At 45.1% G+C, this 288,358-nt stretch overlaps 5 protein-coding genes, 4 long non-coding RNA genes and 1 pseudogene across 35 annotated transcripts; 7 read left to right on the top strand and 3 right to left on the bottom strand.

The window, feature by feature from the left end:
* Positions 1-8,226: 8,226 nt before the first annotated feature.
* LOC139077193 (TM2 domain-containing protein 1 pseudogene) lies at positions 8,227-10,775 on the top strand (annotated as a pseudogene).
* Positions 10,776-12,438: 1,663 nt separating this feature from the next.
* RNF8 (ring finger protein 8) lies at positions 12,439-48,841 on the bottom strand. 16 transcript variants are annotated; one of them, XM_070584517.1, is made up of 9 exons: positions 48,655-48,752; positions 40,547-40,675; positions 30,714-31,457; positions 28,395-28,457; positions 25,529-25,618; positions 23,589-23,696; positions 21,415-21,619; positions 18,205-19,202; positions 12,439-12,929 (listed from the first exon to the last, which is right to left on the bottom strand). In XM_070584517.1, exons 2-8 carry the CDS (start codon positions 40,613-40,615, stop codon positions 19,192-19,194), a joined length of 1,290 nt encoding a protein of 429 aa, XP_070440618.1. In that variant the 5' UTR covers positions 40,616-40,675; positions 48,655-48,752; the 3' UTR covers positions 12,439-12,929; positions 18,205-19,191. The 16 variants fall into 16 exon arrangements, with proteins under 16 accessions (XP_070440618.1, XP_070440622.1, XP_070440610.1 ...); XM_070584521.1 differs by lacking the exon at positions 18,205-19,202 and adding an exon at positions 24,095-24,451 and having other exon boundaries at positions 48,456-48,741; XM_070584509.1 differs by having other exon boundaries at positions 48,456-48,741.
* Positions 48,842-61,250: 12,409 nt separating this feature from the next.
* Positions 61,251-127,997, bottom strand: TBC1D22B (TBC1 domain family member 22B). Of its 5 annotated transcripts, XM_070584496.1 has the most exons (14): positions 127,363-127,584; positions 115,007-115,063; positions 106,671-106,978; positions 104,177-104,356; positions 103,584-103,654; positions 102,060-102,188; positions 100,714-100,779; positions 96,832-96,946; positions 82,510-82,616; positions 81,976-82,051; positions 79,498-79,625; positions 79,119-79,214; positions 63,397-63,451; positions 61,251-63,244 (listed from the first exon to the last, which is right to left on the bottom strand). In XM_070584496.1, the coding sequence occupies exons 1-14, from the start codon at positions 127,416-127,418 to the stop codon at positions 63,141-63,143; spliced, it is 1,548 nt and encodes a 515-aa protein (XP_070440597.1). In that variant the 5' UTR covers positions 127,419-127,584; the 3' UTR covers positions 61,251-63,140. The 5 variants fall into 5 exon arrangements, with proteins under 5 accessions (XP_070440597.1, XP_070440598.1, XP_070440599.1 ...); XM_070584497.1 differs by lacking the exon at positions 63,397-63,451 and having other exon boundaries at positions 127,363-127,997; XM_070584498.1 differs by lacking the exon at positions 115,007-115,063 and having other exon boundaries at positions 127,363-127,565.
* TMEM217 (transmembrane protein 217) lies at positions 127,657-156,029 on the top strand. 3 transcript variants are annotated; one of them, XM_008528773.2, is made up of 3 exons: positions 127,657-127,771; positions 153,673-153,769; positions 155,156-156,023. In XM_008528773.2, the coding sequence occupies exon 3, from the start codon at positions 155,167-155,169 to the stop codon at positions 155,743-155,745; it is 579 nt and encodes a 192-aa protein (XP_008526995.1). In that variant the 5' UTR covers positions 127,657-127,771; positions 153,673-153,769; positions 155,156-155,166; the 3' UTR covers positions 155,746-156,023. The 3 variants fall into 3 exon arrangements, with proteins under 3 accessions (XP_008526995.1, XP_008526998.1, XP_008526997.1); XM_008528775.2 differs by lacking the exon at positions 127,657-127,771 and adding an exon at positions 129,027-129,150; XM_008528776.2 differs by lacking the exon at positions 153,673-153,769 and having other exon boundaries at positions 127,669-127,771; positions 155,156-156,029.
* On the top strand, positions 127,663-167,403 carry TMEM217B (transmembrane protein 217B). Of its 6 annotated transcripts, XM_070584506.1 has the most exons (4): positions 127,992-128,079; positions 129,030-129,150; positions 163,903-164,113; positions 165,251-167,368. In XM_070584506.1, the coding sequence occupies exon 4, from the start codon at positions 165,302-165,304 to the stop codon at positions 165,854-165,856; it is 555 nt and encodes a 184-aa protein (XP_070440607.1). In that variant the 5' UTR covers positions 127,992-128,079; positions 129,030-129,150; positions 163,903-164,113; positions 165,251-165,301; the 3' UTR covers positions 165,857-167,368. The 6 variants fall into 6 exon arrangements, with proteins under 6 accessions (XP_070440604.1, XP_070440606.1, XP_070440607.1 ...); XM_070584503.1 differs by lacking the exons at positions 127,992-128,079; positions 129,030-129,150 and adding an exon at positions 127,663-127,771 and having other exon boundaries at positions 164,048-164,113; positions 165,275-167,403; XM_070584505.1 differs by lacking the exons at positions 127,992-128,079; positions 129,030-129,150 and adding an exon at positions 127,663-127,771 and having other exon boundaries at positions 164,048-164,113; positions 165,278-167,368.
* A 10,763-nt stretch (positions 167,404-178,166) lies between these two features.
* On the top strand, positions 178,167-179,141 carry LOC139077173 (uncharacterized). The gene is made up of 2 exons (XR_011529501.1): positions 178,167-178,493; positions 178,890-179,141. It is a non-coding gene; the product is annotated as an uncharacterized lncRNA (long non-coding RNA).
* Positions 179,142-186,567: 7,426 nt separating this feature from the next.
* On the bottom strand, positions 186,568-192,060 carry PIM1 (Pim-1 proto-oncogene, serine/threonine kinase). Its single transcript, XM_070584495.1, has 6 exons — positions 191,400-192,060; positions 191,185-191,291; positions 191,029-191,079; positions 190,571-190,937; positions 188,828-189,004; positions 186,568-188,068 (listed from the first exon to the last, which is right to left on the bottom strand). Exons 1-6 carry the CDS (start codon positions 191,479-191,481, stop codon positions 187,911-187,913), a joined length of 942 nt encoding a protein of 313 aa, XP_070440596.1. The 5' UTR covers positions 191,482-192,060; the 3' UTR covers positions 186,568-187,910.
* Positions 192,061-192,712: 652 nt separating this feature from the next.
* Positions 192,713-193,249, top strand: LOC139077315 (uncharacterized). The gene is made up of 2 exons (XR_011529715.1): positions 192,713-192,815; positions 193,026-193,249. It is a non-coding gene; the product is annotated as an uncharacterized lncRNA (long non-coding RNA).
* Positions 193,250-237,211: 43,962 nt separating this feature from the next.
* On the top strand, positions 237,212-251,762 carry LOC139077314 (uncharacterized). Its single transcript, XR_011529714.1, has 3 exons — positions 237,212-237,536; positions 251,053-251,202; positions 251,624-251,762. It is a non-coding gene; the product is annotated as an uncharacterized lncRNA (long non-coding RNA).
* A 6,232-nt stretch (positions 251,763-257,994) lies between these two features.
* Positions 257,995-264,334, top strand: LOC103556602 (uncharacterized). Its single transcript, XR_546250.2, has 3 exons — positions 257,995-258,171; positions 259,356-259,443; positions 263,867-264,334. It is a non-coding gene; the product is annotated as an uncharacterized lncRNA (long non-coding RNA).
* The last annotated feature ends 24,024 nt before the right edge of the window (positions 264,335-288,358 follow it).

Genomic DNA, 288,358 nt, shown 5'->3' with positions numbered 1-288,358 from the left:
ATCTTTATTGTCAGCGCACGTCTGTTTAAAAAGACAATGAGTGGGGCCGGCCCGGTGGCGCAGCAGTTAAGTTAGCACAGTCCGCTTCTCGGGGGCCCAGGGTTCACTGGTTTGGATCCGGGTGCGGACATGGTACCGCATGGCACGCCATGCTGTGGTAGGCATCCCACGTATAAAGTAGAGGAAGATGGGCACGGATGTTACCTCAGAGCCAGTCTTCCTCAGCAAAAAGAGGAGGATTGCCAGTAGTTAGCTCAGGGCTAATCTTCCTGAAAAAAAAAAGACAATGAGTGATGTCAATGTGAAGTTTCCTTTTTCACGAAAGAAGCAAAACTAGGTGCATTACCAAGTATCTGCGAGGTTCCATCTGTGCAGAATAGGAAGGTTTTCTTTCCAAAGTTTGATTTGGCAAAAAATATTTTTACAATTTCCAAAATGTTCAGTCTTTGTAATTTCCAAAAAGACTCACAAAATAAGAATCTTCCATAATGGCATCAGCATGTGTACAGGAAACAAAAAGAGGAGTGGGGTACATTGAGGGATATCTGTGGAGAGACTTCTTATTTAGACGCCCTTTCAGGCTGGACAGATGTAAGATACTCTTTCAATTTTGCTGACATTATTACACTTCAATTCAGATTAATTTTTACACACACACACCTACCCTACTCTGCCTTTTGTGTTCCAGCACATTCATTAACGCAAGCGAAAACAATATAATACATGGTTTTCACCATTTTTCCTTTTCTTTGACATTTCATTTTAAATGGTTTGTAAAAAATATATAGTTAAAATATATACAAAATAAAGCTAAAACAAAACATCTGATTCCATTTATTTAATTTTTTTATTTTGAAATAATTTCAGAATTATAGTAAAGTTTTAAGAATATAAAGAATTCCTATATACCCTGGACTAGATTCCCCAATTGTTAACATATTTCTGCATTTACTTTCTCATTTTCTCTCTATATAGACACATATACATCTCTTTATGTATACATAGTTTTCTGTTATTTTATACATACACATATAAATTCATCTCTCTATATCAATAAATATTGTTTGTATGAACCATTTGAAGTAAACTGCAGGCATGATACCTCTTTATCCCTAAATACTCAAGTGTTTGTTTCATAAGAACAAGGATAGTCTCTTACTTAACCACAGTATAATTATCAAAATCAAGAAGTTAACATTGATTTGATACTTTAATCTACAGAGCTTATTTATATTTCACCAATTGCCCTATAATGTCCTTTGTAGTAAATAATAACATTTTTGGATGAATGAATAAAGAAAATATGGTGTATATATATACAACGGAACAAGAAAATCCTGTCATTTGCAACAACATGGATGAAACTGGAGGGCATTATGCTAAGTGAAATAAGCTAGACAGAGAAAAACAAATATTGCATGGCATCACTTCTATGTTGAATCTGGAAAAAAAAAGTTGAACTCAGAAACAGAGTAGAAAAGTAAGAGGTTAGTAAAAGGGTACAAACTGTCAGCTCTAAGATCAATAAGGTCTGAGGATCTAACGTATAACATGGTGACTATAGTTGATAACACTGTATTGTATAAGTGAAATTTGCTGAGAGTAAACCCTAAATGTTCTCATCAAAAAACAAACAAAGAAACAGGTAAATATATGAGGTGACGGATGTGTTAATTAACTTAATGTGGGGGGAATCCATTCACAATGTATCCATATATCAAATCATCATGTTGCACACTTAATCTTACAGTTTTATTTGTCAATTGTACCTCAATGAACCTGGAAAAAAATTTTTCTGGTCAATGGACCAATCCAGGATCACACATGAAACTATGTAACGTCTCTTAGTCCTCATTCATCTGGAACAGTTCCCAAGTCTGTTGTTCATAATGTTGACATTTAAAAAAAGTTATTTTGTGAAATGTCCTTCAGCTGGAATTTGTCTACCGTTTCCTCTTGATTAAACTGGAATTATGCACTTTTGGCAAAGATACCATAGAAATGAGAGGGGGTTGATGTCAATTTTTATCATTACTAGTGATGGTAACTTTGAGCACCTGTTTAAGGGGGTGTCGGTTAAGTTTCTCCACTGTAAAGTTACTATTTTTCCCTTTGAAATTAAGTATTTTGAAACCATGTAAATGTTCTGTTACTCATCAAATTTCTACCAACTAGTTTAAGCTCCGATGATGACTCTTGCTTGAATCCATTTTTACTGTGATATGTACTAAATGGTGGCTTTCTAATTTCATCATTCCTTCTACCTTTAATGGTTGGCATTCTATTCTAAGAAAGAACATTTCCTTTTCCCTAATATATGTATGTATGTATACATGTATGTTATTATAATAGAATTAGGTGATTTACATTACTATTGTTATTTATTTTAATGCTCCAAGTGACACTTTTGAAACTCAATTTTTGTATGGTTTTTAAGTAAATAGTTTTTATGAACCCACAGAGAAATAAGTAATTTGTATGTCGAGTAAAAAGATATTCAAGAAATATGTATAGTAAGTCATAAAACAAGGCAAGTTTATACTTTATCTGGCTTTATCACCTTTAATGACTTTTAATCCTCAGATAGACATACGGATGACAGCAGCAGTAGCTCAAGAATTGTATCCTTCCAAGAACCTGGCTATTGTTGCACATGATATTGAATGATTTTCTGTGCCTTCCTAGAAATAATGACTCTTGTTTTTTGTATCATTCACAGTTTTCCACAAAGTTTTTATCACATATATTATTTCACATAGTAATACAGTGGTATAATAATTGCCTTATATAATCGTATGATTTTTAAGATAGTTAAGAAATAAGAAAAATGTATACAGAGTCTTTCATATTAGCCTACATATTTACTATTTCTGGTGCTCATTTCTTCCTGTAGATTGAGTCATTTTCTAGTGTCATTTCCTTTCAGTCTAAATTACTTCTTTTAGTATATCTTTTAAGGCAGCTGTGTTAGCAACAAATTTTCTGTCTCTACCTAGGAATGTCTTTTACTTTCATTTTTGAAGGGTAGTTTTGCTAGATATAGAATTTTTCATTCAGCACATTGAATATGCCAATTCCATTGTCTTTTGGCCCCCATTGTTTTGAATAAAAGTCAGCCAACAGTTGTGTTAATGCTCCCTGTATGTGATGAGTCATTTTTCTCTGTCTTTCAACAGACCGTGATGTGTCTAGGTGAAGATTTCTTTGTATTACTCTTACTTGAGGTTTGTTGCATTCTTGTTTATGTAGATTCACATTTTCATCAGATTTGAGAACTTTTTGACCATTGTTTCTTAAAAAAAAGAAAAAAGTGCTCTTTTCTCCTTCCTCTCCTTTGAATATAGCCATTAAACATATGTTGGTATGCTTGATGTTGTCCCACAGGTCTCCAAGCACTGCTTATTTTTTTTCAATCTTTTTTCTTCAATCTTCAGATTGGGTAATTTCTATATATTTATATTCAAGTTCACTGATTCTTTCTTCTGCCATCTAGAATCTGCTGCTATGCTCCTCTAATGAATTTTTCATTTAATTTTTGTACTTTTTAGTGGTAACACATACATAACATATAATATTTTAACAATTTCTAAATGTACAGTTCAGTGGTAGTAAGTACATTCACATTATTGTGCAACTATCACCACTATTCATCTCCAGAACTTTTTCATTTTCCCAAACTGAAACTCTGTTACCAATAGGTATTAAACAAGAACTCCCCAATCTCCCTTCAGTCCCTGGAAACCATCATTCTATTTTCTATCTGATATGAATTTGCCTATTCCAGGTAACTCACTTTATAAGTGGAATCATACAATATTTGTCCTTTTGTGACTGGTTCTCTTTGCTTAGCATAACATCTTCAAAGTTCATCCACGTTGTAGCATGTGTGAGAATTTCCTTCCTTTTTAAGATTGAATAATATTCCACTGTATGTATATCCCATGTTTTGTTATCCATTAGTCCATCAATGGACACTCAAGTAGCTTCCACCTTTTGGTTATCAGGAACAGGCTTCTTTGAAAATGTGTGTACAAGTATCTGTTCATGTCCCTGCTTTCAGTTCTTTTAGGTATACACCCAGAAGTGGAATTAGTGGATCAGATGGTAATTCTGTGTTTAATATTTTTAGGAACTGCCATACTGTTTTCCACAGCGACTGCACATTTTACATCCTTACCAGCACTGCACAGGGTTCCAATTTCTCCACATCCTAACACTTGTTATTTTAATTCATGGGGGATTTTTTGTGTTTATTTCCCCCCCATAATAGCCATTTTAATGGGTGTGAAGTGATATTGCAATTCCATTGTGGATTTTCTTTGCATTTCCCTAATGATTAGTGATGCTGGGCATCTTTTAATGTGCTTATTAGCCATTTGTATACCTTCTTTGGAGAAATGTCTATTCAAGTCTTTTGCCCATTTTTTGTTTTTTTTGTTGTTGTTGTTGAGTTCTAAGAGTTCTTTATATATTCTGGATAGTAATGCTTTATCAGATATATGATCTGCAAATATTTTCTCCCCTTTCATACGTTGCCTTTTCACTCTGTTGATAGTGTTCTTTGATGCACTAGTTTTTAATTTTGATGAAGTCCAATTTATCTATTTTCCCTTTTGTTGCCTGTGTGTTTGGTGTCATGTCCAAGAAATCACTGCCAAATCCAATGTCATGAAGATTCTCCCCTATGTTTTCTTCTAAGAGTTTTAGCTCTTATTTTAGGTCTTGAATCCATTTTGAGTCAATTTTTGTAGATGATGTAAAATAAGGGTCCAACTTCATTCGTTTGCACGTGGGTATCCAGTGTTTCCAACATCACTTGTTGAAAAGACTGTTCTTTCCCCATTCGTCTTTGCATCCTTGTCAAAAGTCATTTGACCATATCTGCAAGGGTTTATTTCTAGGCTCTTTTTTCTGTTCCATTGGTCTCTATGTCTGTCTTTATGCTAGTATCACAGTTTTGATTACTGTAGTTTTGTAGTAAGTTCTGAAACCAGGAAGTGTGAGACCTTCAATTTGTTTCTCTTTTTCAAGATTGTTTTGATATGGGGTCCTTTGAGATGCTATATGAATTTTCAGATGGATTTTTCTATTTTTCCACAAAAAAAGATCTTGGTGGGATTTAGATAGGGATTGCATTGAATGTATACATTTCTTTGAGTAGTTACTGCATTCTTCAACTCAAGAATGTCTTTGGTTCTTTTTTTTGTTCTTTTTCTATTTCTGTCTTTATTGAGAATCTCTTTGTTGATTCATTGTCATACTTTCTTTGAATTCTATAACATAATTTCCTTTCGCTCTTTGAACATAATTATAATAGCTTCTTTAAAGTCTTTGTAAAATTCAATATCTGTGGCCACTGAGAGAAAATTTATGCTGACTGCTTTTTTCCTCTTAAACATGGGTCACACATTCCCGTTTGTATGTCTTGTCATTTTTTGTTGTTGAAAATTGGGCATTTTAGATATCTTGTAGCAATTCTGAATTCTAATTTTCCCCCTTCAGGTTACTGCTGTTATTTTTTTGTTTGTTTATTGTTTCTTTGCTTAGTAACTTGTCTGGGCTAAACCCACGAAATGTCTCTCCTGCAGTATGTGGCTGCTGTCTTTGTTCTGTTATTTTTTATTGTTATTCTTATTTATGGCTTCTTAAGGGTTGCCTCATGTCTGTGTGACTTAGTGGTCAGCCACTGATCAGATAGAGGTTGTGCTCAACCACTTCAAATCAATAAGACTTTGTCCTCTACTGGTAGATCTATGTATGGATAGGGGAGTGCACTCAAAGTTTAGGCCACTTTCAAATCTTATCCAGCTTTTACTTTCGTTGGGCCCTTTTATATCTCCTCTGAACATACACATAACCTCACGGTTGATAAGGAGTGTGTGGCTGACTTCAGATCTCTCTAGTGTCCTCTGTGCATTCATGCAGCCTCAGCCTGGAATATGCTTGCCCCAACCAAGACTACAACCACAAGCTAGTAGAGCCATTGCCCACCCTCACTTGCCTGCCTCTGAGATTGTCACTTTACCAGCAACACTACTGGGTCTATCCTTTGTCCACTGCTGCAAACTGAGTGAGTCCCCATTGAACATAGGAGAGAAGTTACTGATCCTGACTGCCCCAAAATTTAAAACCTCTGTGTCAAATAAGCAGAGGAGGAGTGTGACAAAACAGCCCCAGGCAAGAACACCACGGATTCCCACTATTCTCACCTGAAGTTCAGCAGTTTTTCAAGTATAAATGCTTCTCAGATTGTTTTATGACTTTGGTTGGTTTCCAGAGCACTGAAATGGTTGTTTTTGTCAATTTTTCTTTTTTGTCAACTATTGCTTTTGTCATTAGTTTCTTTTGGGGGAAGGATATGTTGATCTCTTTGCTCAGCCATACTTGGAAGTCTTGCCTCCAGTTTTCTTATTTTAAAAGCTCAGTATTTTTCAAGGAAAAATAATACACAAATACCACCTGTACAACACACTGTGTGTCTCTGCCTTTACTTCAAAACACAGACAATGTCTTCAAAGGGGAAAGTAAAAGAAAGAACCTCTGCTACTCACAGAATTTGTAACTCCATACTGATCTGTATTCCATGTTAGCAACAATAAATTGTCTTAAATAATATCCTGTAACATTTACCTCAACTATTAGACACGTTTGAAACTGCCTGGTTCACAATTCCAGACTGCACACTTGTTCACGTTATAAAAGCTCAAGCTGCCTTATGGAGAGTTCATTCTAATTTGAACTCTCCAGTTTGCAAAACTTGGACCAACAATGGAAATAACTCACCTCCTTTGTTTGATCAAGAATTTTTTTTTAAAGACTGACACCTGAGCTAACATCTGTTGCCAATCTTTTTTTTTCTTCTTCTTATTCTCCCTAATACCACCCAGTAAATAGTTGTATATTCTAGTCATAAATCCTTCTGGCTGCGCTATATGGGACGCTGACTCAGCATGGTTTGATGAGCGGTGCCATGTCCGCACCCAGGATCCGAACCAGTAAAACCCTAAGCCGCTGAAGTTGAGCGCATGAACTTAACCACTCGGCTACGGGGCTGGCCCCTGATCAACATTTTTAATTTTTTTTGAGGAAGATCAGCCCTGAGCTAACATCTGCTACCAATCCTCTGCTTTTTGCTGAGGAAGACTGGCCCTAAGCTAACATCCATGCCCATCTTCCTCTCCTTTATATGTGGGACGCCTGCCACAGCATGGCTTGACAAGTGGTGCATAGGTCCACACCCGGGATCTGAACTGGCGAACCCCGAGCCACCAAGGCAGGACGTGTGAACTTAACTGCTCTGCCACTGGGCTGACCCCTGATAATTTTTGATAGAAATTCCTGGAAAGCAACAAAGATATCTGAGTTATCAATGTGAAAAACAATAGATCACTAGGTGCAGAGTTGCCCAATGGCTGGCCAGCTACATCACACAAAGGTAAGTAAATGGAAGACTATAATCATGTATTATCTAGTTGTAGATCTATACTATATACTACTATACTGCTACTATAATCCTGAAGTAATGAGTATAGATAATATTTTGAAATATCTATAGCAACTTTAATGTGATATGAAAATAGCTACAGATTCTATTGGTGACTAACTCACAGATACTACTAATTTTACTGAGGTTTGTTGCTTACTGCATTGCTGCATAATAAATTGCCCCCAAATTTAGTAGCTTAAAATAACATTTATTATCTCCCAGTGTTTCTGAGGGTCAGGAATCTGGGAGCAGATGACCTCAGTGGTATTGGTTCAGGGTCTCATGAGGTTGAAGTCAAGCTGTTGGCCAGGACTATAGCCATCTAAAGGCTTGACTGGGCTGGAAGACCGACTTCCAAGCTTACTCATGTGGCTATTGGCTGAAGCCTCATTTCCTTGATCAGTCCTATTTCATTCTGCGTGGCAACTTGTCCAGCTGAAAAACTATAATGCCTCCATTGCAGCTAGGTGTCACTATATACTATGTCTGGCCAATGGTGTGAAAGTAGAAGCTGTCGGGTGAACCCAGGTTTAGAAGAGCGTTTGAATGTCTGACTCCTCAGCCAGTGCTCATGACCACTAGACCACGTGGCTATTTCACAGCAAGGACAATCTAAGTTCTCTGGCAATAGCAGTAATGGTGATAACAGCAACAGCTAACACTTGCACTCTTGCCACGTACCAGGCACTATGCTACAGGCCACATACTTTTAACTGCACTTGATCTTCACAACAACCTCCATGAGGTAGGCATTATTATCCTCATTTTATAGATGAGAAAACTGAGGCCTGGAAAATTTAAGTCATTTGCCCATGACTCAAGCAGAGACATAGGTGGCCAAGACATGATTTCACATATACATCCACCTCATGTATACATTCACCTCAGGATAAGGTGTGGAAAATGGATTAGAGAATTCCTACGCTCTTCTAAACTGAAGAACCCAGTTAAACAAGACAGTTCATTGTTTTTCATCAACATAAGGCCCCATCTTCTCCCCAGGAGCCCCTACTCCTACTGCCTCAACTCCTACCTATGCAAAAAGCTAAAAGAATTGACCAGGTGGGAAATCTAACTGATGTTCAGAAGAAGCAGCCCTTGGCCTGCTGTTACCAAAGGCAGCATTCTGCTCAAATCATGCCACGCACCTGTTAACAAGACTGCATCTCTGAGCGAGGGACAGTGATTCCAGGATTCTCCTAACTTTCTTAGGTTATTCCTAGGTTAGGATCACACTAATGCAATATACACATTCCTTCTCTTAATTTCTATATCAAATAGTTAGTCACAGGATTCTTTAGAGGCCTGGGGGAATGAGTTGTTGAGACAAACATACCTAGGGCACCTCGAAGTTTCTAGTTCATCCTTTGATATGAAGTGAGGAGATTCTATCCAGAGTCAGGCTGTAAAAAGAACAGGCAGTTGGAGAGAGCTGCCCATCCCAGGCGCTCTTGCAGCTGTGGTGACTGCCTGGATGGTAGTTCAGAGGAGAAAAAAATAGAGAAAAGAGCTGGAGATAATGAGGGGATTTAGGTCTTTCTGTAAAAAACAGCAGCTTCCAATCAGAGAAACAGATGACGAGTATCCAGCTACCCAACCCAGAAAGGGCAAAGTCCCCCACCCCGGCACAGTCCCACTGCTGGGATGACGCCTGCACAGAGGTAGAGCAAGCCCTTTCTAGGTTAATGTAATCAGATGGATATGGGACGCGTGCCTTTCACTGCAAAGCACTTCACAGAGCGAGCTGGCTGCATTCATCTGCTTAATAAAGCTGGAATCTGAAACCAACCTTCTTTACCCAGTGTCTCAGAGTCGTGTTGTAGGGAACGTGCCTTTAATTAGAGCCAGACTGCACAGCAGTGGGGCTCAGCTATACTGTGGTTCGGTGCTGCAAGGCAGAAAAGTTACCATGTATTTTCCTACGCAAGCAAAATGTAGATGATGTTTAATATGAGACATCTCTCCAGGGAGAAATAATGCAAAAGGTTGGGTTAATTTTTGGTTTGTATCTTTTTTTTTTTTCTGCTTTATCTCCCCAAATCCCCCCAGTACATAGCTGTATATCTTAGTTGCAGGTCTTTCTAGTTGTGGCATGTGCGACACGACTGCAACGTGGCCTGATGAGCGGTGCCATGTCCACACCCAGGATCCAAACCGGGGAAACCCCGGGCCACCACAGTGGAGTGTGTGAACTTAACCACTTGGCCATGGGGCTGGCCCCAGTTTCGTGTCTTTTAAAAACAGAACATTCAGGTTTTTGTTCTGAGCAGTGGAATAACTGGAATAATTGTTTAGGCCTCACAACAACACATCAAGGTATTTTAGAGATGAAGAAACAGAAGCTCAGAGAGCTGGGGTAACTTGCCCAAGGTCACACAGTTACAAATGGCAGGGCTGGGATTCAAACTCAGTCAGTCTTGACTTTTCCAATGTTTTCTTTTCTTTTTTTAATCTGTCTTTAAGAGCGCACTTTCTTAACCTGTGCAGCACGCTTGAGAGGGATGTGATATTCTAAGGGAGAGGCTGCAAGTCACTCTGTGTCCAGCAGCTGAGGGAGAAACAATCAGTCTGTGAGATCAGTCTCTGCAGATGGCCTTCAGGCTCTTTAAGTCAAAAAAAGTTTCTTCTTTGAGAATCTTTCCTCTAAGGATGTATGTATAATGGTGTTCACTACAGCATTATTTTAAGAGTGAAAACTGAGATGTCTTGGTTCCCAACATGGTGGCCACCTGGGTATGCTGTGGCTCATGTCAGTCACCATGGGACCTTAGACGGTTGACACCACCACCACTGGGGGCAAGGAGACACAAGTGTGAGGACCTCAAAGTGGGACAATATATTTGTAAATACATAAAGACAAACAATGTTAGCAAGAACCAGTCACCTGTACAAACTGTACAGCTCGTGTGTTCCCTAGCACCCATCAAAACTTGTAAGGATTTCAGTGGCAGTGAAACATCTGATTGGAAATAAAGTTCATTTTCTCAAGCCTATATCTTGTCAAAATGTCAAAACAACTACTCATATAAAGCAGCAGTTGCACTGTCTTTTTCTCGGACAGTCAGCAGCAGATTGATTTTCCCTTGGATGCTCTGCCTTGGGCTGTTGACGGTTTGCACTGGAGGGTTTTGTGGATCGGGAGCTTAACTTATTTCATTCTTACTTCAATGCAGACTGTTGGACCTTCAGACGGAAGTGGTTATGTTACAGATTATTATGGAACCAGACTTACAAGACTATTACTAATGAAATATTTAGAAAAACAGTCATATCTGTAAATATTTTTTAAAAGAAACAGATCTGAGCCTCCTTGAATTTAATAGAGAACTCCAAGTATGTGGATTTCCAGATTTTCCTTTTTCCTTCTTAGCATACCACTTTATGGGTTCTATACAACTTTTTGTTGTTATTGCTTTTAGTGTTGTTGTTTTAGTTAAAAGTATATATTCTGAGATTTTTAATAGAACTTTCTTTAAGAGCTGTATGAAAAAAAGGAGGAAAAGGTTTGAAGCAACCTAGATCAAAGACTGACTGGGAAACAAAACTATGGTGCAGACACAGAATGGAGTAATAGACAGCTGTAACAAAGAAAGAGGAAGTTCCTTACATTCTGATAGGGAACTATCATCAAGATGTATCTGAAAAAAGGAAGGTACAGAATAGTGTACAGTTGGTTATCATTTGTGCAAAAGAAGGGAGAAGACTACATACGTGCATTTGCTTGTGGACACAGAGAAGATCTCTGGAAAGACACAGACACAACTAGTAACACTCGTTGCCTCTGTGCAGGGAAGTGGTCACTGGGGGACAAGGCGACAGGCTTTTCACTTTATGTTCCTTTTGTACCTTCTGAATTCACACCATGTAACCATATTATCTATCCAAAAGGTCTGTCTGTACTCTTCTAAAAGTGAATTATGATATGTAAGCTTAAAAAAACAGAATATATAAAAGTTTTCATATGCCCAAACAATCGTATAAACAAAACATATGTATGGGGGAAACAGGAGATTATTACATCAAGATGGTAATAATATTTTCCTTTTCTCTATTTCTCCAGAATTTTATTATGCAGTTATAATAGACTTTTTTTTAAGTATTTTTTTTTCTATGTTTAACTTAGTTCCTCCTTGGCTACACCAGTATTTCAACCAGTAATCATGTTGAAAAAGATGGAAATGAAGACCAGAGACTTCAGAATTCCCATATTCACAGAATACTCAACAAAAGAAAAAAACCTGCTGTCCTAAAAAGTTGGTGAATCAATAGTTTCCAAAGCTTTATGAAAACACGTGGGGTATACAGAAAGAACTGCAAATAACAGTTCTCCAGGTAAGCAGTAAAAAGGGAGAGGAAAATACTCTTCCATCAGGAAGCAAATCATTGAATGACATAAGGCACAGTTTCATAATCATACTCGAGAGCTCCTTGTTTCAAATGACTACTCTTCAACTTCCTATATTTTCCCTCATTCTCATCACTGGTAACCAAGGATACCACAGGTTTTCCTAAGCTTCTATCTCCAAAACATTAAACTAGTTTTCTGTTTAAAATGGGGAGGCAGCAAAAAAGAGGACTTTTAATTTTTAAAAAAAGCACACTAAGTTCTCATAAAATCATTGCCTGTGTTCTCTGACACTGGGTAAAACAGATTTGGAAACAACTTCTGAACTGAACAAGCTGAAAGAAGGGAATCACCCCATCCCAAAAGCAGGTAAGCAGTGACCCATTTTTGGAATGAAAAGGAAACACAACAGTCAGGGGCTTAACAAGCCCAGCCACTACGGCCATGGTCTTGGGCTCAGCTCCTTAGACTGACATTCACTTGAGTGTATCATCTGATAGTCACTTTCGTGGTTGCAATTTATGAGCTGCCAGTGTTTACTTGTGAGACTGTCTGGGAGCTGGAAGGGAAGGAAGATAAATACACCAAAGCCCAGCTGAGCAACAGATAAGTTTTACATTTTATTTCCAGGAAATGACATCTTGTTTTCATAAAGAAGAGGTATACCATCCTCTCAAACAGAGGCTGCTTTAGCTTTCAGGTATAGCCACAGGGGTACACCAAACCTGTCCAAAACAAATGTCAACAGAGGTGCTTCTGAGGTACCAAAACAAAACAACAACAAACTTAGAAAGCAGTACAGAACTATATAACCCATTCAACATGTAGTGAAGCAGAGTCCATCAAGTACCCTGAAGCGGTCGATGCGCTGAGTACCAGTGGTGCTTCAGACAACGGTGGCAGCAGGGCTGGCCAACATGGAAGGCTCGTGACGGAGGACTTCCTAACTCAGTCTTTGTTCCACGTGGCTCTATCCCACGCTCTGTCTCAGAGTAGCCCAAAACCCGTCCACAGAGAATCCTCCAGACCATCCCAAGCTCCCATTGCCTGGTAGTCTTTCAAATGCCCCGGAGCACGGTCTTCAGGACAGCCTCTTTGCTTTGGAAAGAAAGAAAGGAGAAATAAAGGAAGAGCTTGTATTTCCCTCCTCTGGCATCCCTGTTGCCACCCTCAGTCTCTTTCCCCCACAGCAGCCATGGCGAACCGAGAAAACAAAAGTCGCATCATGTCACTCTGGCTCAAAGCCAGCTCCCCACTTCTCCCAGAGTAAGAGTTAAAGTCCAAGTTCTTCCAAAGGCCTATAAGGCCCTACACAATCTGGCCCTGCCCAACCTTCTGACCTCACCTCGTCCTCTCCTACTCCTCTCCCCCATCACTCACTCCACTCCAGCTACACTGGCCTCCTTGTCGTTCCTCCAGCACTCCAAGCTCACTCTCTCTTCCTAGTCCCTCTGCCTGGGATACTCTTTCCCCAGATGACAGCATGGCGACTGCCTTCAGAGCTTTACTCTAATATTACCTTCTCGCTGAAGCCTTCCTTGACCACCCTATCAAAATTTGCCAATGCTCTCCCCATCTCTCCCTGACTGCTTTCTTGCTTTATTTTCCCCCATAGCAGTAATCACATCTAACATTAGATTTTCACTTCTCCTTCTATTCCTCACACCTACAACAGTGCCTGGCACAAAGCTGGCCCTCAATAACGAATCTGCTGAAGGAAAGAAGAAATCACATACATAGCAACAGGTAGGGAGAGGTGGGAGTTCTTCCTCTGTCCAGAGAGGGAGGGGGTAGGAGGGGCTATTTACTGGCTTCCAGTCGTTTCTGATAGCTTCTCCTTCCTCGATCCCAGGGAAGCAGGGATCCTGGCCTATACTAAGGGCATAATAAAACCACCAAGGAAACTGTCCCCTTCTCTGAGACTGAGGTCTGGAACGCTTTGGTAGGAGGATTGAAAAGATTACAAAGGTTACTTTTCTCCCACTTGCGGGCAGTCTTTGAGGTGGTGGGATCTGGGGCTGGGCATGCCTTCAGCCTTGGAGAGCTGAGAGAACCGAGCGAAGCTCCCTTCCTCTCAGTTAATGGCCTCACCTAATAGCTCCCAGAAAAATACCGAAGCCACAAAAAAGAAATTCTCTTGACTCCCTACAAGCAAATTTCCTTGCCTACCCTCCCACATTATGCTCTTTCTCTATACAAGAGGCTGTACGCATGTACCCTCCTACTTTTAAAGACTAACCCCTCCGTCTGTGCTCTGCATTCCTTCTCTCCTGCCTTCCAAAGAATCTTGCCCTATCCACTGCCTCGGCTTTCCAGCACCTCCCTCTCTACAGGCTCCTTCCAATCAGCAAGTGAACATGCTCACCTCTCTCATGCCTTTAAAAAACAGAACGAAAACTTCCTTTTACCCCACTTCCTCCTCCACCTACAGCCTTCTCTTGTGTTGCTCCCCCTCATCTTAGTCACAGCGAAATTTCCTGCAGAACTTGTCTATCCTTACTCTTCTCTACTCCCTCACCTCACATTCATTCTCCAATTCTCTGCAAACTGGACTGGATCCCACCAGTCCCCCAAACTTGTACTAGATAAAGTCAGTAATTTCCCACACATCTGCTACCTCCAAAGTGCAATTTTTCGTCCTTATCTTGTTTAACTTCTCAGCTGCATTTCACACTGCTGACTCCTCACTTCATCACCATTCATAACCACGTATTTACTCAAGACCTACCAAACACTCTTCTAAGTGTGGCCCTGAGAATGCCACATGGAGTCAGATAAAATCCCTGTCCCCGAGTTTATAAATCTAGGGGCAAGAGCACACTAACAAATACAACTTCAATCTGGTAAGTGTTTGAAAGAGATAACAGGGAGACGTCTAGAATGTGATGAGGTGGCTACCTCAGACACAGGCATCCTCGGGAAGGCTCAAGGCACACAATTCTGATGGCTTTGTTGCCTGTCCCACACTTCCCTCTTTTTCCATCTCCCTGTGGCCATTCCTCACTGTTCTGTCCTGCATACTCCTCTCCCACTACCCATCCCTTAAATGTTGGTGTTTCTCAGGGATAGGTACTTGACCTTTGGCTCTTACCACTCACAGAGAGTGTGTAAAGTGGCTTATCCACTTCCATGGCTCATAATCCCAAATCTAGTATCCTAACTCAGGCCTATCTTCTAGGCCCCAGATCCACATACTCAAACACCCACTGAACAGTTCCACTGATGCCCACAGGTGCCTTCAACTTACTTTTCAGTCTAAAACTTATCTTCCTGCCAAACTGCTTCTCATTTCAGTGAATGCCCCATCATCCACCCATCTGCGCCTGGCAGAAACCTGGGAGTGATCCTCGACTCTGAGCTCCCTCCCCTTCCTCCCAGCAAACCAGTCTCAAGAACCTGTAGATTCTACTCCCTTAACTACCACACAAGTTCATCCACTCTCTCCATCCCCACAGCTACTTCTCTAGCCCAGCCACCATCATCTTTGGCTGGGGGTACTGGTATCTATTCTTGTTCCCATCACCACTTATTCTTGTCACTGCAGCCACATTAACCTATCCAGAAAAACATAAACACAAGCAGTCACATCTCCACTTAAAATCTTCTGATAGTTTTCCCAATGTCCCTAGGCTAAATCTTTAACATAGTCTAGAAGATGCTTCACGATCCAGTCCTGCCTACTTTTCCAGCCTCACAGCTCAACATTTTCTCCAGCATGCTACAATTCAGCCACATTGGACTTCTTTCAGCCCTCAAAATCCCCTTGCTTTCTTGCTTCTGGACCCTCCACTTATAATATACACCCATAGCCCTTCACTTCCCTTCACTTTCTTGCCTGCCCTTGACCTTTACCTATCACCCTTCATTTCTCTTATTATAGCACTCTTCTATAAGCAGCCTAGGCCCTACATCTAGACTGAAAGTGCCATGAAGGCAGGGGCTGCACATGCCCTGCTGACTTTTATCCCCAGCCCCTGGCGCTTAACAGGTACTGAGAAGACAGAAAGGCCCAGAGAAAGGAAGCAAGGAAGAGATGTTTCTCTGAGGTTAGTTCTGGTTCAGTTTTCATGGGACAAGGGTAAAAGAGGTCCAAACTCTCCAGGGTAGGAAAGCAGAAAGCCATTCAAGCAGAAGCCCTAGACAGGAGCAGAAGCATGTCTAGTCTTAAGATTTCTTAAGAATGACAGCAACAGGCCGTTGGGCAGGATATGTATCCAGCTGATGCAAAGAAGCCTCAATGGTGATGTACCTAAGTCAATGGTACTAGGGGGTCTGGGGTGGGGGAGGAAGAGGAATAATCAGCGACGCCAGCCACTTCCCATGATTAGTTCATGGAAATCTAGAATACCAACTTATTTAGGCTCTAAAAATACCCTGTGTTCATCTAGAGTTAAGTGCAGGAACCAAGAAACTCTCAAGGAAAAGCTGCTTTGATTAATAACTTGACTCTACGTTTACACAGGTGGTCTTCCACAATAAGAAGTTCCTGGAGGGATGTCTGAAAAGCAAATCATAAAGTTACACATTAGTGGAGAGGGAGGATCAATGTTTTTAGAGAGCCAAATATCTCTTGCTTTATCATTAAAAAAAAAATGGCCAGGAGAAATCTCTGCTGTGGAAAACAGCAATGAATGATCTGAAGTACCTCCTGCTGGAACCCCAGAGATGGCCAGAACTGCTCATACTTGCTTCTTTTGAAGCTCTAGTGTATGCTCGTGTTCCTGCTCCGGGCCCTTCTCCTCAGCCTGGTGGGCAAGCCTTGGCCAGCAAGCGCTGGTCCTCCCCTTCACTACAACATGGTGGGGGCTGGCCAGAGTTCCTGACTTAGTGGGCAGGTAGTCAAGGCCAGCCCTGGATCTCTTCACTCTGGCCTGCATGGTTCCCTCAAACCTGACCTTATACGCATTTGCAGCGCACTGAGGGATCATTCATCACATGCAGGAAGGCCCTCTGCTAAGCTGTGAAACCTTTTCCGGGTGCCTGCAGTGAGGTGATGGCTTTTGGTGAAGGGGAGAAGACACTCCACCACAGAGCACTGAAGTCAGGAATCGGCTTTTGACCTCCAGATGGAAGGACCATTCAGAAATCCCAAGGATTACAAAGTCATCAAGATATGTGAGGTTCTAGGATTTCCTAAGTTTCTACTCCATATATTCCAATTAATCCCACAGCTGACTTAGTTACTAAGATCACAGTCCCTTCCACCACTGAGTAAACAATTCCTATGGTGCCTTTGTCATTTCCAACTGTGCATTCTGAGATGCCAATAAGGGTGACAGGGGAGACACCCATCAAAGGACAAGGCAAGGAAGGACAAAAGGAGACAAAATAAGAAAAGGGGAGGGAAAAAGGAGAGGGAAAAATAAGGGGTGGTAATATAAAGATAAGAAAAAGCTTTTAGTGACAAGTCTGGTAATTTTCTATCCCATGACGATTTTGCAAGGGATACATTTTTAGGGTCCAGCACTGTATACTATTTGAGTGCATGTATGTGGACACCCCCACCCCATGCCAATCTTCTGAGAGCCATCTTTCCTTAGACCAACAGTGTCCTATACAAGGTAGGCTTGCTGACTTCATGCACATGACCCTCTAGATTCCCTACGGGCAGGACTGGGTGGATTAGAAGTACTTGCTAACAAGTAATCTCTCTGGGTGAGGTAGACCTGCCAGACACTGTCACTCCTGCCATGCTCCAAATACGCCTCCACAAGGCTCTGTCCTTCAGCAAGAGATGATGAGCAGTATCAGGGAAAGCCTTCCAGGTGGGCAGGCAGAGACTCTCTTCAGAGACTGCTGGTTTCTCCTGTCCCATGTCTGGAACACTCTGCTCCTAGCCTACAGGAAGGGGAAAGAACCACAGGCAATGTGGTCTGCCCTGGACAGATCTTCCTAGAGACTCCCAACCACTGGAAGGGCCTCTGTCTCACAGATTCAGGAAAGCTGTGGTTCATAAACCTTTCTCCCCACCTCAGCCCACCTGAAGACCTTGGCACACTCCTATTTGTAGCCTCAGTTCAATACTATAGTGTCAAGGGAGCTGGAGAATGTAGTTTGAAAAAGCCCCTGGACTGAAAATCACTGTTCTAAAGGACCAAGATTTTATTTCTAGATAATTTGCTTCTTTTCTGAGCACAACCCAAAGAAACTGCTAGGGAAAGCTAAAAGTGAGAATGTTAACACTCTTGTCAACCAACCAACATTTAATAGGAACAAACAGGGGAGGGAGAGCAGCTGACAGAAGACTCTGCTCCAGCATCTCACCAGCTCCACAGGAGATCTTCTACAGGGATGTCAAAAAATGTCTCCCCTTCAGAAAAATCTCACATCAATACCCCAGACAGCCACAATCACTCATGCAACAAGCACTTACTGGATGTTCGTCATCTGCCCCAGCTCCAGCGCATCCTCGCTCCAACACAGGATCTGCCATCCTAACATTGTCCTCCTCCCCCTCTCCTTTGTATAAACTGGCCTCACAGAGTTTACAAGGGATCGATGGCTCATCAGTCATGAGGCATTGCTCCTCCCAGGGGGATGTGGAACTTGAAGACAGCAACCAGCCTGGAAGGCCTGGAGTGGGGCTGCTCTTGGTGGAATCACAGCCCCACGCTGCCACGGACAGGCAGATCTCCCTCCCTGAACTTGTGATAAGAGCAACCCCTGCCCAGGAGGAAAACAGCCCTGCTATAGCATCAGAACTTTGACAATTACAGGCTTGCCAATCCTAGTTTCCAGATCCTAAGTTTGGTCCTTTGTAAAATTCCAATGCACTGGGGATTAAACCAGCTTTCAATTGGCAAGGAAGGTTGGTATTTGAACTGAGAATTTTCTCTAAATCCCACATTGCAGCCCAGTGAAGCTGCTGATGGCTCTGGCACACGCTTCCCTAAATGGGGCCTCAGACCTTCTGCCTGTCTCTAGAGAAAACCTCAAAGCTGCACCTGCTGTGATAACTGCAGAAACTGAGACTGGTGCCAGAACTGCTCTCAGCCAACAAATGCAACAGAGAGACTGATTAGGTTTACTGTGTGGGCTCCTGGTGTTACCACAAAGGCAAAGAGGCACTCTCGTTAGCCTTTGGAGAGAAAAGGAGGGTTTGATATTATTTACTCTGCATAATTAATTCTGCATGAGAGGAGTCAGAGGTGAACTAAGGACATGGGGCTCCTCTTTCCCTTTCCAACGCTGCATGAAGTTCCTTTTCCAATGCTGCACCAAGTATCTACTGTGCTTGGACTTGTGAGAAGAAATCTTGTCAGTGGGCTGGATGAAGAAAGTAGATGGGTATCCCCAGCCCCACACAGACCCAGCACACTTTAGCTCAAAGGTTGATGTTGGTCAAATCTGGGCTCCCAGGTCACCGCTCCTCTGGGAAAGGGAAGAGAGAAGAAAACAAGGCATTCACAACGCCCCAGCAGACATCTCCTAAGCCTTGGCTGTCATGCTGCTCTGGCACCACAGAGACATTATGTCTTGTGTGGGACATGACAGGGTGCTGCTAGGAACAGGCCACTGCCTCTTATGCCTCTGTGCTTTGCTTGTGCTGATTCCTCTGCTTGGAAAGCTACCCCCGGGGAACCTCTAAGACTCAGTTCAAGCAGCGCTTCTTCCGTGAAGCTTTCTCCCATACCTCCACTTGCCCAGGCCAAACTGAGTGTCCTCTCCGCTGCAGTTTGCTAGCACCCTGTTGTGGAACTTGTCACACTGCCTACTTGCCTTCTATCTCTTCCATAGACTCTGAGTGTTGTGAGAGCTGAGATGATGCCTTATTTTTTTCTTTCTTTCTTTTTTTTTTTTTGAGGAAAATTAGCCCAGAGATAACATCTGCTGCCAATCCTCCTCTTTTTGCTGAGGAAGACTGGCCCTGAACTAACATCTGTGCCCATCTTCCTCTACTTTATATGTGGGACGCCTACCATAGCACGGCTTACCAAGCAGTGCCATGTCCGCACCTGGGATCCGAACCGGCGAATCCCGGGCCGCTGAAGTGGAACGTGCACACTTAACCCCTGCACCACTGCGCAGGCCCCTATTTATCTCTTTATATCCCGGTGTGTAATGTAGAGTTCCTATAAATGCTTACAGAGCAATGGGAGGTAGAAAGGAAGAACAATGGGATTCTGTCAGAATCAAGTGTCTCCTGGGAGGTAAAAAAATCTGTGGGGCCTTAAAACTGGGCACAAAATCCAACAGCACATAGCTGTTGGAAAAGTGGCAAACACTTTGGTTCTAAAGAACCACCCAATGGCCACCCCACCCTCCCACAGGTCAGAATGTCTTGTATGGGCATATTAGGCTCAAGCACAATTCCTGCTCAGCACCCACACCACCTGGCTCTGTGACAGGCTGCTGCCTCCACTCTGGCTGACCAACAGAGGGCCAGTCTGATACCACAGCTGCTTGCAAATTAGCATCAGATTCCTGACCCTACTCAGAGTGGCTGATACCTGTTGAAGAGCTATGAGAAAGGAAGCAGTGGACAGAAGACCTGTTCTTAAGAGTGTGGCTTTTAAATCGTCAGCTTCTCTGGACTTAGAGAAAGGTATATCCAAAGACACACATGAACATAGGTTACCAACGGCCAGGTGGTGGGTAGCACCTGTAAGGGCAGAGAGCTTCTGGTTCTTCTCTGAAAGGCCTTTATGTGCAGCCAACTGACATCACAGCACTTTGGCCCTGAAGCTTTCCCAGAAGGTAGTACTGTACTGAATTATTAAAGGGACTGAACATGATAATCAGATCCACCCTGCTTATATGCACTCTCATCCCTGCCCAATAACCAATCCTTCCTATTTGCTAGCTTCCTTGTGCTTTGCCCTAGGACATATTCCTCTGCCACAAGGACACTGCAGAGTGGCTCTGCAACCCTCAACACAGCAGGTCCCAAGTGTGATGAGATCACTTGGTGAAAGCAAGATATTCACTATGAGCAGATATTCACTATGCAGGCATGATCTGTTAGGGAAACTCAACAATCCCTTCCCCAATCTCTTTATCCCAACTCTGTCCAGGTGGGAGCCTTGTTAGTAAATATATTAGGATACCCAACAATAACACGGTAAAGTTAAATTTATCTCTTTGGTTTAACAATATGCCCGATTTGGTATTTAAGCTGTGACTCTTATATAGTTCATAGAAGCTGTATGTTTTCTTCAGGCATTCTCCAAACTGTGAATCTTTGACTTGTATACATCCTATTTATAACTGATTGTATACTCAACCCAAGATTTTTGCAACACCTGGACAGCAACCAAACTGTCTTGAACAACAGCATCTTCTAGTGATCAGTACAGCAAACTGTTTGACCATGTTTTCTAATCAGGTCTTTTTTTATCCCTACAACCAAGGCACACACACTTTAGTCTCCCCTTTCCCTTCTGCTTGAATACCTAAGTTAATTCTACCTCAACTCTTTCTCACACGTTATCTTTAACTCTTTACTTTTTCTCATTTCTTCCACCTCTTCTTTAGCTCAAGACTCATTTATCTGACTCTCTTCCCCAATCAAAAAAAATCTGCCCCAAGCTTGAAAATAAGTCCTTTGTTGATGGGATACACTTTCTTGTTCATACCCACTCACCTTTTCGCTCCCTAATGAGGACAATTCGTCGTTCTTTCACTTCTGAACTCAGATTATCTACCATCTTATTAATGCAATTGTCCAGGACCAGGGAGTGAGTTTTGGACTTGATGTCCTTCCGACAAATGGGGCATTCTATCTTCCGCTTCATCCATTCATTGATACAGTAGGAGCAGAAGCTATGGGCACAGTTCAAGGTGACAGCCTAAAGAGGAATGGGAACACACACATCAGAACTGTCACACTTACTTTCTCAGGGCAATTGTGATCTCAAAGCTAGGACAGGAGTTAATTTCCAAAGCCAAATGGAAATTTAACCAGAATCCCATTTAGAGGGCTTACAAAGGGTATTAGAATCATTCTCAGGGATGGGAAATTTTAAGCTTCAAGTTAGACAATTCATTTTCTTTCTGAAAGTTCACGGACTCAGGCCCCAGGTAGGCTGATTTGTCCATTTTGTTCCACTCAGACCACACTGCCAATGTGGGTTAGCTACCTTGCAAATGAATTCACTGGACAAAGCAGGACTGGTAAGCATGTGAATGTTCGATACAAATACATCACTAATTCTCTTATGAAAAACAAACGTATGTCCTCCTAATGGTGAGTTAGAACCTCGATTTTAATATATGAAGGGGAGCACCTTCTGAATACTCAGTATATAGAATGGTAGAAGATATCATCTCTATTCAAAAGCAACTAAAAAAGTAAAATAAATGTAAAAAGACAACTAAAAAGGCTGGGGAAAAAGGAACTAAAAAATATTTTTTAAATGTAGTGGGTTCACTGACAGTGCCTGAACCCCTAAGTAAATAAGCCTATGAGAAGAGAGAAAGCAGAAGGAAGCCTCTATTTGCGGGGCTCCTCTGAGTAATTCCAACAGTTAGACTTCTGCCAGGGCCCTTTTAACTCCCAAGAACATAATCCATTCTCTTCGTTACTCTTATTTATGTACATCTCCTATGACACCACTTATGCTGAGGCTCAAAAGTCTTCATTTCTGTTTTTAGGATAGCAGTGGAAAATAACACAGAAATTATGTATATTTCAAATGCCAAGTTGAGCCCAGAAAGCCAACTAGGAGACATTCCGTTTACTGTATGAGATAAATTCTCAAAAACAGGAGTAAAAACCTGTCTGATTAAAATGAAACCTCTTCCCAACACTGACTTTAAGAGGTGAACCGTAGAAAAAGGTCAGGTGGTGTTTGTAAACAAAACACAGGTCAAACTGTTTGTCTCTTATATGTCTGTGCAGATGCCTGGGCTGGCTAACTCATCACCCATTCCAACGCCCGTTTCCTTGTCTTCCTCTAATAGAGTCCATAAGCCCTGTCAAAACAACACTGAGTTTCTCCAAAGTAGAGAATCAAATGACTAGAAACTATGGGGGAAATTGTGACCTGAAGTCAAAGTGGATCCAGAGCAAAAGAAACAGGTCTACCCAGAAAAGATTTTTCAGGAAGCTAATAGACTCAATCTCCCTAAAGACCACCAGAAAAAAGCAAGCAGTGTGTGTATGCATTTTCCTTTGTAAAGGAGTCTGACAAGCACTGTCATTTAACACTTGTGGTTTAAGATGAACTGGTCACAAATGGTAGAATTGGTGAAAAATTAAAAGAGAGTCTGTGCAAAAATGTGACAGGATAACAAATGGTAACCCCAGAGAGAGATGTTTCATTTTCATAAGGAGCCTGAGACTCCCTGAAATATGTTCTACTTGGCCATGGAACTCCCAAAGTGACCACACACATCAATGACATTAACCACCCTGTTTAAAGGCTGCACTATACACCTGCTCTCAGCACTGTGACCATTCAGGGTAGAGAGTAGCTTCACTGAGCAGCTGATACTTCAAACATCTAATGCCATGTAGCCCTGTTTTCTCCCCAACAACAAAGAGATAAAGGCTTTACTGCAACTAAAAATATTGATTACACCAAATAAATACTCAAAAACAAGTGAAATAAGAAAAAGTATAGCACAGGTAAAGGAGACTACAAAAACAAATGAGAAGTGGCCATCTCTAGAGGTCACTGAAGTCAAATAGCTACATTAAGTCCCTAGAAGAAAAATCTCTTCAAAATGTTTCCCTATAGCAGAAGCAGCCCATGTAGCTGAGGCCCCATTCAGGGTTGGGAGAGTGAGAGGGCATGAGCCACTGCTCATAATTACCTCAATGAAGTATTCTGAGCAAATAATACACTGGAGCTCATTCTCTAGCACGTCATTCATGTGGCTGAGAACTTCCTCCTTCTGTGCTTGTACCTTCTCCTTCTCTTCCTGCAAAGACACACAACCCCACCTGTCATTCAGGAGAATGACTACAAGAAAGCAACATAGGACAGAGATGGAGTTAATCATCTGGAATGAGATCCAAGAGGAGTCTAACTTAAAAATTCATCCTGGAGCAGCAAGACAAGAATAAAACACTTTCCCCAGGGGTTACTGCTTCTCAGAACTGCTTTGTAATACAAGTCACTGTCTTCCTTCCTTTCTTGTCTCCACTTTCTCAGTATTTGTAGTTTCTGTCTCCTTCCCAAAATTAACCAAATGAGAAAAACTGAAGGTGGCATACTAACCCTGCCAACCACCCAAGACCAGAACAAGGCATTAAGTATCTTACAGCTAACTGCAGTTTAGAGGTAATATAAAATCACCCCAAGCAACCCAGAACTCACGGGACAAGAAAGAAGACATGAAGAAACAGCTCATAAAGGCAGGAAGGCTGAGTCAGTTTTAGGTCCCTTGTGTTCTTTGCAGCTGCCACTTCTATAAAGTAAGGATGACAGCTACATTCCCCGCAGGCAGGAGGCTGAGGAGACGGCCTCTCTGAAGTACCTTCAGGCCTCCAGCTCTGTGCTGTTCGCCACTTCCCACTCCTGCAGAGGTCTGCAGCGCAGCTTCCCTTTGCTTTCCCCAAGAGGCCAGATCACTGGTAGACACACTTTTTAGGGAAGATCCTAGGTGCGCTCTCTTAAAGCAGACGCTTATTTAAGTCAGCACCTCAACCCCAAAACAGAAAGTATTAGGAGCCCCTGAAGGGGAGAGAAAAAGTCATTTAGGGTATATTTGAGTGGTTGATTCACTCTTCATCTTTTATTTTCTCTTCTAATCAAAGCAAAGACTGTCAGATTGCTTGGGGTAGTGAAGAGGATCTGGACCCATTTCTAACTAGAGTCAAGTTCCCTAAAAACTTATGAATTGGGGAAAAGGCACTGTGATTTAAACAGAGGACAAGGATAGCAAACTAACTGAAAAGAGAGCCTCCTCTTTTCTGTACCGTGATCCAGGTCGGTATGCGAGGAGGGGCATGCTGAGAGAGGCGGGGAGACTCAGGCATTAATTTCAGCTCAGAGGTTGCAAACTGGTGGCCTGGGGACTGGATACACCCTGTAGACTCGTTTAGGTTGGTCCTCATGGTATTAAAAAACAAAACAAAAAATTGAATTTGTTGCCAGTATTTGAAAATTGGGATATTTCACATAAACATTCAGAGTTCTGTCTTCTGTGGAAAACTCAGAAGATCTGACAACACTGTGCTTGCATTTCTCAATGGCAACAACTGGCTGCAACAGAGAAGAGCCGCCTCTTGGGGTGAGGGGAGGGTGAGGGGGCTAGTGCCCCTTTCCAGTGCGCCTCTGTCCCCATAGCTCCCACTGTGTTCTTACACCTAGGCCACCTCACCTATTTCTATTACCAGTCTGATCCCAGTGGGCATTTGAGTTTATAACCCCTAATTTATGAGTTCCATTGATTTGATGTAGGAAATAATTACAAAAATCCATCAGGATGAACTATTCTTTATTTTGACTACACCACTCCTTAGCCTGAGTCAGCGAGACACTCTGAAGGGGCATCTACCACAGACAACGGACTAGACTGCAGGATGTGAGTGTTTCAGTCCCAGCATTTTGCTTCTGAATGAGGGAAGGAATACATGTTGTCTAACAGGCAGACCTTCTATAGGCCTGAATAATTTTAGAGATTATTTCCCCTGAAGCAGGGAACAGTCGTAATCTGTCTCTTTATTCACCATAGCAACCCCTGCACTGTTGAAAACGCTGAGCTGCATGTACTAACCAAATTCTAAACCTTCATCTTCTTTCCAGTACCTTGGTCTGCTCCAATTCTTTGTTCTTGGCTTGAAGGATGGCTTCAAAGTCCTTCTTGCTGCGATTTAGCTCTTCCATTAGAGCCTGATGCTGCAGAAACACAGCAGATACATACTCAAGATGAGCTACACGGCATCTTTCCTTTTAGCCACACACACGCCTGTTCCCTCCTTCTGTCAGTGGCTTTGGTTCAAGGGATCAGTGGACTGGCAATTTCAAAATAATGCTTTTGCTCCCCAGGACATCTCAATTACCTTTTTCTTTTCAGGGAAGGGGGCAGATAGGGAGGGAGGCCATGAAATCCATTAATCCCTCTGGAAATAACCCAATCTCCATGGCCATCCAAATCAACTTAAGAACTTACACTGCCTTCCAGAAGGTCTGATTCTGTACCTTTAGATTGGGGCCCAGGAATGTGCATTTTTTTAAAAAGCCACCCAAGGGATACAGGGAACCAATGATCAAGATCTAGTAAGTAGGGGCCAGCCCTGTGGCCGAGTGGTTAAGTTCGTGTGCTCTGCTTCTGTGGCCCAGGGTTTCGCTGGTTCAGGTCCTGGGCACGGACATGGCACCGCTCATCAAGCCATGCTGAGGTGGTGTCCCACATAACACAACTAGAGGGACCTGCAACTAGAATATACAACTATGTACTGGGGGTCTTTGGAGAGAAAAAAAAAAAAAGATTGGCAACAGATGTTAGCTCAGGTGCCAATCTTTAAAAAAAAAAGAAAAAGAACTAGTAAGTAACTCAGGCTACCCAGCACTGGGAGTGGCTTTTAAGAACTAAATAAAGAAGGGGCCGGCCTGGTGGTGCAGCGGTTAAGTGTGCATGTTCCACTTCAGTGGCCCAGGGTTCGCCAGTTTGGATACCGGGTGCAGACATGGCACCACTTGGCAAGTCACGCTGTGGTAGGAGTCCCACATATAAAGTAGAGGAAGATGGGCACAGATGTTAGCTCAGGGCCAGTCTTCCTCAGCAAAAAGAGGAGGTTTGGCAGCAGTTAGCTCAGGACTAATCTTCCTTTAAAAAAAATAAATAAATAATGATCAAGGAGAAATGAGATTCAGGAAAACTAGATAATCATTTTCATTAAAATAAAAAAGAACGTTAACCTATTTATTCTACAAATTACACACTATACACTGATAAGGCAATATTGCCTGAACCCTGCCTATGTCTTCTGGAAGCTGCCACACCCAAGAACTGACAGCTCATTCATTGTGACTAACTGCCTACACCAAATGTCAAGAGGGTGCACGTCCATCAAACATAATTTTTGATCTCCCTTATGCTTAAGTAGAGCTTATACTTTAAATCTCATCTCAAATCCCTTTTTAAAGAAGGTCAAGTAGAGGTAAGTATTTCTGAAAAGATATTCTCAAGAAACAAATTTTAAAATGTGTGGTCTCCTAGAAAAAAGCAGTTATGTCAGAAGGCCTGGGTATTCATCTGGACTGCTGATTAGATGTGTGTGCCGTTAACTTGCTCATCTATAAAATGGGAAAACAGGTCCCCCTCCTATATCAGTGTTAATAATAAAATAACAGATATGAAAGCACTAGAAAAGTTTTTTAAGTTCTACATAAATGCAAGTCGTTATAATGGCCTGGCAAATGAAAAAGAACAGCTTCAGAGGGACCAAAAGGGTGGACCAAAATACAACCACGTTTCAGCTGAGAGAGTGGTACATCCCCCAGGCAGGTTAAAGTATATCATTTTAGGCTAATGAATGGAGACTGGCCAAGCACCTCACACTAAATGATAGTGTTTTCCTCTCTGTCTCAGACAAGGGTGAGCAGCTGTGGGTGCAGGGTACTCAATGATCCCTTGGAGATTTCCAAGTAGCAGAACCTTACTCTTTTCCAGTCAACTTTAAAATAGTATCTGAATATTAATTTAATAATGCTCTAAATGGTAAACATGCCTACCCTCCCACCCTAGAAAATAAACAAGCTTAGAAAATAAAATTCCAAAAAGATTGAATTCATTTTCACCTAATTCTTTCCAAGGCTGTTTGTGCACCCCCAAGGAAATCAAGGCAGGCTTCGTCCCAAGCTTATAGTAATATGTGACTGTTAACACTATAAGAAGGTTGGGAGGTAGATATACAATAAAAGAACATAAGGAGAAATTCTCCTGAACAAATTCTAATGCAATTGCTCACTTTTTTCAAGGAGATATGAACCATCCCACTAACCTCCTAACCAAACTTGCATCAAACTACTAATCATAACATAAAAAGGAGAGAAGACAAAGTAGGTTTTAAAGATGCAAAAGAGCTTATAAGAAATAATCAGATGAAAGAGGTAGTCAAGTTAAATGAAATAAACTACAGGCAATCTTTTAGGGAAATTTTATTCCTGTGAGCCTTGCCTTTCCAGTAAATAGATATGTTTTGCTGACTGTTAAACTGCACATTCTCGAACTGACCTAAAATGCTTAACTGGAACATTCTTGAATGGTTTCTGGATGGCTTCAGCTCAGGAATGGTGAGGTAAGAGAGGTCCCTGCAGGCCCTGGTGGCCAAGTCATAGCCTGCAATTCCCCTCAGCTGCCCTCACCTTTCTGGAAGTGCGGCCACTTCCCCAGAGAGCCTCCTAATTGCTACAGGCTCTCTTCCATCTTCACTAGAGCAACTCCTGCTCAGATGAAGACGTAAGTTTTCATGCTGAGGTCTGGCTGTCTGTGAGGCTCCAAATCTCCAACCTGATGGTTTGAGCAGCTGCCACCTGCTCTGTCTACAGACTGGAAATGTACAGAGGTGTGTGCTAAGCAGCAGAGGCAGCCAGCAGCCATGCAAAGTCTGCCTGCCCCCTCCCTCCACAGCCCACTATAATCTCAGTACAACGGCAAGAGATAAGTTACCTCCTGCAGAGCCTGGGCCAGCTGCTGCTTCAGGTCCTCTTCTCCTTGCTCTTTCTCCAAACCCTGAAAAGCCAGAAACAAAACGGAAAGTTTCTCGCTGGGAGGGCAAAAAAGGAACAAAATCCAGCAACAAGCAGAGCAAACCAGCTAGTGTGAGCATCTGGGAACAACAGGGGGCAGGGAGCAGGTGGAAAATCTCCGTTTTACTTCAAGCTGTTGGCAGTAAAGGATTTAAGCAGAGTTAACTGCTCAAATACCGCACATCTCAGGGCTGTCACCTTCAAGCCACCATTCAGGTTGTTCTGCAGAAACTCTGGGCTAATACTCCAAGTCTCTACTGGTCAATGCTGTACTCCCAAAAGGATGTAAACTGAGAGCTTCTGAGCTGTCAAATATGTAAACTCATACATAATCCCCCAGACTGGCACTCATGAACTCCACCATGTTTCTTCCCTCAACTCTGGCCACGCTGTCTCTCACTGTGAGTCTCTTCATCACTTCTGGCCCACAAATTGGTTCTCCTCTCACCTTGCCTGAGCTTATGCTATATTTCTTCCATCAGCCCCCTCTGATGTGAATGCCTTCCGCATCATCATTACCCCACATCCAGCACCTTCCACAAGTACCTCTGGGCCATTCCCTCCTCACTTTAACATTTACCTAGTTATTTAATATGCCAACTTGAAATTGTTCTCTAATTTAAATATACTGAGTTAAAACTGTTCTGATTACTTTATATGTATAATACTCTTGTCTCCTCAACAAGATATATTCCTTAATGGCAAAAACCATTTATTAAGCATCTTTATAACTGCCCAAGCCCAAGTATAGTACCAAGCAGCAAGGGTTAAATAAGCTTGTGAACAAGTAGTAGGGGTAGGATAAATCCCTAGGGCTTGGTGGCAGAGGGAAATGCAGCTAATAAACAAAGGACTAGATACACTTCACTAAGAGTAATTTACACATGACCCTCTCAAACTCAGAGAAATTCTTTAAACCAGTGCTTTTGCCTTTCTTCGCCGTTTTGGTATGGAAAGAGATTTTACAGCTATATCTTGAAGCAAGCCCAGAGCAGCCACAAATATTAATTAATACTAACTCTTTTTCCTGAACACAGCCTTTAAAGAGAGTTCTGCTCTGGTGAAGGGGTCAGATGCTAAATATATAGAGATAAACCTCCCTCTATTAATTTCAAGAACTAGTCCAGGTTGGATAAGGAAAGCAAAAAAGTACACACAGGCAAACAGTGTATACCCTTAGAAAGACGTATTTAATCCATGGCCTTTGCCAATACTACCAGTTTGAGGGGATTCCAGAGATTAGAACGGAAATTTATAAATTGTTCAGAAATAAGTCAACACCGCTGGTTGTTCCTTGCCCTGAGCAAAATAAACAAAAGATAAAAAAGTTTATTCACTTTGATCCTGATTGGCCCTTCTTAGTACGAAGTTCACAATGGGGAATTCTTGACATTCAGATTACCTGAGCAAGTAGGTTGGAGTAAAATGTGCAGTTCTTGCCAGATGGGAACTGACATTTTGAGCAGGGACCAGATCAGCTCTAGCCTGGAAGCTTTCTGCAAGAGCTTGTCAGCTAAGCAAACGACTCAGGGACGGGACACATTTGGTCTTACCTTGACAGAGTTAAGACAGTCATTATTTTACCTTCCGGCGAAAGGCAGTGTAGGAAGTGGCTTATCACTCAACTCAACAGTTGAGTTATGGTGTACCTGTTCTCTCCTATGCTGGCTGCTCAGGACAGAAACAAAAACAGTCTGCCTTTCCAGCCTTCCACTTCCTAGGTTAGCTACAGAGTTAATTAACCATCACAGCTAACAAGTTGCCAGGTACAAGGGCCGAGCAACCAGCTGACCCCGACCTGCCTTGGATCTAACTGATTTGCCTTTGACCACAAAGCAAAGAAAGATAACTCACAAGGACAATTCTTGGTTTAATTAGAGTATGCTGTGGTTTTGTGGCACCCTGACCTTCATCCAACCTCTCTGAATTTACCTCGGTTCTGAGATGCCTCAGCTTTACATCCCGAGATCAGCTACATCCCAGCTGGCTCTGCCACCTTATACCCCATCTTCGCACCCCAACTCTATTCTAGCTCTTGATCTGATCATCATGCTGAAGCCTTAATCCTTGACTTGACCCCGTTCTCTCATCTCACAGTTTTCTGTTCCCATTCCATCTCCTGTCCCTGGTGCTCAGTATTGGGTCACTGATCCGGAAACAGAGAGCTCTGGCCAGAGGCTCACAAAGGGCCTGCCCACCCCTCTGAGGGGCAGTCTTGTCTTTCCCTCCTGTGTGGTACCTGGAGATGCTGTTCCTCCTCCTGGAAAGTCTTCTCTAGCTGCTCCACTCGGGCCTGCTGCTGGGCCTGCTCCGCACATAGCTGGGACTGTAAATCCTGGAGTTCCTGCTCCATTTTCACAATCATCTTTGAGTTCCCTTCTTGGGTCTGCTTTTTCACATTCAGAACAGATACCTGTTTTTCCTGCATTTGTGTTTTCAGCTTCAGAATCCTGGACATGGTCACCCTAAACAGGTCTAAGCTGCTCTGAGACGCTGAAGGGTTTGAGGTTTTTTTCTGCTTCTTTTGCTGAAGCTCTACGACTTCTACGGGGCCAGGGGAAACATGAGCCCCTGTGGTCTTCTCACTCGGCTCAAAAGAAGTCAACTTAGGATCCAAATATTCAGGGGGGTGACTGGCTACTTCACTTTTCCCAGATGACTTCACTGGTTGACCAGGTTCACAAGACACTTTACTTATTTTGCATTTCAAATTTGAGGGCCCTTCAGCTCCAAGACCCTCTAATTCATCCAAACTAAATTTCCTTTTAGTTCTCAGGCCCTTATTTTTTCCTATGATGTGGTCATTCTTTGGGGCAAGACAAGGATATATCCTTTCCCAATCTTCTTCAATAACTTCATATTCATACTCTGCATTCTCCTTATTTTCCAGAGGCACTCCAAGCTGGATGTGGTCTCCCTTATGGATAGAATAGACTTCTAAAGGTTCTAGACGTTCTCTATTCAGCCAAACACCATTCAGACTCTGGGGAAAGGGAAAGAAAGACAAAACAAGCTTCATGATTTTCCTCCTCTTAATGGAATTTCTCTCCTGCTGCTGCAAAACCTTCTGCCTTTTCAGAAGGAAAACTCTTGAGAACAAATAGAAAAGAAAGGTTCAGAAACAGCAGTCTTCAAACAGTGCTTTGGGTTTTTACCTATATTTCACATTCATGCCTCCACAGAGAACTATCTGTATAACAGGCAGAATCACCTTTTCACTGGTGGATGAATTACTCAAATAAATACAGTAGCACTAAAAGAAACTGAAATTGAATTGCTCCTATTGACCTAAACTGAAGCAATGGCCCAAGATTGAAAAACTGCTGGTAGTGAAGGAAGCAGCACCTAATGAAGAGGTTCAAAAGGTAGGCTTAGCCAGGAAAGTCACACAAGCACTGTCTCTGGATGTGGCCCCTGAACACACTGATGAATGAGCAAAGCACTTCCCAGTACACAAACCAAAAAAGAGAGGAGCAATATCCCGCACTGGGGTCAAACAGCAGGTAGGATCTGACCCCATTAATAGCACCAGAGGTCCATGGGCAATACAGCATAGTGGTTAAGAGCAGGAGTTCTGGACTCAGACAGATTTGGGTGCACAGCCCAAATGCTCCATGTTGGGCTTAGTAACTGCATGGCCTTTGACAATTTACATCACCTCTTTATGCCTCAGTTTTGTCTATAAAATAGGGATAGTACAGTACCTACCTCATAGTTCCCATGAGGAATGAATAATACATGTAAACACTTAGCACAGGGACTCACATATAATAAATGCTTGATAAATATTTACTTTTACCATTTTAATTAAATCTTAGCATAGGGGTGAAGAGTATGGACCCTGGAGTCAGACTGCCTATGTTTGTAATCTGGCTCCAACACTTAATAGCTGTGTGACTTTGGGTAAGTTTCTTAACCTCTCTATGCCCCAGTTACCATATCTATAAAATAGAGGATAATAATAGTCTCTCTCTCATGGTGTCTGTATGGGTTTAATGAGATAACATACGTAAAGCACTGAGAAAAGCACCTGGCACAGGGTAAGCATTATATAAGTGTTCACTACTATTATTATGTTCTGGCTCAGTTGATCTATCAACAATCACTTCAATTCTATGCTCAGCATCTTGCAAGGTAAATATACCGAGCGTAAAAGTAGAAGATATGAAAACAACTTTTAGCAACTGACCGTGGAAAGGAAAGCATAAAGGCACATATAAGGATATGTGGGATTACACGGCACAGCCTATAAATGCAAAGGGATATCACGTATAGCTGCATTAGCTAAGAGATGCTAATTGGGGATGAAGGCTTCTAAAATAGACTCGAAACAAATCGAGATTTAGAGTTGAAAGACACAAGTGGGCATTTTAATCCATATCAAGGACTTAACTTTGGGAGACAGGCCAGAGATGAAACTCACATATGAACTGGGACTAAGACTTATGTTTATGTTCGCAACTACAGCTACCTTTCAGCCAGAAAAAATACCTGGTCAACCCAAACGTGAGGGACAGGAGGCTTGACCACAGGGCACAGAGGATGAAGGGGAGTAGGATCTCAGCTGTGGTTTGGTATTAGGCCTGTGTCTGGTTTTATACTATTTGGCGTGGGCAGGGAGAGAGAAAAAGACAAGCACAGATACATACAGAGACAGGCTTTAACCTACTGCCTTGGGCCAACCTGGCTTATCTGGCCAACTTTCTCCCAAACTTTCTATTCATATTCAGCCTGGGAAACTAAGGGGAGTGATCAGTTCTGCTAACTTCTGAAAGAAAAGTGGGGAAATAACAAAAAAGGGGGATGGAGGCAAGAAGAATCTATTTGAGAACAATTTTTTAGCAGAATAGTCAATTTTGGATTATATGTAGGTAAAGGTGTCAAAAGTACTATGACACAGGAGGCCACCTAATGCCAAGGTATAGACATTTAAGAAAAATCTCAAAGGCAAACATAAGGTTAAATAAATACAGGTTATGGAAGTAGCCCAAGGCTAGAGAGAAAAAGGAATCCCTAAAAAGATGGAGGAAACTTTCAAGACATATTGCAGCCCTCCACTAGGTGGTCTGCATTAACCTGCCTCCTTCAGAGCGCTTTTATTTTTTATTTATTTTTTAAATTTTATTTATTTATTTTTTTGAGGAAGATCAGCCCTGAGCTAACTGCGGCCAATCCTCCTCTTTTTGCTGAGGAAGACTGGCCCTGAGCTAACACCCATGCCCATCTTCCTCTACTTTATATGTGGGATGCCTACCACAGCATGGCTTGCCAAGTGGTGCCATGTCCACACCCAGGATCCGAAGCAGGGAACCCCGGCTACCAAAGTGGAATGTGCGCACTTAACCGCTGTGCCACCAGGCCGGCCCCAAGAACCCTTTCAGGTCTGGAAAATAAGCTCTCAAAATTTTCCCATCACAGGGACTTCATCAGACTAAAGAGCTTCTTCAAGGCAAATGAAAACAGGATTGAAACAAAAAAACAACCCACTAACTGGGAAAAAATATTTGCAAGTCATATATCTGACAAAGGCTTAATATCCATAATATATAAAGAACTCACACAACTCAACAACAAAATATCAAACAACCCGATCAAAAAATGGGCTGGAGACACGAACAGACATTTCTCCAAAGAAGATATACAGATGGCCAATAGGCACATGAAAAGATGCTCATCATCGCTGATCATCAGGGAAATGCAAATCAAAACTACACTAAGATATCACCTTACACCCATTAGAATGACAAAAATATCTAAAACTAATAGTAACAAATGCTGGAGAGGTTGTGGAAAAAAAGGAACCCTCATACACTGCTGGTGGGAATGCAAACTGGTGCAGCCACTATGGAAAACAGTACGGAGATTCCTCAAAAAATTAAAAATAGAACTACCATATGACCCAGCTATCCCACTACTGGGTATCTATCCAAAGAGCCTGAAGTCAGCGATTCCAAAAGTCCTATGCACCCCAATGTTTACTGCAGCATTATTTACAATAGCCAAGACTTGGAAGCAACCTAAGTGCCCATCAACAGATGGATGGATAAAGAAGATGTGGTATATATATACAATGGAACACTACTCAGCCGTAAAACAGAACAAAACCATTCCATTTGCAATAACATGGATGGACCTTGAGGGAATTATGTTAAGTGAAATAAGCCAGTTAGAGAAGGACAATCTCTGTATGACTCCACTCATATGAGGAATTTAAACATGTGGACAAAGAGAACAGATTAGTGGATACCAGGGGAAAATGGGGTGGGGGGTGGGCACAAAGGGTGAAGGGGTGCACCTACAACATGACTGACAAACAATAATGTACAAGTGAAATTTCACAAGATTGTAACCTATCAACTCAATAAAAATTTAAAAAAAAAATTTTCCCATCACATTTTATCCTTGGATCCCTCTATGTTTACCCATTCATCACCCTTGGTGACACCTAGTGGTATAATTTGGACCACAGCCCTGAGTCAGGTCTGTTCACAAGGTGATTGTAGAATAGGATGAAAACACCATGGCTATATAAGAACAATTGAGCACTGCCCAGGATATGATCTCAAATACAGTGGTTTAAATAAATCAAACTCTGTTCAAGCCTTTCCTGATGTTGGTTTTCATAATCACCAGTTTGAAACATGTCAACAGCAAAGTGATAACCAAAGAGAAGCCTGCCCGATGTCTCTCAGCCATCACTGGGAAAAAGGTGGGATAACCCACACCCTCTTAAACACTAATTACTTCCCCTGATGCTCAATCTGTCCAGCATTTTTAATCAGTTGTTGAGGACAGTGGAAACTCAAAGCCAAGAGGCAATGTTTTCTTGGAGTTTTCCAGGTGATTTATGTAAATGTTTAAAACAGCTGTGGCTAAGTCTCACCCTCAGACTGAGTTAATTGGTTTGAGATAGGGACTAGGCATCAGGATTTTTAAAGTCAGGTTTATATACAAAGACATACAGTAAGTAACTGTGTCAACACACAGTGCCCCTTTACAGTCAACCCTTCCCCCATTCCCAGGCGACTATTCATCTGTTCTCTGCCCTACATAGGTTTGCCTTTTCCAGAATGTTGTATAAATGGAATCATACAGTATATACCTTTTTGAGTCTGGCTTCTTTAACTTAGGATAATGACTCTGAGATTCATCCATGGTGCTGCATTAACAGCAGTCTGATGTTTTTATTGCCAAGTAGTATTCCAGGGTAAGGGTGTACCAGTTTGTTTATCCATTCTCTAGTTGTTTTTTCCAGTTTTGGGTGACTATGAATAAATATACTATATTTATAGTATAAACCATTCACAGACAAGTTTCTGTGACAACATGTGTTTTCATTAATTTATGGTAAATACCTAGAAATAGGATCATTGGGTTTAACTGCTTAACAGTAAGAAACTCCCAAACTATTCTTCAAAGTGGCAATACCATTTTGTATTCTCACTTGCCATGTTTAAGAGTTCCAGTTACCCTACATGCTCACTGCACTTTGTATTGTTTTATTTTAGAAATTCTAATAGATGTGTACAAGCTAATATTTTTTAAATTCTTTACTAAAACATTACAAAAATAAAAGTGCACAAATCAAAATGCACAATCAGATGAATAATCACAAAGTGAACATCTCAATGCAACTACCACAAGGTTAAAAAAAAAAACAACAAAACCCACATTATCAGCAACCCAGACGTCCCCTTGTGCCTCCTTTTAGCCACTAAGCCCCTTCCTGCTCCATACAGTGACTACTAGCCTGGCTCAACATCACGCATTAGTTTTGCCTGGTTTTGAACACTATATAAATGGCACATATAATGTGTATTCTTTTGTGTCTGTCTTCTTTCACTCAATATTATGTTTCTGAGATTTATCCATGTTGTTGGATATACAGTCGTGTGCTGCATAACAATGTTTTGGTCAATGACGGACGGTGGTCCCGTCAGATTAGTACCATATAGCCTGGGTGTATAATAGACTGTACCATCTAGGTTTGTGTAAGACCACTCTTGTTCGCACAACAATGAAATTGCCTAACAAGGCATTTCTCAGAACATATGCCTTGCATTAAGCAAAATATGATTGTAATAGTTCACTCAAATTCATTACAGTATAGTGTTTCACCATAAGAATATTCCAGTTTATTTATCCATTCCACTATTGATGGACATTTGGGTTGTCTCCCCGGGAGTAAAAATATTGTCATGAGGTATATATACGTGCAACTTTAATAAATATTGCCAAATAATTTTCCAAAATAGTTGTACCAAATTTACAATTTACTTCTACCAAAAGACTAACTCGCTCCATATCCTTGCTAACACCTGGCATCATCATTATTTAATTTTAGCCACTCTGGTGGGTGTGTAGTGGTATTCCACTGTGGTTTTAATTTGCAGTTCTCTGATCATTAGTGAAACTGAACAACTTTTCACGGATATTGAACATTTGGATACAGTCTTTCGTGAAGTATCTGGCTCTCACCTATTTTTAAAACTAGGTTATCTTTCTTATTGATTTGGTGTTCTGTATATATCCAAGTATAAGTCCTTCAACAGTTGTGTGTAGCAAATATCTTCTACCCTGAGCTTGCCTTTCACTCTTTTAATATCATGATGTCTCTTGACGAACGAAAGTTCTTAATTTTAATGTGACACCATCAGTATTTTCTTAAGATACCCTGCATCAGGGCAAAAACTGGAAACAGAGTTGAGAACCACTGCTTCAGCTGCTGAAAAACCAGAAGCTAAACTGTCCCAAGCAGCAAGGTCTGTTCACACAGAGTATAACTTGCCAGAGACTTTAAATGCCAGAGCCTATGGAAGGATAAAGGTAGGAATCAGCAGGTATCAGGTGAACAGCAACACAGTAAGAGGAGAAGAATGAGAAAGGTTCAAACGATACACCTGAGCCTTTAGGACTGGAGACAAGCAAACTGGAGACAGGCATTTCAGATTGTGACTTTGAAATAACCAATTTTCTGAAAGAGCTGGATACCAACACATAGGATGAGTCATCTGAAGAGCTTCTTAGTGAACTGAAATCTACACAGCTACAACCATCCTCATATTTTGTGTGCAGAGTTAGCAGTCCTCCAAGGTTATTTTTTTAAGCCAATTTTAAGCCAAAACTGCATTTGTTGCAATTTTTGTATCTGGACTTAAGCTTTCACGTTCTGGCTATTCCAGCATATAAGAGAGACCATTTCATGAAGAGAGAATGTACTTCTGAGTTTCAAATTATTAGAAATATCTACCTCTTGAAAGAGACTTGGCAAATGGCTTCAAATATGACCATAACAATAATATCCTGCACCTGAAATTCAAATCCTTCATCAGTAGAAAGCGGCTGCCAAGGCATCATGCCAGAAAGAAACCAGAAAGAAAAAGAGCATCTGTTAATGAAAAAAACGGGGGCGGGGGGGGGGGGTGGTTTAACTGCAAAAATACTCGCTACATCAAAACACCCCAGTCACAGCTTCTCTCAAAAATCAGAGTTGCCTCACAAACTGAATCAAAGCTAAGTGGCTTACATAGAGTGTACAGAAAAGACTTCGAAGAATCAGGAGCCTAATTTTCCTCTATATTATCGGTCTGAGACCTCAAAGAGGAGTGTCATGGTAACAACAGCCCTAGAACAAAGGGTACAAAGCAAACAGTGGAGAGTGGCCTGAGAGCACAGCCATGATCTGTTGCTGGCACAGGCTGCCTCCCTCTGTGTCCTTGAGGCTGATGTTCAAGGAACACTAAAATCAGTCAGCTGGTGGGTTCCCAACCTCTCAAAATCTGCTGCCCCATAAATGAAGCACATCCATACTGCACATAATCAAGGAAAGAAGAAGCAGAGAACTCCCCTCTATAATATCGTAACCCCATTTCTCAGATAGCCAGCTCTGATGAGGAAAACATCTTTCCCTAAGGTGTTCTGATATAAGTTATTGCAGGGGCTTTAAAACCTTGAAGGAATGTCTTAAATACATATAACTAATTTTTTTAAAAATCATGCAGCCAGTATGGCAAATTGCTTGTGTCCTTTACTGGTATTTGACAACAGGGCATAGTAGACAGACCCATTTATGTTTGAGCCCTGGCTCATTCACCCACTCAACCAGTCAGTTATGTAAACTGGCCTTGGGCAAGTCAGTTTCTCTCTCTGGACCTCAGATTCATCTGACCCCAGAAGGTTAAACTAGATCATCTCTAAGGCCTCCTTCTCAGTGCCAATTTCATTTCTACTCATAAGGCCTTGCCAGGAGTGCTGAATCAATTTACTTAGCATTTACAGCCTCTCCTTTAACACAGTACCACCCCAACTTAATCCTCGTGCAGGAAGGAACTTTCTCCAACAGCTTAAATCTAGCAGTTATATGCCTGCAGAATGAGGCTGCTGGGTAGGCCTGTAGGATACCTGCAACATTATGAATGATAAATATATAATTGGTCTTCATCCCCACTTCTAGGACAGAGCTTCTAAAACCCTTGGATTTTCCTAAGTGGTGAGAGAGGAAAAGTCTTTTGTTACATTAATGAGGTGACTTTTGGAATGCCCCTAGATCACCTATAGATGGGGCAGGTTTCCAAGGGACCCACCCTGTGATTAGAGAACTGGAACTTTCAGTCCCACTCGTCAACCTCCTGGGAGGGGAGAGGAGCTGGAGGTTGAACTGATTATCAATGATCAATGACCAATGACTTATTGAATCACAGCTATGCCATGAAGCCTCCACAAAAACCGGCAAGGACAGGCTCAGAGAGTTTCTGGGTTGATGAATACATGGAGGTGCTGGGAGAGTGGTGCACACAGACAGGGCATGAAAGTTTCGTGTCCCTTCCCACATACCTTGCCCTACGCATCTCCTCCATTTGGATGTTCATCTGTATCCCTTTATCATATCTTTTTATAATAAACTGCTAAACATAAGTAAATGTTTCCCAGAGTTTTGTGAGTTGCTCTAGCTAATTAACTGAAGCCAAGGGGGAAGAGGTCATGGGAACCTCTGCTTTATAGCCAGTTTGTGAGAAGAACAGGTAACAACCCGGACTTGTGGCTGGCATATGAAGTCCAAGGAAGGTGTCTTTGGAACCTCTAATCTACAGCCAGTTGCTCAAAAGCACAGGTGTTAATCTGGCCTTGCAACTGGCAATTGGCATCTGAAGCGGAGGGCGGTCTTGTGGCATTGAGCCTGCAGAACCTGCTGCTATCTCCAGTAGATAGTGTCAGTATTGAGCTGAACTGCAGGACACTAGCATTGCTTGGTGGTGTGGGGGAAAACCACTCACATACACGCTGGAATTGGTCTCAGAACCATTTTAATATTCTTCCTTCTAACAGACCTCTTTAAAATCCTTCCAACCAGAGCAGTGTAAAACGGTGTCTGAAGACATTTTATACTTTCTAATCCTTAACTGTCTACATTAGAATTTCTCTCACCTCATAGCCTATATGTTCACTGTATTCCTGGGTGCTTACACATCCCTACTTTACGTACTTCCTAATTGCTGGGCCTTATACACCATTTTACCTCCCTTAGTATTCACACTAGACCAGTGTTTTCAAATTTTTTAAAGCAGAAAAACCCTTTATTCAAAGAAGATCTTCCTAAGAACACCAATAGTAAAATAGGTACAAAAGGGGGGAGGTGGTTTGCTCTGATTGAAAGGAGTGGGGAAGGGAAGGCGCTAAGTACAGTCAGCTGAGCTCCTCCCTCCTCCCCATGCCCTGAACCACAGATGTACTCCAGAATCTTCTTCAGGTTCCCAAGGTTTCTGGACTTTCAACTTACAAAGGGCCAATTCCCCCAGTAACTTAGTCCAGTTTCTGGCACAGAACCTACTGCTCCAATTCAGGCGTTCCCTCAAAGTAACTAACTTCAAGTCATTAGAAATTATTTTGGCATAATCAAATCTCTGGCAACAGACAGAAGTGGTTGTCTCTGTGGAAGACAACTGGGTGGCTAGGGGAGAAGATATCTTTTGAATCTTTTAATTTTGTACCATGTATTGCCTATGCAAAAAAAAACTAATTTAAAAATAAACAAAAAGTCAATAAAAGTCATTAGGCTTCTACGGATTCCTGTACCTTGTTGTCCATAATTGTCCACTGGCCCTCGGCATTCTGCTTCAAAACACAGTGGTTTCGGGAAATCATCAGAGGGCAGATTTTTGATACCAGCTGGTATGTGACACCAAATCCTCGCCCTACAGTCACCTAGGAAGACAACAATATAAGAGACACAATCAGCTATTGTGCTGAAAAGGGAGGTCCTTTACAATGTTGTCAACTAGCAGTATACACGTCTTGACTTACGAAACTGGATTCCTGTGAAACCCAAACAGTTCATCTGCTATCTCCTCCAGCTGCCATGGGAGCCATCATGTAAAAAAGGCAAGAAGCTGTGACAAGAGACAGCTGAATGGAGTTAATCACAGAATATCAGGGTTGGTAGGACTCCGAAAAGTCATGAGATGGAGGAATTCTTTCTACACACCCCACCAACTAGTCTTAAACACTGCTAAGAACTACAGCCTCTATACAAGACAGTCCCTCCAATTTTCTAATGGCTCCGACTTGACACCTTTCTCCCTATAAATTCCATCCACTGGCCCTGGCTCCGCCCTGGGCACCATGAGAAAATCTCCAAGCCCCCTCCCACATGACAGCTATAAAGTGTCTACTGGCTATTCTGTTCTCTTGGCCCTATGTTGCCAGTTACCTCAACCTAACTCTCATGGCATAGGTTTGACTCTTTGACACTTTAATGGGTCTGTGAAGAGACTCCTGGCTTATTTTTATTCCTGGATGCCATATTAACAAAAATAAACTTAATTTCTGTTACACAGCGAAATCCAAGTATCACTTTCCCAGTTCTAGATATTATCACTGGAGCATATAAATTGCATTAGCTTTCAGAGCAGATCTGTCACACTGCCAATGTATCCTCAGGCTTAGGAATGATTAAATTTCTTGGTCTAACCCTCCCCAAAGAACTGCTATGCGAAGTCATGTCTCTTCTGTCCTATACTTGACTAGTTGGTAAATCCGGATTTGAGTGCAGGAACTTACATTGATTCCTATTAAATTTCATCTTGTTAGTTCAGCCTATCACAGGAGCTTGTCAAACCTCTCTGAATTCTTAATCTGCCATCAGACATAGTCAATATCCCTTCTAGCCTTTGAATCACCCACCAAATTGATGTGATGCCCTCTGTACCTTCATTCAAGACACAGATAAAAGACTGAAACAGGACATAGCCAAAGGCAAAGCTCTCAGGAAAGCCTAGTAAACATTCTACCACACAATCTGGGTACACCTTCAACCAGTTGTGATTCAACCCAAGTCTGTGCATTGAGTCCATATTTTCCATCAGATCCACAAGGACTGTATGAGAGCCACTGCAAAAGGTTGTAAAGAAGCCTCAATTCATATCTATCATCCTTTCCTGACGGACCAGTCTAATTCATAATAACCCTGTCAAGGCCAGAAATGAAATTCTTCTGAGGTCCAGATCTTAGAAGTCCCTGCTTATTCTCTTGGTGCATGAGCCACCTCTTTGATGACCCATACCACAACCCTTACCTGGGAACATCAGGCCAAATAATACGTGGTTTTGTAAAAGCTGCCTTCTTTGCTCCTTTTGAAAATCTTTCAGAATCATGCCTGTCCTCCTCAGTCCCTGAAAGACCACCACGACTCTCCTTCGCCTGATCGATGCCTCCCACAAATTCTCATCTCAGTAACTGACACTACCATCCAACCACCTGCTTAGCCCAAAACCCAGGAGCCCTCTTCGATTCTTCTGTCCCTCATCTCACATTCAAATCAGTAAATTCTACTGGCTGTAATTCAGCATGTCCTAAATCTGTTCAGTTCTATCTCCATGACCACTGCCTTAGTCCAAGCAACCTGGCTTCTTCCAGTTACACTGTTTTCGCTCGTGCGCTAGCCCCCCTAAATTTTATTCTTCACATAGCAGCTGGAGTGGTGATGTAAAAACTTTAAATCAGATCATTTCCCTTCTTTCTTTAAAATTCTCCAATGATCCAAACTTCCTCCCACAGCCTATAAGGCCCTGAAGGTCCTAACCCCCTTCACCTCTTAGTCTTATCTCATACCATGGTCAGAAGCACTCACCACTACGAGAAATATTCACTGTCACAGTCATTTCACCTTTTCCCTCTGCTTAGAACACTGTTCTCTCAGACATTTGCATGGGCTCCTTCTCATCCTTCAAGTTTCAGCTCCTCAGAGGCGTACTCTGATTACCTGGTACAAAGCTGCTGCCTGCTCCCTCCTGAGCCCGCTGCCATTATATTCCTTCATGTTATTAGCATGGATTTACCACAATCCAAAATTATCCTGTTGGTTTTACCTATTTATTTCTGTCTCCCCCTTATGAGAACACTTACTAGAATTTCATCAGCAGGGCCCTTATCTGTCTTGTGTAACACTGTATTTCTGTACCCAGCAGTACCTGGTGCTCAGTAAATATTTGTGAATAAATAGAAGAAAAAAGAAATTTTGCTTATGAGTCCTCCCAGATTCTAGGATGGGTATTTATTTAGGTCAGAAGTTGGAAACTCGGTTATTACCACTGAAAACTATGGAAAAGCAAGGACCTCTTACAATCTGACTATTCCCCTTTAAAATGTTGTGGTGACCATATCCACCAAAACCCTGAGTCTGAAGTTTTTCGGTTCTTTGACAGTTTGCCAGAAATTCCATTAATTATAGAAGTTCCTCTGAATTAATACATATATCCTTTAAAAATGGAATATTTAAGGATTTAAATGTCATCCATATTCAGTAAGAATTTCCATTTAGGTAGCTTTATTTCTAATAAAGGAAGTATTTCATATTCCATTGTAATACTTGAGGGGAGACAGCTAGATTGCCATTGTTGAGTAGCCTAGGGAAAGAACTACAGAAAAAGGAGATGAGTGCCATTTTCTGAAATTGCCTCCTACAGACTCTAAATCCAGGAAAGGAAGGAAGGACTCTTTTTCATCCTTTCCTTCACTGTTTGGTCCTAGAATTTACCTTCGTACACCATGGTTAAAGAGTCTACAATGAGCTTATCGGGATATCCCAGCATCATTCTTAACATAAAACTAAATTTCCCATGGGAACTGAGTGCCAATAAACTGCCAACTCATATGTTGGGCTGTTTCTATTCACAACAGTTGTGTAAGCCTTTGAGCTTACTGATATTATGGGTCTACAAGATCATCTTGTCCTTACACACCTTCACTAGTGCTATCCCCTTCCTCCTGGCCACGACTCCTACTGTTTCCCAGATGACCGGCAAATGTTCTAGAATCATCCTTTCCCTTTTCCAACCCTCTTAGGGCAGAAAGTTTCATGAAAACCAAACACAAGAGAAGAAAAAGGGAAAAATGAAGATACTATGGCTTTTCCCAAACCTAGATACTTACAGGGCCAGGAAACTAGCTCATCTGAAATAAATCTTTAACTTGTTTTTCCAGCAAACTCTTTGGTTTGCTTTAAGAAGTTTAAAGACATACATTCAAGCAGACAATTTACTACAGTACTCCCTTCAGTGAAATGAGATGAACCTTCTTTTATTACTTTATCTGTGAAATTTTATCTGAGACTGTGAGGGCAACTGGGAAGGCAAGAAACTGACCTTTCTCTGCTGTTATAATTAAATGGTATCAGCACACCTCCTAAAATTGTGTGCTTACCAGCTTGTGAACCACAGTTTGAGGACCAGTACAGTAAGACTTCATCTCCCGGCTTTGATTCAGGCCTCTCATCATACAATCCAACTACTCCTAAGACCCACCTTCACAGGCAGCCAGGCCTGGCAGGCCTCTCTTCCACACAGGGCTCCAAGGCAAGCCAGTCTTTCTACTACGTCTTCACCATTCACTCTAGCTTATATGGTCTCTCCCCTGAGACACGCCACCACACAAAATTATCCACTAGTTTAAAAGACGTCAAGGAACACTTTATTGTCCTCTTGCCCTTGCTGAAGGTGCTTTAATTCTTTCTGTCCCCCACCCCCACCAAGATTCCTTGCATTACTAACCTATTCAAAAGTAGTAAATTAATCCACAACAACTGAATCTGAAAGAGTTAACATTTGATCTCTACGTAGCTGACAGGGTTGTATGTCAACCTATACAAAATAAAGTACATGCATACCTTGTCTTAGTGTGCTTCACAGATAACCATGTTTTTTACAAACTGAAGGTCTGTGGCAACTCTGCGTTGAGCAAGCCTACTGGTGCCATTTTTCCAACAGCATTTGCTCTCTTCATGTCACTGTCTCACATTTTGGTAACTCACAATATTTCAAACTTTCTCATTATTATTATATTTGTTACGATGATCTGCAATCAGTGATTTTTGATGTTACTGTTGTAATTGTTTGGAGGGCACCACGGACTGCACCCATGTAAGACGGCAAACTTGATCAACAAATGTGTGTGTTCTGGGCCGGCCCCGTGGCTGAGCGGTTAAGTTCATGTGCTCCGCTTCGGTGGCCCAGGGTTTTGCCAATTCAGATCCTGGGCACGGACATGGTACCGCTCGCTTATCAAGCCATGCTGAGGTGGCATCCCACGTGCCACAACTAGAAGGACCCGCAACTAAAAATACACAACTATGTACCGGGGGGCTTTGGGGAGAAAAAGGAAAAATAAAATCTTAAAAAATAAATAAATAAACAAATGTGTGTCTTCTGACTGCTCCACCAAACAGCCGTTCCCTGTCTCTCTCCCTCTCCTTAGGCCTCCCTATTCCCCGAGACACAACAATATTGAAATGAGACCAATTAATAACCCCACAATGGCCTCTAAGTGCTCCAGTGAATGGAAGAATCCCATGTCTCTCATTATAAATCAAGAGCCAGAAATGATTAAGTGTAGTGAGGAAGACATATCAAAAGCCAGGACAGGCCGAAAGCTTGGCCTCTTGTGCCAAGCTGTGAATGCAAAGGAAAAGTTGTTCAAGGAAATAGAAAGTGCTACTGTAGTGACCACACAAATGTAAGAAGGCAAACAGCCTTACTGCTGATACACAGAAAGTTTTAGTAGTCTGGATAGAAAATCAAACCAGCCACAACATTCCCTTAAACTAAAGCCTAATCCAGAGTAAGGCGCTAAGTCTCTTCAATTCTCTCAAGGCTGAAGAGAGGTGAGGAAGCTGCAGAAGAAGAGTCTGAAGTTGGCAGAGGTTGGTCCGTGAGGTTTAAGGAAAGAAACCGTGTCCATAACATAAAAGTGCAAGGTAATGCAGCAAGTGCTGATGGAGAAGCTACAGCAAGTTATCCGGACAATATAGCTAAGATAATGAAGTGGGTGGCTACAGTAAGCAACAGATTTTCAGTGTAGACAAAACAGCCTTATATTGGAAGAAACTGCCATCTAGGTGCTAATCTTTAAAAAAATAAAAATAAATAAATAAAAGAAATTCTGTGAGTGAAACGGCATCATCACATGCTACACAGAAATCATTCGTGAAAGAGTCAATGAATGTGGGAAACTTCACTGTTGTCTTATTTTCTTTTTTTAAAGATTTTATTTTCTTCCTTTTCCCCCCAAAGCCCCCCAGTACATAGTTGTATATTCTTCATTGTGGGTCCCTCTAGTTGTGGCATGTGGGACGCTGCCTCAGCGTGGTTTGATGAGCAGTGCCACGTCCGCACCCAGGATTCGAACCAACGAAACACTGGGCCACCTGCAGCAGAGCAGACAAACTTAACCACTTGGCCAGGGGGCCAGCCCCCACTGTTGTCTTATTTTAAGAAACTTCTCAAATGTATGGTGATGGATAAAAGCTAGACTCTTGGTAGTGAGCACAACATAGTGTATACAGAAACTGATACACAATAACATACACCTGAAATTATACAATGTTATAAAGCATCATGACCTCAATAAAATAATTTTAAAAGTTAAAGAGACTTGTCAGCTAAATGACCCTGAACCAGAAAACTAATTTTCTTCCTCTTTCTTATAAAGGACAGTACTGATACAATTGATATCTGAATAAGGTCTCTAGGTTAGATAGTATGATTATATCAATGCTATTTTTCAGACCTAATAATTGTGCTACTGTTATATATGAGAATGTCCTTGTTTTAGGAAACACCTAATCAAATATTCAGGCATAAAAGAGCATCATATCTGCGTTTTACTCTCAAATAGTTAAGGAAAAAATAAATTTACATATATAATTTAATATATAGAGAGAAAGAGGATAAAGCAAATACGGTAAAATCTCACATCTGGGGAATCTAAAGAAAGAGCATTGGTAGGTCTTTGTATTTTTCATGCAATCATTCTGTAAGTCTGAAATCATCTCAAAATAAAAAGTTGTTAAAAGTGAAAAAGAAATCGCCACAGCCACTCCAACCTTCAGCAACCACCACCCTGATCCCTCATCAATATCGAAGCAAGACCCTCCGCCAGCAAAAAGATGACAACTCCCTGACAGCTCAGATGATGGTTAGCATTTTTTAGCAATAAAGTATTTTTTAATTAAGCTATGTACCTTTTTGTTTAGACATAATGCTATTTCACTAAAAGAATGAACACCCACTGTGGACTTTTGGGCAATGATACCTGGATAAAAGAGAGATTTGGGGGCAGAAGTGTTTTCCTAGTGTTCTTCAAATCACAGCACACAAGCAACCCTTGATAACCCCCTCACCTAGCAACATTTAATGCTGGACCTGAAACTCTCCTCTGACTTGAGGAACCACTGCTCTAGGATAGCACTAAGTAATCCACATCTTGGCACTTGATCATTCGGCCTACGTGGATGTTCTCAGATTGCTTCACTGTATAAAATCCTCTTTCCCCATTCAAGCGACAAACTCTTCGAGGGCAGAAGCCATTATTATTTGGCTCTCTTACAGTACGCCAAACAATCTCAGTACTCCATACATACCTGGGAGACTGAATTGAGACTGTACAGTTTATAGAACAAACCTAACTAAACACATAATGATCAAAAAACTTCTTTATCTTTCATACAAATTACTGCCAAAACCCAAATGGTTCTCAGTCACCACAAGCCTGTCCCTAACCCAGCTCTCCTTCTCAAGCTGACTGCACTCTTAATTCTCTGCCTCCTCTTCCATCACCCTCTCTAGAACCACCACCCCAGTCCTAGCGGCCCCCAACTGGAAATATGCCTCACCTCTCCTCTTAAAAAAATTTTTTTTTACGTATTTTGCACTTACGACCGCATTAGAAAACAATATAAGCAGCCTCCGGAGAGGAGAACTCATATTTCTGAATTCCTACCCCGGATCCATCCCAGGGGGTGCCACTCGGCGGGACCCAGTACCGAGACTCACAGAACAAATGTGGCCCACCCCAAAGCACCAATCTTCCTCGAGAGTTGCAAAAGATGAGATGTTTTTACATTAAAGTTCGAGTGTTTGGGACGTGACCCAAAACTCACAATCGTTTTCAAAATAAACTCGAGAAAGTTGACGCTCTCGGCAGTCCTTCCGGTCCCCCCGCCCCTCGGCCCCTGGGCCGGCCGTGCCTCCCGCTGGAAGTTGGGGCAGCTCCGCCGTCCGCAGAGGACACCGCAGGCTCGGAGCGGCCCAAGCAGGGCTGTCCCGCTCCCCTCCCACCCAGCCGCCTCCTGCCCCTCGAAACCCCGGCTGCTCCTCACATCCTTGACGCCCACCTCTCGCTCTGCCCCTCTACCAGGCTCCTTCCTGCAACCCGGCCCCGGGCGCGCTCGCCCCGCAGGCCCAGGCCTCTCTCAAGGGGGCCATCTTTTCTCCCGCACGGCCCTTGCTTCCCCCCAAACGCCTCCCACCTCAGACCCCCCCAACCGCTCGCACCAGGACCCTTCCTCCCTTCTCTCCCCGCAAGACCCACGCTCTCCTCTGTCCCCTCTTTCCCGCTCCCTCTCCGCTCTCCATTCACCCCTCCCGCCGACGCGCTGGCCCCTCCGGCCCCAACCCCCTTCCCTCGCCTCGGGGGGACCCCTCCCCCTCACCTCGTCTCCGTCCTCCAACAGCAGCCACTCAGCGTTCATCCCCACCCGCCGCAAACACCAGCTCCGGCCACCCGCGCGGTCTCCCCTAACCAAGGAGCCGGGCTCCCCCATAGCCCACTCGCCAAGGGTCGCGGTCAACACAGAGCGAGACCACGACCCAGGTTCCCGCCGCCTCTCCGCTTCCTCGCGGGCGCCATACCTAAACAACAGACAGAAGCAATCGCTAAGCGCTCGCGATCGATGCGAACGCTCGCTGGGGCTCTGCGCCCGGCTCGCTCCAGGCCGGAAGGCCGAGTCACTGCGCCTGCGCGAGAGGCTGGCCGCGGCGGGGGCGCAGGTGTAGGGGGATCTGGCCACAGGTGGGGCGTGGTCGCCCGAGCCTCTCTAACTCTTCGGTCACACCCTTCTCGCCTTTTCTAAAAACACCAGGCCAGTCCTAGCCGCTCCAACCTGGAACCTCTTCTCACCTTTCTCTTTTTGAAAAAACTTTACTTTATGATGATTTCCATGGTATTTAAATCAATGACCAACTTTTGAACAACTTTAAACTTGTGATACTTTTTTTTTTAAAGACTGGCACCTGAACTAAGAACTGTTGCCAATCTTTTCTTTTTTTTTTGCTTTTTCTTCCCAAATCCCCCCAGTACACAGTTGCATATTTTAGTTGTGGGTCCTTTTAGTTGTGGCATGTGGGATGCCACTGCCTCAGCATGGCTTAACCAGCGGTGCCCTGTCCGGGCTCAGGATCCCAACCGGCGAAACCCTGGGCCACCAAAGTGGAGCACGCAAACTTAACCACTGGCCACGGCCGGCCCCTAAACTTGTGATAATTTTTAAATCTGTTAGGCCTCCTAAATAGCATCTGTTTTGCATGACCTCCTTTTATTAACAAATTTTTTAAAATATACTAGGCAAAGACTGAGAAAGACAAACAGCAGATGATTTCACTCATATGTGGAATATAAACTTACACATGGACAAAGAAAACAGTTCAGTGGTTACCAGGAGAAGGAAGGTGGGGGGTGGGCACACAGGGTGAAGGGGAGCACTTATGTGGTGACAGGCAAGAAATAATGTACAACTGAAATCTCACATCGATGTAAACTATTATGAACTCAATAAAAAAAATAATATACTAGGCAAATCTATCGAGACAGAAAGCACAATTACCTAGGGCTAGGTGTGGGAGCTGGGTTTGAATGCAAATAGGTTTGAGAGAATTTAGGGAGGTGATAGAAACATTCTAAAACTGGATGTGGTGATGACTGCACAATTGTATACATTTACTAAAAAGTCATTGAAGCATACATACACTTCCGGTGGATGAATTTTATGGTATGTAAATTATCCTCAATAAAGCTGTTAATTGAAAACAAAACATGGGGCCCACCCATGGGCATAGAGATTAAGTTTACACACTCTGTTTGGTTGGCCAGGGGTTCACAGACCCTGATCCCAAGCGTGGACCTAGCACCGCTCATCAAGCCACGTTCTGGTGGCCTCCCACATAAAGCAGAGGAAGATTAGCAAGAGGTGAGCTCAGCCACAATCTTGCTCAAGCAAAAAGAGGAATATTGGCAACAGATATTAGCTCAAGGCCAAACTTCCTCACCAGAAAAACAAAAAACAAAACCCCCACAAAACCTCAAACTCTTTCCTTTGGATTTGCCAGTACAGTGTGGTAGCTGCTCCGTGTAGTGAGTACCTCTGTGATAACTCAATGCCCCCTTTGTCTTTTTGGTTTTCCAATATCTGGTTAACAATTTTCTTAAATTCTGTCAGGAGAAAATATATATACTAAATGAATCATATGAAGTGCAATAGTAAATGGCTAATGTTCATTAAGAGCTAAGTGCCAAGCAGCCTACATACTTTATCTTATTTGCTCCTCACAAACAATATGATGATAGTGGTTATGATTATAATTCCTACATTAGGGATGATGAGAAAAGAGGTGTAGAGAGGGTTAGTAATCCTTCCAAAGTAACAAATGGTGGAGTAGGATGCCAATCGAGGCTGTTTACAACCTAATTTCTTTCTTTCTTTTTTTAAAGATTGGCACCTGAGCTAACAACTATTGCCAATCTTCTTTTTTTTTTTCTGCTTTTTTTAATCCCCAAATGCCCCCAGCACATAGTTGTATATTTTTTCAGTTGTGGGTCCTTCTAGTTGTGGCATGTGGGACGCCACCTCAACGTGGCCTGACAAGCGGTGCCATGTCTGCGCCCAGGATCCGAACCAGCAAAACCCTGGGCCTCCAAAGCGGAGCACGCGAACTTAACCACTTGGCCACGGGGCCGGCCCCACAACCTAATTTCTTAACCATGGTTGCAACTCCAACCTGGAGCATTTTATCCGGGTGGCACTGTTAGATCAAGAATTTCAGCCTGTGATGTCACAGAGGGTCAGGAAAATTGGGGGGAGCCACATCTGCACACTCAAGCAGACACTTCCCTAAGCTTTGAATGCCTGTCTGTTGGTGCCTGCACCCCACCTTAGCATTCTATCCTGTCCCAGGAATAGCAAGGGCACCTGGAGGCCATCCTGACATGTAGTTGGCATGTCTCCTTAGGATATTCCTGGCTGTGACAGTTTCTCAGACTTTCCTTGTTTTTTGATGACCTTGAAAGTTTTGAGGAGTACTAGGCAGGTATTTTGTAGAATGTCCCTCAATTGGGATATGTCTGATGTTTTTCTCATGATTAGACTAGGGCTATAGATTTTGGGGGAGGAAGACCACAGAGGTAAAATGCCATTCTCATCCTGTCATATTAAGGGTACATGCTAGCAACATGAATTATCACTGTTGATGTTAATCTTGATCACCTGGCTGAGGGAGTGTACAGTTACTCTTTCTCTCCTTTTCCATACTGTACTCTTTGGAAGGAAGTCACTAGGCACGGCTCACACTTAAGGAACGGGGAGTTATGCTCCACTTGCTTAAGGGTAGGAAATCTACATAAGTTATTTCAAATTCTTCTGCACAGGATATTTGTCTCTTCTCCCCCATTTATTTATTGAATCATTTATATCAGTATGGACTCATGGGTACTTATTTTATACTTTGGGTTATAATCCAAAACCACTTTGTTACTCAAATTATTCCTACTTTGGCTACAATGTCCTTTTACATACTCCCATCCTTGTGTTTTATTGAGCACTTCCTTACCTTCTGGCACAAGATGCTCTAGGCCTAGAATCAGCCTTTTCTACAAGGAGCCCTGGTTCCTTCTATTAGAAAATGGTATTAGAAACCAACATCTGCGTACTAGGTGTGCTGATTGCGACTGGGATGTTGTTGCTTCTAGGCTCTCTCAGATGACAGAGCAAGTAAATATATGTGTGAATACTAACCCCTCTATATCCACATATTTATGAATATCTATGTATGTATGCGTATATTGTATGTATGTATATAGTAACACATGTATATGTACATATACATTCTTATCTCAATCTGTAAGCTAAACAAGTGCATACAGATGTCTTACAACTCTAATGCATTACCACCTGGCACCTGGATCATTCTAGTCACCACCCCCCTTGCTTATTTGTAACTTTCCACTCCAAAAATGAAAAACCTGGCTCCCACTATCTGCCTTCCATTTACTTAACCATCATTTCCAGTATACATGTGTAGTCGTTTCAAAATTGTTAACGCACACACCTGTGGGAAACAACTTTATCAACTGGAGTGCACTACTTACGTGCAGGTATTTTGCCTTTAGTCTTACAGTTCCACTTGTTTCCAAAGTTACTTAGGTCAGCACCTTTTCCCCTAACCCCCTTCAGAAAGGTTGTTTCATACAGTTAGATTCTTTTCATCTCAGTCTGCATTCTATCTGGGATCCCCTGACCTCCTAAGTGATTTTTAAAAGTTTATATACATTAAGTTTCACTCTTTCTAATGTAAAGTTCTATGAGTTTTGGAAAATGCATAGTGTCACACATTATAGTATCATAGAGAATAATTTCATCGCCCTAAAAAAATCCCCCATGCCTCACCTATTCAGCCCTCCCCCATTCCTGCATCTTGATTGCTTTGTTTAACAATATATCCTGGATATTATGCCATGGCAATATATATGTATATTCTTCTCTCCTCTTTACAGCTGTATATTACTCCCTTCTGCAGATGTACCATTTTTTATTCAACCAGTCCCTTATTGATAGACAATTTGGTTCTTTCCAGTCGTTTGAGATCACAAATAGCCCTACAATGAATTAGTAGGCACCACTTTTAAGTATTTATTATATGCTTTTCATTTATTATTTTATTTAATCCTCACTACCATCCTGTAAGATATCCCCATTTACCCATGAGGAACCTGAGACTACTGGGTGGCCCAAGGTCTCCTTACCATGAGCTTCTTGAGGGTGTGTCTTGTTTTCCATTGTATTCCTGACATTTTAATTGAATGAATGAATGAATGAATGAAGCTCAACTAGTAAATGGCAGTGCAAGGAACTGAAGCCAGAGCTGTTGAGCCTGGATCTCTAGCTCCAAAGGCTTCACTCATTAGTGTCTAGCAGTGGTCTGTAAGGTGGAATGGCCATACCCCTGGGAGGATACAAGATGACCCGTTTGCTTGTGGAACAAATATATCAGGATGTCTAATTAGGTTTTAATCCCATTCTTTTAAAAATGGCCACTTTTGTGAATATTTTATATGTACATAACAACATAGAGGATATGTATAGACTTTACATGAATAAATAAACATGCATATATTGGGCTGTATGCTCAGACTTTGTTTTGTTGCTAAGAGTGCATGATCAAAACAGTTTGGAGGGGCTGGCCAGTGGCATAGTGGTTAAGTTTGCGTGCTCCTCTTTGGCGGCCCGGGGTTCACTGTTTCTGACTGGTGTGGACCTACGCACAGCTTGTCAAGCCATGATGTGGCAGGCGTCCCACATATAAAATAGAGGAAGATGGGCACAGATGTTAGCTCCGGGCTAATCTCCTCAAAAAAAAGAAAGAAAGAAAGAAAGAAAGAAAACAAGATGTTTTGCCCTCTTTAAATTGGTGAAGTTATAAAGCAGAAACCCCTTCAATTTTAGACTCTTTTATCACCCATCTCCAAGCAAGATGAGTTTTTTAAAAATGTCTAAACCAAATAATTTCCTCTGTGAGCAAGGGTCGATCCACTTTGGGGGCACAGCTCTGCCAATTGATTTCAAGTGTGGTTCCCTTGTGTGGGGTTCAATTAGGGTGAGGAGGAACTTTTTCACTGTTTTCAAAAGATTGAGCAGAGAAGAAAGGGGTCTCGATGTAGCATCTCAAGTGAAGTCCTGTGTTTCTCCCTAAGTACTCTCTAACCTTGAGATCACAAGCCAACTTTTCAACAGATTGCTGCATTTGTCATCTTTGGAGTGGGGTGGGCAGTGAGTACACAGATGGGTTCCCTAGACTTGGAGGAATTCAGGGTGACTGGGTGGAGGTAAAATTCCAGGTGGAGTGATTCAGCCTGTGTGTGGTGGGGGCGGGGAGGTGGGGCTGATGGCTCTGCATTCTCATTCACTCTACCTTTTCTCTCACTCCTTGTTCTACCACCATCTCTTCTCTACACCCCCCAAATGTAAGACTGTACGCTGAAGGAATCAGGAAGAGATGTCTTTCATTTTTGAAACAGCAATGTTTTAGCAAACCAGAAACAGGTGAAGAGGGAAAACGGGACCATCTGCTTTGGACAGCTTTTGCATTAAGTGCTATTTTAGGTAAATGTAGGGTTTCAAGTGTAGACTTATAAGATATTTCTGAGAGCTTTAATCAAGTTTATTATATTTTGGAAGTACTTATAATGAGTCATCAAGTTTATTATATTTTGAAGGTTATCTGTAATCAGTAATTAAGGTGGTTGTTTTGGAGGTACTTGAAATTAGTACTGTAGGAAACCACCTCATTCCCTTTTGTTTGGGGCCCTGGCTGTTTCTTTAAGCATCCACATCCTTTAACTTACCAAGGACCAGTATCCATTCAAATATTTATTACCCATCTGATTTTATTAAGAACGGGGAGGAGAAAGGAGGAAAGAAGCAGACAGGCAAGAGGGAGGAAAAGAAGGCAGTGGGAATCAGGCATCAATAATTACCGCCTTGTTTTCCTTTCACTGCAGAGTTCGCTTCAGGCTGTTTATTTTGCAAGTAATACATGGTATCAAGCGCCTAATATAAAATTAGGCTTGGGGTGACTTACAATTGAATCATATCACTCTGAGTTGGCTATTTGGGAACCATAAAAATCACAAAGATCCCTAAACCGACTCACCTTTGTCCAGGGCTGCAGAAAGGGAGGAGAGCGGGAGTGTTTCTCACGTGGAGAACCCTGAGTTCTACCATCCAAGGTTACAATGCCATTCTCATCAACATTTTTTTGACTCACAAATTTATGGCACTATCAGCTCCGGTGTTTATTATTCACGACTTGTTGAAATGTGCTTAAGTTTATTTCAGCTAGTAGCAGGCTTCACTCTCCCATTTCAGTCATATGTTTAGAGTTGTGTTTTTCAAACTCAGGTTAACTCTCAGTAATGAATCTTTACTAGCATTTTGAAAAAACAGAATACCACAGAACAGGTCAGAGGCCATCACACATAGTGAGGGTAAGTATTCTTTGTGAAATGTTGCTCATATTTGTGTGTGTGTCTGTACTGGGCTCAACGTAAAATGTTTTTTTTTACTGTAGGCTGTGGTCAAAAACGTTTGGAGGATGTCTGGTGCTAGACAACACAGAGTAAGCCCACCGCAACCTCTCTCTGCCGCTAATTACAACTGAAAATCCTGGACAAAATATAACTACTTAAGAGCTCGGAAAAGTAAACAAGCAGGCAAATTAGGGAGAGGAGTCAAAGCTTGAAGAAGCTATCTGTATGGGGTGAGTTTCTCAAAACTTTTTCCTCTTTTCTCTCACAGCTTTCACCTGAGAGTAGGCCCCAGTGGAGAGCTTCACAGTAGCAGAGGTAGCAAAAACTCTCAGAGAGCGGCCGGCCCAGTGGTGCAGCAGTTAAGTTCGCACGTTCTGCTTCTTGGCGGCCCAGGGTTCGCCGGTTTGGATCCCAGGTGCAGACATGGCACCGCTTGGCAAAAGCCATGCCATGGTAGGCGTCCCATGTATAAAGTAGAGAAAGATGGGCATGGATGTTAGCTCAGGGCCAGTCTTCCTCAGCAAAAAGAGGAGGACTGGCAGTAGGTAGCTCAGGGCTAATCTTCCTCACACACACACACAAAAACCCTCAGAGAAACCTAGAAGAAAACAACTCTTGTTTCTTCTACTCTACTCACGACACTTCTGACACCATTACGTGTGGGGTGTTTTTCACACCAACCAATTATCCACCTCTCCAGAGACCAACTGGGTGTCCTACAATTCAATTTTGACACTAACTATCTGGAGTTAGTGCAGACCCCACAGGTTAAGGGCTCAGTCCCACAAGATTGCCCCACTTCAGATGCCAGTTGCAAGTCCCAGGTTGTCACCTGGACTTCTGACTAACTGGCTACAAATTAGGGGTTCCCATAACCCCTTCCTCAGGTTTGATAATTTGCTATAACAGCTCCAGAACTCAGGGAAACACTTACTTAGGTTTACAGATGAAGAGGTACATAGGGTGAGGTCTGGAGGGGTCCTAAGTGCAGGAGCTTCTCCCTCTGTGGAGTTGGGGCGCATTGCTCTCTTGGGACTTGGACATGTTCACCAACCTGGAAGCTCTCTGGACCTCTTCAGTAAGGGTTTTTTATGGACGCTTCATCACACAGACATAATTATTAACTCAATCCCCAGCCCCGCCCCCTCCCCAGAGGATGCGGGGCGGGGCTGAAAGTTCCAAGCTTCTAATCACAGCTTGGTCTTTCTGGTGACCAGCCCCCATCCTGAAGCTACCCAGGAGCCCACCAAGAGTCACCTCATTAGCACAAAAGATCTCCTATCGCTCAGGAAATTCCACAGGACTTAGGAGTTCTGTGTCAGAAACCAGGGTCAAAGACCAAATGTTGGAACAAAAGATACTCCTAACACCTCTATGACTCAGGAAATTCCAAAGGTTTTAGGAGCTGTGTCAGGAACTGGGGGCAGAGACCAAATATATATCTTATTATGTCACAAACCCCATCTCTCTGACAGAGGACTTGGGAAAAGGGTCCCTGCAAGCCAGAGGGTGTGGGGGGAATTACATTAAAAAATGTTTTTTCTCTTTCCCAGACCTGCCCCAAGGGCAGGCCTCAATTGTGGAGCAGTGGTGGCAGCAGCATGGGCAGCTGAAATTTCAAGAGAAACACTGTCATTCTGGCTGTGAGCCAGAGAGTGTAGGGGGAATCCCAGAGAGAAGCCAGCTAGAGAAAGGGATCCCCTAATTCTGTGCGTGAACTGGCACAAGTTTTACTTGGTCAAAACAAACCCAAAACAGCAAAGACTTTGCTTTGAAATGACACTGGAACAATGGCTCACAGAAGATGACACAGAACTTGCAGTTTGAACCTAACTAGATTGATTGCCTGCTAAAACCAAACAGAACAAAATCACTATTTTGTAGAGCAGGGGTCAACAAACTTTTTTCCTTAAGGGACAGACAGTAAATATTTTAGGCTTTGTGGGCCACATGGTCTATCACAACTACTCAACTCCGCTGTTGTAGTCCCAAAGCAGCCATGGACAATATGTAAAGAAATAAGCATGGCTGTGTCCCAATAAAACTTTATTTATAAAAACAGGAAGGGGGGTGGGTTTGGCCCATAGACTATTGTTTGCTGACCCTGCTCTACAGGATTTTAATAAGACCCAGAGTCTCATACATAATATTCAAAATGCCCAGGATACAATCCAAAATTATTTAACATACAAAGACTTAGGAAAATGTGATAAATTTCTATGAGAAAAGATGATCAAAAGATGCCAACCCCAAGATGACCCAGATGTTGGACTTGTCAGACAAAGACTTAAAACAGATATTATAACTATGCTCCATAAAGTAAAAGTAAATACACTTGAAATAAAGGGCAAGATAGAAGTTCTCAGCAGAGAAAGAGAAACTATAAAAAGAACCAAATGGAAATGTTAGAACCCAAAACCACAATATCTGAAACAAAAATTCACTTTACAGGCTCAATAGTAGAATGAAGATGACAGAAAAGGAGTCAATGAACTTGAAGATAGTTGAAGAGAAAGTATCTAATCTGAAGAACAGAAAGAAAAAAAAAGGATGAAAAAATAATGAACAGAGTCTTAGGGTGGGTCCAACATTCATATCAATGGAGTCCCAGGTGAGGAGTAAAAGATGAGTGCAGAAAAAATATATATTTGAAGAATAATGGCTGAAAGCTTCTTAAATTGGTGAAAGACATAAAATTATAGATTCAAGAAATTCAGTGGGCCCCAAACAGGATAAATGCAGAAAACAAACAAAAATACTCCAAAAAACAAAACAACCCACACTCAAACACATAATCAAACATCTGAAGCCCAAAGAAAAAGAAAACAATCTTAAAAGCAGTCTGAAAAACAATATGGGAGTTCCTCAGAATATTAAAAATAGAATTACCATAGAATCTAGCAATTCCACTTCTGCATATACCCAAAAGAACTGAAAGCAGGGTCTCAAATAGACATTTATATATACACCCCTGTTCATAGCAGCATTATTCACAGTAGCCAAAAAATGGATGTAAGCCAACTGACCATTGACAGATGAATGGAAAAACAAAATATGGTGTATATATATGATGGAATATTATTCAGCCTTAAAAAAGGAAGGAAATTCTGATATATGCCACAACATGGATGAACCTTGAGGACATTATGCTAAGTCAAATAAGCCAGCCACAAAAGACAAATACTGTATTGTTCCACTTACATGAGGTACCTAGAGCAGTCAAATTCGTAGAGACAGAGAGCAGAATGGTGGCTGTCAGGGGCTGAGATGAGGGGGAAATTGGGAGCTGTCCTTTCGTGGGTACAGAGTTTCCATTTTGCAAGATGAACACAGTTCTGGAGGTGGACAGTGGTGATGGTTACACAACAATGTGAATGTACTTAACACTACTGAACTGTACACTTAAAAATGATTACGATGGCAAATTTTATGTTATGTACATTTTGCCACAATTTTTTTTAAAAAAGCAGTCTGAGAAAAATGATGAATTAAATATAGAACAATGATTTCAACGACTGTGGGTTTCTAATCAGAAACTGAGGGAGCAAGAAGACAGTGGAAGAACATCTTTAAAGTGATGAAAGAAAATAACTATATTCAGAGAAAATATATACAGGAATGAAGGCAAAATAAAGACAACTCTCAGATGAAGGAAAACTGAGAGACTCGTTAGCACACCTGCTCTAAGAGAAATGCTCAGGGAAGTTCTTCAGGCGGAATGGAATTAATATCAGAGGGAAACTTGGAACATAAGGAATGAAGGGGGAACATAAATGGTAAGTTCTTTAAAATATGTATAATGAGAGCAAAAATTATAACAGTATCTGGTGAGGTTTTCAAAGTATGTGGACATAATGCATATAACAACTACAATGTAGAAAGGGGAGGTAAAAGGATCTGTATGGTTGTGAGGCTTTTACATTTTACTTAAAGTGATAAAATATTAACTGTAAGTAGACTATAAACTGGTATATATTGCAATCCTTAGAGCAACCTCTTAAAAAAACACAAAGATATATAGCCAAAAGTCAATAGATATATTAAAAGGGAATACTGAAAAATATTCAAATAATCCAAAAGGTGGAAGGAAATGGGGAACAAAAAACAAAGGGAACAGAAAACAAATAATATGGTAAACGTAAATCCAACCATATTAATATTCATTGTAAATGCCCTAAGGCACCAATTAAAAACAAGAGATTGTCACACTGGATTGGAGAACAAGACCCATGTCTTTAGGAAACCCACATTAAATATGAAGATATAGGTTAAAAAGATTGGAGACCAGTGGTTGGAAGAGAAGGTCTGGGTTTTCGTCTCTCAGATAGCTGGGTGGGTGGGACAGGTATGATGGGGTCACTACTGAGACAAGCTTGGTGTCCCTACAGCAAAAGTACTGAGTCCCCAGGATCTAGTCACAGACTCCCCACCACAGCTATCAGTTCAAGCAGGGACTGTCACACTCATCACCCAGAAGCCACAGCTCACAATCCACCTGCTGAACCAAACTGAATAGAGGTTTGCCCTGCTTCCAAGAATTCTAATTCAGCCTTTGCCAAAATAAGGGCATGCTTTGATTTGCTCTAGCTGTGGGTGTGCTGCAACTATCCTGGCAAATTGGCTCAGGCTCAGAAGATTCTGGTCTTGTGACAACGTGCTTTATGTTCTCTGGTTTTTGTGAATTTCATTTTTTTCATCATGAGTCTAAAATCCTCTTCTTGATGTCCAGGGCAGTTTCCAATACTGTCTCCAACCAGGAATTGAGTGTTGAAGTCCCAGGGAGAGGTATGAAGGGCTCAGTTACTGGGGCTTAGTTTCTGACTCCAATCCTTAAAGCTTTACAGAGACGTTCGACACGCAAAGTCCAATCCAAGACAAGCCAAATGCTGTCAACAAGAGGGTCTTGCCTCTAGAAGCAAATGGGGTCACTATTTGAGGAATCTGTGCTACTATCCCTTCACCGATGAATAAAAACAGAAGTAGGGCCTATTTGAGTAGAACTGTAGAGATTTAGAATGCAGAAACATTGGATAAACTGCAGGTCAGAGTATGCCAGGATTAGTTTGAAAGGTTTCATCAATTTTCTAATCATGACCAGACATTTCAGAAAAAGCTTGACTTCCTACATAAATTAAAAACAGAAATTTTGAATGAAGATTAGCTCAGATTAGTTATTTTCTCTATTAGCCTCAGGAACAACTAATGGCCTCAGTCTGAATAATATCAAGTAGAAATACTGTCCATGTTCTAGGACAAAGGTTCAATTCCAAGGTTAATTGTGAATATATGCTTATGGGAAATTCTCATCTCTACTTTTCAACTTATTTTCATAAGTTCTTATTGTAGAGATTGCTACCTGAATCCGAGAAACAGAATCCTGATTTTGAGCCAGGCACATGGTTGCCGGGAATAGACTAACCCCTCAACCTCCCCTGCAACTAGGGGTGACCCACCATGGGACTAAGTGCTGGCCTGTGAGTGGTAAGAAGAGGTACTATGGGGCAGCTTTCTGGAACCTTCCTTAAAACACTGCTGGCACATTTCGTTCATCCTTTTCTTTCTTTGTCCTTCGTTCTTTTTCCTTTGTCCTTTCTTTAATCCACTCTCTCGCTTGGATAATGGACATGGTAGCTGGAGTGCTAGTTGTCATCTTGACCATGAAGATCCAGAAAAGGAGTCCAGGTTTCTAAAGACTTTGTGAAACAGACTCATCACACCAGCCCTGGGTTGCCTACTTTTGAACTTTTATGTGAAGGAGAAGTAACTTCCCATGCTGTGCAAAGCAGTTATTTTTGGTTTCTGTTACATGTAGCAGAATTTGATCCTAATATAACTCCTAATGACTGAAACCAAGAAACACTCAAATGAGTCCTGCGAAGAAGTTCTGGGCAGAGGAACCATTCCAATCTATCCTTTGTAGAAGGAAAATGCAGTCAACTGCCTTTCTTGAGACAGGTTCACCTTCACAGAGCAGGTGCTCTCTGAGTGTTTGCTGACATCCTCTGAGACTGCCTTTTGATCTTCTGTTGATCCCCTGCTTGCCCTACAGAAGGCCTGTCCCCTATACTTACTATTATCAGCAAGAAAAACCCAAGAAAAGGACACTTCTTATGTTCCAGGTTACACAGATCCATCGGAGAAAAATCAGCAGTGGAGGAGGAAATACACTATTTATTTACAATTCTTTCACTTTATCCACAATTTCCCATACAAACATAAAAACTAAAAAAATAAAACCACCACTTGGGAACACAAGTGTCTTTCTTTAATTAGTCCAGTTGAGGGAGGTCACAAGCCCTCTCACTCTGTGAAGGAGACTATCGAGGCACACTGAAGGGGGAAAAGAAAAAGGTTAGGAAGAATGCCTGAGAAACAGCTCCAGATGAGAAATGTAACATGCCGTGGTGGGGCTTCACTGGCAGAGACACAAGGGTGTCACCCATGGGGACAATGCTCGACTTCCCAAGAGGATGACAACTGCTTGCCACCATGCCTCCCACTTAATTACCAAACACCAAAAATTGAACATGGGTCACACATCTCATGAGCTGTGTGGGGTGTGATGGTGACATCGGGGGACATCGAATGTCTCTCTCTGAGAAGAGCCCCAAACCCCAGGGACACACAGGAAACCTCTTTCCTTGGCACGGACAAGTCAGTCACAGCTTCTGTCTTGAATACAATGCTGACTTAAATACGTAAAAAACAAAAGCCCTCCCCAGATTCTGGGGGAAAGGCAGGGGCTAAAAACATGCAGAAGGGCTTCTGCCTCTGTAGTCCTCTCTCTGGGAGGTGGTGGGAATGAAGGGTGGGGAGCTCTGTCTGCTGAAGAGGGGAAGGAGCAGGGCAGACGCTCCAGAAAGGCCCGGGGAGGGGTGGGAAGAGAGGGGAGGAGAGAAAAACTCTGAGACGCTGATGTTTGGGATGGCTGCCAGTGGTTTTCAAGGCAGCTCCATCTGCTCAGCTATGCTCACCCTAGCAGACGCCCATTCACTTCCCTCACAGGAGGGCACTCAGAACCCAACCTGGAGGCGCTGAAGCCACCTGTCTGGCAACTTCATGTGTGCTAGTGACCGAGATTGCTTTCACATGTCAATGCACATTATAAATATAAAATCATATCTGCTACAAAGAGGACATATATTTGTACATCTTTACCCATATACATAATAACACAATTTACACATAATATCTTGGAGTGGGTCATCATGGAAAAAGGATGTGGAGAGGTAAAACGCCCCTTCTCACTCCCCTGCCCTGATCCTTCTCAAGGGACGCTCGTACACTTGGTCACTGGGGCCCTTGCCAGCTGGTTTTCATGGGGCTAGTCCGGACACAGAAATTCAGACATGTAACTAAATGCTGATGGGTGTGTAAACCCACCCACCCACACACACACACATTGGTGAGAAAAGGAAAAACAAAATTCCTAGCCCTTGGGTATAGGCCTCTTCCCAGAGTTCTAAGCATCTATGCCTCCTCCACCTGAAAACAATGGTCTTAAAAAGCTGCCCCTCACTGGCTCAGACTAGGGCAGAAGGGAGACGGCCAGGAGCAGGGGAGAGGGCGGAGGGGCCAGGAGTCTTTTGAAAACATAAGGCGTTTTTGACCTGTGATCAAATAAAACTATGTCACAAAAAGCAACAGTATCAGCTGGGGCTGGGAGGCAAATGACAGCCAGTCTGTGTAGGGACGATGTGAGTTGAGACCCTGAGCCTTCCCCTTCTTTTGTCCAGTTTCTTTTAAAGGGGCAGACAACCCTGTACCTCCTTTTCTGTCCTCTCCCAGAGCTGGGCCCATCCACACGGCATGGAATACTGATAGTGGTCCAAGAGACCCATCCCGAGACATGGAGTGGTGGACAGGCACGCCAAGAAGTTAAGACCTGGGCGGCGGACGTGAGCTTTTTACAGCAGGAGTGGCTCCTGGCCGGGGTCCACGGCTCGCACAGTGGCCACAGTGATCAGATTGCCATCAGAGATGGGGGCAGTCTGGATCCCCGCGGGGAGGCAGCACCTATCGGCGGTAGTGATTAGGGGCATCAGCAAACATGTACTTGAGTCTGTACGCCTCGGCAAGGAGCAACCCAATCTCTTCGTTGCCCCAGTGTATCGTAGGTAGGTTTTGTAGCAGCATGAGGAGACCCTGGAATGCAAGAAATGACTTTTATCATCCTGGGACTATAGAGCAAGGGACAAGCAGGCCCTGGAATGGGCCCCTTTCTCCTGGGTCACCCGTCCCAAAGGGTCTGGCCTCCCTCCTCCCAAGCAGCACACAGCCCTCGGCCCCTAGTTCACCTTCAGGAAGCCTTGAAAAGCCTCTGCTGATTCTCCGATCCACTAACACCTGCCTCTTTAAAAATATTACAGAGAATGACAACAATAAATAAGGATATTTAAAAGAGAAAGATAATTACTCATCATCCAAATATACCTCGTTAATTTTGAAGTGTTCCTTTTCAAGTCTTTTTTCCACATGCCATATTTCTTTAAATATTTTTAATCATAATTATGATTTTATATGCTTTTTAATCTTTTTTACTATAATTTTCATGTTTTTCCATGCAGCCTTCAAGAATGATTATACTCATTATCAGTCTTCCATCATGTGGCTAAACCCTAATTTACTCGACCATTTCTCTTTTGTTAGATACTTAATTTGCTTCCTTTCCTTTCAAACCTTTATTGATAAGACGGCTGCGTATCCTTTTGCATTTGACACCTTCCTCCTAATCCCAATGTTCACCTGTAATCACTACATGTCTCCTCTGCCCTGTTGTCCAAAGACCATCCTCAACCTACCTGTCCAGCTAATTTCCCACTGTTCCCAACGTACACGCCTCATGCAGCCAGGTCCACTTCAGCCAGGTTTAATTGTGCCTCCATGGTTTAATTTATGTTATTCCTTTCTCTGGGAATACCTTCTCTTTTCTCCTCCACCTATCTAAATCCTAGTCAGTCCCCAAAGCCCAGGTCCCTCAAACGGCTCCATGGAGACAGCCTATCAAAGAGGATATTAGAATAAAAAGTGAATGTGAGATTTTAGGTTATCTCTGTAATTTATTTACCCTTGATGCTGCTTCTCCTTCTTGTTCTTTCTCTCTCTTTCTTACCTGGATATTCTTCTCATTTTTCTGATTATAAAAACAATAGTAGCAAGACACAAAACCCAGAGCCATAAACAGACCGATATGTTTGATTATTTACAATTTTGAAACCTGAACACATCAAGAGGCACCAAAAACAAAGTTAAAATATAAGAAACTGACTATAAGAAAATATTTTAACACCTATAAAGACAAAAGGTTAATATCCATAATCAAAAAGGAGTGCCTACAAATCAATAAGAAAAAAGGGAAAACAATCAAATAGAAAAACAAATGAGTGCTGTGACCAGGTAAAGTACAGAATGCCAATGGCCCACCCACATGCTACGATTACTTTTAAAAACCCTGCCTTTGGCTGATCTGAACACTCCAGCAATGTTTTGTAGTTTTCAGTGTAAAGGTCTTGCATATCTTTTATGAGATTTCTTCCTTTACTAATAGAAACTTAGTTGGGCACAAAGCTGCCTGTGGCAAATCACTGCTAAGTATGGCCAATATGATTAAGTTCTGGCCTGTTCTGGAATGGTGTCCCTTCTGGGTTCTGCTCTAGACTTCTCCTTCTCTCCTTCCTGGAAAATGGATATAAGTGGAGGAGTGGAAGCAGTCATTTTAGATCATAGGATTAAAGTCATGTGTTGAAGATGGCAAAGCAACAAGACAGAAGAAATCTGCGTCCCTGCCACTCTGGAGCCATAGCGTTAACCCTGGATTGCTTACACTTAGACTGTTGATTGAAAAGAAGTAAACAATTACCTTGTTTTAAGCCACCGTTATTCTAGGGTCTTGGTTACAGGAGATGGGTTTCTATCATCTTAACAATAGGCCATGTCTATCAAAATCAGAAATGCACATGGTCTTTGATCCAGAAACTCTATTTCTATGTCCCTGTCCTGAGGAAATACTCATACTCCTGTACAAAGGTCTTCACTGCATCAGTGCTTCAGATAGTGGGGAAAAGACGCTAGGAAACTGTCCGTCAGTGTGGGCACGGTTAGATAAAGCACGGTTTTCCATATCGTGAAATACAAGGCAGCACCTACAATGAGTGAAGTAGGACTACACGTGCCAAGGTGGAAAGACATCTAAGACATTTTTAGAGGGAAAAAAAGGAAGTTGCAGAAAAATACTTACGGTATGACCTCACTTAGGTAAATGAGAAAACACAACAATGCATTTGTATATGTATATGTATATACAAGTTTTAGAAGGCTGGGTGGTATACCATCAACAGTGGTTACCTCTGGGGATGGGAGAGTTTCACTTTTTTCTCATTATACTTTTATATCTTTCGAGCCCCTTGTTTTCAATTTTTACAATAAAGTGTTTGTACATTACTTGTGTGACAGAACATTTTTTTCCTGGTAATACAGATTCTGTGGAAGTTTTGTCTAGTAAAAAGTAAAAAAAGGCAGAAAATAAATTACCCATAACTTCACAATCAAGTGGAAGCCACTCTTAAACATCTGGGCATATTTCCTTCCAGTCCTTTTTCTGCACATTTTACACAGTTGAAATATTTCCTCCACATAATTTTGAATCTATTTAGCATTTATCATAAGCATTTCCTCTAATATTAAAAAGTCCTGTATACGTTTTCAATGGCCAAAGAATTTTCAGATGTACCATAATTTACTCTACATCTTCCTGTTTTGAGCACTTAATTATTTCTGATTTTTCACTATAATGAACAGCCTTGAGCATAAAGCCATATTTTAGATTATCTCCTTGGGCTAAATTACAAGCAATTAAATTACGGTGTCAAAGCACATGTACGTCTTAAAGGTACTTAATGCTCACCAAGAAAATACGTTCCAGAACAATGTTCATTTCCCTAGATCTCCACCAGGACTGAATACTCTCATTAAACAAACAGACTTGGTTAATTGTGACCCCTTTCTCAGAGATCTCCAAGCCTGAGAACAGAACTCAAAGCCTTCAATCGAAATGGTGCTGAACCCACAGGAAGAATGTAATGAGAAAGCAGTCAGGCTATGTGCTTCTCCCTATGTCCACACTCTCCCAACCACGGTTGCTGGCATCCACCTTCTCTCTTTCCCATACCCTCCAGGTAAACACCCCCTCCCATCACATCCTTGTTACTGAATTCACTCAACCAGACCAGTTACTCAACCAATTGTGGAGACTCAACCCACCCGGATGCTAATGTTGCTTTTATCTTTTTTCTTTTTCTCCCCAAAGCCCCAGTACATAGTTGTATATCATAGTTATAAATCATTCTAATTCATCTATGTGGGATGCCGCCACAGCCTGGCTTGATGAGTGGTCTGTAGGTCTGCGCCCAGGATCCGAACCTGAGAACCCCAGCGTGCGATCTTAACCACTTGGCCATGGGGCGGGCCCTTAATGTTGCTTTTAAAAATCTTGCTTTCAGCTGATCTGAACCTCTCTGGAGTGCTTGTTTCTCACAATAACAATTCTCTCTGGGTTCTGTCGTGGCCTCAGTTCTGTCCTTTATGTCTGCCTCATGTCTGCTTTTTTTTTTTTTTAAAGAATCATCATTTCTATCTCAACTTATTTTTATAAATGTTGCCCTCAGAATATAATACCTTCCCCCATGAACTCCCTAACCTCTGGCCCCTTTGCCTCTTCTCTCTTGCTTCCTATTCCTTCCCCCAAGTGCCCCCACCCCCACAAACTGGAAAAGGCATCCCTCTTTCCGCCAGCATCCTCCTCTGGGAGTCGACTTTATTCTAACTCTGGCAGACTCTCTGCTACAGAGGTCTTAACCTCTTCTGTACCTCAGACTCTCCAGCTGTCTGGTGAAGCCTATGGATTACTTCTCAGAATAAAGGCTTAAATACGTAAAATAAAATACATAGTACCACAAAGGAAACCAGTTAAATTGAAATACAGTTATCAAAATATTTTAACAACTTGTGATATTGCAAAATTTGTACTTTATTAATATATTCTATAACAAGATCTAAAGGCAGATTAAAAAACTACTGTAATTTCAAAGTAGTGATACACATAAACAATGTTTTGAGATATCTTCAACAACTTAATATGATATGAAAATACTTGCCATTAGTGACAAAGACAGGTACTGCTAATATTACTGTGCTTTGTGGCCTATGTTCACTAAGATAGAAAATGCTAACTTTGAGTTAGGGGTCATTGAAAATAAAACTGTAACTACTTTTCCAGTCACATTCAGGGATCCCCTCACCTCTAAATTTGGACCCTGGCTAAAGCCGCTTGCTCTGATAGCTGGCCCTTCTCTCCATCCATACCACAGCCCATAAGAACTCTTAGACTTTCCTTTGGAGTCTAGTTTAACACCCGTGTCCACAGTAACACTAATATTACATTTTTTAACTTAATTCATTCATTGGAAAACTTTCTTTTTTTGTACAAATTGCTTTGGTTAGGATAGAATTTCATTCCCACTTTCAGTGACCTTGCTGGGTGGGGTCACATTGCTCTCCTACTTCTTGAGGAAATACCTCATTGACCCGCCTTCCAGGGAAGGGGAGCTGAAGGAAGGACACTTGCTCAGCCTCATCCAGAACACAAGCAAGAAGATTCCAGCGGCCTGGAGCCTCAATGAGACCCTTAGGGCTTCTAGTGATCGTCTCACCTGTGATCACAATCAGTGGTTCCAACTAGGCTGCGAGAGCTGAAGTGATGGCAGGAGCTCTTGAAAATACATGGGCCCAAGCCTCATTCCTGGAATTCTGGATTCTCAAGACCTGGGATGGCACCTGGCAATCCACACCTTTCACAAACTTCTCCACTGATTCCAATAGGCAACCAGGTTTGGGGTTGCCACTAGAGGGATTAAAAAGTACACTTGGGATGCAGGCCTATTAGTGAGATCCCAAGGAAGGAAACTCCCAGACGGCACACAGAGAGTGACCTTTCATTAAATAAATTAAGGTAAATCTGTAAACTGGAATACCCTGTAGCTAAGGTACTAATGTTCTCATAATTTTTGCACAAGTATATACTCACGTAATGTGTAAAAAATACGAAAATGAGGAAATGATGTAGATCTATATTTTTTGACATTATACAAGATCCACTATATTTTACAAAGTGATAAAAAGAAGTTACAAAAAAACAAAGTACACAAGGTTGTTCCATTAATGGTTACACACAGCACGTGTTTATTTGTATAGATTTGCATGGCAAAATGTCTGGAAGGAAATACATCACCTTTATGTGGTAAGATCTCAGATACCTGATATTTTTCTTTTTGCTTACTGGCATTTTCTAATTTTTCTATAATGGTTACAAACACTTGCATAATTGATAAACAAAAACAACCAACAAAGGGGTGATCTCTCTAGGCGAGAGCATTCTTTGCTAGGATAGGATCTACCTGCAATTTCCAATTCTTCTAGCCTTGCTGGAAACCTCCCAGAAGCCTTGAAAGAATTCTACCCCTAGCCGAGTTAACCTCCCCACCTCCCCCAAGGGCACTGAGGCTTGGGTATGAGGAACCACTCTGCCACCTGGTGGCTATCCCTAGGAACTTCACCCCCATCAGTGCTATAACAATGGGAACCCTGCCCAATGTACTGATACATTTGGGATAGAGATAAAGAGGTAGAAACCGAATAACCATGGCTGGGGGAGGAAGGTGTTAAGCACACATGAGCTGCTTTTATCTAGGGGTAGAGAAGAGACACTGCAGGGCAGGGAACGACTGAAGCTTTGTTACAAAGCCAGCTCATGGGAGCACTAAGCATGACATGTGTCAGATGAAACACTACAGTCGTGAGAAGACAGCTTGCAGGGTAAGCAGCAGAGAGCAGTTCCAAATTAACGGAAAGGGGGCAATGGCTTTCACAGCTGAAAAGTTGAAAATGGCTGAAATAGCAGAAAAGGGCCTGGCCCAGGTATCTGCTGAGAATCCACAGATCCCGAAGGAGGAGGAATATGGCAAAAGAGAAATTTGAGCCATGTGTGAGGGGGAAAAGACGACCATTAGATACGGGGGCCAAAGGAGAAGGGTAGTAGGTAATAAGCAGAGATCTTCGTGAGGAGAAGGTACAGGGGAAGCCATTAGAGAATGTCCAGTGGATGGAAGAGCGGAGAGGAAGAGGGAGAGCTCCGCGGATGATCCCCTCTGATGGCGGTTACCACTTACTGAGCACTGACCACACACCACGCGCTCTGAATGCTTTAGACGGACTCTGCATTAACTTGTTCAGTCGTCACATCAGCTTTATGAGATCCATATTATTACCTCCATTTACAGATGAGGAAATTACGTCACAGAGGTTAAGGAACTTGCCCAGGATCACAGAGTTGTGCTGGGCTGGGATCTGAACCCAGGCCATCTGGTTCTAGAGCTTGTGCTCACAACCACTAGGCTACATACTGCTTGCCTTGGCATGAGAAGAGAAATGGGGCATAATATGGAAGGAACAGAAAGAAAAGAAGTCATAGAAGAGGCTGTTTCAAAGGAAGTGGGAAGAGTTGATTAATTTTCTTTTTTTTTTTTGAGGAAGATTAGCTCTGAGCTAACTGCTGCCAATCCACCTCTTTTTGCTGAGGAAGGCCAGCCCTGAGCTAACATCCATGCCCATCTTCCTCCACTTTATATGCGGGACGCCTACCACAGCATGGCTTGCCAAGTGGTGCCATGTCCGCACCTGGGATCTGAACCAGCAAACCCCGGACCACCGAGAAGCGGAACGTGCGCATTTAACCGCTGCGCCACCGGGCCAGCCCCAAGTTGCTTAATTTTACTCAGTGAAAAGGGCCAAGCACAACAAAGATAGGATACGTAATAATTAACAGCAAAAGAACTTAAAAGCTACACAAAATGTAAGCTATTAGATCAGATATTGTGTAGAAACCACTTCACAATAGTGAAACACTCTTTGCAAATGTAAAGTGTATTCAGGCGTGTAAAAATGCTTTCCTAGTCAAATAAGTACTTTAAAACAAATCCTTCCTGTTTTGAGAATCAGTGAGGTAGCAAAACAATGCCCCTGGTCTCAATAGAAACTTTCAAAAGACATATCCTTGGATGCAAACGTTTTGAGAATCAAGCTTACTCTCTGGTTTCCCCGATGTCAAGGTGCCTAGTACATTTAGGAACTTTCCTCTCAGAGAAAGTCCTGTCGAGTCCCCCTCAATGGCTTGTTTTGTTTATGCATCTAGGAATCAAGTCCTTTCTCAAACCAGCTTGCTTTGGGTGGAAGATCTTCAGTTCCTGGGGTTCCCTCTGAACCCCTCCTCTGGGCAGGATTCAAAGTGGCAATTCAGGGGCTCTCTGTAAAGATGGGGCCAAGTCTAGGCACCGTTCCCCAATCCCACCCTCGAGTTTCTGCAGTGGTGGTGGGTGGCTGCCGTCTGCTTCAAGGGACGTATTTACGTTTAGTTTGTCATTTAGGCCAGGAACATCCCACAGGTTTAGCACTGTTTCATTTAATAACTCTGACCTGTGTCCTACAAAAGACACTTTCAGAGTGGGAATCTCTCCAAGGCTTTCTTCCGTAAGATGAAAGCAAAGGATTCTGAGACCAGCTGCTCCTCTGGCTTAGAGTCATAAGCTGGTCCCCTCGACTCCCTTGCCAGCTCCTTCGTACGGATTTAAAGGAACTTTGATTATTAGTCCTTAGAGTCCCCCCGAACTCAGTTCTGCACCATCTGAGGCCTTGCTGGCACCTGCCCTGACATCTTTGTTGGGTTCCACACTCTTCTGGACTCTGACAAGTGCTGCTTTCCCTGAGATGAGTTTTTAAACTGTAGGGTGACCAGGCATTTGCTCAGACGTCTGTTCTTTCTGATTTGAGCACATGCTTTTCCTAGATACATTATGCTATAGTCGAATAGTTTTCAGGCTCCCTGTGGGTTACTTTATTCTGTACAATTTTTTTTTGTTTTTTAATATAAATTAAGGATTTATTATAAAATTTAAGATGTTAACCTCTCATTGTCAGTGATTCAAGAAAACAAGCCCATGTGCCCTGGGTGGGGGTGGAGACTAAAAGTCAGGCTCAGGAGCAGGCCAACAGGCACTCGTTTACAACCTCTGGCAGAGGGGCGTTCTCAAGGGCAGCTGCCACCCACTCCTTATTCGCAAGCTGCTTGTTCACTGCATGCTCTAAGGAATGGGTCCCTGGTGTAATGTTCATCTTGAAACGCTTGGGAAGGGATCACAGAAGCTTGACCCTGATGGGCCTTGGTGACCTTGATGGACAGGCCAATAAGGGTGGCCACACTGCAGTGTGGAAGGGTGGGTGTGGAAGCTTCGGCCACTGTGCTCTCAGTGCTCACTTGAACCTGGACTTGCTCTCCTACATTCAATTCTTCTAGTGTCAGTAGACGCTCTGGGTCATCAATGGAGCACTCGTAGATGGGGGGGTCGGCATTCTCTAGGAGGCCACCTCCACTACACTGCTGTCCGCCATCGCAGAACCACTGCACCTATATAAATTTTCTGTATGTTGTTTGTCTGAGTGCCACAGTTTGGCAAGGCTCATGCTCTTCTAAACACATACTGAACTTGCGACTTTTTGCGCTGCTTCCCTTCTCCCTCCCAGCAACTCCTTTTATTTTGGCTGTAACTATGTGGCAGTGCACTGACCCACGGAGGGCCTGCCACGTGCTTTCTCACTCACAATCTCACTCAGATATCCTGCCCTGGATTTGACATTAGCCTGCTTTGGGAAGTCTCTCCCAAAGTCTGACGCCCACAACCTGCATCAATGATGTACTCTGCCATTCACGTCAGAAATAAAAACATATTTTCCAGTGACCTAATTCTGTGGCTTTCCCAGCCTCTTTCAACATTCCAGGTTTAGCCTTGGCCAGAGGGCAGAGATGAAAGCCCACTCTCATTGCTACAATTTTGTTACTTAACAATGGAGTAGTAAACCCCCGTGACTCCCTAGGTCACTCAGCTGGCCTTGTGGGATGGGACAAGGCCTCCCTCCGCCTTCCAGCCCCAAAAAGCCAGCAGTGCAAGTCAAGGCCCAGACATCACCGGGCCAGGCTTTAGGGTGGGGGCTGCTGACGTGACACAGGAAGGGGGTCAACATTGCCCTGTTTTAGAATCAAGCCCCATCTCCTTCCCACTGTCTTCTCCAAAGTCAGTCCTGGTGGCCTCTCCCTCAGCCCGGGACACTCCGGCTACCCTGCCTTCTCCCTGCCGCTTCCCTCCCCCAACACCTCAGCCTCTTACCCCTGCAGGGCCCATGCTCTGGCCGTTCCTCTGCCAGGAAAACTCAGGGGATGTTTGTGTGGAGGCCACAGCTGCAGGGTCCTCTACCTCTCCATCAAGGAGCTAGCACCTGGCAAAGTGCGGGCCAGGGGCAAGCGCTGAGAAGGATTTGCTCTTGGTGTGGCCCCACATCAGAGTGGGGATGGCACGCCTCTCAGCTCTCACACGCTCAGCCTAGTTCCTCAGAGAGTCACTTTGCTTACCTCCTCCTTTTAGGACCCGCAGTGGCCTTCACAGGCCCCCTGGGCAGATACAGCCCTCTTCAGGCTCACAGCTAGCAGAGAGAAGCCCTTCCTTGGGGGCGCACACCTGCACGTGGAGGCCCCGCTGCATTAGGGTCCTCACATCCAAGGCTGACATTGCTCTACCCAAGTGCCACTAAAGCTTCCCCTAAGCCGGGGAGGTTCCCCCCCGTCACTGCTCATGCCCCAGGCACACTCAGTGCTGCATAACGTCTTGCACAGCCACCCCCCCACATCTCCTGGTTCTATGACTTGTCAGCCCTGAATGCTAGCAGTCACTCTTTTTCCTGTAAACCTCCAAGTTGCCAAAAACAAGATCCTCACTTGGTATCAAAATTCAAGTATGCTCATTTGCTCCTCAGCCTTCCCATGTGAGAAAGGAATCCATTATCCATTTTGACGTAATTTTTACACGGTCAACTGTCTATCTGTAGGTGGATTTTAGTGTTGTTGCATTTTCTTCCGTCCATTTATCTTCCTCCCAACCTTTCAATAGTGGCCTCATGACAAAGTGAACCATGTGCCCTTCTCCTATCATGCACCCTCCCATCGTTTTTTTGTTTTTTAACTTTTTAAATGCAGCATAACATGCATATAATAACTACACAAGTTAAGTGTACAGCTGGATGACTTTTTACATACAGAACCACCACCCAGATCAAGATGGAGCACACTTCCTGTGTCCCAGAAGACTCAGGTTCCTCCCCAGCCAAGACTCCTCCGCAACCACTGACCTGACCTAAACCATCAACTGGTTTTGCCTGTTCTTGAAATTCACATAAGTGCTTTCCTACAACCTTATTTCCAAAGTTATCATGACACCTTTAAATACTTTTTAGTGGCCAAAAACACTAGCTTAACCAGGGCTCCTTGGAGAAACGGTTGATTCCAAGCTTGGGGCAAAGAATATACAAGATCAGCCCAGAACATCTTGTGGTGCCACAAAGTAAGGACGTGCTTCAAAAATGATGGGGCCAGGAAGACACAGGAGCCAACCTGAAGGTGCACCCAAGGGCCAAAGCTGGGACGATCTGAGCAGTAAAATAAATAATGACAGTGTTGGATAACCTATAAAATAAATACCCATGAATTGTACATAGATATAAATAAACACTTGAATAAATAAACGGGAGAGAAGGAACAGCTCTCCCTTAGAGGAGAATGCCAATGAATAAACATAGAAGGAATGATGAAAATAGAAAATTGCCATTAGGCAAACATCACAGTAATGAATGTGACAGGCAAGAACCATTAACGGATGTTAAAATTAGTGGGTGAATGAACAATGAGAAACGGTGCAACTGCATAGTCTCCCCAGAAAATATGTATCAATTACCAAGGAGGAAAGAGTAACTTTACAGTGGAGAAGCCTGGCAGATCCACCTAAGCCAAGTGATCAAGGGCAGCAGTAACAAGACATGCCAACACCAAGGACCTCATGACACGATGTCCTGAGGACACACCACCTCTATGGTTTCTTCACGCCTTCTCCGAGGCATGATCCTCAATTTCATCATGAGAAAACATGAGACAAGCCTAAATTAAGGGACATTCTGCCAAATAACTAATCAGTATTCTTCAAAAGTCTTGAAAATTTTCATTGTCATGGAAGACAAAGACAGACTTAAGAACTGTCGAAGATTAGGATCCTGGTCTAGAAAAAGGACATTAATGGGAAAACTGGTAAAATTCAAATAAGGTCTATAGATTAATAGTATTTTATCAATATGAATTTCCTGGTTGGTTAACTGTAGCAGTTGTGTAAGATATAAACATTAAATGGAAATGGGTGGGGTACATGGAAACTCTCTACTACTTTTGCAACATTTTGTAAGTGTAAAATTATTTCAAAATAAAGAGTTAAAGAGAGAGAGAGAGAAACACTTTTAAAACCCAGTGTCAGTGGACTCCCTCCTCCCTGGTGCGCCTGAGTCTGACCCTTGGCCCTTGGTGTGCAGTGGCCCTGATACCTGGCAGCTCTTGCAGGGCCGGGAGCCCAGGCCCCTCTCTGCTCCAGCAACCTGCATGGCTGCATCAGCCGTGGGGAACGCTAGAGCCCCTCCTTCCCACAGAGACGTGGGGGTGGCTTCGAGCCCCCTGGGAGGGAGAGCATGAAAGGGAACCAGGAGGTCACAGGTCCTTCTGGCAGCGGAAGGAGAAAAACCCGGGAGCCAGAATAGTGGCAGATCAAAAGGACGACTTTGGAGGACTCCTTTTTCAATTTGAAAACCACTGATTTTTGTTAAACCTTAACATTGTGAGAAGAAAGCCTGCTAGCAATCATCAATGAGAAGGCAGAAGTGGGGGGCCGGGGGGCGAGTCTTGGAGCGGGGTGGCGGCAGAGGCAGCAAAGCACAATCCACACACACAGCACAGATTCCAGGTTTCTACCACTTACTCCCTGGGTGACCTTGGCCTAGTTATTTAATTGCACTGTGACTCAGTTTCCCCATCCGTAAAGCGGGGGCAGTAACTACGGTCTACCTTGTGAGACTGTTGCAAGGGTTAAACGAATTAACACAGGTAAGCATTTAGAATAGTGCTCAGCACATTACAAATGCTGAGAATTAACTATTATTAGATTGAACCTTATGAAATTGCCTACATTTGACTGTTCTAACCTGTGAACAATTTCATATCATTCAACCTAACATTATCATCATTATCCTATTACACCAGCCCAGGCTGAGGGGCTCCCTCTACCACGAAAGAGTGCTGGCCCAGCTCTGCTGGAAGCTCTCATTTCCAGCAGCCCACGGGCCCCAGAGGACCAGTACCTGTGCATGGATGGGCCTCAGGTTCCCGTGCCCAGAGGTCTCAGGAAGGAAACCTCTTAATGTGATCCTCCGGCCATTAGTTTTTGGTTCATTCGTCCAGGCAGTGTGACCCCAGACAACTGCCTGGCAGGGAGAAGCAGGTGCCCTTGCTTCTGGGGGCTTTTGCCATAGCTGGGCATTGCCCTCTACCCCTGCACCCTCAGACACCTGCTCTCCAGCCCCGTTTGTTCACCTGGCTCGGCACTTTCACCCAGGATTAGCCTGGCATAATTTGCTCAGGGAAGTTAAAAACCGCTTAATCAGAGACTTGGGTTCCTAAAGCTCTGTCTACTTCACTGCTTGCCAGACTCACGAGTACACAGCGAGGAGGAGGAGTGTGAATGACAACCAGCTCACTGTTTTGAGGCCTACATGCAAAGTACAGCGTTCTAACTGCTTCACATGTGTTAAGTTGTATAATCCTCATAACAGCCCTAGGAGGTAGGTACTCTCATCACCATTTTACAGGTAAGAAAACTGAGGCACAGAGAGCCTAGCTACCTGCTGGAGGCTGCACACCTTGAAAAGTAGCAGAGCCAAGACTTGCCCTCAGGCAGCCTGGCTCCAGAGCCTGCGGCTTAACCACCGCACTGTGCGCTACTCTGCACGGTGCCCAACTTTAGAAGGAAGGTGCTGCCTGCCCCTGATCCCGCTCCACTGGCTCCCCTCACAGCTGGCTCTTCTTTCCTGCTCTTAATTTAAGGGGCACAAATGCCTGGCCTGCTGAACCCGCCACAATCTAATGTTTATTTCTGCAGCTACTTCACCTGGTTTTTCTTGGAGTCATGCAGCTTCTAGGCCTAAAACTTCCCCCCGAGGCGAGGCCTCCTTGCTCTCGGGGACGCCTGTGCGCTGACAGAGCTTCCCTGGCAGGGATTTAATCAGAGGTGGCCCGCTAGCAGTCAGGCCATGCGGTCCCCTCGCCCCGCCGCAGTCACGGCTGCTATCTCACAATCTCACACCACATGCTGGTGCCCTTGTTCCTCACACCTGGGCCACACGTCTGTCCCCTAACGGACACCGCCTGTCTTTCCTAACACAGTCAGGCACATTTTTTCTTTTATTATTCAAAGAATTATAAGACTGTGGGGGTGGGAGGAACTTTGCAGACTATCCAGTTTAGTCGCCTATTCTGTTTCATCTAAAAGAAAGAGGTGAGACTCCTCCATGAGTAGGACTAACTGAGGTGTTCACACAGCAGTGGATAAAAAGCCCCATTGCTATTCTTTGGGTAACTGCAGAAAGACCCCAAATCCATCAGATAATGGAATATGCTAGCCAGTACAGAAGAACATCTCTATGTCTAACATAGTTTTAAAGTCATATAGACTATTGTCCTATGCTGTCAATACTGTGAACTGCAAAAGCCATTCCAGGCATCACCCCCACCTCCCTGAGCTAATCTGAGAAGTACCTTTATCACATATGACAAGGCCCTCCGAGCCTGGCTCCTGATAACTAAATTAGACTTCATGCTCTTGATATCCTTCTCCACCTCAATCACATTATCAAAATTGATAGCTCACATGGCACACAGCCACTCCAGCCCCTTGTGCTCATTTATCCTGGGATGTCGCATATGCTGCTCGTTGGCAGAAGCCGTGGCTCTTCGTCAGCTGCCTGCGGGCTCGGCACCATAGCGAGCATCCACTCACTGCAGTCGACCCTTTCCTCTTCCTTCCAAAGTCCTTACGTGGGCAAGTTGGGGCCTGTCTTTCCAACTATCTAGAGAACAGGTTTCTGTTCTTTAGGCACCTAACACTATTACAGAGTCGTATCGCTTGGGGATCACATGGAAATGCTGCCACTAGTGAGAACACCTACATTCTTAGTTAGAACTTAGAGAAACACTCAGTCTTCTCTGGCTTTTCCGCCCCTGCTTTTAAAAGAAATACATGCCCATTTAACAAAAACAAAAAAACCTCTCAGTTCAGAAAGACACAGGGTAGAAAAACATAAGCCCACTGCTGCCCCAGAGATAACAACCATGAACCACCTCCAGGCCTTTCTGTCTGTGGATCAGAAAGTCTGGAAAACTGTCTTCTCAGTGCCCATTTCCCCATTCCCCCTTCCTGGAGTGGCTGCCTGGCATCCGCCACCTGACACACACCCTTCAGTCTTCTCCATGTCCCCACCCAAGGCTTCCAGGACACAGCACTCTCACTAGTCATCCCCTCTACCTCCTCTGCTCTGTTCCACATTTTCCCCCAGCCTCTGTATATGAGTGTGCCGGGGTTCAAGCCTGGTCCTCCTCTCTCCTCTGTCCACACTCGCTTCCTTAGAGATCTCACCCAGTGTCCTGGCTTTAAGTGCCATCTAGCCAAAGGCTCCTAAACATATATGTCAAGTCCCGACCTCTCTCTTTCAAACTCCAGACTCCTAAGATTTATTTTGTCTGCTCTACTTCTCCATTTGGATGTCTAATGGCATTTAAAATTCGACATGCCCCAAACTGATCTCCCGATCTTCCTCTGTAAACCTGCTCCTCCTATAGCCTTCTCATACACTATGGTCTGCCTGACTCACCTCTTTCGGTCACACTCTACACCCCATTCATTAGGAAATCCTGTTGGCTTTCCGTACAAGATATATCCGAGATCTGGCCAGTTGTCACACCTCCACTGCCACCATCCTGGTCCAAGCCACCCTCATGTCTGACCTGGGGGACTCCGATAGCCTCCTGGGCGGTCTCCCTGCCTCCACCCTTGCCCACACATACAGTCTACACAGAAACCAGTGATCCTTTGAAAACATAAGTCAGATCATGTCCCTCCTCTGCTCAAGATCCTCTTATGGCTCTCCTTCCACTCAGAGTAAAATCCACTTACGGTAGCTACAAAGTCCTCAGTGATCTGGGTCCATCGTGACTTCTCTGGCCTCATCTCTTCCTACTATTCCCCGAGACCACTCTGCTCCAGGCCACACTGGCCCCTATCATGATTTCTTACACAGCCCAGGCATGCTGCCGCTTTAAGCCCTTGCCCTGGGCTTCCCTTTGCCTGGACATTCTTCCCCAGCTGTGCACATGGCTCATGCTCTCACCTTCTCCAAGCCTTTACTCAAATGTCACCTTCTCAGTGAGCCTACCCTGACTACTTTATTTGAAATTGCCAGCTGTCCCTTCCCTAGCACCTAATAATCCTTTTTCCTGCTCTACTTTAAAAAAAAAAATTCCTTAGCATCTTCTAACATTTTTAATTTATAATGCTTTTGTTTACTGTAAGTCTGTCCCCAACTAGTACATAAGCTCTATGAGAACAGAGATCTCTGTCTGTTTTATCTTCCCATATATCCTACGCCTTCAAGAGTGCCTAGCACATGGCAGTTTTATCATCACATATATCCTACACCTTCAACAGTGCCTAGCACATGGCAGGCATTCAACAAATGCTTGTCAATAAACAGATGAAAGCTCTCTTAGGCCTGCCCAGTTGCTCTGCAGCCTTTCTGCCACTAAGACCCTTCACACTGAAGAACTCTGGGCCCCAGTGACTTCCTGTCAACCAGAAGGGGTAAACTCTTCGGATCCTCTGTTCTCCTCTTTCCTTCTCAACCGGGTACCTGCTGAGAAACCTTCTACCTGTGCAGCCCCACTAACGGGATAACTCTTGGATGCTCATCTGCAGCCCAGGCTGAGCTCCTGGCCACTCACCTGAAAGTCCTCCTCATCCAAGATCTCTTTCCTCCACTTGATCAAGAAGGCTGCACACACGTAGAGATGAAAGTGGGAGAACCCTTCTGGTTCAGACTGGGAAGGGAAAAAGCAGAGTTAGATCAAGCCCTTCTGAGGAGCAGGCTCTAGCCCTCTCAGTTCCAACCCTCTGCAAGGTGGGAGAGCAGCACAGCACCCCTTTCACGGCTGGGGAAACAGAGGCCTAAAAGATTTTGCAGAGGGCCAGCCCTGAGGCCGAGGCAAACACAGAGGTAGGAGGGAGGTGGGGGAACTTCTGGGCAGCCATACTCCGCACCAGGCAGGGGGCTGGGTGCTTAGGGCCAGCCTGGCGTGGAGCGGGCGGGGGCTCTCTGCGTACCTGGTACGTGTCCCACAAGCGGATGGTGCAGCGCAGGGGGAGCTCCCGCATAAGCAGGTTGTTCATCCAACGAAAGGCAAACTGTAGGTATTCAACCTCGTACCTCCTGAAGTGATTATGTACCTGCTCTGAAACAGGAAGTGTCATTGGCCCCGGGGGGCACAACCTAGGGGATCGGACCCCGAAAAAGTCACATGAGCCAAAAAGGCAGTTTCCATTTCTTTTCACCCCCTCCCCCTGGGAAAGACAGACAGAGAGGGGCCAAACTGGCATCTGACTGTCTAAAGGACAGTCGGTGTTTGATTCCACCATCTCACAGCGACACCACATGGTTAACTGACTCAGCCCCGCACATGGGAGGGCTCTTTTAACATCCCATAGTGATGCTCTAGGTGCCTTTCCTCCTTCACAAGGCTGCTCTAGCCATAAAGCAGGAGACCCAGGTTCGCTTGGTTGCCTGACCTTATTACTCATCAGAGAAGGAGCCAGAATGGAAAGAACCCGGGGGGTCACCTTGGCGACGCTCCTGCTGGTGAGGACCTCCTCTTCAGCATCCCTGACAGACGGCAGCCAGCAGGGACTTAAACACTGCTGGTGAAATAGGTTCACTGACTCCACTCAAGGGCGGCCTCTCCCGCTGATGGATTAAGCGATTCACCAGAAAGTGCTTCGCCGTATTCAACAGAAACTAGCTGCCTTCTAACCCCCACCCTTGGTATTTGTGTGGTATTCTGGAGCAACGCAAAACAAACCTGACCCCTGTTCTACAGAACAGCCCTTCAAAGAATGCTGAATAGGGTTTTTAAAAAAATCACTATCCTCCTCAGTTTCCTAATCTATAAAATAGGGATAATAGGGATAAACCTCAGAAGGTGTTAAGGATGATAAAATGAGAAAACAGAAGTGCTTACAACAGCACCTGGCATGTGGTAAATAATACAATTATTATAGAATAACTATTAACAATGGTTATTTCTGGGAAGTAGAATTAAAGGAAAGGGGAGGATTTTTACTTTGTGTTTTTCTGAATTGTTTAAACTTTTGTAACGAATAAGAATTACTTTGATAATTCAAAGAAAGAGTTAACATATATACATTTAAAAATCCACTATCTTAAGTACAATGCCTTTATTTATCTGGTACGTGTGAGGGGAGAGAAAACAAGGGTAGGGCAGACAGTGGCTCTGCCCTCTGGAACCTGACTGATGACCGGCCTCTGTGAAGCAGCTTAGTGCCCTGCCCCTGCCTCTGGCAGCGTGCACCCTGTTCCAGGACCCAGGTGAGGGATGCAAGAGAGCCGGAGGTGGGCCCGCCATGGCGCTAACAGCTGGGTCAGGGCGATAAGAGGAAAAAACCATCCCACATATGATGCATAGGAAACAACTATAAATAAGAAAATGAACTGGGAAGATTGAAATCCTAAGTCATAAAAGGAAGCTGGAGTGAGTGGAACAAATCAGGGAAGGTTTTCATGAAAAGAGGACCTGGGAAAGGAGAGAAAAAGATATGCAATTTCTGTATGGGGGAGGGGAAGGCAGTCCTTGGGTGAAGCAGAAAATCCATGAGTGAGAAAACCAGGGAAGGAGCCTGATTAGTTGGGTAGAAACTGGTGGAGCCCTAAAGAAGCTTTACAACTTAACTGGTGATAGAAATCCCACTTAAAAGAAGACCTCGCTATTAGGTTCTATGCTTTTCAAGAAACTGAACTCTGACTTCTCTCCCTAGGCCCCCGTTTCTTCATCAGTCGACAGGAGGGCTTTCCGAGCTGCCTTTTAGTTCTCACATTCCATGCTTCCAAGCCAGAGCCAAGGAATCACTGTAAGGCTCCTGTTCCTCAAAGACATTCTGCTTCAGCATGAGCCACATCTCATTTCCTCCCGGCCCAAAGAGGTCACAGGGAGCTATGGAAACTCCTGCTGGGGTATCAGCCAGACCTGAGGACCCTGCGTCAAGCCCAGGAGCCCTGAGTTACAGCACCACGTGAAGCACAAAGTCAGACTACAGACTTGATGCCAAAAGCAACGGCGAGCCACAGGAGGTTTCAGAGTAGAAGAGGGATGTGACCAGAGCTGTGCTTCAGAAAGATGTGGTCACGTGACAGATGGTTTGGAAGAGGAAAGAGTATGGAGGAGGCAAGTCTTTCTAGGAAGAAGTCACAGAAATCCAGGCATGGCTGGACCAGAGCTGTGGCTAGGGAAATGGAGAAGAAAGGGTGAATGTGAGGAGAGATGCTGAAGGAGAACTGATAGAACTTGGTGACAGAAAACTAAAGACAAAAAAGAACTCGAGATGACAGCAGAGTCCTCACCACACCTTCCTGTTGAGATGTGGAAGGATGCTGGTGCTGCCAACAGCAGAGAGTGAATTGGAAAGGGTCACGGCTGGGAAGGGGGCTGAGGAGAGGACCCACAAGCATTACTGGCTTGTGTCAGATTGTACTGTGCTTCTGCGATAGAATTCCTCTTCCTCTGAACCTACCATCGATCCGGCTGACAAGCTCTTCCAGTGCCTTGACCTTCTTCTGGATCCCTGGTTGTGCAAAGGTGTAGTTATCCTGCAAATGACATACAGCCAGGATGAAGAGGGACTCCAAACAGACATGCTACCACCTCTCGAGTTCAATGAAACACTTTTAAAAGCACAAGCTGTTTTTCCAAAGCCTGTGCCAGTGTTTCGAGGAACAAAGAGATCCACAGAACAGCAGTGTGGGGAGAGCCTAACAGAGCCCTGCACTGTGGAGACTAACCACATGGCTCGGGGTGCACAGCAGAAAGGAGGGGCGTGCTCTGATGACAAAGCCAGGGCAATGTGCAGAGTTCCTGAGACTCCAGGGGACACCAGACCATTGCCTATTGAAAGCTAAAGCTAATGAAAGAGGTAGAGATGGATCAACCAAAAAGAGGAGGCGCCATGCTGGGCAGGGGCCCTGTCTGATGCAGAAGAGCAATAAGGAACCCAAGGGCCTGCAGGAGCCCCTGGACCCAGGCGTCCTCCAGGGCAGAACCTGCTCACCTGGATCCCATCCAGCAGCTTGCTCATGCACCAAAAGCTGTCAGCTTCAATGCTTCGCAGCATATCCTGAGACAAATTGGTCACGTCAAAGTTCTCCACATCCTCTTCTGTAAAACAAAAGGTGAAGAAAGTCCAGAGGTCTTCTCTAAAAAATGGAGAAAGAAAGATAGAGTCTCATGTCTTCAACGGGGTCCTTACAGCCAGGGGAGATGCCAAGGAAAAGGGCTTGCCCTCCTCCTCCCCTTGTCAGGTGGGCAAGGTGTCCCAGGAAAGTTCTTGAGGATCTCATGACAACACTGAACAGGCCATTTCTCACACCAGTTCCACTGGGTCCAACATATCTTTCTCTTCCTCTGTGTCTGTGCATTCAGTTTCAGAAAAAAATACTCAGGCCTTATGTGCAATGAGCTATATCCAGCCCCCTGGACATGGTCTGGAAAAATTCAGTAAGCTGTCTAGCCACTCACACTTATATGTAGTGAGAAGAGCTGAGATCAGATAGCCCTCACAGTTCATTTTAAAGATGGAATCCCCAAATTCTGACAAGGCAGACCCACAGCCTCACCACTCAGAAGGGAAGATGAGTGACTGAAGGAAGATGGCCCAAAGCTGTGGGAGCTTCTAGGATCTAATTTCACCAAGTTCGGAGTTCCCAAAATGGGTTCTGCAAAACGTCAATCCTATATGATACTCAAGGAAAAAGGGGCTCCATAGACAAATATGGTTGAGAAATGCTGCGTTAAATATCCCCATCTTGGAGACTCACAAAGATCACAGCACACGAAAGGATTTGAGAAGTTATAAGAAATTCTGCGTTAAGTAAATCTGCTTACCCTCGTGTGTCCAGCATTCTCCAAGCTTCTTTAGCCACAAGACCTCTTTTAAAGAGGACCATCTATTAGCTTCTCATGGAAACTCCATACTAAGTAACAGGAGTGAGAAGCTATCTGTCTGGTCTGAGATGAAAGTGGGGAGAAGATAAGGAGTCCTACAGAAACCTGAAGAAGGAAAAGGCCATGAGATGCTTCCTTCCTGCCATAGAGAAGTGACAGTAGTAAGGCTCTCTTCACCGGACAAGACAGGCCGCCTCAACCCACAGGCCCCTGCAGGCCTGTCAGAGGCCACAAGGAAATGTTCAGGCCCTTGAGTTCTGTGTCAAAGGCAGCTTTTCTCCTCAGACCCACAAGCACTATTTTGAACACAGGACATTCACTGCAGTTCCCTATGCTGTAAGAGACACATGCATCCGACAAAATGTATTCAGAATCCAGCCCTTTCATCTATGAGAATTATTACTAAGACCCACAACTGAACCTTCTGAGGACAATGCGTAACAACTCTTGGTTTCTCATCCCGTACAAACACCATTTTTTAATGGACATCAAGGGCTATAAAAACCGTTTGGGGGAGGGGAGGTGCTTTGTCAGAAAAGCTATGATCCTGGGAACAACCTAAAAGTCCAACGCAAAGTACCGCCACAGTTAATACGTGTAAAGTGCTAACAACAGTGCCCGGCACACAGTAGGCACAATATCACTTATTTGAGATGAAACTTATTAGGAATTTGTAATGACATGGGAAAGCGTGTCACAGTGTTAAGGGAAAAGAGCAAGGTACAAAATTATTTATGGTCTACTCTCAACTACTCTTCATACAATATTTATGTGTGTTTATAGAAGCACAGAGGAAAGACAAAATATATCACAAGGTTTACAGTGCTTATTCCCCAGGTGGTAGGGATGAAGGATTTTTATTTTCTTTAAGCTTTACTAGACTTTTAAAAATTTCTACAATAAGCATAATTTTTATAGTCAGGAAAAAAATCTACATTATTTTAGGGAACAAGGGCTACAATTGACTATACCTGCCTTTTATCACCAAAAAAGAATAAAGAAGATTTTTTAAAATACCACCAAGCCTGCAGAAACTAAGATTTTGCATAACATATAAAGGTCCATTTGAGAAATCACATTTAAAAAAAAAAAATGCTTCCAAGAAATACCATCTTTCTTTTTTTCCTAACTTAAACATTATTACGTAGTATTTTGGGGGTGGCTATATATAGATACCATTAATTTAATTAACTGATACTGGGCTCTAAGATCCAGCTCAGAAGCCTCCTTTTTCTTTTTGCTGCATATCACATTTCTAAGATCCTTCCATGCTGCTGCACACGCCTCTAGTTCACCGCCCCATGTATGCCTCCACCACCTCATGGACCCGTTCCCCCGGGATGGCCACCCAGGGGCCTCCAACTCCCACCATCACAAACACGGCCCCAAGGAACTGGCCCCTCTGCCCCCATAAGAGAACTGCTCTGGGCCAAAGGTTTAGGCAGACCTAACCCACTGGCACCACCAGGCCACTCCCAGGACCAGACTCCCAGCAGGGCACGAGAGCGCCGTTTCCTTTGTAGTGAGTGTGGCTTCTCACAGTAAGTGTCCTAAGCAGTAACTCCCTCTTTACGAGAATAGAGTTGTACAAAAAAAGTGAAACCCACAGGAAAGCTCAAGACAAAAACCCCTCCCACTCCTCATACACATTTCCCAAACGCAGATCCAGAGCTCCGTAATAATCTGAAGGGTCTTTTCCAACTTGGGCATTCTACGACTCTAGAACATTGCAGTGGAAATGCACTAGGAAGGGAAACACAGCACAGTAAGAAGGAGATAGAGCCTGGGTTCCCGAGTGCACAGCTGCCATGTCAGCCCCAGCAGCCTGGGGCTTTTTTGTCAGACAGAATAGCATGCTGTCAAGAGCACAGACTCAGGAGCCAGACTGCGTAACTCAAATCCTGGCTCTGTCACTCACTAGTTATGTGGCTTTGGGCAAATGATTTTACCTTCTGTACCTCAATTCCTCATCGGTTAAGGTGGTATTGTCCTACCAGTGTCATAGGCTTTTGTAAGGATTAAATAAGTTAATATGTGAAAAGTACTAACAACGGTGCCTGGCATAAAATAAGCATTATGTAAATATTAGCTAGTATTATTGTTATTAAATGAGGAACAAATAAACTTCTATCTTGTTTAAGCCACTGTTATTTTGGATCTCTGTTATCTGCAGCCAAACCAAACCTAATCCCAAAACATACCTTAAAAACAAGCCAATTTTCAAAGCTTTCCATCTCCACCTTTTGGTCTTAAGGAGGAAAATCTAACAACATGAGGTCTTAAGTCGTTAAGATGACACTCATAGTAACTGTACTGATTCCACGCCTTTAGCTGTCAGGGAACAAAGGGACCAACAGACAAGACGCTGACCCTCTTTTGGGGCCTTGAGTCAGGGCTGTTGTTCCCCCAGGTTCTGCCCTTAGGCCTGGCCTGCCCATTAGCCCTCTGCCTTCACAGACAGTGGGACAGTTTGCCAGCATTTCAGAGAGTGGGAGGAGAGTTTAGTTTTAGTGTTCTGCCTGCTGGGAGGATAAAATTCACACATTCACTCAAAAACTGTGAGCTGAGTGCACCAGCAAAAAGCAGTAGAGAAAGGGAGGTCCAAATGCTCTCTGAAGGGCTTCATTCAATATAAACAGTCTGTTCAGAAGGATCATTAAACATCCCACTTGAGAAAATTCAACATATAATGGAAGCTGGAACGGGAAACCATGCCAGCAACACAGTCTCGAATGAGGGCAGCGTCTTTGGTTGTCATTACAGAGCACACAGCAGCCAGGACTCAGCCTGCAGGGGATGAGATTTTAAGTATATTTTATAGTTATTTTAAGAGGCAAAGCATCCAAAAAGAGGAAACCCAAAAGCTCTTTATAAAACTCAAATTGCCCACTCTGGGCTTGACAAGAATTTGCCCCATCTATTAGCTGATAAAAGGTACTTGAGTGGTCGCTCCAGTCCAGAGTTTATTTTTCTAAGAACTCCAAGTCCTAGGTCTAAAATCAGCCTCACATAAGATCAGCCTTAAAAACTCCCTGACAGCTTTGGGAAGAACTAGCTTTGCTTAAAGTGACAAGAGTAACTTGTCCATTCCCCGCTGTAGGCCCTTCCCAGGAACATCTGTGATCGCTGGGCAATTTCTAGACGTCATGCTCTGCAGGGTCACAATGATTCAGCCTGACTGGCAGGCACGAGAGGATTCAGAGCCTCGGGCTGCAGACAGCCTTTCTATTTTCCAAAGCCTCAGCTTCCCTCATTGCTGTCTGTTTTTTAAAACTGGACTCATAGGAATACCTTACATAGTATTTTCTGATCACAAAAGTAAACTGATTAAGAAAAGGGAAAATAAATCTTTTTGGCCATATATCTAAAGAACCTCATAAAACAGGAACTTAACATATTTCATCCAGAAAAACAGGTTTAAGAAAAGTGTCAAAGAATTCATCTGATATGCATACACGTGTATGTAATAATTTTTAAGTGGTTCGAGTGCTGTGGAAACTTGTTGCTGGGTATTATTCATCTGGCATTTTCAGGCAAGTATTTGATGGCAGCAGCCAAGACAATGACACCACGGCAAACCTTTGCATGGAGAGAGAAGGTGGAGGGCCCTCGGCTAACCCTGGGGAAGACAAACGCCCTGGCAGAGAAAGGACAGTGAGGAGAGCTGGTCTCTTCCAGGGAGGGGGTCAGAGGAAAGACTTCCGAGGTTCCTGCAGAGCAGAGACCCACAGGGAGGCAGGTCTGGTTCATGAGGACCGTGTTTCAGGCTGTGTGAGAGGAGACGTGCTGTTTCAAAGAAGCAGAGAAGCAGCTGACCGTGGACCCCTTCCTGACGCTGTGCCAGTCAATCAGGGTAGTGACTAAAAGGTAAATATTAACTCAGGATGGAACACAAACTCTGGCTGTACACTACTCAGTGTGGGGTAGCCTAGGTGTACGTGTCATGATACTCTGCTTAAAATTAATTTTAAAAACCAACATACCACCGAATTATCTCTATTTTCCTTAGGTTCCTATATTAATTTTAATTTTACTTAGCAAACATTAGTGCCTGCTGGTTAACTCAGCCTCCTGGCACCAGGAACCCAGATTATATGAGCTCAAACTGAGTATTGAGGTTATGGGGCCCAGGGAACGGCCAGGTCCAGCACACACTTAACCTTTTGGGACCTGCCCAAACACCACCCACAGAGACAGGCAGCACATCACCAGACAGGCAGTAGGCAAACAGGCTCTGGGGAGTCCAGGGCCCCCAGTGCCAATGTCCACTGCCCAGAGGCTCAAACATCTTGAATATGTTGGCTACCTCAATTTCTCCTCTGTTACAATTTCTCACTTATTCTTGGGTCAGATGAGAGGGAGAGCAAGCCAGCAAGCGAGCATGCATGTTCCACCTGGCTCACTGCCAGGGAGAGAGGAGGCCAGGTCTTATAGTCCCAGAGGAGACAAGCCACGACCTGCCCTTGGAGAACTCACCTCCTACATGATAGGAAAAGCACTGCACATCCCACCAAACGCACACACTGCTCTCAAGAGTCTGCTGAAAGCAGCTCAGCTCAGCACTCTGACTGGGCTCTCCCCACACATACATCTGTTGCTGGGAAGAGCCTCAAATATTCCTCAACTGCCTACCACACGGGAGGCTGCTTCATCTACAAAGACGGGGCCAGGAGGCATCTTGAGGAGAGGGTTAGAGTCCTAAATAGGGTGAGTGCTAAAAGATTCAGCATCAGCCCCACTCTCCAATTCCCTCCAAACCAATAGCATTAAAATGGAAAATGGAATATCTTTACTATATAATTCAATTTATATAAAGTTTAGAGATAGGCAAAACTGTTGAGGTGTTAGCAGTCAGTGAAGTAGCTGTCCTTGCAGGGGTGAGGGGGAGGGGCTGGAAGGAACAGGAGGTGATGCCTGCCATGCTGGAAACATTCCCTGTCTTGATATGGGTGCTGGTTATTTGGGGGAATTTACCGAGCTGTACATGCATGATATATGTATCTTTTAAAGTGTATGTTATACTTCAATACAAAATTCACATTTTAAAAAGCCAAACAGGAATGTCCTCTTAAGACAATAATGAAAACAACCATTACTAGGAAAGTTTGTCCAGTTTCATCTTTGGCCCTCACACCTCACCAGTCAGGGAAGAACAGGATGGGCAGGACAGCTACCATGTGCAAAGAGCCGGATATGGGATGGGGAGTGAAGCCTCCTGGAACTGAGCATGGAGCCGGGGGATAATCCATGACGGCCCAGGAGCAAGACATGGCGACAGGGTCCGCGGTACCTGGGAACGTCGGGAGTTATTAACAATAACTCCTTTTCTCTGAAAATCTGAGTGCTGACTATCAAAAACTCACTGCACGGTTTGCCCCCTTGCCTCCTTCAGGACTTTGCTCAAACGTCATCTTCTCAGTATGACCCTGGCTCACTGCCCTGTTTAAAATCTGTTCCATTCCCGCTCTTGCCGCAGGGCACACCTCTGTCCTTTCCTGCTTCGTTTTTCTCCATGGCATTTATCACAATCCAACAAATACCTATTTTTCTCTTTTTTGTCTGGTTCTGCTCATTGGAATTTAAGCTCTATGGAAGGAATTTCTTTTCACATATAATCAGCATACAGTAGACTACACATAAGTACACAGTTCTGTTTCGACACGTATATATCTGTGTAGAAACTGTCCCAGTCGAAACAGAGAATATTTCCATCACCCCAGGAAGTTTCCTCACGCCTCTTCTCAGTCCGTCTCCCACCAGAGCCAACCACTGTTCTGACTTCTATAGCTATAGATTACTTCTGAACTCCCTTTAAATGGAATCATACAGTGTGTATTTTTTTGGCATCTGGTTTCTTTTGTTCAACATACTGGCTTTTGAGATGGTTTCTTTCATGTTGGTGCAATTATCAGTAGTTCACTCTTTTTTTATTGCTGAGTATTCTTCCATTGTATGAATATCCATTTTCCTGTTCATGGATATTTGGGTTGTTTCCAGTTTTTGTCTATGTGAAGAGAGTTGCTATGAATATCGTTGTACAGCCCTTTGGGGACTACAGGCTTTCATTTTCCTTGAATAAACACCTAGAAGCAAAAGGCAGGGATTTCTGCCTACTTTGTGGTCGTAACCCCAGTGCCTAGAGCAGTGCCTGGCACAGTGTGGGTGCTGAAAAAGCACTTGCTGAGTGAGCGGTGGTACTCCAACTCCATCCCTGAGGAGACAGAACTTCCGGCTAACTCAGCAAGCGTCAGAATGCTGTAACTGACCGCCCTCCAGTGGCCAAGCCCAGCAAAGCTGCACGAATGCCTGATTATCTTGCAAAGTTATCACAAAGTTTTCAGTCTCTCATTCATCTAGACATGGATGGAATGCCTGTTCTGGACACCAAAATGAAGGCATTGGGAATATAGAGATGTTTAATATAGACTCTGGCCTCAAAGAATCATATCGTCTGGCGGCAGAAGGGAGACACAAACAATAACTGGGGGGATGCAGTGCTACGAAAGAACCGTGCAGGTTAGAGGAAGAGTACCATTGGGGTGGTGGCGCAGGGGAGAAGGCTCAGGGCAGGCTTCCAGGAGGAAGGCGAGACTTAAAGGAGTAGCCCAGGGGATAAAGGCATGGTGCAAGACAAGCCTTTAGATTAAAAATGTCAATTTTGGATTCCTGAGTTTAAAGGGTGAGGCAGGGAGCAGTTACACAGGGCCTTGTACAACCAGCTGGAGAACCTGGATACTGCAACCTGTAGGCGAGGGGAGGCCATGCAGGGCTTTAAGCAGAGGAGCTGCGTGGGCAAGTCTGCGTTTAAATAGTGTGGAAGATGGGTTTGAAGGGGATAAAACTGGAGATGGGAAAACACACTTGGCCATTTCAGCAATCCAGGCCTGACCAAGGGCAGTCATAGGAAGAACGGAGAAGGAAGCAGATTCAAGAAATACTTAGGGCATAAAACCATCAGAGCTTTGTAACTGACTGGACAGGGAAAAGCAAGAAAAAAGAAGCATGAATGATTCTTAGCATTTCTAACTTAAGTGACAGGAAAGGCTGCCACCCAAGAGAAAAGAGTGGCTGGGTGTGAGGAGGAGATGAGTCAGTCAAACACTGAGTCTGAGGAGCCTGCAGGTAGCAAAGACTGCTGCTTGTCCACAAATAAAGTTCCCTCCTCCTCCTTGGTGATAGGACCCCCTAAAGGCACTGGCTGCCTGGGATACAGACTGTTTTCCAGCCTCACTTGCCGATAGGAACGGCCGTGAGGCTAAGTTCAGACAAAAGAGATTCAAACCCAAGCAACATGAACTTCATAGTGTCCTTAAACAGTAGGAGAATGCCTTTCTTCCTTTTCTCCTCCATACTGGCTGGAATAGAGATGTGATGGCTGGAGCACAAACAGCTATCTTGGATCACAAGAAGGAAACCACGTGCTGAACATGGCAGAACAACGAGAGAGAGAAGCCTGGCTCCCCGATATCTGGGAGCAGCATACGAGCCCCAGACGACTTACCTCTTGACTTTTAATATGAGAAAAATAAGCTTTTCTATCTCGCTTAAGGTACTATTACTTGGAGTTCCTTGTCACAGGCAGCCAAGCTAATCCTAACTGATCATCTATGACATAGCCAAGCGGAAATGTCATGCAGGAAACTGGACACACGAGTATGGGAAAGACTCCTTCTGGGAGTTCCATCGCTGTCATGCTTCTAAGTGAAATCTGAAATGAAAATCCTGCTGTACTGCTTTACACAGAGGAGAAGAGGGAGAGTTACTTGATACTTAGTGTTTCATTTTGTAATGAAAGAAATCGCCAGACACCACTCTTTTGAAAACAGGACATGCCATGAGCCCCCTCTTCTACCTGATTTCCTCATACGCATCACTCAAATAGTTGCTATTAAGCAGTTTATTTTGGTGACGATCACACTGTCAATTACACTTGACATTAATATGTTCAGAGCTAGGTCAATAATATTGTCAAAGCCCGAAAGGTCTCGGAGATGAGAGTCTAGAAGTATTCCGCAGTCTCAGGGATCATTGTCCAGAGACTGCATCTCCTCAGGGGCGACCCTCTAGCACCGTCACCCCTGGACTCAGACACAGCTGGCTCATCCGCAGAGGATCCACTCCTATCCTAGCAGCTGCTGTATCTACAGAGCATCCACATCTATACCAGCGGCTGGCTTCAGCAGATAAAGAAGCTGCTTGGGGGCCAGGCTAGCTAGAGACAACTTCTCTAGCAACTCAGAGGGAAGTCACGGGGTCTCCCTGTTTTCAAGTATTTTACAGCAAACACGACACAAAGCATGAAGTCAGCTCAGGTATTGATTTATAAAAGTGACAGAGGACAGACGGGGAGGAGATATGAGAGGGGCCGAACAACGTCCCGGTGGCCTGCGGGTCCCACAGCTCTGCCAGGGCAGATCCTCCAAGCTGCAGTTCAGCGAGACGGGGCGGCGGGTAAGGCTGCCTGGGGACACCCGCCCAGGATGACGAGGGCAACTGCCTGGCTTGTTCCATGTGTGAAGGATACCTGAGGCCTCCTGCAGCAGGGAGAGGCATATCAGAGAGGTCAGCATAATGCTTCTTACAGCAGCTGCCTTATTAGGATATGGCACCATTAGAGAAGGGGAAAAGAGAAGCATTATCCCTCAGACAGGAGAATTATTCTTGAAGGCCACAAACAATGCTGTATCTATGTTCAAGAAAGGCTTTGAGGATGGAGAGAAGTGTGTACGCCTTGTTTCTCTGAAACTTAATTTATATCCATCAACTGATGAACAGATAAATCAAATGTGGTATATCCATACAGTGGAATATTTGGTCATAAAAAGGAATGAAGTACTGATTCATACTATGACACGGATGAACCTCAAAAACATGCCAAGTGAAAGAAGCCAAACACAAAAGACCACCTACTGTAAGATTCTGATTTTATGAAATGTCCAGAAAAAGCAAATCCACAGAGACAGAAGGAAGATTAGTGGTTGCCTAAGGGTAGAGAGGATGGGAGGACTGGGGCTGACGGCTAAGAGGTACACAGTTTATTTTGGGGGTGATGAAAATATTCTAAAATCGATTGTTGTGATGGTTACAAAACTCTATAAATATATTAAAAACTACTGAATTGTACATTTTAAATGGGTGAATTGTATGGTGTATGAACTACATCTCAATAAAAAACCCTCAGAAAAATAATTTATAAATTTACTACAACACCAATAAAAATTCTAAAGGGTTCCCCATCTCCTGAATTTGGCAAGTTGACTCTAAAGTTCACCTGGAAGAAGAGCCAAGACAATTTTTTAAAAAGGATGATGAAAGAGACTGGCCTTGGAATAATAATAAAACATACTATAAAGTTTGAAAATCCAAGCTGTGTGGTACCTGCATAGAAATGGAGATAAACAGAAAAGAAATAAGTTCCATGTAAATAAAGGAATTTATATTATATTATGAAGAGGGATTTCACATCAGTGAAGTGCTATTGAAACAATAAACTATCCAGTTGGGAATGGTAACTCTAAATCTCAACCCCCACCAGACAGGAAAATAATTACTAATGGAATTTAAAAAGCTACATGTAAAACCAAAACCACAAGAGCATTAGAAGAAAACATGGGAGAGTGTTTTTATGATATTGGGGTGGGGAAGGAAGGACTTCCTAAGCAAGACACCAAATCCAAAAACTAGAGAGGAGATCTCTCCTTTGTGTCCCCTCCCGCTTTGCAATGACCTCTTTGCTTGTTTGCGAGTCCCCTCCCCACTACACGGAGGCTCCACAAGGGCAGGGCCCATGTGTGTTGTCTTAGTCACCCTATGCCCTGGCACACAGTAGGAGCTCAATAAATACCTGTTGAAGGGACAGATTTGACTACATAAAAATGAGCAAGTTCTATATAAGCAGACACAATAAACAAAGTTAAAAAGACAAATAATGGCCTGGCAGAAAAAATATATTAGGTTGAACCATATAAAACTCCCCATTTGGGGGGGGGGTGTGTGTCAAAAATGATTGAATATTAGCAATTTCATGTGTTTCAACCTAATATTTTTAACACATACCAGATGAAGAATGAATACATCTAATTTACAAAAAGCTCTTACAAAACAACACCAAGAATCCAATAGAAGAAATAGGTAAAAGCTGAACAAGGAGATCACAAAAGAAACAAATGCTAAGACACATAAGAAAAGATGAAAAGTCTCACGGAGGAGCAGGTGGAAATAAAAATGGAAACAACACAGGGTTTATTTGCCAGATTGGTGAAGCACAATTACACTAAGATACCTGGTTTTGCGAAGGATGTGAAGAAAAGTGCACCCCAACATCAGAGGCTGGAGGACACACGGGCGTAAACTTTTCTGGAGTGGAGCTTAGTAGCTTAGGAGTAGCTATTCGGCATGCTCTTAGAACTAGCAATTGCACTTCTAGGCACGCTTTCAGAGAAATATGTATTTTAACACAAATGCACAAGAAAATATGTACAAGGATATTCACTGCAATATAACAGCTAAAAACTGTAGACAATTTAAACATCCTTCTATAGAAAAACGGTTAAACTACAGTAAAGCCTTATTATGGAAATAAATGTAATTGCTGAAAATGATGAGACTTCGAAAGCTGGCCACGACATTTGTGAATGGAAACAAGCAAGATACAGAAAGTACGGCTAGTTTGATCTCATTTTTCTGCACACAACAAAGAAAAATAATATACGCAGGTCTATCCACACACAGGAAAAGGTCTAGAAGAATACATACCAAAGGGTCAAGAGTGGTTATCTCGGGGGGCGGGGGTGGGAGAATTACACTTCTATATTGTTTGATGAGCATTTACTCCTACCGCAAATTTTTTTAAAAAGGCAAGGAGCAATAAAAAATGTGCTGCCTGCTTTGGAGCAGAGAATGAAGTAGAGGGAGCCATTAGAGGTCCAAGGACATGGATCTAAGTTGAGATACCACCAAGTCATATAAAGAGCACAGGTATTAAGGTCAAAGGCCTGAGTTTGAGTTTGGAAAACTCATTAAATCTCTGAGCCTTGGATTTCTACCTGTAAAATGGGCTGATACATCTACCTTCAAGAGACACTGGGGCCTACTGAATGAAATCAGGTACATCAAAGTACTCTGCAAATGGTCAAGTGCTTTAAAAATCAGAGTGATATTACTGGTTGGCATGGGAAAGCCCTAGGTTTAAAACTGGAAAAATAAGGCTAGTACTATAAAGTCCTAAGGGAAACAGGGATGGGAAACGATGAATTAAAAGAGACTTAAGAGACATATCAACCAATTAGAATGTGTGGACCCAATTTGGACCCTGACTCAAACAAACTGTTAAATATATTTATGAGAATTAGGAAAATTTTAACACTGTTGTATATTAGACTATATTAAGGAGCTATTATTACTTTTTAGATGTAATAATTGCATTATGACTGTACATTTCTGCAATCATCATCTTCTAGAGATATATATGGAAATACTTACGGATGAAATGATATGATGCTTGATATTGAGATTTGCTTCCAAATAATTCACAAAGATGAGGGGGTGGAGAATGGATAGAAGTACGGATGAAACAGGACTAGCTGTTGAAGTTGGGTGATGGGGATATGGGGATTTATGTGATTACTTTTTCTACTTTTAAATATGTTTGAAACTTAACAGAACTAAAGTTTTTGTAAAAAATGAATGGGCCCCACCTTCCCAGGTCTAGGAGAAGGTACCAAAGAACCATTTTAAGTCTGTTGCAGAGGTGACACTGAGCGCAGCCTTGCCAAAAAAGGATTCCTTGCCTAGAAGGGGCACAGAAACCCATGCTTTACTGTGTAAACACTGTGGATCAGCAATGGTTTCACCGTTCAGCATGTGGGGCTGAACCACATACCAAGATCAGAAGCAGTCACATCTATCAAAGAAAGGCACGGTACTTGGAAGTAGTAATGGGAAGGGCGTCTATAGAAAGTAAAGGAAAGTTTGGTACAAAATATAAATGGCAGCTAACAAGATAATTAAATATCCAATTAGAATTGCAGCTGCTGAGGAATATTTTTAACTGGCATAACACTGTTACCGAGATTTCATGCCAGCATTTAGACTTCAAATGTAGATTAATGAATGGACTAATACCTTCCTAGACCTTTAACACTATTTTAGAAAAAAAACTACTGCAAGAAGCAAACCAAGATGAGCTGCACTGCTCTTAACAAAGTTAAACACACAGAATTGACCTATTAATGTGAGGGGAAAATAGAAAGTCCTCCCGCACAAGCTTTATTTACATGCTTTTGGCAGCTAAATTTTAAGTTATCTTGCTTTTGCTTAAGATCCCCTGGTAAAGTGACCTTTCACCCGTACTCCCAGGTCTGTCCTGGGTGCTGACACTTAAGGGAACAAGAGATGGTGTCATTCAGTTGCCTTAACTTTTTGAGACTGCCTCATAAAAGACCAAAACACCATCCCTTTGAACCTCACCAGAAAACCCAAATGGGATGGATCGAGTGAGACACTTCCTATGCTCTCCCCCTCCAAGGAGCTCCTCCCTAGTCCACTTCTCGTTACCCTCCTACCCCCTGCAGCAATGGCTTTCTCCGAACACCACAATAATCCACCACTTCTAGTCTAAAGAAAAGGCTTCGAGTTCTACTCTGCCACAAACAAGGAGGCAGGGAATATCACAACGCATGTGTGAAATGAGAAGATTAGATGGACAGTTTTCTAAGGTCCCCCTCAATGCTCTGAGTCCCACATGAGCTTCTCTTTAACCAACTAAGACAACAAAACCAAAAGGAGAAATAGAAGCTTCTCAACTCCTTTTAAGACTCTACCTAATTTAGGCTGGCTGGAGGAGGAGTCTGGGGCTGTAAGAAAACCTAACTGCCACCCTGACATTTAATCACTCTATCCAAAGTGACAAGAGCTCAGTGGGATAAGAGGTGGAGGAGGCCGGGGAGAATATGTCCTAGATGTCTCCTTGGCCATTCTATTACCTCCAACGTGAGCCGCATCCTGGTGCCACAACCTTTCCTCCTCTACATGTCCACATCCTGCTCCTGAGATACAGCATGTGAACTGAAGTGTGAAGGCCTGATGTACAATCTAAAATTCCACCTTTCACGGATGAGGGCCTGTGTTTGAGACAAGTTCAAAAAGATCCTAACATAACCTCAAATAAACCATCAAACTATCTGTTTATAGCGGAACATAAACGTATCAATTTTGTCAGTTTTGTGACAAAGCAGGTCCTTTTAGGTGACATCTGCAACCATCTCAAGAGATAAATTCCAAACTGCCAAAATAGGTTAAGCTGTGTATTCTAAAGCCACCATCTCTCCTTTAGGAAGACGTGCCTACTGGCTGCATTCTTGGGAAAAACAAACAGACCGCAGATGAGAAAGAGCAATAGCTTGTCCAACTTGGTGCTCATGCTTCTTACCCACATATTCTGAGAGGAAGACGACAAAGAACGGAGTGACCAGGTCATTAATTCCCTGGACATACCCACTGGCAGGGTGTCGGATGGCCCAAATAAATAGAATTCTTTCGAAGATCTAGGAAAATGAGAAAGAAAGAAGACACGACTGTTAAATCATGGGGACACACTCCCTCCCTCCATTTACCAACCTCACAGCTTATCTCAGGCTTGCTGCAGAATTTTTAGGAAAAGTTTTTAAATACTGCGGAACAAAGGAAGCATATAAATATAAAAAGTTTCTAAGATGCTAACCGTTTTTAAGCAGGGGTAGATACGCCTCGCTGTTTATTTATCTTTTCAGTATGTAGTCACCATGATATAAAATTGGGAAAAGGAATGGCTAGTGACACAAATGGCTTAGAGAAACGTTTTCTATGGGTGTCATTAATTCAGGCCACCACACTCTCAGTTGTAGATACATTTCTCTATTTCAAGGGGCAAGATATCAGAACACCTAACTTCTAAATTTCTTTCGGTCAATACAGGACTTAGACAGGAAATGCCTGCTCTACCACCCTCTCCTTTCTCCCTGCTGAGAAGAAAGCAGAGCGAGATCTAGAGTAGCTCTAACCCAGCCTGAGCAGGAACTAGTGACAGGCTGGAAATGCAGGAAATCACTTCATACATTAGGATGCAACTCAGACATTTGCTGGGAACAGGAAGTCAAATAAACCAAATCCTATGGACTCCTAAAGCCGGGAATTTGAGAACAGAGAAATCAGCCAGGGCCTCCACAAGAAGGCCTCTGAGATTAAGTATATTAGCCACAAGAGGCCAGAGGCCAAGATTGGAGAGAAAGAAAAAATCTTTACGGTCCCTTTACAGAGTCCGGCCCTGTCCCATTCAGCTACATGCCCCTCTGCTTTCATTAGGCCCTCTGAGTTTTTCCCTCATCTTCTCTCAACCTGATAATACTCATTCTCTGGCTTCATCCTGGTGACCACAACTCCTTGGCCCGATGCATTCTTTAGGCTGGCTTTGACCAGGCTGCCTCCTGTCTCTGTGAAGCACACCAGAGGGAGGGCAGAGGTTATGGTGACTACATGCGGTGGGATGGGAGAGGAGAGGGCCTCCATAGCGTGTGGACTCTGCAGAGCCCCAACCAGCCGGCTCTGGAGGCAGATTGAAGAGCCCCTCTCAGAGGTCAGGTGCAAGGGTGAAAATATTTCCCAGGGAGAACAGTAAAAAGGAAATGGTTGGGGCCGGCCGCGTGGCCCAGTGGTCTAAGTTCGTGCGCTCCGGTTGGTGGCCCAGGGCTTCGCCAGTGCAGACATGGCACCACTCGTCAGGCCATGCTGAGGCGGCACCCCACATGTCACAACTAGAAGGACCCACAACTAAAAATACACAACTATGCGCCGGGGGCCTTTGGGGAGAAAAAGGAAAAATAAAATCTAAAAAAAACAAAACAAAGGAAATGGTTGTATGGTTTTGGCATTGGTTAGCTGGTATAAGAGAGAAGTGGAGAATCTAGAGACACAATAAAGGATGTTTCCCAGCCCCTGTGTTGAGTCTGCCTTCCAGCTGGCAGAAAGAGCTGAGAAATATTCCCACTGTCAACACCGCTGCCCTTACAGGCAGCGAGAACAAAGGCCCACCTGGAAGGAGCTGGCCCCTCTGCCTCCACTAGACTGGCTCACCTGCAGCCCTCTGGGGCTGAGGGAAAGGTGTGCCGTCCTCATCTGTGTTAGGTCCAACCCTCTATGGGGGCCTTCTTACATTCTAACTCTCTACTGCCAAATGACCCCCTCCCTCCCTTCAAACTGTAGCTCAAGCCAGACCCACCATGTTCAGGAAGATCTCAAGGGTTCTCTGCCCTCTGTCTCCTCACACCTCCTGTGATCTATGTCTGCCTGGACATCTTTGGTAAAAGCTCCTCTAGGTCAGTCCTTCTGAAGGACTTACCAGGGTTTCTGCTCCACACTATCAGTCCCTTGAGAATGCACAAATCCTTGGCAACTGGCTTTAACAATGGCCAAGGGCATGGAAGCCAGCTGTTCAGAATCAGGAGACCTGCGGCAATCCCTCTCTTGAAAGGATAGGATGATGCAGAGTCACGCACACTGTACAGGTGAAGACGCCAAGGGGATGGAAACTGAAGGGCACAAAGCCTGGTTACCAGGGGAGACCACGGACTCTTCACCACAGAAAAAGTCTGGGATAATCTCGCCTTGCAAAGAGAAGAGGATAAGATAACCCCTGAAGGTTTTTCTCACACCTCTTCTGCGAGTGTGGGTAATTCTGACTTACTATAGTCAATGCTCGAGTATCTTCCTAGTTTGCAAAGCAAGTCCTTCAGTAGTCAGTGTTACTTAGTTCTCTGCTCCTTGGTTGGCATTTTACTCTATTTAAGACGACTATAGCCTGCTAGATGAGAAGGTGATTCAAGAAAAAATTGGGGAGACTATAGTTTGAGTTTCCCTCTTTGTAGTCAGGTTCTACTACTAGGAGAAGCCTTTAAACAGGCTACTTTCCCTGTCTCCAAGTTTAGAGTAAGCATGCACAGGTAAAAAATAAGTATCTAAACATCTCCAAGTTAAAATGAGGAATAAGTAGGGCTGAGCCATGGGAAACTGAACTGGAGACACAAGGGATCCTGCATGGCTTTTAGCTTACTTTGAGCTGAATCTTATAGGTAAGATAAAGGTGTCACCCTCAAAGTCTTCCTTATGCTGTTGGTAAGTCATGAGGGATCCCACCAGTAGAGATATCTATACTTAAACAGATAAAAGTCAAATAGTAATTATTTTGAGCATTTCTACCACCATCCCTCTCTATTATGAGGCTAAGTGAGAACAACTCAAATAGCACTTACACCCAGAGTCCTAGCTATCATGAAGCTGCAAAGGAAACCCGTAATCTCAAGGAGTTCATAGGTACTGCTTGGGTCAAAAGATAATAGTCCTACCGAGACCTTCCATCTGCTTCACTAACTTATTAGGTCTCAAAGTATCACTACTAACTCAACTTCTGGATATACATACAAAATAATTTAAAACAGGGACTTAAACAGATATTTGCCCACCCACATTCATAGCAGTATTATTCACAAACCCTAAAGGTGGAAGCAACCCAAGTGTCCATTGATAGATGAATGGATCAACAATATCTTATATACATATAATGGAATATTATTTGGTCTTTAAGAGGAAGGAGATTCTGGCACATGCTACAACATGGATGAACCTTGAAGATACTATGCTAAGTGAAATAAGCCAGTCACAGACGGACAAATGTATGATCCTAATTATTTGCGGTACCGAGAAAAGTCAAATCCATAGAGATAGAAAGTGGAATGGTGGTTGCTGGGGAATGGAGAGTTATTGTTTAACGGGTAAGAGCTCCAGTTTGGGAAGATGAAAAAAAGTTTTAGAGATGGACCAGTGATGATGGCTGTACAACAATGTGAATGTACTTAACACTACTGAACTATACACTTAAAAATGGTTAAAATGGGAAATCTTATATTATGTATATTTACCACAATAAAAAAAAAATCACTACCCTGGCTTGATAAAGTAGAGCAAACACAGGACTAGAAATTCTAAGACGTGGGTTCTAGTCTTCCTTCTGTCATCAGGTGGCCTCACGGCTCTGGGCAAGTCCCTTAAGCTCTCAAAGCACTACCTGGCCCATAACAAATCTTTGTTATGAGGATCAAATGAGAATGCACGAGAAAAGGCTCGGAAAGGACCAAAGCTCCATATCTGAAAACAAGGTACCATCACGATTAGCTGTAAACCTGCCCATAGTTGGAGGGAGGGCTACAGCACTCTTCCACGCAGAGCAGGTGCCAGACAGGTCGGGTGGAGAAGGGCCGAGAACGTTAAGTACTTCCCTCACCTCCTGAACAAGTGGTTGCTGGAACAATGGAATGAGAGGATTCGTCCTTGGAATGTCAATGTGAATCTGAAAAAGAGAAGCCACGTCCAAAAACTCAAATGCTGGTTTGTTCTTTTGAGAAGTTATTTTCTTAAGAACCAGGAATCAAGGGAGTAAGAATAGGAGCACAATTTATCTTTAGAAAGAACTGACACACACACGGAGGCCAGTTAAACCTACCTGTCCATCTGGAATACATTTCCATAACAGCAATGGCTTACTGAACAGTGAGGAACCCTCCCCTCTAAGACACCACTTACATCAAACAGCAATAGGCTTCACAACCTGAGACAATCACCTGCTTTTCCTATTGCTCTAAAGCCTGTTTCACTCTAGGCTGGTATTTACTTAACAGCTAAGATCAAAACGTGTACCCCTTTCAGAATCTTACTCATCAACAGTTCCCCAGAACTAAAAGAGTTCTGACAGCTGCAAAAATGTGCCCATGCAGGGAACTAGAAAAGGACCTGCTCAGGAAGTCGTGACATGTAAGAAGTGGGGAAGAACCGGGGGAGCTGGCCTTAAGTAACTGACACCAAAAGTTCTGACTTCTATCACCAAAGACATCACTCTGGTTGGCTTCGGTCTCTGGATTTCCCAACACCCAGCCTAACAATTCTAAGGACTGTGTCAGCAGCAGAAGAGCTACTTCAGTTCGTGGGGCTCGTTGTTGACAGCTGCCTCCCCTGGTCTCTCCCCCTCTGCAGCCACCAGCCTCCTCTTCTCCCCCTCCACCTTCCCACAGGCTGTGGGGACCACCGTGAGCAATGATGAAACACTCCCTGCCAAGGCTGCTGATGGCTACAGCTCCTGCCGACAGACAGACGTGGGTGCTGAACAGGCCCTGCAGCTGCCAGAAGGACACACTGATGTCACAGTCCAGAGGGACTGGACGACTCTCGAGTGAACTCATCTTTCATCTGGTGCCCAGAACCCTTCCTACTCGCAGTGTGGTCTGTGGACCAGCAGCGTCGGCATTGCCCGGGAGCTCATTAGAAGTGAGGTCTCACCCCAGATGTACTGAATTAGAATCTGCATTTTATCAAAATCCTAAGTGATTTGTATGCACATTAAACTTTGAGAAGCACTGCCACTGACCAGTGCCCAAAAAACTCTATCTATTTAAAGTGGCTAAAATCAGAGCTACTGAATTAGAAAGAGAAGAAACACTTCCAGGAATAAATTTAATTCCTATCCAGGACACCATAGCCTGAAGACTTGGAAAACCTCTACCCCGACAGCACTCCCAGAAGACACACCTTAAGATTATGACTAGTAAGCAAAAAGGCAGCAGGTGATGACCATACCTGTCTGTAGGTATCCTGGTGATGTTCCTCATTTCGAGAGTCATAATACTGTTCAATGAAGCCAAAATACTCCTCCCGCTTCCGCTGCAGGGTCAACTTCCTCCTCTCGGTGTTTGCAGGGAGATAGCCCTGTAGACAGGACTGCTAGTCAGATGGGGACAGACACTGGTTGGAGGAATCCTTAATTTTTATTTCAGCCTGAGCAGTGGTGTGGAAACTATCAAAGGAATGGAAGGAAAACTGCCAAGAGGACAAGGGTAAACCCTTTCAGGCTTTGGCCACCCAGTGTTTGTCCTCTCCTCATTCAACGTGAGCCACATGTGGGCAGATGAAGCACAGCCAACTTCCCCAGGGCTATTTACTCTTGTAGCCCTGCACTGTGCTCGGAGCTCACACTGCTGGTGAGCACTCCAAGCTCCCAGAGTTGGCACAGCAGAGCAGTGAATGTAGGTCAGTGGAAGGGAACTGGACCCAAGTCAGGACCTCGGGGGGCTGCGTGTGTGCGAGACAATACTTCCAAGGATCGCAGGGAGATGGCCACCTCCACAGCACATTTCAGGGTGTGCCGTGTAGGTTTGTACCAGTTACACACTCTTTTCCAGGGCAACATTCAGAACTACCGGCTTAGGAAGCTGAATGGAATCTGTGACATAGCAGCTGTGATGCCCAGACACAGAACTTCTGGCACAGCCCCCCTCGCCCCCAGCCAAAGCTCCAGGCCAACTTTCACTCTTATCCCTGGTCTAGATCCTGCTCTTAATTCTTACATCTGTTCCTCTTCCGTTCTCAGCAAATCTACTCCTAATAGCATTCAGATTTATTAGAAATGGCAGAGGGAATGGTTACGTGGTTGCAAGACTGGGGATGGGAAGAGTTAGGAGAGAGACCCTTCCTCGTGCAGACAGCTATATAACACATTCCACAGCGAGGGCCTGGAGAGCAGGGACCGTGGTTTATTCATTTTTTTACACCCTCACAGCACCCGGCACTGTGCCTGGCAAACAGCAAGCCCTCAATAAATCCCCACTAGACGAAATGAGTGAATTTACAGACTCAGGAAGTCCAAGAGTCCTATTGCAGTGGCTGGCACGGTGCTCTGTACTTAGTGAGAGTGGGTCTCCTGCAGGCTTCCGAGGGAGGCCCATTTATCTACTCTTCACGGCTGCAAAGTGGGTTTCACCCGCTTCGGTATTCCTCCTGACAAAGGGGTAAAGCACAGGGAATGTGGGAGCTTGCGCAATCAGGTGCTGGGATCACCCGGCCTCACTGTATTCTGCCTCCTCGCTGTTGAGAAAGTCAGATTATGGCTACAGGGACAAATCTGTGCTCTTCTACGTGTGTGGGAATAAACTCTCGAGAATGTGTTTCTTCATGCACAGAGACGGAACTACAGTCCCACAGTTCCGTCATATCCAGTAGGACTAGAGAAGTCTGTGGAGTGAGACTAATGTGCCCAGACTAACCTCATCAGGTGGGAAGGGCTGTGTGAGGCTCACGTTTCTCGACGCAGGGGGTAGAACTCACCGACAGGAGTCTCCAGGTTACGGGTCGAACCTCCCTGGGAACCCCTGGCCAGCTACACTTCCTCAGTTCATCTGCAAACAGATGACAGCTTCGTTGGATTTAGCTCTTCCCACAAATGCCCTGAAACAAACCTCAGCCAGCGCTGCCTGACGCCTCCCACCGTTCAAGGAAGAGATCACCACCACCAGCTACTGACGAGCACAGGGAAAAAGCCCCAGACAGCAGCCCTGAGCAGCCAAGTGCCAAGGACACGGCTCTGCAGCGGTGATCCAGTCAGCTCAGAGACTAGAGTTAGAGTGAAGAGAAAGACCAGTGGGTGTGGTTTCAGTAAGAATCACCTTGAGGTAGGGGAGACCAAAGCCAGAAGAGTTGCACTATGGTCTACAGGCCCCAGAATCCAGTCCCACCTAATTTGGGCCCTAATTTCTAGTAACATACTTCTGACTTAATACCTGCATGTCACTGCAATGGGCACCAGATCAGGAGATGCTGGAAAAGTAAAAGAAGGAAGAATAAAGAGCAGTAGCTTCCAAGTGTCTGAGAATTCCCCTCACCAAGAGTCCCCACCTTGCCCAGGGCTCTCGGGGACTCACCTAAGTCAGTGTTGTGGCTGGAGAGAAGCTGACGGAACTTTTCCAGGCGGGTTTTCTCCCGGACAGTCATGGGGGGCGCCCCAGAAGCGTTCTGGTCTGAGATCCGGGCAACGAGGGGGATGATGGGTCGGAGAGGGAGTGACTGCTGTTTGTGGAGCGGGTTCCTCAGGCATGAATCACCTGAGATAATTCGAAAGAGAAAGAGAACAAGCTGCACGAAGAGCATGGATTCTGAGAAACCCTAAACCTGACTGTTGAGCACCGGTCTCCTCCAGCAGAGCTGCGGCTGTGTGGTTTGTGCGCTGCCTGCAGGTGCCCTGCTGAGGGGCAGCCAGAGGACGGAAACCCAGCCGTGCTCCCCTCGTCCGCCCAGAGGAAGGGCTGCATTTTTATCATGTTATGTGCTAACAGACTCCAGATGCTGTAGCAACTTTGAGAACATTTTTGGCAACTCCAGGGGAAAAGCAAATGCTGTCGTTCTACCTCAATCTAGAATTGGTGCCTAGCAGTGAGTTTGGCGGCAAGGTAGTCTAAGGCGGTGTTTGCCTTCCCTTTTCACATCACGGAGCACATAAGAAATGGTGACACTGTAGGGCACACTGCAATAAAAGGTGGCTGCTCTCCTGAGGCCCCACGCCCACCCAGCTGGCCCACGGGCTGAGAGCATCACATCCCAGCACACCTCCTACCTGTCCTTGGCCCACCAGAAGGGTGAGCAGCTCTGGCCTAAGCAATCCCTCTCTGGATGGCTGCAGTTGCCCTGTGCTCGCGCATTTCCTTCCAAAATGAACCACCTTTCAATTCTGCCGGGATACGACAGAAATAACAGGAATACAGACTCAAGCTGAACTCCTGTCTGGTTCTAGACACTTCTAAACTAAATGGTAGGTGGGAGAAATGAGCAACATAGAACTAACACTTATTGAGTGCTTACTAAGTATAAGGCACCATGCTGGTCACATTTACATGTGATCTCTCATTTGATACTTACAACATACGGCAGCAATTTATGACTATTTTATAGAAGAGGAAACTGCAGCTCAGAGGGGTTAAGTAACTTGCAAGGGAGAGTGGAGATGCCACCTCAGGCCTGTCTGACTCCACAACCCTTATTTATTTTACTACCCTAAACAAAACTCAGTTTTAAATTCCGACTGTCCTTTCATGACAGTTTCATATTCTTTACGTATCCGGGCCTTAAAAAGCAGTAGTCACAACAAGAATTAAACTGTGAATACTAACCAACCAACACAGCTAGAAGGTTTACAGAGACAACTGCCCCAGGGCACTTGGATTAAATGCCTAGTGTGACATGGGGCCTAGAAAACACAGGCCACACACCACAGAGCTGAGACTGAGGAGCAGCCCAGAGATCACTGACTGACAGATCGACGCTCACAGGAGGGAACCTCTAAAGGGAATGAATGCTCTGGGGGTCCTGGCTGCACAAGGGCAGCTCATTAGGGATTGGGTTGGGGCCTTCCTCACACGGGGACCCCCTGGAGACCCTCAATCATGGTGTGTAGATACTTTCCATAGCCTGGAGCTGCGGCCACCCAGTCAATCAACACTGCGTGTCTGTCTGCGCATGGCATTAAAGGTTCAGTCTGGGGCCTGAATCAACAATGGAAAGTGGCTGTGGAATGATTTTAAAGGGCTTACACACAATTTCATGACCACAGGCTTAGTCTGAAACTGTAGAAGAAGTTCTGCTGGAACGTGAGCCAGGACGGGCTCCAGAGCTCTGACATTCTTCAACTTCCTTTCACCCTTTACCAGTCAGCTGTTTTAACTTTCACTAGAATGATGACACTTCCCTCTCCAGCTCAGAACAACTGACTTCCGTAAAACCCTTTAGGGCCACATTAAATATAGCAATGCATACTTGAAAGAGTACGAGAGTCCCCAAACTTCTGATAAAGCCATCACCTCAGCCAGTTATTGCAGCCACTTTCCTGGAAAGAAACAGAAGGGGCATCTCCTCCCGCCCCACCCAACCTGATGGGCAGGGAGCTGTGACCCAGGGCCTTGAGGCACATGTTGCTCCTTCCCTCAGGAACAGGAAGAAGACAACCTCATGCTAGTGGCTGTTCCCCAGGCTAAAGAGGCCAAGCACCGATGCCAAACATTTGTGAAATTCAGCCACTAACAACTTCAAATACATTAGTCAATACGCTTTAAGGTGACCAGACCTAAAGCAATGTGAAACAATCAAACCACAAAAGTTTGGGACTCCACCATAGGCAAAGGAAGAAGAGAATGGCAGGCAACACTTGGGTGTCAGGAAGTGAAGTCCCAGGTCCCAGGGCCAGGCAGCCATCCAGGTGGGAGGACCAAGTACAGCTAGGCTCACTGATGTCATACTTCAGGCTTTAGCTTGCTTATTTATTATCCAGTGGGAGATCTGAGTGATACCCTCAGAAAAGATTGTTTTTATTTAAAATGAAATCCACTGAAAAGGCTGAGGCTATGGAGGGCAGGAGGATAGACTTACTGGAATTTCTGGACAGCTGGGCATCACTGCTGGACTTTGTGACCTTGTAGCTGGCAGGAACATCGGATGTCGTCGACTGGGACCGTTCTGGTTTCACCCTCAGCTTGCTGTGGTTTTCCAGGACTTGGGCTGCAGTTGCTAAAGCAACTTTTGAGTTCAGAGTTTGGAAAGAAGGGGAGGAAAAGTCCTCTTCTTCATCATCGCCAATGTCCCAAGCATCACTGGTATTCCGGGCAAATTCATGAAAACTGGAGGCCTTCTTATTCTTCAGAGAAACTGCATTGACTTTTGACCGTTCTTTAATGAAGCTTTAAGAAAGGAGACACCATTACCAAGGAATGGTCTGACACATCTAACCACCTTCACTTGCTTAATACAATATTAACAGTATTACAAACTATCTCATACTCAATCATTACTTTCTTCAAAGCAAAAACCACCCGTATCCATTCCTCATCTAGATGCAGCCAGACTAGCCCTTTGTGCAGAGACAGATGTAGCAGAGACAGCAACGTTCACCAAACATTCCACGTGCTCCTCTATACTTTCCAGCCCCCTTGCACTTAGGAGAGGCCATAAGACTAGTTCTGGCCAATGGGCTGAGGAGAGAAGTGAGGTAATCACTTCCAAGCCAAAGTATAAAAGGACAGGTCTGAGTTCTCTATAAGCTTTCTTCTATTGTGGTAACTGGTGAGGCTCCCGACGGTGGCGCCTCCCTCAGCCTGGATAACAGAGTGACTATGTGGAGCTGAGTCTGCCCTCCACTCCCACCGGACTCCACTTTGGACACATAACCTGAGCAAGAAATAAACCTTTGTTGTGTCAATCCACTGAGATCTCAGAGTTAATCTGTTATGGCAACATAACCTAACCTATTCCTTAGAGCAGGATAGAAACTACCGGTAGAACAAGAGATAATTTTAGGTGCTCCATATGTAGCATCAGACACCAAGTTTCAAAAAGAACAGCTTGTTCCTTTTTCATTCTGTTGAAGTCCCTCTGCTAGCCTAGAGGAGACAGTTGGTGCTACTCTGACTTAAACACTATTTTTTAACAAAATGAGGACAGCTTCAGGATTGACATATTTGCAAGCAATAGGATCTGGCTTAGAATTTAATTAATAAGATTGTTTTGTTTTTCACTGTGTTTATTTTTAAGGTTTTCTATTTTTGGCAAATGATACTGGTTTTCCATTTACAGAAGCGATAAGGTATATTTTAAAAAATAAATCTATTTGAGTAAATAAAATGAATTTATTTTTTAAGATGCATTTACTAGATAATAGTACAGAATATGGCAGAAACTCATGAGAATGGTACATGACTAAAGTTTGGGAAACACTAGATTAACTCACTGAGGAAAGAGGGCCTAGTCCTAAGAGTCGTCTAGACCATTCCTACTTTCCTAAACCTTTTCTCTTTATGTCTCCTGCTTATGGCCCGGGGGCCCTTATTCTGGGTCCAGGGGATTGCGTGGTTGGGACATTTCTAACTCAGTCCTAACTAGCAGACCTCATACCCCCAACAGGGAAGCAGAGGACAGAGCCTTGTGTAAGTTTACACCTAGGGGCTGGAATGTAACGGGGTAAACACGTCGTTACAACGCCTCATGTTTCCTCCAGCAAGGCAGGGCAGCTCTAGAGGGAAACCGAGGCTCTGCCAGAAGAGCTGCAGGTCCCCCGTTTCCAAGAGATGTTTCTTCCCTCTGGGTAGAGGCGGGTGGTCTGCTGACCTGCCCCACCCCCCTCGATGAGCCCCACACCTACTGTGAAAGGCAACTACCATTAACACTGAGAAATGCAGTCTGGTGACTCAGAAAGCTCACTGGAATGTCTCCACTATTAACACCAAAAAAGGAGTAAGATGTCACTGAAGCATTATTTTCAAACGCTAGTCACACACAGAGTAAAGGAAAATACATCACACAAAATATGAGAGAGAACATGAGATGATAAGATGTAACAGTTCAAATATGATGAAAACAAGATACCATTTTCCACCCACAAAGTTAGCAAAGATTTCGCCTTATTCTCTTCAGTGCTGACGGGGTAGTGAGACCCGCTCTCTAACACTGCAGGTGGGGGTGTATGTCGTACAACGCCCTGGCAACACACACACCAGGAGCCTTAAAAATCTCTGCCCGTGAGAAAATAATCAGAGAGTCACACAAAGATGATCTAAAACAGTTATAATGGTGTTATCTATTTTGGTTAAAAACTGCAAACAACATAAACATCTAGAAATTGGAAATGTTGAAATAAATTATGGTTCAGCCACCAGATGGAATGTTATACTGCCATTGAAAATCACATCTTGAAGGCTATTTAATATCACTAGAAAATGATCTCAATAAAGAGGAAATCGGAAGCAAAATTATATATTTTTATGCTCTCTGTATTTTTTTTTAAAAAGTATATGCATACAAAAGACCAGGAAGGAAATACATCAAAATGTTAACCATGCCTATCTCTGGGCTGTGGAATTACAGGTGATATTTAATTTCATTTTTATACGTCTATGAATTATTCATGTTTTCTACAATGAGCATATTATTTTTATTAATCGGGGAAAAAGTTGTTTTGTTGGCTATTATCAATCCCCAAAGTAAGAGTACTTATAAACCTACAGAATGGACAATCAGAAATGAACAAGAGCCCAAATCAAAGAAAATAAAACTGAGGAAATGCAGTGCAAATATCCACATGTCAAAAATCCACCCATGAGGGGCTGGCCCCGTGGCCGAGTGGTTAAGTTCGCGCGCTCCGCTGCAGGCGGCCCAGTGTTTCATTGGTTCGAATCCTGGGCACGGACATGGCACTGCTCATCAAACCATGCTGAGGCAGCATCCCACATGCCCCAACTAGAAGGACCCACAACAAAGAATATACAACTATGTACCGGGGGGACTTTGGGGAGAAAAAGGAAAAAAATAAAAATCTTAAAAAAAAAAATCCACCCATGAGCCAGAATGCAAATTACTCCTCTGCAGACCTGGTGAGGCCGTAGGTTCTGGACTCATCACTATGACTGCCTCTCCCCTGGAAAAGGGGATCCAGCATCCGCCACCTGCAGGACACCCTCGGAGGTCCACTGTCATGAACAAATAGGCAGACGTGTAAGAAAGAGCCGCCATCACTAAAATACTGCAGGCGTCTGTGGTTATTCCTGCTGCTCTCCTCCTTGGAGGCTACAGCTACCTCAGGACTGCACGTGATGAATCCAACAGGGGTATCAAGTACTCTGGATGCCAAGGCTAACTCCTGGTTTCTTCTGGTTGATGTTTCCTAAATACCCTCTTGCTATTTTGAGAATTCTTTAAATAAACCATCATACCAAGAAGATGAATTTTAACTCAGGTCAAAGAATTGACTGGATGCTGACAATCTAACATTGGGTGAAGCATATGCATATGGATTAAAACACTACCCCAAGAGATGGGCCATACTGAGCGGCAGGTTCTAACAGACACTGAGCCTCCCATACAAACGAAGGAGGCAAAGCGGCTGAGTGGTGGGTACGTGAGTGTTTGTCAAGTTCCTCTTTACACCTTTTCATGCATTTAAAGAATTCCACTATATTTGTTGAAGCAGATGAAGATTCAATATAAGTGAACTAGATTAAGAATTGGAATTTACTCATATGAAGACTTTTGCAAACGGAAATGGGAAGGACATTCCAACACAATGAAAAGGAAAGAAGGAACGAAAGGCTGTCATTCTCTGTGACAGAAAGACATGGGATTCAAAGCAGACCATTTTGAGGCTGCTAGAAATTATTTTAGGATGTCTTATTTTATAAAACTCAAAAACTCAACCAACCAATTAAAAAAAGTCCACTCTGTCCTGAAGAAAGAGGTCTTCACAGAGGAAGGGGTCGGTATCACGTGGAGGGGTGGGAGTCTGAGAACACAAGAAGGTTGGTGAGAACCCCGTTCGAGAATGAAAGAGCGGAGGGAGAGTGGAAAGGCACCTGCGTTACCACTGACAGAAGAAGAAAAACCTACAGACCGGCGACGACGATGGGCAGATTTAAGGCTCTGAAGCTTTTCCACGTTGATTAATTTTGTTCTCTCCAGAGGAGATAATATAAATTCATATATACATAATAGTTCACATTTATTGGCTATTCACTAGGTGCCAGGCTCTGTGCTAACATTTATATATATCCATTTTCTCACTGATGCTCATTCCTAAGCCTATGAGGTGCCATTATTATTATTCCCATTTACGGATGAGGAAACCGAGGCTTCCTGAGGTCATGAGCAAGCAGTGAGCCTGGGCTCTGATCCAGGCCTCCCTGGGTGCAAAGCTTGCATGCACTCTTTAACTACTGTACCTAGAAAAACTGGTTAAAAAGAAGGCCCAGTAGGATCTGCAGCCTGGGAAGAGGAGTTGCCAAGCACACTGAGCACAGAACACCACAGCTATAGTTTCTCCAGTGTGCATGCTGATAGCTCTGACTCTCTCCCTCGTAGGAATAACTTCCCGTCTACCAGGAACGGGCTAAGTACATCAGCGGCCAGAATGGGGAGATGCCATGTCCAGAGATGTGGTCCTTGGAGGAGAAATGTCTCTCTTCCCTTTTGACCCCAACGGTCACAGTAAAAAAATCAATCTAAGTAATTCTAGCTGGGGGCGCCTTTGGTTTAGAGGCTGCCTTATTTTAACAAGGTCCCAACTAATTTATACTTAACCCAAGGTACAAGAATGCCACACTGTGGCTTGAAGTTTAACCAAGATTCTTTAAACAGAACTATATCAAAGTTACAACCAAACTGGCCTCTGACAGACACCTTCACTCTACCTCCTTACAACTGTATGCCAAATTAGAGTTTAGAAAGCACTTTCACAGATATCTCATTTAATCCTCACAACTCTGTGAGGTGAGTCTTATTATTTCTATTCTATGGGTGAGGAAACTAAGGCTCAGAGAGGTTAAGTCATTTGCCCAAGATCACAGAGCTACTAAGTGGTAAAGAAAAAGGGATTCAAGAAGTGCAGGTGACACTAAACACTCACAAAAACCTAATAAATGGCACATTTGAGAGAAACTTAGTTGTCTGGTGAATGTATTTTTGTTAAATGGTAACACAAAGACCTAAGGATATATATTTTTTTTGTATTTTTTTGTTTTTGAGGAAGATTAGCCCTGAGCTAACTGCTGCCAATCCTCCTCTTTTTCCTGAGGAAGACTGGCCCTGAGCTAACATCGTGCCCATCTTCCTCTACTTTATACGTGGGACGCCTACCACAGCACGGCATGCCAAGTGGTGCCATCTCCTCACCCGGGATCCAAACCGGCGAACCCCAGAGCGCCGAAGCGGAACGTGCGCACTTAACCACTGTGCCACCAGGCCGGCCCCCCAGGATATTTTGAAAAAGAGTGGCTACAGGTTAGGAAACAAAAGATGACTCATACTGTAATTTGATTAATACTACACTGTTTTACTGATACGGCTGTTCACTTAGTAGAAATATGACACAAATTTATTTAGAAAAATAATATTGGACACTGGTAAGGAAAGTGAAGCAAGTGGGAATTAAGTGACATTCAAATAAATCCAGTCTTCTCAATAACTAATGTGACTTCAGGTGAACCAGCTTTATAACTCAGAACCAAGAGCTATCACACTTTAGTATCGATTCAGAAAACAATAAATTTAGAAGCTTGTCATACCATCAAGTGGGGCCACTCTGCAGTAAGATTAGTTTTATCTGGGCTATAAAAATTATTGCAGGCAATATTATCACTAATGGCAATAATTTGGCAAATTGAAGTCAATATACACAGATGGGGAACGACTTACTGTGCTCGTGAAGTTTAGATGATTGAAGACCCAACGTAAGGCTTCTGCTGTGACGAGGATTAACCACACAGTAATTAATGGTGGTTTGAAGTGGAACGATAATCATGCAGCGGAGAAAGTAATAAAAATGTCCCAACAAAGGTACTAAAATAAGGGCGATAAATGTTTTATAGCAACAATCTGGAACTGTAAAGTGGTCCACTGCAGACCTAGATGTTGTCCCATGTTAGAAAGAATTAATAATACGAAACCACCATGTGCATGGAAAGGGCAGCAATTTATTCAGTGACAATTATATTCCTCCCAAATTGCCGAGCTAAGTGATTTCTCCTATGGAAAGTATGATTGCAGCTCTGCCGCATGATCAGCGAAAACAGTCATGGTTTCAGACCACTAATAGGTGGGAAAATAAGACTATATAAAGTTTGTCTTGGCAGTTTAGGATATGGTGTTATTTCTCAAGACCTGTCCTAAATACAGAATCAGGGAACACTGACAGACAGGTCCAGACAAGGCATGGTGACTCTGACCCAGACATAAAATGGGATAGGCCATCCCACTGCCTTATATCCAGGTGGCCGGACATGTTAGCCACGTGTTTATCAAAGGCTGCTATAAAATAAGTTGGAATGGATCCATTACCAATCAACAAATCCTGGCTGTGAATGGAACTGGCTACAAGGAACAGATTGCTCAACTGTTGTAAAGACTGTGCAGCCACAGCGCTGGGCTTGTGTCTCTGCAATTCTCCTGGCCTTTCCCTCAGGTTACAGTCAACTGCTAAGCTTTCAGCACCCCATTTTCACACTACCACATTCAAAAGCAGGAAACATGAGTGAAGGCAAAAGGAGGCTTTCTTCACAAAAAGATCTCTCTCTGATCAAAGGAGAAAATCTAAGAACCCTCCGTCAGGAGAAATTAATTTACCTCTCACTGGCCAGAACCAATGAGACGAGCCCACCATGCAGACCAGTCACCGGGATTACCAAGGAATTATTATAAAAGGCTGAACTCATCCAGGTACCTGCTCTAAGTACATTGTCACCTGCTCGACAGCTGAAATTACAGTACTTGAGCAAGGAAGCCGCAGCGGCTGCTGCTGGCTGGTGGGGCTGGGGGCAGGGAAGGCTGCTGGGTGAGGGGTCCACAGTGCCTGCTACACTGGCCAACAGACCAGAGAGCCTACTGTTGGGAAAACCGGGAAATAGTAGAAATTCATTCTACTTAATGGAAATACCACACAAATATCACAGAAAATATGCTCCCCTTAAGAAGAGCTAATACAAGGTACAAGCTAAGAGACATTAAAGAAAAGCTCGTTGTGTAAGTAAAGGCAATGATTTCACTCCTTCATTCCATAAATGTTTACTCAGTGCCTACTAAGTGCCACATGCTGTTCTAGGTACCAAGGCTATAGTGGTGAACAAAACAAAGTCCTGCCCTCAAAGACCTTACATTCTAGTAGTTTCTGATATAAAAATCATGCATCTTACAGAAAGAACAGCAGTCCTGCTTCCACAGTAATTCAGAAGACTGTACCTTGCCCATACCGGCCAAAATGGAAAAAGAGCACACTGCAGAGTTACAGAAAGTTCACCACACATTCAGTTATTAAAAGAAAAATTACCACATTGATAATGCATATTTGACACAGCATTTTTCCAGGTATTCAAAATACTTTAATGTACGTTATCTTTACTTCCCCATTGACCGTGAAGGAAGAAAGGCTGACTATTACTACAGGCCCCAGGAGGATGAGAACCTAGGGCTCCCATCCCTCTAGAATCATTCAGCTTTCACTACAACTCCAGCTTTCCTAGAAATAGGTCTCTGTAATAAGCACGTCCAAAGATAGAGGCTAAAGTTCTTAGAAAATCTGAGAAGACAACTCATCTCCTCATCTAAATTCATTGTGGCTGGATGATGGCCCATGAGAGAAAGGTGTGAGAAAGCGGTAACTGGGGGTACAGATCCACACCCACACAGCTTGGGTTTAACTAGGGTCTCTGCTGTGTTTGAAAACAATTTATTTGAATTTTACTAGAGAAACAGCCTCCAGAAAGCTTCTAACTCTACTGTATGGCTGGGTTTCCTTGAGCGTGTCAAAGAGAAGGAGGACTTGCAGAATGCCAGCCCTACAGTTAAAAATTCTATTCGCCCTAGTCCTCACAGTACAACTGAGAAAAAGGTGGCAGACCTATATATACTCAGACGCAAGAAGCCCCAGAAACCAGATCTCCTGCTAGAAGATCATCAATCATCCAATTTCAGGACAATATTTAATCAATAAATACTTTTTCACCAGAACAGAGAATCCAACACCAAACCCTACATAGACCAGTTTCCACCTCTGATGTGAGTTACTCTCCCACTTAGTAATGGACTGTTTAGAGGTAAGAGGATTGCTCATCTGATCCAAAACAGAGCAGAGGAGAAAAAGTCAAAGTAGAAACGATCATTCCAATAAAGTAGGGGAGGGGTCAAGGGTTTTGGAAGAAGTACACGCGAGAAAGGAAAATATCCTGACTTACTTCTTGGTGAGCCGAGGGTCCAGAGGAGGGTGCTGTGCTCCATACACAGGCTGGATGCTGCAGGCAAGAAGAAAGGAAGAAGCAAGACGTCAGGAAACCAAATATGTGGGGTGAGTACCACCTGCATCACAAAATTGGAAGGGACTTTGAGAAACAGGTCACCTCCAAGAACACTACATTCAAGCCAAAGGAGAGCAACCTGCTCTTTAAAACTAAAGTCTTTGAGAATGTTCATCTTCCCTGGTGAGGTTTCAGTGCCTTACATACCTGATCGTCGGGAAGTTCTATCTGTAAAGAAGGCAGCATGGAAAGGTAACGGATTTTAGAGTTGGAGAGAGCAGAGTTCAAATGCTAGTTCTGGGAGCAATTACTTCCGTCAACTCGCACTAAACTACTTCACAACTTTGAACCTGTTTTCTCATCTGTAAAATGGGAATACCATCTACCCTAAAGGATCACTTGGGCTAAAAGACAGTGATGCAACACTACCTATCAGGGAAGAGTAACCCAAGGAACTCTCACACACTGCTGGTGGGGGTACAGAGTGGTACGACTACTTCAAAAGACAGTTTGGCCACATCTAGAAGAACAAAATGTACATACTCTAAGACCCAGTGTTTTCACTCTCACATATGTATCTTAAGACAAACATACACATATACGTATCAGAAGACATACAGCAAACTATTCATAGCAGTATGGTTGCTTTTAGCCTCAAACTAGAAATAATCCAAGTGTCCATCAACAGAGAAATATACGGTCATATGTTCATATAATAGAGCACTATACAGCAAGGTAAATATGTGAAGTAAGGCTGCAAGTAATAATGAGAATGAACCTTACAAATGTCATGTTGAGTACAAAACACGCAAAGGATAAAAGAGCAAATACTCTATGATTTATTTATACGCACCTCAAAAACCGGCAAAAATTATTTCTATTCTTTAGGGATGCATCCACAGTAGCAACATTATGAAGAAAGCAAGGAGGGGCCAGCCCAGTCGTGTAGTGGTTAAGTTTACATGCTCCGTTCCAGCAGCCTGGGGTTTGCAGGTTCAGATCCCAGGCACAGACTAGCACCACTCATCAAGCCACACTGTGGCAGTGTCTCACATAAAATAGAGCAAGATTGGCACAGACATTAGCTCAGTGATGATCTTTCTAAAGCAAAAAGAGGAAGATTGGCAACAGATGTTAGCTCAGGGCCAATCTTCCTCACACACAAAAAAAGGCAAGCAAGGAGTGATTAACATAAAAGAATGTGGTTACCTCTGGGGGGAAGGAAGGAGGTGTGACAGAGAACAGACACAAGGGGGCTTCTAGGGTGTTCACTTTGTGATTATTCATCAAGTTATCATACTACACAATTGTTTCATGTACTTTTCTGTAATGATTCACAATAAAAAAAGAGTAGCCTGACAATAATTATATATGAAGTCAAACTGTTGTTCAAGTGCAAAGGTGAAAGAAAAACACGTTTTAACATGTAAGAACTCAGGGCATATGGTTTCCTTGACTCCTTCCTGAAGAAACTACTAAGGGAAAAACTTCAATTAACAAAGAGATACACAACTATAAGGATCCACAACCAAAAATATACAACTATGTACTGGGGGGCTTTAGGGAGAAAAAGGAAAAATAAAATCTTTTAAAAAAACAAAACAGAATAAAACAAAACCCAAAAAAACATAGAGATAAATGGAGAAACTATGGCAAAGGACTGATGGAGAGCATTTAATTGATTTAACCTTAAGACCAAGTCTTAAATTTGAGGCTTTATGGTTGCAGAAGAAAATGTAAAAATAATGTAACTGGTAAACGTTAAAATGGGACAGAGGAGGGCCAGCCCCAGTGGCCTAGTGGTTAAGTTCCGCATGCTTCGCTTCAGCAGCCCAGGTTCAGTTCCTGGGCACAGACCTACACTACTCATCTGTCAGTGGCCATGCTACAGCGGTGGCTCACATACAAAAAGAGGAAGATTGGCAGGGGATGTTAGCTCAGGGAGAATCTTCCTCAGCAAAAAAAAAAAAAGAAAAGAAAAGAAAAGAAAAAAAGGACAGAGAAAAAAGTAGACAAATAAGTACACTGATTTCCTCATCTTTTACTAAAAAGGCTCAAAAGATACTTAAAGCTAATAGCTCAAGTAAGAGGCATAAGGATGTTTTAAGATATAAAATAAAACTAAGAAAAACAATATAATCAACTAAAAGCAGGTAGGGATGGGGCAGGAAATATATACTAATTTCATCATTGCTCATAGAAGGGAGTCAACAGATACTGTCTCAAGAAATATGGTATAAAGTTACATGCAATCACTAGAATAAAAAGATATATATACAGAATATACACATGCACACCCACTTCCCAAAGCAAGTTCAGTCCTTATAGTGGAAGATATTTTGAAAAGAAAATATTAAAAATAGAACAAAGACCAAATATATCAATCTTGCCAATAAATATAAATGGGCTAGACTTACCTATTAAAAGAAAAAGGATTATTATCAACAGGGGACTGGTTAAACAAATTACAGTGTATCTGTTAAAAACAATGAGGCGGGGCCGGCCCCGTGGCTGAGCGGTTAAGTTCGCGCACTCTGCTTCGGCGGACCAGGGTTTCGCCGATTCAAATCCTGGGCGCGGACATGGCACCACTCATCAGGCCATGCTGAGGTGGCATCCCACATGCCACAACTAGAAGGACCCACAACTAAAAATATACAACTATGTACCAGGGGGCTTTGGGGAGAAAAAGGAAAAACAAAATCTTTAAAAAAAAAAAAAAAAAGAATGAGGCAGTTCTATATCCACTGACATGAAACAAACTCTAAAACATTCATTGAAAACAGAGGCAGAATTGCATGCATAATATGCCTCCATTTTTAGAAAAATTTCTAAAATAAAACACATCCACATATTTATATGATCAGGCTTATGTATTTATAGGGTATCTCTGAACAAATACACAAGACACCAGCAGCAGTGGTTTGGAAGAACAACCAGACGACTGGAGGATCCCGTGGCGGACACTTAAGTTTTCACTGCAAACCTCTCTAGACCTTTCTGAATTATTATCATGTACATGTATCACCTTTGTAAGAAACAAATTAAGCAATCTTAAGAGGGTTGGGAGGTTTAAATAGGACAATGTGTAGAAAGCCTCTAGCCCAACTCCTAGCAGGCGGTGGGGTAGATGTGCACACGTTAGAATGCAGCCCAGCACACACTCAGTGCCCAAGAAATGCTGGTTTTCTTCCTCCCTCCCATTTTTGTAATTTATTCTTCACACAACATTTAGAAAATAGAACAAGTTTGCCAAGTACCTTGTGTGACATAACAGATGTGATCCGAAAGTTGCTTTTAAACAATGTAATCAGTTCAACCATTTTCACACTGATTTCTACTACAATTCCAGAGGGAATATTCTTGCACACGATCTTTAGTTATGGACACGGCCCTGACCCTTTTAGTTATAAAAATCTCTACTCTCTAAACTTCTCTGCAAGGTTTTTAAGTCATTTGTAAACAAACCATTACATATACTAATAAGAAATGCAAAAATACTACTTTAATGTGTTTGCAGAGTTTCCTAGGCAGAGGAAAAAGAAAGAGAAAATAAGAGAGATCAAAGAAAAAAGGGAAAGTTTGGCTTCAAGAGAGAAAGCTTACACAACACCAAAATTAAAGCATAAACAAAAAAACCAAAAAGGCACTGATTTGTACTTTAACGTTTGCAAATACCCTAAGATGAGTACATTTGAACTCCAAGTTCACAAGCCTATTTGTAGTAACATATAAAGATCAGAGGATAAACTGCAGGAAGATCTCAATGGGCCGGTTAGGTTAGGTGACTGGGTAGAAAAATAAGAGGGAATAGCCTTAGATCCTCTCCTTAAAAGAGTATTTCTATCTGCCAGTAATCCATGCAGAAAAAAACAGTCCTAACTGTGCAGGCTTAAGGGACAAAGGCTGTCACTTACTCTCCAGGAAGGGAATCTTAAAATCATGGCAGACGTTTTTTTTAAAGATTTCAGCCCAACATTCTGGCACAGCCAGAAAGACCAAGATAAATGCTGGACTTCATCAGTAAAGGTGTCAGAGCCCACAATGAATTCGTTAACATGTTCGTGAACTAAGTCATGATGTATCTGTACCTGGAACATTTTGTATTATTAATCAGTGTACTGAATCTCAAAAAGGAGAGGCAAGAAGTTAGAAAAGCAAACGAAACCAAGATGATCACAAAGACTAAATGAAGATAGACTGAAAGAGCTTGGCAATTAGGGTGCTCGATTTCCCGGCACTTACAATTTACCTATCAGCCTGTCCCATCCCTTGTCCTCCCAAACCCAAACTCAACTCTAGAGCAGGCTGGTCTCCACTCCGCCCTCCAAACACACCTTCATTACCATATTGGGCTCTTCTCCCTACTTCCTTTCCAAAGTCATATCCATCCTGAAACATGCCCTCCAAATTCTACACCCCCCATGAGACTTTCTCCAACTCTACCCCGGTGTCCACTAACCCATATCTTCTCTGATTCCCTAAAATACAAAAGTCAGGGTTTATACTGCTTTTACAAACTATTTTTTTAAATAAACTAGATTTAGATCACAATTTAAGGCACACCCAGGTAGGTGCTCAACACCTACTTAAGTAATAAGACGCCGTGAAGTTGAAACCCCGGCTCATCCCTCCCTCCCTTCCTATGAAGCAATCTTATTAAATCAGGCATTTTTCTTTTTACATTTTTATTTTCTATGTATGTATCCATAAACAACATATAGCATTGTTTTGCATATTTTTAAATGTTATCTAAATGGCTTCACACGGTATAAATGACTTATTTTCACTCTAAATCATAAACATTACTTTAAATATTAGTTAACTTCATGGCTGGCTGGCTGATCTCCCCAACATAAATTTTAAAAACATTTGCTCTAACACAAGGGTAAAAAGCATTTAATTCACGTTTTCGAACACAAAGAAAACTACAGAGAAAAATATAACAAACATCCATAAACCCATCACACTGATTTAACAAATGTTAACAACATCACATTTCCTTTAAGAAAATAAAGCGTTAGATGACTGAAGTCCCAGTTGCCATCCCCAGGCCACTTCCCTTTCTCCCCAAGAGAGAACTACCCTGAAGAGCGTAGGAAATCCTTCCCATCTGTTTTTATATGTTTACATATATTCATGAATCCATAAACAACATACATTCATGTTTTAAAACTTTACATAAAAGACTGCACACTGTACATATTCTACATCTTGCTTTTCTCACTCAACAACGTGTTTTCACCCAGCTCCACTTTTAAGTTTTTCTGATTACAAAAGTGACATATGCTGAGCGGAAAAACCGGAAAGTCCATCAAACACAGCATCCTCACCAGGGGAGGCCACGGTGCCAAGTAGATTTTCACCTTCTAGAGAGCATTGGGGGTGTCACGTCTTTTTCTATAGTCCCCTCACCACCTGGCAGAGCATGACACACACCAGCAGGCAATGAACAATATTGAGAGAGTGAAGACTGGAACTCTGCAAACCCAGGCCTCTGCTTAAGCTGACTCTTGTCCAGCTAGATCTAAACACTGGAGGCAAACACACTGAATCTCAGAGAAATCTCTCTGCATATGCAGACAAAAGAATGCCACAGGATGTGCTGCGACTGAGACAGAACAAGGCAAAAATCCCAGTCAACCTCCACCATTCTCTTTAATAAAACCAACACCACGGAATGTGTTGGCATAGCTAGTTTACATAGTTGGAACAGGGCAAAAGCCTTGGTAGATAAAATCAACAGGTGTTTGCTTGGCGCTGACAAAGGAGCTAAAGCAAATATGGGAACAGAGCTATCCAATTGAAAGCCAAACGTGTTGGCAACTGATTCAGGTTCACACACACACTCGATGGCAGTCTTCCAGAACTGGGGATCTACGCTGTTCCGGTGATAATTTAGTATCTTCTAGTCACTTACTTTATCAGTAAAACATTTTCAAGCTAAGAATAGGTTGTAAAGTACCTGCTCAGACAGACTGGGACCATCACACTGAGTCTACTATTAGATTCATTCTCTTTATGAAAAATGACCAAATAAGAGAGGATTTAGTTAAAAATCTACGGGCTCCTAAGTAATTTAAGTGATGAGACATTTTCCTCAACTTCATTTAATGCTAAAAAAGAGTTCCTTGACTTTAACAATAAACACTTTTGCTTAAAAAGTGGGAGAAGCCCTTCCCAGAAGGATTGGAAACAAGAATGTGAGAAATGAGCCAGGCATTGGCTCACATTGGTCTCCCTCATTCCAAGTCTCATCCACTTCTTTTCACTGCAAGCGTTCCTTGGACTCGATGAGGTGCTCGGACAGAGGGTGTCATAATCTTAGCAGAGACTGAGGGAAGGGGGAAGCAGTAGTAGAAACAGCATGGACCAGGAGTCAAAAAATCTGCAGTGTGATTTGGGACAAGTCACTTTCCCTCTCTGCCCTCCATTTCCTCACTTGCAGTGGTCTTAGAGTCGAATTCTAACATTCTACAATTTCATGACACTCAGATGTTCAGCAGGACCAGCAATTTGCTACTTTCAAAAGCACAAGATAGGGGCCGCCCTGTGGCCAAGTGGTTGAGTTCCCGTGCTCCACTTCAGTGGCCCAGGGTTCGTCAGTTTGGATCCTGGGCACAGACTTACACACCGCTCATCAGGCCATGTTGTGGCAGTGTCCCACACAGAAGAACTAGAATGACTTACAACTAGGATGTACAAGTACCTACTGGGGATTTGGGGAGGAAAAAGAAAATGCACAAGACAGAAAGGCCCACCTTCAGCAGCCCCTCACCATCAGCGCCCCCCTCCCACCATCTACTCCTACCTATCAAGCGTGCCGGAGGTGAGTGAAAGAGCAAAAGAGAAATACCCATTGACAAAAGTTGGACTAGGTAAATTTAAGCTTAACACTCAACTTCAGAACTGGTAAGTCTTAGAGCTCACTTAATCCAAACCTCTCACTTCATAGACAAGGAAATTGAGCACAGAGAATTTAAGTACTTTGCTCTAAAACTTGGCTTTTTCTCTAAGTATATGACACCACAACCTTAAGTGACTACCTAAGCCAGAAACCTGGGAGTGGCACCTTCTTGTCCCTCACTCCTCAGATCCAATGATTCACCGAGTCCTGTGGATATTCTCAAACTTGACCTCTACTCACCAAGACCTAGTCCAAGCCATCATCGCCTCTCCCTCTATTGACTGCAAAAGGCTCCTAACTAAACTCATTTCGATCCCCAGCAGGGAAGCATGGATACTGGCAGTACAGAAGGGGAGGGGAAGCTGGAGTGTTTGGAAGTGTGCACGTATATGTGGGAAGGGTGTTTGTACCAATAACTGGTGGGTCTTGCTGGCATTCAGTGGGCAGGAGCTAGGGATGTTAAACATCCTACAGTCCAGTACTACCCAGAATTAACTCACCCAAAACACCAACTGTGTGTCCCCATCCCCATTCATTGAAAATATTGGTCCAAGCCATTTTCCTCAAGGCAGGCAGAATTATACATATATTTCCTGAGGAAGATTAGCCCTGAGTTAACATCTGTGCCAATCTTCCTCCACTTGATACATGGGTTGCCACCACAGCATGGCTGACAAGCAGTCTAGGTCGGCACCTGGGATCCAAACTCATGAACCCGGGCTGCCTAAGTGAAGTACACCAAACTTAACCACCAAGCCATGGGGCCGGCCCCCAGAATGATATTTCTATAAATGCAAATCTGATCCTGTCACAGCCCCCGCCAACCTCCTAATGACATCCCACTGCTCTTGGGATAAAGATCAAAGTCCTTACCTTGGCCCATCTTTCCAATCATGAAGGGCCTGGAAGACTTAGAGAGTTTGGATTTTATTCTAACTACAAATGAGAGGTCTGTAGAGGGGCAAGAAGAGAAGCAGGAAGACCAGTCAGGAGGCTACAGCAGTAGCCCAGGCAAGAGAGGACTGAGGCTGATCATGACAGCAAGGGGAGAAGTGGTGAGAAGAGCTCAGGTTCGGGATACATTCTGACAAGACAACAGGACTTGCTGATGAATTGGATGTGGCAGGAAAGGAACAAGAAGAGCCAAAAAACACTGGGATTTTTGGTCTAAGGAACGTGGTGAAAGGTGCGACCACTAAATGAGATGGAAAGGACAGCTTTGCAAGAATGGGCAGAGGTGGAGATCAAGAGTTCTATTTGGACGTGTTAAGTGTGAGATGCTGATTAGACAGCCAAGTGGAGGTGCACAAATTGTTCAAGATCCATACAGCAAAAGCCCCTCGCAAACAGAACTCAGGTTTCTTTCAATCTGATTCAGGGCTCTTTCCTCAGTGGGTCTCAAGGCACAGCCCCCAGATTAGCAGAAGCAGCATCACTTAGGAACTTCTTAGAAGCTCAACTTCTCAGGTGCCACCTGAGACCTACTGAAACAGAAAATCTGGAAGTGGAGCCCGGCAATCTACACTTTCACGAGCCCTCCAAGTGACTCACTGAAGTTTGAGAACATTGCTCCAAGTCCTACTCCTCATCGATAACGAACACCGCATAGCCATAGTTGCCCTGCATCAGGCTTCTCTGTGCCTCCAAAAACCCTCTGCCTAACTAACAATAAAAGGTGCTGCCAACCCCCACCTCCTGCTCAGGACTCACTGGGGGCTCCAGACACACCACTGATCAAAGTTTTTCAATTCCAGTTTCAGAAACTAGAGCAAAGGGGAGAAACAAATAAAAATAGGAGCTACTGTAATCACAATTATCATTTTCCTAACAGCTAATATTACTGAGTACCTCTTAGGCACTTTCTATGTGTTATCTCCTTTATTCCTCATAACAGCCTTATAGGGAAGATACTCTGTCCCCATTTTACAGTTGGGGAGACTGAGGGACAGAGAGGTTAAGTACCTTGCCCAAGGTCACGTAACTAGAAAGTGGCAGAGCTGGGATTTGAACCCAGGCAGTCAAAACCTGCAATCTTTTTTTATTTTTTTTTTAGATATAATTGACATATAACATTGTGTATGTTTAAGGCGTACACTGTGTTGGTTTGATACATTTATTTACTGCAATGATTACCACCATAGCTTAGCTAACACCTCTATCTCACCACATAATTATTATTTCCTTTTTGTGGTGAGAACAATTAAGATCTAGTCTCTTAGCAACTTTGACATTTATAATACAGTGTTGTTGACTATAATCACCATGCTGCGCCTCAGATCTCCAGAACTTATCTACTAGTTGCAAGTTTCCAGAGCCCACATTCCCAACAACACGGCCTCCTATCTTCCCAGGCATCCACGCAAGGACCATTTGATGTATTAAGTACATGGGGCTCTTATGAATAACTGAGAGAACACAAAAAGATATTTAATTCCATCAAGTTACCATATGACCCAGCAATTCCACTCTTACACATACTCAAAATGGAAAACATATGTCCACAGAAAAACCTGCACATGAATTTCATAGAATTATTCCTAATAGCCAAAAGTGAAAACAACTCAAATGCCCATCAACTGATGGATAAACAAAATGAGATATATCCACACAATGGAATATTATTTAGCCATAAAAAGGGATGAAATACTGATACATGTTACAACACGGATGAGCCTAAAAAACATTATGCTTAATAAAAGAAGCCAGTAACAAAAGGCCTTGTCACATTATTCCATTTATATGAAATGTCCAGAATAGGCAAATCCATAGAAACAGAAAGATTAGTGGTTGCCAGGGGCTGGAGGAGGGGGGAGGGGGGTGGGGAGTGGCTACTAATGGACATGAGGTTTCCTTTTGGGGTGAAGAAAATGTTCTGAAATTAATGTTGACAGTTGCACAAAACCATCTATACTCTAGATGAATATACTAAATAGTACTGAATTGCACACTGCAAAAGGTTGAATTTTCATGGTATGTGAATTACATCTCAATAAAGCTGTTATTTTTAAAAAGATGTTTAATTCATTTTGAACTTAGGTTACTGTACTATAGAAAATTCTTATTTGTTGTCATTAAGGTTGCTGGATCATGACCAAAGAAATTGAAAGTAACCTGCCATCACTTTCAATTTGCAAAGAAGAGTAAACAAGTTTCACTTCTAGGTTGCCATGGGACCTAGACACGGTCATCTATGTCATTTCTCCACTCAGGAGAAAGTTTCTCTTCACTAAAAAGTACAAAAACAAAAGTTCTATTCTTGAGAAAATGCCCTAACATTTTCCTTGAACCAAAGCACTTTCTATCTAAAAGAACTTTAGTTTTCTCCCATAATCAGGGGCTCCTGGGGCTTCCCAGCTAAAAGCATGCAGCTGAACAATATTTCTCTTCCCCAAGAAAGGCACTAAAAACTATTAGGAATCGGGTTAACATTTTAATGCCTTAAGATAAACCGTGAACATAAAGACCTAGGACTCGGGTAAGGATCTGAGAAACATTCTTTTAAATGTTTACTTGCTCTAACAAGAACAGCAATACTAACAACTAGTATTTATTGAATTACTATAATGTGCCAAATAAACACTGTCCTAGGTTCTTTACAAATAAGATGTTTAATTTAGTCCTCACTGTAACCCTGAGGAAAGTATTTGTATTCTCATTTCACGGATAAGGAAACTGAAGCCCAGAGAGACTGAGTAAATTATTTGTCCTTGATCACACAGGTAACAGAGCCAAAATAATACCCCAAGTCTTTCTGAACACAAGTGTTCTCTCCTCTATCCCTCTATATTCCTCTTCAAAATGAAAAAGGAAGCCAGAAACTTGAAGAAACCAAAAAGATCCTCTTCCTATCTCACAAAAGTAGTGCTTTGAAAATAAGTTGACCAATCCTATAGTGCAAAAGAAGAAATAGAGAAACCAAAAACTGTTAATAACAACCAGCAGTCAGTAAGCACAAAAGACCATGCCATGTCCCACATCCCAGATACTGCTTCCTGACTTAACAGTTTTCCAACTGATTCTGATCATAACCTTAGGATGTTGAAATTTAATGATCTCACCATGGAAAACCCCAGAGAACAGCAGTTAGCGGGACAGGAGAGCTCACCAGACCAGGAAGGAAAAGGAATCAGTTGGCAGGAAGTGATGCTATCTAAAAACACAGAAGTCTTCAGCATTAATATTAACACTGTAATTCCTCAGCACTTTAATCTGAAGCTATCTCTGCATTGCCTTGAATTATTTTAATACTGTATTACTAAAAGCTGATTCCCACTCTATTCTCCACATGTCTAATAGGATCTTGAATAAAATAAGACTGCTATGTGGCCACCACTGACCCTCATTTCTCTCTTGCTATTAAAAAAAAAAAAAAGGTCACAAGTTCAAAGGATTATCCCAGAAGGATAAGACCTGAATCAATCAGGAAAGGCTGCATGTGGGGCACAACCAAACATGAATGTCATCACCAAGTAGACTGCAGCTGGCAGAAATCTTAAATTTGCTACTGAAACATACACTGATCCTTAGACTTCTCAGGACTCTGCTCAAAACAAATTGAAACTATAAACCAACAACAGTTGGATGGATGTACAGTTGCTAAGCATACATACACCAAAAAGGGGGGGGGGGGGAGGTGGAGAAGTAGCTCAGAAGGTCTGCTCTCCAACTAAATAACTTAAGAATGAAAGAACTTAGCGCATTTGCACAAGAATAACACTACAACGCAGTAGGAAAGAGGCCACTTGGGGTTGAATAAATCCTTAGATAATGCTAAAGAAATAACCGCGATCCTCCGGTCACCACGTATTAACTCCTAACGGGAAAAGAGCAACTCAAGATAAAGTAAGGTCGAACTTGAGAATTTTCCTCACTTTTCCTGTGCCCCCGCAGATGGTCCCAAGCTCCCACCAGAACCTTGTGGGAGTCCAGGAGAAAGATTCGTGCGTACTGAGCTGGGGGAGCAAGGGAGGGGGTCATCCTCATGCAAACAACCACCTGTGCGTGGTGGAGACCCCCTAAGACGGAGTTCTGTTTAAAGTGAAAAGCACCTCTGGGGGTGGCCCTCCTAACCCAGGACTGACACTGACTACTCATCCAACTCCACGGTCCCTTCCCCGGGACTCTGGCCACCTCCCGGGGGAGGGCAGCCTCTCCTGAGCCCTCCGCCCCCAGAGCCCAGTCTGCTTCCACAACCAGCCATCGCTAAAGCCTGCTGCCTGCTCCTCCGCCTGACAGCTGCTCTGCCGCCACCAGGCAGCCCCAGCTCCTCCAGCCCAGGTTCCCCAAACCAGCCTTCCGGGGTCGGTGGCGCCCCAGGCCCGCAGGATTTAGGATTTAGGATCTGGAAGGGTTTGGTCCAATCCCCTCTTCCTCTGCGTCCTGGGCTCACCTCCCCGGCAGCTTGGCGCTCCTCTTCCAAAACTGCTTGCTGTTCTCGGCGGCCATTGCTCTGGCCCGGGGAAGGCCTTGTAGGCGGGCCACGGGGGTACGCGGCGAGAAGCCCCCAGGACCCCGCAATCGGAGGGCCAACCCAGGCCGCTTCCCCACAGCCGGTCACCCGCTCCCAGCTCCTGGAGGCGCCATCTTGGATGTGGGCACCCCCCAACCCATCGCCGCTGCCATTGGTGGGCTGCCCGGAGCGTGGTCGGACGGACCAATCGGGAGCCGGGATCCTGCAGGCCGCTGAAGCCGAACGGTAACGTCAGGCGCTGGGCACACAGGTGGACCAGGGAGGCGGAGCTTGGACGAGCAGGGAGGCGGGGCTGGAAGTTCCTGCTCCCCAGGAGGGGAAGACGCAGGTAAAGAAAGGGACCTAGGGGAAGGAGGAGGGGGTGCTGTTTACTTTGGGGAGAATGAGGCTCCTGAGTCTAATATTTTTTGTAAAGAGAGAGCATGTGTATTTATATACATAAATCTTTGACCTAAAAGTAAGGGCCTGTGTGTTGGTTGCAACCCGTTTTTAGCATCTCCCAACTAAGTTACACTCTGGTTATTACCCTCCCCTTCTCTGTGACGTTTGGACCCGGATTTTTTTTTTCTTTTTTTTAAATCTATGAAGGAAGATCAGTACGGATCCGATAGTCCAGGGTTGCTAACTGTTCAACACGTGAGTAACGGTTAGTTCATAAGAGTCTCCCTCTCTGCTGTTAGTTGAAGACTAAATTCGAATGATCTAATCTCTATTTCAATCAATAACTGCCGCTTTCTGACTGTGAGAACCCAGATGCTGACAGTGTTTAGGAAACGTTCTTACTTTATCCATCCAGTTCAGACTACTAAGGAACATTTCTTGCGAGAAAGTAGAATTATCTCCATGGCATGAATCGCAGAGATTAAGGATGTACTCTCAAACATCTTAATTTCCCTTATTAATCTATTATAAATCTTTCACCCTTGAATTCATTTTCAGTCTAATGTTGACTCAGAATGAGGTTCAATATTAGTATTTTGAATCCTTTGTATGTCTTGTGGGTGTTTTTTGCTCTGAGTTACTGTGGTTGTATACCACGGTAATGGGGGGGAGCGAGGGGGAGGCTGAGGGAGGCAGGGAGCACATCCAAGTCCAGAGTGCTTTTTGTCCCAACAAAGGACTGTTGAGATGGGCTAGTTGTCCGTAGTCCCCCAGCCCCCCCCGCCCCCAATCTGGCTCCCGTTTACTCTACCACATGTCCTTCCACATATTGGAGAATACATACCGACCCGGTCTAAAGAAGGACCTTCTTTTATATGCCTGTTTCTACATAGACATTACCCCCATTTTCAAGCTTCCTTTGTCCCCTGAATCACAATCATGAAATTGTATGAAAAGGTCTATCTTTACTTTCTCTGAATCTTTCATGCTTTTATAGATTTTCATCTTATCTTGTCTCAGAAGGTCACCTTTATGGGCATTTAGTCCATCAAACAAAAGGCCCTCTACCCTTTTAAATCATTTTAGCTGCCTTTCTTTGGCTCTCCTTTTTTTCAGGCTGTGGCGACCAGCACTGCGCACTGAACTCCAAGGGGGGGTTTCCTGAGGTTTTGTTGAAACTGGTGTTTTCTCTTTATTCTGGACAGCCAGAACTTTTGCTGGTATTTTGGACTTGACAAGAGCTGTGTCTTGAAAGAATAATCGACAGCGACTTCTGGATCCCTTTCCTTGGTGGCAACTGGCAGTTCAGAGTTCATTATCTTAAAGGTATCATCTGAATTGTCTCCCCCTAGGTGATCTTCCTTACACTTGTTCCTGTGGCAAGTCACCTGCCACTTTCCAGGCTACTCACACGGCTTTAGAAATGTTCCAGAAGATGCTCCCTATTGACTTGACATTTCACTATGTCGAAAGCAGAGTATAATTTGTGTATCTAGAAATGTCTCAAAGTATTATTTTTCCTTAATTGTTTATGAAATGTTAAATAACACTGATTCCCAGGGGTTGCTGGTTTCATTGTTCAACCCAGAGAAGCCCTATTATTTCTATTCTTTGTTTAGTACATCTAAGCCAATTTCCCATCTAAGAGTTAAAAAAAATCACTCAAGTCATCTGGTGATGTTTTTAAATAGTCTTTGTTAGGGAAGTTGTGATTGTTGGGCCCTTTCTCACCACCATCACCATGACTACCTGAATCTAAACCAACTGCATCCTTATAGCAGCCTCCTGCTAGGCACCGCTGCTTCCACTCCTGCCCCCTTAGAATCTATCCCCACACAGCAGCCAGAGAGAGCCTTTAAAAATGTCAGTTAGATTATGTCACTCCTCTCCTCAATACCTTGCAATGGCTCCATCACACTGGCATAAAATCCAAGCTCCTTAAAGACCTTGCGTGAGGCTGGGCCACTGGTGTGGTGGTTAAGTTGGCAGTTTCCGCTTCAGTGGTCCCGGGTTCGTCAGTTTGGATCCCGGGTGCGGACATGGCACTGCTTGGCAAGCCAGGCTGTGGTAGGCGTCCCACAGAGAAAGTAGAGGAAGATGGGCACGGATGTTAGCTCAGGGTCAGTCTTCCTCAGCAAGAAGAGGATTGGCAGCAGATGTTAGCTCAGGGCTAATCTTCCTCAAAAAAAAAAAAAAAAAAAGACCCTGCATAATTCGGTTCCACTCTCTTTCTTGCTTAATCTGCTCCAGCCACACTCACTGGCCTTTTTGTTGTTCCTTGAACACTCCAAGCATGTTCCTACCTCGGGACCTTTGTATTAGCCATTTTCTCTGCTTGGAATTCTCTTCCCCAAAATATCTGATGGCTTGCTGCCTCATTTCATCCAGGTATATTCCCAAGTGTGTTCACCTCGGGGAGCCCTCCCCTCACCACCCATCTTAAATAGCGGGCTCCACGACTCTGTTTTTCTTTAAAGCACTATCAGTAATTACCATATTATGTACTTGTTTGTCGTCCATCTCCATCCCCTAGAAGTAAAACCCACTAAGGCAGGAATTTTGTCTGTTTTGTTCTCTCCTATAACCCCAGCACCTGGAATAGCACTTGACACATAATTGGTGCTTAATATTTACTGAGAGAATGAAGAGTATGAACTATCTATCTTGTTCATACACATTTTTTGTTGGAAAAGACGATAGAAACCATGTTTTCTAACCCCTGGGAGGATGTGTCCACTTTACCAAAGTTTCTATAAGCTTGCCTGAACTCTTGGTTGAAGAATAGACTTCCCTCTTGGGAAATATTGTCCTCTCCAAACCCTTTTGCAGCTGCAGAGGAATGAACCTGTACCTAGAATGATGAGGGAGGGAGGCCACCCGCCTAGCCAGGAGATCAATCGAGTCAACCCTGTCCATCAAAGGGGTGGCAGCCGTGGCAGCCAGATCACCCTCATACCAAACTTTGACCAAAAGTTTGGCCAAAAATCATTGGTTTGAGGTTCCCAAGGGGTCCTTGGAACACTTTTAGTGGAGGTTTTTAGTGGCAGGTGCTCTGGTCCACTAAACTCGTGCTTCTCATACTTTAAAGTACATGTGAGTCACCTGGAGATCATGTTAGAAGCCTAGATTCTGATTCAGTAGGCCTGGGGTGGAGCCTACAATTCTGCGTTTCTAACAAGCTCCCAGACGACACTGATGCCACTGATCTGTAGACCTCACTTCGTAGATCTTCTGTTAATAGCACGTATGGCCTATGATCCTTGGATCTATCTCAAGGGTTTGATTATTTTGAAACTGTAAGTAGAGGACTCTCAATGTCGTCTGCCTGCAAGTTTTAACTTTCCGCTTCTTAATTTCATCTTCATTCAAAGGAGAGTAAAACAACTTAGACAGGGGCAAAGTAGAGTTAAGGGAATGAGCTATGCACGGGTTGAATGTGGTCTCAAAAGAGGTGGGCGTATCCCAATCCTTAGAGAAAGTCGTACGGAAGAGATAAGCCCTGCGTAGAAACACACAGAAAAAGAAAGAGAAAAGGCCTGAAGAACGGTAGGGAAGTCATTTCAGAGCAGGAGCTCCATGGGGAATATAAAAATTGAGAAAAAAGCCTTTGGACTTAGTTACAAAGACATCACTGGCATACTTTAACCTCAGCAAAGGAGTGGAGTGAACCCTGCGATGAGAGGAAAGGTTAAGAAATGAGAGCAAGAAACAGCCCTCGCAATGCCCTGCAGAATGTTGGACAACCAAAGGAATGGTCAGGTCCAGCTGGGATCTAAGAACATGAGAGCTTTCTTCGTCCCTAAGTAACCGCTAGACAGAGCCAAATGATAGAAATCAGTTATATTAGGGAAGGTAAAGTGATCAGCAGAAAGACTGAAGAAGCAAGAGGTTATTGGAGTAAAGAGAGGAAGAGAGAGTGGTTAGAGTTTGGGGCATGGAGGGAAGATCAAGACAGAATCTTTCCTAGGAATTTATTCTAAGGAAATAAGCCAAAAGGGGGGGGTGGGAACTCTGTGTACAAAGATGTTCTTTGCTGTGTAGCCAATAATAAATAGGGGGAAAATGAAAAGAATATAAAAGTTTAAACATGAGGAGGTAGTTACACAAATTATGGTGTGTGGTTTGTAATCTTGAACCATGCTGTGCTATTAAAATGTGCAAACTTGCTACATACCACATTGTAAAGGTTTATGAAACGATATACAATGAGGAAAAAGCTGAATGCAAAATGTCTTTGCCTGATTTCAATAAAAATGTATGGGTTTTGTCAAAGACTGGAAGAAAGCATGGAAAAATTAAGCAAATTTTGTTAGATGATAGAATTATACATCTTTTTATCTCTGGAATTTTTCTTTAATGCTACAATTTTTAAAATTATTATAGAATATGTGTCACACAATAAACCAAGGGCGGGCAAACTTTTTCTGTAAAGGGCCCAATTATAAATATTTTTGGCTTTGCAGGCCGTTAGAATTACTCAACTCTGCTGTTGTAACAGGAAAACAACCACAGACAATATGAAAATACACTAGCATGGTTGTATTCCAATAAAACTTTATTTGTGGACACGAAATTTTGAATTTTATGTAATTTTCACATCACAAGATACTCTTCTTTCAAATTTTTTTCAACAATTAAAAAATGTGAAAACCATTCTTAGCTCACAGGCCATACACAAACAGCACGCCAGATTTGGCTCATGGGTGGTAGTTTGCCAACTCCTAAAGAATAAAGAATAAATAACATGTAAAAACAAAGTTAAGAAACAAAAAAATCCTACGATGCAATTAAAGTCCCCTTTTGACCCTCCTTGATCCCGTTTCCCTCCTTCTCTCCAGTGGAAACCACGATCCTGAGTTATGTGTTCAGCATTCTCAGGCATGTTGTAGACTTTTACTACATATGTGCATATCCATAAACAACATGTTTTCCATGTTTTGAAACTTTATAAATAGCATCCCATTGTACATATGCTTCAGCAACTGGCCCTTTTCATTCAGCATTCTGTTGATACATGGAGCTCTAGTTTATTCATCTTAACTGTGATACAGTGTTCCACAATGTAAATACTCCTTAATTGTCTTCTCCAATTATTTTTGTTTTGAGCAGCGCTCAGTTAATGTTCTTTTACACATTACCTTGTGCAAAATTTTCTCTAGTGCAGTCTTTTTCAAATTACAATTGGTCAACTATTAGTGGGTTGAAATAAATTTAAAGGTTGGGACCTTTCATGAAATACAGTAGACAGGAACATTTACCCCTTAAAGGTATACAGTGTTAAATGTCAATTATATCTCAATTAAAAGAAAGAATAGATGGAAATAGAAAAGATCAGAGTGTTTTGCATGTAATATGGATAGGCATTGTTTTGCAAAATTTTTGTTTCAACTTTATACACGCATACATATATGTGTATGTTTGTGTGTGTATGTGTATACTTATTGTAATGTAAAATATACTTCTCAATGAGAGGTTGTTGTCGGAAAGTTTGAAAACCACTGCTTTAAGGTACCTGGGAATACCTAGGAAAGGCGTTGCTAGATCACAGAATATACATAAATTCTACCTTACGAGATACTGCCAAGTCCTCTCCAAAATGACTTTTCCAGTTTATATTCACCTCAGAGCAGTAAGTGAGGGTTTCCATTGCTCCACATCCTCACCTATGGTAGGTTTTTCTCATGGGCTGTTAAATATACATACACAAAAAAGAATGTATAAAACTAATATGTATAGTTCAGTGAATAATAACATTTGCACTCACGTGCCCATTCCCCACACTATGCAATAGGACATCATCAGTACCTTAGAAGCCTCTTGGAGGGTCCCTTCCTAAGGGTATTCCCCTTTCTCCCCACTTCAGGTATAACCACTGTCCAGAATTTTGTATTAATCATCTTCCTATTTTTCTTTATACTTTTCCACCTATGTTTGTAACCTTAAATAATGTATTGTTTATATTAATGATATTGTATTGTATCTATTCTTCTGTTGCTTGCTTCTTTTGGACAACAGTATGATTTTGAGATTTACCCATGTGGATGACTGTAGCTATAGTTCACTCATTTTCACTGCTGTATAATATTCCATTTTGTAAATGGCTCAGTTTATCTATACCACTACTAATGAGCATTTGGTTGGTTAACATTTTGTGCAACTGTCAACTCTGCTGCTTTGAACGTTCTTATCTATGTCTCCTGGATAAGTGGACAAGTGAAGGGTTTCTCTAGGATGTCAACATAAAAGTGGAAGTGCTGGTCTGGAATGTATACATTTGTTCAACTCTGCAAAATAGTGCCCAGTTGTTTTTCAAAGTGGTTGTACTACTTCCACATACATGTGTTGAGAGTTCCGTTTTAATTTCCTATAACATGGTTTCAACAGTAAATAAAAATTGTGGGGAAACAAGATGGTTCAAAGCCAGATCCTATGAGAAAAGCAAAACTGGGTTGAACAGGAGGCAGAAAAGTAGACACCCTAGTGTCTGTTCAGCCACATATAAATCTTTCCTTCCTCTTTCCTTCCTTTTTTCTGTCCTTCCTTCCTTCTTTCCTTCCTTCTTTTCATAAATTTGTACCTGGTATCAATTCAAAACATGCAAATAGGTATGTAGTAGGTTGACTGGTGGCCCCCCAAAGATACGTCCCCAGCCAAATCTGTGAAATCTGTGAATGTTACCTTATATGAAAAAAGGGTCTTTGCAGATGTAATTAAGAATTTTGATGGGGCCGGCCCTGTGGCCGAGTGGTCAAGTTCGTGCTCTGCTTCAGTGGCCCAGGGTTTTGCCAGTTCATATCCTGGGCGTGGACATGGCACCGCTCATCAGGCCATGCTGAGGCAGCATCCCACATGCCACAACTAGAAGGACCCACAACTAAAGAATATACAACTAGGTACTGGGGGAGCTTTGGGGAGAAAAAAGGAAAAACAAAATCTTAAAAAAAAAAAAGAATTTTGGGATGAGATCATCCGGTTTACTTGGTTGGACCCTAAATTCAGTGACAAGTGTCTTTATGAGAGAGAAGACAGAGAGGGGAGGCAATGTGACTACAGAGGCAGAGATTGGAGTGCTACAGCCGTGAGTCAAGGAATGCCTGGAGCCACCAGAACCCGGAAGAGGCAAGGAAGGATTCTCCCCAAAAGCCTTTAGAGTGAGCGTGGTCCTGCCAACACTTTGATTTTGGTCTTCCAGCCTCCAGGACTGTGAGAAAACAAATTTCTGTTCTTTTATGCCACCAAATTTGTTGCAGTGCTCCTAGGAAACGAAGGCAGAGTACAAAGAGAAAGTTGGTCTCCTCACATCCTTGGCCCACAGCCACTCATTTTTCCTTTCTAGCGACAACCACTGTTACCAGTTCTGTGTGTCATCCTTCTAGAGATATTCTTACAGAACCGGTTAATAATCAGCGGGGACGTTCAAGATCATTTTACAAATGAAGAGTCTGAAGCTCGGGGAGGAAGAAACTGGCCCAAGGATGCCCCAACTAGTCAATGGCAAAGATGAACAGGAACCTAGGTTTCCTATCTGTTGGTTTTGTCCTCCTTTGATATACAAGAAGCATCTAGGAGCAGATTTTAGTATTAGCATAGGGAGAGAGAAGAGGAGGGCATCAGGTGAATGAAGGAAGGGGAATGCCATGAGCTGACAAAGGGGTGTAAAAACTGTTACGATTTCCCCTCAGGTTGGCCTCAGTTCAGTGCAGCACTCCACTGGATCACTGCCAGACTCTGTAGGTAGAAATTCATCCTTCCATCCAACTAGCTTTTACTGAGCATCTGCTATATTCCAGGTGCCAAACTATATGAAGAGCTGTGAACATGCAGCTCCTGCCCTCAACAAGTGTATCATCTGGTAGGGGAGTCAGGCTAGTAAGGAATGTATGATAAGTGATAAAAAATAGAGGTCTGTACTATGTTCTAAGAAAACCCAGAGTAGGGCCTGGTCTTCTCTGTTTAGGAAGCTGAGAAAGGTCCTGAAGAATGAGTAGGAATTTATCAGGTAGACAGGGAGGAAAAGCATCCCAGGAAGAAGGATGAAACGTTTGTGGAACACCTACAAGAGAAGCTGCAATTGAGAAAGCATGGAGCAGACGCTGTCAGTGCCTCGCCCCATCCCTTGACCTCTCCGTGTGCTGTCTTTGCTTGAAGGCTCTGCCCTCAACTCCGAAGCACTGTGGAAAGCCAAACTCCCCACATCTGTGGCATATAGAAGTGCCTAGGACTTAGCTCCTCCCAGGAACAGTCCTCAACCAAGGACTCTCAGGAACTGGTGTGTAAATATCTCAGCTCCTTCACCCTCAGGTGGGATAATTTGGAGGCATGTGTTTCCCAGAGTTTCTTTACAGAATTAAGCTCCCGTTGTCCACTGTGGTAATTGGCTTAACAGCTCACTCTTAGGGGCTGCCTTCCTTCCCTGTGTCACTTTCCACTTCTTCCCCACTGATGTTTCTGTTGCCTCCCAAATAAACGACTTGCACTTAAATCCTCATCTCAGGATCAGCTTCTGGGAGAATCCAAACTAAAATAAACTAAAAGCCCTACAAGGTAAGAACAAAGCGCAAAGAATGAGGTGCTATGACAGGAGATACTGGAGCAGGGGCCTATCATGGTGGGCTTCTAATGCCATATTAGGACTGTGTTATGTTCTCCTCTAGGCAATGGGACATTCACTGAAAGTTTAAGTATGGGCATTTCATGACCAGATTTGCATCGTAAAAAGACCACTGTAGTCACATATCCAACCATTAAATGGCTTCCCGTACACACAGAATGAAATCCCAACTCCTAACCATTGCCTAAAAGGTACTGCGTGACCTGGCACCTGCCTGCCTCCCCATCCTCTGAAAACTGTCTATTTGCTTTGGCCAATGTGGGGTTATTATTGAGCCAAATGGCCCAGCAGGCTCCCAAGCCAGATGAGTAGTTGTGTAGACTGGATTATTGATCTCAGTTCTTCACTCCCTCTTGCCATGTATGTGCCCTTGCAGTGCATGAGAGTGGACAGAGTGTATTTCCCTGCTGGACTTCTTCTGGCCAGTGGAATGTGAGCAAAAGCGATGGTGTGCCTTAAGAGGCATCACGTGTTTCCACTCATTCTCTTGCCCTCCTCCTACCCTTCACGGTGAGAAGAACATACCCTGGGAAGCTGCTGGTCCAAGGAGGATAAGAGACACGTGGAGCACACAAAAACCCAAACCGAAGCCTGGACCCAAACCCAGCCGACCTGCAGCCTGAATCGTGAGTGAGAAAAATAGATGCTTGTAGTTGTAACTCACTGGATTTGGCATCATTAGTGTGCAACAACTGATTACTACAGAAGTGAAAGGAAGAGAAGACGACGAAAGTGAGCTAGGAGTACTCTTTCAAGAAGTTTAGCTGTGAAGAGGGTGAGAGGCTAGGGTCCTCCTCCTCCTCCTCCTTTTCCTTCTCTTCCTCCTTTTTCTTCTCCTCCTCTTTCTCTTCTTCCTCCTTCACCTCCTCCTCCTCCTCATTGTTCTTCTGTTTTGGCTTTTTAGCCGCCCATGATATACGCCCCTTTCCCATGTATGGAGAATTTTCCATTCTGTGAAACTTTGTGGGGAGCACAGCCCCCCTCCCAGTATTGTAGCTAAAAATGCCAGCTGCTCACTTTCCCACCCTTCCATGTGAGCTAAGTTATGTGTACGTGTCATAGGCTCTGCTAATAAAATCTGCCCACCCTAGACTTTGAGTCAAGGGGGCTTGTGATCAAAGAAAGCAGAAGCAGAAAAGAATCCATTCTATTGGTGGGCAGTGCCAGTTGTGGCAGCAACGTCCCATTTAGGGGAACAGTTGTGACAACAGCAACACCTGGGGTCTGGTGCTAGAAGGTCTCTCAGTATAACTGTGGCATCAAATGCTCATCAGTGGCAGTAGCAGTGTCCTCAGTGGCCCAGCTCTGTGGTGCGATGTTGACTACCACCCTGTAAGCAAAATCTCTGAATGTGGTGTGGTGGGTTGACTGCATTTATGGCCTCAATTCTTCACCTCTCCCTGCATCTGTGTTATCTTGTCACACCTCCCCATTCTGACTCTGGACTCACTCTGTGACTTGCTTTGGTCAGTGGATATTAGCAAACATTACATAAGCAGAGCTTGAAAAGCACTTGTGTGATTGCACTTGTTCTCTTAGTCCGTTTGTGCTGCTATAACAAAAGACCACACACAGAGTGGCTTATAAACAACGGAAATTTATTTCTCACGGTTCTGGAGGCTGGAAGTCCAAGGTCAGAGTCCCAGCATGGTTGGGTGAGGGCCCTCTTCTGGGTTTCAGATTGCCGAACTCTTGCTGTGTCCTCACATGGTGTAAGGGGCTAGGCATCTCTGTGGGTTCTCTTTTATAAGGCACTAATTTCATTCATAAGAGCTCTACCCTCATGACCTAATCTCTTCTCAAAGGCCTCACCTCCTAATACCATCACTTTGGGCATTAGGTTTTCAACATATGAATTTTGGGAGGACACAAACATTCAATCTGTAGCACTCTCACTGTTGTCCTCTGCCATTGCCATTAGAACATGTCTTAACCAGCCTGTTGGATGATGACGGATGTGGCGCTAGACCCAGTCTCCCTGGATTATCCCAGATGAGGCCATCCTAGCTTAGCCAACAGCCAGTTGAACCTCAGACATGTGAACGAGCTCAGCCAAAATCAACAGAACTGTCTAGCCAACCAACAGCTGACCCCAGACACTTGAGTGAGTCCAGCTGAGATCAGTCCAGCTCAGCCCAGCCTCAGACAAGCCAAACCCCACAGACTTGTGAACTAAGTACTGTATGTACTTAGTATGTACATATACTAAGTATATACTTAGTAGTACTGTATGTACTGTAAGTACTCATTCTTGTATGACGCTGTGGTTTTGGGGTTGTTTACGTGGCATTATTGTGCTAACAGGTAACTGACATTCTCAGAAATTGGTTACATGGCTCCACTCCGCTGCAAGGAAAGCTGGGAAAGGCAAACCTTATTTTGGCCAGCCATGTGTACATCTGAAAATTCTGCTTCTGTGGAAGAAGGGGCAGACAGATAGTAGTAGTTCCTCCCATGTCCATGAGAAGAAGGGATAATTAATGGAACAAGATCTCTATGGTAGATATTATTAGCCATTTCCTTCCTTCTTCCTTGTTAAGGGGACTCATTTTTTCGGAGAGGTGGGGCAACTGTGTTCCCAGTCTGAGCATAAATCATAATTTGTCTAAACTAGTTGTGGCAATCCTTCTCAGCTTTGCCAGAAACTTGCTTTCCCAGCCTCCCTCGGAGCTCTGGGTGGCCGTATGACCCAGTTTTGACCAATGAACCATGAGGGGAAGACTACCGGGGGGTTCTGGGAAATGGTTTCCTTCCTATGAAAGAGACAAACATGGAGGAGAGCTTACTGGCACACTCCAGCTTAGGATACTCGTTTGAGCACTATGGCAGTCAGCTTATGACCACAAAAGAAAGGTCAAGAGAGTTACAGATGCCAACCTAGAGCCCTGACACCTTTTTGAGGATTCAAATGACCTTGAGGGATGAATAAGGGTGGGCCAGATGGACAAGGAGAGAAAAGATGTTTGAGGAAGTGAGAGCATTATACACATGAAAAGGAAAGCCCAGAGCAACCCCTGGAAAGTTGGATCAGAGTCAGATCATGAGGACTTTGTATGCTTTATTGTGTGATTTATGGTCAGAATTACCTCATTCAGAGTTGGGGCTGGTTTCCCAGCTTGTCAGACCTGATTCAGCACCAAAGCATGACAGGCATTTTCTCTCTGTAGGTTTAAGAGGATTGCCCATCTCTGCCTCCATTAGAGAGTTAAAAGACTTGTTCTGGAAAATCTAGGCTCTCAAAGGCAGAGATCTAGATTATGTGGATGGGTAGAAGATGTTGATTTGAAAAGTTGAGGGAGAAAGAAATGGATCCCAACCCCTACAGCAAGTGGGATTTCCCTATGCTTGGGAGAATGGAGAGGTGCATTATTCTGTCCACCTTGGGGCCTGTGTTTGACTCCCTCCCAGACCCTGGAGGGACAGGATGTCTGCTGAGTTAGCTGCGTGGACACCAGGCTGGGGACTGAGCTCTAAGCCACAGCCTTTGGGGCTATGAGCTGTGGGACAATTGAGGCCTGGATATCAAGCTTCTCATGGTGAGCACATCAGCCTGAAGTCCAGAGCCCTTCCCTGAGATCCCAAGATTGGGTGAACTTGGGAATTTGATGTGACTTCAGCAAGGAACAGGGAAGGGGGTAGTGAAAAAAACTGATTGAGAGAGAATTTCTCCCTAACTCCTTGAGGAAGAGGGCTGAGTCAGATTTTATATTATTTTTAAAAATAATAAAGTCACTTCTTGCGTTAGAGTATTCGATTATGGTACAAATTCATACTGGGTATACAAAGCCAAGAGAAAGAGAATGAGAAGAGGTCATAGATTATCTCAGTAGCTTTTTTTTTTAATTGATAGATTTTTTTTACAAGAAAATATGGACGATGTATCTCTAAGAACTCAAGCTCACATATACACAAAGTATCCGTTTTCTCTTTTAAAAAATCTAATTAAGTTGGCCTAATCCTACCAGACTAGAAGGAAATCCAATGTCTGTTATCACTGGAGATCCCCTGGCTCTCAGGAATGCCTCAGAATCCAGATGGAGGACCTGGTGCCAGAAACAGGGGCCAGCCTGTCACCCACGGCCACCGTGGGGGGTGCTGACAGCCGCCTTGCTCAGGCCCATCGAATGGAGCCTTGAAGCCCACCGGCTGCTGTTTCTAGCCCCATATGAGTTGTAGCATCTTTACTGAGGTTGGGGAATATTAAAGAAAAAATTATTCATAACTCTTGTTAAAGACTGTGAGGATGATTTTATTCAAGAGGGACTATTGCAATGGAAGTTTTGTAGTCAGGGAGAGAAATCGGGCCCAACTCCAATACAGCAAGGGCGGGTGGAGATTTATTGCTGAGTAGTAGGGTGGGGGTCAGTGGATGGAAAACTACTAAGAGGAAATATCAAGGCTAGGGGAATTCTTGCTGAAGGCAGGCCAGAGTGATTAGATATCAATGGTGGGGGATTTTCACTCAATTCAGCAGGATTCTTTCTTTTTTTTTTTTAAAGATTTTATTTTTTCTTTTTCTCCCCAAAGGCCCCTGGCACATAGTTGTGTATTTTTAGTTGTGGGTCCTTCTAGTTGTGGCATGTGGAACACCACCTCAGCATGGCTTGATGAGCAGTGCCATATCCACGCCCAGAATTCGAACTGGCGAAACCCCGGGCCACCGAAGCAGAGCACCGAACTTAACCACTCAGCCATGGGGCCGGCCCCAGCAGGATTCTTGCTGAAACTGGACTAAGCAGACCGACGACAGAGCCCAAGGTCAGGGCCTAGTCAAAAAGAAGACTCACAGGAGCTTGACTCAAGTTTGGTTAAGTGGGGGAAGTTCCTAGTGCTTGGGGTCCAGCCCCTCCCCACTTCAGTACCCAGAACTCCCTTTTCAGGTCCTGCCCCCTCCCTGCAGCTCTGCCACTGAGGGTTGCAGGGTCTCAACACTCCCCGCCAAGTAGTCAGCAACCTCTTTTTTTTTTAACAAAGAATTATACCTTTATTGTATAAGGAACTCATACAGACTGAAAAAAAAAATCACTAACGTCCTAATACATGAATGTATTAGATAAAGGACATAAATGACTTGTAAAAAAGGCAGTAAAACTGGTTCACAAATCCTTTTTAAATATTCAACCTAGGAGTAATCAATAATATGCAAACAGTAAAATATAAAATTTTACCTACTACATAGGTTAAATGGAAAGAATCAATCAAAATAGAGAATAATTTTAAAATAATTATACCAAATGATGGCAAATATGGGCTAAAACAGGTAGCCAGCCACCAAACTGGCCCTCAATGATCCCTACTTCCTGATATTTACGCCCTTGTGTAGCCGCCTCCCCATCATCCCCTCCAGTGTTGGCACATGTGACCAATCCAATGCAGCTGAAATGATGGATGTCGCTCCTGAGATTAGGTTATGAAAGGTAACGCAGCTTCCATTTTGGTCTCTCGTGGTTGAACCACTTGCCCTGGGAGAAGCCAGCCAGCTACCATGTTGTGAGAACCCTCAGAGAGTGTAAAGAAAGTCCCACGAGGTGAAGAACTGAGGTCTCTGGCCAACAGCCAGCAAGAAACTGAGGCTTCCTGCCAGCAACCACATGAGTGAGCTTGAATCAGATTCTCCTCCCCTAGTAGAGCCTTCAGATGACCACAGCCCCAGCTAATAGCTGGACCCAAACCACATGAGACACTGAGCCAGAACCACCCAGCTAAGCCACTCCCAGTTGCCTGACTCACAGGAACTGTGAGATAAGAAACATTTGTTACCATGAACTTCTAAGGTTTGAGGTAACTCGTTGCAGAGCAATAGATGACTAATACAATAGTCGAGGGGGAAAAATGGGCATATACTTAAAGGATCAAAAAACAAATAGTTTTCTATCCTACCTCTAGTTAGCCACCCAGACATGCCCATCAGAGAGCATGCTAGACTTTTTGTTATGAAAAGAAAAGAAATCTCTATTTGTTTAAACTACTGTTGTTTGAGTATCAGTTCCCTGCAGCCAAATGTATTCCTAACTGATACAGTTGCCGTAGGCAGTAAAGCCTTATAATATGCTCGTTGTCATTGTTACTTTCCTCCCCCAATCCTGTAATGTAAGAGATCCAGCTGAAAGGAGCTGGCAGCAACATGTTCTTCTGGGATCCCACGTCAAATTGTGAAAGGAACTGAAAATATAAAGTTCTTCCCATAATTGATTTAATCTAAGATGCCATCAACTGCAAGGTGTGCCATTATTCCAGGTACCACTGAGAAGAAGATCCTGTTAATTAAATTATGCTCAATGCTTTCTCAACCTTGAATTTGTTTTCTACTTATAATAATTTTTTAGACTTACTTAGACATAGATTTTTAAATCACATATCAATACTGACAAGAATACTCAACTTCAGGAGTAATGAATAAAGTACAGGAAGACTTTCTCTTTCCTTATTGACGTTCTTGGCATATTTGCTTTTGTTTTCATACCTGTTGCCTCACAGTAACAAAATAGCTGCTGAGGCTCTAGGCATCAGACCACATTCAAGTTAAGAAGGAAGAGGTAGCCTGATGCCAGCCACATCATCTTCTTTTAGCAGGAAAAGTAAAAGTCTTTAGGACGTCCCCAGCAGATTTCTGCTTGTATATCATTTGCTAGAACTGTGTCCTGTGGACACCCTTGATACAAGCAAATATCTGGCAAAGCAGACATTTTGCCTGAGTCTAGGTTCACTGCTATCCTGAAGAAAAGCAGACTTCTGTTAGCAAAGAAGGAGGAAATGAGCATTGGGAAGGAAGCTAATGGCGTCTGTTGGAACATAGCTTAAAAAACAGTAGTTTTACATGCATAATAAATAGTAGTTACTCCTTGGCATATAGTAAAAACAATGACAGCAAAAATACACAGTATAGTGCTTACTATAATCCAGACATTGTTGTGAGTGTTTTAAATATGTTAACTCATTTAATCTTCACAGCAACTTTATGAGGCAAATGCTGTTATTATCCTTGTTTTATTTTAGTATTTTTTATTATACCTCATCTGCTCACAATTAGATTTATCATAATCCTTGGTGCATGATATATTCCTCATTGGTCCATTCATGACTCTCTTTTATTTGCTTTTTAAGTGTTATTTTTAGTACTATAATAGGTACCCTCAAATCCTCCACCCAAAATAAAATTAGGATCTTGTTAGGAATTTGGACTTGACTGTGTGGTCCACCCAACCCACCCCACTCCCTCCCCTGGCCTGAGGTGATCATCAGCTAGAAGCCCAAGGTCATCATTCCTTTGCTCTCCTTATATTGTTTCCTTATGCAGTTTTGTAGTTTTATAGCATCTGTATATAGTCCTAAAAAGTGCGTGTGTATCTGTGTGTGTATAATATATATCTATAGTTACTGTTAACTGTTTATCTTCTTTTGGTACTGTTTTCACTTACGGTTACATTGCTAAGATTCATACATGTTGTTGTGTGTTGCTACAATCATTCATTTTGACAACCATTTAACGTCCCATTGTGCGTATATGGAGCAGCTGATTCATCCTCAAACCATTCTTTGTTGAGGTACCTATTCCATTATTACTGAATCTCTCTTTTCTGCTTGTTAACTGGCCTACCTCTGTCACGTCCATATTTGCAATAGCTGCGTGTGATTTGAGCAGTTTTTCTACATCCTTTTTAATGGCTGCATGAGATCCTGCCTCTTCTGTAAGACTTGCAATCATGCTTTGCAAATGATTTGCCTTGTGTTGTCAGTTACTTACTTTGGGCTACCAGAGGGAGGCTGCCCCATAAAGACTTTGATCTGATGGGCACACAGACAGCCTTTAGTTTCAGTCATGAGGAATGTTGGGGGTGGGGAGCAGTGGGGAATGTCGGTTCATTGGTGAGTGTTCCCTGTTAGGAGCACTTTTGCTTCCCTGGGCAAGCTAGCAAGTGTGGGAACTTGGATCATGACCACTGGGATAACCAGAATCCCCTGTACCTTGGCAAATTCTTTAACACTCCTCCCATAAAAGGTAGACTCTAATTCCCCTCCCCTTGAATATGGGCTGGGCTTGGTGACTCTAAAAAATAGAGTGCAGTAGAAGAGATGCTATGGGACTTCTGAGGCTAAGTCAAGAAAAGGTGGTACAGCTTCCACTGGCTCACTCTTTTTGGAACACTCGCTCTGGGGAAGCCACTCAACAGGCTGTGAAGGAGCCAGATGAGCCCACAGAGAGAGAGAGTACATGGAAAGTCTACTATGGAGAAGAACTGAGGCCCCCAGCTGACAGCCAGCAGCAACTGCCAGCATGTGAGTGAACGAGTCTTCCAGCAGAGGCCCCCAGAATTCGTGAGTGGACAAGTCATCCTGGACGTACCCTGTCCAAATTTCTCATCATGCACAGTGTTAAGCTAACCCCTTGTATTGTGTCCAGAGTTCTCACCCACAGAATTCATGTGCATAATAAATGGTTGTATTACGCTACTAAGTTTTGGGGTCATTTGTTATGCAAACTAGCCAAATTGGTACAAAATAGTAATCGATACACCCAATTTAAAGATGTGGAAGCTGAGGCCTGGAGGTGATAAGTACACAGTGAGTGAGGAAGTCAATATTTGAACTCTGGCCATTTGACTTGAAGATTTGCTGTTCTTAACCTTGATGGCTCCCTTACAATTGTCTGTAATCTATTTCTTCCCTTGCATTTTCTGGATACCCTTGATGGTTCAGAACATGACTAATTAACTCACTCCCCCAACCCTGGGATTGAACCCCAGAGGGCAGTGCTTCCAGAAGATACACATGCCAGTGCCCTAAATATAGCCCACTCAGAAAGGACCAGACTGATCTGCAGATTGTCAAATGAGACCTGCCCAAGTAAGATAAAAGCTTAGTTCAGGGCCTAAGAAACCAAGAATATTTTAAAATAAACATTACGCACTTTTATTGAGTTCAAAAAGGATGATGTTAAAATGAAGTGGAAGGATAAAAATCAACTCTTTCCTTTCTTTTCTTTTTTTTCCTTTTTCTTCCCAAAGCCCCCTGGTACATAGTTGTATATTCTTAGTTGTGGGTCCTTCTAGTTGTGGCATGTGGGATGCCACCTCAGCGTGGCTTGATGAGCAGTGCCATGTCCTCGCCCAGGATTCGAATCGACGAAACACTGGGCCGCCGCAGCAGAGTGCGTGAACTTAACCACTCGGCCACGGGGTCGGCCCCTACTCTTTCTTTTACAATATTTTGTTGTAGTAATAATTTTTATTATTTTTCTAGTATATTCAAAAATCTACATAGAGACATATTTAATTTAAAACAATTTAAAATGTAATTATTCAAAGATGGTATCAGAATCACTTCTAGTTTGTAGTATTTGAAATAATGTATTATTTTCAGAAAATTACATAAACAAAAAAGACTTTGCACTATCACCAACTACTTTTCAAGATAACATTTTTTGTTGTTGTTGAGGAAGATTTGCCCTGAGCTAACATCTGTTGCCAATCTTCCTCTTTTTGCTTGAGGAAGATTTGCGCTGAATTAACATCTGTTGCCAGTCTTCCTCCATTTTGTATGTAGGTCACCACCACAGCATGGCCCCTGACAGTGGTGTAGGTCAGCACCCAGGAATTGATCCCAGGCCACTGAAGCGGAATGTGCTGAACTTAACCACTAGACCAAGGGGCTGGCCCCCATGATAACATTTTTAGCTCTTGATTTAGACTACGACAGAGTTATCCAGCTGTCCTTTCCACAATACCAGCTTTAACCATTTCCAAGGCTAAAGATATTGTACTAAAGAAAGCTACATCAGCATAAGAAAGCCAATGGGATTCATTTAATGATCTAGATTTATTAGAAGCTCATGAAATAATTATATTTTCATACATCTTTATTAAAATTGCATGTATAATTGTAGTAATAATACCTGAAGGCTTATAATAAAAGTAGCAGTCCTCCGCCCTCCTCTCCCACCCCTAGGCAGCCTTCCCACAGGCAACCACTTTCAGTTCTTCTATTTCCCCTCCTATTTACCTCTTTATTTCTAAATTATACACTTACACTGATATTTCTTGATTAATCATTTTTAGACATTTTCTACTAACTTCCCTTCATAATAAATGAGGCCTTCTTGTCCCCTACACATATACCCGCTGCCGTTCCTCCCAAACTCCCAGCATGGTTGTATCATCATTTGTGGCTATATCAACACACAGCTTCACGAGTAGTGTTAGTTGCAGTAGCCCAGAGGAGACATGACGGTGATTGGACTATGGTGGTGGCAGTGGAGATGGGAAGAACAATGACCGATTCAAAAGATATGTGAGAGGGAGAGGAGATGGAACTTATTGAGTGTTTTTGGATGAGAGGATGAGAGAGAGGGAGGGACGTGGGGAAATGGGTATATGGATGCTGATATCATCTGCTGAAATAAGAAACAGTGGAGTAGCAGGAGGTGGGGTTAGGGATGGGAGACATTGTGAGCTCAGTTTGGGGCATGTTGAGTTTGAGTAGTCTAAAGAGAGTTCCCAGATGGAGGAGGATAGTTGAATAGACAGGTTTGAATCTCCAAATAGAAGACTTGAGTGAATTTAGGAGTCCTCAACATATAGGTGGCAAGTGAACCAGGGGAATGAGTGAAGTTACCTAGGGAGAGAATATAAAGTGAGAAGAGGGCCTTGGTTTGTGCTCTGAGGAAGGCTAACATTTAAGAATAAGGAGAAGGAAGTCAGTAAAGGAGTTTTAAAAGGAATTTCCAGAGAAGTGGGAGAAAAGCAGGGCAAATTTGCTGTCAGAAGCCAAGAGAAGATTCTTGAAGAGATAAGGAGTAGTCAACTGAAGCGATGAATGAAAGGTTCCAGACAGGGCAGGAGCATGGGCTCTGGGACTCAGATAATGGTAGAGAGAGAAAGACACTTTATTCTAACAGAGTAAGTGGAGGTATGTAGAAATGGGATCTGTGGATCTGGGGGCAGAAGGTTTAGAACAGTTGTTGTAGAGAACAGGAGAGGAAGTTAGCCAGAGAAGTGTAGTAGGATTTCCCACCAGTGTTGAAGGCCCAGTTGAAATTGATGACCATGAATTAATAGTGGTACAAAGCTATCTCATAGGACCCTTGGTCTAGACTATCCTTGGAGGTGTGGAAACGGTATGTAGAAAATCCATTATGGACAGGAGCCTTTTGGTGGAGAGTTCTTCTGACTTTTGCTATTTCACGTGTTGTTTGTGATCTCTAATTCTATTTGCATCAATTTTGGAAAATTCTATTTTTTGGAACAAGATATCTTTTTGTACCTGGTAATGAACTATACTACCAGAGTCAAGAATAAATTCCATTTCACTGCCCCCGGCCTCCCAAAAAAGACTTACAAAAGCAAGATAGAAAATACCTTGTATGGTGACTTTTCCTTCAGCTTTATTCAGCTGCCCAGTTCAGGCATGAAGAAGGCAGACAGATAGGCTCATGCAAGGCTGGGATTTCTGTCTCAGTCACCTGCAGAGATTCTGACTTCAGCAGGTCTGGGCGTGGGACTGAGAGTCTATCATTTTTTTTAGCTCGACTGTCAGGTAGACCTAGAAAGCAGGAGTTTGAAGAGGAATAATGGTCTGGAAATGGTAGGAAAATGCAGGACACAGCACCCCTTACCTCCTGAAAACATTTCTCTCTAAGTTGGAAAAAGCATGTATTAAAGATAGAACACCAGGAGAGCATGAGCTCTGTTGACTTAAACATTAAAGGGAGTTTACTGACGGTGATTTAAGTAGGTTCTTGAATGATTTGGTTTAATCCCACAGCCTAACTTTAAGAAAAACGAAACTTTGTATTGTCATGCTATTTTCATTGCAAAGAAAACTCATTGTTAAAATACTTTTTAAAAAAATTGATTTGGGGCCGGCCCCGAAGCCTAGTGGTTAAGTTTGCGCGCTCTGCTTCGCCGGCCCAGGATTTCGCCGGTTCAGATCCTGGGCGCGGACATGGCACCGCTCGCCAGGCCACGCTGAGGCGGCGTCCCACATAGCACAACCAGCAGGACCACAACTACAATATAAAACTATGTACTGGGGGGCTTTGGGGAGAAAAAGAAGAGGAAGATAAAAGGAAACCAAAGGAAAGATTGGCAACAGATGTCAGCTCAGGGGCCAATCTTAAAAAAAAAAACAAGATTTAATTTTTGTAAGAAAACAGCCCAATTGTACAAACACATTTTACCCAGATCCCAAGAAGAATTCAAGATCCCTTTTTCACTGTGGTAGCAAAATTTCGGCCGTTTCATTAGTTTTCTAGGGCGGCTGTAACAAAGTACCACAGACTAAGTGGCTTAAACGATAGGAATTAATTTTCTCGCAATTCTGGAGGCTAGAAGTCCGAGATCAAAGGGTCAGCAGGGTTGATTTCTTCTGAGATCTCTCTTCTTGGTTTGTAGATGGCCATCTCCCTGTGTCTTCACATGGTCTCCCCTCTGTGTATGTCTGTGTCTAATCTCCTCTGTTTATAAGGACACCAGTCATATTGGATTACGGCCCACGCTAATAACCTCCTGTTAATTAGCTCTATAAAGACCCTATCTCCAACTACAGTCACAAGGTACTGGGGTTTAGGATTTCAACATATAAACTGGGGGGGAAGGGGGACATAATTCGGCCTATAACAGTCCCTATGACCTTTGCCCCCGGATCACACCTGTGAAGATAGCAAAAGGGACTGTGCAGATGTAATTAAGATAAAGGATCTAAAGAGAAAGAGATTTTCCTGGATTATCTGGGTGGGCCTAAGCTAATCACACGAGCCGGTAAAAGAAAACTTTCTCCAGCTCGAGGCAGAAGAGGCGCAGCAGAAGGAGTCCGAGAGATTCTAGGCATGGGAGGGATTTGGTGCACCGTTGTTGGCTCTGTGATCCCGGGGCAAGGACCAGAGGGAGGCCTCTAGGAGCAAAGGGTGGCTCTCGGCTAACATCCAGCAAGGAAATGGGGACCTCAGGCCCACAACTGCGAGGAACCGAATTTGGCCAATACCCTGAAGGAATCTGGAAGCGTGGTCTTCCCCAGAGTCTTCCGATAAGAACCCATCCAGCCAATGATGCCTCGATGTCTGCCATGTGAAACCTAAGCAGAGAAACCAGATGAGTCTTGAGGCACCCAGGCCTTCTGAACTACAGAACTGTGAGAGAATAAATTTGTGTTGTTTTAAGCAACTAATTTTGTGGTAATTTGTTACAGCAGCAATAGAAAACAAATTAACAACCAACGGAAGAGTTACCAGATTAAGGAAAAGTACTAGAAATTAAATCCACAGGTGCTTTTAACTTAGAATGAGCCAAATAATAAAATGAATCAGATAGCGGACAGCCCCGTGGACGAGTGGTTAAGTGCACATGCTCCGCTTCGGTGGCCCAGGGTTTGGATCCTGGGTGCGGACGTGGCAACGCTCATCAAGCCATGCTGAGGTGGCATCCCACATGCCACAACTAGAAGGACCCACAGCTAAAAAGATACAACTATGTACCAAGGGGCTTTGGGGAGAAAAAGGAAAAATAAAATCTTTAAAAAAAAAAAAGAATCAGATAAAGTTACTAGTAAAATTGGAGGTTACTTGGGAAATGAATCAGGGCTTCTTCAAAGTCCTGTTGAAGCACCAGAAAGTTAGCAGAATCACCTCCCAGTGTCAGGGACTGACCGTTTAGGGCAAGTTGGAGCTAAACTCTGAAATGTTGTCAGTAACTGTGAACAATTCCTCTCCTGACAAGTAAAAATCAACATCTGTGGGTCTGAATGCATAAACAGTACAAATGCACCCCCCCACACACACACACTGTCAACAAGGAAACAAATATATACAATTCAGCTATACTTATAAGATTGTTGTGAAACTCTTAACACAGTGCCCGGAACAAAGTAAGTTTTAGTAAATGTTTAATATCGATATTATTATTATCTCATTTCATTGACTGGTATATTCCCAAAAAGAAAATATTTTAATTTGAAAAATTAAAGCATAATTTTTTATTGACTTAGCATACAACTTGAGAGAGATATAATCCCATAGAAAAAAAAAAAGCCAATACTAAGATTTTAAAAATCACAAATAAGAATGTAGAAAAACTATTAATAATAATGTTTTTATGTTATAGAAAATGTCACATCTGCTTTATCAAGTGCGATAAAGAGACTTCTAAAACAAGAGTCTCAAACCTCATGGCCTTCCGGGGCCAGGCAAGGAAAATAAATGGATGAGGTTGGGGCATAAAGATAATAGGGAGTGGTGGAGACTGTAGCAACAGAACGGTATCCACGTTACCTGAAAGCATTTTAATTCAAATTCCTTTAAAAGACTGTGCTGTTCAAACAAAACATGTTTGAGAGCCATGTTGTGATTTTTTGCTCCCTGCATTTCCTAATCTGTTCTTCTTTCCCAGGTTAAAGACCATTGCCTCCTCTTGGGCCAATCAAGAGTATACACTTAGAGGTTTCACTGAGTAGGAGGGAAGAAGACAGGGAGGAAAAGGAAAGAAAGGAGAGAAGCTGGGAGAAAAAGGAGAGAGGAACGTAATGGCCCTGAGAATACTGAGAACAGATGACTAAGATGAGAGACAGTGGGGGAAGAATTGCCAGATTTCTCAAGGGTCTGCTCTAATCAAGGCCCTCCTCTGGCGGAGGCCCTCTGTTAGGAACTGTGGGATGGGTAGAGTTTCTGGGCTCCCTGAGCTGACAAATGTCTGAGGCAGACAAGGCACAAGGGGGTTGAGTGTTAAGATTGGTTTTGGAGTCAGACAGATAGGAGTTCAAATCCGGATTTTGCCACTGACCAGGTATACAGGCTTAGGCAAAATTAATTAACTTCTCAAACTCTCCTGTCCTCATTAGTAGCCCTTAGGATGATTATTATTAGTATAAAATATTTAAATAGCAATTTAAAACAATATAAAAGATGTCACAAGACAGTACGTGATTTATTACCAAATTAATTGGAAAGACGATAGTGACCCTGGGATTAAAAGGAATCATCTCTTTGTAAGGAGATGGTGATTAGAACCACAGACTCAGTGAGACAAACATATAGACAGGGAGAACCTGCTGGTTTCTTCAAAAGAGCAAAGTCAAGAGAGGTGCTAGATCCCAGTGGATCGCTAGTCCTCACTGGGCTTAGCTTCCATGTAGTGAAGTTTAGATATATTACGGTACAGGCTAAGTTATTGTAACAAAAAAAACCCCAAAGGCAATGACTTATTTTGGATAGTTTATTTCTCTCAAGTAACAGTGATCCATAGCTGATAGGGCGTTTACCACGTTCAATAAGGGCCTCCAAGTCTGGGTCAAAGATCAGTTCTGATCACGGCCAAGAATCAGGAAGCAGGAAAAGGAGAAGGTGAGAACCCTCCTAATCTTTTTACGAGCAAGACTGTAAAGTGGCACACATCACTTCCACTCACATTCCAGTGGTCACCTGGCCGTATAAAGCTGCAAGGGAAGCTGGGAAATGTAGTCATTAGCCTAGTGGCCATGTATCTAGCTAAAATGAAAAGTAAGAAGAGAGAAATGGATGTTGGGGGACAATTAAAAGTCTTTGCTGTAGATAGACCAGTGGGAACCCAAAAATTGTATGAGATTTTTTAGGAATAGAAAGTGGAAGTCTGCTGTATGTTTCAGGTGGCTGGGAGTGGTGAACAGTGCAGGGCCAATTATGCCACAGGGACCTTTGGTGTGAGACTAGATTACACGTCTTTTTCTACCCTAGTTTTTCCTTAGGGAACTCAGGTGTACCAAATTGGATTACTCATAATCTTATGTCATAGAAAACAGTTATTATTAATACAATGCTTGGCCCACTTTTGTTTACTAATTTGTTTGTTTTTTATACTGTATTGAGCACTTCTGACTGCCCTCATTCAACCCAAGAAATAGAAGATTAACCATGATACACATTTATTTATATGCCTTTTCCTTATCCTTGAACCCCTGTACTTCAGGGGTAACCACTATCCCAAATTTTGTGTTTATTATTCCCTTATGTCTTAAACAAAATTTTATCCATATGTATATGTAGGCCAAACAATATATTATTTAATTTTAGTTGTTTTTGAATTTTATAAAAAGGTTACCATACTGCGTGCTCTCGATCTTGAGAAATATATTAGCTGACTATAGAATCCTAGGTTGGCAGCTATTTTCTTTCAGCAAATTTGTAGTTCTACTGGATTTTGATTTCCTTTAGAAGCCTAACTGTGCTCTTGTGAATAAAAGGAGCTTCAGCTGCTTTGGAGATTTTCTGTCAGTATTTGGTGTACGACAGCTTACGTACCATATGTCCAGGTGTGGATTTCCTTTTATTTATCCTGCTAATGATCAGTTAGGTTTCCTGAATCTGTGGGTGGTGTTTTTCTTCTGTTGTGCAAATCCTTAGCTATTATCTCTTCAAATACGCCACCCTATTTTCTCTGCTCTCTCCTTCCTTCTCACTCTCTCTCTGAATCAGGACATTTTATTAGATATTTGATGTCTCTTCTTATCCACATTTTCCATCTTTTATCTCTGCTACATTCTGGATAATTTCTCCTGACTTATGTTCTGGTTAACTAATTATCGTTTCATCTGTGTCCAATCTTACCAAATATGCCCACTGAATTTTAAATTTCAGGTATTGAGTTTTTCATCTCTAGAAATTCTGTTTGGTTCTCTCAAATCTGCTAGGTTATTTTCTATGGTTTCCTATTTATACACATATTTTCAATATTATATTTTATTTATTTAAATGTAGTAATTAAGGAAATTCTGACACATGCTATAGAATGGATGAACCTTGAGGACATTATGTTAAATGAAATTAGCCAGTTACAAATAGACAAATACTGTATGATTCCACTTTACTATGTTGGATATATCATATCCAGATATATATCATATCCAGCATAGTAAAATTCATAGAAACAGAAAATGGAATGGTGGTTGCTAGAGGTTGGGGTGAAGGGGGAATAAGGAGTTTTTGTTTAAAGGGTATAGAGTTTCAGTTTTGTAAGGTGAAAATTTCTGGAGATTGACCATACAACAGTAAATATAGTTAAAAGTATTGAACTGTACACTTAAAAATGGTTAAGATGGTAAATTTTATGTTATTTTGTATTTTACCACAATTAAAAAATAATGCAAAAAAATGTAGTAATCATAACTGTTTCCTAATCTGGTATTTTCGCAGTTCTATTTCTGCTGTCTCTTATTTCTGCTGGTTCTCACATACCGTGCCTTGTTTCTCATGTGTTCGGTTATTTTTTACCATGTAGTAGTCATTGTCCCTGAAAAATTACTGATGGAGATTCTCTGAGGACCAGCACCAAGAGGCATTCCTCAGAGAGGATCTGAGGATCTAAGGTCTGCCAGGTACTTAGAGACACTTTCAGTTTAAGACTACTTTCACCTAGATTTATGACTTAAGAGTTTTTTTTGAATACTTCATGTAATTTAGGCTACAAATCCACAAAAAAGCCAGCTATGATTACAATGCCTCAGGGAGAGTTTTCTCCCCATGTGTTCAGCGTAGTACTAAGTTAACTTTCCCTGGAATCTCTTGGGACAAAGGTGAGATTTACTTCGGGTTCACTTTTACTCTAATCATAGCTCTTTGGGGAGCTACAGCTAATATAGGGAAGGCCTTGTCATAAACTCCCCACCTGGGTGGCCCCTGAGGTTTGATTTTATTATTCCTTACCCTGCAGAGCTCTCGTAATGAAATTCAAGTTTGCCTAGATTGACAAATACCCTCAGAGCAAAACTGACTTCCATGCTTGCGTACCTGTTGCAGTTCCTGAACTCCAATAGACTTTGGCCTTCTACCTCCTACCTTGTCAGCACTTCTGTGCTGCTGAGACTATTTTAAAACTGTTTTATACAGCATTTTAGTTGTTTTTAGTGGCAAGTTGGCCCCAATAACTTAACCAATCAGAAGTCCCTCTACTTTCTTTATTTCCTTCTCATTGATTTCTGCTCTTCTATTTAGTTTTTTCCTCCTATTTTCTGTTGTTCTTATTGATGGGTTTTCCCCCCTAACTTCTTGAGTTGAACACTTAGCTCATTATTGCCTTTTCTTTTCTATCATAAGGCTATGCTATCCAAAGCCTCTAAATTTCTTTTAAAGCACCCCTTTCATTGTATTCCTTAAGTTTTGATATGTGGTGGTAGAGTGATTACTCAAAGCCAGTTGGTGCACACCAACAGTTTTCATCAACTCCTCACCCCAGCAGGGCTATTGTCCTGCCCTGACTTTTCTCCTAAGACACCTGCACTCAAGATCTGACAAAGTGCAGCCCATTTTCCCCATCGGGGGCAGCAATGGTTGCCCAGGGCAATGCTAAGAAAGATAAGAGCATAATTTAAACTACATTTTCTACTTGGTGTTTTCTAACCCCAGCTACATATAAAAATCACTAGAAAGTTTTGAAAAATACTGATGTCTGAGTCCCACCCAGAGAATGTTCTGATTGGTCTAGCATAGGGATTGGGCATGCGTGATTCTAATGTGGAGCCAGGGCTGAGAACCAGTTGTCTAATTTATCTGCTCACCGCCACCAGCCCCAGACTGCATTCTCCCTCCTCCCCACTCACACTCCCAATCAATTTTAAACAGTCTTCCCAAAGCTCTTATTTCCTGGTTTCCATCTCTCTCTCTGTTGTTTCTCCAGGGTGAATTTGGGGAAGGAGGCAGAAACCCTGGTAATTTAAGACATTGGCAGGAACTAGAATTCTCCCTCATACTGTTTGTATTCACAGGAGTTCTCAGCATGAGACAGCAGCACTGGTGGGGGATGACTGCCAAAATGGGCACCGTGTTATCAGGGGTCTTTACCATCGTGGCCACCGACATGTACCTCATCTTCGAACAGAAGCACTTAAGGAGCAGCAATTGCACTGAGATTAACACACGGCCCAAGAGTAACATTATGCTGATAAATCAGTTCATCATCTGCTGGAGTTTCAATATTGTCTTCTTCCTATCGTCCATCACCATCATGGTCAGTTGCTTGCTCCTGCACTCCATATATGCCCAGATGTACAGAGGCTTGGTGATCTACGCCATCTGGATTCTTTTCTATGAAATTGCAAGCATTGTAATACAATTCTTCACTGACAATGACTCTAGCATTGCAGAGGTCAGATTCATACGTTGGTTTGGCTTGGTGTCCCGTGTATTCATGCATTGTTTCTGGTTGTTCTTTGTCATCACCTATGCCCACATAATCTACAAAAGTCAAAGCCAGGGCAATATAATTTCCTACAAGAGACGTATTTCTGCAGGCAGCGGAGAGTTCCCACAGCAGAGATCAAAGATAATCAACTTCACCCGCCACTATAATGAATAGTGTTGGCCCTTTTCTCTCCCCTGAGAGGCAGAGCTCCCAGGTTCTCATGGTGGTTCTATTCCTTTGGGAGGAATGTGACAAGAAATATGATTATAATCACAACTGGAACATCCTGCTCACTGAGGGTGCTTAGTTAAGGCACCTTGTTATTTAGCACAAAGATTGCTGTAACACAAAGGATACTGTTGGTGACCTGGGGTGGCTTTGTGCTATGGTTTTCCTTCCCGTGTCCTCTATGCTATGTTTCAGATATGTAAAAAAAAAATAAAAATAGAGAAAAATCATTCTTTATTTTCTTTCTTGAGTCCTCCCTTGCCCAAATTTGTCAAGGACCACGCAAAGCACTCGGCGAATCAAAAGGTGTTTGTTAAACTTTTCTGGTCTGTCGCTGTGCTGGACACTAAGAGGATGCAGAAAAGTATAAGATCTGAGGCCTGACCTGGGGGATTTTTCAGTTTAATGGGAGAAACTAAATCACTGTTTATGAATCAATTAGCCAAACATGTAAGACAGCACAAGATTACACATTATCACAGATCAACAAGCTTCACTTTGTGTTCAGGTACAGAAACTGTCAGAAGCAGTTTAAGCCAGAATAGAAAAAAAACCTGAGCAAATTTCTTTCAAACATTAGACATTATGTTAAATGTTTATTTATTTAATAGCTCTCTTGAGGTATAACTGATATACAATAAGCTGCACATGTTTAAAGTATATAATTTGATAAGTTTTGACATAAGTATATCCCAGTGAAACTATCACCACAATTGAATTTGTGAACATATGTATCATCCTCAAGTTTCCTCCTACTCTTTGCTTCCTGCCCCTTCCTGCACACACAACCCCCCACCATCATAAGGCGCTGATTTGCTGTCACTATATATTAGTTTTCAAATTCTAGAATTTTATATAAATGGAATCATACAGTACATACTCTTTTTCTGTCTGACTTCTTTCACTCAGCCTATGCTTTTAAGACTCATCCATGTCACTACGTAGATTGAGAGTTCATTCTTCATTGCTGAGTAGGATGCCATGGCATGAACGTACCACGGTCTGTTTATCCATTTGCCCATTGAAGGACATCTGGTGTTTTGCAGTTTGGGGCAATTATGAATAAGAATGCTATAAACATTTGTATACAAGACTTTGTATGGACTTATGAATTCATTCATCCTGGATAAATACCATTTTAACTTTTTAAGAAACTGACAAACTTTTTTCTAGAGTGGCTGTACCATTTTATATTCCCACTGGCAGTGTATGAGAATTCCAGTTCCTCCACATCCTTGCCAGCACTTAATATGGATAATAAGTTTTTCATGTTAGCCATTCTAGTGGGTATATGGTGGTATCTCATTGTGGTTTTTAACTCGCATTTCTCTAATGACAAATGATGTTGAACATCTTTTCATGTGCTTATTTAGCATGCTTATATCTTTTTTGGTAAAGTGTTCAAATCTTTTGCCCATTTTTAAAAATTAGGGTTTTTTGTTTTTTGGGTTTTTTTTTAAGGAAGATTAGCCCTGAGCTAACATCTGCCGCCAATCCTCCTTTTTTTGATGAGGAAGACTGGCCCTGAGCTAACATCATGCCCATCTTCCTCTACTTTATATGTGGGACGCCTACCACAGCATGGTGTGCCAAACAATGCCATGTCTGCACCCGGGATCTGAATCAGCGAACCCCGGGCTGCCGAAGCGGAACGTGCGCACTTAACCGCTGCGCCACCGAGCTGGCCCCTAGGGGGTTTTTTTATTGTTGAATTTGGGGAGTTCTTTATATTTTCTGGATACAAGTCCTTTATCAGATATAGGATTTGCAAATATTTTTTTCCAGTTTGTGCCTTGTCTTTTCATTCACTTAAGAGCGTCTTTTTATTTTAAAAGATTTTATTTTGTCCTTTTTCTCCCCAAAGCCCCCCAGTACATAGTTGTATGTTCTTCGTTGTGGGTCCTTCTAGTTATGGCATGTGGGACGCTGCCTCAGCGTGGTTCGATGAGCAGTGCCATGTCTGCACCCAGGATTCGAACCAACGAAACACTGGGCCACCTACAGCGGAGAGAGCAAACTGAACCACTCGGCCATGGGGCCAGCCCCAAGAGTGTCTTTTGAAGAGCAGAGAGATTTTTAATTTCAGTGAGGTCCAATTATGAATTTGTTCTTTTATGGATCACACTTTCAGTTATTACACCCAGGAAATCTCTGCCTAACCCAAGATCGTGAAGATTTTCTCCTATGTTTTCCTCTAGAAGCCGTAGTTTTAGGTTTTATACTTAGATATATAATACCTTTTGAGTTTTTTTAATATATGGTGAGAGATATAGATCAAAGTTCACTTTTTTGCACCTAGATATCTGGTTTTGCCAACAGTAATTGTTGAAAATATTATCCTTTCTCTACTGAATTAACTTTATATGTACTCACATGCCTATTTCTGGACTCTATTTTATTCCACTGATCTATTAGTCTATGTGCCGACGTCACTCTGTCTGGATTGTGGTAGCTTTATAAGTCTTTAAATCTCATTCTTCCATCTGTGTTCTTTTTTTAAAGATTGGCACCTGAGCTAACAACTGTTGCCAATCTTTTTCTTTTTTTCCTTCTTCTTCTCCCCAAAGCCCCCCAGTGCATAGTCGTATATATTCTAGTTGTGAGTGTCTCTGGTTGTGCTATGTGGGATGCCGCCTCAGTGTGGCCTGATGAGCAGCGCCATGTCCGCGCCCAGGATCCGAACCAGCAAAACCCTGGGCCACCAAAGCAGAGCGCGCGAACTAAACCACTCAGCCACGGGGCCGGCCCCTCCATGTGTTCTTTTTCAAAATTGTTTTGGCTATTCTGCATCCTTTGCATTTCCCTATGAATTTAGAATCAGCTTAGAATTTCTATTTTTAAAAAGCCTAATGGGATTTTGATTGGAATTGCATTGAATCTATAAGATCAATTTGGGGAGAATTGACATCTCAGCAATATTGCATCTTCTAACCCATGAAAACAGTCTCTCTCCATGCACTTAAGTCTTCTTTAATTTCCCTCAACAATGCTTTGTAGTTTTCAATGTACGAATCTTTCACATCTTTTGTCACATTCGTCTTCAAGTATTTTATATTTTTGATGCTATTGTAAATGGCGTTATTTCTTAAATTTCAATTCCAATTGTTTGTTTTTAGCATATAGAAATACAATTATTTGTATATTGATCCTGTATCCTGCAATACTGCTAAACTCATGTATTAGGTCAAATCATGTTTTTGTAGATTCCATCAGATTTTCTGCATAGTGAACCATGTTGTCTGCAAATAGGGACCGTTTTTCTTCTTCCTCTTCCTGCCTTACTGCACTTGCTAGCGCCTCCAGTACAATGTTGAGTAGAAGTAGTGAAAAGGGGCATTATTCTCTTGTTCCTGATTTTGGAGGGAAAGCACTCAGTCTTTCTCCATTAGGTATGGTGTTAGCTGTAGATTTTCGTAGTTGTCCTGTATCAGGTTGAAGAAATCCCCTTCTATTCCTGCTCTGTTGAAAGTTTTTTAAAATCAGAAATAAATGTTGCATATCGTCAAATGTTTTTTCTACATATATTGAGATTATTTTTTTGATGATTAACAGGGTGAACTACTTTGATAGAGTTTCAAATGTTAAACCAACCATGACATTCCTGGGATAAACTCTACTTGGTCATCATGTACAATCCTTTTCATATGTTGTTGGATTAGATTTGTTAAATTTTGCTTAGAATTTTTTGCGTCTATGTTCATGGGGGATATTGGTCTGTAGTTTTCTTCTTCAATGTCTCCGTCAGGTTTTGGTGCCAGAGTAATGCTTGCTTCATAGAAAGCAGTATTTTTTCCTTTTAAATTTTCTGTAAGAGTTTATGTAAAATTGGTATTTATTTCTTCCTTAAATCTTTGATAGGATTCAGCAGTGAAGCCATCTGGACCTGGAATTTTCTCTGTGGGAAGTTTTTAACTACGAATTCAATATTTTAAAAAACAGATATAGGACTATTGAGCTTATCTATTTCTTCTTGAATAAGCTTTAGCAGTTTGCGTTTTTTAAGAAATTTGTCCATTCTACATAAGTTATCAAATTTCTTGCCATACAGCTGTTCATAATATTCCCTTATCTTTTTTTTAAAAAAGATTTTATTTTTCCTTTTTCTCCCAAAGCCCCCCTGGTACATAGTTGTGTATTTTTAGTTGTGGGTCCTTCCAGTTGTGGCATGTGGGATGCCTCCTCAGCATGGTCTGATGAGTGGTGCCATGTCTGTACCCAGGATTTGAACCAGTGAAACCCTGGGCTGCTGAAGCGGAGCGCGAGAACTTAACCACTCGGCCACCGGGCTAGCTCCCTATTATTCTTTTTAATATCTGTGGAATGTGTAGTGAAGTCACTGCTCTCCTTCCTGATATTGTTATTTTGTGTTTCTCTTTTTTTTTTCCTCTAATCAGCCTGATTAGAGATTTATTAATTTTTAATAAAACCAGCTTTTGGTTTCATTGATTTTATCTCTTCTCTTTCTGTCTTCTGTCTCATTGATTTCTGCTCTGATCATTATTATTTTCTTCTACTTACTTTGACTTTAATTCACTTTTTATACTTTCTCAAAACTGAGGTAGAAGCTGAGATCATTGATTTAAGACCTTTCTTATTTTCTTTTTTATTGAGGTGACATTGGTTTATAACATCATATAAATTTCATATATACATAGCTATATTTTGACTTCTGTGTAGAGTACTCCATGATCACCACCGAAAGTCTAGTTGCCATCCATCGCCATACAAATGCCGCCTTTTGCCCTCCCTCCATTCCTCTTCCCCTTTGGTAACCACCAATTTGTTCTCTGTATCTATATGTGTGTGTGTTTGTTTATCTTCCACATATGAGTGAAATCATATGGTATTTGGCTTTCTCCATCTGACTTATTTAGCTTAGCATAATACCCTCAAGGTCCATCCATGGCTGAATAGTATGCTGTTGTATATATAGAGAAAGGCTGGGCATATATAGAAAGGCTGGGCTGGTGTGTGTGTGTATATATATATATATATATATATATACACATACATACCGTATCTTCTTTATCCATTCATCTGTTGATGGGCACTTAGGTTGTTTCTAAGTCTTGGCTATTGTGAATAATGCCACAATGAACATAAGAGTACACATCTCTTTCTGAATTAGTGTTTTTGTTTTCTTTGGATAAATACCCAGAAGTAGAATAGCTGGATTATATGGTAATTCTATTTTTAATTGTTTGAGGAATCTCTATACTGTTTTCCATAGTGGCTGAACCACTTTACGTTCCCACCAGCAGTGTACAAATTTTCCCTTTTCTCCACATCCTCTCCAGTACTTGTTGTTTCTTATCTTTTAATAATAGCCATTTTGACAGGCGTGAGGTGATATCTCATTGTGGTTAATTTCCCTAAGAATTAGTGACGTTGAACATATTTTCATATACCTATTGGCCACCTGTATATCTTCTTTGGAAAAATGTCTGTTCAGACCCTCTGCCCATTTTTTTATTGGGTGGTTTGTTTTTTATTGTTGAGTTGTATGAGTTCTTTATATATTTTGGATATCAACCCCTTATCAGACATATGATTTGCAAATATCTTCTCCCAATTGGTAGGTTGTCTTATCACTTTGTTGATGGTTTCCTTTGCTGTGTAGAAGATTTTCAGTTTGATGTAGTCTCATTTGTTTATTTTTTTCTTTTGTTTCCCTTGCCTGGGGAGACATATTCAAAGAGATACTGCTAAGACCAATGTCAAAGAGTGTACTGACTATGTTTCCTTCTAGGAGTTTTATGGTTTCAGGTCTTGCATTCAAGTCTTTAATCCATTTCAAGTTAAATTTTGTGTATGGTGTAAGATAATGGTCTACTTTCATTCTTTTGCATGTGGCTGTCCAGTTTCCCAACACCATTTATTGAAGAGACTTTCCTTTCTCTACTGCAAGTTCTTGGTTCCTTTATCAAAAATTAGCTGTCCATAATCTTATTTTCTAATACAGGCATATAGTGCTATAAAATATCCCCTAAGTGCTACTTTAATGGCATCACACAAATTGTGGTATGTTGTGTTTTCATTTTTAGTCAGTTAAAAATATTTTCTGATTTCCCTTTGATATCTTCTTTGATCTATGAGTTATTTATAAATGCGCTACTTTGTTTCGATATTTGGGGATTCTCCAGAAATCTTTCTGTTATTGATTTCTAAGTGTGTTTCTGCCTTCATGCACCCCACCTCAGTGAATGAGCCACCCTCCACCTAGATGCTCATTCCAGGCTCCTTCTCCTATTGCCCCAAACCCCAAAAGCACACCCTAACCACCCCTCTGTTGCCTTACTTCACCCTATTTCTTTCAACAGCCTCTCAGCTGCTCTGTCTGCCTCCACTCTTGCCCCATTTTTTTTTAAGATTTTATTTTTTTCCTTTTTCTCCCCAAAGCCCCCCAGTACATAGTTGTATATTCTTCGTTGTGGGTCCTTCTAGTTGTGGCATGTGGGACGCTGCCTCAGCATGGTTTGATGAGCAGTGCCATGTCCGCACCCAGGATTCGAACCAACGAAACACTGGGCTGCCTGCAGCGGAGCGCGCGAACTTAACCACTCGGCCATGGGACCAGCCCCATCTTGCCCCATTTTTGATCCATGGTCCCTATGGCAGCAAGAAAGATTTTCATAAAATGCAAATCAGATCATCACACACACACACACACACACAAACACCCACACACCCTTAAGACCCTTTCAGATCTCTCCATTACCTTCCAGAGAAACTTCCACATAGCAGGTGGCGGATGAGGCCCTTTCCTTTTCTGGCCCTGGGAACTCATGTAGCTCAAGACCAAACTTGCTGTTTCCAAAATGGGTTTTGCCTGTCCCTGTGCCTACCTGGATGTTGTCCATTTTGCCAGGGCTGAAGTCCCTCCTTTTTCCACCCAGTTAATGCCCACATCCTTTAAGACACAGGCTCAATGATTGCCTTTTCCAGAAAGTCTCCACTGATTCCCATTCTGGCATAGATCTTGTTACATCTTAAGGACACTGGGCCACCTCCTTCACAGCATTTATCACATTGCACTGTAAGTTTTCTTTTCCTTTTTAAAATTTTTTTAAAAAATATTTTATTCATTTGTTTTTTTTAATTTGTCTAGCTTCCTCACTAGAATGTTTACCTGTGTATCTCTACTACCAAGCTCACTAGACGCTCAATGGATGTTTGCTGAGTGAATGTTGAATGAATAGAATGTACCAGAGGAACTCACAGGAGGCAGAAAGACAAGTTAGGCCACTATTACAGCGACCGAGGAGGGAGGTGCTAGGGCCAAAACCAAGGCTGGGGCGGCAGGGGTGAGGACCCAGTGGGATTTATAAAGACACTGCCTTGAACTCTGCAACACAGGCTTAAACCACAGGAACAAGCCTGTGTGGTCGGGGCCCTATTTTTGAGTGGGTGATGGCTGCTCTGGAAGCTTCTCTGTGAGTCGGGACGAGGTGAGGTTTGGTTGATGGGGACAGGAAACTATCAATGTAGCCATCCACTGGCCAGCACACTGCCTCTCCCACCCGACCTGTGACCCTCCAGGCCCTGGGGTGCAGCGAGAGGTTTGTGGATCAAGGACTAAACTCTGGAGTCACACAGAGTTGGGAGGATAGTGAGGAATAAAGTGGAGGAATATTTTGAATGAACCTTGAAAACGTTACGCTACGTGATATAAGCCAGACACAAAAGGACAAATGCTGTATGATTCCACTCATCTGAGGTACCTAGAATAGTCAAATTCACAAAGACAGAAAGTAGAGTAGTGGGTAACTGGGGCTGGGGGAGGCGGTCGGGGAGTTAATGTTTGATGGGTACAGAGTTTTTCTCTGTAAGATCCTCCATACAGAGTACAGAGTTTTTCATATTACAGAATGTGAAAAAGTCTGGAGATGAGTGGTGGTAATGGTTGCCCGACCATGTCAATGTACTTAATGCCATTGAATTGTACATTCAAAAAGGGTTAAAATGGTAAAATTTATGTTATGTATATTTTACCACAATAAAAAAAAGAATTGCTAACAAGAAACAAAAAAGAATATTTGGGGTGGAGGGAGGGAGTGAGAAGGCTGGAGGGAGGCCATCAGCAGCCTCTCTGTTCTCTGACAGGACTGGACAAGAGCCCTGTTCCAGTCACCTCAGAAGGAGGCCATGTCAGGCTTCCAATGGGTTGTCCCCCATTGGAAACACATCAGCCAGAGGACTGCACCCGTTCCCCTCGTGCGTGACTGTTCCCCTTCCGTCTCCCCTACAGTGGAGCTCGCCATTGTGGTGAGAAGAGGAGAGAGCTTTGCTCTGGAGTTCTCTGACTTGGGAGCTGGTAAGAAGGCGATGGGATGGGAGGGACCTTAGCAATGGGACCCAGTCTATCCCAGCCTCAGGCCCTCTGTGATGAACATACCCTCAGCAGGGTCTGCTTGGGCTCTAGGCATCTCCACCCTGGCTGGAGCCCGTCTCTAGATAGAGTTCAGGTCTAACCTAGGTTGCAGCCGGAGGTCTGCCAGCTGGGTCCTCACCTATACAACCACGGCTTATTGTTAAGGCACCTTGGCCCTGGGCAGAGAAGACAGTAAGCCTTGGCTCCATCAACCTTCCTCCGCTCCACTCACTGCTAGCTGAACCCTGTGAGCTGGGACAAGTGTGGATCAGACCCAGGGAGCAAAGCAGGGAAATTCCATTTCTAAGGGCTTGGAAGGAAAGAAAGGGAGGCGGTGGGCGGGGGCGGGGGGGGGGGTGCAGTCAGGGATGATTCTAGGCCCCTGAGGAGCCATACTAGATTTATTTATTTATTTTTAAAGATTGGCACCTAACAACTGTTGCCAATCTTCTTTTTTTTTTTTTTAAGGATTGGCACCTGGGCTAACAACTGTTGCCAATCTTTTTTTTTCTGCTTTATCTCCCCAAACCCCCCCTGTACACAGTTGTATATCTTAGTTGCAGGTCCTTCTAGTTGTGGGATGTGGGACGCCGCCTCAACGTGACCTGACGAGTGGTGCCATGTCCACGCCCAGGATCCGAACCCTGGGCCGCCGCAGTGGAGCACGCGAACTTAACCACTCGGCCACGGAGCTGGCCCCCATACTAGATTTATGATTTCAGAGAAATACATATCCCATAAAGGAGCCCAGAACTGACTCTGTCATTATTCCAGATACAGGAGCTTTCTAATCCCATGAGACTAACGCCGATAGGAGCACCCTTTTTGCCACCTTAACACACAGCTGTCGCTGGAACAGCAGAGCTGGAAGCTATGTGAGGAATATCCTGGGCAATAATGCCCTCACTCCCCAGTGATGTGGTCACCTATAGCTAGTTAGGTCAGAGCAGGGACCAGACCCCATGTCCCTTGACTTCCAGCCCATTGCCTGTCCATATGCCATTACGACTCTTAGCTTCGCCGTTTACATCTAGTGTGGAGGAGTTGTTCTAGGAATAGCTCTGCCATTTTGTCATGTAGCTCCATGATTTTTTTTTTCTGCAGCAGATGCTCTGGTAAAACAAATATAAAATGAATGGCAAGTTGTTCTCCTTCTTGGTGGGCATCTTCTCTATCCTCAACACCATCCAGTTCCTCATCTTTGACTTGAACCAGAGTACATTGGTTGGCTATGAAGATAAGTTCAGTGTCTACATGGACACAAACTCTGACTTAGTCGCTTGGGTCATCTTCAACAGGAAGGACATCAGCATCACCCTGTCCACCATCACCATCGTGGTCAGCTTGTTGCTCCTCTATTGCGTTCACATAAACAACTACGTGGGGCTGCTGTGCTATGCCTTGTGGATGGTCACCTGCGAGCTCATCAACTTCTCCATTGTCCTGCTCATCAACGGGACCGTCAAAGAGGCGTTCAAGGAGCTTAGTTACCTGGAGTTGGTCCTCCAAATCTCCCGCATGCTCTTGTACTTCTGCTGTCTGCCCTTCATCACCAAGTACATGTACACCCTTTACAAGGACCCCAAGATGTTTGGCAAGATAGGTCGCCGCAGGCAGTCCTCCATCAGTACAGTCGATTCGTGGGCGCCTGTTGGGCTGGGAACGTTGTACCGCAAGATAAACTGAACTGTCTCAGGAAGAAGAGAGAGAGAGGGACCATGCTCCCCAACCATGGCTCCCTCTTTTCCTACTTGCCTTCTGTTGATTCCACTTGCCTTTTCAGGGTCCTCGAGTTTTATGCACTTAAGAGTGATTCTTGGGGGAGGGAGAGTTGCACGGATCAATTATTGTGCATGAGTGTGTTTGTGACTTGTTTTAGCATTTAATTATATACCACCTTTGTGCTTGTGTAACCGTCTCATTGGTGTTTGCTCTTGTCTGTCATGGTCCCCTCCTCTCTGCATGTCCTTCATTTCTAATTTTTTCTTGTGGGTTGCCCCACAGACGCATGGTTCTGCTAAGTCATTTTGGAACAGCGCTGTCAGATAGAACTTTCTGTGCTGATGGAAATGTTCTATATCTATGCTTTCCACTCGCCATATGTAGTATTGAGCACTTGGAACATGGCTATTCCAACCCAGGAGTGAAATTTTAAATTTTATTCCATTTTAATTACAGGCACACCTCAGAGAGATGGCGGGTTCAGTTCCAGACCACTGCAATAAAGCAAATATCGCAATAAAGCAAGTCACTGAGTTTTTTGGTTTCCCAGTGCATATAGAAGTTACGTTTACACGATATTATATTAAGTGTGCAATAGCCTTATGTCTAAAAAAAGCAAAGTGCACACCTTAATTAAAAAATACTTTATTGCTAAAAAATGCTAACCATCACCTGAGCCTTCAGTGAGGCGTAATCTTTTTGCTGGTGGAGGATCTCATAAAAAATGCATATCTGTGAAGCACAATAAAACAAAGCACAATAAAATGAGATGTGCCTATAATTTCAATTTCAACAGCCACATGCGGCTGGCTCGTGGTCTCCATGTTGCAGAGCACAGTGACGTGGAGCCTCATTCTACTCCTGCATGGAACCATAGAAAGAACCCCTGTCCAGCTTCACGGATCCTCTGCTTCCCTCATACTTTCCAAAAAGCAGTTTCTCATGTTGGTTCATAGCATGGCAAGAAGAATCCCCGTTGAAGAAAGCTCCAGGATTTCTCAATTTAAGCGCTGTGGACATTTTGGACTGGATAATTCTGTCTTGTAGGGGGCTGTCCTGTGCGTCATGGAGGTTTAGCAGCATACATGGCCTCTACCCACTAGATGCCAGTAGCATCCTCCCACCCTTGTAACAACTGAAAATGTCTGCAGACGTTGCCAAATGTTCCCTGGGGGGTAAAATTGCCCCCAGCTGAGAACCACTATTTTGAAGCAACACACCCTGCGCTGACAGTTGGTATGCCACTACTGTTAACTAGCGGAGAGCATCTTTTACCGAGAGCTCCTTACATTAATGCACCACCTCGTGTAGTTTTCATTTTAACACTCCCATTTTATGTTTTGGTGGAACGGAGGCTCAGGGCGCTTAAGTGATGTGATCAAGGTCACCTAGTAGCAAAATCAGGATTTGAATCTAGATCATCTGATTTCATACACAAATGTCCTACCTAATTCCCTGAAGCACTCTTACTTTTACCAAGATAAAAAAAAAATAATAAATTAAAAAAAAAAGAGGGACCTCTTTTTAGGATATTTTCTTTCTCTTCAAAAAATGTTGGGAGGGAAGTCAAAAGGACCCTGTTTGTTTTGGCCACACCCTCCAAACCATGAGCGTAACGACAGTAGCCTACTTTTACTGAATATTGAATAAGTGCAAAGTACTATTCTAACAATTCACTCAATTCTTCCCACCGTCCTGAGGGATAAATTTGGATCCAGGTCAGTTCCCAAAATGACCACCAGATGGCAGTCCGCAATAAGCTTTTGCTTAGCGCTGTCTGCCTTCGTAAGTCAGATCCTCCAGGGTTGGCTGAGTTGGGATGTATTGGGTCTCAAACTGATGACTGGGGACTTACAGTGTGTGTCCCTGCTCTAGTCTCACAAGGCGTGCCTTGCCTGGTTGTGACTCGCTGGTACCAAAAACAAAAAATAAAACGTAGGCAGACTTCAGGGTTCTGATCCCCCATCCCGGCTGGCTTGGTGGTGGGGAGGTGGGGAGACTGGAGACCAGTGTGTGGAAGAGGTGGAGGGAGAAGCAGAGTTCCAAGAATCAGCTCAACCAAGAGTTACCTGATGCTTAAGATGCTCAGACACAAGAGTGCGCGCCCCTCTACACCGACTCACTCACCAAAGCCGTTGTTTGCATCCGCTTCTGCTTCCTGGCCCCCCTTTCTCTCTAGAAGCCCCTGCACTGCACTGAGACTGCTCTTGTTAGGGTGATGTCCACGCTGCCCAATCCCGCACTCAGACTTCTCTTGCCAGACCTCTCCATAGGATTCAACCAGCTGATCCCTTCCTGTCCTGTAAGCAGGTCTCTGTCCTGACCTATGGGACACCAGGGCCGCCCCTCTCCATGCACCACCTGGCTCGCTGGCCCTCCTCCTCCGTCTCCTTTGCTGGCTCCTCCTCATCGCCCTGACCTCCAAACATTGGAGTGCTCCAGGACTCAGTCCTTGCTCCACTTCTCGTCTCTGTCTCGGTCACTCCCAGCTCCCCTTGGCCAGGCCCTTCGTGGGTAACCCCGTATTGACGTCTCCAATCTGTATGTCTCCCCGGAAATCTGCTCTTGTTGATCCAATTGCTGCCTCGCTGTTGCAGGCGCCTCTAACACGGTTCCCAATGTTCCCAGCCAACTGGTATTCACACCCATCACCTCCCCTTGGACGGTCCGCTAGTCTGGGCTTAGTGACCCTCTTCTAACACACAGAACATGGCAAAGGGATGGGATGTCACCTCAAAGATTAGCTTACAAAGAGACAGTGCCTCCAGTGTTGCTCGCTCTCTCTCAGGGCAGCCAGCTGCCAGTTTGGGAGCATCTTGGGGGAGAGGATCGCATGGCCAGGAAATGGCTTCTCTGGCCAACAAGGACCTGAATCCCACCGAAAGCCACATGAGTGAACCTGGAAGCACATCGTCCCTTAGTCAAGTCTGGCGGTGACCACAGCCCGGGCTGAAGACCCTGCCTGCAGATGACAGACCCTGAGTTGGAAGTGAGGCCTGAGTTGCTGACCCACAGAAACTGTGACATAATAAATGTGTGTTCTCCTAAGCCACCAAGTTTTGGAGTAATTTGCCACACAGCAATCAATAACTAGCGCCCGTAACATCTCCACATTAGTGCCCAGTGGCCGTCTCAAAACAGGTCCCAATCCACACTCGTGATTTTTTCCCAAAAACCTGCCCTAAGTCCCAGTCTTTCCCGCTTCCGGCCTTCCAGTTGCTCAGGTCAAAGACCCAGGAGTCATCCTTGGGTTCCCTCTTTCTCCCAGCCTTCATCCAACCCCTCGACAAACCCTGTCAGCCCACCTTCAGTGTAGATCCAGACCCCACCACAGCTCACCGCCTCCACTGCCACCACCCTGACCCAAGCTGTCACCGTCTTTTGACCAGGCTTTTGCTATAGCAGCGTCCCAACTGGTCTCCCTGACGCCACCCTTGTTCCCCCTACAGTCAGTTCTCCACCCGGCAGCCAGAGGGACCCTACTGAAACCTAAGTCAGATCATGTCCCTTCTCCACTCAGCTGTTCATATCCTGCCAGTGTTCCCTACCACACTCAGAGTAAAACTCCCGAGTCTTTACCCTGTCGTGCTGGGGCTAAGTGATCCAGCTCCCTGTCATCCCTCTGATCTCCTTTCTAGCCCCTTTGTCCTCTCTCTCTGCTCCAGGCCCATCAGCCTCCTTGCAGTTCCTCTTACACACCCCAGCCTCAGGGCCTTTGCATTTGCCATTCCTTCAGCCTGGAATGTTCTTACTCCAGATATCCACTGGCTTCCTGTTTTGTTTCCTTCAGATGTCTGCTCAGAAGTCATAAGAGAGGCCTTCCCTACCAAACTATGTGAAACAACCCCTCCCCACCCAATCCCTCCCTAACCCACTTACCCTGCTTTATTTTTTTCATAACACTTATCACCTGACTTACTATATATAGTAACCACCCCACCCCCCAAATATGAGCACCATATATCCTTCATTGCTGTTTCCCCAGCACCCAGAACAACACCCAGCACACAGCAGGTGCTCAATACACATTTGTGGAACGAAGGGACACGAACCCTCAGCAGAACAGAATGGCCTGTTGTTCCTCATTTTCCAAATGGTGGTTGCGGTTGGATGGGCTGGTGAGGGGCGAGTTCTTGTGGCTCTTCCAGCCTCCTCTTCCACTGCTCTCTCCGCTCGCTCACTTCTGGAGTCAGAGGACGCGATTTCAGCTTCCTTGTCCCTCTCCTCCTGCCCTCGTCCTTTCCGTGGCACCAGCCGCTGACACTAGAAACACCGCATAATCTTCCAGCTCCTTGTCACCAAGACTTCTGAAGCGCACAGGTGTCGCGAGAGCTGCCGCCCACCCCTGTGAAGATCTCTGGCCTTGCGTCCTCCCTTTCTTCACGTGTTTGCTGAGTGTCTGCTGGGTAGCAGGCCCTGAGCTGGGAACTGGAGAATATCCTGGAAGGCATGACACAGCCCACAGCCCGAGGGCTCCCAGCCTAGTGAGGGGCACAACTGCGCAGGGCCATTTGGGCCCAGGATAGTAGGTGCTGGGGGAAGCACTGTGGGCCACAGGAGGAATCCCAACTCTTGGAGAGTGGAGAATCAGGGAAGTCTTCCTGGAGGAGGAGACCTTTAAGCTGAGTCCTGGAGGAGAGTCTGATTTAGCTCTGAGGAGGTAGGGGAGGAAACAGAAAGGTGGGAGGCCGAGAAGGTGCAGATACCCCAGAGATAGGAAGCTGTAAGCTCTTATCCATTGTTTCCCCCTCAGGGGGAAGTAAGGGGCTCTGTGCAGGGGACAAAGGCGACAAGAGGAAGCAAGCAGGCACGAACTTCCCCAGAGAGAAGAGGGTCCCCCCTGTTCCCACGGCCTTGGCTGGCTGCTCCCAGAAGGTGCTTGCTCTTAGGTAAACAGCCATTCTGTATTTCTGAGCATCTTTCCCACCTCACTTCTGCCCATGTGACTTCAAGTTTCCCCTAGCAGCTGTGTCCCACGGAGGACAGACTTCATTCTGGGTTGACTTCTCCCCACCACTTTCAAGATGTGTGAATATTTCCACCTGCTCTACTTCTTTTTTCCTCATGGCCTTGGGTCTCCTTTCCCCCTGCTTCCTTTCCCCCAGAACTGCCCACATCCATTGCTACTGTTCTCGGCCTTCAAGGCCCTCTTTTTCCCTTTCTTCAGTCTCTTCTGACTATCAGTCTCTATCTATGGATTGATGCTTTTCTTTTCTTTTTTTCCAATCAATTTGCTCACCCAACAAGTGGTTAACGAAGGCCCCTGAGAGCTGGCGCCTGGGTGAGGCTGCCGTGGTGACGGAGGCTGAGCTCCTGACTCTGGAGACGGCCTTTCATGTGGGCAGGCTCCTCAGTGAACCCTCCTCAGCTTCCTTCCTCTTCCTCTTCATCCTCTCACCAGTTGTCAGTAAAATAGAAGCTTGGTTAAACGCTTAAGTTTTTTTTTATCATAAGTGAGTTATGATTCTCTTCCCCGGGAGATAGGTTTTACAAATGCCTTCTGACTGTATTCATTTTGTTTCATAAACAAGGGCTTTATGGGTGTGTGTTTGTGTATGTGAATGCTGTGTATATTTGCATGTGTATTTGGGTCTCTGTGTTTGTGCGTGTTTGCGTATACGTAAAAGGCTGAGTTAAACAATTATATGGTGATTGTCAGGAATAACTTACATGTTAAAGATAGAAAAAGGTCAAAATGTTTTTAGGCTTTGTGTTTTTCTAAAATCTTCCGCCTCCTACCAAGGCTGGCTTTTCCCTTCAGAAATATAGCCCACAAGGGGCAACACTGGAATGCATCTTTTTTAAAAGGGAATCTTTGGGGGCCGGCCCCGTGGTGCAGCGGTTAAGTTCGCATGTTCTGCTTCTCGGCTGCCCGGGGTTCACCGGTTCCGATCCTGGGTGCGGACATGGCACTGCTTGGCAAAGCCATGCTGTGGTAGGCGTCCCACATATAAAATAGAGGAACATGGGCATGGATGTTAGCTCAGGGCCAGTCTTCCTCAGCAAAAAGAGGAGGATTGGCAGCAGTTAGCTCAGGGCTAAACTTCCTCAAAAATAAATAAATAAATAAAAGGAATCTTTGGTTTTTCTCTCACCCCAACAGTGTGGCACTGACAAGATGTATTTGATGAACGATGTGGAGGATGGACCTTAAAGCCATCTGCTTCTCCAACAAGTTTTAGTGGACAAAAAGACCCTTTCAGAGGGAAGGGGAGAAAGTAGTCATAAAAAGTGCTGAGCAACTGGAAATCCTATAATTCCACAAGTAGACCGTTGGCGCCCCCTTTTCGAGGATTCTCAGATCCAATCTTCCTCTGGCCCAGAGAGCCTCCTGCGGCCACCCTGACCCCAGCCTGACCCCGCCTGCCCCACCCCCTCCTATTCGAGGATCTCCGGCATTTTCTGGCCTGACTGAGATGATTTTATTTCGCATTTGATCACCTTTGCACAATAGGCTCCCTCCTCCCCACCTTCTGACATCCTGGACACACCTCTGCTTCCTAAATGTGTGCGTCCACACCTTCTTTCTCTCCTTTGTCCATTCATCAAAACGCACGGCTTGTCAACAACTGGCTGGGCATTGTGCTAAGAAGTGAAGCAAAAATAAAAAACAAGATGTGGTCTTGGCCGTGAACCAAGAAGAGGGCCTGTGAGGGAGTAATTGCAAGACGATATGATAAATTAGGTAACAGAACTAAGTCCAAAGGGCGACCTTATCCCCAGTTCGCCATGGTTCATTGAGCAAATGTTTACTGAGCACTTGCTGCTCATCTGGCTCTGTTCTAGATGTTGCAGCTCTGGGGTGAAGAAAACAGATGCAGTTCCTGCTCTCGCGAAACTTACACTCTAAGGAGGGGAGATAAGTGACAGGCCAGTGAACACCAATGTGTAGACAGTATAAGAATTGCAGCTAGTGAGAGGAGTAAGATGAAAACACAGCAAGGTGACATTATAGTTTGATCCCAGATAGTGAGACTTGGCCATTCCTAGTAATTCCGTCCTCTTGAGATTGATTGTTTCAGGAACAGACCCAAGACCCGCTGGAGAAGGGCATCTAGGAGGTCTCTGGATAAGGAACGTCTCTCTGGGGAGGTGATAATTAACAGGATGGAGAAGATCTGAGGGAAGGGCTTTCCAAGCAGAGGGAACAGCAAATGCAAAATTCCAAGCAGGGGGAACAAGCTGAGTGTTCCAGTCAGACAGCCAGTGGCTGGAACGCGGTGGGCGAGGGCGCGGGGATGCAGTGAACCGAGCGCTTCAGCCTCCCTTTCGACCCCTCTACTATACCTTCCTGTGTCTCAGAGTGGAAAGCTAAAACCAAGTGTTCTAGACTCCTTTGCAGCTGTGGTCCTGGGGGCTGGACATGGAGTATGAACCTGGGAAGGTAGCAGTAAGGCAGGGGCCATCTTCCTGCCACCTTCAACTGCCACTGGCACACAAGGTCCTGGAATCACCCCGTGTCTCTGCAGCACAGTTCCAGGGTTTGGCCACGAGCTTTGTGGGCAGCTGTGGTCTCCTGATCCCAGGGCTGCTATCGTGGTGGTATTTTCGGGAAATCTACAGTTCCAAAGGTAGCTGCCTAACCCTCACCTTCCTGCGGGGGGCAGTGGCAGCAGCTCTCCTGGTAGGCAGCTTCAGTGGTGTTATTCCAGGAGTCGCTCCCAGAAGCCCAGCACAAAGCCTCTTTTACCCTTCCAAAGATTTTGAAGGAATCAACTCTTTATGTTCAACCTCTTTCTGCCTCAAATACCTGGTGTGGTCTCTGGTTTCCTGCAGCTGGTCCTGAATGATACAGGGGTTTGGGAGACTCAGCTCTCACCCTTGGGGGACCCCACTGTTAAACAGAGAAGTACCCATCTAACGCTACCTTCTGTTTCCCAGGGCAGCGCCAACTCCCTCTTCACAACGAAACATTTTCCCCTTACTACCTCAGGGTTCAGACCCAGTCAAAAAATTGTTGGCAGTCTTAATAAACAAATCCGCAAGTTTCCCTTTGCTTGCCATGCTTGCTGAATTGCTCAAAGAATTTCAATAGATGTGGCAGGCTGTCTCTCCCCGAGTAGGTTACACTTGGCTAGATGTTCATTGACTTGCCCTTTGTGACAATTTGACAGGCTAGCCAGATATGGAAATGATGCTGGTCCGGATTTCCAGGTGACTTGCTCACGAAAGTCAACATTTATGGAGTCATACTGTGAGCAAGGCCTGTGCAACAAGCACCAAGGGAGATGTAACTCTTCCCCCCGGTCTAGTGGAGAGAAATACATAGACAGACCACAATAACTAAGGCTGATCGAGTGTTTACTGGGTACCGCTCCAAATGAATGAACTCACAACAACGCTATGAAGCAAATCACCTTATTTTCCCCATTTTACAGATGAGGAAACTGAGGCCCAGGAACTTTAAGTCACTTTTCTAGAGTCACACACAAAGTGGCATTGCTGGGATCTGAACCCGGGCAGCCTGGCTGCAGGGCCCCTGAAGTTAATCCCAACCAGGTAGTGTGCGAGGCTCAAGGAAAGCACTGGGAGAGCAAAACAGAGGTAGGAGTAATTCAGCCTAAGAGAGTCAGGGCAGGCTTCCCCTCCTCTGAGAGAAATCGCTCATCTTCTGGTCAATTTGGCAAACGTGCATTGGACCTGGACTTTGTGCTGGGCCTGGAGGAAGGTGCTGGTGATACAAAGATGAATGAGACCTGCTTTCCTGCCCTTGAGGGGCTTGCAAGCGAGGAGGGGAAGCTGACAGCCAAGAACATTAATTGGGATATTGGAAGATAAGGGGTTCAGAGACAGCACCAGGGGATGGGTCAACTCTGCCGGTGACTTAGGGGAAGAAAAGGCTTCTTCGAGGAGGAGACACACGAGTTGGGCTTTGGACAATGAAGATGGTTTGTCAGGACGCTAGTTTGGGTGGGGTGCGGGAGGTGAGGATTGGGGGAAAGGCAGAAGGCTCCCCAGATGATGGGAACAGCAAGTGCAAAGACAGGAAGGTGGGGAACGTGATGGTGTGTCTGAGGAAGTGGGAGCTCGCTGGGTTGCCGCCGTGCTAGTGGGCGGCAGCCGGGGAGGGGGCTGTGGAGTGCTGAGGAGTTTGCACTTGGCTCTGGGGAAGTGTTTTTCAAAATGAGGCTTGTACCCCATTCGAGGATGGTGAAGTCAGTTTAGTAGGTCAAGGCCAGTATTTTAAAAAATGAAAAGGAAATTGAAATGGAATAGACTAGAATAAAATAGAGAGATGCAATACTTTTCGTATTAAGAGTAAGTACGTCTTGTGAAATGCTGTTTCAGTTTTACGTATTGGGGCAGATACCGCAAGTTTTTCAACGATCCATTGTCCTCTTCTTCATTTTAATAATCAGATCCCCAAGGGTTGGCCCGCGGCTGCCCAGCTGGAGACTACGTGTTCCAGCCTTTTCTGCAGTCAGGTGTGGCCATGTCACTAAGTTCTGGCCAACACAGTGCGAACAGTGGTGGTGTGTGCCACTTCTGGGTCACGCTCCTAAAAGGAATGCCATGCACTCCTTTGTGTCTTTCTTTTTTCCCACTGTCTGGGATACAGACATGATGGTAGGAACCGGAGAAGTCCCCTTGGGCCCAGAGTTGGAAGCTGTGTATTGAGGGTGTAAGAGCCTTGAAAAGCACACCCCCAGACTGTGAGAGGGAAGTCAGGTTATGTGAAAGATAACTTCTATTTTATTTAAGGCACACTTACATTTCTGTTACATTATCTCAGACCAATCCCTAATACACAGACGTGTGTGTGTACATATGTATTTATATGTGTGTTCACATACGTATAGTGTTTACACACACTCCCCACCCCCCAGGCCATACTGTAAACTATATTTATTACTATGGATTGTGGTTTAAAAAAAATGGAAAAACTACCTGCCCTTAAAAGATGTTTTAAGCAAGTGAGTAATGTGATTGGATTTCTGTTCCCAGGCTGAAGCGAATCTTAAGGACCGCTTAGCCCAGTCAGTGCTTCTTCTTATGATGGGGAAACTTAGGCCCCTAGAGACTAGGTAACTGATTCAAGGTCCTGGGGCTCAGTGGCAAGAGCTGGTCCTTGAACCCTGATCTCTGAATCCAAGACTGTGTCCCTTCAGTGTCAACAGGTGATGAAGATTCGTTTATCTTGCTCTCTCTTTCAGTCTTCAAACCCTTTTCTACATCCCATTGTTCCCCCAATTTTCTAATTAATTCAGTTCAATTCAGCACATATTTATCGTAAACCTACTACATACTAGGTTGTACAGACATAGGAACGACCTTCGTAAAAGCTCCTTAACTGGTATCATAAATAGATACCGAAGAAAGTATAGAACTGTGTTTATGCTTAGATCGATGTATATACACATATTTCCTAGCTCTGACCCCTGAGAGGGCATAGAAACAATGACACGCCAGGAGCAATTGAGCACATCTAGAACCCAGATTTGGTTTTAAATACCATACATCAATGAAAGAAACGAAGGTTCCTTGGAGAAGTGGTTGATTCTGGGCTGGGGAGGGAATACACGGGGTGAGCCTGGAGCATCTTTTCGCGGCGGGAAGTAGGAAAGTGCTCAGAAAAAGATGAAGAGCTCGTGGGAAAAACAGGAACCAACTTGAAAGTGCTCCTAACGGCCGAAGCTGGAACAGTGTGAGCAAAAAACTAAGTACCAACAGTATCGGATTTTGTAACCCAGAGAATAAAATAAATATCCATGCATTCATACTGATATAAATAATTGCATAAAAAAATGACTTCCTTAACTGAGTATCTAGATGACTGGAAATATGAAGATTTCAAAATTGAGTAGCAATTGGGTAAGCTCGAATAATTTCACTTTGTGGTAACTGGAACTAAAACCCACTTGTGATAGACAAGTCTTGGAACAGATGGTGAAGGTCCTAGCTCTAGCCCTCTCTCTGGCACTTGACAGTCTTGTCACCCTCAACATCTACAAAATAGGGGTAAGACCATCCGCCTTGCCTACCTCACAATTCTCCAGAGAAATAAAGTATATGAAAGAAAGGGGAAATGCAAAGAAAAAAATAAAAGCTCCTTAATCACCAGGGACCCCAGCCATCCATATCCTAATACAATTAATCTTCATTATTCACGGATTCTGTATTTGTGAATTCACCTTCTCGCTAAAATTTATTTGTGACCCCAAAATCAACACCCGTAATGCTTTCATTGTCACTACAGACGTGCAAATCGTTGAAAAATTTGAGTCACCCAAATGAGTGACTTGCCCAGTGTTGCCTGCTAAGGCAGAATGAGGTGACACTCTGCCTTCTCCTTTCAACTTGAATACTGTAAACTAGTGTCCTTTTTGGTATATTTAATGCCATGTTTTTTGCATTTTTATGCTTTTTTGTTGGCGATTTTACTGTTTAAAATTGCCCCCAAGTATAGCTGAAGTGCTGTCTAGTGTATCTAAGTGGAAGAAGGCTGTGACATGCCTTATGGAGAAAACACATGTGTTGTGGGGCTGGCCCCGTGGCCAAGTGGTTAAGTTAGTGTGCTCCACTTGGGCGGCCCAGGGTTTCGCTGGGTCGGATCCTGGGCGCAGACATGACACTGCTCATCAGGCCATGCTGAGGTGGTATCCCACATGGCACTACCAGAGGGGCCTGCAACTAGAGTATACAACTATGTACTGGGTGGCTTTGGGGAGAAGAAGAAGAAAGAAAAATAAAAAGGAGATTGGGAACAAATGTTAGCTCAGGTGCCAATCTAAAAAAAAAAAAAAAGAAAGCTTTAAAAAAGGAAAATACATGTGTTAGATGAGCTTCTCTCAAGCGTGAGTTACAAGGCTGTTGGCCATGAGTTCAATGGGAACAAGTCAATGATATATACATAATAAGATCTCTTTAAACATAAACACATATAAAATGTTTGTGACCAGCAGCTCACAGAAACCTAACCCTGTATTTCCTGTAGGAACAACAGTTCAGTATTCACTAATTCAGTGTTCGCAGCCACTTTATAGAACACAGCTACTGTGAGTAATGAGAACAGACAGTATTTAGTAGCCACTTCCACGTGCCTGGCACACCCTATATCTTCTTTGACATAGTCTCAAATCTTCCCTGCGACATCCTAGAAAAAAGGCTTTTGTCTTAGGCTTCTCCCAGTCATCTAAGTGTTGAAGTTGGCCGGCTCTTCTGCCATTTTATCACCCTCGACAGATGTCTGATTAGCTGGGTACTTTGTGGTCACATTTTTTTCAAGTAGGCCAATAATTTTTCCTGATTACTATATTCAGTCCTTGCCAATTTCAGAGAAAAAATGCTTACTGAGGTGACAGACACTTGAATTTTTTTTCACCGCTTTCCTGCAACTTTTTATTATGAAAAATTTTAACCATTCAGAAAAGTTGAAAAAATAGTAAAATGGATACTCATAAACTCTGAAGGCTTGTCACATGGAAGAGTGATCAGATTCATGGAGCGTCAGAGAATGGAGCTAGGACCAAGGAAGGGAAGGTAGCGGATGACAAACCTCGCCTTGAAACAAGGAAGAATTTTCTATCTTTCCAGGAGGATGGACTTGGCTAAGGCAAGATGCACATGGACAGGGACGTGGTGGAGCAGATCCCTGTGCCAGGTAAGAGGCAGGTCTAGACAACAGCTCAAGTCGTCTGTGAATCCACAATCCACTGTTTTGTCTGAGTTCTAGAATTGCCACAGTCTTGTTTTCATAGCAGTTGTATAGTATTTCAGCCACCTCATGCGTTAACTCAGCATTTGAGAGCAGATCTGAGAGCCCAACCTCCATTTGTAATGTGGTTTCTCTGGGAAGATGTGTTGAATTTCAAACAAATGATACACAAACAGACTTTTGAAACACGACCCCTTTAGAAGCTGGAGAATTGTCTGTTCTTCTTTTCACTCATCCTTAAACTCCTTGAAGCATCCCGGCGGCCCTCCGAGGGCTACTGCTCTGGGATTTGGGGACCAAGTCTGTGTTTGCCTTAGTAAATTATGATTTTCTAAACTTCAGATTCCAACATGGAGTTGACCTGGACAGGAAGGAAGAAGACCTGAGACGTGGCCCCTCTGAGTCATATTCTCCCAGCCCGGCTTCATGATTTCGTCTGAAGTAAACGCCTGGGGCGACAGATAACCCTGCCCCACTAAGAGCCTGCTCTGACGTCTCCAGCCGCCATTCTCCTCTTAGGCTCCCAGTAGCTGTCTCTGGACAATGCAGACAACATATTTTTGGTGCTTGGTTACAATATATTTTGGCATTTTATTATGTGGTCTCTTGTCTGATTTCTAGGTCTTCCGTGCGCCTGACTCTCGCCTCATCATGAGGTTATAAACCTTGACCTGACGTCTGCTCTTAACATACTCATCTTTTAGGGACTTCGTAAAACCCAGGGCAGCACAGTATGGTGTGTGAGAAAGACCCTAAACTTGGAGACAGATAAAGTTCATCAGAATTCTACTCTCCCATTTACTAGCCATGGGACCTTAGCAAATTATTTTAATTTCTGAGTCTTGGTTTTCTCATCTCTAAAAGGGAAATGATTATACACGTGTAAAATGTCCGTCACAGGCTAAGCACCCAATAAATGGCTGTTCTCACAAATGAGCCCATGTCGTATGACACCATTTAGATGAAATTCTAGAACAGGCAAAACTAATCTATAGTGACAGAAAGTAGACCAGTGATTGCCTGGGGCTGGTGGGGGTGGGATGGGGCCATGACTGCAAAGGGCCAAGGGACGCTTCGGGGGTGGGGAAAATGTTCTATATCTTGATTGTTGTGGTGGTTACATGGGTGTGTACATTTGTCAAAACACATCCAGCCGTGCCCTTAAAATGTGTGCTATTTAGTGTATGTAAATTAGCCCTCAATAAAGCTGGTTTAAAAAACATTTCATTCCCTTCCTTTTTCCATCAATGAAAATGGGTTGAACTAAGGAACACATTCCAGAGCCAAATACACATTTTAAGTTATCTTCCATTTTAGATTATTCATTTTACTGTATAATTTTCCCCATGGATCCATGTAAATAAATGAGAATTGGCTTGAAACCAAATCTCACTTTTTAAACTGATTTGTTTCACAACACTGGAGAGATGTGTCACGAGGGGCTTGAGAGGGCAGACAGTGGGATTAAGATACAATGAAAGTCTACTTAACAATGCCACGTATTTTTAAAAAATCACTAACTTATAGGGGAAAGGTATTTTTTCTGGTGAAATATTAAAAGCTTGCCACAGAACAAGGTAGTGATGAGAGCTTGGCTGAATGCGGTGGCCTAGGGGAGTTTTTCACTTCTGTCGGCTCAGCACTCCATCAGCCTCCTCTCAAAACAGCTCCTCCTTTCCTCTAAGGGTGAAGGGTGAACACCAGACATCTTTTTTTTCTTTTAAAGATTTTATTTTTCCTTTTTCTCCCCAAAGCCCCCGGTACATAGTTGTATATTTTTAGTTGCAGGTCCTTCTAGTTGTGGCATGTGGGACACCATCTCAGCGTGACCTGATGAGCAGTGCCGTGTCTGAGCCCAGGATCTGAACCGGTGAAACCCTGGGCTGCCAAAGCAGAGCTCGAACGTAACCACTCAGGCACGGGGCCGGCCCCCAGACATCTTTTAACGAACTTTCCTGGAATCTGCTCCCACCATACTTTTACTTACATTTCACTGGGCATAACTTTCTCATGTGTCTACAGCTAGCTGCAAGGGAACCTGAGGAATTTAGTCTATTCTGAAGGAAGGCCGTATGACAAGCTAAAAATCAGAGGTTCCATTACCAAGGAAGAAAAGGATAATGGATATTCACATTGGCAATAATTAATCTCTGCCCAAAGCCCTATCTGGTAACAGAATATTTCATGTATAAATAGTAGAAAATTGGAAATTGCATAAATTAATAATATACATCCATATTATATCCTTATCAAAATGATTTTGTTTATCCATAGTTCTTGAAATGGAAATGTTTCAATAGCACATCATTAAGTAGGGGGTTGGGGAGCCAGGTTACCAAAATTATGAGCTCTGTTCTGTAAAATGATATATAGATGACATGTGTATATATAAAAATATTACATATATGTATGTGTATATATGTAAGTCTGGATGTGGTCAAAGTATTTCTCTCTGGTATGGTAGGATTACATCACATAATTTTAATTCACTTTATACCATTATTTTTACAGAAAAGCATGTGTCATTTTTATAAGCAGAGGAAAACTACACTATTTTCACTTAAAAAATATGTGGGCATCTGTGTCTCTTGGGAACTTCATGGGTGGAGCCGAGAGGCAAGCTGTGGCAGGGTGGGATCAGTCATTTTCCTCCGGGCACAGGAGAGACATCGTTCCGGGTCCCTGTGAGACCCTGGGCAGTGGTATCTAGGAGACTATTGATCCCCAGGCCTGGAGGTCAGGAGAGAGATCTGTGCTGGAGTTACAGGAGTCATGATGGAGACTATGGCCAGTGAAGCTAGGGGACAAGATGCAATCCTGCAGCCACTGTGCTGTGAGTGTCTTTCCTCTGCCCCTCCAGGGCTCTGGGCTCCCAGAGGCTGACCTATGCGGACTGAATCACACCAGATTCCCTGCCTTCTGGCTTTCCGTTGGGCTCAGCCAATGGGAGGCCCTGCTAGGAGACCAGAGGATGGGAAGAGAGAGAAGCCAGAGTATTGGTTTCTCTGGCTCCCTCCATGTGGGTGACCACAGGCAGACTGCTTCTCTCGAACAAAGGTCATAGCTCTTGTTAGGCAGGCTTCTCCACACTGTTGTCCTTCCGGTCCCTGCCCGCTCCTGCTCCCTGAGAAAGGTAATGCTCCCACTGTTGCCAGCCCCAGGGTACAGCACGCCCCGTGTGGTTTCCCAACACCTGCCCCACACCTTTGTAAATAGTTCTTTTTCACACTCTCCTCATATTACCCAATTTGAGTGTGCCATCTGTTTCCTGTCAGGACCCTGACCAACACGGAGGGCTTGGGGTGAGGGAGGGACAGAACACCGAGTTCAAAGAGCAAGGAGAGGGAGAGGAAACTGGGCCTAAGTGGCAGAGGAGTCGAAGGCAAACCAGAGGTTGTGAAATCAGGGGAGAAGTTTCAAGGAGAGAGGAGCCAACAGTTTTATGAAGATTGCAAAGAGGTCAGATAAAGATGAAATCTCAAAGGTACATTGGGATGGGCCATCTGGAGGAAGGACTGGGAAGAGGAATGAAGAGAATTGGGTGGGTGGTTGTGGGAGTCAAGATCTGAGTTGGAGATCAGGAAGAAGATAGAGATGAAGAGAGGTGAGAGAAGTGAGTGGGGCAGAGGGCAGAATCAGGGCAGAGGCAGGAAAAGGAGGCAGCCAGGCCACAGAGGGAAGAAAGAGGACTCCTTAGTCCAGATGGGGTAAGCAGGTAGTAACTCCAAGAATGAGTGTGTATGCACAGTGGCACACACATACGTACACATATACAACACCCACACCCACATCCACTGTATTCTACATTAACACCAACACACACACATACACAAATGTATATATACAACCATGCTTCACCACACACAGCAAAGATACATACATTTGCACACATACGCACATCATCACACCATATACACAAAGTCACTGCCAGATCCACAGATCTTACCAGGAGCCCATGCAACGTGAGATCTTTGCTTTGTTGCAACACTTGACTCTTTGCTGGCATCATGTTGAACTCTGAAGGGCGCAGATGAGAAAAGCCTTGTTGTGTCTACTCAGGCATAAAAAAGGAGTTCTCAGTGTTTACAGTATGGTGCCTGATGCATAGTTAGTGCTCCATGGTTAAATCTGGAATGGCTACATGGTCACTGGCTCTCACCCTGACATATTGGGCAAGGGCTACACCTTCTAAGCAACGTAACCCAGGGGCTCCTAAAGACTGACCTCCATTGACCACAACCCAAATGCCTGTCCATACAATGGAATATTCTAGAATGAAAATGAACCGTGTACTACAACATGCATGAATGTTTATAACATAATGTTGAGCGAAAAGAGCAAATTCTAGATCATTATGTGCATGCATGATACTCTTCTTATAAAGTTCAAGAACAACTAAAACTAAACACTACCTAATTTAGGAACACATGCCTGTAAAATAAAAACTTTTTTTAAGAAATGTAAGAGAATGCTAAACACGAAATTCAGGACAGCAGGTTCTATCTGGGAGAGGCAAGGAATGGACTAACAGAGGATTGTGTAGATAGACGGATGTCACTGTTAATGTCAGCTTCTTGAGTTGGGTGGTGAGTTTACCACCCAATATCATATAATAATAACAGCAGGCCATGCTTGGACCAATGATGAGAAAACATCATGAGCCAAGGATTATGATTAATCTAATTCTGTACATCGGATGTCCTGTTACAATAAATAAAAATAAAGACTGTCCTCTCAGCTTGACCCTAGTTCTGCTTATTTTTGCACTTCCTCCCACAGCAATGCTGAGGGGTCACTGCAACCTTGCTCTTGGCAATCGGGGTTACTAGCGCAAGGCTGGGCAGGAAATGAACTGGGGGATGAGGCCATATCTGCTTTAACACTGTTCTCGATAGATCCTTTGTGGTAAGGGTTTCCAAGAACCAGCAGAGCAGTTGGGGGAGCTGAGCAACATTTACAAGAAATGAGTCCCTGCCCCGCCCCTAACCACCCCCCACCCACCCCCTTTCTCCTCCCTGTATAGCCTCCAACTCTTTCTCCCCACCCAGGCCCAAGTGAAGGGTAGCTCACAGGAGCCAATAATGAATATTTCCACAGAACAGAACTGCTTACCCGACTCTTTGGGGGAAGAACTGCCCTGACCTCCAGATCCTGGGCCCTGAAGGAACCTGGACATGACTAATCCACAAACATCTATTAGGTGGCAGCGTAGCACAGTCGTAATAAGCATGGACTGCCTGGGTCCACATTCTGACCTGGCCACTGCTTAGGTATGTGACCTTTGACATGGTAATTAACTGCTCTGCACCTCCGTTTTACCCATCTGTAAAATGGGGACAAATAACAGCATCTACCTCATGGAGAGTTGTTGGAAGATTAAATAAGTTAATACATGCAAAGGAGGCAGAACAGTGCCAGGCACATAGCAGGTACTGAATGAGGGCTAGTTAGTATCTCTAAGTGTGAGGAAAGATGCAGATGAATTAATGAGACCATGGTTTAGCCCAGGGACAGAAAACTTTTTCTGCAAGGGCCAGATAGTAAATATTTTGGGTTTTGCTGGCTCTAAGGTCTTTGTCACAACTACTCCACTCTGCCATTGTCGCACAAAAGCAGCCTTAGACAATTCATAAATGGATGAGCTTTATGTACGAATGCTGACAACTGAATTTCATATAATCTTAATGTGTTGCAAAATGTTCTTCTTCATTCGATCTTTTTCCAACCATTTAAAAATGTAAAACTCAGTCTTAGCTCGCAGGCTCTACAAACCGAGGTGGTGCACCAGACTTGGTCAGCAGGCCGGTGTTTGCTGATTCCTGCTAACGGGGGAAATCATTAGCCCCTCTGGATTTCTCTGCTCTGTCTGCATGTTCAGTGCCTTGCTTTACAGGCAAACAAACTGAGGCTCATTCTCCCAAGTCCATTGGAAATGCTGCCTCCTCTTTGAAGCCTTCCCAGATCACCTCAACTAAGGACCGTAATAACTCTATCTGCTGCCTCCTGTGTGATGAACACAAATTTGTTCAATACTTTTAAAACTTATCATGAAATACTTAAGACACACCAGAAGCTATAAAGAATCATGCAAACACCTTAGTCTTCACCATCTAGCTTATGAAATAAAGCATTGCCCAAAGAGTTGAGGGCCCCTGTGCAGGTACCCCTCCCCAAATCACGACCTCCCCAGAGGTAACAACCGCTATCCCAACTCTAGGAATTTGTTGCCCTGTACTCCTTGGTATTTTGCTACATACATATGCATCCCACACCAGGAGCTAGTATTTGCTGGCCTTCTGTACACCCTTTACATAATTCAATCTTCTTAATAATCCAATCAAGGAGTATCTCTATTTAGAGATCAGTCTTGAAGGTGTGATAACTTGCCCAAAGCATCCAGGTAAGTAATGGTGGTAGAGTCAAAGCCCCAGGCTGATGCCCCAGTCCCTGCTCCCGACCCTTGCTCCCCTCTCTTCCTGTGGCCGCACAGTTGTACTAGTTATCTGACTTCCCTTTCTCCGCTAGATTTTAAACTGCCCATGAGAAGAGACTAACGTGATCGTTCACCCTTCCCATACAACCCCTAATTTCTTGCACCCGTAGGAGCACAATATGTATTTCTTCAAAGGGACACCGTCTTCCATCACCCCTAGCAGTCTCAGCAGAGAATGGGGAAACTGCCAGAAACTCATTTCAAGGGAGAAAGGGTGAGGCTCTGCTAGATTTCCTTAGAAGCTGGAGTAACTTTCGATTGTTCAAGTGTCAACTTTACTGGAAAGGGTGAGGCACACAACCTCCAGACTCTGAGATTGGGAGTTCCTGTGTGTTTGGCAGCGGGAGAGCAGGGCGGACAGAGAAAAGGGGAACTCAGAAAAGCAGCCCCCAGAACCAAGAAATCCTTCCTTCCTCTCCCGCAGCCACATGCACGCTGAGCTAAGGTTTGGGATCTAGTCCAAGCTTCAGGGTAGACAATGAGGGGTGAAGGGTTTGGTGTCCTGGACCCTCAAGCAACCAGACAAGACAGCATCTGGGCCAGTGTCCAAAGGGTGTGTGTGCATGCACTGAGGGAAGAATGTAGAACTGCTGCTGAGGCTTATAAAGAAACAAGAAACCAACATTTACCAATACTCAACATGCACACTGACAGTGCTACACCCTCCAGTGCGCTTTCAGTGCATTAGGATGTATTCAGGCCACATGTACGAAGTGGACTCACGGGTTCTGCCACCCAGTTTAAACTAAACTCGCACAAAATGGACAAGAGGCTTAAACAGATTCCTGCGAAGAAACCACGGACTGAAAACACTAATTATCCAAGCACAGGCAGTAAAATGGCAGAGCTAACTTTTCGCCTACTCCCATTATACGCCCTTTGCCAAGGACATTAGAGAGGAAAACTTTTAAGTCAAAAAACGCATTCCCACCCATCTGGTAGCTAATAACTAAACCCACACTAAAGGTGAAGGGAACCTGAGTCAGGAACTGAGAGTAATACAGGTGTGATAGTTTTTCAGTAAACTTAACATGTATCAAGTACATGCTCAAAATGTTTTACTAGTGGGAGAGACAGTTGGAAAGAGCTTCTACTGTCAGTTTAGCAATAAAGCTATATTTGGTATCTCTAGGTCAGCCGTGTCCTATAAAACTTTCTGCAATGATGGAAGTGCTCTATAGTACCACTGCCCCTAGTCACAAGTGGCTATTTCATGAAATGTCACTAGCGCAACTGGGAAATAGCCCCATGTGCTGTATCTGCACAGCTCTAGAACTGTATGGAGACGGAAGTTGGGATTTCGTTGGGCCTCTCAGGCCAAATCTTATCCACCCAAGACTGGGCCCCCTACCCTTTGGCCGTACATTCATTTCAGAAAGGTGACTATCCCAGAAGTCCCGTTGAAGGAAACCAGATTTCGGCCCAAAGTTCCCCTTCTCCTTCTAGGGTAAGATTTTGGCACTTACCAAGTGTTTGATAAATGTACATTAGCATGCCTCTGCATGGACAACACTTAGAAACCGTAAGTTAAGACAAAAGGTTTTTATTCAAAAAACGCCAAGTATAAAAAAAAAATAAGATCTCTTTTATTCCCCTGTACAAGTATCTCACTCAGATAAAACCAGCAGGCTACATGCTGCTCAAAACACAGCCCCAGAGAGGATCCGGAAGGCACACCATCCAGAACTGCTTTTCATAAATCTATCCTATATACACAGTCAGCAACACCCCTCCCCCATCAACCACGGAACCCATCCCCACCCGGGAGAGGAGGCGAGGGGCCCGGCAGCCGGCAGGGAGCCACAGCAGCTGCCTGCCCGAGTCCCGTCACCCTACGAACAGAGCAAGCATCGCAGCCCTCCCCAAAAGGTCCCCAAGTCAGAGGAGGAAAGGAGAAAAGAAAACTGTGGCAGCAGCCGTGGAAGCTTGGAGTGGGAAGGGAACCAAATAAATAAATAAATAAATACATAACGTTGACCTCCAGGTTAGAATGCGCATCTTTCAAAAAAAAAAAAAAAAAGAAACAGGTAAAATAACTTAAAGGCAAAAATTAAAAAAAAATTAGATCAACTACAATCCTTTTGTACACTACCATGCCAACTGTACACACATTTACAGTTTTTTCTGTTGATTTGCATTGTTTGTGCATTTTTTGTGTGTGTGAGGTCTTGGCTTGGAAACAGTTAAGTAAAAACCAAAAAGGAAGACCAGTTCGCTCAGAGTTTTACTAAAGGAGGCAGAAAAAGGGCAGGTGGCTCAGCGTTTTGGCCCTGTAGCCTCTTCCATGGCACCTTTCATATGAAGGAGGGGGGAGGGAGGCAGGAGAGAAAAACAGGGAACCAAACCCAGGCAGATTTTTGGAGAAGCAGCAGGTAAAAGAGGCAAGTTCAAGTATTTCTCCCAGCACAGCCGGAGTCCCCACAGAAGGCACTCAGAAGAATCGGAAGAGGTGACAGGGATTTAAAACGGTACTAGTCCTATCCGACCCCAACCCGCTTTCCCCCTACCCGACCCATCGCGGCATTCAGCAGAACTCGTGATGAAGGGAACAGTTCCATGGCAGGGTTCTGACCCACCCCCACCCTCCCACCCCCGGAATTTTGCACAGGCCAGCAGTGCTGGACACCTATGAGAAGGAGAGAGCATCTACAGGAGGAGTCGAGGCCCAGGACGCCTGGAGTGGAGTCTCGCCCCCGTGTCAGGAGGCAGCCTCCAGGGGCCTGGGGTCTGGAATGAGTTGTAAATGTTGTTCCTGTATCAAGCACTGTCCTGCTTGGTGAGAAGTGTCACTGGTACTCAGGAAACTGGAAACAGAAGCCTCTCCTCCCCGGAGCATCTGACAGGGAGGGGAGGACCTGCCGGAAAAGCTGCTATTTGCTCGGCCCTGGCGACAGGCTGTGGAGATGGATCTCAGCAGTTTCCTGGGGCAGGAGGACATCTTGCATCCACGGATGGTTTTGGATTTCTTCGAAGGATGGCCGATCTGATGGTCTCAGGGCCAAGCACCATCTAATGAGATGCTGACACTCTGTAGAAAGCAAAGATGACAGAGATTATGAATGACTCAACTTGTTTTCGCAATGTAAAGGTCTTCTCAATTTGCTTCTCAGGGACCCACAAGTCTGGGGTTCAACAGAGACCACAAACTTTCTAGAACTCATACCCTTTAATGGGAAGGTATTAACTAACCTCTGGACCCTGCAGTCTGCTTTCAGCTAAAAAACAGCTCCCCTGTTAAACCTGTGGTTTTCAAACTTCAATAGCTGGGGCCTTTCCCATGACGCCCACTCACCAGAAATAAGAAAGATGATGACAAGGGACTCTGACGAGACATCACTGAGCGTGATGAGGTGATTCAATTCACCTACAACTTACAGATCGGAACACCACCCACAATGAGGTCACTGAACCACAATATTTAGAGAGTCTGCCCTAAGGAGAAGGCTCGAGGAACCCTCACCTCTTCACTCCCTGGCAGAACAGCCAAGAGCTGAGGGATCAGCACTCTGCTGGCACTTAGAAATGTTCCAGTGAAACTAAATGGTCTTTTCTTCTTAATATTCTCACACATGCTCTTCCTCTGACCTCCCAAGGAACCCTCAAATGCCAAACATTTGATTCCTGGAGGCCAGCTCTCAAGTGCTAATCACTGGCCTAGAATCCTGCTTAGCCAAGGGTTGGAATGTCTCCTGGAGAGTGCAGCTCTCCAGAACTCAATCCTGTCCCCTGAGAACTAACAGCCTTGGGATTCCTGCTTCTCCTCAACAAGGGGCTTCACAGGACTCACCTGAAGAGACCCTCTGCCTGAAGAAAACCTGGCCCCTGATGATCTCCTCATCGTGCTCAAAAGGAATATCTCCACAGACCATGTCGTACAGCAGGATCCCCAGAGACCAGACAGCCGCCGACCTGCCGTGGTATCGATGGTAGCGGATCCACTCTGGAGGACTATACACTCGGGTCCCTGTGAGCCGGGGGAACAGAAAGGAAAACACGGTTTTAGCAAAAATAAAACAAAGCAACTGAGCAGGACGCTGAGTAACTCTTTAAAAAAAAAAGCAAAAACCCACACCCCTTCTCTCAGGAGCTGAGTGAACTCCATTTCCCCCTTGGGCTAAAAGGAGTGGATGAGCAGCTTAGGGCAAATCTCCAACCCCAAGCATTACCCACCTCTCCACCAGTCCAGACCATAAACTGAAATTCTTTACAAACTGCTCCAAGACACAAACAGGGCTGGCCGCAGACCCAAAGCCTGAGGCCTGTATGTGGCAGGACCACCCGCGATGGGATGAAGGGATGAAGGGATGAATGTCTGCACAATCGAGGGAGGTATCCCACAGACTATCCTCAAACTGCGTTAAACCTCGCCCAGAAGCCAGAGCGAGATTCTCATCTCAGATATCATCCAGGCGAGGACACTTACACAATATCCTAAGTCACGGTGCCCTTTGGGAGGCCTTCCTCCGCAGCCTATGAGCACAGGGGCAGACACCCACACCCTTTCCTCCCCTCGCTAGAAAGGTAGACAGAGCTGCAGGGCTGGTTTCAGACCACGTGATTCCTGTTTACAAACTTTGGGTTGTAAAAAAAAAAAAATGTGGGGGACCATCCCGCCGGTGCTCACTAGGGGGCAGCAAAGACTCGAAGGAAAAAAACATGGGAGGACCCGGCCAGCCATTAACTGTTAAATACAAAAAAATGCAGCCCAACCCAGCGTCCTCCAAGGGCAAATAAACACAAACCACAAGCCCCAGTCACAAGTTTTGAAAGGCTGTCGTTCGTTGGGTTAAGCCGCGCAGATGAGGACCCCCCCCCCTTTGCTTTGATCTCGGACTCTCCACGGCATCTTTTCTCAAAGAACCCGCTCCAAGCCCCTCCCTAGGATAGGTTTTCATCCCCTCTGCGGAGACACCCAACTAATTTTCAAACCAGCAAGAGATCTTATTTCACAACATTCATTCCCAACTCCTTCACCCCACAACATCCAAAAAAAAAAAAAAAAAATCAACAAAATGAATTATTTAGTGAAACTACTGTTTCTATTCCTTATCCGTCCCTAGATCAAAGGGGAAGAAAAAAATTGCAGCTCTAAAAACTACCGTACAGAAAACTAACTCCCTCATAAAACAAAACAAAAATTACAAAACCGGCATCAATTTTCATCTCTCGCGCTCTCTCCTCCCTCTTTCCGGCTCCCATCCTTTTACTGGCGGGGAAACTGGGTCAGACTTCAGAAATCTGGGCTACGGCCGGTTGCCCACAACCTCTTATTCATCGGGAAAGCTTGGAACCCACTGAATTCCACTTAAAAAATAAAATCATGCCAGAAACATTACAGGTTCAGCTGGCTTGAAATCCCCGGCTTTACTACGCTGGGAAGCTCTCCTTCGCCCCACCCCTGCTAGCATCGAGCCAGGCGGCCCGATGACCTTTACAAAGGGCCGGAGAGGGAAGCTGGCCGAGGCCTCCAGGCCAGGCCGAGCACCTGGGCAGCTCCCACCCGGGCAGTTCCCTCCCAGGCCTGGCTCACCATCGAAGTCCGTGTAGACAGTGTCCTTGAGCAGCGCCCCCGACCCGAAGTCGATGAGCTTGAGCTCGCCGCGATTGAGGTCGATGAGGATGTTCTCGTCCTTGATGTCGCGGTGGAGCACCCCGCAGTTGTGGCAGTGCCGCACGGCCTCCAGCACCTGCCAGAAGAAGCTGCGGGCCAGCTCCTCCTGCAGGGCCCCCCTTTCCGTGATAAAGTCGAAGAGGTCTTGCACCGGCTCAGGCCTCTCCAGGATCAAGACGAAACTGTCGGGCCTCTCGAACCAGTCCAGGAGCCTAATGACGCCGGAGAAGCCCGAGCTCACCTTCTTCAGCAGGACCACTTCCATGGGCACTCGGGTGCCATTGGGCTGCAGGGGCGAGGGGGCTGCGTTAGGGCGGGAGTCCGAGGGTGCCCCTCACCCCACCCATCCTGGGGGTCGCTCCCTCCAGGGCACTCACCAGCTCTCCCCAGTCGGAAATCCGATCTTTCTCCACGTGCTTGATGGCCACCTGGGAAGCCCCCCCGAGAGTCTCCGTTAGGACCCATCGCCGGGGCCAGGGCACACCCGCGCCCCCCGCCCGGCGCGCCCTCCCCACGGCGGGGCGTCCACTCACTGGCAAGTTGTCGGCGACACGGATGCCTGAGTAGACTGAGCCAAAGCCGCCGCTGCCCAGTAGCGGGCCCACCTGGTACTGCGACTCCAGGGGCTCCTTCTCCTTGCCTAGGGAAGGGGGAGACACAGGGGACTCAGTGCCGGCCCGCAAGCCCCCAGCTCCCACCCGGGGGGGTCCAGCCTCCCCCCATCCCCGGGTTGGGGGGGGGCGCTCACCGGGCGCCAGCTTGGTGGCGTGCAGGTCGTTGCAGGGCGCGGCGCGCAGGTGGGCAAGCGAGTTGATTTTGGACAAGAGCATCCCAACCTCCAGGGTGTCGGCGCGGAGACTGTGTCTGGAGAAGCTGTGGCAGGAGCTGGGGCTGGGGTTGTGCCGGTGGCTGTGCCGACGGCTGGGGCTGAGGCTGCGGGTGGCGTTGCGGCTGTGGCTGCGGCTGGCGCGGAAGGCCGAGGGCGAGTCGGAGGACGACTGGGGGCGCTGCCGGGGCTGGCGGCTGGCGGACACGCCGGCGGGGTCAGGCAGCGCCGAGGGCGGCGGGGTGGGCGGCTCTTGAGGCTCGTGCGGCAGCGCCGCGGCACACAGGGCTGGTAGCTGCTGCTGCTGCTGCTGCTGCTGCTGGTCCTGCCACCGCCGCCGCTGCCGCCAAGTCCTCTCGGGCCTCCTCCGCCGCCGCGGCCGCTGCAGCAGACGCCGGGCTCGCCCAGCGGCCAGGAGTAAAGGGGCGGAGCGCGCGGGCGGGGGGGCGCGCGGGCGGGCGGGGACGGGGCGGGGCCTCTCCGGGAGGCCTAGGCGGGGAGCGGGGCTGCCGGGCCGGCCGAGGGAGGAGAGGGGGTGGGGAAGCGGCGGGACGGGGCGACTCCCCGCGGCCCCCGCCCCGCGCGCTCGGCGGCCGCGCCCCGGCCCCGCCCCCGCCGGCGCGTGTCCGGCCAACCAGAAGCCGACTGATCTGCATTTCGCGGCGCGCCCCGCCCCCGCCCCGCCCCGCTCCCGCGGTCAGAATGGTCTCTACGCCGCCACGACGTGGCGGGAAGGAAAAGGCGCCAAAATGGAGGGGGAGGGGCGCGGGGCGTGCGGGGAGGCGGGAGCTGGGTGTCGAGCGGCGAGGGAGGAAGGATAGGGAGGGGCGTATCGATTCAAACCCAAACAATAACAAAGCCATCAAAGGCCGCCCGAGGCCGGCTCTGCGGCTCTCCGTTTCTCGGAGGTTTTTGGGTCAAGGGCTCGAGCTGGAGCATAACAAGTTGCGCGGCGACGACGGGCGTCGGTGTGTCAGGCGGGGAGGCCGGCGCGCCGGGGCGTGGGGGACTGTGTGTGTGGGGGGATGCCGACGAGGGTGGTCTTTCTGTGTGACTCAGAGCCGAGACCTCCAAGTCGGCTTGGGCGGGTTGACGACGCGCTGTGGGCTCCTCGGGGTTTGTGTGTTGGGGGCGCGTGGGGGGCGGAGGATCTGCAAGATGTGAGTCACGGCGGTGTCACAGAGGGAGTGGAGGTGTCGCAGGCCTGGGATCCGGCTGGGGGAGAACAGCCGCTTATTGGGGTGTGGGGGGGGGGGGTCCAGATCGTGGTGATCACAGCCGGAGAAAAGATCAGCCCCCGGATTGGCAAGTCAGTTTCTATTTTTAAAATGCAGAAAGGTACGGGTGACTCCTGATTCCTAAGAAGGGATGTGTGTCAGAGTGCCCGGGAAAGAGGAAATCACGAAACAAATGTTAGTGCTGAGATGCCAGATGCTGCCTCAGCCCCTTCTGTGAGGGTGGCAGAGGAAAATGCCTCATCTAAAACGAGGGTGGGAGGGGGCGCTTGATTTAATCAGAGTTTTCACGTTGTTTTCACCTTTTCATCAGCCTGTTATTACCAGTCGGGCAATACCAGCAATTATTGGCTGCCCCAGTCTTGCCTCAAAGGAAGTCCCCCCTCCCGTCCCTCATGGAAATAACCTGCAAAACTGACCAATTCGACTTTCATCCTTTGTCCTTTTAAACTTCATGTAGAGTTCATAACGACGTGTGAAATGAGTAAATTAAAATTCTGTGTAATCCATAAATTGAATTGTCAGTGGCCTACGTAATTGAAAGCTAACTACATCCCATTTTAATTTTTTTTCGAGTTGCTGCCTCTTAAAAATGAGGAGGTTCCAAGTTCGGTGAGCTGCAGTCATTAATGAATTTAAGAGTTTCATTAAAAGTTTTCTATAGTGCTTGTTTTATAAAGATGCTCAGGTATTTCACAACTTTTATGAATTTGTCTTACAGAATATTACATATTTTCCTTTTGTTTGTGTACTGTGGCCTAACTCATTCTTTTTTTTATTTTTTCCCCCTTTTTCTCCCCAAAGCCCTCTGGTACATAGTTGTGTATTTTTAGTTGTGGGTTAACTCATTCATTTTTGATGACTAGGAGAAAACCCAAGGGAACAACAATTATTCTCTTTTTGCAGATAGGAAGATGAAATATAAGTAGGATGACACAGGGTCATACGACAGCTAAGAGAGGAAGAGATGAAATGACGCATTCAACTCTCGAGTATTCAAAGCTTTCCCTTTAGCAGGATCTAAAACTGTCTTTGGTACTGAGTAAGACATCAAGTCTAAATGTATGTGCCCCCCCATCTCCTCTACCCTCCCTTTTCTTCCTCAAACCCCCCTGACTCTTCCTACTTGTTTCCGCTCACCTAGCGCTCTCCAGACTTTCTGCATTTGCAGAGGCAGGCAACCTGTTCTGAGAATGCCCTCTCCTCTTTATTTTTATTTGAAGGCTTTCCATCCTTCAGGACACAATTGTAGTCCCACCACAGATTGTAAACAAAACTCCTAGCATTGGTTCACTGTCCGCTCCACTCATCTGACAATCGTGTGTTTGTTTGTTTAAATCTCTTTGTTAATTAACTTTTCAATTATAGCTTGTCTCCCTATTCCTTGAACACATACTTTGTGTAACATTTGTCTGTGAAGGGGAAGACCAAAACGGGTCCCAACAAAAAGGTCATGATTAAGGTCAATTTATACCAAATTTAAGTGAATTGAGTGGGCTTAGGAGCAAAGGCTTTAAACTGAGTTAGCCTGCTTTCAAATCTGGGATCTGGCACTTACTAGTTATGTGACATCCATGAAGTTACTTAACCTTCTGAGCTTTAGACTCTGAATGAAGATAATAATAGCACCTACGTCATAGGGCTGTTGTGAGAAGCAAATAAAATTCTGCATGTAAAGCACGTAACCTAGCAGAGTAGACTTCTAATAAATATTAGCTATCATGGCACTAATGCTGATTGCAATTGTGACAATGATGATGAAAAGGAAGAATTCTGGAATGACCTTGCACCTTGGAAGTTCCAAAAGTGAAATGCTAGATAGTTTGATTTTAATCATCTTCGGAAAGAATGTGATTCAAAGTAGTTGTATATGTTAAGTCAAGTCCAACCTTTTTCACTTTCTGTAGATCTTTGTAGGGCTAAATATTTAATTAGAGCTAAAGTGATTAACATTTAATATGTCTGCTTTATATGGGGGGTGCCTCACAGCTGGAAGTTACAAAACATGGACCTTGCTTGGCAAAGAGCTTTTATTTACTTAAAACTGCTTTTCAAGATAATTATTAAACATTCAAGTATGTTTGGTGTTAAAAGTTACTCTTTGAGGGTAGGGAAGTTTATGTTTTGATTCGTCAAAATGTGGTTTAAATAATAAAAATAAGCACTACCTGTGCTGTCTCAAAGAATCTAACAAAGAATCAGAGAAATCATGCTAATAATGAAATAAGAGCTTTTGGAAAGATAAAGGCTATAATTATACTAACAATTCTCTAGAAAAAGGAAAATTTGTTCATGTTAATTTGAACAATAGCCATATTAATCCTTGGATGGTTTCCATATTCTGCCTGATAGGGATTTAATCAAGTCATTGTCAAAAGAATAACTTCAGCAATTTCTGTAATCACAGAAGGTTAGAAAAATAAAGTTTGGAAAGGATGCCTGTACATTGTTTTTGAAAGTACCTCTGAATTATGCACTTATATAACTAAGTCTGTAGAGCTTTTTCTCTATAAGCTATTTGCAATTTGTCAGGTGGAAATAATCTGAGTCTGTATCTCTTATTCTCTCCTGAAAAAAGAATTACTCCATTATTTAAGTTTAAAATTTAATTTTCAAAAATTCAACATTTTTATTTTACTCTCTCCTTGTTTGGTGAAGTAAAAAGAAAGGGGAAAATATAGAGAAAGCCAACTGTAATATATTCCTTTCTATACCTTAAAATATCTCCAATTACCTCAATAGTTATAAGATTATCTAGAAAAATTGAAATGTCACATATATTTCCTATATGTGGAATATGTGATTATCCACTACAAACGGTAAGACATGAAACAATCTAAATTTTAAAAGATTAAAGCCTCTTTTTATTTTTTATTTTTTGCTAAGATTCACCCTGAGCTAATATTTGTGCTAATCTTCCTCTGTTTTGTATGTGGATTGCTGCCACAGCATGATCACCAATGAGTGGTGTAGGTCTGCACCTGGGAACTGAACCCAGGCCACCAAAGCCGAGTGTGCTGAACTTAGCCACTAGGCCACAGGGCTGGCCCCTAAAGGCTCCTTTTAAATTTGTAATAATTGTGGTAGTGGTGGACAGCTAGGAAATCCAGAGTGTCCCAACTTCAGAATGGTCAGGGAATCTGCGTAGTCAAGTTAGAACTGCTTCTTGTCCTTGATGAGATGTGACATTTGTTTCAAGTTTATAAAACTCTTTTAGTCAGCTTTCAGTTTCTTCAGTAAGGTTGGAGAAAGAAAGGGTTTTTATTTTCTAGTAAAGTATATTTAAATTCATTACCAATTCATTTTTTTTAAAATAACCTAGATTTATTTTTGGGAGTTTAGACATTTAGTACTGACAATTTGAGTAAAAATAATCAATATTCATTGAAGGCACTGTACACAAAGATTTTATAGTTCCTGAGTGTTACTGGATAAGTAAAAACGAAAGGGAGTTGCTTAGAATGTATAAAGGCTGAAGGAAGCCTGGAGACTTTATAAAATACCTTAGTAGAAGACTGGGAAAGTATATGCCTCAGATCAAAAAGATCAGGCACATGAACAAAAACCCTGCATATCTATCTGATAAAGAAAAAGGGCCATTGCGCGCGCGCATGTGTGTGTGTGTGTGTGTGTGTGTGTGTGTGTGTGTGAGAGAGAGAGAGAGAGAGAGAGAAGGGAAAGAGAGAGAATATCATATGTTTGGGAGTTGCTGAGGGGATTGTCTGCCATCTTTTAAAAAGTAGAATAAGGGGCTGGCCCCGTGGCCGAGTGGTTAAGTTCACCCGCTCCACTGCAGGCCGCCAAGTGTTTCGTTGGTTTGAGTCCTGGGTGTGGACTTGGCACTGCTCATCAAACCACGCTGAGGCAGCGTCCCACATGCCACAACTAGAAGGAGCCACAACGAAGAATATACAACTATGTACCGGGGGGCTTTGGGGAGAAAAAGGAAAAAACATAAAATCTTAAAAAAAAAAAAAAAGTAGAATAAAATTCCAGATATGAGACTTAGGAAGACCACAAAGTGCATCTAGGTAAAAGAAAAAAGAATATTCCCTCAAAAAGATTTCATAGAACATCTTGCTAGGTGCTAAAAAAATGCAAATGAAGATATTTATTTATTGTATATCTCATTTGCCGCTTAATAGTATATGGCCTTACTTTTCTGTATTGTTTAGCCTCCATACCTGTTTATCAATGCACTGAGGGCAGAAACCATCTCTTCATTGAACATAAAGTCTAAGTGCCGAAAATGGGTTGGGTGAAAGGAGCAAAAGAGACACTGTAAAGCAGCCAGCATTGACTGAGCATCAAAGATGTGCTAGGCATTTTTCTAAGAACTTTATATGGATCCTCATGTAAATCCTAGGACATGGGCAGTTTTACTATTTTCACTGGTTTGCAGATAAGTAAACAGAAACAGAAGTAATTTGCCCAAGGCTGCAGAGCAAAGTGGCAGAGTGGCACATGCCATTCTGCTTTTCCAAGGAACACAAGATGAGTTTAAGGGATTTAACAAGATATTCTATGGTTGAGTTCTAACTGAGGGTATCATCCACAAGGGCCGGGTCCAGAGGAGGCTGAAGAGGTCAAGGAAGGCTCCATGGAGCATGTAGAACTTGACGTGGATATTAAAGGATGAGTAAGATATGAATCAGTAGAAAGGAGAGAGGCAAGGCATGAGTGATGTCAGGAATGGGAGCAAAAGATGCTTTGTGTTATGTTCTTTGTATTCCCCAATACGTTAGAAATGAATGAATAAAACTTTCCTTAAATAAATAGTTTCTTTAACAAAAGGAAGTAGAAAAACCATATGATCATCTCAATAGATACAGAAAAAGCATTTGACAAAATTCAAAATCCATTTGTGATAAAAACTCTCAACAAAATCAGTATAGAAGGAACATACCTCAACATAATAAAGGCTGCATATGACAAAGCCACAGCTAACATCATACTCAGTGGTGAAAAGCTGAAAACTTTTCCTCTAAGATCAGGAACAAGACAGCGATGCCCACTCTCGCCACTCTTATTCAACACAGTATTGGAAGTCTGGCCACAGCAATTAGGCAAGAAAAAGAAAGAAAAGCACCCACATTGGAAAGGAAGAAGTAAAACTGTCACTATTTACAGATGACATGATACTGTATATAAAATACCCTCAAGATTCCACCAAAAAACCATTAGAACTAATAAATGAATTCAGTAAAGTTGCAGGATACAAAATTAATACACAGAAATTGGTTGAGTTTCTATACAGTAATAACAAGCTATCAGAGAAATTAAGAAAACAATTTACAATCGCATCAAAGAGAAAAAAATTCCTAAGAATAAATTTAACCAAGGAGGTGAAAGATCCTTTCCTGAAAACTGTAAGACATTGATGAAAGAAATTGAAGATAAGGGCCAGCCCCAGTGGCCTAGTGGTTAAGTTCGGCATGCTCTGCTTTGGTAGCCTGGGTTTGGATCCTGGGTGCAGACCGACACCTCTCGTCTGTTAGTGGCCATGCTGTGGCATTGGCCCACATAAAAAAGAAAAAAAGAGGAAGATTGATAACACGTGTTAACTCAGGGTGAATCTTCCTCAGCAAAAAATAAATAAATAAGAAATTGATGACAAATAAATGGAAAGAAATACTGTGCTCATGGATTGGAAGAATTAATATTTAAAATGTCCATACTACCCAAAGCAATCTACAGATTCAATGCAATCCCCATTAAAATACCAATGGCATTTTTCACAGAACTAGAACAAAGATTCCTAACAGTTATGTAGAACCACAAAAGACCCTGAAAAGCCAAAGTGATCTTTTTTGTTGTTGTTTTTGTTTTTTGAGGAAGATTAGCCCTGAGCTTACATCTGCTGCCAATCCTCCTCTTTTTGCTGAGGAAGACTGGCCCTGAGCTAACACCCAGGCCCATCTTCCTCTACTTTATACATGGGACGCCTACCACAGCATGGCTTGCCAAGCAGTGCCATGTCCGCACCCAGGACCCGAACTGGTGAACCCCGGGCCGGCGAAGCAGAACATGCAAACTCAACTGCTGTGCCACCAGGCCGGCCCCACAAAGTGATCTTGAGAAAAATGAATAAAGCTGGAAGTATCCCACACCCTCATTTCAAACTATACAACAAAGCTATAGTAATCAAAACTGTATGGTGCTGGCATGAAAAAAGACACATAGCTCCATGGACTAGAATAGAGAGCCCAGAAATAAACCCTCGCGTATATGGTCAATTAATCTATGACAAATAAGGCAAGAATATACAATGGGGAAAAGACAGTCTCTTCGCAAGTTGTCTTGGGAAAACTGGAGAGCTACATGAAAAGAATTAAACTAGACCACTATCTTACACCATATACAAAAATAATTTCAAAATGGATTAAAGACTTGAATGTAAGACCTGAAACCATAAAACTCCTAAAGAAAACATAGGCAGTCACCTCTTTGACGTCAGTCTTAGCAATAATTTTTTGGACCAGTCTCCTCAGGCAAGGGCAATAAAAGCAAAAATAAACAAATGGTATTACATTGAACTAAAAAGCTTTTGCACAATGAAGAAAACAATCAACAGAACACAAAAGGCAACCCACTGAATGGGAGAAGATATTTGCAAATCATACATGTGATAATGTGTTAATATCCGAAATATATAAAGAACTTATACAACTTAACACTAAAAAAAAGCTGTTGGGGCCAGCCCAGTGGCACAGTGGTTAGGTTTGTGTGCTCTGCTTGGGTAGGCCAGGGTTCACAGGTTTGGATCCCAGGTGCAGACCTAGCACCACTCATCAAGCCACGCTGTTAGTCTTCCTCACCACAAAAAAAAATAAAAAAATAGGCAGAGGACTTGAACAGACGTTCTTCCAAAGAAGTCATACAGATGGCCAACAGGTACATGAAAGGATGTTCAGGGGCCGGCCCGGTGGCACAGGGGTTAGTGGTGCACGTTCTGCTTCGGTGGCCCGGGGTTCACCGGTTCGGATCCCGGGTGTGGACATGGCACCGCTTGGCACACCATGCTGTGCTAGGCATCCCACATATAAAGTAGAGGAAGATGGGCACGATGTTAGCTCAGGGCCAGTCTTCCTCAGCAAAAAGAGGAGGATTGGTAGCAGTTAGCTCAGGGCTAATCTTCCTCAAAAAAAAAAAAGATGTCCAACATTTCTAAGCATGAGGGAAATGCAAATCAAAACCACAGTGAGATATCACCTCATACCTGTCAGAATGGTTATTACAAAAAGACAAAAAATAACAGGTGTTGGCAAGGATGTGGAGAGAAGGGAATGCTCATACACTGTTGGTGGGAATGTAAATTGGTACAGCCACTATGGAAAACAGTATGGAGGTTCCTCAAAAAATTAAGAATAGAACTAACATATGATCCAGCCATTCCACTTCTGGGCGTTTATCCAAAGAACACATAAACACTAATTTGAAAAGATATACACACCCCTATGTTCATTGCAGCATTATTAGCATTATTTACAGTAGGCAAGATATGGCAGTAACATAAATGCCCATTGATAGATGAATGGATAAAGAAGATGTGGTGTCTACATATATATATAGATAGATAGGTAATGGAGTATTACTCAGCCATAAAAAAGAATGAAATCTTGCCATGTGCAACAAGATGGATGGACCTAGAGGATATTATGCTAAGTGAAATAAGTCAGAAAGACAAACACCATATGATTTCACTTACATGTGGAATCTAAAAAATAAAACAATGAGCAAACAAAACAATATAATGGGGCTGAGTGGTTAAGTTCACGTGCTCCGCTTTGGTGGCCCAGGGTTTTGCCCGTCTGGATCCTGGGTGCAGACATGACACCGCCCATCCCACCATGTTGAGGCAGCATCCCACACAGCACAACCAGAAGGACCTACAACTAGAAAATACAACTATGTACTTGGGGGCTTTAGGGAGAAGAAGAAGAGGAAAAAAAAAGAAAAACAGAAACAGACTTATAAATACAAGAAACAAACTGATGGTTACCTAAAAGGTGGGGGTTGGGAGGTAGGTGAAATAGGTGACGGGGATTAAGAGGTACAAATTTCCAGTTATAAAATAAATGTCATGGAGATATTATGTACAGCTTAAGGAATATAGTCTATAATATTGTAATAACTTTTTATAGTGACAGATGGTAATTAGACATCATGGTGATCATTTCATAATGTATATAAATATTGAATCATTATCATGTACACCAGAAACTAATAGGATATTGTATATCAATTATACTTCAGTGAAAAATAGAGGGGCAGATAATAAACATTTTAGGCTTTGTGGGCCAAAAAAAAAAACTTTCTTTAAATAAATCAAAAGCAGAAAGCCAGAGAGAAAGCCAGCAGAAAATCAGTAGGACCTCCTGATGTCATGATGCAAAAGGTGAAAGAGATGAAAAAGATGATAGACTTTATTTCAGTCTTTATTGAGGAAGAAACTAGGAAGACTCTCCATTCAAGTTATCACTTGAAGTTTATGGTTTAGGAACAGTAGCTTACACTGTGGTTAACACACGGGGTGTTCAAGATCCAGGTGACGAAGAAGACACACATTAACGTGATTGGATGAAATCCACTCAATAATTTGGAGAAACTTGCATTTTCAACCTATACTTCCTCTTTTCCAACTCTGTTTTAGTTCTCTTTTTAGGTTGGGTGCTGATAAAACAAACATGGACAGCTCACCACAGCCAGAACTAAAACAACCGTACGACAAATACGGAACCATTTTTTATGGCCTTCAATGTATAATTTTGTCAAAGCTTCTTTGTCTAAGTACAGTCTTGCTCACTCTGGAGAACTAGTGAGCTGTGCTTCCCTTTTTATAGACGCGGTGTTACTTTTCTCTGGATAGGTTAAGCTTGCTTCTTTGTTCGGTGATGCTGCTTTCTTAGCGAGACACCCACTCACTAGATGAGAATACAACTTATCATTGGCAGTCATCAGAGTTATCTGTGAAATCACTCTTATGAATGGGAGTTAGATTGGCAAGTAGCCAGTCCTCTTGTGCAGGGCTGTAAAGACAACACAGGTTACATACTTGAGACCAAATTGTATATATATATCCCCAAGTTCAGTCTATCCTTTCAGACCAACTCAAGGCCATTTGGATTTTCTTGCAGCTTTTCCTGATCACTCCTGCCAATAGTTTTCAAACTCACAGCAATTATTTGTATTAGTAATCTGACACAATCATAATCTTTGGTTATCTAAATGTTCAATGTCATATAGCATCATCTTTAAGAGCATCAAGCATTAATGGGGGGGTCTACCATGAAAGGACCCATGTTTCCTCAATGAGACCGTAAGTTCTTCAAGTGCAGGGACTATATCGTAAATTTTTTAAAACCACATAGCTCGGGCCAGCCCGGTCACGCAGCCGTTATGTGCACACGTTCTGCTTCGGCAGCCCAGGGTTCTCCAGTTCGGATCCCGGGTGCGGACATGGCACCGCTTGGCAAGCCATGCTGCGGCAGGTGTGCCACATATAAGGTAGAGGAAACTGGGCATGGATGTTAGCTCAGCGCCAGTCTTCCTCAGCAAAAAGGGGAGGATTAGCAGCAGACGTTAGCTCAGGGTTAATCTTCCTCAAAAAAAAAGAAAAAAACCCAAAATGAAAGCTATTTTTTAAAAAACCACATAGCTCCCTTTGGGGGGTACTACACAGATAATTTTTAAAAACTGAATTGAATTGAACCCAAAAGGGAACACAGCTAAGATCCTGTGAATTTTCCCTGCCTTAATCTTTGCCACTCTGCTTTTATTATACATTATAATGAAAAGACAGGTGGCTATTTGCACTTTTCAAAATACAGACTTCAGAGCAAATTTTTGCCTTTCTCAGAGAAGCAATTTTATAAATTAAGATTGCCAAGTTCAGGGCCAGCCTGCAGTGCAGTGGTTCAGTTCGCATGTTCTGCTTCAGTGGCCCAGGGTTTGCAGGTTTGGATCCTGGGTGCAGACTTACACACCGCTTGTGAAGCCATGCTGTCGCAGGCATCCCACATATAACATAGAGGAAGATGGGCACAGATGTAGGCTCAGGGCCAGTCTTCCTCGGCAAAAAGAGGAGGATTGGCAGTAGTTAGCTCAGGGCTAATCTTCCTCAAAAAAAAAAAAGATTGCCAGGTTCCTAAGCCAAAGGCTTAGAGAAGTAGGTACAATCTAATTTATAGAGATAACACCTAATATTAATTGAGCATTTACTATGTGCTAAGCACTATTCTAATTCATCACTTTGTGTGCCATATATATGGCACATACATATTGTATATATGATAGATATTCATATGGCACATATGTTTATATATTTTTCTTTAATCCTCTTAATTATTATTATACCCAGGAAGGTAAATAACTTGCCCAAGGTCCACGGTGAGAGGCATAAGACCTAATTCATGAATATATGCTGATTAAGGGATAGACAATGTATGAGGCAGCTCTTTGTGTGTTAGAGGTCACACTCAGAGCACAGAGGGCCACGAGCCAGATTGAATAAAATCAGGAAGCAAGGTAATGAATGGAAAGACAATAGAGTCAGTGGATAATTTCCTTCAATATTGTGCCCAAGATAGATGAATGGGGATTGGAACAATGTTAAAAGTTAACAGTGTGAGTGAGCGGTGGCAAAGAGGAAGGGCTGCTGAAAATGAGAGCTTCTAGCAGCCAAGCATGTGGGGTAAGGGTTAGCCTTAGGGTGGGGGGAAGCTATAACCTCTTGAGCAGTGAGACAAGAATCTCTTGAGTCTTGCAGTGGTATTGACTGATTCAGTCAACTAATCAATAAACATTTAGTGAGGAGCTACTATGTTCCAGGTGCTGTGTTAAGTCCATGGAGATACACAGAGACAAAAGACATGGTCCTAGTTACTGCTTAAGGATCTTTTTATCCAGATAAGACAAGATATATAGAAGCATAAAGACTGAGCTGGAAGGAAACTTAAAGATCTTCTCATCTAATCTCTTTAGTTTTATAGATGACCAAAACCAAATCTCAGGAAGTGATTTGCCAAATTTCTATGGCATTTTCAGAGCGAGGACAGAATCCAGACTTGATTGCTAGCTCTATTTTCTTACACAGATATAATTAGTAATGAAAAGTAGTATTTGCTAAGTAGCAAATTAATGGTAAAGGCAATGCATTGTTTCTTATCATAATATGTTTACAAGGTCCAGGTCTAAATGCTAAAACTTTTTCTGGGGAATTTTCAGGTGCAAAGGGACTTTCCTAGTTGTCTCCTCAGCTGCTTTAGCATGAAAACAGAAAACGGCCCCTCCTCTGTGCTCTCCGAGCACCTGTGCCACCTCAATCATCCACGTCACATGCGATTTTGATACGTCTAGCTCGGCAGTTCTGAAAGTGTGTGGTCTCCAGACCAGCAGCACCTGGAAACTTGTTAGAAATGCAAATTATTGGGCCCACTCCAGACCCACTGAATCAGAAACTCTCGGGGGGGAGGCCCAGTGATCTGTGTTTTAACAAGCCCTCCAGGTGACAGCGGTGTGCTTTTGAGTTTGAGAACCTCTCTTCTTTCTAAATGGCTCTCCAGAGAGACTGTGAGCTCCTTGGAGGCAGGGACCATGTCCTTCACAGTTTTTGTTTCCCTAACTTGGTACCAAGTCTTGAGCATAGTGGATATTCTCAAGTATTTCTGCACCAACTATGGGAATGACATAGCAAGGCAAGGCATGCCCTTATCCAATTCTCTTCATGTAATGATTAACTTCTTTAGGTTCACTTTATGTGACGGGCTGAATAGTGTCTCCCCCACCCCAAAATTCATCTGTTGAGATCCTAACCCCCCAATACCTCAGAATGTGTATTTGGAGATAGGACCTTTAAGAGGAAATTGAGATAAAGTGAGCTCATGTGGGTGGGCCCCAATCCAGTATGACTGCTGTCCTTATAAGAAGAGAGGAGATGAGGACACAGACAGGCACAGAGGGAAGACCAGGTGACGACAAAGAAAAGATGGCCATCTGCAAGCCAAGAAGAGAGACTTCAGAAGACACCAGCCCTGTTGATATCTTGATCTTGGACTTCTAGTCCCCAGGATTGTGAGAAAAGTTAATCTCTGTTGTTTAAACCACCAGGCTGTGCTACTTTGTTACAACAACCCTAGCAAACTAATACGCTTTGTAAAATATTTTACAAAAATATTGGTTCTGAAACCCAGGAACTCCCATCCATGCCTGCGACAAGACGACCTACTTTTAGACCATCTTTAGATGTTAACCATTAATGTATTTAGGAAATCACTCTTTCGTGCTCAATATAAGCACAGACTTCGCAGTCAGACAGAAGTGGATTTCAATCCTGACTCAGCCACTTAGAAGCTGCGTAATCTTAACCTCTAAAGACTCAGTTTCCTTGTCTGTAATTTGGGGCTAATAATAGCTCCCTCCTAGACATAACTCAATAATTGGCAAGTATATCACAGGCATTCAGTATATGTTGACTTAAAAATGATAATTAACCAAATTATTCAGATTGGTTTTCTTTGGGAGATGGAATTACAGAATTTTACGTAATGCTTGAATCAGTTCAACAAACAAACATGGTACTACGGTGACTTTTTAAAAGCCTATATAAAATGACAGATTAAGTATTTTTCAGGAGAAACGAACTGAAGAGTCAAAGGAAAGAGAATAAGAATTTGGGGAATGTAGTAGAAAGATGCAACATTCGAGAATAGTAAAATTGTCTATTAGTAAACAGTAAAATTGATGAGTAACTGGACTATATGAAGGTAGGGATTGCTACTTTTGTCTTGTGTCCCCAGAGCCTAATATGGCACCTGGCACTTACTATAAGCCCATCAACTTCTGGTTGAATGGAAGAATGAATGGCCTTCTGCAAGGACGATTATACAAATTATACAAAGATGTTTCAAGCCAAATATACTTACCCCAAGCTGGGTGGTTCTACAGCATTTCAGTAGCGTACAATCAAAACTTTAATTTTAACCTGGAAATTTCGCTTTGGGGAAATAACCTAAGAAAATAACCCCAAAGGGAAAAAAAAGTGTTATTTAAAAATGTCTTCAATTATAGTAATATTCAAAATAGAGAAATACTGGAATAGTGCTCGGAGGCTCTCTGACCCACTTCTATACCTCCCCTCTCCTGCTTCTCGGCTGGGCCCACCCTGCTGCCCCACACTGTTCTCACCATCCCCCGGGCCCCTCACTAGAGTGGCCCAGTGCCCCAATTTTTGACCCTTTGGGATCAGCTTCCTTCATTAAAACGTATTTGTCTTGTGCCTGCTTATCTTTGAGACTCTACTCAACCAACTAATTTGATAAATTAATTTAAACTGAGGTACTAATGAATGATAAAGGCTGAATGTGAATCCATTCCTGGATAACAATTGCATTTCAGCAGCACCTTTCTGTGAAGAGCAAGTAATCCATTTCAGGCATGTGTCCTGGTCACTGGGGGAAGATATTTTAAGCAGGGGGATTTCCTCAAACCCCTCAAATTACACCATGTAGACAGCTGCCTATCCCACATGACCTGGCCATCTCCTTGGCATCCAGTTATCAGCACTCAGGGAACACTAGAGGAAACAGGTCTGTTCCTCATAACAGAGCTTGGAAGCAGTGACTGAACTATTTATGTCACTTAAAGGAAAAAGGCCTTTACTCTGGAACCTACCCAGAAAGCACACATTCTCTGGGCTCAGAGGTAAACTATTCTCCATCTCTAGGGATGGCTGAGTGACTAGTGCCTAGATTAACCAAAATGAGTGAGCTGGGACATGCAAACACTGAGAAGGACTGGTAATGCACAGCTAAGCTTCACAGGTGAAAAGATCCTAGACATCGATATGAATTTCTATGAGCACACACATGAGAGAACATTGAACCTGATAATAAAAATAGCTGCCTTTTATCAGGTGTTAGCTATATTAACCGTGTTAAAGTACTTACATATTGTAAAAGATCTAATCCTCTGATACTGAGGAAAATAGGGGTTGTTATCCCCATTTCAGATAAGGAAATTGAGGCAAAGATAGGTTGACTCTCTCACAGTCAGATGGCAAATCTGGGATTTGAAGCCAAGTCTTTCAACTCCCAAGTTCATGGCTGTAACAGAAGCTTAACAGCCTTTCATATTTTAGAATCAAGACTCTTAAAGCAAAGGCACCTAGGGGCCGGCCTGATGGTGCAGTGGTTAAGTTCACATGTTCTGCTTTGGTGGCCCGGGGTTCACCCGTTCGGATCCCAGGTGTGGACCCATGCCCTGCTTGGCAAGCCATGTTGTGGCAGGCACCCTACATATAAAGTAGAGGAAGACGGGCACAGGTGTTAGCTCAGGGCCAGTCTTCCTCAGCAAAAAGAGGAGGATTGGCAGCAGATGTTAGCTCAGGGCTAATCTTCCTCCAAAAAAAAAAAAGCCAAGGATAGAACACACTTTTTGATTATCCAGACCTCAATTACCGCTACTATAAAGGAGTTTACTACCCCATGAGGCAGCCTGTTCCATGCAGCTAGACTTTTGGGGAAGCTTTTAAATATTAGATTAAAATCTGTTTCTCTGTAACCTCTCTTCATTTGGTGTTTATTGTGCCCTCTGGAGAACTCAAAACAAAGCTACTTTTCCCTGTGAAGCCATTTTGGTATGCAGACAGAGGTCATGCACTCCACCTTCTCCCCAGCCTTTTTGGCAGCTTCAGTCCCAGGAGATCTCACTCAGTGCTGGTCAACTGTTCAGCTGTTCGACTCATTAGTAGCACAGAAAACCCCAAAGTGCCACCTATATCTTTCAGAGATCTTGGGTCTAAATTTGAGTAATAGGTTTGATCCCAATTACCTACTCAGGTACCTGTGAAACATTGCCTTAGAAAGCAGTATGACTCCACCCCAAAAGCATGGAATTAATCGAATATGGCAAACAATGGCTAACATCGATGGAGCCCTTTCTATGTGCCGAGAGCAGTGCTAAGTGCCTTACATAACCCCCCCCCCCGCCCATGAGGCCAGTACTGTCGCTACCCCAGTTTTACAGATGAAGAAACCAAGGCCCAGCTATTCTGAGGCCTTCTGCTCATAACTGCCTGTCTTTCTTTCCCTACGAGTGTGAGGAGAGGGTAAGGGTAGAACTTGCCGGCCCCATAGTGAGACTTGCATTTGCCCATCTCTCTCTGCTTATATGTTGCCTCTCCATTTTGGCTCATTTCTTCACAAACATTTAATGAGTACCTCTCCCACAGTTAAACACGTCTTCTACAGTGATTCGAGTTAGGACCAAGTATGCAAAGGAAGCTATGACACCCAGTAAATCTGATCTCCAGGGTCAAGCAAGCCTTCAGAGAGGAGGTAGCACCTGATGTGGGTCTTGAAACATAAATAGGAAGAGAAGAATCAACCAGTCAATGGTCAGGATGGGGAAATTCAAATTTCAGCAAGAAGGAAGAGCATGTGTAAACACCCAGAGGCATGAATTTACATGGACAGAAAAAACCCATCATATCGTAGTAAGTAGGGTCCAAAAAACATAGAGGGAAAGGTTGAATTATTGTGAGGTTAAAGAAACATGATTAGTTTTCAGCGGGATCTGTGCTGTCACAAAAAGAGCACACAACGTAAGGATAGAGAAACTCATTATGTACACAACTTACTGCTCCCTGAAGTGAGGTTCAAATGATCATGAGGCAGTTATTTCCCAGTGGCCCCCCTCCAACATCCCCTGTGAAGAGATCTTTAGGCTGCCCCCATTTGAGAAAGGGGACAGTGCTTGGCAGAGGATCAATTGTCAGTTGCATTACACTGAAATTCACATTATCACAGACTTTTACCTTGTTGCTGAGTATGGTGGCCCCTGGGGTGAAAAAGGAGTGGAGAGAAATCCAATTGAACAGGTAACCATAGGTGACCATAAAGAGCTGTGCGTGAGTATGAATTTTATCTGAAGGGTGATAGGAAGCCATAGAAGGATTCTGAACAGACCGAACTCAAGCGCCACCTGTAAAAAGCATTCCCTGGCCACCACACTTGGTGAGGAATGCCTCTAACTCATGTGGTTTATATTACTTGGTCTTATTTCCCGTTGGATTCAATACCCTGTCTTACATTTTTCTGTATGTTATCCATATATACAATATGTGCTCCAAATATATCTGTTGAATGAAGGAAAGATGCAGAGGGAAAAGAATCATTTGGGTTCCTCTTACTTCACAATTCAGTCCATCAGAATTGAGTTCACAATGTGGATGAACTAATGAAGTTACATAGAGGCAAAACAAAATTTTTAATGTGTTTATCAATATGAATGTGACATATAACCGTATTTATTCAAATGAAACCTTTAATTTTTATTTGCTTAATTCTATTGAATTCAAAAGTGCTTGGGACTATGGGAGACAGAAAGCAAGTGTATGCGCTATCAGTATGATGTTAATCATGGATGGAATTGGTTTCTCAAGTTAGCATATTTCGTAAAATAGGTGAAAGTACTACCTTCCTGACTAGGGCTAATTCCACTGTCAAAATCCCAGTCACAGCCCTTAACCCTCCAAATCTCCATACCTCATTCTGAGGGCGGGGGCTCAGATTCTACAGAAACCAAACCAGATTGTAGAAAGACCCCACCCTCCACACCAGTGGTTCCCGAAGTGTGATGCCTGAACCAGTAACAGCAGCATTTGTTTGAAATGCAGAAATGCAAATTACAGGTCCCACCCTAGCAAGCCTGCAGAATCAGAAATTCTGGGGGCAAGGCCCAGCCATCCTGGTTTTAACCAGCCCTCCAAGTGATTCTGATGCAGGAAGCTCAAGTTTCAGAACCACTGTTTCCGGTTACTCTGGCTGGCTGCCCTTGGCAAGGGAACGGTGGAGATGGGGAATGCGGGAACCTATTCCCAACTCTTCAGGGATCCTTCTTCCCTATTGGTTTGCTTTGCCATTACCCTCATACGGATGGAACGTAAGGCTCATTAGACAAAACATGAACCAGACCTGTTCCACAGAACTGTGAAGTCAGTTTTCCTTGGCTTTGCTTCTGGTCATTTAAAAAAAAAAAAATGATTGCTTCATGAGCCTCACTGGTCTCTGAACTTTTCCCTTTTCTAGTAAAAGTACAAATTCCAGCTGGAGTTCTTGACCAACAACATCTTTCTACAGAAGTTGTTGTCTTCAATGCTTTGCTGAGTTCCAGAGATAAGATAAATAATTTACCAAATGTAGGTTTCTGATTACTCACTCTATTAGCATTTAGAGGAGAGAGCTCCGGCCCCTGGGGAGTTTGTTCTTCAGATGCAGCCCATCTGCTTTTGTTTTTTTGTGGGGAGTTTTGGGGGGTGGGGTTGCCTGGAAAAGCCAGGGAGCTCCCAGCATCCCACACATACTTTAGGGATGAACTGGCGAAATCTTATGGGTCTTACTGGAAATTCTGGGGAATGCTATTTTCTTGTTATTTAAAAAAACATACAGCTGCTAAGACTCTTTTTTCCTCCCTCTCTCCTCTTTTTTTTTTTTTTAATGCTGAGTTAAAACAAAACTCCACAATTCATTTTCAAATATTATACAAAATAACACAGCTGAAAGGGTATTTTCAATCTTGTGTAACTTACTTATCCTAAATTCATACTGCACACTACAAAAGTAATTTCAGGGAATTTTATAGAAGGGATTAAATAGAGTTTCTCCTAAATCAAATGATACGGGGAAAAAAAAGGAACAGCCTAGTACATCAAAGCATCATTCTTCACTCAGTTTCTGAAGTATAGCAATATAAATAGTGATATATGAAATAGACATTTGCATCTGTAGTTGGTCCATGGGCTCTTTCCTTTATGGTAAATACATGCCATTATTATTTTATGAGTCTTAAGAGTGAACACCGGTACACAAGAAGTCACAGCAAAACCAGATGATTCTGTGGATGATCCATTGCAAATGCAGAGGAAAAGGTTGAAATAAACCCAAGAAGCAATATGTTGATATGCAATAAATGCTCTTTTAATTCCTTCAAGGGGCTGGCCCCGTGGCTGAGTGGTTAAGTTTGTGCGCTCCGCTGCAGGCGGCCCAGTGTTTCGTTGGTTCGAATCCTGGGCGCGGACATGGCACTGCTCATCAAGCCACGCTGAGGCGGCGTCCCACATGCCACAACTAGAAGGACCCACAACGAAGAATATACAACTATGTACTGGGGGGCTTTGGGGAGAAAAAGGAAAAAAATAAAATCTTTAAAAAAAAAATTCCTTCAAGATAACTTGATCAACAACTACTTCATCCCTTTTGAAAAGAAATAGCGAACTATGAATCTGGATGGTGCAGTATAGTGGTGAGCAGGTCTTATTTTGGTAATCCCTAAGAAATAGAAATTGTATTTAGTGCCCCATGTAAGATTTCTATATTTTCATGGACTTTTTTAATGCAAAATCAATATTGCACATCCTACTTCCTATGGTGAGCATCCTGAGAGTAAGTAAAACAATAACATGATGACGTCTTACTCCAAACCTGACTATCGTTTTCAGTGATTTAGTAAAAAGTTGATCGTCTCCCAATACCAAGTTGTACTGAGAGTCCTTTGCATGGAAATGAAAGCTGTGGGTTGGTTTGGGGAGAGCACCTAGCTAAGCAATTAGCTCAAACACAAAAACAGTGTATTAGAACACGGGATACCCCGAAAGGTGGAGTGAGGTAAGGTAAGGACACAAGAGGAATTCCTTGTGCTTCACAGCTCTGGGTTTAAAGCAATTAAAGAGTGAAAGGTGTAAAAATGCTACTTGCTACCTATTTCGTGTTTCTCTGGGAGATTAACCTACTTTCTGGGCTCGTTTTCTTCTTCTTCCTACATCAGTTGGTATAAAAGCTGTGGGAGCTGGCAGCCTCAGATGACTCCATCTGCATCTGTTATCATATAGTTCCGGGCCTCTCAGGGACACAGAGTAATTTACCTCTATTTCCTTTGCTTTCTCCCCACAGTAGGTAAAAAGGCTGCCCCGGGCTTAGATGCATTCTCCCCTGCCATAAGAATCTGCTAAGCCAAGGATGGTGAGTTAATAGTCGGAGCGTGTGCTCCTTCCTCTTTTCCTGTCTTCTGACACATCCAAGAGGCTGAGGCAGTAAATCTGAGAAAAGCGGCATGTAAGTACACACACACACACACACACACACACACACACAGACTCACGAGGAGAACTCGGACCCAGCCGTTTGCTCTCTGCTTCAGCTTGCTGTATGCTGCATTTTAGAAGGTTTCATATTGCTTCTGCAACATTTTTTTGGTTGGCTGGATGGCAGAATGAAACACAGCCTTCCCTGCAGACATCAAAGCGTGTCTCCAGCATAGCAAACTCTCCATCCAGCCTTTCGTCTCTCCGGCTACATTCCAATTTAACCGGGGCTGCCTTGCATGATAATCAGGCCTAATCACCACTTTATCCCTTGATTGCTGGGCTGAGTTTGGAAGTGCAGAGCTCTTTCCTCAGTTTGCTTCTGCCTGCCCTTACTGCCTCTCCTATTATTTAGCATGCCCATCTGAATTCTCACATTTAGCCTTTATAATTAGCGAATAGGTGACAAGGGCAGGACTGTGCCTTTGGGATTTCAGCGCCCTGTCCACTTAGTAACCTTGAATTCCTTTCACAACTCTGGGAAGACCTTGCCATGTACAGGATATTCTGAATACCGCGGGGGCCTTAAGAGATTTATTACCAGTTTAAAGAGTAAAACAAAAACCATGGGATGGTATCCTCATTCCCCGGAGGTATTTTCCTACCTTCTCTCTTACCACACACACACACAGACATAAAATCTGTTTCAAGATGTTGGTACCAAAAGGAAAGGGATGTCAACCAGGACTTCTGGAAACTTTTTCTTGATCCTTACACTTCATAAGGTTCATTTTGATGCCTTAATTTCTCTAACTGAAAAAGGAATCTCAGGCAAAGAATTGAAAGAAATGAGAGATCAGGTAATCTTGTTTATCTTCAGTTTAAACCATCTGGGAGATGATAATTTATGTTTCACTTTAAAGATCTCTCTCTTTTTTTTAAAAGATTGTCACGTGAGCTTGCCAATCTTTTTTTTTTCCCCTTCTTCTCCCCAAAGCCGGCTCCCCCCCGCCCCCCAGTACATAGTTGTGGGTCCTTCCAGTTGTGGCATGTGGGACGCCTCAACATGGCCTGATGAGCTGTGCCATGTCCACGCCCAGGAGCCGAACCAGCGAAACCCTGGGCCGCTGAAGTGGATCGTGCGAACTTAACAGCTTGGCCACTGGCCACGGGGCCGGCCCCTGCAGTTCTTTTTAATGTAGTATCGTATTCCTTTACTGAGTGCCTATGTGTGCCATGCACATGTGGGTGCTAGAGAGTCCCAGACAATATGTCACAACTCTCGCCTCTAGGAGAATAAATTGAGCCTTAAAGGACTCCAAGCACTGAGGTGAAGGGAACCGAGAAGATTGGGAGGGTCTAGGTACAAAAGTTTTTCAAAAATATACTCTGAGTGAAACAAAATTGGCCTTGAGTTGGTAATTGTTGAAGCTGGGTTTTGAAACATGATTGCTTATTATTACTATTTTGTCTATTTTTATATGTTTGAAATTTTCCATAATAAAAAGTTAAAGAAAAAAATGTAATCTGGGGAGCATCATCTGTAGAACTACCTGGAGGAAGCTGCCGAAAGGCGGATTCTCTGGCCCCACCCCAGTCCTGCTCGATGGGTTTCTGGACGGGGTTAGGAATCTGCCTTTTAAACAAGCTCCTCAAGCGCATCCGATGCCTGCTGAAACTTGAGTTCCTTGGCTGGGAGACAGTGAGTGCCAAGACTGGAGGCATAAGAAAGAAGGAAAATCATTTATCAGAGAAGAAAAACTTCCTTGGAAACCACTTAATGAGATCAGACTATTTCAGAACTAGAAAGAGGACCTTGGAGATCCTGAGCTTAGGCCAGAGTATCTCGAATAGTAATGTGCACTGGAATCACCTGGGTATTCCGTGCCAAAGCAGTAGGTTGGGGCGGGGCCAGAAATTCTGCATTTCTAGCTGGCTCCCAGGTGAAGCCTGGCTGCCGGTCTGGGGATCACGCTTTGATTAGCAAGGATTAGTATGTTACAGATAAGGAAACTGAGGCTCAGAGAGAACAATCCTTGCTCTGAATTGCGGGCATCAGTGGATCACTTTGCGCTGCTGTTGTCTAAGGAGGCTGAGCCCGTGTTACCAGCTGGATATCGGGAGCAGGCTGCACTGACATGAGGACTGCAAACGTGGGCCAGTCCTGGAGCTGAGCTACACTACAGATTTCCCCTCAGCACCAGAGGGATGATCCAAGGAGCTGCCATGTGGCTGTTCTGCCACAGTCTGTTATTTCTTGTCGTCACTGCTGCATCTTCCAGGTCTGGCCTCTTGAATTTTCATGGAATTCCATGAGATTTCTTGGGCAACAATTAAATCTATTGAATGCATGACCCAGTGCACTAACATGGGTCCGGACTTTAGCATATTTTTGGTTCGATGCTAGTGCATTAAGCAAGCTAGCTATCTTGAGTTGCAAAGACAATAGGGATTAATAATCTATTAAGTGTACTCCCTAATATCAGGACTGGGGAGCACTCTTTGATACAGGAAATTCTGATTCACACAGTGACTAGTGAACTCAGGGAACTGATTATTCCAGAGCTGGTAGAGATTCAAAACAGCTTTCACACCGTCCCTGAAGGATGGATAAGATAGTTTATCATCCTTAATGAAAGGGGATGCTTGGGAGGTACTTCCTAACCTTTGAGGTTGAGGTCAGAGAAGCTGTCCCTGTCAGTGACAGAAGTCATGAGAAAGTAACTGAAGAACTGACCCAGGGGCCTGTTTTGTAATCACTGACTTCCAGGTAGTGAAGAATTATAATAGGATATTTCGACTCAAGAGATTTATTGACAAAAATGTTACCGGAACCTCCCTCCACGGACACACACCCATTCTCTGCCTATCCCCTCAGATAAAGCATCTTGAAACTTTGGCCTCGAAACAATTTCTGTCGGAAAGCAACAGTCTCTGGGTTAGAACAGTCTGTGATCTTGAGCTTGTCTCCTTGAAACATCACATGTTACATTTATATCTTTTCCCCCTGATCCAATGACACATTTTCCCTGAGCCCTCTTATCTCGAAATGCTCAGAGGGCACAGATGAACAGTACACGGAATCTCCTAGCCGTTGCAGTCCCAATCAGAGTGAAGTCTGAAAGCTTTCCCTAGGGTCAGAGTCCAGGGAAAAGTTAATTTTTGGTTCTGGGCATGTGGATTTAGGCTTTTGTGCCGGTGGGGAGTAAGGATGAGGAATGAGTAAACTCTTTGGAGACTGGGGCGGGGGGAGGGGGAGGAGGGCCTCCCTGGAGCCTCGGGCCATTAGTAATCTGCTTTGTGAATGGAGTTAAAGGGGGAGGGGATGCACATGCTTGGAATTCCTTTATCTGGGTGGGCTCCTTCTCTGCAGACTTTCAGGATGTGGGAAATGGGAGATGAAAGAAACTGCATTTCCAGCCTATCAGGTTACAGTGTGTAAAATGGAGAGGGAAAGAAGTGGGGGGTGGCGAGGGGGACGGGGCGGGCGGCTTCGAGAGGGGCCAGGGAGACCCAGTTTGGGAACTGGCTGGGAGAGTGAGAAAGAAAGAGTGCTGGGGCGTGCAGATCACGTTTCACATCACATCAGAGCTGTGGAATTTCCTCTCTTCTAGGGGGAGGCCTGTGAAGATGAAGTTGGTTTAAGGTTAGTCGGTGATGAATAATAGCCCAAAGGCGACTGATGGAGGGTGTTTACAAGCGGAGATTTCGTGGTGGGGAAGGGAGGTGGGAGCCGGGGCCATCTTCAGTCCGAGTTGTTAACCAAGTTCTGTGACCCGAGAATGGAGCCCATGTATGGATTTTATTTGTGTCTGACCCCTGTGGTATGCAGAGCCCCGAACTGCGGGCTGAGAAAGGAGCGAAAGGAATGGGAAGGTAATTAGAAAAGGCGGGAGAACCTCCTCTGTGGGCGAGAGATCCAGGGCTCTGCGGGCACAGTCTGCTTTGTGTCTCGGGCGTCCCCAGGGCGGTCCTGGCAGGATCTGTTTCTGTTCTAGTTAAGCCACATGCTCCACACCACACGATTGTCGCTGACCCCTCTCTCTGAGGCCCTTACCTCCCAAGAGATGTGTTTATTTTTTAAATTCTACCCAGGTGAGTGACCTTCCTTGTTGTCTGTTAATGGGAAAGAGACCGTCTGCCTCACAACCCCGACCCCGGCTGTGAAACAGAAGTGTGAAACTTGTGTTCGGCAGGCCAAGTGGTTCCTAAGGCCAAGGACGCTCTGATTTTTAGGGAAGAGTAAAAATAGTGGAAGACCATCAGGTCGGGTCTGGACCTAAAACGAAATCCTGCTCTGGCAGAGACCAGCGTAAAGGATGGGGGGTGAGAAAAGGAATGTTTATTAAATCCTGATACCAACCATAATCAGGCAATGTATTGCTCTAATATCAGGATGGGTAGAAAGTTATTAGATGGCACATCAATCACAGTACAGATGACAAAAATGTTGCTTGTTTTGGAAAAATTAGAATACAATAAAATACACTTGTCACAAACCATACCAAGCTTCATTTCATCTTTTTTCTCTTGTTTCAGAAAGCTGTTTAGGATTTTGCAGTCTATCAGGGTCATCATTTTCAGACATCTATTAATGCTGTATTGTAGCCACGGGAGAGGTTCAGTTAATAAAGGGCTCTGGTTGATAGATGGCTAGAGCAGTCTTTTGCACTATCTTCTTCGAATTGCTACTGAGCTATAACAATACGCTGAGTCCATTTTTTGATCGTTTTACAAACCATATACTCACATTCTCCCTCTCCTTTCTCTCTTTTCCAAACACCCTCCCCCCAACAGTTTTGCAAAAAATAAATAGAATCTTTCCTCCTCTTCACGTTATCTACTCTCTGCTACCTTTCCAACGTGAGCTATAGCCTTGAACTTGGTCAGACTCAACTGAGCTTCCTGAGTCTGTGCTGTTCCTTCTTCGTGTACGCCTACAGTCGTTTTCTAAGTTTGACTCTTTTTCCTAGGTCTATTAAATTTGGGATAGGTATGATTATTTAAACTGGTCCTTCTGGATTTCTTAGTGGTTTCCCAAGAAAAAGCAAGGATAGTCATTCAAGTGATATTTCCTGTATGCCCAAGGAAAATAAGCCAACAGCATGTTTTTCTATTCTTAGTTGAAATGAAAATTAATTTTTGAAAGTCCTATAGTCAGCTTAGTTCATCATAACCTGCTGATGACCTTAGTGGTGGAGGATCTAAGGACGCGAATGTTAAAATTAGAACTGACTTTGAGTACTGGCCTTATTTACCAGCTGGGCACCTTATTTTTATTTAACTAACACTTATACAACATTTACTATGTGCCAAACGCTGTTCTAAGCGTTTTACAAATATTTGCTTGGCTAATCCTCAGAGCAGTGTTGTTATTGTATAAGACTATTGTGAAGTTGTGTTATTATTATTCGCACTTTACAGATGAAGAATCTGAGACATGGAGATGTGAAGTAATTTGCCAACCTATGAACATGAATTCAAGCATGCCTCCCTAGCAAGTCCTGCATTAAGTGGCAGATGTAGCTCTGTGTCCACGTGCACCACCTTGCAACCTTGGACAAGTCACTGAGCAGTGTGGAGACACGTGTAGGGTGTGAAACTGTGGGCAGCAGGGAAGACAGGGCATTTGCACACACGTGACAAACCAAAGAGCAAAGCCAGAGGGAAAGGAAATTTCGAGGGCTGTTCCTCCCACCCTCATCCCCGTGTAGACCAGCGTAGCAGGTCTCCAGTACCTTCTTATAATTCAATTCACAGCCTCAGTCCTGTACCATTTCCGTTTCCTTGAACTGCATCTAGACATGATTCTGGTCCCCATCAGCTTCTGACCTCATTACTCATTCTGTTTACAGCTTGGCCTCACCCTTCAGACTGCCCTGATTTCCCAGATAGGAATTTGGCTGCCCTCATTGACTATGATTCAGATTTTCACCCCAGCCGCATTGCACCAGGCCCTCCTGTGTACACAGCCCTCTGGTCAGACTGGCACCCTGAAACCCCCTCCCCCATCCTTCCCTGAAACTCCTGTGGTGGGTAAGCCAGGGCTCTAGGAGTATATCCCACTCTGGGGGGTTAGGGCAGGGTTAGGAAGGACCTTCAATAAAATTTGGGGGGGACCATGGAAGGATTTGGAGTGGGGGGGATAATGTGATGAAGGCGGCTTTTGAGGAAGATGAGGCAGTTGTGCAGGAGAGATTAGAGGAAGATAAGGCCAGAGGCAGGGGCATCTGTGAGCAAGGTATAAGGGACAGACAAGGAAGGGCTGAGGAGAGGTGCCCAGTGAAAATGGAAAGGGAGAAGCATGTATGGGAGACAGAAGTAAAATCTCACGATACTTGGTCGTGGCCTGGACTCGGAGGGCAGGAGGGTGGGGAGAGTCGTGCACTGATTCTCCCAGGTTGCCCATCTGAAGCATCTGGGAAGCTGATGGCCTCCCCCTACAGGAGTAGGGTACTCATGAGAAAGTGGCAGTGCCCAGTGTAGTGCCTGGCAATTAGGAATAGGCTCAAGAAATGTTTACAGAATATGATACATTTATGTTGAATCTCTAGATCTCGTCATTAAAATATTTAACGCTCCATGGAAAGATAAAACCGAGAGCCTTGAATACCTTTGTCTTAAGGGGAAAAGGGAGGCCTGTTGGGAAGAGGCTGAGGAGGGGTAAACCCGGGGAACGAAGTGTTTCCTGCCAGGGTGCACGTGTTTGTGTCACTGCAGAGTGGAGTGAGAGGAGGGGACGAGAAGAGCCCAGAAGAACAGCCTCAATTTTACCTTTATCACAACTTCATCCAGAGCTTCCCTGTGCCCGGAGAAGGGAAGGAGGGGGATGCCAGGGAGGAGGAGAGGCAGGTCTGACAGCAGACTGGATGTGAGGGGCAGCCTTCATCAGTCACTGAGCGCACGCGTCTGCGTTTGGGGCAGGCACGGGGAACCACTCTGGGCAGGCAGTGGCTGTTGTTGCTGTCGTCTTTCCAGGTCTGTTCTTTACATTTGAAGTAGAGCACTAGACTGTGGTCCCTTCCAGTTCTAGAGAAATCCACTGCTCTCTCATTACTCAGTTATTTCAGCCTCCTTGACGTCACTTCATTTTCCATCTACTGTCTGCTTGCGGTCACGCCGGTTGATCCTTTCTCTCTTAGATGTAACTTTCTCTTTCATCTCTCTCTCTTCTCCCTGGAAACTTAGGCCAGAATTGAAAACAGTCCTATAAAGAGGGAAAAACCCTAAAACTTAATTTAAAAGAATTTTTATGTGTCCACGTTTGATCACATGCATTTTTTTTTCTGTCTCATCTTTAACTCTAGGTCACGACTCGTAGCGGGCCAAGGACTGTGTCAGGCGTTAAGACGGTGTTTTATAATGAATACCTTGTGCCTTCCCCACTGATCACAGTTTGACTGATGGAGAGGATAGTCCCGGCAGCCACCATTAATTTTTCCAGTGCTAGGTGCTGTTAATTGCCTTATGTTCGTTCTCACTGAATCCTCACAGCCACCCCCCTGTCAATTACATATGCCAATCCCCGCTGGACAGGTGAGGAAATGAAGACTCAGAGATTAAGTAACTTGCCCAGGGATAGCCGTGAGTGTTGGGTCCAAGCCGACATTTACTGAGCACTTGCGACATGCCAGGCTCTGTACCAAGGCTTCCCGTGGAATCCTCAGGACAACACTATGAGATAAATATTCTTGTTGTCCTCATCTTCCAGGTCAGAAGGCAGGCTCAGAGAGGTTAAGTAACTTGCAAATATCCCCCTTCTAGGAGGTGGTGGAACCAGGCTGTCTCCCTAGGCAGTAGGACTCCTAGTCTTTGCTCTTTGACAACTACATTTAGTTAATAAGACACCAATAGAACCTCTGTGCAATTTAGTTATATCCCTGACATGATCCCAGGGAAGGAGCCTCAGGACAGTATTATATCGTCGTTCCCTGCAGAAGAGAGTGGTGGTGGGATGAATGGGTTAATGTCTGCAAAGGGAAGGGAAGAAGCAGCTAAGAGGTGTTAGGACTGCCTCTGTGCGTGCCCTGGAAATGCAAACAGCCCTCGGCTTGGCTTCCACCGCGGGGTTGGCTTCCACCACGGGGCTGGCCCGCGTGGCTGGCGGGAAGCCTGCTGGAAGGGAAGCCCCATCTGAGGGAGCAGCCACAGGACCCTGGAGCGGTGGCTTCCCTCTCTCTGACCTTTAGCTCGAGCTGATGAATTGGCAGCAACTGTGTGACATCAGGGAGACATTTTCTTCTTTGTGAGCTCAGAGCTTCCATTTAAAAATTCCTCAGTCACAAGACGGAGACTACAGAAGCCCAGGCACACTTGTGGCGGCAGCAGGTGACGTGCACTTGCTCCAAGTCCTCCAGAAGTCTGTGTAATCCCAGGGATTCCAGGCGGCCTCGGGGATGGCCATGTAAGGTGCGATCGCTGGCCTTCTTTATCCCTGCTGCGCTGCCAGCTCTGGCAAGCCCTGCAGGGATGGGGTCACAGGGGCTGGGCACACCGGGCACGTGCCTGGGAGCCCCCGGCCTCCTCTGGCAGATTCTTCTGCATGACCAGCCTCTTCTTGTCCTTACCCCTGGTGAAAGCTAGCGCTCGGTTAAAATTAAGTGAGCTCAAAAGTTATCCGAACATGTTTTTTCTTGACTTGTGTGTGTGAGATGGATATTGGGATGGGGGGGCGCAGTGAGGAATCTAATGTCTAAACTTGAGACTGGTGGAAGGAACCATTATTTGAATACAGCAAAGGTCAGAGTTGAAGAAAACTTAGATCTCTAAATACTACAAGCCCTGCGTTTTACAGAGGAGGACACTGCAGGCTCAGAGAGGAGAAGTGACTTGCCCAAGGCTGCACAGCACATTAGTGGCAGAGGCAGGACCAGAACCATGACCTTGGGCAAGTTAGTCTTGCTCTCTGGGCCTCTGTTCCCTCACTGATGAAATGACACAGTGAGATTTAACGATGTCCAAATTTCCCTCCAGATCTTAAAGTTTAAGGCCATAATTGAATGACCCCCAGGCTCCCTGGGGATCCTAGTGGATCTAGTGGGACAGAGCCCTGGACAAGGTGGGATCCATGGCGAGGAAAGTGGGGGCCATCAGATGAGGAGGTGGCTCCCGGACTTCGGGAGAGATGATTTCATCACCTTTGATACCCCGCTCTTGGCTTCAGTCCCTCCCCCTGCCCTTGCCTTTGGAGACTAAAGGTCATCCTAGAGCAGCTGCCCTCCCTCTCCTCTCCCTTCCCTACCCACAGACCTGTACATTCCCGAATTTCTGCTTATTTACTGGACCACTGTTACTCCAGCTTACATGTCTGTAGCTTTCCACTAGCTTTTATTGAGGAGTCACTCTCTCTACTTCACACTGTCACATGGAATCCTCCTACTCCATCCTCTGAGTTAGGTTATCATCCCCATTATACAGATGAAGAAGCTGAGGCTCAGAGATTTACATATTTGCGTATTCCCATAGCTAATAAGCCATGGAGCCGTAAAGTGACTCAGATCTGACAGGAGACCAAACTTCACTCCTTACATCACCCCTACAGCATCGCCCCCCTCCGTCACCCCTCTGGCAGCCCTGAAGCTCTGGCCGTGGCCCATCAGTTCACTTGGATGGAACAGGTGCGAACAAGACTGAGGTCATCGGCTTTATTCCTGTGAGGACCCAGTATCTTTGTCTTCTTCCAAGACCACAGACTGTACGCTTGAATCTGACCCTTTATCTTGCAGTGAATATTCAGGATTGGGGTTCAGGGGTGGGAGAAGAACCAGGATCGTTTGTGTCTTTCACGACTACTGGACAAAAATTCAAAATAATCGGTTATCATTCTATTGTTCTGAGCTTCCTGGGAGCTGAAGAGGAAGCAAGCCCACCAAGTAGTTTTTATTGATAAATGACGTTATCCAGATCCATTTGTAGACATTTCCTAGAGTGGCAGTTTGGGTACCATGCTATAACTGAATTTTGTAGTTTGGGGACTAAACTATGTTTTGGCCACCCTGAGTCATGCTCCTGGTAGCATCTCCAGCTGGTCAGCAGCTCACACAAGGTGGAGTGGAGGCAGCAGCTGAAAATGCAGTAATACGCTGGTAGGGTCCAGGGATCCGCCAGGAGTGGCGATGCTCTCAAACAGGTGTCAGCAAGGGTCTGAGAGCTGAGAGGCTCGGCGGGTGGGATTTGGTGTGAAGCCAGGCAGGTACCCTCAGGGACAAGCCATTCCTTTGTTCATTCCTTCCGCAAACATACTGAGCACCCATATGGGTGGGTTAGATCCGGGGCTGTGTTGAACACTGGGAATTCCAAAACTGATCCTCAAGAAGTTAATATTCCAGCTCTGGAAACCAACATATGTATAAGCCACTATTATACAATGTGAGAAATACTGTCCTAGAGCTCTGGTCCCTTAATGGAGGAAAGAATTAGTTTTGCTGGGCTGGGGGTGAGGGGCTGCTCTGGGAAGCCCTCACTGGGAAGGTGTCCTTGAAGTGGAGTCTTGAGATATGAGGAGGAGAGAGTACATTCCAGACCCAGAAAGGAGCTGGAGCAAAAGTACAAAGGCCAGAGTTAGCCCTGCCTAATGGGGAACTTGGAGTCCAGCATGTTCCACAGAGAGCAGGCTTGTCTTTTTATGCAAAGGACCTCTTTTGCAGATATTGGTCTACATGGTCACCATCATCAGAGCTAACACTTAGAGAACTCACTGTGTGCCAGATAGTCTGCTAATGCTTTCCTCACATTTCCTTTTGTAATACAACAACCTGAAGAGGTAGATATTATTAACACCATTTTACAGGGAAGGAAACTGAGGCTTCGAGAGAAGTTAAGATACCAGCCCAGGTTAGGAAGCTCCTATGCTCTTAATCACTGTGCTCTATGTCCTCAGTTTATTCCTTTCCCTTTTCTTTCTAGATTTTCTTTTTTCAGTGTGTGTTTGTATGTGCATGTCCAGGCCCCCTCCTGTCCGACGGGGCACTCTGGGAGGTCACCCATGCGGCCCTGGCCTTCTCTATCTCCCCATAGTGTCCCAGCAACTGCTTCTGCATACGTTGAACCAAGCCTGCAGTTCTGTTTGTTTTTTTCCACAAGAAAATAAAACCCAAAGAAGAACCGAAACATGGTCGCAAGAGTTTGTTGTGCCACTGCCACTGCCCAAGGCATTTGCCTTGAGACCGTGTTCGCAAAATTGGGGTTATTATTGGAAAGTGGTCTTTTAAATATGTGTGGGTGGAGGTGTTACAGATTGAAAGTTAATTAGGTTCAGATTTTGGAGAACTTAAATGCCATCTTCAGTGTGCACGTCATTTTATGGTGATACAAAGAAAAGGGGAAGGGAAATGCGTGTCCACCGTGCCTGGGCACTGCGCCAGCACACACTTCTCCACATTCCACCGTGGGGGGCTCTGGGGGTTTGGGGGTAGGACATTCAATTTAAGATGAATTTGTGTTGGATGCAGGATGAATTGGGAAGAGTTTAGAAGTGGAGATTCCAGTTGGCAAGTTAGGATAAAATCTGGGGGTGACAGGTGTGGAGTTAGTGCCCAAATAACGGGGATGGTGACAACTAACGCAAAGGGGGCGTTTTGTTAAGACGCTAACACATGATAAATATCTTTTTGTATATAAACTCTGGTTCATCAGTTCTCCAAATTTGATTTTTGGATATTTGGCTTTTTGGTGTAAAACTCACTTGTAGCCGTATGATACATTCTCTTGCAAATCTTTTCTTTGAGTCTAGGATGTGACTTGTTGCCTGAACCTGAATGAAACTCAGATATATAAAAGCTTGAATCTTAGTCGAAACTTAGCCCCCTACTGACTTGCAGAAGAATCTAAACTTGGCAAAATGCCTCCATCTCTCTTCACACGGCAGTCTAAAAAGTAGCTCTCTACCCACCCCCCCAACTAATGAACTATATCTAATAGCCTCTCTTTAGAGAGTCCTTTGAGAAAGAGATGGCATTTGTTTTTGACCTCATTATCCATTTCAGCCTGTCCTTGATGAAAATAATCGCCCCTTAGGCAGGTACATTCTTCACATTCCTGTCTCCGGGAGCTGCTAAGACGTTGTTAACCCCAGTGACCATGGGAAAATGCTGCTGTCTGCTTCAGAGAGGCGAAGGGGAGTGGGCACAAGATAACAAGAGGTGAAGAGGTCACAGTGGAAGCCCCTTTCATCTTTTCAGGCTGTTTCCAACCCAGACAAAGGAGTCTGTCCAGGGGCGCAAGGCCCACGCGGCTTTATTTTATGGTCTGGGCCTGAAAGGGGTTTGGGAGGGCCGTGTCGTATCTGGATATTGTTTTGGAGGCGAATGCCTGGCTCCCGGGAAGTCCTCAGCTCCTGGGGGAATGCTAAGTGGAAGGAAGGGCAAGCAGCCCCCGCTTCGGCGGAAGAGACCACCCAGCTACTCAAAGGCGAGTGTGAAGGGCCTGAATGGAATGAGCTGTCCTGCAGGATTTATCATTCAGACTGTGAGACGAAGGGCGTGAGGCTGTTGAGCCGCTTCAAATCGGCGTAGCTCTAGCATTTGCGGCAAAAGAGAAAAAGGTTAGGGAGTGAGTGGAGGCGGGAAGGGGAGGCGGGGGCGGTGTGGAGGTGAATGGAGAGGTTAGCGCAGTTTGGAAGCCTGTGTGTGTGTGTTTTTGCGTGTGGTGGGGGGAATCCAGGTTTCCTCCCAGCTTGCCGCTAACCTGCTTTATGACTTTGAACAAGTCATTTCTCTCTTTTACAATGAAGGATTCAGGATGCCAGAGACGCCTCCCGTGGCTGCCTTGGAGGAAGGGGAACAGAGCCCTGTGCCGCCCCCGCCCCCCATCCGCTTTTCCTCAGCTTGCTTCGTTGATTCCGTTTTATTAGAAAAGTGGCATAGCCACATTATCAATAATTGAAAGTCAACAACTCTCCATCTCATGCAATCTGTGGCCTGATTGCCTTTTGGGTGGATTTCCCGTGGATCTTTTTTCAAATTAGATATATATATATATCTTAACATCCCTGTAGTGTACCTCCAATTTTGCATCGTGGTCTCCTCCCCGCCCCCCGCCCCCCGTAATTCAAGGTGCTGGATATCTACTGTTTGCCCCCGCAGGTTCTCTCACCAACTGCCTTCGTCCTGCTCTGTGCTCCAGGAGGCTGCTGTGTGCCGTGTGCCCCTTTGCCCTCCTTGGGATTCTGGTTGGGTTTGAGGGCTATTTCATCTCCGCCTCCCTCCTGTCCAGATGGCCTCAGGCTAGCCTGAGTCCCTCCATCAAAGGCCACAGCTCCTGTCTGGGGACCCTCTCCATGTTGTTCTCTTTCCACCATCCAGTAGGGCCCCGCTTACCCCTTCGGGCCTAGCCTGGAAATGGAAACAGCTGCCCTCTGCTCTGATGCTTTTCCAAACGCTGCCCACACCTTTGTCAATAGCCCCTTTATTAAACTCTCTTCAAATTTCCCAATTTTGAGTGTGCCATCTGTTTCCTGCTGGGACTCTGACTGTCACAGAATATATATCATTAGTGTTTTCCAGATTACAACACGCAGTCTATGTGGACTATAGCTGCATAGCACTGTGTTGAGCATATATATCCGTATCCCGTAATTCACTTAACCATTCCCTTATTGGTCCACATTTAATTTGCTTCCTGTTTTTTCAGTATCAGAACCTCAGTGAAATACTCCCCAGATAAGAAACTGTGGTTTCTGTTAATTGCAGGCGCTTCCTTTACTTTCTGGGTTTACGTGCACAGCAGGGATGGATCCTTTCAACAAGTATGTTTCAGTTGCAGACCTTGGCTGCCCTCAGGGAACTTACCCACCCTTGCAGCTCAAAATTGAGAAAGGTGATGCTAGAGGAACGGGATAGAGCCAGAAATTCAAAGATAGAGGAGGGATGGAGATGAGAGATGGTTAGTTTAAAAAGGCCTGCTGGCTGGCTGGGCTCCCTCAGGACAGCGCTGTCTAATTCTCACCCTGGCTAACTGCTCACAGCGCAGAAGTGGGCCCTTATCTGACTTTGTTTGATTTGTATATAAAATAGGCATGCCAGTTGTTTAGTTTACAAAGAGGAGAATGTCTGTTGGGTGGATCTGAATCTTTGCGTCAATATACCCAGCATGTTAGGTCCTAGAAGCAGAAGCCAACCAGAAGCCGGTTTCGGGAGCACAGGTTTATCACAAGGAATGGTCAGATGACTTGAAAGCTGAAGGTCATCAGGCTGGATAGCCAGACTCGCCCATCTCCACAGGAGGAATGACCTTGCCCACGAGACCTTAATATTCCCAGTCTGCTGGCCAAGACCCCCTTCTCTCTGCTCGGACGTGCACTGTCAGCTTGAGCCTTTGTAACTCCATCTTTCCCCTGCCTTTGACACTTCCTTTAGGGGATGCCTTACAGTTGAAATCTGAACGGAATCACCTGAGGATCCCGTTAAATGCAGATTTGGATTCAGTAGGTCTGGGGTGGGGTCTGAGAGTTTGTACTTTTAATGGATGCCAAAAGGCCTTCAGTCTAGTACGACCGGCCTACTCTTCCGGAGCCACTGAGTCTTTCACAAGGATGTGTTTCTTATCTCCGCTCTAATCCCCACTTTGTGGTAATTTATAATTGGATACTCAGGTGGGCAATCTTCTGTTTAGTCCCTGGTTGAGGAGTGGGACACTTCGTAGCTCCTTAAAGCAGCAAGGGGAGATCTCTGAGGAGATAGGAACCTCCCCAGGGAGATGAAGGACCGAAGGACTGGCTCAAACTTTGTGGTTACCTGCTGCTCCCTGTCGCCAGGGGCCGCAGACTGACACCTCATCCTTACAGCCAGGAAAGCTAGTCAGCAGAGGTCTTTGTCTCCCCTTTTCACAGAGAAAGAAAAACAAAACCTATATATACGTTTGTGAACTGACTTGAGCCTTCAAAGATGACACCGTCATCATTTTAAATGAAGAATTGAATTGGGACCACCCCCATGGCCGAGTGGTTAAGTTCGCACGCTCCACTTCGGCAGCCCAGGTTTTGCCGGTTCAGATCCTGGGCGGGGACATGGCACCACTCATCAGGCCATGCTGAGGTGGCGTCCCACATGCCGCAACTAGAAGGACCCACAACTAGAATATACAATTATGTACTGGGGGGATTTGGGGAGAAAAAGCAGGAAAAAAAAAAGAAGATTGGCAACAGTTAGCTCAGGTGCCAATCTTTAAAAAAAAAGAATAGGATGGGGTATTAATCACAAGCATGTTACAAACACTGATTTACATTTTAAAGCACTTGACAATTTCCAAATCATTTGAATATCCACAATCTATTTGATCCATTCAAGAGGTAGGCCAGGAGTTACTATTCCTATTTTCTAGATGAAGCTGAGCCTCAGAAAGGGAAAGTGACATAACTAGGTTCAACCAGCTACTAGGTGGCAGGGCTCGCGTCCAAACTTTGAAAAGCTCAGCATGCGTTCACCTCTGTTACCTCGCGCACTAGCTGCCCCCATCCCTGACACGTGCACCACGTTTGCCCACAAAATGGTTAAAAATTACCCAAGGACACAGTGCTGGGAGCAGACTTGGGACTCAGACCCGTATTTTCCCTCTTAGCCTCGAGTACATGTCTTCTTGATTTTCTACTAGAAAGAATTATTGCAACAACTGCTGCCTCTCCCTCCAGATTTCCTATCGTTTGAGCCTGCCCATTCTCACCACCACTCTCCCCACCCCGGCTTTCATCATGACACACTTGAGTTACTGCCACAGCTGTCACTTTAGGTTACTAAGACTAGAACAAACACTCCCGGAGCCCTACTATGTGCCAGGCCTGTGCCACGCTCTGAGGGTAGAGGTGACCGCACCCTGGTCCCTGCCCTCAAGGACCTTCCAGGAGATACAGAGCCCTGAACCAGGTCGCTGCCACAGGACAAGGACAACAGTGATGGGGAGATGTGCAGGGACCCGAGGAGGGGCTGGTGATGGCCGGCTCTGCCTTCCCCGTGGTCTTTTGGCCTTCAGATGCTCCTCTGGCACAGGCACTCAGTGTCCCGTGTGCTCCCTGGTCTAGATCCTTCAGTAACGTCGCAGTCCCAAGACTTCAGCCTGGCATTCAGTCTCCTCCATGATCCAGCCCCTGCATTTTCCTCAGGACGACCCTCTGTGCCATTCGCAACTTTCTCCTGATCGGCCTGGGCAGTTTCCTGCTGCATATTCCTCTCATCTGGTCAAAGAATCATAGTAATAATCTTAGTGCTGCTTATTCCTTGCCTGTGTCACTCTGCTAAGCACTTTTTCTTGTTATTTCATGTAATCCTCACAACTCCTTGTGGTAGGTATCATCTTCCTCATTTTGTAAATGAGGAAACCAATGTTCAGAGTGGTTAAGTAACTTTCCTAAGTCACACAGCTAGAACATGACGGAGTAGAACTCAGCCCCCCAGGTCAAACCCAAAATTATCCCACTCTTGCCATTCTGCTCCACTGAGATGAGGGGCAGGAAAGGGCATATACAGTAGTCCCTCCCTAGCCATGGTTTCGCTCTCTGTGTTTTCAGTTACCCTTGGTCAGCCGTGGTCTGAAAACAATGCTATGTCACAGTGCCTACGTAGTTCACCTCACTTCATCTCCTTACATAGGCGTTGCATCATCTCACGTCATCACAAGAAGAAAAAGGGTGAGTACAGTACAATAAGATATTTTGAGAGAGAGAGAGAGACCACATTCATGTAACTTTTATTACCATACGTTGTTATAATTGTTCTATTTTATTATTGTTGCTGTTACTCTCTTACTGTGCCCAGTTTATAAACTAAAGTTATCATAGGTAAGTATAGATAGGAAAAAACATAGTATATATATATATAGGATTCGGTACGTCTACAGTTTCAAGCATCCACTGGGGGTCTGGGACTGTATTATCCTGTGGATAAGAGGGGACTACTATGTTGGGGATTAGTAATTTTGTCTCCTCACTTGTGCTGCTCCCACGCCTGAAATACTCACTTTCTCCTTCCGGGATCTCAATGTTACACATCCTCAGTACACCCCAGAGACCCCCTCCCCTTGAATTCCTCCGTTGTTGCTTGCTCCCTTTATACCGTGTGATCATGGATTACTTAAGCTTCCGTTGCCTTGGAATTGTTCTCCAGTGGTTTCATGGAGGTGCGTTTGAGCCTGACTATAAACTACTATTCAGACTGGCTAGACGGCCAACATCCGTAATAACAACTAACAATTAATGTTGCTGAAAATGGAGACCAGCCATTCAGAACACCAGCAGAGGCGCTGAGAAGGCCTCGCGGTGTAATTTGCATGGACATATCTCTGGGCTACAGTTTCTTCATCCGTGAGGTGCAGGGGCTTGAACTAGATGGTCTCGAGTCAATAAATATTTATTGTACTCCCCCCGTGCACCAGGCACTCTTCTGGGCACTGGGGATAAAATAGACAAAGATCCTCGCCCTCATTCTGGTAGAAGGAGACAACCACAGACAAAGTAAATATGCAAAGTATATATCATGTCAAATGGTGATAAGTGCTGTGGAGAAATATAAAGCAGAGAAGGGGGAAAGGAAATGCCAAGGAGTGACATTATCCGCCTTACATTTTAAAAGGCTCACTAGCTGCTGGTGGAGAATAGACTGTAATAGGATAAGCGAGTAAGCCTGGAGACCAGTTAGGAGGTAATTGCAACAATCCAGATGAGCGCTGGTGGTGCAGCTTGGACAAGGGATAGGGGAGGTTAGAAGTGGTCAGATTTTGGGTATGTTTTGGAGGTAAAGCCAGCATAATTTACTGATAAATTGTATGTGGAGCAGACTTGAGGATGTCTGCGAGGTCTTTGTCTTGGAAGGAAGGAACATCTGGAAAGCTAGAGTTGTCATTAACTATGATAGAGAAGACTATGAGAGGAGCAGACTTTGAGGAGACAACCAAGTGGAAATATGGAGTGAGCGGGTGGATACATGAGCCTGGAGTTTGAGGGGGAGGTCCAGGCTGGAGATATAAATGTGAGACCCATCAGCGTGTAGATGATGTTCCAGACACCTCTGAAGCACCACCTTGTCCTCCAGCTGATGTAATGCAGCTGATATTGGCCAGATTCGTAATGGATGTAAACTGACAGTGCCTCTCCGCGCCTGCTCTGGATACTTCTTGCTTCCTGCCCACGGGTGGCTGCAGGATAACAGTGGGAATGCACTCAGCACTGCTATATGTACAACCCAGAATTATGGGGGAGTTGATGCTCATGAGGCCACCCTTAGCCGGTGGTGAATGGAAGCTGATGGATAAATGCAGATCCCTTTTGATCCCATGATAGGCAGTTCTGAATCTCCTTAGAAGGTTCTGTGAAGAAAAGCATCAGTCTCCCATACTGGTTGTCAGCTCTGTAATGCATTCCTGAATTGGTTTTCCTTTCTTCTCTGTTTGTCTTACTCTGTCCCTCATTTCTGCTGTCTGGAATTTCATTCCCATATAAACTACTTGCATGCAAACCTTTTATTAAGGTTCTGCTTCTAGCAGAACCTAGGCTAAGACCGGTGGCAGTCAACACCAAGAGATTGAACGAGATTGGCAATGGATTAGCCAATGGATTAATGAAGATTTGGAACAGATTCAAGGACCGAGCCCTAAGCCCCTCCAACATTTAGAGGTGTAGGAGATGAGCAGAACCTCGCAAAGGAGGCGCTGAAGAATAACCAAGAAAATGGAGTGTCTTGGAAGCCAAGAGAAAAAAGTGTTTCAGGGAGGAAGGAATGACCAGCTGATCCTTGCTGAGCAGTCAAGTAAGATGAAGACTAAGTGATGACCAGTAGGTTTAACCACAATGGAGGGAACTGGTGACCTTAACAAAGAGCAGTTTGAGTGGAGTTGTGGTGTGATTGAAACGGGTTTGAGAAAAAAGCTGGAGGGGAAGTATCGTCAAGAGAGACTTTTTAAGATGGGTGAAATTGTAGCATATTTTTGTATATTTATATGCTGATGTGAATGATTCAGCAAAGAGGGAAAAACAGAAGATGAGGAGAGAGAAGGGAGCATTGCTGGAGGGGAGAAGGGATGGGAACCAGTGGCCTGTGAAGGTGTCTGCCTTAGATAGGAGCACTGACAGCTTATCCCCAAAATGCAGGAGGCAAAGCAGAGTATGTGGGGAAATTCTCACCTCCCATGACTCGCTGAGTGCTTGAATTGCAAGAGGTCTTAAGACTTTGAGTCTGTGCCTTCCACCATCCCCCTCGATTTTACAGATGAGACCCCAGAGAAGTGACTCGCCCAAGGACACACATTGACTAGAAGCAGAATTGGAATTAGAATCCAAGGCTGCTCCTGCCCCGCCCAGCACCTTTGGGCCCTCGCCTTGAGCAGAATCCTGACCATAGTCTGTCACTACCCGACTGGTGCTCTGGGTAGTGGACGATAGTCTCGTGGACTCCAGGAAGGACATTAGAATAGGGAAATGGAGAAATGGGCAAGCTTCAGAAATGGCCAAAGAGCCACAGGGTGAGTTACTCTGAAGGTCGGCTGATGAGTTCAAGGGATCTCCCTAACGTGTGTTTAGGCGTCAACTTAATCACTGTCAGGAAAGCTGTAAACTAGCATATTGGGTTGAGAAACATCTGCCAAAATGCGGAGGGAGGACATTATCAATCCAAGTGCAAACAGAAGGGCACAAATCCTTCTGGAATATAGACTGTTGGTTTCAAATATTCCATCAAGCCTTGTTTCCCGATACGGGGTTTGGAAATATGGTCCCTCTAAGGTTAGGTAGAGTGACTGCAGCATGAGGAGACAGCAGTGAGTGTCCAGGATAGGGAGGCCATGACCAAGAGGCACAAACATGCGGGTCCCACGGAAGAGCCACACACCAGGCTTTGCCTTGGCCTCCAGGAAACGTGTAAAATCATTGCCTTCTCTTTCCCCCAATTCCATTCATTTCACAAACATTCTCTGTGCTTTTGTGCTAAGTGCTACGGGTATGCAGGGTAAGGGAGCGGGGGGATATACAGAAAAGATAAACTGAACGAGGTCCCGCCCTCCGATTTTTACAGTCTTATAGGGATAAGCTATTCACGCATGTGACTGCGGTTCCGTCTCCTGTTTCTCAGGCACCTCAGTGCTGGACAGAAGGGGGTGCACAGTCTGGGGAGACCGTGTCTAGCCGCTGCAAAGATAGCTCCCTGACTGTGGATTCCAAAATATAAATTATAAAGTGCCCTTGGGTACAAATTATTCCCATGCAAGCTGGTTGAAGGTGATCCACTTATCTCTAGGGCTGATCGCTAGTTGTAACTAGCTGCCCAAGGAGCTGAAACCCTGTTTGTTTTATGACAAACAGGAGAAAGGGGCCCTCACTGAAATTCAGCCTGGGATAGGACCTTCAGCCAATGCTCTAATGTTTGTTTGCGGAATACCTAAGCTGGTACCACCCGTGACGCCTCTCTCCCCGCTTTCCACCAAAACAATGTCTGAAGAGACGCACAGGCCCAGGTTCTGACTTCCAACACTCAAGGCGCTGAGGGTGAGCTGAGGAGATGAAGAGCTGGACTGTCGCCCTGCCATAATCCGGGAACGCTTCTCTGAAGAAATCTTCGGGATCTCTTCGTTCCTGTCGCCCTTTGCAGCTGTTTCAAAGCACTCCAGTATCAGTGATTTCACGGAACCCTCACATCCTCCCCGTGAGGTAGGCGGAGGGGTTTTATTATCACTGTTGTGCAGCTGAAAAGACTGGGGCTCCAGCAGGCGACATGACTCAGCGCAGGTCACATGGCTAAGAAGCAGCTGAGCTGGAACTCAGCCCAGGTCTCCTGAGGGGGAGTTGGATGCCCAGGTGACAGGGACCTCCTCAGCCCCTAGAAGAAGGCGTGGGCTTCCCTCCCAGGATGGCCTGGCCTTGAGTCCCCGCTCTGCCCCCACCAGCTGTGTGACCTCGGGTAAGCTGTTGAAGGGTCTCTGTACCTCTCTTTCCTCATCTGTAAAATGAGCGAAATAATAGTACCTGAGTCCGCGTAAGGTGTTTTGAGGGAAAATGAGATGTTGTAGAGAGAGCACAATACAATATCTGGCAGAGGGCAAGACACCAATAAATGTCACATCCCCTCCACTCCCAAAGTCTTTCCTCTAAGGCACAACCCAAAAGACAGGACTGAAGTTCCTGCTGAAGGCCCCCCCCCCCCACCCTCCCCTCTCCTGCCCTCCCTTCTCTCTGATAACCGCAGTTGTAGGGCTCTTTACTTTTCAAAGTGTTTTCCCACCAACTCTGTAAGACAATAGAACCTGAACTCTTCCTTCCCTCTTACCAATGAGGGGAAACCGAGGTAAGAGAGGTGAATCCACCGCCCTGCCCTCCTGCTGTGTCAACTCTTGGCTACTGGAAATCTTTAATTGTGTGGGTTTCCTTTTCTGCCTCTGGAAGTGGCAGCCAGGGGATCTAATTGAACCTCTGCAATCTCAGGATTACCTTGCAGAATGAAAACAGTGGAGCAAAAAAAACAAGAGCAAAGTGGTTTGCAGGCTAGAAACCCCCTCCAGCCCACACAGCCTTCCTGGGCATCAAGACCCGGGCCTGGGGGTTGGAAAGGCGACCCAGGGTAAGGGGCGAATTCCAGCTGCCTCCCTACAAGTGGGTGAGAGTTGAAAAGGTCAAAAGGGCGCTGCTCCCGCCTGAGATTCCAGCGTCAGCTCTGCCACTTGATATCTGAGAACGCCTTGAACAAGTCAAGGTGCACCTCAATTCCTCATCTATAACAGGAAGACTGGATTAGATAATGTCTCAGCTGCCTTCCTGAGAACCTGAAAAGGATTTGCTTGAGGACAACAGTGACATATTATGGGCAATTTTTAAAAACTTTTTTATTATGAAACATTTCAAAGAAATTTTCAACATCAACAAAACAAAATAATGAACCCCCCACTATCCTTCACCCAACTTGGACAGTCCTCAACATTATGTTTCTTGTTTCATCTCTAACTCCGCCCCTCCCACTTGATGGTTATTTTGTATAGTTCTTTATTTAGATGAAATTTATACCCATCAAAAATGCAGAAATCTTAACTGCGGAACAGTGACAAATGGATTCACCCATGGAAACTATACTTCTATCAAGATATAGAATATTTCCACCTTCCTAGAAAGGTCTCTTGTGTCCGTCATGGGCAAATGTATAAACTGAATTTATAAAACAAACATAAATCTGAGTTTAGCACACTGAGGGTCAGCAAATGCTCTCTCTTCAGGGCTGGTGAGGTCAGGGTTAGATCTGCAGTCTTAAGCTATTATTCTCCTTCCTGCTCTGTCCACTCTTGTTGTCCTGCGTCCCTGGAGGTCAGGGTCCTGTCTTGCACGCACTCCATGTCCAGTTATTCTATTAGGAGGCCTTTATTACCCTGGCTGCCAATTCTTAGAAGCCCTCTTTTCTTTTTCCTATCCACTGACTCTTCTCCAAGTTTTTTCATTTGTTCTCTTCTGATTTTCTTTCCTACAGCGGCTTTCTCATAATGCTGCTGTTTCTCTCCTTTAGAGCATTCTCATTTTTCTGTGTTCAGCTCATCTTCTCTGAGCTTACTGTCCTTTGTCTTTTGGGACTGTTCTTGCCCTGGACACTAGACACTCAGCTATCACCCCAGGGTCCAGCCCAAGGCCAGGCCCTTCGTCAACAGTGAGTAGGTGAGTGAGTGAATGCAAAGGGCCGCATGCTCTAGAGAAACACCTGCCGCCTCGTAACTGTAACATGGTCCCCTACGGAACTCCCACCTGTCAGCCTTGCCATTTCTGGGCTCCATCTTTCTCCCTGTATTGAGCAAGCAGCTATTTCTCTGCCCCTTCGGAAGCCCCAGCACTTGAAAGGAAGGAGGCTGATTTCCTGGCAAAATGTGACCCAAAGGACCATTCTCCCCCCACCCCCATCGTTAAAAAAAAAAAAACAACAGAGCAAGCTGGGCTATCAGGGATACTTCCTGTTTTCCTCTCTTGAAAGCATCCTGGATAGATGAAACTGAGGGATCAAAGGGACTGTCTGCCTCTGGGGCTTGGGGACTGGCAGAATGGCTTTTAACCCTCTGCTGTCTCCTTCGGGTGAGTGGCATGGGCAGTTTATGTCTTCTATTTCCTGGGTAGATTTAACTTCTTGCGGGCAGGGGCCTCGCCATTCATTCATTCATCAAACGTTACCATGCTCTACCAAATGCTGGGCTCTGTTTAAGGATGTGGGGATACAGGGATGCTATGACACAGGCCCTGGCCTCATTCCTCCAACAGCAATGGTGCAGGTGCTACCGAGATGAAGCACTTTCTCTGTGTCTGGCACTCACTACCTGCTTTTCATGCACTGGGTCCTCATAACAAGCTAATGGGGCATTATTAAGTCCAATTGACAGATAAGGAAAGCGAAGCTTACGGAGATTAAGTAACCTATCATGGGCACATGACTAGCAGAGATCAGGGCTGGGGTTAGAGTCCAGGGGTCTGACCGTTCAACCTGCCATTGCAGCAACTCCACTAGCCTGCCGCCTGGAGAAACTCCCTCCATGTCTAAAGCACGGTAGTGACTCATTGCAAGTAATTTTTACCAATGTGGTTGATCTCTGGGCTTGGTCAGGTGGCTTCTGATGACCAGGTCTGTTTGCATCCCACTTCCGGTACTGTACCGTCCTAGAACGAAGCTGAGTCAGTTTGCAGGCCCTGAAGACTGGAAACAAGGCTGAGAGACCAAGAGGGCACGTTTGGCCCTGTTTGGAGGACAGAGAGCATGTCAGGCTCTTGCTTCTCCTCTCCCACTTCTGGAACAGATCAGTTTCCCCAGCTTTTTGTTTTCTGGCATTTTCTCCAAAGCCTCTAGAGAAACCTGAGGGGATGTTCATAGGTAATAATAGCAACCAGGTAAACAAATACTGAGGAATTAGTCTGGGCCTTTGCTTACATCATCTCTTGCATCCTTACAATAGATAGTATTATTTTCTCCATTTTTCTGGGGAGGAACTGATGCTCAGAGTGGTTAGTTAACATACCCCAAATCACACAGCTAGACAGAGGCAGGATTTGATCCTAGGTTTGACTAAATCCCAAACCTACACTTTAATCATATTCTCTCCCTGATGCTGAAACTTGGCAGAGAGAGGAACCAACTCCCTGCTGAGATTCCTGACGAACTCTAAGTGGCAGGTGAGGATACCAAGTAACCTTGAGATCCGTTGTTTAGAGACACCCAGCACAAAAAGATCTTAAGGTGCTTCCGACTCCACAGTTCTATCTCTTTAAGACCCAGAGCTCCCAAGCCAAGCCTGCTCCATGATCCTCAGAGATTTCAGGGGTGGGGAAACTGGATTGAACGCGCTGACATACAACAAGCAAAAAAAGACCTCAGCATTTTTGCCTCACCTCAGTGGCTCCGGCCTTTTTTTTTTCCTCTCTCTCTCTCTCTCATTTATTTATTACTATGCTATTGCCTGGCCCTGCTGCTGTGTCAATACTGATAAAAGCAAATCGCCCCACAAACAGGTGCAGCCAGAGCTGCCCCTTGGACAGCTGCCAGGGAATGTGATCGCTCAGCTGGGGTGAACTGCCCCTGCCCAACCCCCTTCTCGGGTTCCAGCTCAGGGCATGTGTCCTTGGGCCTTTAATGTCAGTCCACGTGTCCTGAGCCTGGTATCACAGTTGGCGTCATGGACTCAAGCTGGCGGGCGGGGCTGGGGTGGGGTGGACAGAGGGGGCCTCCAGGAGTTATCTATCCATCTATCTATTTATTTTCTCTTGGTTTCTTCCGAAATTCAGATAAAACTACGTCACATCCGGCAAGTATCTGAAAATATTTCTCAATATCACGGCCTGATTTTTCTAGGTAAGAAATATCTTTCCCAGGCCTATCCATTTCCAAATTCACACATACATGTGCAATTTAATCATCCAAAAGACATTTTCTGAGTCCTTCTTAGGGCTTAGCCGAGGGTTCACCTCAATAAACATTTTGTGAGGCAGCCACGTTTTCCAGAATGCATTTTGATGCTACCAAGCCATGTGACTTTGACTCGGGTTTGAAAAAGAGTCTATTTCATCCGCCCTCCCCCATTTCTGTGTTTTGTCCCCAAGCCTTATTTCCCCACTTCCCCAGGGCGCCAGTCTTTCTGGAAATGCCCTAGCTCAGCGAGCAGCGTGCACCTCCCCCAGAGGCAGGACTGGGGCGGTGCGGCGGTGACAGCGCAGGGCGCGGGGCGGGCCTGGGCTGGGCGGAGGGCAGGGGCTGGAGCCGCGGGGCTGGGCTGCCGCAGAGCAGCACGGGCGGGGACGAGGTTGCTATGCAAATGACGCGGCGGCCCGGTAGCCCCCTTTACCCAGGGGCCCTCTGGTTGCCAAAACAGACCATTCCCCAGAACAGTCGCCTAGAAACGGGCGCTGTCATAGCAGCCTCTGTAGCTGCGAGCCAGCCACGCTGCCAGGAGGAGCTGGGTCGGGGTGTTCAGACCTCCTCAGCATCCCCCCCACCTCACACACACACCGATCTCCACCTCAGGGAAGGGAGTGGTGGCTTGGGCTCCTCCTTGGAGCAGGGGAGGGCGCTAATTGGATTGGAACGCTCCAGAAACACATCAGCTGCCCCTCCCTGGGGGAAAGGGGTTGATGGGGGGAGGCTGCAGACAGTCTTTGTGATGGGTCTCAGCTTCCCCTCCCCGCAGCCTCGCCCGACCTGGTCCTCACCAGCCTCTGCCCACCCAGCGCCATCCTAGGGCACAATGGCAAGCTCGCTGTGGCGTGGAGGAGGCGGACATCCATCAGATAATCACCACAGTGAAATCCAGCCATGATAAGGAGGGGTACGTGATGCTATAGGAATTTAAGATACGCCATCTGGGGTTAGGGACGGATGCAGGTTTGCAGCGGCAACCGGGCTGCAACACCCTTGCTGCTTCACCCCTCACCACCCTCTCTCAGCAGCCCTCCCTGGTCCTGCCCAGCCTACGCTGACTTGGTAGTTCCCGAAGCCTGGGAGCAGGGACGTTTTCCTACCTCATTTGGCAGCAAGAGAGTCTGCATCTTGCCTCTTACCAATTAAACTACAGTCTAGATTTCTAAGAGACAGGACCCGTGTAATTCTGGGATAGCATACCTTGCCCGTGAAGAACAAGACAGATTTTAACAGATTCGCTGGAATTTACTGCCAGTGATCTTTATCACCCTGGGAGGCTTCTAATGTTGCCTTTGTAGCAACTGTTTGAGATTGGCCTTCAGAGACCCCACAAAACTCAGGGATGGGGGAGGGGAGGAGATACAGTGACAGCCTAAGTGACATTAGGCCAACAGGTGCGCTACGGAGAAAGTGACTACTCAGGACACAGTATCCCATGTGGTCCAGATGCTGCATGCCATGGGCAGAGGTGCCGTGTGTCTCTGATGGGTGCGAGAGGACCGCTTTGTGCTTCTGGGCTGGGCAATGGAGTCCTCTTCCTTCACGATCCACAAGAGGCCTTGGAATTTTATGGACTCAAACATAAAGTGCTCATTCAGCCTGGTTTAAGAAGGCGGCATGAAAATGTGTAATCTCTCCCTTCTCTTTCTGCCTTTCCTTCCTCGTGTATTTGGTGCCTACTGTGTGCCAGGTACTGGAGATTCCAGGAGTGGTTAAATTGATGTCATTCTATATTTGTAAGGAGAAAAACAATGCATAGTGTAGGGGACATTTGCCATGCCTTATGGTCACCAGTATCTTTTGATCAACTTTCCTAGGTTTGTGGGTTTTCCCCACATCGTAAATCCCACTTCTCCAAAGTAAAGGCCAGAAATTTGCTTTCTCAGACTCCCTTGTGACTAGGGTGTAGGCATGTGACCCAGGTTCCACCAAGCAGATGCACCCACATGAGATTTTTGACTTGGAAGAGAGCAAACTAAGGAAGCCGGTGTCCTGGGGAAGGGGCCTGGGGGAGGCAGCTGGCCTTTAGAGCAATGGGAGGGGTGGTCTAGGATTCGATTTCCACCATTGTTGAAGGGAGCGAGGTGAGGCAAGTTGCAGAATTTGTGCTGATTAATAGCTGCTGTGGTGGCTTGGCTGGAAAAGTACATCTGGGTGGTCTGGGCGTCATTCCTGAATACTGAGCCTGGAGCCTATCTTCCCTTCTGGATTCTGTAAGCCTCGTAATATTCTTTAGCTTACCGTTTCTGTTAGAGTGGATTCTGTTGTTTGCAACTAAGAACTCTGATACAGATGGATGAATGGATGAGTAGGTGGATAGAAGGGTAGGTTGAAGGGTGGGGTGGGTACATAAGGGATGGATGAGCGGGTGGGTGGGAGGGCAGGCACCAAAATATTGAGTGATTTTTTGGGGACAATAAGATTATAGGTTATTTTTTTCCTCCCTGATTCTCTGTTTTTTCTCCTTCCTTCTTCCTTCTTCCTTATCCCTCCTTCTTCCTTCTTCCCCTTCTCCTCCTCCGTCTCCTTCTTTGTCTTCTTCTTTAAGCATGCTGCTTGTATAATAATAAAAAAAACTATCAGAAACCCAGATCCAGACCGAGGAGACTCACAGTCCAGTGGGAGGTCAGCACAGGGAAGATAGAAGCCACCTCTGAATATGGGGGTGTCTGAGCCCATGTGAGCCATGGAGGGACCCTGACACTGGACTCAGGTCCCACTGTCTCCCCACACCTGCCCTGACCACCAGCCAAAAGCCTTCCTTCTCTCGCTGTCCCTCTTCTGAACCCCACATGCAAGGCTGGGCCCACCACTCAGAGGCATGTGCTTGGCTTATCCTGCCTTGTGACATTGTCCCTATTGTTACCCAACAATCCTATTTTACCTTGAGCAAGGATGACACACACATTTGTGACTCATCCCATTTGTTCTGCCCTCTCCCAGCTCTGGACTTCCGGTGGCACTGACTGTCCCTGCCCTGGCAAGTACCACAACCTTGCTCTGCAGCTAGTTTTCACATGGGCACGTCCTATCGCCCGTGTAGACTGTCGGCTCCAGGGAGGCTGAGATTGCAACTTAGGTGCTTTTTGCAAGCCCCATTCCCCACAGCTTTGCAGGAATTGGGATTTTACAGTATGCCTATAGAAGATGGGGAACTAGGGGGCCGGCCCCGTGGCCAAGGGGTTACGTTTGTGTGCTCCGCTTCGGCGCCTCAGGGTTCACCAGTTTGGATCCTGGGCGTGGACCTACACACTGCTCATCAAGCCATGCTGTGGTGGCGTCCCACATAGAAGAGCTGGAATGACCTACAACTAGGATATACAGCTCTGTACTGGGGCTTTGGGGAGAAAAAAAAAAAGAGAAAGATTGGCAACAGATGTTAGCCCAGGGCCATTCTTCCCCATCACAATTTAAAAAAAAAAGCAGATGGGGATCATATGGTTTCTTTTCACCTTGATGACTTTCTCCATAGTAGAGTTACAAGCTTTTGCAGGCAAAGGCTTTTCCTTCCTTCCTTCATTCATTCAGCACTTAATGACTGTCTGTGATGTGCCAGGTGTTGAAACAGATATGTAGGGAAATAAGCAGGAAAGAAGTGATAGAAGGGCTTGGTTGGCCGAGTGTGCAGGGGAGAGAAGAGAGAGATTGGTTGGGGCAGAAAAGTCTCTTTCGTAGGAATAATAGCAAGTGCTTGTTCCAGGACGGCTCTGTTCCTAGTACTTAATGTGCTCATTCACGTAATCCTTGCAACAGCAACAAGGCAAGTACAATTACTTCCATTTTACACGGGAGGAAACTAAAGCCCTGAGAAGTTGAATGCCCTCTGGGGTTGCTGCAGAGCTGGGATGTGCACCCAGGCCTCTGAGCTCTAACATCCATGAGCTTAACTGCTGCCCCGCTGCCCCGTCCTGCCCCGAGTGGGTTCTGGAAAGGTGAGTAAGTGATCACCAAGGATGGAGGCCTTCTACACAGGCCAGGGCGTGGAGGGGCTGCCTGTTCGGTTCAGCTTGGATATGGGTGCACAGGGGAACAGAATGGTATTGGAGCGGCCACTCAATAAGAGGCGAGAACCCGCTCCCACCACCTTGGACGTCAGTACTCTTTGTTTCTTGAAGGGTAATCTCCTTGCTGAAGAGTGGTGGCCTAAACAGAATGGTGAGGGTGGTGGAATGGGTGTCTCGGGAAAGAGCACCGGCTTTGGAGTCACAGGCACTTGGGATTCGGTCCCAGACCTGCCGCTGACTAGCTGAGTGACCTTGGACAAGTCACTCAACATCTCTGAGTCTCAGTTTTCTTGATTGTTAATTGAGGATAATAACCTGATAGTGTTGACATAAGATTAAATGAGAGAATGAGAGACTAGTTTAAAATAGTGCCCGGCACATAGCAAGCTGGCCAAAAATGGCACGTATTTAATTTTAAGTCCCAATCCCTTATCTACAGCTCCAAAAGCTGAAAAAGCTCCAAAAACAACACATTTGGCAACAAAACCTGTCCTGCACAAATGCAAGGCTGATTACAGTCTGTAGTCCCACCCTGTGTGATGATCCATATACTTCGTGGCAGAAATACTAACGCATTTGAACATGGGATGCTGTCTGCATCCTGCGAGGGGCATTACAAAATATTTGGCACAGGCACTGTGTTACTTCTCTAAAATCCCCCAAATTCTGAATTATGAAACACAGCTGACCCCAAAGGCATCAAATAAGTGGTTTGGGCCTGTATTGTCTCCCTCTAGACCGCTCTTTCCACTTCTGGTCTGCTTCTTACCCCAACGGCTCAAATGCGCTTGGGCATCTAGAAGCAACCTTTCCCTCCGAAAGAAGTAGAAACATACCCACGTACCCCTTGGGCCTCCCCTCAGACCCGTCTCCCTTGGCCACTCTCCTTTGCTCCCAGTAATTCCTCCACTTTGCTTCCCGCCAGTGCTGTTGAATTTTGGTGCTCTCTTCCCCCCGTGCCCTGGTCGAGAAGAGGCACCCTGGACATGTGTTCTCTGAACTGCTCTGGCGGTGTGGGCTCAGCCAGTTGTTGTCTGCCCATGGGCTGCAGTTATTGGAAGAAGTCTCTGTGTCTATTTGTACTCCAAATACTGTCTGCCGACTGTCTAAGTTATGTCTGGGGTATGACTGTGCTGCTCCTTTTCGACTGTACTGAACCTGGTTCAACCTGGTTGTTTTCCACTATGAATTTCCTCAGTTGACTGAAGCCCAAAATAACAGCTCCTCTCACTTACAGGATTGCAACAACTTCCAAAGGGGACAAGGAACCCTCGTGTTGGAGCAGGTTGGAAACCCCCGGGCTGGGCTGTCGAGGCAGTGTGTCATTCTCCTGTGCAGAGAGGAGTCATGAGGCCTGAGGTCAGGTTCCAGCCCCTCTCCGGGCTGGCTGGATGATCTTGGGGGCTGCCCCGTGTGACTTGGAGAGCTTTGGTTTCCTCATCCGGGAACAGAGAACATGAAAATTATTTGGCAGGATTGTCAAGAAGATTAAATGAGATCGTGAAAGGGCTTTCCAACTGTGAAGTGTCGCTCAAATGTAAGGATTGTTTCTGTCCTCTTACACACGTTGGCAGCTTCTTGAGGGCAGGTGTCTTCTGTGACCCCTCCCACCCCCACCCCCTCCGGCGCTCAACGCAGGGCTGTGGAGATAACCTGGGAAAAACACCACAAAGTGACTCGCACAGGGGTGTAGCACGTGGGAGTTGCTTAACAAGTGGTAGCTGATGCGTACACGCGTGCCGTTGCACAGACAGAATAGGGGGAAGGCTCAGAGTATGGACTCTGGTTTGAATCCTCTCGCTGCCACTTGCTAGGTTGGCGAGTGTGGCCCTGGGCGAGGTTAGCACTAATCTACCCTCGTGTCCTCATCCATCACACATGGCTGATGAGAATAATGGCTAGTTCATGGGGGTGGTTGTGAGAACCCGAGGAGTTCAGTCTATGGAACACGACCAGGCACAGATCGAGCCCTCAGTAGGCATCAGCTATTGTTACTATTTGACTGTTGTACACTGAGCGACTCTTCAGGAGGTGATCTGAGAAGATCGCTAGACTGGAGAGTGGGACACGTAACTCCTGGACTTTGCTCAGAGTCGGCAAGGCCTTCAAAGCCAGTTAGATGTCACACCAGCCTCTTGGGGTCAGCGCAAGTCATGTAACTGTGAGTAGGCTTGGGCGTCATCTCCCCCCGTGTGGGCTAGACCCCTGGACCAGGCATTGTTGGATAAAAAGTGTGTGTATTTAACGTTTGGATAAATATCACAATGGTCCATCAGGCGGACGTTTCTGTTTGTGCTCCCTTCCATCAGAACAGGAGGGCCTGTTTCCATATACCCCAACCCACCCACATTTTTAAGTTTAAATTTTATTAATTTTTTGACTAGATAATATTTGCACATGGCACAGAATTCAAAAATCCACCAAGGGGCAAACAGTGAGAAGTCCCGTCACCCCTGACCCAGCCATCCAGTCCTCTCCCCAGAAACCCCAACTTTGATCTCAGCCTGTCTGTAAATGGACAAGGGTATCTGACTGAATAAATCTCGCTATTATTTTTAGGTGAAAACAAGCCAGAATATATTTTGGAGTAGAGTGTTGCATTTCAATGAACTTTAAGATAAAACAGGAGACTTCAAAGACATTTTATGCTCAAGGGTGGGGCAGGGCTGGGAGCTGCTTCTGGCTCTGCCTCCTACCTTCTCTTGGGGGAAAATTTGGTACAGTTCTGAGTTCGTCTATAAAGTGCAAGCTCGCAGATGCCCCTGGCCCTCTCGATTACATTGAGGTTCTCCTCATCACCCTGGTCACTTGTATACAATCCATCCCTTGTGCCTCTTCCTGCCCTTGACTTGGCCGCCGCCTTGCTGCCTGACCTTGAGGCGGTTGCCTCCATTCTGGGCTCAGTTTTTCTCACTTGTAAAAAGAGAGCTTGGACTAGGCCCATTCCAGGTGTAACATTCCAGGGCTGGTCAACTAATTCACATTAAGGTGTGGATGACTGATAACGGCTTAATGCATTACCTCTCCTGTGGGTGGGAACATTTTAAGAGATGCAATTTCTCCTCCCAAAAGAGTGAACATGCATAGTGCAATTTCAGGCATGGTCACAGTGGGTGGGAATGATGTGAGGGGAGGGGGCGCCTTTCCTGGGATTGCTCCAGTGGGCACTGGGGTGGAGGGTGCTGTTCCAGCCAGAGGCGGTGTCAGCCCTGAGGGCACGTGCCTATTGGTTTCCCTCCAGAACTCACACCACGCTCATTTCTCTCTGGCGGAGGCCAAGAGCAGGGTTTTGTTATACTGAAAAATGCCTCATCAGGGAAACCCATGTGTGTGGCCTGGAAAACTATCCTGTCTCCTGGGGCGAGGGGAGCGGTGGGAGTGTTTGAGCAGCTTGACTTCCAGGTTCGCAGGTCAGTTCTCATCCTGGCCAAGTGAGGAGACCTCCGCCCGAGGGCCATCAGCTCTCTGCCAGAGCAGGTGGTCCCGCCACACCTGGATCCAAGACATCTGCTTTTTACCCAGGGAGAAAGGCTGTGCCAAATGCTGTCTGGTTTCATTTTCTGTAGGAGGTTTGATTTGGCTTCTGAATTTTCAGGGAGGGTGTGAGAGAGGGGGTGGCCCGCAGCCACCGTTAGCCCACAGAAGGAAGAAAAGCATTTCTCTGGCTGATGAATTCTAGGCCCGCTGGCCTTGTACAGTGCACAGTGCTGTTGCCCAGCGCATCTTCCTCTCCAGCCCCCTTTGGGGCACCATTTTGTCCCACCCGCTGTCTGGGCACCCCTTCAGTGGAGGCAGCTGGGGTAGTCAGTCTATTCTCCAGGCAAAACTGTGGTAGATGAGAATGGAAACCAGGGGCAATGGTCAGTGGTTCACACTCTGTTGGCCATGCTGAGAGCTCAGATAAGACCAGGGATGGACCCACCTTGTCAGAATCTCCACCATCACCTCCCCTGCTCTCCTCTGGAGCAGGCAGCTTCTCAGAACCTGCTGACGCCAAACCCGTGAGCCTCATCATGGAGTTCACAGAGCTCTAGACGCTCCCTAATCAAAGTGTAGTGACCTGGGAGCTGGTTAGAAATGCAGAATCTTGGGACCCACTCTAGGCTACCGAGTCAGATTCTGAATTTTTACAAGATACCAGGTTGATCTGTATGCACATTGATGTTTGGGAAACGTGGGCCTAGATGCTGAATGCCTTTGGGAAGTAGGAAGGAAGGAAATAGAAGCTCCCCGGGGGGAGGGGGGGCGGCTCCTCTGAGGGGAAGACATGCCCACAGGCCTGTTCAGTGGAGGGAGGTGGACGCTGAGGAAAAGGCTAAGGAAGGCCCTCTAGGACAGCATGCTGAAATAGGCGCCTTTAATGATTTTAGTTTTATTTTAATTTCATTTTTAATAGGTAATTCACTTTCACATTAAAATTCTAAGGGTACAGAAGGGTCTGTCAGACATAGTTTCTTTCCCACACCTATCTCCCAGCCACTTCCCCTCAAAGGCAACCTCTGTTACTAGGCCGGAGATAAGACATGTTGTGCAGATAAAAGTGTGTGTGTGTGTGTTCTTCCTCACCGGACCCCTTCTAAAAGATCCCTATGGTAGCCCACCACACATAGTATCTGGACCTTGCTTTTTTAACTTAATATATCTTGGAGATCGTTCTATATTAATATGTAAAGATAATCCTAGATTGTATTTCAGCTGCATATTATTCCACTCTAAGAACGGACCTCAATTTATAATGCCAGGCCCCCACTGATGGACTTTTTAGGTGTTTTTTGTGTGTTTTTTTGAATATTTGGTTTTCTTTTTTTTTTTCCTGAAGATTGGCACCTGGGCTAACAGCTGTTGTCAATCTTCCTTTTTTTTAAGGATTGGCACCTGGGCTAACAACTGTTGCCAATCTTTTTTTTTTCTGCTTTATTTCCCAAACCCCTCAGGTACATAGTTGAATATCTTAGTTGCAGGTCCTTCCAGTTGTGGGATGTGGGACACCGCCTCAACGTGGCCTGATGAGTGGTGCCATGTCCGTGCCCAGGATCCGAACCCTGGGCCACTGCAGTGGAGCGCACGAACTTAACCACTCGGCCATGGAGCCGGCCCCAGGTGTTTTTTTTTTTTTTGAATGCAGCTTAATCTTTAATCTTAGAATCTTCAAAACTGGAAGGTCATTTAATCCAAACTCCCACCCAGCATAGGAATTCTTTCGTAGTATCCCGCTCACTTCTGTGACCCAGGTCAGTGTTGTCTGCCCTGGGGAGCTCCTCCTCCCTCTCCCGCCGTCACTTTGCCAGAGCCCTAATCGCATGACACTATTTAGGCAAAGGCGTGATAACGTTTGCTTGTGTCTCCTCTCGCCCCATCCCATCACAGTGCATAGTGGGTGCTGAACCGATCCGAATGGGGTTGAATTGACCATCCCCGAGTGGGGAGTCCTCCAAATTCTGCTCTTTGAACACTTCTAATGACAGAGATCTCGCCTCCTCCAAAGCCCATTCTGCCTTTGAAAGGCTGTATCAGAAAGTCCTTTGATAAATCAAAATCTTTTTCTCAGTAGCTTTTCCTTCTGGCTCTAGTGCATTTCTAAAACAACACAGAAATTTAATCTCTCTTCCAGATATTTAAGATGACCATCTTTCTCCAAACCAAATACCTCCCAGTTCCCTGTGAATGCTGGTGCTAGGTTCTTCTCCTTCCAGCATTTTCTTCCATACACTTTTTGGTTTGTAATATGACACTTTAAAAAGTGATCTGACCACTACACACTTATTAGAACGGCTAAAATTTAAAAGACTGACCATACCAAGTACTGACGAGGATGCGGAGCAACTGAAAGTCTTCCACTGCTGGTGGGAATGTAAAGGGCTACAGACACTTTGGAATGGCGTCGATAGTTTCTTAAAAAGTTAAACACACATCTTTCACATGACCTAACCGTTCAACTCCAAGATATTTACCGAAGATAATTGAAAGCATATATCCATTCCAAGGCAAATGTCCATAGCAGCTTTATTGTAACAGCCAAGATCTGAAAACAACCCAAATGTCCATCAACAGAGAATGGATAAACACACTGTGGTATATCCATACAATCGAATACTACTCAGCAAAAACGAAAACCTATCGATAGGCTTGACAACATTGATGAATCTCAACGTAATTATACCGAGTAAAAGAGGCCAGATGAAAAATAATGAGTCAGTGCTGGACGATTTCATTTATATAAAATTCTAAAAAATGCAAACTAATCAACAGTGACAGAAAGCACCTTTGTGGTTTCTTGGGGAGGTGGAGGTGGGGAGGAGTGGGAGGAACGATTATGAAGGATGCGAGGAAACTTTGGGGTGATGGTTATGTTCACTTGATACTGGTGATGGTTTCACAGGTTTATATATGTGTCAAAACTTATCAAATTGTACACGGGTGCTTGAGGGTATTATGCTAAGTGAAATAAGCCAGACAGAGAAAGACAAACACTGCGTGATTTCACTCGTATGTGGAACACAAACACATGGATAAAGAGAACAGATTAGTGGTTACCAAGGGGAAGGGGGTATAGGGGTGGGTGAAAGGAGTAAAGGGGCACATTTATATGGTGACAGACAAAAATTAGGCTATTGGTGGTGAGCACAATGCAGTCTATACAGAAATTAATAAATAATAATGTACACCTGAAATTACACAATGTTATAAACCATTATGATCCCAATAAAATAATTGAAAATTACTTAATTAAAATCCCACAGGGTCAGCCTGGTGGCACAGCGGTTAAGTTTGCACTCTCTACTTTGGCGGTCCGGGGTTCACTGGTTCGGATCCCAGGTTTGCCAGTTTGGATCCCAGGTGTGGGCATGGCACTGCTTGGCATGCCATGCTGTGGTAGGCATCGCACATATGAAGTAGAGGAAGATGAGCATGGATGTTAGCTCAGGACCAGTCTTCCTCAGCAAAAAGAGGAGAATTGGAGGCAGATGTTAGCTCAGGGCTCATCTTCCTAAAAAAAGAGAAAAATTCCACAGATAAATTGCAGGCCCAACCCAATAGCCTCTCCCTGCCTCTGAAACATCGAAATAACCTATTAATTAAATAAAAATATGAACTTCAAAAAAACCCAAAAAACTTACCAAATTGTATACTTTAAATATGTGTAGTTTATTGTCTGTCAGTGATACCTCAAGAAAGCTGTTAAAAAAAAGCCTAGTGTCTGGAACTGGTCATATTGTCTTAATGTCACTGACTGGTGTGGTGCACAGTAGACAGCGAGCTCCTTTGATTTGGTTGCTATACTCCTGTTGATGGAACCAAAGTTTTTATGTGCTTTTTCAGGAGGTATATCACTGTCGTTTCAGTTCAGCAAAAATCAGAAGACCTTGATGTCATGAGTACTGACAAGCCAGGTCTCCTCCAACTTTAATGTGAATTGTGTCAAGGTCATTTACCCCTTCGATGTTCGTTTTTTTGGCTGGGAAAGATTAGCCCTAAGCTATCATCTGTTGCCAGCCTTCCTCTCTCTCTCTCCTTTTTTCTTTTTCCTCCCCAAAGCCCCAGTACATAGTTGTATCTTCTAGTTGTAGGTCCTTTTAGTTCTGTGTGAGCCGCCACCACAGCATGGCTACTGACAGACGAGCATTGTGGTTCCACACCCAGGAAGTGAACCCAGGTGGCTGAAGCAGTGAGCGCTGAACTTTAACCACTATGCCATTAGGCAGCTCTCGATGTTCTTTTTGATGATAGAAGAGAGTGAGAGATGGCATAGTACTGTGGAAAGAGTGTGAATTTGGGGTCAGATTCCTTTGACTGGAAGCTCAGGGTGGATAAGTTACTGAGTTTCTCTGAGTCTTTCTTCCTCATCTGTCAAGTGGGTCAGTATTTCTGATCTCATAGAGGCATGACAATTAAATGATACCTAAAGGAAATAAACTTAGTACAGTGCTTGGTCCATCGAGGCATCGAATGAAGAGAAGCTAGTTTTATAGCCCTATCACTCCTGCCTGTCACAGTAGTTACAAATCTTCGTTCTGTGTATGCCAGAACTCTAATCTTATAACATCTCTATATTTGATTAGCAGACCTACACACCTCTATTGGAATTTCTAATATAAACATTGAAATGAGCCAGGTCCAAACCAGCCCCGTGGCACACCGCCATTGAGTTTCCTCCAGATTGATCTGTGCTCCTTGGGTTGGAAGCAATGAGTTTAGCCCTACATTTTTCTTTCTTTCTTTCTTTTTTCATTTGAGTTCATAATAGTTTACATCATTGTGAAATTTCAGTTGTACATTATCTCTTGTCTGTCACCACGTAGGTGCTCCCCTTCACCCCCTGTGCTCACCCCCGACCCCCCTTCCCCTGGTAATCACTGAACTGTTTTCTTTGTGCATGTGCTTGTTTATATTCCACAAATGAGTGAAATCATCTGATGTTTGTCTTTCTCAGTCTGGCTTATTTCCCTTAGCATAATTCCCTCCAGGTCTTTCCAGGTTCTTGCAAATGGGATGAATTTGTCTTTTTTGGGGCCTGAGTAGTATTCCATTGTATATATATGCCATATCTTCTTTATCCAATCTTTGGTTGGTGGACACTTGGATTGCTTCCATGTCTTGGCTATTGTGAATAGCGCTGCAATGAACATAGGGGTGCATATGTTGCTTTGGATTGTTGATTTCCAGTTGTTTGGGTAGATACCCAGTAGTGGGATAGCTGGGTCATATGGTAGTTCTATTTTTAGTTTTTTGAGGAATCTCCATACTGTTTTCCATAGTGGTTGCACCAGTTTGCATTCCCACCAGCAGTGTATGAGGGTTCCCTTCTCTCCTCACGCTCTCCAACATTTGTTATTTCTAGTCTTAGTGATAATAGCATTTTAACAGGTGTAAGATGATATCTTAGTGTAGTTTTGATCTGCATTTCCCTGATGATTAGTGATATTGAACATCTTTTCATGTGTTTATTGGCCATCTGTATATCTTCTTTTGAAAAATGTTCATATCCTCTGCCCATTTTTTGATTGGGCTGTTTGTTTTTTGTTGTTCAGCTGTGTGAGTTCCTTATATATTATGGAGGGTAACCCCTTATCAGATATATGATTTGCAAAAGTTTTCTCCCAATTAGTCAGTTGTCTTTTTTTTTTTCTTTTTAAAGATTAGCACCTGTGCTAACATCTATTGCCAATCTTTTTTTTCTTTTTCTTCTCCCCAAAGCCCCTTGGTACATAGTCGTACATTCTAGTTGTGAGTGCCTCTCGTTGTGCCATGTGGGATGCCACCTCAGCATGACCTGATGGGTGGCACCATGTCCGCGCCCAGGATCCAAAGTGGCGAAACCTTGGATTGCCAAAGTGGAGCGAGCGAACTTAACCGCTCCGCCACAGGGCCGGCCCCCTGTCTTTTGGTTTTGATTCTAGTTTCTTTTGCCTTGCAGAAGCTCTTTAGTCTGATGAACTCCCACTAGTTTATTTTTTCTTTTGTTTCCCTTGTCTGAGAAGACATGGTATTCGAAAAGATCCTTTTAAGTTCAATGTCCAAGAGTATACTACCTATATTATCTTCCAGGAGTTTTATGGTTTCAGGACTTATCTTCAAGTCTTTGATCCATTTTGAGTTAATTTTTGTGTACGGCATGAGATAACGGTCTATTTCATTCTGTTGCATGTGGCTGTCCAGTTTTCCCAGCACCACTTATTCAAGAGACCACCTTTTCTCCACTGTGTGTTCTTGGCACCTTGGTCGCAGATTAGCTCCCCGAATGTGTGCAGTTTTATTTCTGCAGCCCTACATTTTTAAGTGTGACGGCTAATATGCTGGCTGATGGTGAAGCTGTCAGGAACGTGGGATAAGAGTAAAAGTAGAGCAGCGGCTCCGGAACAATTAGACAGAGTTATCATATGATCCAACAATCCTGCTTCTGAGTACACACCTAAAAGAATGGAAAGCAGGGAATCAAACATTTGTACATCATAGCAATGTTATTCGCAATAGCCACAGGTGGGAACAGCCCAAGTGTCTACTGACAGATGAACAGATAAAGAAAATGTGGTATATACATACAACGGGGTGTTATTCAGCCTGAAAAATGAAGTTCTGACATGTGCTACAACATGGATGAAACTTGAAGATATTATGCTAAGTGCCATAAGCCGGACACAAAAGGACAAATATTGTATGATTCCACTTAGATGAAGTACCTAGAGTAGTCAAAGTCATAGGGACAGAAAATAAAACGGTTGGTGGAAGGGGCTGGGGAGAGCGGGGAATAAGAAGTTAGTGTTGAATGGGTACAGAATTTCAGTTTGAGAAGATGAAAAAGTTCTGGAGACGGATGATGGTGATGGTTGCATGACAATGTGAATGTGCTTGATGACACTGAACAGTACATATGAAAATGGTTAAAATGGTAAATTTCATGTTACTTATATTTTACCACAGTTAACAAAAAAAAATGGAGCAGCAGGCTATTCAGCAGTGGGGAGGGCCTGGCCTGTGGGCCGGATGGACAGCCAAGTCAGGATGAGCTGGAGAGCAGGTTGGCCTGGTCAGAACCGGGAGGAGACTGGAGAGGCGGCTCAGCATGCCCTGGTGAGCCTTGAAATCTGGGCTGAGAAACTGGGATTTGAGATCCTCACTGAGTTACTTTTTGAGGTCAAAGTTTCATCTCCTGGGTAAATGAACCCAGGAACTCTCTAGCCAGCATGTTAAATTGATGTGGCTGGGTTTGCTAGTCAGCCCCCAGCAGTCGGTTTACGGTCAGAGTGGGGGCGGATGGCTGAGCGCCCTGGAAGGGTGAGTCTTGAGAGAGGTCAGAAAGACCGCTCATTATCCTAGGATTCTCACAACCCTGGGCTTGGGTCACGATTTCTCCGTTCACTGTCAGTGTGCCCTTCACTGTTCTGTGCCTCAGTTTACTCATCTGTAAACTGGGCATAACAATGACTTTGTGTAACAAGGATAAAAAAGTTACATGCTAAGTGTTTGCCTCTTTTGTCTTCTCCCGCCAAAGGAAGAAGGCTAGCCTGTGGGGTGCTGTTTCAGGTGAGATGAGACGGGGCAAAGCCCAGAGCGCGTCAGGTTTCCTTAAATAAGAAAGGATGAGGGGAAGAGGGAGGAAAGAGGCCAGCAGAACCATTACTGGGTGTGGGTGTAGGGGTGTGGGGTGTTGGGGTGTGGGCTGTGGGGGTGGGGGTGTTGGGGTGTGGGGCTGTGGGGGTGTGGGTGTGGGGGTGTGGGCTGTGGGGCTGTGGGGGTATGGGTGTGGGGGTGTGGGCTGTGGGGCTGTGGGGTTGTGGGGGTGGGGGTATGGAGGTGTGGGGTGTTGGGGTGTGGGCTGTGGGAGTATGGGGCTGTAGGGGTATGAGTGTGGGGGTGTGGGCTGTGGGGGTGGGGGTATGGAGGTGTGGGGTATGGGGGTATGGGAGTATGGGGCTGTGGGGGTATGGGTGTGGGGTATGGGGGTGTGGGGCATTGGGGTGTGGGCTGTGGGGGTATGGGGCTATGGGGGTATGGGTGTGGGGATGTGGGCTGTGGGGCTGTGGGGTTGTGGGGGTGGGGGTATGGGGGTGTGGGGTGTTGGGGTGTGGGCTGTGGGGGTATGGGGCTGTGGGGGTATGGGTGTGGGGGTGTGGGCTGTGGGGCTGTGGGGGTGGGGGTATGGGGGTGTGGGGCATTGGGGTGTGGGCTGCGGGGGTGTGGGGCTGTGGGGGAATGGGTGTGGGGGTGTGGGATGTGGGGCTGTGGGGCTGTGCGAGGAGAAAGACAGCAGCTGTGCTGAGGAGTGGGACTTGGGAAGGAAGATAAGTCCCTCCGTGCTTCGGGGATGTATTTTCCCCTTTGTGCTTTTCAGAAAAGACCTACTGTGTTACTTTCCAAGCTGTGTTGGAAGGCTGAGCTTCTTTTGAATGCTGTCACAGGCCTCGAGGTGACCCAATATATCTGGGTTACATTTGCAAAATTTCTGATACATTGTAGGGGCTCCCAGTTATTCTGGAAGACACACACGAGGGCTGGGTATCTTCAAAGAGCAGGCAGAATGCATCCTGAGCCACCAGGCCACTGAGGAGGTTCAAGGAGTGCTATGCCCCAACCCTCCCTCTCTCTAGAGCTGCACTGTCCAATATGGTGGCCACTAGCCACATATTTACATTTAAATTAAATTAAAATTAAAATTCTTTTTTTCCTTCCTAAAGCCCCAGTGCATGGTTGTATATCCCAGTTGTAAGTGGTTCTGGTTCTTCTATGTGAGCCACCGCCACAGCATGGCAGATGACAGATGGGCCACGGAAGTGGTGAGTGCTGAACTTTAACCACTAAGCCATCAGGGCTGGCTCTAAATTTAAATATTTTAGAAATAAAAAATTCAGTCCCTAAGTCACACTTAGCCGCACATGAAGTGTTCAATAGCCAGGTGTAGCTAGTGGCTGCCACATTGCACAACACAGATATAGACCATTTCCATCAGGACAGACACTTCCATTGGACAGTGTGCTCTAGAAAGATGAGGAAAAAGCCCAAGTAGGTCGGTTTGTTTGTTTTTACCCTGACTTGTTTCTAAAAGGATCTGAGGTAGCTGAGGACAGCCCAAGGCCATCAGACCAGTGCCCCCTGGCTGGAGGTGGGAAGGTTGGTGCCTGGGCTGAGCCGGTCACTAGGAGGGAAGCGAGGCCCCTAGAGGGCGGAGCTCCAGGGCCAAGGTAAGAAGTGGGAGGGAAAGTGGAGGTGGGGACGTTGTGGGAGCGACTGTCAAAGGACAAGGTGGTGAGCCATCAGATGTTGAACAATGAGAGACCTACGGGAATGAAGCTCTTCGTTCCTCTTAGCAATATACGGTTATCTGACCTGTTAATCAAGGAGTCCCCTGTGCCCTTCTGTTCTCAGATACAAATTCCAAATTCCAGCTAATCAGATGCAATTAAAGGATGTTGTTGGCTGGGTGCAAGTTCTGACTTGCAACACCAGGGTAGGCTGCCAGGCTTGGAACCGTGCTCACCACCTGGCTGTTAGGTTTTGAGCAGCCATGCCAGAGGCAGCAGAATGGGGAAACATCCTTCCCCATGGGTGATGTGAGTAGAAAGGCTCTCGCTGAAGGGAGCCAGGCCCTGCGTGCTTTCGTGCAGTACTTTCAAAGCCAAGATACACTCTAGAGGTGGGCTTTTTTTTTTTCTTCTGAGGAAGATTAGCCCTGAGCTAAGATCTGTGCCAATCTTCCTCTATTTCATATGTGGGTCACCAGCACAGCATGGCTGACGAGTGGTGTTGGTCTGCACCCGGGATCTGAACTCGTGAATCTGGCCTGCTGAAGCAGAGCGTGCCAAACTTAACCACTATGCCATGGGTCCAGCCCTTAGGGATGGTCTCTTTTTGAGGGCAAATCAGAGTTTTAAAAACGTTCACTCAATTTGACATTTGTGTTAAACTCATTGGCTTGTGGGATTAAAGGCAAGCCAAACATATATTAAGATGATCTTAATTTAAGCTTTGTTGGGAAGTTAAAGACATCACAGAGTGGGATGGGGTGCCAAGGGGAGCAGCTTCTTGTTGCTTAATTTGAGATAATGTATTCCCATAAATTTTATTTTTACGTTTATTTTGAGGTATAACAGACACAGCAAAGTGATCTTTACTAATCTTTAATGTACAGCCTGGTGGATTTTTACATATGTATGTACCTGTGTGACCTCCACCCAGATCAGGATACAGAACATTTCCAGCGCCCTGGAAGGTTCCTCCTCTCTCCCTCCTGTTCAATTCTCCTCCCCAGACGTAATTGCTGTTCTGATTTCTACCACTGTCAATTAGCTTTGCCTGCTCTCGAACTTCATATAAAGAGGATTGTAGCTTCTATCTGCTCTGTGTCTGACTCCTTTTATTCGTAAGCTTGTGAACTTTTTTAGGAGAAATTTTATAAAAGACCCACAGTCCTTTACCTAAAACCATTGGGGCCAGATAGGTTTCAGAATTTTCATCGTTGAGAAGGGTGCGACGAGCGAGGAGTTCACTTACACTCAGTGTTATAAAATGCCCCCAGCAGGGCCGGGGCAGCACCTGGTAAACAATAAACATTTCTGAGCAAAGTCTACGAATATATGAAGTGCTGTAAATAAAGGCTGTAAATAGCCTCACGTCAGTTGAGGTCGGTTTTGCTGCCAGATGAGTTCACGTCAGGTCAGGCCTTGCCGTCAAAAGCCTTATGATAAAAATGGTTTTATCATACAGTTTTCCAAGGTTTGGGGCTTTTGAAACTGAGAATAAGGGATAGCGGACCTGTGAGTTCTCCACAAGCCATCAGCTCTGTGGGAGGCAAGCTTCCTAGGTAACGTGAGGTTCCAGTGCTGATAGAAGGTTACAGAAAGCAGCCGCCCCCAGGAAAGTGTGTGCCCAGCTGGGCGGGCCAGGAACAGGCCCTCTTGGCCAGGGCTCTCTGAGGTCGGCGCACAAACTCCTGACACTGAGGGCAGGTCTTTGCGTGGGCGTGCGCATTTGGGCATTTTCTGGGATCCCTGTCTTTGCTTAGATTTTCGAAGGAAATCTGCTACACAAATAAGGCTAAGAGCCCAGTGAGAAGATGCCCTTGAAGGTCAAAGCAGGGCTCCGTTGGAGCCCCTCAGCTGTAGACCTGGGTGTCTAAGGGACGTGACTCTGATGACAGTCTCTCGGTGACTATCAGTGACCGTCGGGGGTGGGGAGGATGAGCTGGGGCAAACAGAGGTTGAGGAGAAGGAGCGGGGAGGAGGAGAAGAGAAGGTCAGGATTAGGGTGAGGGGAGCCAAGAAGACCACACACACAGACCGCCATAGGAGAGGTTCTCCTGGGGCTGGGGGCGACGTCTTCGGTTCCCGAGCCTGCGGGGAGCACCTGCTTTGTGCCCAGCACTGGGGATACAGCGAATAAGACCTGCTCCTTGCCCTGGGGCCTGGGTGGGGACATAGTGCTCCTCTTTGAGGAGTTCCCTTTGCATGCCCCCCCCCCACACACTACCACCACCAAAGGCTACACCAGGAGTGGCCTTGAAGTGCCCATCTCACTTTCCAGACCTTTTGGGCTCTTTCGCCCACCTCCCATTAGAAGGCCTGGGTCCCATGTCCCGTGTGGATAAAGCCCAGTGTACAGAAGTGGGGGCATTCTTTGCTGACAGCGGCATGCAGCTATTAAGGTGACATGTTGATCAGAGGCGTGGAGTGGCATTGACGGGGACTGGTTCCTTTCCTCCACTTAGTTGTGTGACCTTGGGCAAGTCCCCTGCCCCTGTCTCAGTGTCCTCATCTGTGGAATAAACTTATAAAGTCTACTGCCCCTTGCCTCACAGGGCGTTGTGAGGATCAAAGGAAGTCGTATGGAGGAGGATGGAAATGGCGGGCTTGCCCAGGTGTGCACCATGCTTTTGACGTGCTTCTTGTACCCCAATCAAACAGCCTTCCCTCGGCACCTTGAATAGCAGTGTGTTAGGGGTTATATGGCTTCATTCTCCCTGTTAGGCACCCAGGGGTGCTGAGGGGCTGGCTGGCCTCACGGGTGACCCAGTAAAGCGTTCTCCCCACCCAAATGTGGTTTTACTCTCTGGTTGCAACAGTTCTCTGGAAAATAATAGTTGTTCACAGATGTTCATTACAGTGTTATTAATAATAGCCCAAGAAAAGGTATTCTTCACTATAATCCCCAAGCCCCAATGCATACAAGCACTCAAGAAATGCTTAAGCAGACCCCACCTCCACCTCTCCCATGCCCCCTTTTGTGGTCGTGGGATAAACCCCTCCCCCACCGAATAAGGGCTGGGTGAGGAGTTGGGGCAAGAGCCACCGGGACCCCAGAACCTGAGAGTCAAAAATTGTCTTTCACATGGGTCCAGCCTGGTGGTGTAGTGGTTTGTTCCACACACTCCACTTCGGCTGCAGGGGGTTCGCTGGTTCAGATCCCGGACACAGACACACACCACTCATCAAGCCATGCTGTGTTGGCGTCCCATATACAAAATGGAGGAAGATTGGCATAGATGTTAGCTCAGAGACAATCTTCCTCATCAAAAAAGAAAAAAAAGTCTTTCACAAGGCCGGCCCCATGGCCTAGTGGTTAAATTCGGGCGCTCTGCTTTGGCGACCTGGTTTGGTTCCTGGGTGTGGACCTATACCACTTATCAGCTGAGGAAGATTGGCACAGGTGTTAGCTCAGGGCAAATCTTCGTCAAGCTAAAAGAGGAGGATTGGGAACAGATGTTAGCTCAAGGCGAATCTTCCTCAGCAAAAAAAAATGTCTTTCACATGGAAAACAGTCCTACTTCCGGAATGTTTTTGAACAACAAAGGGGGAAGTACCAGAATGGTCATCACAGAGTTATTTGCAATAGCACTAAGTTGAAAACACCATAATGTCCACTCATTGAGGGATGCTGAAATAAACTGTGGTGTCCACATGCAACTGGCTTCTCTGCAGCCATGATGAAGAATGTCACAGAACAGCGTTTCTCACCTGATGTTCCCCAGACCCAAGCCTCAAGAGGATCCCTCAAGGGATTTCACAGTGAAGTGTGTTTAGGAAACGCCAGTCTCCTCTCGATGATTCAGAACTCGAGTTCGCAAATTAAAGACTCTGAGAAGTCCTCCAGGAAGGAAGCCCATTTAAGTTGGCATAAGCCACTGCGTCCCAAGCAGCCGGGGAAGGACTCCCCTATTAATAGCAAAATGGCCCTGGTGCTCTGAGGGACCAGTCTGGGAAACACTGGTATGGCAGCCTCATGTAGACAGAGCTGAGCAGGGCCAGCCGGTGGCCGAGTGGTTAAGTTCGAGAGCTCTGCTTTGCCAGCCCGGGGTTTCCCAGTTTGGATCCTGGGGGCAGATGTGGCACTGCTCATCAGGCCATGCTGAGGCCGCATCCCACATGGCACAACCAGAGGCACTCACAACTAGATTATACAACTATGCACTGGGGGGTTTTGGGGAGAAGTAAAGAAAAAAAAGATTGGCAACAGATGTTAGCTCAGGTGCCAATCTTAAAAAAAAAACTGAGCAAAACACGCAGGATCTGAGAGTCTCTGCAGCATGATTTAAACAAACAATAAACTTCCGTATATGTTTGTGTTTGAAAAAAGTCTGGCAGGATGCATCCCAGAACTTTAATGGTGTTTGGGGTGTTGGGATTACAGGTGACTTTTATTTCCATCTTTCCTTGTTTTCTTTGTTTAGCTTATTTGGGTTTTCTAAACTGCCTTTCATCACTGTGTACAATTTTCATAATTGGTCAAAAAAGAAAAAGAAACAACTGTTAGGAAAGAATGGAGGGACAGCTGAAGGCGTATCCGCAGCTCTACCGCACCTAGAGGAGCAGGGCCTCCAGCCCGAGGAGCGGCCAGGCCCTTATTTAGGCAGAGACGTCCCGAGCTCGCATTCCAGTGGGAATCCTCCCCGGCGCATTCCTCCTGCAGCGCCGCCTCCTCCAGCTGCAGCCGCTCCCTCCTCCCAGGGCCTCCCTCTCCTTTGGTAGCCGCCGCGGCCGAGCCAGACTGCGCATCTGGACCTCATTAGGGGCCGCCAGCACCAAAGCCGACACATCTGGCCGCCGCGAGGCGAGTGCGCGGCAGGGCAGCGGAGGGGAAGGGGCACGTCAGGACAGGGCCGCCCGGCGCGCGCCGAGGCATCTGGAAGTGGGAAGGCGGTGGGCAGCTGGCCGCAGACACTGCGCTGCCGGCTGGGCTGGCCCTGGCCTGGGAGCCCAGTGGCATAGTGCCCTTGCTGGCAGGGGAGCCTGCGGCCCCCAGAGGCCTCCCACGCTGGGGGGGCGGGCAGGCCCGGGGAAAGGCAGGGACTCTGGACTCCATGCACAGTGCTCGTGATCTCAGTGAGGCGTGACGCTGGCTCCTGTGGGCCTGTCAGGATGGGGAGCAGAGGGCAGCGCCGGGACCCGCTGCAAAGAAGGAATGGCCAGTAACGGGGATTGCCTCGGCTTGTTGTGGCCAAGCCTTACGGTGGTGGAACTTTGGGGCGCAGGTCAGAGGCTGTCTTCTCCATCAGGTCAGAGTCCTCCTGTTTGAAATGAGAAGGAGGGAGGTGCAGTGAGGCCTGTTGTAAACAGAGTGTCCTTGCTGCCTCTTCCTCACACCGGGAGAGCCCAAGTCCCTGCCTCTACCCCTGGGGTGCCATTATTTGTCCCCTTTGGGCCGGCACATCTAAGGCTTCAGCAGCCCTGCTGATTGTTTCCTTGAGACAGCTGCAGATGCTCCTGAGATCCTTTCCAAAGCAAGGCAGAGATCAAAGAAAGAGCCCGTCAATAAAACGTCAGGCCTAGCAGCTCAGCCCTGCCCCTCCCCTTGGTCCCGGGGCCTTAGTCCTTGCCTGGCTCCCACCTGGACGGTCCCATTATCACAGCAACCCACAGATTCCCGTGCCTCTGCTCTCCATCTCCCCGCCTCGTCCCCACCCACCGCAGCGAGCAGCTGACCAATGGGCGCACATGCCTGCACTAGCACCCTCGGAAGAATTCCCAGAAGGATCCAGTAGGTGCTAGTTCAAGTAGAAGCTCAGGAGCCCACCGAAGGCTCAAGGCTTTGAACCAAACGGATAGGGTCCAAAATCCCACTCTTACCCCTCTGAACACCAATTTCCTCATCTATGAGATGAGGGTAATCTCTCTTAGAGAACTGTTTTAAGCTTTGCGATAGAAATATTATATTTTTCTCCAGTAGAAATATAAGGTAATTGCATCTGTAATTGGGGGGCTATTTTAACAATTTTCATTTTGGAATCATTTTAGGTTTATAGAAAAATCGCAGAGATCGTACAGAGAGTTCCAGCAAACCTTTCATCCAACTTCTCCCGAGGTTAACATCTTGCATAACCAGGTACATTTGCCGAAACTAAGGAATTCACATTGGCACGCTACTATCAGCTAAACCACAGACTTTATTCAGATTTTGCCAGTTTTCCCAAAACATATATAATTAAAAATTTTCTACTAGGTACATTAAAAAAATAAAAAGAAACATAAACTTAATTTTAATAATATATTTTATTTAACTCAATATATCCAAAATATTTTCATCTCAGCATTAATCAATATAAAAGACATTGTGAATGAGATATTTTACATTTTTTTATACCGAATCTTTGAAATCAGTGTGAATTTTTCACTCACAGTCATCTCCATTTGGACTCTAAATTATCACCAGAAATACTTGATCTGTAGTTAGATTTCCACAAAATTTACAGGTGAAATAGTAGACTCACACACCCAAGTTGTTCCAGACATACTTAAAAATTTTCCAGGGGCTGGCCCTGTGGCCGAATGGTTGAGTTGGAGCGCTCTGCTTCGGCGGCCCAGGGTTTCACTGGTTTGGATCCTGGGTGCAGACCTAGCACTGCTCAACAAGCCATGCTGAGGTGGCGTCCCACATAACACAACCAGAAGGACCTACAACTAGAATATATAGTTATGTACTGGGGGACTTTGGGAAGAAGAAGGGAAAAAAAGAGAGTAAGATCAATTGATGTTTTTTAAAAAAAGTTTTCCAATAACTGAATTGAGTATCAAAGGTTTTTAAAAATTTATTTTGTATTTTATTTATTTATTTATTTTTTTGATGAGGAAGATTGGCCCTGAGCTAATATCCGTTGCCAATCCTCCTCTTTTTGCTTGAAGAAGATTGTCGCTGAGCTAATGTCTGCACCAGTCTTCCTCTATTTTGTATGTGAGATGCTGCCACAGCGTGACTTGAGTGGTGTGTACGTCCGTGCCCGGGATCCGAACCCATGAACCCTGGGCTGCCAAAGCAGAGCATGCAAACTTAATCACTATACCATGGGGACGGCCCTGAGTATCAGGTTTTAAATTCAAAATTAAATTAAATTGAAAATTTAGTTCCTTGGTTGCAGTTAGCCACTTTCCAAGTGCTCAACAGCCGCATGTGACCAGCAGCTATAATATCGGACAGCTCGGATTCAAGGATTAAATGAGATAATGTGTGAAGAACAGTGCCTAGCACACAGTAGGTATTCAGTAAAGGGTGTCTGTTGTCATTATTAAGGCATAGAGTTGCTGTCGGTAAAATCCAGTTTCCAATCACATTGTCGAGACTTTTGTGCCCATCAAGTGCCAGGTGTAATGAGAGATATTGGTCTGGGAAGAGAAAACAAGGAGGAGGGAGCCCATACTTCTTTAGCCCATGTGCTCGGCTCCCAGTACACCCCCCCTTCACCCTCTCTTGCATGCAGGTCCTCTGACTGTCTTCAGAGCAGGTACTGTTACCTCTGCTCACAGATGAGCAAGTTGAACAACAAACCGAGTTGAAGCAAGAGAGAGGGGGAGCCCCGAGTTCCCACCCAGCCACTCCTTGTCTCATTCTGAGGTCCGGGTGCTCTTTTCCCTCTCTGGGCCTCAGTTTCCCCAAGTGAGTTAGGTAAATGAGAGAGAGGTTGTTTTAGGTTACTGGGTCCATCAAGACATTTTAGAACTATTTGAATAGGGGCCGTTTGGCTGGCCCACACTTCTCAAAATTCCCCTAGTGCTGATTTGTAGCTAAGTAAATAGAAGGAGAACTTATTTTTTGATTCATAGTGAGGGCAGGGGAGACTGGCCGTGTAGTTCATGATCTTTGCGTTCACAGGTTGGGACACCCTCTCCCGGTCTCAAGGCGCCTAGGAAACCTAATTAATGATGGAATTATGGAGCGCCGCTTGTGCTAATATAGAATCAGGGCCGAGGGAGTTAGGCGTCTCAGGGGATATTTATAACGAGCTGTGGCGGTCTGGTGAGTCACTGCTCTGCTCTCCAAGAGGACACACCTGCCTCCCAGGAGGAGAGGCTGTCGCTTGCTTCCCTGGCTGGGCTGGAGACACACACACTGTTGGGGAACCGGCCCTCCTGCCCTGGGCTCCCTTGGATACTGATCAATACAACTCCCCCGCCCCCATTTCAGCAGAATTTCCCAACAGCCTCCCACTTCCCAGACTCGGGCCGCACCGTCCACTGATGATGCTGCAGACTGGCTGCACCCTGGGAACGTCTCCTTCCAGAGGGATTCTTTCTGGGAAGGTTTTCTACGGTCAAGCCCGGCTGTGCAGCCAGGCTCTTGAGCAGCCTCCATCAGGGGCCAATTCTTCCGGGACGAAGAGAGGCAAAGGCCAGAGACGAGAGAGGACATTGAGCCCCTTCTCTGTGCCAAGCCCTGGGCAGGGCACTTGGCGTCCCTTAGCTCACTAAAGTGTCACAGTAAACTGTATTTCATCACCCTCATTTTACAGACAGAGAAACTGAGACTCAGGGAAAAGCAGCTAGCAAGGAGCATGTAGCTAGAAAATTCTACAGCCAGGGTTCCAATCCAGCCTGTCTGTCTCTGAAGCTCTTATTTTCATAAGATCATCTCAAGCTATCAGAGTAGTGGTACAAAGCACTTTCATATACATATATCTTGCATAACCCTCAAAATATTGAGGGCAGGGCCAAACAAACAAAGAGGCATAATCTCCAAACTAGCAGAGGGAAACATTCAATGGGGAAAAAATAGTAAATTCAAAAGAAGGGGAAAATAGAGGAGAGAAAAAGGAACATAGAACAGATAGAACGAATAAAAAGCACAGAGTAGATTCAGTCCCAAATATATTCATAATTACGTTAAATATAGATGGACTAAATGGTCCTGTTAAAAGATAAAGTTTGTCAGAGTGGATAGAGAACAAATCCCGACTTGGGTTTGCAAGAGCCATGTACATCCACGACATATTGGGGGTTCAGGAAGGTTAAGGGCAGAGCCAAAGTCTGAACCAGGGGTCTCTGAGGCAGCAGGACATGCTGTCTCGCCCAGATCTCAGCCCTCCAACTTGTCCCTTTCACACCTTGGCCTCAGTCGTCCAGTGAGCATGCGGTTTGATGGAAGGCGCTCAGGCACTGGTGTTAAATGAACCAACCTTGCAACCCTGGACTTTCTAAGGTGACCTGAGCCTCAATGTCCTCCTCTGTAAAATGGAACAATAGTTCATACTTTATGGGGCTGCAGTAAGAGTTAGAGGCATGTTCAAGGCACCCAGCACGAAGTAGAACTCTTATGTTTGTTTTTGTTAATAGTATGATAATTCTATGTGTGCCTATGTAATCAATGAGACCCTATGGGCTGTCCCTGGCTTCCTGAGAGAGTATTAAAACCTTTTCCCGTGTGTTTTTGGTGAGGGCCAAGCACGGTGGGCAGGGATTGGGGGTGAGGTCACTGTTCCTTCCAGGCTGGGAAATTTGAGTCGGGTCATGGGGTGACTCCAGGATGCCCTCTTCCTGTTTGTTTGCAAGCCTGACCCATCTGTCACTCTGTCTTTGATTAAGTCACACTCCTGCTCAGGCCCTAACCTTGGAGACTTCCTACCATCCATGTGTCAGTTTCCCTCCTGTCTCCAAGGCCCTTGATGGCTTGCTTTCTGCCCACTCCTTCCGTCTGTGGACTCACCCCTGCAGGCAAACAACCTCTCAGCCCTGCCCCCGTACAGGACACCCCTCCACTCCCAGCACCCCCATATCCTCCCAGCCCCCCTGCCCCCACTCCAAGCCTGGCAGACTCTCCCCACTGTCCCCACCAGGGCTGCCCCTGCCCCTCTGTCATCCAAGTTCACACCCCCTTATCTGCAATTCTGAAAGCTCTAAAAACCAGAGTTTTGAAAATAAGTTTGATATAAACTGATTTGACCGCAGATCTGGTCTGCCCTGATGCGAGGGTCTTTCAAGTCTTTATTGTGTCTCTTACCGCTCAGACGTTTTTACTTGGCTGTGCTTCCTTAAGGGTGCTGCCCCCGGACCCTGCTGGGGTGTTACGTCGTGTCAGTGAGGGTATCACGTGACCCTTCTGAACCCTCAGTGGCTCTGAAAATGCGCTTTTGAGCCCAGGGCCTCCGTGAGGGGCAGTGGGTCTGCAGTAGGGACAGCCCGAGGGCTTGCCCCGTGCAGGCGCTTTCTGTACTTAGCTCTCGTCCCAGTCAGCCCTGTAACGTGGGCCTTAGCCCCTGCATTTCAGAAGTAAGGATGCCGAGGGCCAAGGTTGCACAGCTGGGAGAAGGGCTGAGCCGAGGCCTTCTGATGCCCAGCCTCCCACACTCTCTCCCCTTTGCACCAGTTTCTCTCCTTGCCTTGCGAGCTAGCCCCCAGCTCCCCCTTCTCTGTCCTTCCGTCGCTCCTGGGGCTTCTGTGTACAATAATGCCTAGTTTTGTTCACTCAGCAGTATTCAGTGAGGGCTTCTCACGCTCTAATGTGCACACAAAATCTTAAGATGCTGCTTCTGATTTAACAGGTCCGGGTGTGACCTCCTGCATTCCTAACAAGTTCCCGGTTGCTGTTGGACCCCACTTTGAGGAGTAAGGGGCTAGGGGACAGGTGGGAATACAGAGCTGAATAAGACTCAACCCCTGCTGTCATCACTCATGTATGCAAGCTCTCTATGTACCTGATGCGGAGGTGGGTACTATTAGTATCCTCATTTGACACATGAGGAAACAAACACAGAGAGGTTAAGTAACTTGCCCAAGGGCACACAGCTCAGAAGTGGCAGAGCTGGGATTTGAACCTGATGAGCCTGGCTGCAGAGTTCACGCTGTTAACTACTCCACACTACACAAATTGGAGAGATGGACCTGTCGGTGCAGTGCGATGAGACAATCATGGCAGGCAGGACTGGCAATCCTGGAGCACTCAGAGGAGGGCTGGGCTCCTTTGTAGCACATGGTGGATTTTCAGAATAAATGGAATGCTCCCCTCGAAACACCCCACGTGGTTTTCTTTAGAAGCTCTTTCTGAAATCAATTGTACATCTTCCTGCTATATGTAATTTAACGTTTTCTTGATAACTCAAGGCCCCTATTTTTCTTTTTTTTTTTGAGAAAGATTAGCACTGAGCTAACATTCGCCACCAATCCTCCTCTTTTTGTGCTGAGGAAGATTGGCCCTGAGCTAACATCTGTGCCCATCTTCCTCTACTTTATATGTGGGACACCTGCCATAGCATAGCTTGATGAGCAGTGCATACGTCCGCACCCGGGATCCTAACTGGTGGACCCTGGGCTGCCAAAATGGAATGTGTGAACTTAACCACTGCACCACCGGGCTGGCCCCTCAAGGCCACTATTATGAATCCTGATATTTGGAACTATCCTAAGACCTTAATTCTCAAGCCCTCAGCTCTCAGTTTCTCAGAGCTGTTCGTATGCATGCTTCCAATAAACTGTGGGCTGGAAACCAAGCGACCGACCTCATTAGAACTGTGTGTAAAGTAAGGGTACATAGGAGCAGAGAGAGGCTAGAGCAGTTACTTAAGATGAGCAGGCTTCAGCTTTTGTGCATGGAATTTACAAGATTCAGTGGTTGCTCATTTACATATTTTTATTATTTCCTGGTTCATGGCCGTGTTTTTGAGAGTTGAGGGGGCTGGATAGGCATCTTGTATATCTGATTTTCAAACTGGAATGTGATCAGACTCCCAGGGGAATGTTTCAAAGCCACCCAGAGTCCTATTCTATCCTCTGAGGTGGGATGCGGGCCTCTGCATTTTGAAAAACTGCATTTGGAACCATCAGCATTTATTGATCACCTACTGTATGCTCACAAGCGCTGGGCACTATGGACAAGAGAACCTGTGAGCCTAGTCTTCATGCATTACAACATTGAGTTGAGTAGACAAGTTGCAACACATGAGGCCAACTAAGGCTAGTTCACCTTTGAACAGAGAGGGCTAGTGACAGCAGTACTGTGGCACAGTGAGGACATCTGTGAGGAGGAAGGGGGGGCCACTTGGTGTGGTGAGAGCATCCTGGATGTGGGGTCAGCAAACCTGGCTCTGAGTTTCTGCTCCTGGACCTGCCAGCAGACTCGTATCCTCTCTGAACATCAGTTTCCTCATCTGTAAAATAGGGATAAGCCGCTCTCCCTCCCAGGGTTGTGGTGATGAGAGAATGCCTGGGGAAGCACCATGTAAGCTGTAAAGAGCAGTGCATGCGTGTGCTGTGAGACTGCTGCAGGCTACAGGAGACCAACCCACTCTGGTTACTTCCAGAGATGAGGCTTCCTTGTAAGGCTGTGCAGGGAATGTAAGGACCTTGGGGGGTCTCAGAGAGAGAGCAGCCCTCCGGGACAACTGGATGCTTGTTCTGAGTCCTTGGATGCTCACACCAAACCCGATTACGGGCGCTCTCCGCCTGATGTCCTCTGTTGCCTCTTGGCTTCCACCTCCTGGCTCCTGCCTACTACCTTCTCCTCATGTGGCCCTCACCTCCTGCCCACTTAATGGTCCTCTGGTTTTCAAGCATCCCTGGGACAGAGAGCTGGCTTGGTGAACCACTGTCCAATGCCGAAGGTCCCCACTGGGCAGAGTTTTAATGCTGGGCTGCCCTCCTACACGCCTCTCCTGCATATCCAGCCTGTAAATGGCTGCCTTTGTGTCAGGCCAAACCTTGGCCCAGGCGGCTGCAGCCAGGGTGTGGGCTCCTACGCGCCGGCAGCGCAAGGTTGCGCCCGTGGGGGCTGTGGGTGTGGCTCGCCCTCACAGGGAGCAGCGCGAACTGCCCATCACAGAATGTGAGCTATTTTTATAGAGGGAGGATGGCACTAAGGCAGTTAATCTGGCCAGCAAACAGCATCTGCCTGTCATGTCTCACGTGCCATTCAATGAGGGCCAGCCGCAGGCCACGTTGTGCAAGCTGGGCAGGTAGGGGTGCCCTCAGTCTCCACGTTCTGTAGTTTCCCTGGTGGATGACTCTCTTCTCAATGGCCCCCGCCCCTAGATGGGGATGTTTCTGTGTCTGCTCCCCAACCCCATAATTCAAACCTGCCTGCAGCATTTCTGCAAGAGGATGTTCATTGCAGCATTGAATATAGGAGAGAAAAATTAGAACCAACTCAAATGTCCATCGGTGGAGGGACTAGTTACTCCCAATATACTTGAGTATATTTATGTGACAGTGTGCATGTATGCATTAAGACTTATGTGATAAAAATATTTAATGACACGATATAACATTAAAGGAAAGTGCCAATTTGGCATTATTTATATGTGTGTACATGAATGTGTTTGTATACATTTATCTATACATATATAGTTTACATAGAATTTTTTTTTTTTGGGAGATTAGTCCTGAGCTAACTGCTGCCAATCCTCCTCTTTTTGCTGAGGAAGACTGGCCCTGACCTAACATCCATGCCCATCTTCCTCTACTTAATATGTGGGACGCCTACCACAGCATGGTACCATGTCCGCACCTGGGATCCGAACTGGTGAACCCTGGGCTGCCGAAGCAGAACGTGCAAGCTTAACCGCTGCGCCACCAGGCCGGCCCAGATTTTTTTTTTATGAAGATTTGCCCTGAGCTAAAATCTGTTGCCAGTCTTGCTCTTTTCGCTTGGGGAAAATTGTTGTTGAACTAACATCTGTGCCAATCTTCCTCTGTTTTGTATGTGGGATGCCACCACAGCATGGATTGATGAGCAGTGTGTAGGTCTGAGCCCGGGATCCAAACCTGCAAACCCCAGGCTGCCGAAGCAGAGTGCACGAACTTAACCACTACGCCACCTGGCTGACCTCAGAAGATTTTGATATAATAATGTTGCTAGTGTTTATCTCTGGGTGACATTTTATAAGCAAATTTTGTTTTGTTTTTTCTTACTTATGATTTTCTCTTTTTCTACAACAAATGTGTTATTTTTATAATTAGGAAAAAAATCACATAAATATCATTTAGAAAAAAACAACCATGTCCTCAGGAAAGAAACTTACAACTCTCTTTCTATTCTGCAGTCTTACAGGAGTCACAGTTCCCAAGAGGAAGTGGTATTTTCAGGCAAAATGAAGTTTTCTGTTTAAAGTCTGACTTTCTGATGGTGGGGCTTCAGTGATCTAAGAGCAAGGCGTTTGGAGGACAGCAAAGCCTGCTAGTTGCCTTGAAACCAAACCCCAGAACCCTCCTCTGGTCTGCCTTGAGGGGAGGCTGTAAGGATGGCCGGAGGTGGGGGAGGTAGACGTGTCTGGAGTGGAGGAGCCAGGACACTTCCCAGACAGAGCACTGTATCACCAACATATTTAGAAGGAATTAGAGTGAAATGGACATTTATGTTGTCAGTCAAAACAGTGACCGAGTTTTTGTTTCCCTTCCAAAAACTGCTGCACCCTTCCATCCTAAGGGAGGAGAAGGAGAGAGAAGGAACCTCAACAAACGCTATCAAACGGCCAACACCGCTGACCTCCGGGCGCATGGGGGAAGGGAGAGTCAGAGCTGGGAGACGAGGGCATTTGATTTTTACCTCTCATCCTCTGTACAGTTCAAAAAGAGAGAGCAGTACGGGTGATTTTTATTTTGCGCCTATGTGGGTTTTTGGGTAGTCCTCAACTTTTTTATTTTGCATACAACATACTTTTGTAATCAAGGGAAGACAGGTCATAATGAAAAAACCAATCCAAAGTGGTTGGCCACTGGGTGGCCATCCCACTGTCCCCACCTGCAGCTGCGCACCACCCTTGCCCCAGGGCTGGAATCCCTGGTCTCGTGGCTGCCCACACTTGGCAGGGGTGGGAGTAGGGCAGAGAGCGAGCAGCCTTGGTCCTCCGCTGCGCCCAGTCTGGCCCCTCTGGGCAAATCTCTGACCCCTGGGCGGCAGACCCCGCCGGCTGATATTGCTGTAGTGGCCTTGGCTATCTCCCACGCCTCCCAGCCGGGTGCCAGCTGCCAGGCCTCCCTGCTCAGCTGGACTGCGGCCCGCCCCCTTCTGACCAGCCTTTCCCGGGGCTGGGATCATCCTAGCGTTTCAGCTGCTGACACATGGCACTTGGCTGGGTCGTCGATGCTGCAACTCTGATCTCAAGAAAGGCACCTCCAGCCTTCACCCAGACTGTCCGGAGTCTGTTTGGCCGTGAAGACCAAGGCTCATCCTCCCAGTCAGCAGGTGAGCATAGCACAAGGTCAACAGAGACCCCGGAGAGAGAGAGTGAATCTGGCCCTGGCTTTGCGAGGCCCCCTGCAAAAGCCTCACAGATTTTGGGGTCCTGAGACGCCTGCTTCCAGTAATTGTGATCCCAGCTGGGGGACCTCAAGCATGTCCCTCCTCTGTAACATGGAGATGGCAAGGATCTCTTATATCCAGGGACTCTGTCAGGAGCAAATAGGTTAATGTATGGGAAGATGCTCGTGAGTTGAAGGGACTTAAATGGGATTTTCTGTGAAAACCCATTCTGGCGCTTTGCGAAGTTTAAAAAAATCCACTAGTTCTCAAGAGCTTGTTACCCACCGACTCTGTGTGCCTAGTACCTCAACTTAATTCCCCCAGCAAGTCAAGACATAGAAGACGCATATGGCTCGTCACCAAGGAACTTACACTCAACTGGGGGAAATGGAGCGCTCACACCAGAAGTCTGTTTTGTTTCTGTCAGTGATTGGGTGCTGGAATCAGGACACGTTCAGCCGGGGGGTCGGGGGGGGGGGATGGAGGGGGTGAGGGGGTGGGGCCAGGGCCAGCAAGAGACCCCACTTTGGAGGTAGACAAACCTGAGTACAAATGGCGCCTCTTCCCCTCGCTAAGTTCCTTGAGACTGTGGCTGAGTCAGTTTCTCTCACTGGGCTGCAAGTTCCCAGGCTGTGAGAAAGAGATACTGAAACCCACCGCGGTAAGTCATGGCGAGAGTTGAAGGAAATAGTGTACACGGAGTGACCAGCTTGGTCCGTCTTATAAATACCTCCAAAGTGAGGAAATCAACAAGCTTCCCCCCTTTTATACATTTATTTTTAATTATGGTAAAAACACGTAAAATTTACCCTCTTCACCATTTTTAACCATACAGTTGAGTAGTGTTAAGCGTATCCACACTGTTGTGCAATGAATCTCTAGAACATTTTTATGTTGCAAAACTGAAACTCTATACCCATTAAACAACAATTCCCCATTTTCCCCTCCCCCTAGTCTCTGGTAACCACTCTTCTACTTTCTGTTTCTGTGAACTTGACCACTTTAGATATTTCCTATAAGTGTGATTATGCGGAATTTGTCCTTTTGGGTCTGGCTTATTTCACTTCGCATAATGTCCTCGAGGTTCATCTATGTTGTGGCATGTGACGGGATTTCCTTCCTTTTTAAGGCTGAGTAATATTCCATTGTGTGTATATACCACGTTTTGTTTATCCATTATCCTCGATGGGCATTTGGATTGCTTCCTCTCTCAGTGGAATTGTGGATAACACTGCAATGAACACGGGTGTGCAAATATTTCTTCAACACCCACCTTTAAACTCTTTTGGATGTGTATTCAGAAGTGGGATTGCCGCCGAGGAGGAAACAAGGCACTCACCAGGCAGTCTGATCCCCTCGTGCCACGTGTCACCCTTCACGGTGGCCTGTCACTGCTGTTATCTTGCTCCTGACATCTCTCCAAAGGTCACCTTTGACGAAGAAATTGTTGTTGAGAAGTTCAAAGCCAGGACTGTTTGGCTGTGTTGAAAGAGCTTTGGGAGAAGGGCCTCGAGGCATGACTGAGGGCCAAGTAGAGAGGCGGCCTGCGCTGGGGTGCTGCGCGGCTGGAGGAGGGCCCGCTCTGGGGAAGCTGAGTCAAAAGCCCAGGTGCTGCCCAGGAGGAAGAGACAAGCGAGAGAAAATTCCAGATATGGGGCCCTGCAGGAAGAGAACATCATTGACTGTTGGGGCGCAGTTGAGCAGGGCCTGCAGCATTCCCCAAAAGGAGAGTGTGTGCAGTGGTTTGAGCATGGCTTGTAAAGTCAGATAAGACTCGGGTGCAAACCCGCCCTGGCTCCACCACTTAGTAACTGTGTGGTCTTGGGCAAGTTATGGAACCTCTCTGGGCCTCCATTTCTTATCTTTAAAAGGGGAACTAAAATGCAACCTCAAGGAGATCAGGATTGTTTATCACAACAGCCCCTGTTTATTAAGCACCCATTGTGTGCCAGGGGCTTTATCAGGCACCTTCTAAGCACGGGAGTGAATGCTCTGGAGTTTCACAGACTGTGGTTAAAGGCCCAGGTCTGCTACTTGTTAACTGTGTGGCCCCAGACAAGGCTCTTAAACTCCCTGGGCCTCAGTCTGCTCGTCTTTTAACGGGGAGGATACATGGGAATGGTAATGCCGGTCCCCGCAGGCTGACACAGGCAACAACGAGGTACCACACAGAGTTTTCATTCCACCGTGCCCAGGGCATGCCTCCTCTGTGCCCACGCTGTGCAATCAAGGATGAATTAGACAAAACCCTGCCTTCAGGAAGTCACGCTGTAGTGAACGAGACAGACAAGGAGACAGCTCTTAGACCTGACATGGAGCGGGGAAGGTGGGGAGCCGTGCTCTCCATGTGGGCAGAGGCTGGAAACTGCATTTGCAGAGCGCCCTCACGTGAAATAAGGATGGTTCCTATCAAAGCCTGGTGGAGCTGAGGGAGAGGGGGCATCACGTCCAGCCCCTCTCGATGCCGCCCCTGTTTTTCTGGACTCCTGTGACTCTCGGGCTGGGGAATGGGGAGCCCCACATTCCTCTTTGTCAGTTCCCCCCTCCCAGGGCAAATGGAGGGGTGGGGTGGGGTAGGGTGTCCTGAGGCTTGGAAACTGTCCCGGTGTCCACCCCAGCCCGGACAAGAGGCTCCGCAGAACTCATGAATGGACCGATCTGCTGGAGACTTAGCATTCTGGGATGAAGACGCCATCAGACTGAGGGCAGCAGGGGTGAGCTCTGGCACTGGAAGAAGTGGCCTGATGTCTGGAGGCCATGAGAGAGGGCAGTTGTCGTGTCCAAAGGGCCTCCCAAGAGACCCACCACTGACCGCTTGGCCCCTCGTTTTCCCTGGAAGGCTGTCGTGGGCACACTTGTCCTGCCTCCTGTTCCGCTGAGAGCTGGCAGGAGCAGGCACCTTGGCTGGGGGCCCTGAGCTCCTTCCATCCAGCCCCTTGCCGTTCAGCACGTGCACATGCCTCTGCGGGCCAGCTTCTTGGGTTTCAGGCTCACAGCCGCCCAACCCAGGAGCGAACCTGCCCCTCTCACCAGAGATGTGTGAGCCTGACAGTGAGGGTGGCCGAGATGGTCTCTTGTCAACACAGACAGAGCAGGAGAGAAGAAGGGCTGGAGTGGGGGCGCTGGCTGAGCCTGAAGGCACAGAGGCCTGGTCCCTGGGAGTGTCACTGACCCCAGCAGCTGGGCCTAAGAGCGCCAGCCTGAGCCAACTCTGCTCCCCATCACACAGAGGGAGGCTCTCGAGCCAGCCGCCTCGCTTCTCCTCCTCCAGGCCCGTCACCGTTTCCACACACAGCAGGGCCTGTGGGGGTGGAGGCTTTTTCCAGACATGTATTTAAGTGAGGAGAGAAAACAAGGCGAGTCGCCCGGGATTTGCCAAGTCAGTAGGCAGGAACCCAACCCGGGAGGCCAAAAATAAGATGCTGGCGAGGGTCACCCTGCTCCCCAGAGCCGGAGACAGTCTACGGCCCGTGCTGAACATTCCACAATCGCATTTCTGTTTGAGGTTGGCCCTTGATCCCAGGGCATCGGTCTCCTGGTTGAAAGGTAGCAGAGCCCGATTGTGGGCAGTGAGTAATGGTGACTCAGGGAAATTCACAAGGACACAGGGAACAGCCCCGAAGTCATGCGGGGACATGCCCTGCTTCCCCCTGCCGGTCAGGGAGCCAGAATCTCTGGTCCCCATCGTAAAGGAGGAATTTCTAAAGTTTTCTCTGGAACTTTGGCAGAATTCTATGGGATCTTTCAGAGAAAGCATCAGGCTTTGGGTGTTTTTTTGGGGGAAATTACTAAAATTTTTTCACCCTTATGTCTATTTATGAATTAGGTCTTTTAGCTCCAGATTATAGTTGTCTCTTTATTCCGATGGGGTGTTTGTTACCTTGTATGACGAACAATATTCCAGAAAGCAAATAATGACAGTAATAAAACAGCTAACATTTATTCAGCCCTTACAACATGCCAGGTACTGGTCTCACCACGTGTTTTTGTTTTTCATCAAATCTAAGGCTCCATTGGTCTTCAGATATACCATTATTTTTGTCCCATTAAAGAATGCTGCCAATTAATCTATGACATGCCGTTGATTATAAGACACCCTGATTTCAGAAAAGTTAAAATGGGAATCTTAGAATCAGTGAAATGCAGTAACTAATTCTCGGTTATCATCTTTGCCTTACAGATGGGTAAACTGAGGAGCAAACAGGTTGAGTGAACTGGCCCCAATGTCACATAGCAAGTGTGTGGTAGAAATAGAATTTGAACCCAGAGTCGGGGCTCCAAAGCCTGTACCCGTAACCACTGTGCTATATTGTATCTGAGGATGTGGTATCTGTCCACGGGCAGGACAGAGGGAAGGACACAAGATAATAGAGGGAAAGTTGGGCCCCGCCCTCTACTCCCTCTTTCTTATCACCCCCAGGGCCACTGTTGATGTCCCTTCCAAAAATTGCTCCTCCTCTCACTCTCAGCACTTGGCACCCTGGTTCTTTTCTTCCTCGCCTCTCTCTTGCCCCTGCTTGGACTATTACAGTAGCCTCTTAGCTGTTACCCTCCTCCAATCTCCCCACCCCCAACCCACACTGAGTCAGTCATCTTCCTAAAATGTGAATCTTATCTTGTCACTCTCTTCCTACACCTCTTAGGGATCCAAATCCCGGCAAGCATTTGTTCATGGACTCATCTGTTTTAGCACCTACTCTGTGTCAGGCTCAGAGGACGTAAAGGTGAGCAAATCCCATTGTGGTCCATGGCCATGGTCTCCTGGAAAAGTGAGACCCCTCAGCAGGCAGGTATGACTCAGTGTGAAAATGCATAAATGGGGGCGTGCTGGGCCCGTTGGGCATGTGGGAGGAGCACCCGCTCTGGGGACTCAGGGATCCCTTCATGGAGAATGAGTAGGGGTTCACCAGGCAAAGGACAGCGAGGATTCCCAGGCAGAGGGGACAGCACGTGCAAAGGCCCAGAGCTGAGAGAGAGGTTGGAGCAGAGTGCCAGATATGATGAGACTAGAAGGACAGGCTTGAGGGGGTGGGGAACTGGGCAAGGCTGTCTCGTACTGGCCCTACTTTTCTTTTCTTTTCTTTTCTTTTCTTTTTTGGCTTTTTTAAAAGATTGGCACCTGAACTAACAAATGTTGGCAATCTTCTTCATTTTTTTTTTTGCTTTTTCTCCCCAAATCCCCCCAGCACACAGCTGTACATTTTAGCTGTGTGTCTTTCCAGTTGTGGCATGTGGGACGCTGCCTCAATGTGGCCTGATGAGTGGTGCCATGTCTTCACCCAGGATCCAAACCAGCGAAACCCTGGGCCGCCAAAGTGGAGTGCACGAACTTAACCACTCGGCCATGGGGCTGGCCCCCCTACTTTTCTTTTAAGCCTCTACTCCCTTCTCTTCCTCTCCCCATAACATCCCTCTGCAGTAGATACTTGTTTCCCAAATGGGCATCTTCCTCTTTACACATTCTCCACAGGAGCAGTCCTCTCCTCAGCAAACTCATCCTTCCAGGACTTGCCCAGTAAACAGCCCTGACCCTTGGCTTAGCTCTCTGAGCTCTGAGCCAGGCAGAAGAAGCCTGGGCAGCTGGTCTCGGGTTCGACGGGGGGATTTTAGAGCATTCTGACAGGATTCAGCTGAGTAAAAGCCCGAAGTTCTTACAAAGGCCTTTAAGACCCTGCACAGTCTGGACCACCCCCAGCTCTCTGACCCTCTCTTCCACGGCTCTCCCCTTTGCCAGCTCTGCTTCAGCTACAGTGGTCTCCTTGCTGTTCCTTAAGTACCCACCCCTGGCATTCCTACCCCAGGTCCTTTGCACTTGCTGTTCCTGGTATACTTTTTCCCTCCCTTGTTTGCACAGCTCCCTTCTTCTTCTTTATCAGATTTTGCCCAAATATCACCTTCTCAGAGAGATTCACCCCAACACCCTATTTAAAATCGCAGCCCCATCTTGTACTCTTCCCTGCTTTATTTTTCTCTGTTGCACTCACCATCTTCAAGAGCTTGTATGATTCACTTATTTATTTGTTTACTGTCTGTCTTTCCCCCTTGAGGTCTGCCTGGTTCCCTCTGTCTCCCCAGCACCTAGCACATTGCCTGGCATACAGTAGGTGCTTAGTGAATATTTGTTGATTGAATGAATGAATTCTGAATTCTGACAGTGTGCCAGGCAGGCTCTGCCCTGGGTGCCATGGAGGACCGAGAGCTGACGAACGAGGCCTCTGCCCCTCCACGGGTGCTGGTTGAGCTGGTTCTGGCGGGCAGTGGGCCGGGTCCCCTGAGAGCCAGGTGAATCACCGCTAATGAGACAGTGAGCGCCACGCCAAGCCGCTTCCCACACTGGCGGCCGACAGGTCACTGCCTGTCGCCAGGAAACTCCTCAGTAAGGATTGAACAGGACCCTGGGCTGGGGCAGGAGGAAGTACCTGCCTCCCCGGGAGACCCCACCCATTCCTGAGGACTGAGTCGCTCACCTGCCTGGCTCCCCCACCCCCAGGCCTTGGCGAGACGCTGGCGAGATTTCCTTCCTAAAGGAGTTTCGCTCTCCGCGTCCCACGCCCCTCCTGGGCAGGGCCTGTTGTCAGCTAGCCCTGTCTGGGGCATGGAGCCTGCAGAGGGATGGCAGCCGGGCCTGGCCGACACCCATGGGCAGCCCTAGGAGAGTCGGTTGACCAGTTGACTAGGGGTTATTAAGTGTGTGAACAGAATCAATGGAGCTTTTTAAGCCCAACTGGACAGTGATGCGGCCTCTCTGACCACATTGCGCCTGCCCCGCTGGAGCTGTGCGCCCGCCAGAGATGCCCATCCAGGGGCAGGACATCAATTTCCGTGAGCCTCTGTTTCCTCATCTGCAGAGCGGGGCAAAGCCTCCTGCCCCGTGGGTGGCTGCAGGGCCCGGGTGAGATCATGGGTACACAGAGCAAGGAATGCAGCTGGGGAGCCAGGCCTCCACCCCGCAGCCCAGGAGATGTGGCTGATGTCTGGGGAGGAGGCCGGCCAGGCCCCGGCCCAGAGCGAATGCAGCCGGTCCATCAGCACCTCCCTGCCTTCCTCTCAGCTCGGCATACTTGAGTCCCCAGACGGCCCTTCTGTCCCCAAACCCAAAGACCCCCTAGCTGGGTTGCCTCACCCCAGCCCCCTGTCCAGCTCTGAAATCCCCACTCTTGTTCATTTGTATCCCTGTCACACGTCTATAGCTTTCAAGGGATGTGTTGGTCAGTCATCAGATGTCCGAGGGGCCCAGTGCCTGATGGGTGAGTGCAGAGATGGTGAGACCCGGACCCTGTCTCAAGGACGCACAGTTTCAGGATGGGCAGTCTTGTAAATACACCACGCATGAGAACACCAGCAGGGCCCTCAGACCCGCACACCTCTGCGCAGGGCTCCGCGGGCGAGCGGAGAAGGCAGTGGGTGGGGGTGAGGGTGGGTGTCGGCAGAGGAGCGGCAGCTCGAGCAGGGCTGTCTTTGTGCATTGGTGACCTACATTTGTTAGTTAATCCTCATGACAGCCCTGTGATCCTGGCAGCACAGGTATCATCACGCCCGTTTTATGGATGACAAAACCAAGGTTCAAAGAGGTGAAGTGACTTGCCCGAGGCGTCGATGACTGTGAGTGGCAGGGGCTCACCCAGAGTGCCAGTCTCCCGAGCCTCGTGCAGCCATCTCTCGTGCCCTGCCCCGAGTTCCTTCCTCTCCTCGTGTGTTCGTTTGTCTGACAAACACCTCTCGGGCACTTTCTATCAGCTGGGCGCTGTCCCAAGCTTGTGACTTAGAGGTGGCAAGGTCCTGTTTGGAGGGGAGACCACACACATCCCCAGATGGCAGACTCTCATTCAACTATCTGTTCGACAGATATTCGCTGAGCGCCTACTGTGCGCCAGGCCGTCGGCCAGGTACTGGAGACACAGCAGCGGACAAAATAGACCCAGGACTGCCCGCACAGAGCTTTCTTCCCTGCGGGAAAGCAGACAGTAATGAAATAAGCGAGCAGCGCTCCTGCGGGAACAGGACGCGAGGCCAGGAGTGAAGAGCGGCCGGTGCTATTTCAGACAGGGTGGTCAGGGAGGGCCTTTCCAAGATAGGTCATATTTGCCTGCTGTTGTTTTTGAGATGAGATTTGAGCAACCAAGACCTGTGGGTCTCTGAGGAAACATGCCAGGCAAAGGGAACAGCTGGTGCAAAGGCCCTGAGGCAGGAGTGTGCTTGGGCTGCTCTGAGGAGCACCGGGGAGCTGGATAGGGAAGGCAGGGAGTGGTGGGAAGTGAGGTCAGGGGGTCACGGGAGTGGGAGAGGCCTGGATCCTAAAGACTTTGGAGGTCGTAGGAAGGTCGTTGCTTTTATCCCTGGAGAGATGGGAGCCGTGGAGGGTTTTGAGCTGGGGATTGACTTAATTCGACCTAAGTTTTCAAAGGGTCTCTCTGGCTGGTTTGGAGAAGAGCCTCTAATGGGGTAGGGGTGGCGTGGGGGCAGGTCACAATGAGGAGGCTACTGAGCTCATCTGGGCAGAGATGGGCCAGGTTGGTGGTGGTGGAGTGGGGAGAAGTGGTCACCTTTGGACGTGCAGCCCCGACAGCATTTGCAGCCAGCCTGGACATGACGTGTGAGAGAGAGTGAGGGGTCAACGGCAACCCTGGCTCCAAGAACAGGAGGCCAGCCCTGCCCAGGCCATCCCTGGCCTGAGGGGCCACATCCTTCACCTGGAACATGGTACTACCTGGGATGACACGGAGGTTGGCCAGTGCTGGGCCCCCTTCCCACCCCTCGGCAGCTTGGGCCTCCTAGTTTCCTCTCAAATGTCATGAATTGGGCCCAGCACCTGCCAGTATCCTCCCACCCCTGGTGGGACTGTCAATCTGCATGGCTTTTTTGGAAAGCAGTTTGTCCACATGTATCAAGAGTCTTAAAACTTTTCATGCCCTTTGACCCACTGAGTCCTTTTCTAGGAAGCTCCCCTGGGGAAGTCACCTGAAATGCAGGCGGTGCCTAATGCGTCAAGAGCTTCACTTAGGGGCCGGCGCAGTGGCGGAGCGGTTAAGTTCGCGTGCTCTGCCGCGGGCGGCCCAGGGTTTCTCTGGTTCGGATCCTGGGCATGGACATGGCACTGCTCATCAGGCCACGTTGAGGTGGCGTCCCACACGCCACAACTAGAAGGACCTGCAGCTAAGATAAACAACTATGTACCGGGGGGATTTGGGGAGAAAAAGGAAAAATTAAAAAAAAAAAGATTGGCAAAAGTTGTTAGCTCAGGTGCCAATCTTAAAAAAAAAAAGACCTTCTCCTAGATTATTACGCTGCCCTTAAGCTCATGCTTCCTAAGAGTTTTAATGTCAAAGGACAGCGCTTATACTACAACGTCAAGTGGATACAATATTGTGCATGAGACACAGACAAGGAAATAAATAGACTGGCAGTAGTTATCTCGGAGTGACTGGGTCATGGATTGCCATTTTCATTTTCTTCTTTACATTTTTCTGCATTGTATTAATGTTCTAAGACAGACATACATTGCCTTTATGATAATTTGATTAAAAAGCAGTATTCAAAAAGGAAGGAGAAAGGTAATGTGAGTTCCCAGAAGCTGAGGAAGGACAGCAGAGGCCAAGCCAGGGGCAGAGAACCAATTGCCCCGTCCCTTCCAGGGAACGGCAGCAGCCACGTGGAGCCGGACAGGCCTGGTGCCCCGCCAGCCGGCCCCTGGGCTCACCTCCTCCAGCACCACTGCCGGGGGCGGGGCTGAGGGTTGCGGCCTTGTGGCGGGAGAGAGCAGAGCCGGTCCAGAGGCCCCTCCTTCTCCCCCTCCTACAGCCCAGGCCACAGCTGGAGTGTGTGTGTGAGTCTACCTCCTCCTTGGCCCCTGCAGCCCTCAGAGTTTGCCCTCCATCTCCTCTGCTTCCATTGCGTCTGGAGGAGGCCTCTGCCTTTGTGCCCTTGTATAATCCTGGTGTCTCCCCTGACTGACTATGAGCATCCTGTAACCAGGGGTTCTCAAAGTGTGGTCCCCAGACAGGCAGCATCAGCACCATCCAGGAACTCATCAGCAATGCAAATTCACAGGTCCCACTCCAGACCCACTGATCTGAAACTCTGGAGGTGGGGCCCGGCCACCTGCTTTGACAAGCCCTCCAGGGCTACAGTTTGAGAACCACTGCCTGATGGTACAGCCCCACTGTGATCCATGTTTTACGCTGATTATTTCATTTTACAGATCGTCACGATTCCCACTTAACAGACACAGAAACGAACTCAGAGAGTTTAAGGGACTTGCCCAAGGTCACACAGCCTGCCAGAGGCAGCCCTGGGACCATGAGCCCATGCTTTTATTTTAACCTCTGTGCTTTGCCGCTGCCTGGACTGCAGGCTCAACGTGGGGTCCAGTTGGGCACTGGGCATAGAGAGTGCCACGGACACGGGGTGAACTGGAGTTGGGCACTGTGGTGTCAGAGCCCTGGCTACTCTATTGGAAAACCAGACTGATTGCCCATGGGACCCAGGCAGCCCAGGTCCCTCCGTGGAGTGAGGGAGGTGGGCTGTGTGCCTGCGGAGGCCGCTCCAGTGATGACAGCCAGTGGCGGTCAGGATGGACAAACACGGCAGAGGAGGAGAGCAGCGCCGCCTGCTGGCCGGAAGGACAACGTCGGTGATGCTGGCGGATAAATGCTGGGACCCACAGACAGATCTCAGGGACTCGGTGACAGACATGCACGTGTCTCCTCCCACTGCACGTGGGTGTACACATCCACATGTGGATGTCTGGTCTGGTGGGCATGTGGGGCTCTCAGCCACACGGCCTGGCAGATAGCACTAACTTCTCTCATTTATTCCCTCATCAAATGTTCATTGAGATGTGCCAAGCCCACAGTTGCTGCCCCTTGGTCACCTGTAGGCTGGTGATGGTCAAGAGATGAGGCAATCACATGGTGATGTGGATAAGGGTCCAGGGAAGGATGCAGCCGGTGAGGTCATGGAGGTAGCCCCTAATCCATCTGGACTGAGATTGGGAGCAGTGAAGACCCCCCAGGAAATCCATGCCCCGCTGGGTCTTCTCAGGTGAGCGGGAGATGGCTGGGTGAAGGAGGCAGAGGCTCAGCAGAGCAGAGCTGGAGGAGGAGCTGAGAGGGGAGCTGGGGCTCCTGGCAGAGTGTCATGCACAGGCCGCAGGGTCTGGCCTCTGTCCCGGCAGGCAGTGGGAGCACGCTGCCATACCATATTAACACTTTTGTCCTAAAGCTTAGGACCCGGGCCTCTCTCAGCCCCTTCTGGGCTGGGCCTTGGATGCGATTTGTCCCTGCGCACTGTCTCCTCTTGCTGCAGCGGCTGTGCTTGGACGCGTCTGGGGTGGAAGATGCACCCCCGTCCCCAGAGAGAAGCCTGTGTCCGTCTAGAAATGAGGGGGGCAAACAGCAGCCACTGCTAAGTCAGGCTCCCGTGTGCCCCGTAGATGCCTCTTTTCAGCTTGCTAGGCCCCTGAGACAGGTCAGAGGGCGCGGCTGTTCCAGAGCAAACCTCCCTGTGCCCCCCGGGCACCCCGACTTCCCCCACTCGAGAGTCAGTGCCTCTCTGAGGGGACGGGAACCGGACGGTGAGTTGTGACGGGCGGTGAACGCGGCAGGGGGTTCTAGAGGACTGACACAGGACCATCCAGTCGGAGGGCTGGTGGACAGTGGGGAGGGAACCCCCTGCAGCCGAGAGGGAGGGGAACAGCATGGAGACCCCCCCAAAGACGAGGTGGCAGGTGGTGCCGAAGAGGAAACGGCAGCTTCCCAATTCTCTCGAGCCTCGCCCGAGGCCTTGACTTTGTCAATGGCTAGCCCTGCGCCCGCTGGCCCCTGGCCTGGCCTCCGGCCTGCGGTTTTCCTCCGTAAAGCAGCGGTGGCGGCTTCCGAGAAGCCCCATCAAGACTTTCCTGTCAGGGCCACTCCAAGTTCCTCTTACTGAGGAAGGGGAAGTGGCGGAGTTTCTCCTAAGGGCTTTCAGTTTCTTTCTAAGAAGCTGGAGTGTCCCAACCCCGGGGCCCTTGGCAGAGGCAGGTGTCAGCAGGAGGGAGGTCCCACCACAGGGGCTTTCCCACTTCGGTTCCAACCAGAGCGCATTTGTTGGGGCTGGTAGTGGACATTCCAGAGGAGGAAATGAGACGTGTGTGTTCTGCAGGCCCTTTCTCACGCCCCCTCCTTTTTTCCTCCTCCAGGGACATCCCCCAGCCCCCTCTCTGTCCCCCACAACAGGCACGCGCACACGAAATGTCACATCCCTCCCTCAGGAGCATCCAGGGTAGAAAACTTATGATCTCAACCCTGGAAGCCAACCTCTTTTGAGTCCCGCTTCCTCGGGGCTCTGCCGGGCGACTGCGAATCTAACCAGATGACGAACTGACAGGTGACACTGGCTTAATGCAGGTTCCAGTCCGGGAGACGTGCCCGTTTTGGAGGCCCAAAGCTTCTTGAGGATAAACTGTGGGCGCCCAGAGAACTGAGAGGGCGCCTTCTTGAGAAGGCCCGTTGACTTGGTGGGAAAGGAAGTTCTCACGCTGTCATAACAATAGCCACCACTCATGTTAAGTGCTCACTGTGTGCCAGGCACCGTGCGAAGCATCTTGCTTTAATTTCCCCCTACACAAAGTCCCCACAGTGATCCCAGGACGAAGGCACAATCATTATCCCTGACATCAAGCAACCTGCCCAGCTCACACTGCTCTACCGAGACCGTCCTTCCAAGCACACCTGGTCTCAGAAAGGCGGGGAAGGAGGAAGAGCAGACCCTCAGAGGAGCCGGCTGGGAAGGGCTGGTCTCCCACCTCCCTGAGATTCTCCAAGCTCTCTGTGCCTCTCTGAGAGGTGGAGAGCCTGCCATCTAGTTAAAGCTGCCTTTGCAGTGCTAACATGGCTGGGGGCCTCCTCGAGGCATTATGAGCTCCTGTCACCTCTTCTATTTTCCTCTACAGGCATTGTTTTAGGGTTTCTGCTTTGCCAACACATGCGTTATGGGGACAGTGGGGGATTCCCCCAAACCGTGATGCTGTTCCGTTCAAAAGCATTTGCCTAGAGGTCCACAACTGTGTGACTCATGGGCTGCTGAGGTGGCAAGAAAACTCACAGCTGCAGGGCAGGGTGGGCGGTGTGGGGGTGTGGGAGATGTGTGTGCGTAGGGGACACGGGGAATGGAGGGGGCCTGACCCAGAGCAAAGGTGACACTCAGAGAGCTGCCAGTTTAGTAAATAAAAATACAGGATGTCCAGCTAAATTTGAATTTCAGATAAACAACAACACTTGGGATATCCTTATGCTAAAAAAAACTATTTGTTGTTTATCTGAAATTCAAATGTAACTGGGCATCCTGTTTTGTATCTGGCAACTCTAGATGCTCAACACCTGGGGCAAAGCTCCAGCCTTCCCCAAGGCCTCAGCAGGATGCTGCAAGAGAAAGACAGCAAAGCCAGGAGAAACACTGGCCTGGGAGGAAAACAAACCTGAGCCTTCTGATGGTCAGAGAAGGGTGGAAACACTCTGCTTCAGGGGTTCCTCCTGCACACTCTCTAAATCTTAACCTCAACCCAGAGCAGAGGCCCCCTTTCAAATCCCACGCAAGTGTCGGTGTTCCTGAAGGAGACCCTCGCGTCTCTGGGCTCAGTTGTCTCATCTCTATAATGGGGAGGAGGTTTGGATTCTATGATGCTAAGGACCTCCCAGTCCTTGGCTTTTCTGGCCTAGTGGGAAATCTGCTGGAAGCAAGAGAAGGTGTATGCTAGCCAAGGAGCAAGTTTAGAGAGGAAGAGGGGACAGCTCTGCTGGAAAAGTGCCCCTCCTTCTCCCCTGCAGCACTGGAAGGGGGGTGGGGCATCGCAACTGGCCACCAGGTGCTGGGAGGGCTCCTCTTGGGTCAGGCACACCCAGTGCATGCTGGTACCTCCTGGGAAGGGCCCTCGGGACTACCCACAGCTGGGTCCACAGCTGGTGCCCAGGGCCAGCCAGCTTTTCAAACATCCATGGAAACACCTGAGCCACAGCCAGGATCATTACCAGCTCTAAAATTAGGAAAGTATGCTGTAAGGATGAAATGATTAAATGTCTACAAAAGGTTGACTAGACAATTGCAACTCAGCGCCTATAGTTTATGTAAATTATATGTGATGTGGCACGTGGCTGCTTTTGGATACGTTTGAGGGGTGTGGCCTCTGAGAGGAAGAATTCCCAGGGCTTCAAGCTTGGCTAAGGGCATGGATGTGGAGACGGGCAATCTCCCCCAGACCAGCAACCACGCTCCAGGGTCTGATGGCGGTGGGGAGTCAAAACTTAGCAGCCAGAATCTCTGGTGACAGAGATGGGAGAGGTGGTCTGGGAGTCAGAGAACTGAGAGGAGTGTCAGGGTCCCAAATGGTCCCTGGAGACAGGCCTGGCAAGACCAGGTGGAGGCCTCAGGGCCCGGCTGCAGCTTCACACAGGGCTGCAGTCTTGACAGGTTAATTGGAAGCCACATGGCGAGGCAAGTCCTGGGTGCTCCTCATGCTGGGTGGGTGCTGACATTACTTCTCCACCTTGCCTGCTGGAAAGGCCAGGGATGCTAACATGCAGCCTGCGGTGGTGGCACCTCAGGGGGTAGGGGTACCCAAGGCCCCCATAACCACCACCAGCCCCATACCTCTGAGCCACCACCAGTAGGTAATAGTCTTTGCTGTGTACAAAGGCCATTTTGTCCATCTTACATTAAAGTGTGTCTCTAGGAAACTGGGTGCGTTCGTTCACTCAGGAGGCCATACAGTACCACTGTCGAGATGGCTTCCACAGCAGAAATGGATTTCCTCACCGTCCTGGGGGCTCCAAGTCTGAGATCAAGGTGTTGACAGGGTTGGTGTCTTCCGAGGCCTCTCTTCTCCTCTTTGTCTTCATGTGGCTCCCTCTGTGCCTGTCTGCGTCCTCATCTCCTCTTCCCATAAGGACACAAGTTGTATTGGATTAGGGCCCACCCTATGACCTCATCTTACCTTGATTACCTCTTTAAAGACCCTGTCTCCAAATAGAGTCATGTTCTGAGGTACCAGGGGTTTAAAATTTCAAAATGTGAATTTGGGGGACACCATTTCAGCCCATAACACCTGCTGATTTTTACCCTACAGTGGAAGTGAAACTGTGCTGGCTTTGGAGATGCAGGTTGGGGACCGGGCCCAAGACCACTCCTCAGAGATGACCACCTCCCTCTGGCGATCCTGGAGTCTCCCCTGCCTGCCAGTTTTGATCAGGGGTAGTTTGGGGACACAGCCTCTGGACGTGGCCCCCACTGGCCGGCCGGCTGGGAGGGCTCAGTGTTGTGACCAAAATGCTGGGACTTCTCAGAGAAGAGTGGACAGCCCTCTCTACCCAACGATAAAGGTCTGATCATCTTTGTCCGTGACAAACTGTCATCTTTAAAAACAAAGTTTCAAATTCGCCACCAGGAGCTGTTATTCACAGGATCATCCATGAATCTTTGGGAAAAAAGAGAGAAACTTTTAGCATTTGTGTTTTTCCAAAAGTAGCCCATGTTTATTGTTGAAAACACAGATAGACGCAAAAGAAGAAAACAAAATGAACGATAATCGGGCCTCCCAGAGATAATCGCTGTTAACGCTTTGGTTTCTACATCTATCTGCATCTATGGATGTGTCGTAATTGCCATCTCCATCTCCGCTTATGCAGCTGAATTCACTTTAAAGATAAGATTGTGCTGTACCATTTCATAACTTCTTATCAACTACTATATCAGGATCACTGGGCTCTGACTTGCTGTCTACACTGCCCCTTTCCACCGCGGCAGAGTGTGCGAGTGCCGCAAGCTGTTCAACAGATTTCCTATTGTTGAATAGTTGGGTTGGTTTACCATTTTTATGATTTAAGATGGAGCGGCAACACAGCCTTATGGCCAAATCTTTGCCACAATTATTTACTAAGGATAAGTTCCTAGGAGTGAAATTTCTGAGTTGAAGAGAAAGCACTATTTAAAAGTTTTAAACTACTTATTTTTGAGTAAATAGTATATTCAAGAGTTTCGAAATTTAAAAGGGATCTCCTCACCTCTGTTCTCACGTCACCCAGTTCCCTCTCCAGAGGCAGTCACTATTGCCAATGTCTCCTGTTCTTCCCAGAGATATTTTGCACATATATTCTATATATGTCTACAGTATCTGTGTATGTATATATACACATATACAAAATACAGGCGTATTCTCTATAAATATGCCTATGTACACATGTACACACATATATATAAATAATTTTCTTCACAGATGGTAGTATCCTCTATATGCTATTCTGCACTTTGCATTTTTCACTTAACAAATTATCTTGGAGAGTTCTCCATGCCAGTACATAAAGATCTTCCTAATTTTTTTTAACAGCTGTATAGTATTTCATTATAGTCATGCGTCACTTAATGATGGGGATACTTTCTGAGAAATGTGTCGTTAGACAATTTCGTCATTGTGTGAACATCAGAGAGTGCACTTACACAAACCTAGATGGCACAGCCTACTACACACCTAGGCTCTATGGTGCTAATCTTACGGGACCACATTAGTATATGAGGTCTGTCATCGACTAAAATGTTATTACGTGGCGCTTGACTGTATCTGCACATACTGTAATATATTTAAATAGTCCCCTACTGATGGACATACAGGTTGTGTATTAATTACATATGGCTGTGTAACAAATTACCCCAAAACATAGTGACATAAAATAACAATAAAAATTTATTTTCTCTTATGGTTTCTGTTGGTCAGAAATCTGAGAAGGACTCAGCCAGACAGTTCTCACTTGAGGTCTCTCGTGAGGCTGTGGTCAGATGTTGGCTAGGCCTCAAGTGGCATTGGAGGATCCATTTCTAAGGGTACTCACTCTACAGCTGTCAAGTCAGTGCCGGCTGTAGGATGGGGGCCTCAGCTCCTCTCCCCATGCACCTCTCCACGGAGCTGCTCGAGCGTCTTCGTGACATGGTGGCTGGCTTTTGCAGTGAGTTACCCGAGAGGCCAAGGTGGAAGCTGCAATGCCTTTTATAACCTAGTCTTGGAAGCCACACACCTTCACTTCCACAGTATCCTATTGGTTGTGGCAACCACAAAAGTCTGTCCAGGTTCAAGAGGAGGGAATAGACCCTACCTCTCAATGGAGGAGTGCCAACATCACATTGTAAGAAGAGCATGGGAAATGGGCTGTATTGGTGCTTCCACCTTTAGAAAATACGATCTGCCATAGATAATTCCCAGTGTTTTGCTATTATGAAAAAATGTTGGTGAGTACATATTTAAGACCTTTGATGCATATTACCAAATTCCTTCTAGAGAGTTGTACCAATTTAGACTCCCACCAGTGGTGACTGAGAAAGTCCATTTCTCCACATCCTTACTACTAAATTTACCTTTTTTTTTTTTTTTTGAGGAAGATTAGCCCTGAGCTAACATTTGCTGCCAATCCTCCTCTTTTTGCTGAGGAAGACTGGCCCTGAGCTGACATCCATACCCATCTTCCTCTACTTTATATGTGGAACGCCTACCACAACATGGCTTGCCAAGCAGTGCCATGTCCGCACCTGGGATCCAAACCCACAAACCCCGGGCTGCCAAAGCAGAATGTGTGCACGTAACTGCTGAGTTACCGGGCCGGCCCCCAAATTTACCTTTTAAAAATCATTGCCAATTTGATATACAAGAAATGGTATCTCATTGTTTTGAGAAAATTCCTTCCAAGAAAGTGGAAGCTCTAAATTTGAGTATCAGCTCTGTATTAGTTTGTTAGGACTGCCATGACAAAATACTGTCAACTGGGAGGCTGAAACAACAGAAATTTATTTTCTCATAGTTCTGGAGCCTGGAAGTCCGTGATCAAGTGTCAGCAGGTTTGGTTTCTCCTGAGGCCTCTCTCCTTGGCTTACAGACAGCTGCCTTCTTGCTGTGTCCTCACGTGGCTTATTCTCTGTGTGGGTGCATCCCTGATGTCCCTTCCTCTTGTTATAAGGACACCAGTCCTATTGGACTAGGGCCCACTGTTTTGACCTCAATTTAACCTTAATTACCTCTTTAAAGACCTTGTTTTTAAATACAGTCATATGGGGGGTTAGGGTCTCATCCACAGTGTCCGTAACAGCATCCCTACTGACCTGCTGAGTAACCCTGGAGCAGTCACATATCTTTCTGTGCCTCAGTTTTCTCCCCTGTTTAATGGAGATACGCCACATGCCCTCTTCTCCTTGCTCACTGGATAGTCAGGACATTAAATTGGGTAGTACATGTGAAGAGGTTCTGGAGAGTATAATTATTAATATATAAGATACTTGTAATTCTTGGTCTCACAATTCTGAGTTTGACTAACATGAGAGATCCTTTGTAGACTTGGGCAGTAAATTTATAGGGTAGAGGGATGTATCAGCTATCTGTTGCTGTGTAACAAACCATCCAAAAACTTAGTGACTTAAAACAATGACCTGTTATTTCTCACAGATCCGTGAGTTTGGCTGGGTGGTTCCTCTGCTGTTCCCACTCATGTAGCTGCAGTCTGCTGATGGCCCCCCTCAGTGGGTGGTCTAGGATGGCTCAGATGCCTAGGCCTTTCTCTCCCTGTGGTCTTTCATGCTGGGTTTCTTCACACGATCAGAGAAACATTCCAAAAGAGAGAGAGCAGGAGCCGAGCCTCAGAAGTTGCCCAGCATCACTTCTGCCATGTCGTATTGGTCAAAGCAACACACAAGGCCAACCCAGATTCAAAGGGAGGCGAAATAGATTCTACCTGGTGATAGCAGAAGAACAAAGTCACAGGGTGGGGGCAATTCTATGGGGGGCCGTTATTGGCACAATTCTCCGTAGGGATGGTGTGCAAAGTCCATAAGCTGGGTCAGCGTGACCCACACGTGCACTCAGAGACCAATGAACTTTGGCCTCACTCTTGGCAACAACCTGGTGCCTCCCAACGTCTTCCTAACCCCATTCTCAGCTAGACCAGCTCGGAAGCTGTGCCATTGGCCGTGTCTCTGGTTTGCGGTTCTGTTTATGCCCCTTGGCCTTCCGGGTGCATCTGAGGACGCTGGTTTGGATCACTCCGCCAGCCTTCTGGCTCCTGATTGGCCCCTGCTCTGCTTCCTGGAGCTCACAGCCCGCCCAGCCCCTCAGCTGCCCTCAGGCAGGGCCCCGCCTGCCCTCCCTCCGGGGAAGGTACTGCAACACCGGGGGATTGTCTTCACCTGTTTCCCAGGAAAACTGCTTAATATGTCTGAAAGGACAAAATATTTCTTTCCCCTTTTATTCACCCCACCCTAATAAATTTCAGCAATTCAGGCCTTTGAGAAATTCCAGAATTTATGCTCCAAATTTTAGTGACTTTTTTTTGATCTCTCACACATGTCCTTTAGAGCTCATGATTTATTGAGAAGATAAACCCATGATGTTGTTATTGATAAGAGCTATAAAAGGAAAAGATAATACCAAGAAGACAGAATCTCGCAGAATGGTTTATTGGGTGGGCTGGTGAAAAGTGACATGAATCACCTTTTCTAATTGAATCATATTTTTTGATGTAGTGGCAGGACTTGCTGCCTGAGGACCCTCGGAGGGCTATAAGGCAGAGCACAGAATTATTTGGTAATAAAAATTTGGATTTTTTTATAAACCAAGTTTTTTGTAAGGGGCAGCTTTTTGGTAAAGATAACAATTTGCTAATTATTAAAATGATTCTAGTGTTTTAAGATGTATTGTTAAAGTACACAAAAAGTGCATAGTTAAGTACCAGTTGTGCAAAAAGGAGAGAATATATCCAATATAGTATACCATAATGTGTGTGTGTGTGTGTCCACA

Source organism: Equus przewalskii, chromosome 19 (assembly GCF_037783145.1).
Source record: "Equus przewalskii isolate Varuska chromosome 19, EquPr2, whole genome shotgun sequence".
In the NCBI taxonomy this organism is placed as follows: Eukaryota; Metazoa; Chordata; class Mammalia; order Perissodactyla; family Equidae; genus Equus; species Equus przewalskii.
This window is presented reverse-complemented; position numbering and strand designations above follow the sequence as displayed.

Excerpts from the sequence above, each read along its gene's own strand:
- RNF8 (XM_070584508.1), bottom strand. The coding sequence starts at position 48,566 with ATGGGGGAGCCCGGCTCCTTGGTTAGGGGAGACCGCGCGGGTGGCCGG. Across the intron at positions 25,619-28,394 it reads TGGCCCAGGCTCTGCAGGAG|CATCAGGCTCTAATGGAAGA; the intron begins GTAACTTATCTC and ends GTGTTTCTGCAG. Across the intron at positions 21,620-23,588 it reads GCTCAGAATACTTCATTGAG|GCTGTCACCTTGAACTGTGC; the intron begins GTAATTATGAGC and ends ATTCCTCTTTAG.
- TBC1D22B (XM_070584496.1), bottom strand. The coding sequence starts at position 127,418 with ATGGCCGCCGAGAACAGCAAGCAGTTTTGGAAGAGGAGCGCCAAGCTG. Across the intron at positions 106,979-115,006 it reads GACCCTCGGCTCACCAAGAA|CTTCATTAAAGAACGGTCAA; the intron begins GTAAGTCAGGAT and ends CCTTTCTTAAAG. Across the intron at positions 82,052-82,509 it reads AGCTGCTGGATGGGATCCAG|GATAACTACACCTTTGCACA; the intron begins GTGAGCAGGTTC and ends TGTCATTTGCAG.
- TMEM217 (XM_008528776.2), top strand. The coding sequence starts at position 155,167 with ATGAGACAGCAGCACTGGTGGGGGATGACTGCCAAAATGGGCACCGTG.
- TMEM217B (XM_070584503.1), top strand. The coding sequence starts at position 165,302 with ATGAATGGCAAGTTGTTCTCCTTCTTGGTGGGCATCTTCTCTATCCTC.
- PIM1 (XM_070584495.1), bottom strand. The coding sequence starts at position 191,481 with ATGCTCTTGTCCAAAATCAACTCGCTTGCCCACCTGCGCGCCGCGCCC. Across the intron at positions 190,938-191,028 it reads TTTCCGACTGGGGAGAGCTG|CCCAATGGCACCCGAGTGCC; the intron begins GTGAGTGCCCTG and ends TCGCCCCTGCAG. Across the intron at positions 189,005-190,570 it reads TGTCTACACGGACTTCGATG|GGACCCGAGTGTATAGTCCT; the intron begins GTGAGCCAGGCC and ends CCCGGCTCACAG.